This window comes from Myotis myotis, unplaced genomic scaffold, assembly GCF_014108235.1.
Source record: "Myotis myotis isolate mMyoMyo1 unplaced genomic scaffold, mMyoMyo1.p scaffold_m19_p_16, whole genome shotgun sequence".
In the NCBI taxonomy this organism is placed as follows: domain Eukaryota; kingdom Metazoa; phylum Chordata; class Mammalia; order Chiroptera; family Vespertilionidae; genus Myotis; species Myotis myotis.
Window position 1 is genome coordinate 29193509 of NW_023416320.1, and position 288358 is coordinate 29481866.

Here is a 288358-nt window from a genome sequence, read left to right on the forward strand (position 1 = left end):
TTATCTCTTTTTCACTAAGTCATCCTGCCCACATTACTTATCAAACCACAGTTTTGGTTATAGATATTCAGTGTGTACATCATCATGTCAGGGAATGCAGGCATCACAGCTGAGTCACGTGGTATCCTAATGCAATCACCGCAGCTGAGTCAAGCCTTATCCTATTCATGGTCCCTGAAAACGTTTTTTTGTTTTGTCTGGGTTTTCAATGTTCTTATCTTCCCCCCCATTGTATAAACCCCATACTCTTCCCCTGTTGTAAACCTCCTCTCAATTCATCCAGTTCATGAAATTGAGTATTTATCAGGTTAACAATTTTTTAAAGAAATATTTTTCAGAGTTTCTGACTGACTCAAATCAGACCTGGTTGCTCCCTCAGGACCTCTATATCCTGGTTATTCCTTTCTCATGACAATATTGTTCATACTTTATCTGTTCAACCTATTGGGGTGGGGGGGCATATATCCTTTTAAATTTGAATCTTGGGAGGGTTGCCCATTTTTTACCCTTTTAAGGTAATTTGGAAACTCAATCATGTGGTCAGAATGACAATAATAATAAAGAGAGCTACTACTTTAGCTGTATCGTGCACTGTGCTAGATCAAAGCAATATGTAACCTTCCAAACGGACTGCAATGGGTAGGAGGGGGGGAGGTGGAGAGAGAAGTGAGGGATCAGGTGGAAGACAGATGAGTGACACAGTTCTGTGTTATCTGCACATCTGATAACCATGTCCTTTGTCTTCATTTAAGTCACAGGTGGCAAAGTGCAGCCCAAGAGCCACAGCGAGCCTGCTGCTTGCTTTTGTAAATAGTGTCATTGGAGCAGTGTCCATGGCTGCTTTAGCAATATCGTGGCAGAGTTGAGTAGGTGCAACAGAGACGATATGAATGGCAAAGCTTAAAATGTTTACTCTTTGGCCTTCTAAAGATAAAGTTTACCAACTCCAGCTTTAAGTGATTGATAAAACATGTTAAACTAGGGGCCTAATGCATGAATTCATGCACCTTGAAAGGAACTGTCGGCCGTGAGGCTGCAGTGGGCACAAGAGTGGGTCTTAGACCATCTTCTGCGCTCAGGAGCAAAGAATTTTCAGTAACCACCAGAGGCTCACAGATGACAGCGACTGGCACCCACCTTGGTCTGGCATCCCCATTCACCTGCTCCACCACCCCACTGCAACTACCACCGCCATGTTCCGCTCTCTGCCGCCCACTCCTGACACCCACCATGTTCCACATGTGACCCCTGGTGGTCAGTGCACGTCATAGCAACCAGTTGTTCTGCCATTTGGTCTACTGCATATTAGCCTTTTATTATATAGGATTATATAGGATATGACAAGACTAAATCTAATCCCATTGATGAGGCACCAAATCTCCTGGAAGGCCAAGGTTGACACGTATTCATTAACCAGTACAACTGGAATACGCCGATTAACCTACATGATTTTTAGATTGTACATATCAAGTACATAAGTTAAAACATACAAAAATTAATGCTGACTTTGAATTGAATGAGTTGCCTTAAAAGGTAAGAAATCCCCTATCTCTTTCTATTTAAACAGCGATAATGTTAAACCAGAAAAGAATCATGGTAGGTTATATTTACATACAGGAATCCTGAATCCTACACACAGAATTCTATGGAACACGGTATCCTAAAGGATTTTAAGAATTCCCAAAATGGGTCCTAAAGAACATTAAACCTGTGGAAGGGGGGGGGGGGAGTATGAATGCTACAAGTTTGTGAAATACTGTTGTGTAGACTACTTTCTTCTTGGAGATTTACAATATGTTAGCACAGGGAAGATTTTGAGAATTCCTGCCAAAAAAAAGGAATCTGAACAACTCTGTTTATGCAAATATTACCCACTGGGAATTACTTCTTTCCATTCTGAAATTCTGTCACTTCATCTTATCTGCGTTTAGATTACAGGACTCATTGTCAAATGCTTTGCTGACATCAAATGCTTTTGCTCATTGAAATGATTCATGATAGTTTTCATGGTTTTCAAGAACTCTATTAACTTTCTGGTTCTCTATTATAGCCGTGTTTTACCTGGAAGCTAGTCCAGAGGAAACTGTCAGTTGGACAGAGAGAGGCAGAGCACTAAGATAAATAGTGTTTATCATTCACTTCCTCACTCTCCCTTATTCTGAGCCCAACAGCGAGGAACAAGAAGATAAAAGCAGTAACAATTTAGCTGGGGACAGATGAGATCCCTCCCCACTGCTGGGAGCCACGGGACTGTTCCGCACCCAACAACCAATGGAGCAGATAGCAGGAGGCCCCTCGGCAGGTTTATGATGGAGTTTGTCTGTCTGATCTTGGACAGGACTGACCACTGCTCTTCTGCTCTAATTGGTATAGGTCTGTTGAAAGCCATGGACAGATTTCTGTTCTGTCCTCTCTCTCTAGCCTATGAGATCCCCTCTGTTATGCCAGCATGTTGTTCTCCATTTCCCCTACCTGTCAGAGGTGAATCTAGTTATTAGTAAAAATAATGTATTTGAACACAATGTTAGTCCTCAGCTTACATAGTAATGATAAAGTATTATAAATCCAACACTTCTGCTCACTACACACTGGGTATAGACTCCACAAGAGCCATTCTTACAAGTTATTTCTTTTCCCACAAAGAATGAAATGGAAAGGATTCCAATGAATTAGGATTTTCTCTCCTTCCATTAATTTTAATGATTTACTTCCTGATATATTATCTCATTCAAAAAGCAAGTTATGTTATCATTCCCATTTTGCAGATAAGTAAACCAAAGCTCAGACTGATTAAATAACTTGCCAAATGTCTCAAAGTAGAGCCAGGATTGAATACTTAAATATGTTATCTACAAATTCCATGATCTTTCTAACAAACTATGCTGCCTGTTCAAATACTCTTCTTTTTTCTCACTCTGCAATTTTATCTGCTTAGTAAGTCCATAAAATAAAATAAAATAAAATAAAATAAAATAAAATAAAATAAAATAATGAAATAAAATAAAATAAAAAACTAATCTTGGCTGGGTGGCTCAGTTGGTTGGAGGGTCATCTGGTATACCAAAAGGTTTCAATCCCCAGTCAGGGCACATGCCTAGGTTTTGAGTTCGATCCTGTGGGATCAAGTATGCGAGGCAACCAATCAATGTTTCTCTCTCACATTGATGTTTCTCTCTCTTCCTCTCTCTTTAAAAATCAATAAAATAATAAATAAATAAAACTACAAGTAAAATTACCTGTGGCTCACATTCTATTTCTATTGGACAGCACTAATCTACATAGCCAATGTAATCTTAATCAAATCCCAGCAAGCTTTATCATAGAAATTGAAAAGGTAAATTTTAAAATGTATATGGAAGTACAAAAGACCTGGAAAGACAAAAAAAAATTTTTGAAAAGAACAAAGTTGTAGTACATAAACTTTCTGATTTCAAGAGTTACTATAAAGCTACAATAGTCAAAAAACACATTTAAGTGTAGTATTAGAAGGGTAGGCAGGTAGAATAATGGGAAAAAATAAAGAACATAAATAAATCTACACTTATATGGGCAATGGATTTTCAACAAGTAGTTTTCAACAAGTGTCAAGGTAATTTTATGATGAAATGAAAGTATTTTCAATAAATGTGTATCTATATACAAAAATTAAAATAAAATAGAAATGAACCTTGATCTTTGTTTTACATTAAACATAAACAGTAATTTGAAATGAATTATATACTCAAATTTAAACTATTAAACTTTCAGAAGAAAAATGGTATAAGATATAGTTATGAAGTAAGGGTTGGAAAATATTTTGTAGCTAGAACACAAAAAGAATAAATCATGAAATAAAAAAATTGATACATTGGACTTTGTCAAAATAAAAAATGTCTGCTTTTCAGAAGATAATATCAAGAAAATGAAAAGGCACAGACAAGAAGAACGTAGAGACAATACATTAATCTCACCAAAAAATCTGTATCCAGAATATATAAATATTCTGCTAATTTAATAAGAAAACGCAAAACATAAACTAATAAAAATGGGCAAAAGATTTGAATAGTTCCATCACAAAAGAAAATATAATGGTATGCTAGTAAGTTCATATAAAGGATGCATCATTCGTTAGTCATCGGGGTAATCAAAATTAAAGCCACATAGAGATACCCACCCACTACAATTAAAAATATTCCTCTCAAATATGTGTTGACAAAGATGTGGTGCCACTGGAACTGGCATACATTTCTGTCAGGTCTAAAAAATGGTACTGAGGCAAGCTGAGCCTCTTTTTAATAGGTGGGACGACTCTTTAATTTTTATTATTACTATTTTTTTTAACTTTTTTGTTCTCTTAATAATGAAATTTCTCTTTAGGCACTCGCCAAAGAGCTCCACTCCGAGCATGTGCTGGTCCACACCTGTCCCTGTCAGTGACAGCAGAGTTCCTGGAAAGCAGGGAGCCGCTCTGCACCTCTGCACCTGCTCCCTGGATACCAGCTCACAGAGGAAACCAAAAAAAAAATCAGCTCTGCGCCTGCATGAAGAATGGAGTCCCATATAAGCCAGAGCCCTGCAGCAGTTCAGGGAGTCATAGTCTTTTATTCACGTACTAGTGGTCCGATGCATGAAATTCGTGCAAGGGGCTCGGCCCTCACAGCCCTGGCTTCGTCCAGAAGGTCGTTGTTCAGCTGTCTGGTCTAATTAGCATATTATGCTTTTATTATTATAGATGCTCCCTTGATGCATCAAGCTCCCTCCCTCTCCCTTTTCCCTCCAGTTCTTTTTCAGAAAATCCCTTCTTTTGCCTGTTTTTGCCTCCTCTCTTGGGGGAGGGGGACAGGAACTGCTTCACAGGTGACAGTACAAATGCTTTGGAAAACAGTTTGGCAGTTTCTTAATCCCAAAGAAGTGAAAATGAATATTTCCACAAAGATTTGTACTTGAATGTGCAGCAGTTTATTCATAATAGCCCCAAACTGTTCAATAACAGTTGGGTGGATCAACATATTATGGTTTATTTACCTAATGGAATGTTATTGGCAATGGAAGCAAGTGTAGTACTGGTACATGTAACAACATGGATGAAGCTAAAATAATTATGCTGAACAAAAGCAGTCCGACACAAAAGGGTGAATGCTGTACAATCTCATTTTGTGAAATCTAGGAAAGCAAAAACAATGTAGAGTAATAGAAAATATTATTAGTTCATGCCTCAGATTTGTAGTACAGACTTTATATGGGCCAGGGGGAACTTTTGGGATGATAAAATGTTCTATATCTTAATAACAGTGGAAATTACATTGTATATACTTGTCAACTCATCAAACTGCACAGTTAAAATGGGTGTATTTTATTATATGTAAATTATACCCCAAAAAGTTGATTTCTTAAGAGTATTCACAGAACTAGAAAAAATCCAGAAGTACATATATCAGCAGTGTTATGCCTACATGGTAAAATTATGGGTGATATTGCTCTTTTGTGTAATTTAATATTTTCACTATTTTATATAATGTAGCGATAAAAAAGATTAAAATAAAAATATCTATTCATTAAGAAAGAAGGAAAAGCCATATAGGTGCTCTTCTCATCCCTTGTAGTAATTTTCTGATCTTCTCATAAGAACAAGGACAGGTTTATTAATCTGTTAATCACCTACTGAGCCCTGTATCCCAGTAATACCTGGTGAATTGAACTGAAAAGTTAGATTCACTTTGGTTATCATCCACACCTAGACTGTGTACCCTGCTGCCTCTTTAGAATCGTTGAGAAGTTAAAGCAGTAAAAACAGATTTACTCTAGAACTATTGCAATCGAGGGAAATAAATTTCAGTATAGAAGTAAGCTCAACTCCAAATGGAATAAGAAACAGTGGGGATATATGGCCAAGGAACTGGCTAATAATGAACTGGTTTAGTAATCTAAGAGGAAGCTGCAGGGGTAAGGAGGATTCTGGCTAAATTAACCTGACAGAAGCTGGCTGAAGGCAGGCCACGGTGATCAGATAGGTGGGGGATGAGGAATTTGATTAGCTATCAAGGGTGATCAGATATTGAGAGGAGGGAATTCTCAGGAAACTGACTTAGCAGGATTCTGGCGCTTGAGGATGAGACTCAGGGACAGGCCCAAGTCAACAAAGGACTTAGAGTGGCTTATCTCCTTTGGTCTTTGTCAAGTGCCTTTTCTCTCCCCACTTCAAGTTTCAGGTGCCAGCCCTGTGACACCCAGGCAGGCAACAGACCACTGGAGAGCAGCACCTGCTACCATGACAACGGCTTCTCCCAGAGCAGGGATCCTGCTCTGCCTGTTCCTTGGGGATGAGAGCTCCTCTTTCAGACGGTCCCAAGAAGACCTGGGAAGAGCGTCAAACGTGGGGGAGTGCCATTTCTGCCCTTTCCTCTTATTCCCTTTACTCCTGGAATCTCTCTCCTTTGGGGAGCTTCTGCCCTTGCTCTTTGATGCTAAGAGGCATTCCTTCCCCTGTCTAGAAAGTTAGGTGAGACACAAGTACTATTTACACAAGTATTATTTACTTTTTTTCACTTCCTCATTCCTCTGTCCAGCACAACAGTTTGTATTTGCATCAAAGGCCTTTGATCCGTGCCTCCTCCAAGAGAAGAGAAAGAAAATATCTAGCCCTAGCCAGTGTGCTCAGTAGTTAGAGTGTCAGTCCATGCACCAAAAGGGTAACGAGTTCTATTCCGAATCAAGGGCATGGACCTGAGTTGCAGGTCCAATCCTCAGCGGTGGTGGCTCTCGGCAACTAATTGATGTGTCTGTCTCACACCATTGTTTCTATCTCTCTCTTCCCCCTCCCATCCTTCCTTCCACTTTCTCTAAAAAGCAATGGAAAAGATATCCTCAGGCAAGGATTTAAAAATATGTATCTAGTCTGTCCTGTGTAGTACAGGAGGCTCCTCTGTGCAGTACAGGAGGACAGGCATGTGACATTGTATAGGGACAGGCAGAGGAAGCAAGCTTTGAACACCCCGGGAAGCCAGCCAGACACAAGGCAGCAGGCTGGCAAAGCTGCCCCAGGTCTTACCACCTTGCTTCACAATGCCTCCTCTAATGTTACTTCTTCCTCATAGTCTTTTAACCATCATGCCAACAGTCACCTCAAAGGATTGTTGGAAGCGTGCCACTTGCAGAGAATGTGGTGGGGAGACACACCCCTGCCAACCGTGCCTCTGCTCCCAGGATCGGGGAGGGGGGCACCAGAGAGGGGTCAAGTCCTGGTGGCACGGAGCTGAAGGTGCAGGCGGGACTGTCAGCTACGACGAGTTCAGGGCTATAGAAACTCTAGTCCAGTGTCTGAGAAGTTCCCCAAATATATTGTAACTGCACGGGTGTAGCTCTATTGACACTGTGCCTCCTCCAACAAGGATATATAGTCATCTCTGTAGGATTCCATATCGCTGCATATAAATGAGTTCCTCAAGAATTCTCAATTACTTTACTTGCGTAGAAACGGATACAATTGCTTTAATTCTAATGGAAAATTTGTGGTGTTTGAAACGCTGCAAGTCTAGCAAGGTCACTGTCATACTGGGTGTTTGAGAAGCGCACCTGTGAGTGATGACCTGGGTCTCGGATGGTGGGGAAACAAACCCTTTAGTCCTGCACTGTATTCTCCAGAGTGGGTGTGCCGGCTGAACAGAGGGCTCACGAGAGAGCTACAGCACAATCAACCTGCTATGCCAAACTCTAATCCAAAGACTTGGAAAAATACACTTTGTATTTCCCATTTCACTTAAAAGGAAGGCTTCTTAACATGCCCTGTCTATTGTCAGTGTAACTTGCAATACTAGGAGCATTCATCTCAAACAGTTGTAACTACCACTCTTTGAGACTTGATTGTGAGAGCTCATCCCCTCTCAGCTCAATGCTCTTTTGTCTGCAGAAGAGAAGAGTGCAGGCGCTCTAATTAAGTGTGATCCGTGAGATTGCCCTTGTAAGTACTTAATTAGGTATAAGACTGAAGGATATATTAATTCTTATGAAAAGTGCCATTCTCCTGAAACATGTGGCTTTTTAAATTATTATATTTTTGTCACGATCTTCAGTTGCATGAGAACAGGAAAGTCACTTTTTCTAAAAAGAAGAGAAATATAGAATTATATCAATTTTAACGTGTTTTGTATACCAAAAAGTTTTCTTAGTATTTCAGTAAAGCAGACTTACAATAAAGTTAGTGGCAAGCTAGATTAGAATTGCATTATGTAAAATAAATCAAGATCAAATATATGTATACTTTACCAACTTTTCTGTTTTGGTCTGAACCTATTTATTTGGAAGAGAAAGTAAAAAATACAGTTATGTGTCCTTCAGCAGCCTTGACCAAGAAATACAAAGCTGATCTTTTGAAATATTGTACTTTGAGTATTTCTGAAATTACTGAAGAATATTTTAATTTGTTCATTAAACTAATGAGATAAATAAGTTCCATGTGTTGACAACTTAAATATGTAATTTTCTTTTTTTGTTGTTTTAATCCTCACCTGAGGATATTTTTCCTATTGATTTTTAGAGAGAGTTGAAGGGAGGAATGAAAGGGGGGAGAGAAAGGGAGAGAGAGCTAGAGAAACATCAATTGGTTGCCTCCTTCATGCGCCTCAACTGGGACCAGGGTTGGAACTTGCAACCCTTTGGTGCACAGGCAAACACTCTAACCACTGAACAACACAAGCCAGTGCTATGTAATTTTTATTTTCATTACATTTATGAGTCTTCATTCTGAGTTCATAATAAGTAGCTATTTCTAGGACTGATTGGCCCTTATGATTAGCACAGGGAAGGTCAGATGTGCCTAGAGCCTTATGACGATGGTGACAATCTATTATTTAGGCCCAGAAAAAGGTGCCATCATGGTCTAAGCCTTAAATAGCCATATTCTGCACAAATATTATCTAGAAGGACCTGTCCAGCTCTAGGATTCTTTAATTTTACAATTCAGTTAAATTTTACTTATTCATGGATTAAACCCTGAATGCACTGTGTTGTTCTCTACAGTTCCCTACTCTCTGCCTGTTGGGATTTTTGAGATGGTAAAATAATCAGCATCATTCCGATTTCTACCCAAATCCTAAACAATTGAGAAATAAGACAATGGAGTAAGCAGATGAAGGTGAGGGCACGATTGGAGAATGTGATTCATATCCTCAGGGAAATGGAGTTCTTAGCTCTGAACCTAAGAATTCATCCAGGGAAGTTTGGGACTGAGAACAGTTGGGGCCAAGGTGATCCTGTCCCCTCATTTCTCCCTGTTCTTCTCTCCCCAACAGAGCCTACCTCTGGAGGGACAGTCAAGGAGAATGCTTATACCTTATAGCAACAATCCTAAATGAACATGGCTGGGCTCACATGTCAGATTTTCCTCCTAAAATCACTCATTCTCTCTAGGGGTGGGATGATAAGAAACACAGAGACAGATTGATTTTTTTTTCCTAAATGGAAGGAAACATCGGGATAGATTCATCTTCTAATAGTGACCTTGGGAAAACTATAGACAGGGGTGCCCTATATCAAGGTGTGTGGGTCTGAGACTGTACCATTCTGATTGTCTAATCCAAGAAAGCAAGCAGTTTTGTCCTGCATCGTATATCTAAATTCTACCACAGTCTTCCTAGACACTAGTTGGTCAGGATGGGGAAGAAGCACGTGTCCTCTGTGATAAAGAGTATTGCGATGGATTAGTAATACCTGCCTTAGAGAGGGATGGGAAGATGAGTGACTGAGTCTGTGCCACCAATCTCCCATCATTACCCCTGGGCCCTATGGATGGGGCTCTGTGAAATCAGGAACCATCCGAGGGAATGAGGGAAAGCTGCATAATCTGGGTTCCAAATCCTGCTCTTGTGTTTGCTCCCCCCAAAGTGTTTTTATTATATTGCTCCACGACTCAAAAGCACAAAGGAGTCCCATTGCCTCTGCTTCTACTGTAGGACTTCCTTGCATATTCCTTGCATGACTGTTCTGTGCCAGTCAACATGGGCTGTCTCCTCTCCCATAAAACAGGTTAACCAAACTCTGCAGAACCTTCCAGCTATCACAAGGTAGAGAGCATGGTTAGGAATCAAATAACTTGTGTGCTGCAGTCTAAATGTGTATGTCCCCTCAAAATTCACCTGTTGAAACCCTAACCTCCACTGTAATGGCGTGAGGAGGTGGGACTTTGGAGATGATTAGATCATGAGCGTGGAGCCTTCATGGGTGGGATTCATGTTTACATAGAAAAGACTCCACAGAGATCCCTATTCACTTCCATCATGTGGGGACACAGCATAATGGCACCAGCTATGAACCAGGAAGAGGGGCTCTCACCAGAATGTGACCATGCTAGAACCCTTGATATAAGACTTTCTGCCCCCAGAATTGTGAGAAATAAATGTCTGTTGTTTATAAGCCCCCTAGTCTATGGCATTTTTATTAGAGCACCCCAAAGGGACTAAGAAACTGTGAATCCTTTAGAAGTGTTTGAATACAGGTGCACTTCTCTTGGGAGAGAGTTCCTGGCTTTCATTAGACCTTTCAGAAGATCTGGGCCCCCAAAAGCAAAGTCTGCTCATCGCAGTCCCTGGCACAGATGATGGGCAGATCATAGCCCCAGCACAGCAGGCTCTCCTAAAACACCTTCTTTGTCATAAATACTTCAACCTGGACCACTTTCCCATATAGAAACATGTCTAAGATGTCATGTCTCAGGAGGGGCAGGGAGATCTTTTGTATGTTCTGATAGCTTGGAGGTGTCCCTTTACCATGCGAGGTGACACTCCCAGCTTCACTGCGACAGTAAGACACCTGACACTGCTCTGATTTCCACAAACACCACCAATCTCATGGCCTAGCTGTGTGAAATACCCAGTGACCCTGCTCACTGAGAAATGCTGAACTCTGGTTTTGTGCCAGTCAATCCAGTTGATCACCTTTCCTAGTAAGAACCTGGGTGAATGCTGGTGGCATTGAATTTGCCCTTGAATTTTAAGTGCTAGACATGAAGTGAACACGGAAGGGAACTGGCTGAGTTGGGGTCCACCTCGAGTTCATAATACCTTCCAGTGGGTCAGAAATCCTGCTCTGGAAGTCTTTGCTACTGTTCATGGTACAATTTTTAACACAGGAGAGAAAGTTAACTACTTTGTACCCAGGTTATTCACTTATTTTGGAACTACAAAAAATGCCCAGACTGGCCCTTTCCTGGACTCCTTTTTCCAAATATCTTCTTAAAACTCTGTCTGTGCCCTAACCGGTTTGGCTCAGTGGATAGAGCTTCGGCCTGTGGACTGAAGGGTCCCAGGTTTGATTCCAGTCAAGGGCATGTACCTTGGTTGCAGGCACATCCCCAGTAGGGAGTATGCAGGAGGCAGTTGATCGATGTTTCTCTCTCATCGATGTTTCTAACTCTCTCTTCCCCCCCTCCCTCCTCTCTGTAAAAAAATCAATAAAATATATTTTTTAAAAAACTCTGTCTGTAAGAGCAGTAGCTAAGTTATTGGAGAGAGCTTAAATCTGCTCTTTTCTCCTCATAAATTCCCAACTTCCTGTTTTCCACTGAGATAGAAGGATTACTGGAAGAATTCTTACTATAATGTTTTGTACTTCGTAGATTGTAATACAAACTCAAAAATGAAAGAGTTGTTTATAGGCACTTGAAAACAAAACAAAAACCCACTTTTCTGGATCTCCAGTTGATGGAGCCCAGACCTTAGCAACTCTCTTTGATCTATCATTTTAAAAAGAACTTAATTTTGGAAAAAATAATCAAAGATGTCTCATCCCATTTCATTTAAGAGAAATGTTAGAAAAACAATGAGGAGGGCACATACATTTGAAACTTGATTCAAATTGTTCTCCCTGATTCTCTGAACCTCTTTTTCCTTCTATTTCCTTGCTTAAAGGGAAATTATCATTTAGAGTTAGATCTTAGTTTATAAGGGGCATATGCTGAAATGGTCATGCATGGTTTTCTTCTCCATTTCTTTCCTCTGTCTTCTCCCTCTTCTTGTCCTTTGGTTCCTCCTCTGACCAACTGCAACCCAAGGTTAAGCTATTTAGTTCCTAAATTATTTTGTCATTATAATGTTTTCTTAGTGCCTACAAGTCTCTTCCTTATAAATACTGGAGGTGCTCACCAAGCTTGCTCCAGATTCAGTCATCAGAGAAGGATACTGGAGTCTTCCTCTCTCACCCACTTCATGGACAGGAGAGAATTGCCCCATCCACTCTCCAGAACATGAGGCTGCTTCTTACACTCACTAGGACAAAAAGACAAGAAACTTTCTTTGTCAGTTAAAGGTGGAAGAGATAACTAAATCTTGTCACCAAGCAGAACTGGTAGCTACTGTGGGAGTTTCTCTGCACTTGGAATCATCCCCCTCCACACATACAACCCTGGCCAAGCCCCCACCAGGACTTAGACTCTTAGTTTAAGATTTGGAAGGTTCTGAGGGAGTATCATCTACACTCTGTCCTCAGGAATGCATCTAGTAATAACTTTCTCACCCCAAGGAAGCAAGTCAGACACAGTTGAACTTGGAAAGTTTTCAAATCAGAAATCTCTTACTCTAAGCTAAAGTCTCCAAAAATCTCATTGAATCAAACTCATAGATTTTCACTTTACAGAAATGACAAATCCTCTTGTCTCAAATCATGCCATTTAAAAATAATTTGGATTTACTAATTAGATAGACTAGATAATAACTTAATTTGCTACAAAGTTTATGCCAGTTTGCTTCTTTATGCTTATAATTGCTATTAACTAGAAATATCAGTAGGTTAAACAACTGTTCCTCTCCTGTTTTCATTTCAAAGGTTTAGTAGGAAAGAAAAATCAGTTGAGAGATCTTGAGTTACACTCAAGTAACAGAAAAAAAAAAAATACTTTCAAGGGATTCCTTAGAACAAATGTTGATACACTGGTTCTTAGCTAAGAAGAATCCACTTATGAAAATATTTTTAGTAGTCTGTGAAACATCATTAAATTCAAAATATTCTTGTATAAAACCAAAGTATTATATTACAGTGCTTAATTTCATTTATATGATTGTTACTGCACTGATCTTCAAATCAATATTTCTACTTGAAGAAGAGAGAAGTGTCCCTGAGTTATACTGCATTCCTAAGACTTAATCTCTGTTTTCATATATGAATGCCATTTCCAAACCCACTTCAAGTAGATAATGACAAAGTAAGTTAGTCATGAGGCTTCCTTTTACAAACTGTGCATGTTGCAGCGAGGTTCAGTTTTACATTCCTCTCCAGGCTTACTTCTCACAAGTCTTAAATTTGATGCATTTGAAGATGATGTAATTTTTTTTTAAATGGAGGCCAACAACACAGCCTGACAAATCTCTAGCCAAATAACATTTTCAGTCTAAAGTGTCATTTGTAGAGTCTGGGAAATTTGAAATTGAAATACAAGGATGGGTCCTAAATCTGCTGTATAACAGGGATACAGTAAACACGCTCTGCAGATGTCAACGTGAACTGACAACGCTTCCCAGGGAACACTGGGTAGCTCAGTGTAATTCTGGAGCTTCTGTGGTTCCCTGATCGACGGCTCAAGTTCAGCTCGGAAAGGGTCCTTTTAAAATGCTCCATTTCCAAGTTGTCTCTAGGAAACAGGGAAATGATGAATGACCTCTAAGTGGGCTGACTGGCCTCCAATATGGGGCTCACCATATTCAGAATTCAAACACAGTTGTAGAAAGTTTTCCAAATACTTTACTATTACAACTCCACCACCATGCAAATCCAAAATTGCTAAGTTAAATCAAAGAGTAATTTTAGCTGCAAGCATCATTTGTACATATCAATTCTTCTCCTTTACAAACTAAGAAGCAAAAACTGATTTTTGTGGGTCAGTATGGCTTGATATCCATTCTTTAATAGCCTACTTAGTGGTTCCTTAATATTTGATAAAGTTACTGCACTTAATGGCAAGATTGTGTAGGCACATGCGTATGCTGTGTAAATCTGTCGAAGCTTCTCTGGTGAATAAGCATTAGGGTAGCAAATAATAAACCTTGTTGTTCTGTTCAATTGTATCAGCATCAAGGACATGGTATTGAAAGGACGCATACTTTAAAATCACAGACCTTGAGAACTCCATGGTCAAAACCATACCAGCGACTACAAGTGCAGAATAAACAAGCTGTGCACTGGGATAAACCAGATGCTGAGCAGGTAACGCAGCCCCTCTTCAGCCTGGGAGCAACGGAATTCTTTTTTTTTTTTTTTTCTGATAGAGCCAGACATAATTTTCCCACTTCTATTAAAACTAGTCAAAACTCTATTCCAACATGATGCATGGAAGATGAACGCATACACTAGTGAGAGTGTATCTCCAAATGCAGCTCTATCTTGCCCAGCAAATGGACTATCCGCGCCCCTGGGCTGCCCCTCCTTACCTGCCTGGCCTGCTTTCCTGTCCTCTGCCCCCAGGTCACACGTTCCTGTGATGCTGGCTCTCAATGGGCCTTAAAACATGCCACTCCTGCTATATGGCAATGGCTCTCGCTGCGCCCTATGGCCCGGAAGCTCTTAGGCTGGATAGCCACCTGGTCAGCTCCAGGTCTTCACGGTCTCCCCGCTAGACCTCCGGGTCCTTCTCCCCTGCTCTGCATCTTCCCAGAGCACCTGTCCCTTCGAATGGCATGTCACTTTCTATTTGGCTTCCTATCTCTTCCCCACACTTGAATGTTGGCACCACAGAGGCAAGGATGTTTGTTTTGTTCACTTGTGTGTCATCAGCACCCAAAAGTGTACCTGGCACATAATAAGTGGCCAATAAATATTTGTTAGTGAAGGAAAGAATCTATTCCTTTAAGTTTGGACAATACATATTTATCCATACATATTTATAAACACACATTGATTAATTGCTGTAGAAATCAATACATTCTGGACAACTAAAGAAGATTTTCCTCATTAACATATTTCTAATTAGGATTTCACCTCTTTGAAGTGCTGGGGATCCAGTATGAATCTGAAGTAATTAAATGATATGTACCCTATAAAGGAACTAAGTATATACCAACATGTTTTCTACTGGCCTGTGTTTTAGTCCAGCCTGTGGTTTGTTGCTCTTAGCCTCAGCATATGTATCAAATATCCATGAGAAGCTAGATCAGTGAGTAAAGCTGAAAATTCTATGTATTTTTTATATAAAAATAATTTTTGATAAAATTAATCTTTGGGAAGCTCCTTGAATTATTTTGCATGTGTATATGTGCCCTCTTTAAATATATTCATATTGTTTCCCACATCTTGTACTTTTTGTGATGCTCAATTATTAACCCTGAGTGCAGAGAGTAAATGTACCTTGGTTATCTTTGTATCATTTCCACAAGTTTTATCAGAGAGATTAAAGAAAGGCCATAATATAAGTTGCTGTATGTTTGGAAGCCCATAAGGACAAGAGGAAGGAAGCACCTTATACGGACGCTGTTGGCATAGTCACTACCAGGCTGACTTCCTCAGTCATTTTGCTCAGAAACAACTCTTCATAGAGCTCTTCTCTGATTAAGCAAATAAGTAAATAAATAATTGAAATCCTTGGCATTTATACTATTTGAAAAGATAAAAATAAATCTCTCGAGAGATATTGGCAAACACACACAAACGCTCACATTGCAATGAGACTTTCTATTTGAGAGTCTAAAAAGCACGTGGTTCATTTGGGAACATATATCATAATTTTAAGAATGTGGAGTGGCTAAAGCCCAAGAGGATAAAATTCAAGGGAAAGTATATTCAGCGTTATTGGAAATGTGTTTTATTACAAAACAGTAAAGATTTATGACTGAATCATGAAGATTAACAGTATAGTTTTCTCACTTGCTTTAATAAATAAATTATACTAATAATAGATTTATGAAACTTCAGCGAGGCACAGTATAATTTTTAAGTTACATAATAAATAGTGACTAGAACTATTACTAAACCAGTTAAAATTTATATTCAAAATTCCCTAGTAAATTTATCTATAATTATTTTAGAGGTCTGTGAAGGTTTCCATTCTGCTGACCTGAATTTAATTACTATTTAATGTGTTTTATGCACATATGTTCAAAAATTTTTTAAGTTTTACATAGATTATTAATCAGTGTGCCATATTCCCTCAGTCTAGTTGAAAGGCATATAAAAATGAAGAGACATAACAAAGAGTAAAAAGTTGGCTATGCATTCTTTCACATCCTAAATTTAACAGAGTGTAAATATTTGCTCACTTACAAATTCATTCTTCAAGAATAATTTCTCTGAGCATAAATAAAAGAGATTCATAATGTGTAAAGACAAAGCTAGCCAGCCAGCTGTGGGATATTTAAGTAGATGTTCATTATGGAAAGCAGGTTTTCTGACAGAATAAAATGGAAGAACATTTCAGGATTTATAACAAATATTCTGACCTCAAATTTTATGATATTATTCCCTTCTGCATGTGTGTTAAGAATATGGATGGAATTCTCAGAGCCCTGTGGTTAGTGTGGGGTCTGAACCAAGTTTTTCAGAGCTGGGTTTCCCTATGCATTCTGCCCTGCTGAGCTCTATAAACACACTCTACAGGCTCTTTTGCCCTTAAGTTCATTTTCTCCTTTTAGGTAAGTACAGACTGTCCCAAAGAAATGTATACACATATTAACAGCAGATAGCTCAATTTTGAAAAAGAAATGTATTTTAATAAGTACTGCCTTTATAATTATTCGAAGTGTATGTATACATTTTGGGGGACATTCCCTACATAGAAGACACTTACAGAAGTATGGTATAAATCTTAGGCAAGATTCCTCCAACAATTCTAAATTCAAATAAGAATATTCTCTTACAGCAAGGGTCAAATCATGGAATTTCCAGGAAAAAAAAAGTTAAGCCCCTAAATATAAATTATCCCAAGAGCAAGTTATTTCTTTCCTGACTTTTCTCCCAACCCCTTAGCCTTTCTGACCATAACTTACCTTCCCAGTTAGCATCTGTCATTGGAGGTCGGCAACTTGGAAAAAGCACCTGAGAAGCCAACATGGGGGAGCCCTCTGAGTCACGTTTCAGGAGGCTTTTTATTGCTCAGAGGTGTTCTCTTTGTTCCACTGCTTCCTCAGATAGTGTTCTTCCTCTGCACTCTGCTCTGTGAGCTTTTGGTAACAGGACCAATTCTACACAGTCAGCCGATCTTGTTAGCAGCCCCATTAGGGGATGGTGGGCTGGCTATCTGTACAGAAATGTCTCTCCTTTATCCCCTTAAGACAACTGACATTTTGACATCATATAAATCTTCACACCTTTGTGTTTCCATAACAGAGAAACACCAATGGAAGGCTAATTGTCTCCAGACTTACTAGTCTGATGGACACAGGGAATAATTTGTATGTTTAGAAGACTGAGTTTCCAGGCTTCCCATTTTAACAAGGAAGAGGGCAAGCATCATTTGGTTCAACTTTTATAAAAATTCCCATTAGTATCCAGAGATAATACACACAAAAAATACATTAAAATGCATTTATACCTTCATGGTAAATGAGAAAGGACAGAAAATGATATGCTAAGAGTGAAGGGCAAATTTTACTCATTGCTGCAATGAGAGGGCTCAATTGAGAAAAAAAAAAAATCATAGCTCACCCCACACTCAAACCAGTACAGTATGGTTAGGAAGAGGAAGTAGGAAAAATATTTTGATTTCTGTAACTTATTCATTTGAACTGTCCATCCCTACTACCCAACAGGGACTGAAACATCCAGTCAAAAACACAGCCCGCATCCTAAAAGGCAAAGAAACTTAAAAAAAAAAAAATATTACATGCAAGAGAAGAGAGAAAAGCTCTCAAAGAAATGCATACCAAGGGATCTTGTCTTTTATGTATCTAACCTGGACCAAAAAGAACTACTTTCTAAGCAATGAGAATGTAGCAGGTAAAAAAGAATAATACAAGTCTCACCTCTCTCCTTAGTCTAAAAGAAGGCACTAAATAACTATTATATCAGTCAAGACTTTGTCTATTGGAAATGACAGAAACCTAAATCATCTTAAGCCAAAGAGGGAAGTTTATTGGCTCAGATATCTGCTGGCTGCAGGGGCAATATCTATTTCCTCTCTCCCTCCCTACCTTCCTCTTTTCCTTCCTCTCTCCTTTTCTCCATACCTTCTTCCCTCTGACCCTCCCTCCATCTTACATTTCTTCATGTCAGCTTTAGTCTAAATGCAGTATGGAAACAAGACTTCCAGCAGCCCCGTAGTCACATAAAGGCTCTAAATGCAGAAAGGAAAGCTGACAGAGAAGCCGGCTCCATTTTAATCTTGACTGTTATATGCCCGTCTTGGGTTACATGCCCGTCTCCATGGCAGGGGACAGAGTAACATGACCAGCACAGTCTGTATCCTATATCCCTGTCACCACGGTTGGAGTGAAAGGAAAGGAGCCACCCTAAGAAAGGTGGAAATGCTTTAGAAGAAAGGGTGGAAACATAACATGTTTTCTACAAATGCCTGCAAAGCATCCAAACTTTTACTAAGTCAGCATTAACCTGCCTGTCAGGTATAGATTATTTTGTAGATTATATACTGTATATATAGTGGGAATCTCTAAGGCTGTTTTCCTGTTTTCTTTGTGTTTAATGTTGGAGCTTGAAGACACGGGCAGGCAATTCTGAACAGAGGTAGATGTAAAGTGAAGAAGAGCAAAGGCACGCTGGAATCCCTGAGTATAACCTGGAACTTATGAGCAGGAGCTGCCCGGAACTCATGAGGACATGCTGGACCCCGTCTGTTTTCACTGCCATCACCACGATGAAGTGCATGCCCCGTAGGAGTAGCTGACACCCTGAGTTGTGGAAATAAGCACACCCCTGATCAGCAGAAGCTGAAGGAGAGGATTCAAGGAGGGGAGTCCTTTCCCCTCATGTAAAAGCAAAGACCCTTCTTTGTTTTAAGTTGATGTTCATTCTTCTTTCAGATGACTCACACTCTGCTGATTTGACAGCGTGTTACTAAATACTGAGATATACGTAAGTTACTATTGACACATCTTATGTAAGATAGGAGGATATTGGGGAAGGGGAAGGAAACACAATATTGGCTAATACAAACATGCATATCAGAAAAATAAGAAATGCTCTTATAGTACTATTACAGTACTAGGTTCTCTAAATGGTCACATGTCCTAGCAGGTATCTAGAACTACTAGTAAATCCTTCCACTGCCCATTCAAAATTCCCTTCACCTTCAGGAAACGCCTCAGGTGGTGCTGGTTGGGCACTCTTGGGTGACCCAAATCTTCATTCCTAACTGGTGTGGTCATTAGCAGTCCTGCCTGAATTGAAGTTTTGTAGTTTTCATTTACTTTAATCTCAGGACATGAAAGTACTAAGAAGTGGCCCAGGGGAACTCCTGCATTCCAGACATACTGCTCCCTTCACCCACTGTAGAGTAGCAACTCAATTGTTCCTTGATGGTCATGATCAATCATCCCAGCCAATATACTAACAACCTTCTTGTCTGTTGGTTCACTGGCTAGAGCAGTGGTTCTCAACCTTGGCTACACGTTAGAATCACCTAGGAATCTTTTTAAAATCCTGATTTCTGGGCCTCATCCTCCGGAAATTCTGTTTCTTTGTTATAGGGTGGGGCCACAACATTAGTAACAAAGAAACAGAATTTCTGGAGGATGAGGCCCAGAAATCAGGATTTTAAAAAGATTCCCAGGTGATTCTAATGTGCAGCCAAGGTTGAGAACCACTGGGCTAGAGGATCCCAAAGTGGCCAGGTGACAGTCTCAACTTCCATCTTAATGGCCATTGTTGTTTCCCCTGGTGAAAAGATTCCCCCCTTTGGAATTAAGGTCTCCAGATAAACAAAGACTGAAGTTGCAGAAACAGGAAGCACACATTTTTCTCATGGATCAACAGAAGTCAGAGGAAGACCTTCCCAATTCCTGATTCCTGGGTGTGGGAGAAACAATTGATTTAGAGTGTATGCTGCACCTGGGGAAAGCGGCCAGCTCCCCAACGTGCATCCACCTAACTGATGCTGTGTGTCTTCAAAAGGTCCCTCTACCAGTTGGCTCAGGATAGTGGGAAACATGGGAAGACCAGTAAATTCCATGAGCCTGGGCCCATTTTGCATATATACATATATATCCTAGCATAGACTAACTTTAATTTTGAATTTATAACTTTGCTTAGATTAACCTGTAGACCCACTTAGACCACCCTAAACGTTATAAGGTTTACTAACAGTTTAACAAAAAGGCTGAGGGTTAACTAGTTAAACTTTCTTCCATGCCTATGCCATCCTTGACTTTACAATTGCCAGACCTGTCTTTTCAAGGAAAAGCCCAGGATGATTTGCAGAACCAGGGGATTAATCCAACTCATGCCAGCGGGTGCTGGCTGAAGTGGCCTGGAGGCCCCTCTATTGACCTCCCCATGAACATTCTCACTATACCCTCAATATAATACGAATATCAACACCCACAGGCAGACATTTTCCACCATTTTTGAACATGCAATGTATGTGTAGGGGTGTTTGCTAACTGTGCAGGCACAGGGCTGTCCCCACCTATACATGTGATGATGAAGCTCACCTGGAAGTTTCTGCATGATCTCCCTTTGTTTGAAGATGCACTGCTCTGAGAAATATCCCCAGTGTGTTCCTGGCTTGCTGGCTTGCAGTAAAGTTCTTTCTCAAAATCTTCTCACAGTTACCTTTAGTCTGGCAACTAGTGAGTAATTGGCCCCAGTTCCATCTGGTAACGGTTGCAACCCTGCATTTTCTAGGGAGTGAGTCCCTTGTTCAAAAGCAATGATGTATGGAATACCATGATGGTGAATAAGACATTCTGTAAGTCCATGGATCATGGTTTTGACAGAAGCACTGTGTACAGGGAAGACAACGCTGTATCCAGAGTAATAAACTGTTGATATGAAAACAGAACACTACCCCTTCCATGTTAGAAGTAGTCCAAAGTAGTCAGCCTGCCACCAGATAACTGGCCGACCACTTTGGAGAATGGTGCCGTAGCCGGTCGTGCGGTTTAGAAACCCTGACCTTTCATGTCACTGGTCATGCAGTTTAGACTCTCTTACCTTTCCTTCCTAAAGGTAACACCCAGGCCTTGATAGTATTTCAGCTCCAGGCTCAGGAAAGCAGCAAAGCGGAGTGGATGATGCCAGACCAACGGCATGAACTAATGACCTCCTCCTGAAAGGCCCCACCTAGAAAGTAGATGAATATTCTATTAAGATCCTCCCCTGGGATTTCCACCCTTAAAAGTCCTTAGGACTAAGGATGCCCTAGCCTTTCCCTCTCCTCCCCCCTCTTTGCCTCCTGGGTGCGTTTTCCTTGCCTCTCTTTCACCTAATCTCCAAGGGCCCTTCTATTGCCTCTGTAACCTGTTTCCTGAGCCCATTTCTTCTACCACTCACTTTTCCACCTCTGTGATTTTTTAAATAAATGTTCTTTTATAGTTTGAGTCTTGGCTCTGAATTTTTTTTTTACCAGAACTCAAGCACCGAGGTTGCTGAACCAGAGGTCTGACCCCAAAGGTCTAACACGTGGTGCCGTTCTCCCCGCCATCGCAAAGCTTAGAAGGAAAGAAGCAGTGGTCACTCTTCTCAAACTAGCCTAGCTGGGGCTTGGGAAAAGGGTATTAAAGAAAGAAAAGTTTAAAAAATGAAATGATAAAGAGTCTTAGAAAAATATGGAGAGAATTAAGAGATGAGAAAATGGAGGGGGGGGTACATTCTAGGTAAGGAGCAACAGGATGATAGATACCTAGTTTAAGAAATATTAGAGTATGTACCTAATAGAGTATGGCTGAAACCATCAGCGTGGTGAATAAGGCCCAGGACAAGGTCCTCTCAGGAAAGCTCAGCCCCTAAGGAAGAAATAGCTTTTTTCATCAAATCCTGGGAAATTCTACTGCATGCAGTGGGGCTCACGTATACACAAGCAGCCTCTGCTCTTTGGAAGTTTGCTTTTATGAAAGACCTACATGACTTGGTACCTAACCTACTAATGTGGTGCTCCTCCTAACCAGCGGCAAGTGTTTGCTAACCAAAATAAATCTGAAGAGAATATTTGCTTTAAAAAAAAAAAAGGCAAAATGGGAAAATAACCTCATGTTTCTTTTGCAGTGTGAGCAAAAGAGGCAGCACCCACCTGGACAGCGAGAGGCCCGCCAAGCCCCTTCCTGGGAACCCCACTCAGCATCTTAGCACCGAGCCGCCAGAGCTTGGGACTGTAGCTGTGAGCAGCTGTGCTTTGTCTTGATTTAGTTTGTGCAGCTGTTAGCAAGATGAGTCCTAAGTAATTGCTTCTTCTCTTTACACCATTGCTGCTTAAGGAAGGTTTCAAAGGAAAGCTCTACTTTCAGGCAAGGAGAGAAACCTATATTCTGGTACTAACTGTTCTATAGTTCCTAGTTGTTGTCCTCAGACAACTCATTTATTTCATTCTCTCAGGCCCAAGTTCCTCCTATGAACAACACTTTCAAGGTTGTTTAGAGGACTATGTAAAATTGAATTCTATGCCCTCTCATATTAATAACTCACAAATGACAGTTATTATAATAATAATTATTCAAATAGCAACTGGAAGAATTGTATAGTTATGTAAATTTGTGAATCTCTCCCCCAAAACTGGTACTTAATGAATATTACCCTGAAATAGGATTTTTAATAGATTCTACTTTGGGCTTATTCTTGCTTGGTCTTATTCAAAGTATTAGCGATAGCTTCCATGAAAAATAGAATACATTTTTATTAAATTTACAAATGGCATCAAGCTGAGAGCAAAAGTATATTTGAAGCAAATTAAAATTCAAAAAGAAAGTAAATGATGGCAGGTTAGACCATTAGGCACAATTAGGAAATTAGGGGGGGAGAGGGAAAGTCAATGAATAAATTTACATGAACTTTCTTCCTGTTCTCAAATATGCCAAGTTAATCCTTGCATTAAGGCCATTGCACTAGTTTCTTCCTTGCCAGGAATGTTCCACTCGCTTGACTGGCTCCACTGTGTCCTGTGCAGATGTCAACTCAAGAATCACCTTTTCCTAAACAGGCTTCTTTGAGCACCCCATTTTAGCACCCTTCTCCTAACCAGCAGTGTCATAGTCTTCAGAGTCTAACCAGTTTCCATTTTCCTGATTATTAATGAGGATGAACATATTTTTATATGCTTAATGCTTCCTGCGCATTTTATTATCTTCTTTTGTGAATCCTGTTCAAGTTTTTTCTTTGTTGTCTGTGAATTCTTTACATATTTCACATAGGCGCTTTTTTTGTCAGTCATGTTTTAGAAAGTATTCCCCTTTGTGGTTTTTCTTTTAATGAACATGATTTCCTAATTTTACGTAGTCCATTTTGTCAATCATTTACTTTATGTTTTAATTACTGTAGTTTTATAACAAGCCCTGGCATAACACAGTAGTAAAATTCCTCCAACTTTATTCTTATTTTTCAAGGTAGTTGAATAAAATTGTTGAAATGTCATTTGTTTCCTTTATGCATAGTTTATCCAATAGTTTATAAGTGATTGTTGACCTTGAACATATAGCCAGATATTTCTCCAGCAAAATGGGTCTGTTCAGGAAGAACAAATAATTTAAATTTGAGACATGCAGTCTAATGGCAAACCACCTGCCATGTCCAGCGAAACAAAGGAAAGGTACACCCTTTTATAGATTTAGGACAGGCTGTTGTAAACAAAGAGGCCATTGGAGGAAACTGGAAGTTCGAAGTGTAGTAACTTTTCATTGGCTGAGTTATGGCAGACTCCCATGGGCTGAGCTGTTACTGAGCAAGGAGGAACCTTTTCTTCCTCCTGCTTAGGAGGTGAAATAGTGTCACATCCTGTCAGCTATGCAATGTTATATCTTTTCCTTTTGGGGTCAGCATGAGTTCTCTCTTCTAGCCTCCAGACCCCATTTTAAATGAGGTATCTGCTTTTTAATTTTCACAGTACTAAAAGAAAGGGTCCACATATTTTACTAGGAAAATGATATACAAATTTTGAAAATTTCACTTCTTCCTCTGTTCTCTTCTGTTAACTAGATTGAAATATTTGCTGACCCCAAAAAATAGGATCAACAGCATTTCTGTTGTACTTTGGCTTATAATCAATTACATCAGGCATTTGAGAGAGTTTTAATTCACTTAGTAGACACATCACACTGTTTTAACTTTAGAGAATATTATGGCTCTCTGCTTTTAATAGATGGTCTTAATTACCCAGAACTAATTGTTTTCTAACTTGGTTTTACTGGGCTACAAGGCTCAAGGTTTGAAGTATTTTCTTCTTAAATCCATGAAGTTCTTCCTGATAGTAAAATAGAATATTTTCTATTTCTAATTGATGACATTTTTCCATGCCGAGTTCTTCATAGCAATGCAGAACAACCAATCAGCCTGCTGTCTGCCCCACCACAAAAGTCTCATAAACTTTTATCTCTTCTCAGTTCTCCCATGACCTATTTCCAACTCCCTGAAAAATAATCTTTGATTTCTTGAAAATGTCTTCCTTCTAATATTGACTTCCTCTTATAAAAGCAACATTACATGGAACTTATGCTTCTAGTTGGTTGAGTAAATAACTTCTAATGTATCAACTTGCTTTGTGAATTCTATGAGTCTATTTACATACAGTCACACACGTATCTTCAGATGTTTTAGATTCTCTGATCCATCCCATTGTTGGTAAATGACTAGAAGGCTTTGGCTGTTATTTGGTGAAGCATTAATGATACTTCATACTATTGCTGCCATCCAAGCAACCTTATAAATACCTGGGAATTCTCTTATAGGAAATATTTTTCTTAGATTCTCTTTTGAGAGTTTTGAAACTTTTCTTATCACTGCAGAGGAAAGAAATCCAACTAAATTCAAAGGAACAGAAGCTGGAAACTTGCAGGCATATTTGTGGCTGGAGTGATCCCACTACTTGTACATTATGTGGTTGGCCTCAACATGTGGAAAAATACAGTAAGTCTTTCATCATACAGGGTGTAGTTATAGTATCGTGTAACTTACATGGTTTATTTTTTTGTAAATATGTTATCATAAATACACAATATGCTGAAATATTTTCTGAATAATTAATGTCTATCTGCTTAAAGAGGTTTTTATTTATAAAAGCTTTCTTAAAGAACTTACATTTCTACCTTCTACTAAAAGCATTCCAACCCATCAAATGTGGAAAATGCCTTTAAATTTATTGAAGTCATTTATTCATGGGATTATATGGAATAAGTCAGACCTGCCAATCAGGAAAGACAAAGAGGAGGAATTCTGAATTATTAGTGCATCAGATTTGCTTATGACAAAAAATTTACAACTTTTCTACATGACATAATTCTTCTACTCTTATTGAGGGTGGGTTAAATTAATATGTGCAGTGCATCAGAGTTTATGCCCCACACATTACATTTTTTCAAAATGAAATACCTTTTTATAAGTAATTCCCAGAAATCATTAAACTATTTGATTTTGTTTATGTTGCTTTTGATGGTGGTCTCATCAATTTCACTAATAAGAAAAAGAAATACCTCTTTTTGTATTTAGTTTTGAGGATTAAGAGGGTCGTAAGTATTTGGTGCTTTATTTTTCTTTGGAATCTTGAGAATTCATAGGGACACATTATTTTGATATATCTGTAATATTCAGAAATTAAGATGATTTCAAAAATATAACCACATTTATGTACAATTTCAAACATCTGTTTTATCTAAAAATATGTTGAACATTAAGTCACATAATTATGCTTTATATTACTGTATACTTCAATTACCCCATCTTTATTTGTATATCAAAGTCTTATTTTATTATTTAATTATGCCCAGCAACATTTTCAACAATAGTATTCTATATTAAAGTTAGAGATAAATGACCAGTGACTCTCTTAGGACCATCTAGAATTTTTGAAACACTGTTTAGATGCAATCATCTATCAGGCTGGTTTGCTATTGGCCATTCGTTGATGTTTCTTACTCTTGTCATTTCTGAATTGCCTTCCTTTCTAAAATCATTGTCTGCCATTTACTCTTACAAGTACTTATCAATATTTTTCTGATATTGGCCTTATTTTATTTACAATTGTAATTTCTCAACCAGAAAAACCCTACCCTCTCCTGTTTAATCTTCCCACTGCATAAGGTCCTATTAAAACTTAATTTCCTTAAGGAAACTTTCATAATCATTCTCCATCTGACTTCTCTATATGGCATCTGTTTGATACTTATTTGAAATTGATTTTGCATTATATTTATTTGACCTTGTTCATCTGTTCAGTTTTTTTCATGGGTGTATTCTGTTTCTAAAATAAATAGAAAATTACTCATGGTTGGAAATCACATTTTGTCATTTATTTATGACTTCGCCCAGCCCTTCTGCATCCTATGAAGAATGAATGTTCTACAATTTAGTGAGTGGATCACTAGAAAAATCTCTCATTATGACAGGACACATTTTTGAGCAGGGTGCATTGCCATAAATTATGTAATTGCTTTATTTTGTTGTGACAATAAGGGCAGAAGATTGCAACCTACATGAACCAATCTATTTTTCATGAATGGTTTATCAAAATGTCCTTTTAAAATATAATAAGCTTCAGCATTTAAATAGATTTGTCCTTGCTTAAAACATTCTATCTTAAGGATAACAAAGGCTTTTTCAATGAAATTATTAATACATGTGTATATATAAAGATAGGCAGATAGATGCTAGTCTACACTTAGAAGCTTATGAATAATAGAGTTATTTACTAATGTCACTATAAGTCAGAAAACATTTAGCAAATGATTCACAATACACTCACAGTTACAACATTAGGTCTATTGTACGAGACAGGAAATCAGAGTGTGTGGGGTGAAAAGACAGAAAACTTCAAGAAAAACTTGTTTAGCATCAGGGTTGGTGTGTGCACTCCCGCAGGGGGCACCGTCTGCAGCATGGGCTATGGAGTTGGCCATGGAGGCTGTGTGGTTTTGTTTGGCAGCCAAGCAAAAACCAGAGTGTAGAGAAGAATCTGATAAAACTTTAAGCTTCAGTGCCATTCCTTACTTAAGTAGCCTTGAAACTCTTATGTTTGTCGAGTCAATCTGTTATGACCCACGATATCCAAATGTACATGGTCCTTACCAATCACTTCATTTAGTAAACAAGAAAACTAAGATAAAACAGTAAAAAGTAAACTGTCTATTGGAGATACATGTAAATAAAACAGAATTAAAAGATAAAAACAAAATGTTATATAACTGGCATTAAATTAAGTACTTTTCACAGTCTACACTGTCTGCAAAAATACCACAAGCATTAAAAATGTGTATTGCTTTTAAATAAGTATTATGTTTCAAAGTAGGGAAAGATTTTGTGGTGACATTTCTGTTTCCAAAAAAAGCCATCATTTAGGAAAGCTAAAATTGTTTAGTTCATGCCAAATTAATAACATAAGAGCTTTCATAATAGCATATTAATTATATATTCTGGATTATTTCTCAGTCACATTACAGTATCTTTTAGACATTATTAACCACATGAAACAATGAAAATCAAAATTTATTACCTGCCGAAACCGGTTTGGCTCAGTGGATAGAGCGTCGGCCTGCGGACTGAAAGGTCCCAGGTTCGATTCCGGTCAAGGGCATGTACCTGGGTTGCGGGCACATCCCCAGTAGGAGATGTGCAGGAGGCAGCTGATCGATGTTTCTCTCTCATCGATGTTTCTAACTCTCTATCTCTCTCCTTTCCTCTCTGTAAAAAATCAATAAAATATATTTTTAAAAAAAAAAAAAAAAAAAAAAAAAAATTTATTACCTAACATCACAAATACACACACATACACACACACACACACACACACACACATACAAGGTGGAGCAAAAGTGGGTTTATAGTTATGAGCATGTGAAACACAGTTTATTCTTGAATTATTATTTGTTATATTATTATATTACTTTGGGGCCTAAACTGGCAGTCAGACATCCCTCTCACAATCCGGGACCGCTGGCTCCTAACTGCTCGCCTGCCAGCATGCCTGATCGCACCTAACCCCTCTGCCTGCCTTCCTGATCACCCCTAACTGCTCGCCTGCCTGCCTGATCACCTCTAACCGCCTCTGCCTCAGCCCCTAGTGCCGCAGCTTCGTCCCGAAGGTCATTTGGCTGTCTGGTCTAATTAGCATATTACGCTGTTATTATTATAGACTAGAGGCCCAGTGCATGAAAATTTGTGCACTGCAGGTGGGCGGGGGGGGGGGGGGCCCTTAACCCGGCCTGCCCTCTCTCACAGTCTGAAAGCCCTCAGGGGATATCCTCCTGACAGCTTAGGGAGCGGGCCTAAGCTGCAGTCTGGCCTCCCTCTGTGGGAGGCAACCAGGCCGATCAGGGGAAGGCACAGCCCCTTTCACCCTGTCGCTGCTGCTGCCTCTGGCCTCCCTCTGTGGGAGGCGACCCCCATCACTTCATGGCTGCTGCCACTGCCGGCCTCTGCACTGGATGTCTGGTCTAATTAGCATATTACCCTTTTATTAGTATAGATTACATTCAAATAAAATGGGTCAGTAGAGAAAATACTGGCAAAGCCATATACTCCTGGGGGAAAAAGTAGAGTCAGCTGTCAGGCTTGCCCAAAGAACATCTTTGCCTCTAGGTTTCCAGTATTCTGAAAGGCCCATTTTCCTGTGGTTCCCCCACCTCCTCCACAGCCCTGCCTGAGTGATTCCCATCTTGTTTGGTAAAAGAATTACCATCACAACTCTATTTTCTCAAATATAATAGTTGCCTTCAGAGAAAAATAACAACTTATTCATAAGAGGTTATATGAGTTTATAAATCTTTTTGAATCCAAGGAAAAGTGAGATCTTCTTGTAATCCCCATTCTCATTCTCTCCTGGATTCTGCTGTGTGTTTCTAGGTGGGAAGGTGATTTGGTGGCTATTGGTAGCTGTGCTCAGATTTGGGGCTTTTTCAGGATGACAGCACTTCCTGGCACTCAGGACTGGGTCATACAGGAAATGCTGCAGTGTGGAGATATTATGCCAGTTGCTAGGGGTGCGAGGTCAATGAATATAAAGTGACATCATAATTATGCCACTAGCACAACTCGTATTTATCTCAGTGAGCATCTGATGAAATTTTGTCAGCTGCTCTGAGCTCACTAAGTAATGTGGGAAATTTCAAAAGGGTTAGCTACATCCCTTGTTCCCATAGAGCTTACTGTCTAAGGACATGAAGGAGGAGCCACCCAAATAGCATTAATTGAGCAGGACAATTTATTAGTGCAGTGAGGTTTGTGTTCTGAGAAAAATGTGGTCCAATCAAATGTAACATGGGAAGACCTTCTAAGAACAGCATAATTAAGATGTTTGCTAAGTGTTTGGGAACCCAGCCAACCCAAAATTCACAAGAGATTATTATGCTTTATGATTATGAGAAGACTGTGCCAGTGTTTAAATGCTCTACTTACTACTTTGGATAAAACTCTCAACTAACAATTAGGAAGTAGAGGCTGTCGGAGGAAGATGTGCATTTGCAAAAACGCCATAATTACACATTGACATTTTTGTAGCCCGTGCTGATGATGTATGCAGCCATACTTCTGTTCCATCAGAAATGCCAAAAGGGTAACATATGCTGATCTTTTTCCCCCCAAAGATTTCAGCTGTGAGATAGTCTTCCTGTATATTCTCAGCAGACTTTGAAGGAAGCTTTTTGGATTTGGTAGTATAATTAAGCTGGGGAGTAGCAACACTCTCTCCCTCGCCCCATTCAGTTTTTTCAACATCCCTCCCTCAGTTTCTCTCACTTATTTGTCTTCTATGACAAACTGGTTAGGAATCTGCAAATGTGGATGTTCTCAAAGGATATCTACTGCAAAGTCTTGGCTGCTGGTGGTTAGACTGACTGGTAGAAAATTAAGGCTATGTGTAATTTATCTATATATATAAAAGCCTAATATGCAAAGTTTCCCCTCAAGAGTTCGACCGGGAGACCAGGAGTTCAATCGCTTGCTATGACATGTGCTGATCACCAGGGGGAAGCACGGAACAAAGGAAAGTCCCAATCTGTCCTGATCACCAGCCAGGCCTAGGGACCCGACCTGTGCACAAATTTTGTGCACCAGGCCTCTAGTGAGTAAATAAAACAAGTGAGAGTCATTAAACTACTGCTCAAAGGTTGATTTTTTTTTTTTTTTTTACTCATAGGAGCGGTAATAAAGAATACATTTGACTGGCTGTGTGATCACACAATGAACTGGGAAAGATTTGTCCTAAGTGCAGGTAAGATGGGGATGACTAGATGCAGAAGTGAAAACACTGAACATGAGAGATTTGGTGACAGAATGAATGAGGGAGGAATGAGTGGGTGAAGGAGCTAAAATTCACATCTATACCAAAATCACTGTGACATTTTGTTAAAATTTCCAATAATTTTCAGGTGATTTCTACAAATGTCAAAAATAACCATTGCTCATCCTTTAAATGAATAACAAGTGACTGACAAAATAGAATATCTACATGCAATTCTGAATATATCTTTACCAGACATTTAGAAACTGTAATATACACTTGAAAAAGGATTCAGAAAACAAAACAAAACACCTTGAACCCTAAAGGCTCATAAATCTGTGAACCCCCCTTAAATGTGCCTTAAATATAAGAGAATGGTCACTATGGACCAGTACCATCTGTGGCTCAGAGACCCACTATTCCCTGACTCTTCCTCTCATCCTTGTTCTCTCCTGCTTATTATCTCTTTTGTTCATTAGCATCTCTAGTTTGTCATGGTAGGAAGGAGGACAAAAGTTCAAATTAGTTCACTTTTCTGGCTACTAATGATCTGGCTTAATAGTTGATTAGGAAGAGGTTTGAATGAAATTAGAGATTTCAGTTATTCATGCAACCTCTGATTGTTGATTCCAGGAAAAAATGAGAATTAGTGAGCTCTGAACAAAATAGATGGATTATATTTCTCTTAGTAAGTAGCTTAGGTTTACCTTGTCATAAATAGTTTAACAAGGCTCCACATATTTCGCACATTATTTCACTGTCTCTGTGAATTCAGGAGGCATATATAGTCACCTAATATTCCACATACTATGCAAGTAAATTCTGACAACTTAATCCTTTCGGAACAGTTGAAAATCTGGAAGTAACTGAAAGTTCTGAGCCAAATAAAAAGGAGAGCTCCTGTGTTTATTTTATAACAGCAGACACAGGATCTCAGTTCTAAAGCAGAGATCAGTTTTATAGCTGGCAAGGACCTGAACAGTTCTTCCCCCCGCTGCACAATTAACTTGTTATAGGCAATATTTGGCAATCTAGAGTTCCGCAGGAAATTTTTCATTGTGTTCAGTGTCAATAACAGAATAGGAAATCAATTCAGGTCGGTTTAGTTCAATTAAATAAATAGCACCTGTGTACCCTACATGGTATGAGCTCTTGGGGAGCAGTCCTTGTTATTCCTTGTAATTAATCAGTTCCCCTCACGGTTTCCAACTCCTTTATCTGTGCTCTCTGGTAGAGCTTCCTGCTCCTGCTAAAGTCTGGGTGGACTCACCTTTCTTTGTCCTTCTAGTTTCTCTAGCACGTTTATACATAGTTCCCTATATTCTTGTCCTGTTCCCTGTTTCCTGCCTGGATCCTAACAGATGTGTGAGGGGGTTAGCAATACCGTCAGTTAACCAGTTAACCATGGGTGGTGGTCATGAGAATTAGGGGCCTAGGAGATAGCCAAGTAGAGTCAAGTAGATAAATTTTTTTTTTTTTAATTTCCAATCCCTTGCAGTCTGTTAATTACATACATACTATACAGTACAACATAACGTCCCAGCAATGTCAAATTGCTATCAAAGTTTCTACACATAGGTTTTCACTTTCCAGACTCATCTTGTCCTAGAGCAGTAACAAATAATTCACAGACCACTGCTGGTCCACAGACAGCCCTTCTAATAGCACTAGTCTAGTTGAGGGCTAGAAAAAAATCTTCTCTGTGATCAGAACATGAGGTGGGAGTTAGAGATCCAACTTCTGGAGGCCCTTGTAAATCTGTGGCAGTTGGAGACATGGAATTAGAAAAAGCTCACAGGGAGAGTGCATGGGCAGAAATGGAAGAGGGCTGAGGGCAGAATGTCAGCGAGCACTGGACTGTGGCTAATAGCGAGCTGACAGTCTGAGAGAAACAGAAAGTGAAGGTGGAAAACAGAGAGGCCAGGGGAGGAGAGAGCAGCATAGGCTCTGCATTTGGGTCCATTGAGGTGAGCACTTTGCCCTGCATGCCTACAAGGGGCACTCAGTACACTGTGCTGATTTAGGCAGGCTGCAACAGACTAAATGTTTGTGTGTCCAAAATTCATGCATTGAAATCCTACCCTCAAAGTGATGTTATTAGTAGGTGAGGACTTTGGAGGTGATTAGGTCATGAGGGTGGAGCCCTCATGAATAGGATTAGTGCCCTCATAAAAGGGACTCTCAGGGAGCTCCTTGCTCCCTTCCCCTTTCTGTCATGTAAACACACAGTGAGAAGATAGTTGTCTATGATCAACCAAGAAGCAGGCTCTCAGCAGACATGGAATCTGCCGGCACCTTGATCTTGGACTTCCAAGCCATCAAATATCTGTTGTTGGTAAGCCACCTGGTCTGTGGTATTTTTATTATCATAGCTCAAACTAAGACACAGGTACATATAAATATATTACACGTTTTAGAAAGAATTATATCAAAACAGTTAACATAAAGAAGTTGAAGTAATTTACTTGAAAAATTTAGTCACAGACGACACTGCCTTCCTTGACAATACAGACAACATTGTGAGGCATGCGTGTCATCCAACAGGACTTTCTGCTGTGATGGAAGTGGTTTCCTATTTGTGCCATCTAACAGGGATTAGCCACATGTGGCTAGGGACTATCTTATTGGATAGATGATTCCTATGACTCACAGGTAAGTTTGGTTTCGAATAAAAGATATATAGCCTTTGGGGTCACATGGATCAGCCTTTAATCCTCTAAATACTAAGTCACTCACCTTCCCTGGGCCTGAGCTTCTTGTTCATAAAATGAGGGTCATAATATTTATGTTTAGGGTCATTGTGATGACTAAAAACTGGGCATATAAATTGCCTAACACAGACCAGAAAATGATAGCTACTACTTAAGATTATATGATGTAGGTCAGTATTCATGAACATAATTCAGTTGTTTTGATTCCTCTGATCATCACCATGAATATGTAATAAATTATGAAATATGCAATGAGAGATAACCCTTGGGGGGCTGTAGCCTCTGGGGCAGGAGCTTCTGGGTGGCTTCCCCTAGTAACTTACAATGTTTTTCTAGTTAGCGATTCTCTTATCTTGGCCTTGCTGTGAGCTGTCCTTTCTCGGTGTGATTGTTTCTGGCAAATCCTCCCCCGCCCCTAAGGAGCATTGCGAGCATTCCGCAATGCTTTTTCTATAACCTCGGAAGAAGAGAAGGCTGTTCAGAGAAATGACACACTGAACTTATTCAATCACTAACTTTAATTTCACATGCACTTCTAAGTCCAATGGAGTCTGTTCAGAGGGTTTCTCAAGCCTCTTTCTGTGGGATTAGAAGCACAAACTTTATTTACCTTAACCCTGGTTGATGATCACAATATCTGGGTGGACCTTTTAAAAACTACAAGTCTATCCCTTCTCCCCTCACCCTGGAGACCTGGCGTTAGGAGCACTGCAGGCAATTCCATTTCATGGCTTGAGAACCACTGGTGAATGCCATGTTCCCAGGGTGAGTTCCAGATAGGTGGAGTTGTCTGAGCCTGGGTCAACCGAAAGACTGCTGTACTACACTTGGGTAAGGCAGTGACACAGATAACACAGGGATCCAGCACATGGATGTTGGGGAACTCTGGATATCTGACCAGCATTTTCCCTGGGGGACCCTAGGCAGTCATTGGAACTAGTGGCACTCAGAGCTAGGCTTAGATTCCAGAAAGAAATTTTCTTTTCTTGTCCTCCTACGCTACCCTGTCATATTTCTGGAGATGGTTCACCTCCTTATTATCCTCTGTGAGGCTCAAAATTTTTATGATTTATTATTATTCAGCTCATGGTCTTTTAGAAAAAATCCTCACCGAAGAATATGTCTCTACCGATTTTCAGAGAGAGAGGAAGGGAGAGAGAGAGAAACATTGATATGAGAAACATCAGTCTGTTGCTTCCTATACACACCTGGAATGGGGATCAAACTTGCAATTTAGGCATGTGCCCTCACTGGGAATAGAATCCAAAAGCTTTTTGATCCTCCAACCAACTGAGCCTGACAGCCAGAGCTCATGGGCTTTTTTATACATGAAATTTCCCTAGTTTTGACACAACTAGGTATATATATATATATGTATATATCTAATGCAAAGTGCCCCCTTGGGAGTTCAACCAGGAGACCAGGGGTTTGATCTCTCGCTATGATGTGCGCTGACCACTGGGGGGTGACATGGAATGAAGGAAGGCCCCAGTTGGCAGCCGGAAGGCACCGATCGGCCCTGATCGCCAGCCAGGCCTAGGAACCCTACGTGTGCACAAATTTCGTGCACCAGGCCTCTAGCTTGAAATAAGACTAGTGAAAACTGAACTGGTATCCTACTTTCCCATAAGAAACCACACCTGCAATCCAAGGCTCAGAGCAATGCCTTCATGCCCATCTGTCAGGCCCACTCCTGTGACACCAACACTCCCACTGTTCACAGTGACCTGTGCGTGTGGTTAAGCAACATAGTGAGTAGTGTATGAATGCTTGTTAGGGAACTAGTCAAATATTGTTACATACCTTTAGAGACAAAAAATTTCTGTGAAACAAAAGAATTCCAAGCATAGGCCAATGGCCTATTTCTGAACAATACTCAACAAAATAAAATTCCATCGTAACAAACCAATTTCAACAATTCCCGTAAGTCTGGCCATACAATTTTCAGTCCAGAGAAGAGGCAATGTCCCATATCAGCAAATATTGGGGACTGGAGTAATTGATAAGATAAAAAAATTACTGGGATGTTCTGGTTTAGACATTTTGTTGTTCTTTCTCTGGTTCTCTAACCACATCTTTTATTAATTTGGGGTTTGGGCGAAGGCGTAATAGTAAAACTCTAAATGAGAACCGTACTCCTATTAAAACTTAGGGCTTTCTACTAAATGACCTCCTTTGCACATACTTTATCATGAAGAAGTAATTTAATGATAAAAAAGCTAGAAGTCATTTCTAATTTTCAGAGCCTGGCTCATATGGGAACCTTTTCTGGTTTTACAAGGGAGTATTTTGGAAAGAAACCTAACTCAAAATAGCATAAGCTAGAAAGACAATTTATTGGTGCATTTCCTCAGAAGTCCAAGAGTTTGGTTTCAGAGATGGCTGCCTGGAGGGGCTCATTCATGTCATCAGGGTTCTTTTGTCTCTATTGCTTAGTTGCCTTTCTTGTCTAGTAGGCTACCTGCAGCTGCTGCAGGCTGACATGGCATGGTCTCAGAAGCTGCCTTACCAGTTCAGAAAAGGCACATTTTCCCTGATTAGGTCAGGTCTCCCCTCACTCCCATTGTGCCCAGGACATGAGAGGCACTGTAGTTGGCAGGCCTGACTCACATGCCCCTGCAATGGCCTGGGAGGTTTATCCCACCCAATAGGAGGGAGCAGGTCCCAAAAGGAAGACACTGGGGCAAAGAATTTTCAAAATAAATAGCCTACTTTGGAGTAAGAGAAGGTGCTATAGGAGTAAGAAGCTATGGGAATGATAAAAAAAAAAAAAAAAAAACTTCATTCTACTGTTACAGGACTTTTGGAGTTAATGGGGACCACAGCATAATGTGTGATCACATGTAATGCATTAGTATGCCAGAGGAAAGTTCTGTTTAAAACCAGTATCTTATCACTTTCTTAAAATAATTATCTTGTAAGTGGCCAAAAATTTATTATATAAGGCTGATTTTATTTCTTTGATAATTTCTGAACCGGAATGAAACAACAGTCAGACAATTTGAATATAGATAAACTTGCTGAGAGAATGGGATGAATGCAATTGTATTTCAAATGTATTAAAGGTATAAAAAGAAATCTTGGCTAAATATTTTAGAGAATTATGTTGTGAGTTCCTCTCATTCAGTCATTCTATAAATATGGATTTCATCTTTTAGAGTTCCTCATAGCAAAAACTATACTAGAATGTGTTTAGTATTCCTAAAATAACTAAACCCTCTAAAAACCAACCACGTTAGTAAGCACATCTAAAGAAAAAGCATTTCCAAGCCTTACATTATGAGGTGAATAATGATGCACTCCAAACTTTAATTTTGAAACATTAGCTGGCCCATACTCTAGGGCAGTGGTTCTCAACCTTCCTAATGCCGCGACCCTATAATACAGTTCCTCACGTTGTGGTGACCCCCAACCATAAAATTATTTTCGTTGCTACTTCATAACTGTAATTTTGCTACTGTTATGAATCGTAATGTAAATATCTGATATGCAGGATGTATTTTCAGGGGCCGCGACCCACAGGTTGAGAACCACTGCTCTAGGGGCAGTACATCCATCGTGCTTGAGATTTGTTCCCATATTCTTTACTGGAGTGTTAAAAAATGCCTTCAGAAATTAAGTCTACAAATACTAAGATGGCCCATTTAAGTATATGAAAGTTAGTCAGCAGAAAACGTCCTCAGGCACCAAAGATCTGGATGGGTTATCACAGCCACACAACATGTTCTCAGTCTCAGGGCTACGTGGTTGGATCTGGGGCTTCCTGGCAGCTGAGATCCAGGGGATTCTTCAGACGGTGGGAGTGGGGCTGGGGGTACCAAAGGGCTTTGGAAGTGGGGCGGGGTGGGAGTCGGGGGAGGGGTTTGGCGGTGGAAGTGGAAGGGAGGGATTTGGGTATGGGAGTGAGGGGAGGGGATGGAGATGGGGAAGGCGCAGGGTCAGAAGCCAGGAGGCGTGGGGAGTGGGAAGTGGGAGGGGGTGGGGCGGGATGAAGTATGGGCGGGGCGCTCCAGGGGGGCGTGCACTCTGCACGGGGACACGCGCTTTGGGCCACAGCAACTCGTTTAAGTTCCCTCCCTCGCTCCCTGGCGAAGCCGGCCTGAGTCCTCCCACTCGGTGCAGACCGAACCATCGCGGCCGCCGCTAGCCGGGCGTCCTGGGCCCGCTCGGCCGGCCCGCTCCACTCTCTGCCCGTGGCCCCGCGGAGGCGGCTGCGAGGACTTGGCGGCCCCTGCAGCCCGCGATCGGCCCTCCAGAAGCGCCGGCGGCCCGGATCCCAGCCCTCGCGGGCCCCGACTCGCCCTCCCTGCCATCCCTGGGAACCTGGCTCCAGGCTCGGGCTGCACCGCCCGGGACCCGGGAGCGCGGCCGAGGTAAGGCTGGGCCGGCTGCCTGGTCGGGGGGCCGCGCCGCGCCCCGATTGCGGACAATGCCGAAGCCGCCAGCCGCTGGAGAGTAGCCGGGTCCGCCCCTGCAACCGACCCGCCCGCCTGGGTCTCGGTGCTAGCGGGCCCCGGGGCTGTGCTGGCCCGGCCGGCTTCCGGGGCCGAGGGAGGCGCGGGGCCGCTGCTCTCCCCGCGCGCTGCGCTGCGCGTCCCGGGCTCAGCGGGGAGGAGGCCGGGCAGGGGCCCCGGGAGCCGCGCCGGGACCAGCTGGCCGCGCGGAGGGTCGGGCCGGGCTGGCGGGGCGGAGTGGTGGGCTCCGAAGGCGCGCCCGCCGGTTGCTGCAGGAGGAGTGGGGTCGGCGAGGAATGGGTCTCTGCTCGGCCACGTCTGCTGGGAAGGTCTCTAACCTCGGGCGCCAAGTACTTTGGGGGTGTCAGTATCTCCTAATCGCCGGCTGGGAGTTCTTGCAAGAATGCAGACTCAGAGGCTCTGAAAGTTTGTGTTTGGTTACCCTCACCCTCTCCAGCCTTGGTGTCAGTGATCTCTGCTTTCTTTGAAAGCACACGGATTTGAAATAGGATTTAATTATTCTTGGCTCGCGCGTGCCCCCATCACCCGGCAGAGCTCATAACTTGGCAACCAAGCGCGCGCAGGCTGGGGGAAGCCCTGCTGCCTGCTGCCCAGCCTGGTGCCCTCGGCTTGTCATTAGAACAGGAGCTGCACAGTGCGACTGGCGTGACAGTTCTCCCTGGTGGGGAGCGGGAGGCGGAGAGAACTTAAATTACTCTGGATTCTGGAAAGTGGAAAGAAAACACCTGGTGCCCGACTCCTTAACCCTTTCACGTTGCTACTCGGGTTTGCAGACACCACAACAAGCAGGCTTTCTTTCCTGCCGAAGATAAGGCAAACTCCGGAGTTTTCCCTCCCAGCCGTGTCCTGTGCAAAATCTGGCACACATCTGTGACAACATTGCACGGCTGGCGTTGTAAGCACTACACGCTGATCTATTTTTGAGAAGGGGAATATGATAGTAGAATAAGCATTTTTGCAATATAAATAGTATGGCTTCCATTTTTATTTCCCCTCTTGGCTTTGAAGATAGTTAGTTAGCACGAGCCCCTCTCCCCCTCAAATTTATACTTGGAGTTATTCCATGGGAAATTCCTGCATTAACTTGTACTTATTTTGTGACCCCACAACCCCTGATCTTAAGCATATTTAACATAAGGGTTAGCTAATGGTAAGCCACAATTCCTTGTCGGTAGGAAACTTCCCATTGATCACCCCATGGTATTTAATCTACGGTGTTACTATATATCATACCTCAGTAAAGTCACAATTTGAACAAGGAAGTGGCCATGCTTTGTCAACCTGATCATCTGTAAAGGGCTTAGAACAGTCCCCAGAATACAGTGCTAGCTAGGTTAAGTGTCAGCTAATTTTATTTTACATTTTTATTATCAACCTATGGGTGTTTTTCTGTTTGGAAAATGGATATTTTGGTGTTTTTTTCTTCTTTTTCTTTCTTTCTTTCTTTTTTTTTTTAAATCCCAGATCTTTTAAGTCATAGGCTCTTTTAAGCTTGTGGTTTAATTTTAGACCAGAACTGAGGCTGGATTGTTTTTCTTAGGACTGACAAGCTGTTCTGTGTGTTCTTATGCATGGTAAGAGCTGGTTTAGTAAGTCTTCCCTAGGGATCTGTAAGGGCCAGAACACAGCCCTGAACCCAGCCTGCAGGCACATTTCAATATAAGGAGACCTGATTTTCCTTAGGAGCCTGATTGGCTAAGGAGAAGGCTAGACTTTAGGAACCAAACTCTCTGGTTCTCTGAGTTTTGAGTAATACTTGCAGCTCTCTTAGATGAAAGAACGGTGTTGGCACAGCAGTGAGGTAATTCCCACTGTGCTAAAATCATAAAGGATATATACATCAACCAGAGCATGTACTTCTTATTCATGCTCTAAAATCTTTGGAGCAGGATTGATAGCCTAACAAGCTAAGATAAGAAAAATTAGAACTACTCACTTGCCATGCGTTTGCTGCCTAGATATTTTAAAGGATGGTCAGGAGTGCACTTTCATTTAGAGACACTCCCCCCCCCCCCCCCATTTTACTGTGAAGTGAGATCCTTTTAGAGACACTCCCCCCCCCCCCCCCCCCCATTTTACTGTGAAGTGAGATCCTTTTTATCCCTAAACAGTTGAGTTAGTTAAGCAAAGGCATGGTGCAGACACAGTGCTGCTGTGGGCACCGTGTGGCAGTAGATGGTGCTGTGGATAACGCTGGAGGAGGCACATGGCTCCTGTGAGCTCAAGAATTGGAGGGATTCATTTAGCAACCCCATCACCTGCCCTCTTCCCAAACTGTATTCTCACCCAAAGACACCATCTAACAATCTTTTTAGGAATACACTTAAAAGTTTTTCCTTTGTGTTTTTCACTTTGTAAGGCTCAGCCAGATTTTTCTCCCTGAAACCGTAGTATTCTAGGTGTTCAGACAAACACTGCTTGTGAAAATATTATTTCGTCAACTGTACCCTTAGCCTTATTTTCCCGCAATAGAGTGAGAGTAACCATTCTGAGCCTAGGATTCCCAACTAATGTGGACCCCCCCCCCCAATAGTTTTAATGGGGAGAAACAAATGATAAAAAACCTACTTACATCATGACTGATTTAAAGAAAATAACTTTGTAGGGTGAATTCTCATTCATTCTGATTTATATCACTTTTCTCACTCCCAGTATGATGCAGTGAAGATAGATTTTCAGGATGAAGACTGAACCTCTACAAAGCTATGACTCATCCAAGAAAAGTATATTCCTTCTGTTTAGTATGGCATTGAGGGTAGAAAGTGCATATACTCAGAACGTGGGTTCTCTGGATTATAATCAGTTACCCATGGGGGCCAGCGCTGGGACCGACCTAGTCCTGGGCAGTTGACACAGCATTCTCATTCTCTTTACTCTAACACAGGATGGTTGGCTCTTATCTCCTTTCTGCAGGTGAGGTGAAGTGAAGCGGCTGAGTCATGTAGCTAATAAGTAGCAAAGCTGCCATTTTAACCCAGATGTGTGTGTTCCCCTGCAGCCCATGGATCTTTCCACCATGTCAGGAGGCATAACCTATGGTTTGTGCCTTCAGGAAGGTTTCCTGTGTTCTTTGGGGGTTTGATACCCACAGATCTCTTCTTCGTAACTCAGTGACAAGCTTTGAAATTCCTGAGTAGTATTTGGTCATTGACAAGTTCAAAACAGGCGAACTAGAGATGTTTTTTAGTTTTCAGAGGAAATCTAAGATTTCACAATACCATGTTAAAGATTGCTTGTTTTAGGAGGGTTGGGAAGGATCGCACGTTTAACTTCTTTGAACTATGTAAAGGCCAATATCGGTGGCTTAGAAGAAGATTATGAAGAAATCGTGTTGGGTCTGTTTTTGCCATGTAGCTCAGGTAATCTGGCGAGAGTTCTATGGCTCCTGTACCTCCATGAATTTCTTTCCCTTGGGTTAAAGGAGGGTTGTTCATTTTGATCACTTAAAGTATCAGAGGGGATTATGATGGTTAATGAAGCATTGGCTCAAATCCCCATTCTGTATATTTATTGTTGTTTTCAAACATTTTATACTTTAGGCAGAATCTGATTTTTTTATGGTGACTTTTTGGGTATTAAATGCATTATAGAAATAAAAAATATATATATTTTAGAATTGTTCAGGAGAGAACACAAATTATGCCCAAAATGTTTATCAAAGAAGCTAAAGGTAGCAGTGATTTGGAATTTTGACAGAAGTTACAGGATAATTTGCACAGGAGATTTTGAAGAGTAGTATTTAAAAATTTAGTTTTTTAATGTTCTTAGATGTCATCATCCAAACAATTAACAAAGATAATTAAGATATCAGGAAGGCTTCAACACTATTGCAGAATACATTTTCATCTGTTCTTGAACCTGGGTTTTGGGGGATTTTTTTTGGATGATCTTTTGTTATACAAAATTAATAAACTTAAATCATGCATATTCCTATTTTGACACCTTAGGTGTGTTTTTTTTTTCCCCTTGTGATAAGGGACTGTGTGATTATTATTTTTTTTAACATTTCTAACATTTTGCAATTTGAGTCTCATAAAGAGAATAACATAAGACACAGCATTCAAAGACATGAACCTTGTTTTTTTGTTTTGTTTTCAGGAAACTTGAGTAGATGCAGCAAATTACTTTTCTTCTTTCAGCATATTTGGTGATAAAAATAGTGAACATGTGGATGATTAAACAATTTTAAACTGGCATTAAAGCTGGGATTTTAAGATGGTAAAAATTTAGAGAGAAGTTCAAAAGTGAATCCTAAGCAAAAGGAAGCAATATGTCATTTGGCAGACAGGTTTCTAGCAGAATTATAAGAATTCTGTGGTGTGTTTTGTTTGTCAGAGTGAGATCAATGGGTTTTGAGATTGTCCAGTTCCAGATAGAGCTTTTAAAAATGTAACTCAGAAGCATATGGGAAGTTTTTGAGTGGTTATGTTGTAATGCAAAGCGTTTTTTCCTCAGAGCCCCATTAGAGGTTTGCTTTACCTCTTTGTCTTTTGTAGGAGGAATCACAGCTAGACTTCGGAATGATCATTCTTGCCAACAATTTTTTTTTTTTTTGGTCCCATTGACTGGAACTTAATGAAAAGAAAGAAATTATGTGTAAGACCCTTGTTTAGTAACTTCTATTATGATTATATTAAACAAATATTTATAGAGGATTCATTGTGTGCCAGGTAAGGATACACAGTGGCCAGGAAAGACAAGGTCCTTGCCTCCTTGAGGATTTATTTGCTGTGTAAAGTGGGGGTGTGATAATAAAATAAATAAATAGATTACAAGCTAATTTTTTAAAAATATGTTTTTATTGATTTCAGAGAGAAAGGGAGAGAGAGAGAGATAGAAACATCAATGATGAGAGAGAATCATTGATTGGCTGCCCCCTGCACGCCGGTACTGGGGATGGAGCCTGCAACCTGGGCATATGCCCTTGACTGGAATCGAACCTGGGACCCTTCAGTCCATAGGCCAGCACTCTATCCACTGAGCCAAACCAGCTAGGGCCTTACAAGCTAATTTAAAGCAGCCATAAATGTAGTCAAGAATGAGGGTGGCATTTGGAAACTCGCTGGGTGGTTTGGGAAGGCCTTAGGGAGAATGTTTAAGATGAGATTTAAGTGAAAAAAGGGGCAAGCACTGGAAGTTCTCTGGGCAGAGAGGACAGCTGTGTAGAGGCCCCAGGGTGGGTGGAACCTTCCCTTACGAGCAGGAGACAGCAGCAGAGGAACCAGGCTAGAAGGGCCTTGTCAGTCATGCGACCAGTGTCTCCATTTTAAATGTAGTGGGGGCTGCTGGGTGCTCTGATATAAGGAGGGCAAGACTCTAACCTTCAGAATTGGCAGCTCACTGTCTCTGCTTTGTGGAGAATGGATTACTGGGAAGAGTGGGAGCAGGGAGCTGGTTAGGAGGCTGTTGTGGTGACCGGTGCCATGTGGGCTGGAAGGAAAGCAGAGGAGATGGAGGGAATCCAATGTTTGCAGGATTCTGAATTTCTCTAACCTCTCACAGCATTGACCTTAAGCTGCTTCATTATTATATACACCACTAAGAAAGAAATGTCAGCTGATGGTCACTGGTGCCAATTCAACAGGAGTCTGCAATTTGGAGTGCGTTGAAGAAGGAAGCTTTATTCAGTGCGAATAGCTCAATTGTGATATAGCACAGCTGCAGAATAGCGTGGCTCAGTAGTGTTACAGCTCAATTATGATACAGCACAGCTGTGAGTTGGCCCTCAGGTGGGTGAGTTGGCTCTCAGGTGAGGCCCCTCTCCAGCTGGGCGGGACATCTTTAGTGTTTCAGCTCCAGCTCGGGGAAATGTGGTCTTAAGTCTTTGGTGGAAAGTAAAACTGCACGCTCTCAGCCAAGAGGGGATCTGGCTTATAGAGAGAGAAATCCCTGCTTCTGATCCCTGATTGGTTCATCCTCATGCAAATGGGGATTTAAAATCCTCACAGTTTGCTCCAAAAAACACTGTCCTGATTGGTTGGAATGGAGCATCTCTGATTGTGTGAGGAAGATGCTAAGTAGAGATAGAGCAGCACAGCTCAGAATGGGCAGTAAAGTCTCAGTCCTAGTGGTTGAAACATGATTCCAGGAACTCCTTTCTAAGGATTGCCTCAGCCTGTAGGAACACAGGTCAGGCAGGCAGTTCCATGCAGGGATGGGGGCAGGCGGGTCAGTGCAGGCTTCTCCCTAACGCATGGCTTGCATGAGAAGCCATGTTTAGAAATGGGTGCTGGGCTCTGTTTTTAAATGTGAGCCCTGTTCGTCACCAGGAGCCCTTCTTAGTAGGTATCTTCTGTTTTGGAGTCCACAGAAAACATACTGCCAGTTAAGCTCTGACACACCACCCATTGTGATGAGGGTTCTGATTTCAGGTATTAAAACAGGAAAATAGATGTGTCTTAGAATCAGTGAAATATGGTATATTCTGGAGATCAAGCCTCAGGACTTGCCGACTTGTATTTCATTTCTGTTTGTATCTGACGGATACAAGTTGAATCCTGTTACAGCAGTCTCTCCTTATCCGAGGGGATACGTTCCAAGACCCTCAGTGGATGCCTGAAATTGTGGGTAGTTCTGCACTCTGTATATACTTTTTTCCTTATGCAGACATACCTGTGATAAAGTTTAATTCACAGATTAGATAATTTCATAGATTCATTCTTCCTGGAGAGATGCTGCACAAAGAGGTAATTCACATCCTGAGCGGGATGGAGTGGGACACCACGAGATTTCATCATGTTATTCAGAGAGGTGTCCAGTTTAACACTTAGGAATTGCTTATTTCTAGAATTTTCCATGTAATGTTTTCAGACCATGTTTGACTGCAGATAACTGAAAGTGCGGAAAATGGAACAGACAAGGGGGAACTGCTGTCTTTGGAAGGACCTGGCGGTCATGTGCAGTGGAATCACCTACCTCTGGATTGCTCTGATGATAGCAGTCTTTCTGATACTTTACAAAAAATGGAGAGAAGGCGTTTACAGATTATTTGCCAACAAGTGCCCTGCAGACTATTGGTCTCAGAGATCAGAAAAATTGGGACAGCCCAGATTTGTCAGGTTCACGGGAAGTCAGAGACAATGTGTGCACACTCAGAATGGGTGGCAGATTGCTTGGGGGTTACAAGCTTTGTTTCTCTCTGTTACACGGGAGCAGGGTGAGGGCTTGGTCACAGCCCTGGGGACTCCAGGCCAAACACTTACTTGTAGGCCAGCAGATAGGTAAGTTGGTTACTGAGAGACTGGGAGAGTTTTCTGGCTGAGTCTGGGTGACAACATTGGCACTGTGTGAAGTTTAGTTACTGAGGCTATGGAACCTCAGTTTCCTGATCTGTAAAATGGGGGTGACTGCAGTACCTACGCTATAGGGTTGTTTTAAGAGATAAGTAAGATGATGCTTGCAGTTGTATCTCACGGATTTCCTACGTTGCTCCACCTGGCTTCTATATGCTCATCATACTGGTCACGGTGAAAGTCCCTTTTACAGAAGACTCACCCTGACCACCGAAGCTTACTGTAGCCCCTTCTCCAGCCACTCTTTTCCATTATCCTGTTTAATTTTGTTCAGAGCCCCCATTCCTAACTGAGGTTGTGTGATTTGTCTACATGTTGGAAGTACATTTCTCCAAGTAGAAAGGGACTCAGTGATGTAAACTGCTGTATCCACAGTGTCAGAACAGTGTCAGGCCTCATCCCGGAGCTGAATCCGTATTTACTCAATGGAACGCAGGGGTGACACCGCTGATTAGGAGGACCTTGAAGGCACGGCAAAAGCAAGCAGGGATCTTCTCCCGACTGTGTGTGTGTGTGTGTGTGTGTGTGTGTGTGTGTGTGTGCCTGAGGTCTGGTGGGCAGGTTCTGAGCAGTTTTGATGGTGGTGGGTGGGGGTGGGGGATGGGGAACGGAGGAGAAGGAGAGTTTATATTTGAAAACATGGGGTGGTTGGACATGCTTATGTTTTGCCCTGGCATTTCAGAGGGGTCACTTGCTTTGTCTTCAAGCTAAATGTTACCTGAGGCCTACCCAGTGCCTCAGATGCCAGTTTACAGGCACCTCTTAGTCTAAAAGCCACAAGAGTAAACATGGTAGGGCAACATACCCACTGCAAAGTAACCAATGCCTGTCAGACTGCCCTGGCCACTGCAGAAGCCAGCACTGAGATCGGGCATGTAGTTGGAAGCCTAACAGATCTGCTCACTCAGCACTCCGCTCTGCGAGTTAACATCTGGTTGCCGAGTTGCATTCGGTTACTTATGATATCACATCTCGTTATAAGGACTTTTGTTAATGCATTGATTTGGATGCTATTTGTATTTTTCAAAAGGAAAACACACCCATTTTAGAAATAAGAGTATTTATAGATTCTTCTCCAGCTTTTTAATCTTTAACATTGCTTGCTTGTTGAGTACAGTCTTTAGGTGCAGGTTAGTGAATAAATTGTGAAGACTTAATTTCAAATCCTTGTGCCGATACTCCACAATCATAAGTGTATACGAATTTATTTACACACATACACACACACACGTAATCTATTGGTCATCTTCCTTTCCCCGGCTACCATTTCCACTTGTGGTCAAAAAGAGACACTTGGAAACTGGGAACTCAGCAGTGTTGGGAAATACCAGTGACTCCTGACAGCACATCAGTGTTTTGACTACATAGTTCAACCAAGGTGAACTGGGAGGCTCATTGTGCACTGGGCTGCGATTTGGGGATTTTTAAAATCCTTTTAATCTATCCTTGGCCTGTGTTCACGTGACTGACCATTCATTGGAATGCTGCAGTTTTTAAGAATAAGATGTTTTTCTTCCCAGTCTGTTTTGTTCTTGTTTAGTGACCATGAGAGAAGAAGAAAAATCATTGTGTTGGTTTTAAATAAGATTAGTCATAGGTGCTCTTCAGAGCTTCTGTAGGCTTTGTTCTAACCTGCAACATGAATCAGGTGTATGACTGAAACGCTTTTCATAATGTTTTGGCCAGAGTGGTCACCATCTTTGAAGGGATAGACCGACTGTCCAGTAACTTAGTTCTTTAATTTAATGACGATTATATATTTTTTTCTAATTCTTGTTAGTGGATTTATACTTATAGTTCTTATAGAGGGAGAGTACTACTGTCATAGAAATGTATATTTTGTGGGAAGTTGCAATCATATTTTAGGTAGTGCCAGAGGAGATTTGTGGGCTGCCTATATTGTTTGGAAATTGGTTTTAAGTGTATTTTCCTTAAAGGTGATGGGAGTCCCACATATCTCATGTAGCTAGTGTGTGTGTGTATGTGTGAGTGTGTAAGTGTATGTGTCTAGAGTGCAGGTGTGTATGTATGTGTGAGTTTGTGTGAGTGTGGTATATGAGTATGTGTGTGCATGAGTGTGTGTCGTGTGTGGATGAGTTTGTGTGTATGTGAGTGTGGTGTGTATGAGTATGTGTGTGAGTGTGTGTGTGAGAGTGTGTATGTGGGTTAGGGCTCAGTGTTGAGTATGAACTTCATAAGGGCCACGTTCCCCAGTCAGAAGTGGCTCTGCCCTCGCCCCAGGGCAGCCAGTTCCAGCTCCTGTGGCCTGATTCGCTTGGTTTCTCCTACAGGTATTTTTCCTTTCAAGATTGACTAGCACAGGACTAAACTGCTTTGGTTGTTAATTCTCCATTGCTTTTTGCACATGCCACTGCCAGAGTAATTTCAGAGTGAACCATTCAGCTGTTGAAAAGCTCTGTCCCATCTTTAGACCTTTCCTAAAAGGCATTTAGGCTCCGTGAGTTAGTGATAAAGAGACCAAGGCCTTTAATTCAGCACCAAGGCATTATCAAATACCTTTATACATTTTGTGTCTGAAGTACTTAAATGTCTTCACTTTAATTTGGATTTTTTTTGGTTTTACAAGATTGTATTTATTATTCATATATAGAGAGAAACAGAACCAATAGGATCTCAATCTTAACCTTTCTCTTTCTCTCTCTTTCTCTGCCCTCTATCTCTGTATCTCTATCTCTCTTTACCTCTATATCTCTATCTCTTTCTGTATCTGTATCTGTATCTATCTCTATGTCTATCTATATCTATATATCTATATCTCTATATCTATATCTATATCTATATCTATATCTATATCTATATCTATATCTATATCTATATCTATATCTATATCTATATCTATATCTATCTATATCTAGGAAATGTATTATAAGGAAATGACTAATGCAATTAAGGAGGCTGAGAAGTCCCACAATCTGTTATCTGCAAACTGGGGACTGAGGAGAAGCAATGGTATAAGTTGCAGTCTGAGGGCAGGAGAAGACCCATCAGGCAGAGACTGAATTCTCCCTTCTCCCACCATTTTGTTATGTGCAGGCCCTCAACAGACTTGATGAGGCCCATGCACATTAGGGAGGGCCATCTGCTTTACTCAGAGTTCCCATTCAATGTTCTCATCCAGAAACATCCCCACACCCAGAATAATGTTTAACTAAATATCTGAGCACCCCTGTGGCCCAGTCAAGTTTATGTATAACATTAACCACCACACACTTGTAGTATAATCAAAGGTTTCAGGGATTAGAGAAGCTGTTTTGAAAACATTCTGTAAGAGTACTCTTTCCCAAGCCTGTTGAAATGATCTGACTCCTATAACAGTGGACCAGGTACCCATCTCTACACCCTGCTCTTCCTCAAGGCTTTCTTAGAAGTGCTAGCAATGTTACACCTTTACCTTCCTGACCAATACTCCCTTCCTTGAGCCAGCTGACTGCCGCATTTTCTGACGTGTGCTTGGTTTTGTGACTGTCTCTTTAGTGAGCCGTGTGTTCATTGGGGTGCTGACAGTGTCTGTGGTCCTCCACAGAAGCACTCCCTGTGAAAGGAAAACAGTGTTGTTGTCTCCTCCCTACTCTGTGGTCTTTGCATAGGGCACATGGAGGCGGCGTTCTTGGCCGTGACCATGATGGGCTAAGTCTCCACTTCACGGTGTCTCTCCAGCACACTTTACCTTCAAGTTTAAAGTGATAGTAGTTACTTTGTATAATTATGTCTGATTTACAGTTTTTACTCATGTTTGGTCTTCAGATTTCAACCAGGTAAGGAAATGTTTTGTATATTAAAAACATATATTTTGATGGTAGATACCACTTATTGCCTATCGTAGTGAATATAGGAAGGAATTGAGAACTATATTATATTTGAAGAACACTTAGATCACACACACCTCTGATTTTTCCTCCATTAGCACATTCAATCAATCATAATACTAGCGATAATGATAGTATGTTCCTGGCACTTGCTCAGCACATTACTGATATATTTTTTAATATATTTTATTGATTTTTTTTTTACAGAGATGAAGGGAGAGGATAGAGAGTTAGAAACATCTATGAGAGAGAAACATCAATCAGCTGCCTCCTGCACACCCACTACTGGGGATATGCCGGCAACCAAGGTACATGCCCTTGATTGGAATCGAACCTGGGACCCTTTAATCCACAGGCTGATGGTCTATCCACTGAGCCAAACTGGTTAGGGCTACTGATATTATTTGTGTTTGCGTGATGGTGCCCTCATCTTCTAGTTGAAATAGATGTATTTTTGTTTATATCCAATTTTACCTTTGTTTTATGAGACATTTGGCTTCGAGATATAAAGAATGAAGTAGTTGTGTGTAATTAAAATGATTAATGTCTCCAAGAGTTCATTTCATACTTACTTGTTTAGAATGCTCTGGTCTTTCCTAAGTCTCCTCTTTACTTCTGTTTGGGTCAAGAGTTGGTTTCAGACTAGAATCAACCACAGGCAGTAGTTTGGTGCAAGGCCCAGATGACCGTGACCGTGACTGTGGTGGGTGGCCTCCTGACCAGATAATGTGGCCTTCGCAGATTCCAATAGGCTGACTTGTGGGTCTTTATTAAACCCCAGGGGAGAGTTTTATCCAAAAACCTGACTGAAGGTGAAGCTGGTGGGGGCCAAGGGTATGGTGAGCTGAAACATGTTGCACCATTAGGACCTGGATGCCGTGCCTAAATGAACCGTTTTCCAAAACCAGATTTTGGTCGGATGATACAGTGAATAGTGTTTTCCCTAGTCACTGGCAACATTTCCATTTCCTAGTCAGTAAATACTCTAGTGCGGGCAGTGTGCCAGGGACCATGCTGCTGCCTGGTTGGGTGGAAATCTATTCTTCATTCATGCGGAAACTCTGGGGCTCTAAGACCTACAGGGCATCTCCCTTAGAACTTCATCTTTATCTTCAGTCTTCTCTTAGTCAGAACTTCACTCCTCTAGTTCTAACCCCAAGTGATTGCCCTCAGGGGTACCTCTGACCTCATCCATCCTCTCAAGTGTGCTGTTGGCCTCGTTGAAATTGTCAGAGTGCCTTGTGAATGGGGTCATGGGCATGCACGTTGCCTACTGCACTTGGGGGATGCAGTGTCAATGGAGCAAAGATTCATCTTTTTATTATACGGTAAAAAATAAGACTTTGTCGTTTTTTTTTTTTACTGTCACTTTTGGGTCCCTCTACCTCCCCTTTGAACAAAAAGTAATACAAAGGGATTATTATATCAGAAGGTATTTTTTTCTTGTATTTTTGACGTGTAAAGTAGCAAAACTATAAGACTTCCTTCTACCAAAAAAGGTAAATTCCTCAAACCTAAAAGAGCAAACATAGTAACAAGTTTAGTGTGTGCTCATAGATTTTTAATAGATTAGTTGATGCTTGCGGTCTAATGAAGTGACAGCGTAGGAATCATGCACAGCTTGCATTTGGAAAGGGGTGAATTCTTCCCCGCCCCTGCATCTGAGCTGAGACTAACACCAGGAACGCAGAAGACAGGCCCATATTCTCCAGCGCTCCTGGCAGTGGATGCTTAGCAGCTCTCTATCACCATGACACTGAAATTGGAACCCACTTCCCTTTGATATCCCCACATCTTGGGCTTTCCCCTCTATCTGACCCTGAAATGTCTCTCCTGCCTGGCCCTTCTCCTGGTGCACCTTCCACCTTAGTTCAGGATTTTGTCATCTTTTCCTTCCTGTCTGATCTCCCTGCCTCAACCTTCTTCCCTTTCCTGTCTGCTGTGCTGCCTCCAGAATTAGCTGATATCAGTTGGTCACGTCGTTCAGCTGCTCCAAGCCCTAACTGTGTGCAGAACAAAGTCCATGCTGGTCCAGGGCCTCCCTGACTTGGCCTCCATGCACTTCCAGCCCCTGTCCCGGGCATATTCCTGCCCTCGCACCTGCTGTTTCCTCTGCCAAAAGTGCTTTTTTACCTCCTCTCCGCTTCCTGCAATCTTGATTATCCTAAGAGGCTTCTATCTTGTCGCCTCTCAAATTTTCCTTGACCTTCTATGGTCTGAATAAAAAGAACAGAAGATACAATTACATCTTTTATGATATTCAAGTAACTTGAATGCAAAGGCGGAAAAGTCTATCTCTGCCTTATCATTTCTATAAGACTTGATAGAGGGGCGTAAATCATATCCCAACCAGCAGCTAATGAAATCTGCATCGGTCTGAAACTACTCCATTGCTCAGAGAGTCATTTGCAGCTTGAGATTGAGCAGATGGGACCAAGGTATCACTAATGATCATATCCTGAAAGATTGTGTCAAAGAGATGCCAGAATCAAGATAAAGAAGCTTATTTTTCAGAAAGCACCAAGAAATCTCAGGCCTGTGCTGACTGGTATGGCGGCCCTGGCCATTGTGGTTATGGAGCCAAGGGTATGTAGCAGACCTGAATTGAGATGTCCTGTGAGTATGAAATATACACCAGATTTTGAATATTTAGTTTGAAAACAGGATATAAAACAACTCACGAATATTTTTTGTATTACATATGGAAATAATAATATTTTGGAAATTTGGGGCTAAATAAAGTATAGTTATTGTAACAATTAATTTCACTAAATTCTTCTTAATTTTTAAGACAATTCCAAGAAAATCTGAAATAACATATTTGGTTCACATTTTGACTTGCGTTATATTTCCATGGGAAGATGTTCCAGACTCTTTACAATTCATTGGTGTTACCCCATATCCTTGGCAGCATACTAAAACATAGTGGTAAGCAGATGGTTGTGTACTTGTAGAAAAGGAAGTAGTAGTAGCTAAAAGCAAGAATAGTCTCACGAAGAACAGATTATGCCTCGCTGCTGCTTTCTTTATCAAGTTACTAGGCGAGAAGATCAGAACAATTCCACAGGCTTATATTTGGATTTCTGTAATATATTTGAAACGTCTCCTCTGATAAGCTCCCGGACAGTTTAGAGAACACAGTTATGGTGGATAGCATGGCTATGTCTGCAACTGGTTGGACTCAGTTCTCAGGGTATCTTGTATTGATTGCTGTGTCAAGAACAGGCTTGGGGGACTCTCTTGGCTTCCCATAGAGCTTGTTCCCTCAGTGACGGGAGGGAACATAAACCAGGTCATTGTGAGGAGGTCAGAATGCTAAAGCCTTCCCATCTTCACATTTCTGTGGGAATTCCGGGTGTCTCAGGAGGCCACAGTCAGGGTGTCTGAGGGACTGGAGTTACCTAGAGGCTCTTGGGGCCTGGGAGAGCTTCATTGAAGGTGGCTCAGCCAGGTGGCTGGTGAGTGGGTGCTGGCTGTGGGTGGGTGGGAGGAGCTCATCTCATCCCACCCGGGCCCTTTTCTGGTGCTCTTTGAACTGTTTGGTTATAGGTCAAATTCTTGGCCAGGGAAGTTTCCTGAAGGATGATTTTTTAAAAATATATATATTTTATTGATTTTTTTGCAGAGAGGAAGGGAGAAAGATAGTCAGAAACATCGATGAGAGAGAAATATCCATCAGCCGCCCCCTGCACATCCCCCACCGGGGATGCGCCCGCAACCCAGGCACATGCCCTTGACCGGAATCGAACCCGGGACCCTTCAGTCCGCAGGCCGACGCTCTATCCACCGAGCCAAACTGGTTTCAGCATGGAGGATGATCTTTAACAATGTTCCAGACTGGCTTGCTACCCAACTCCACATCTTCTAATCCCATCACATTGGGGTTTAGGATTTCCACATATTAATTTGGAAGGAGCACAAACATTCAGTCCTTTGCAATAACATCACTATTACTAATGGTTGAAATGTAATGGATTATTTACTCTCTTTCAGCTCTAAGCCAATGGTATTAAATATATTGTCATTTATTACAGAACAAACCTGAGTAGAACTGAGATTCAAATTTGGGATTACATATTTGACTGCAAAACATACACCTATAACCACTAAGCTATAAATAATACCTTGTTTCATTAAATTTTTAAAAATATTAATTTATTTTTTATGTGTTACTAGTAGATCAACTAGCAGTATTTTATACAATACCTGCTTTTTCATGGACATTAATTTGAGATGGACATAAAATAATTCAAAGACTGTATTTGTGAAACATATAAGTTAGTTGGGGAAGTAAGGCTTACATAAAACAGGCAAACAGCCAAAAATTGGTGTAAAAGATTACATAATAAATATTATATTCTATGGAGTAAGTTGTGTTCTTTTAATCATTCAAGTTAGTATCACTATTAAGATAGCAAAATTGCCTTACATGTAATGGAACCATTAATTTGATGTTTACTCATAGTGTAAATCATTCCTGGCCAGTCATTTATATTGACATTAATTTCCCCGAAGCCCTAAAGATAGCATACAGCAAACATTAACTCTGAAAAGTTCAGTTCTCAGTAAAACCTTATCCTATCTTATCTTACAGACATGGGGGAGGGGTAGGGGGGCCTGGCGCACAGACTCCACTTGCTTACTTGCTGGGGGCAGCGTTGGAGGTTTCCGGGGTGCTCCTCAGAAAGGAGGGAGCCCTGAGCAGTGCTCTGTGGTGCTGTTGATGCTGGTCCCTCTGGATCCTGCTTTCATAAACACAGTGATTTACATTCAGCCTGTCTGTCTATTCAGCAGGCCTCAGTGGGGAGACGCCCCTGGCTCTACATTTCATTCTGAAGGCTTAGGCTTTCCTGTGACATGAGAAGTAAGACACATGCTACACATGGATGAACCCTGAGGACATAATGCTGGGTGAAACGAGCCAGCCACAGAAGGACAAATACTGTATGATCCCCTTCAAATGATGCACTTAAAGTAGTCAAATTCACAGAGACAGAAAGTAGAATGTTGGTTGCTAAGGGCTGAAGGGAGAAGGGAATAGGGAGGTATGTTTATGGGTCCAGAATTTCAGTTTTGCAAGGTGAAAAGAGTTCTGGATGTGTCTGGTGATGATGGTTGGACAACAGTGTGAAAGCGCTTAATGCCACTGAACTGTGCACTTAAAAATGGCTAAAATGGTCCATTTTATGTTATATGTATTTTACCACAATAATAAAATGCAATAACATGATGTCTTCATAAAGCCTATATTTACCTGTTGTTGTTTTTTAAAGTGCCCAGTAGATTGTATTACATTTAATTACCTTTATGTTTAAGTTTTGTAGGATAGCAGAAATACCAGTGTTGATGTGGGTACACTGGCTTATTAATGAGTTGAATAGCATTTTAAAGAGAAAGATGAAGTAGAGATTCTTTGTCCTGAAATCATTGCCACCTGCTCTGGAAAGCACTTGAAGGGAACTCCAGTTATACTTCTCACCTTGCACAACAACCCCAGACCTCAGCATTGCTAAACGGATTCATCTCTTGAAAACCAAAAACAGTGTTGGGAAGCTGTGCCCATGTGCTCGGTGAGCATAAGGACCATGTGTATCTTCAAACAGCTTAAGTGATACTAAGAGTCCTGTAGTCCAACATTGAATGTATCATGGAGGGTAAATACCTAGGAGTGGAATTGCTGGTCACATGGTAGGTGTTTAATCTGATAAGGAACTGCCAAATTATTTGTCATAGTACCTGTAACATTTTGACTTTTCCACCAGTGTTGTATAATAATCCCAGTTGCTCCATATCCTTGTAAACGCTTGGTATGTTTGCCTTTTTAAATGTAGCCATTCTAGTGAGTATATCATGATGTCTCATCAAGCTATTATTTTGCATTTCCCTACTGACTAATTATGTTGAAGCTCTCTTCTTGTGCTTACTTGCCATTTATTCATTTTCTTTGTTGAAAGTGTGTTTAAAGCTTGTCTCCCTCCCTCCCCCCAAATGGGGTTGTTTGGCACTGAATTTTAATACCATTACTCCGTTTATATGAAGAAATATAAAGAAGGTATTTTGTTGCTGACATATTCTCAAGAAAGGAATATCTTTCAATGATATTTTTGTTCTTTGGGGCAGGCATAGAAGGGTTCTTTTGTCATCTGTTGGCCTATTTTAATTTACCTTACCCTGCTTCACAACATATACTCTTTACTAAGTCTGTCAACTTTTATTCTCTGGGAAAACCACATGTGAACTCACTACCCTTCTAACACACATTTGAACATGTACATTGATTGCTTGCAAACCTTGATTCAGTTAAAAGCCTCCTTAATTATCTTACGTCATCAATCTACAGTAGTCAGGCAAGTGGTCCCACATTTATTGGTTCCCTTGCAACTAGCACTGTACAGTGTAAAGAACTGTGGAATAAACAAATGACTATTGATAATAAGCTGCTAACCTAGGCAACTAAAGTGCTCTTGAATGATTCCAGAGTTGTAGAGGGTAAGAGTTCTGTCTGAACTGATGGATCTAATAGTATATTATCTTGAAATTCTTACTAAAAACTGCTTACTTAAGCTTTGACTATAGAATATCTACATTTTACTTGATAGCTATCTATGAAATCTACTTGAAATTGTATTGTAACAAAACTATGATTATGATTTAACTGTGAATAAGAAAGGGAAATTCTATTTTGAGAATAGATGTGCCTAGGTTAGACCGCCTAAGAGTATTTCAAATTTCATTTCAGATTTTTCATTCATTGTTTAATCTGGCTTCACCAGTGGAATGAAAGGCAGAGTATGTTCTTGGACATTAGTAGTGTTTTGATTAACATAAAGTTAAATTGACTTACGTTCATGCTGTGTAGAATAATAGCTGTATAGACAAATAGATTAAATTATACGTCTTAAGTTATTTATGGAAATAAAAAATTTGTTATGATCTAATGGAGCACTGGATAGGCACCTAGGAAATCTGAGATCTAAGGACCACTTTTGCTGTGTGACTTTGGAGAGGTCACTTGACTACTCTGATCTTTCATTTCCTCCACTGTGAATTAAGGTGATAGGAGCAGATGGCTGTGCAGTCCCTTAGCTTCACAGTTGTTTTTATTAGGATGGTTTTGATGTCATATGGCAACTTTGAAGGTCTTCACAGGTGGTATTTTTCCCCATCCCAGTCATACTTGTGTGAGTCTTCTCTCTCTGAATCATTAGAGTAGGAGTTCAGCTGTTATTTTCTCTCTTCAAAAATGTGAGAAGGAAAAGGCAAAAATAATAATAAATTTGAAAAGGAATTTTTGATACAATATTAGGACAAAACAAACAATATTGGTTGCAAAGTAGTAAAATATAAAATGTCTTTACTTTGTTATTATGGTTCACAATCAATTTAAGTTGGGCCCAAAGATATTTCGGTTAAAATTTCTCTAACATTCTATTAAATGTATACAATTTTATTCTTTTTTTAAAAAATATATTTTATTGATTTTTACAGAGAGGAAGGGAGAGAGATAGAGAGTTAGAAACATCGATGAGAGAGAAACATCGATCAGCTGCCTCCTGCACATCTCCCACTGGGGATACGCCCGCAACCCAGGCACATGCCCCCGACCGGAATCAAACCTGGGACCCTTCAGTCCACAGGCCGACGCTCTATCCACTGAGCCAAACCGGTTTCGGCTACAATTTTATTCTTTTTAATTCCTGGGATCCCATAGATTTCAGCAGACAAAGAAAATAAAATCTTAAATTGTAGGTAGTAAGCAATCAAAAAGAGCCATAAACTTGGAGTCTATATTCTTTTTTAATCCAGTACTAATTTTACTTTTTGTTCTTGTTGAACATTGCTAGGTAATAGGACAGAGAAAAATAGATTGTTTTGAAAAGTTTTAATTTTAGAGGGGGAAATATCCATTTTAGTTTTTATTTCAACAGACATTTCCAGGCATTTGTTTGTTTGTTTGTTTGTTTATTTATTTATTTATTTATTTATTTATTTATTTATTTTTGAAGCTAAACAAAATCTAGGCCAAGGTTTGCAGGCTTACTAATAAACATCTGGCAAATCGTTCATTACACATCACTCCAGAAAGAAGAGGAGGTTGGGAAGCTGGTGTCATCTGTTGAAGTCCCAAGTGCCTCCTTAAAATGTTTTACTATGGATTACTTCCATAATCATGCAAAATAGAGTAAATCTCAATAAAAAACAAACAAAAAACAACAACTATTATACTCAGAGCATTTTTGTTCCCTGCCTGTGAGCTACCACTTTTCTGTAGACAAAGATGTAGATGTTGGACTGATGGCGTACCGGAAGCAGATGCTAGTGGAGAAGACGGTTCCGTTTTCCACCATGCTATTTTCATTTGAGTGGCCAGATGTACCGATAAGAGTCACTTTCATGATTCATTGAAGTATATCCCAATACAAATGAGAAAGAAAAAAAACAAAAACATTTAGGTGTCAGAAGGCCTTAGGGACATGACTTTCCCCCTTTGTAAAACGGAGTCATGTTATTTCTGGGTCTGAGTACGTGCCCAGTCCATGTTACTTGTTCCTTTCCTAACAATGGAGTACTCTCTACTCAAAAATGTGGTGCAGCATGAGGACTGGAACTGTGTTTGGAGGACAAGATAAAATGCTGCTTTGTAATATTTTACTCCCTTGCAAACATCAACAAAGTTTCTGAAATATAAGATATCTGTTTTCCTTCCCAGTTTGCAGTTGTTTGTGAGAAGGCTGGATCATTTCCTGCAGGATTTTGTGACAAGTTGTGTGTGGGATGTTGTGTCGGGCATGGTGGGAAGCCCCGTAGGGGGTGGGGGGGGGCGCGGACTCCTTTGGTTTGTTTTCCAAACCAAACACAGCCTATCCTATAGTTGATTTTTGTTTTTTTCTAGAATCAATGTAGAGTTTGCCAGAGCAGCTGTGTGTTAGAAAGAAGATTTGAACCCAATCTTTTCCCACAATCTTTTCCCAGGTATATGAGGAAATATACTCTTTGTTATTCAGTGACAATAAGTTTCCTTTTTTTAAAATCCTTACCAAAGGATATATTCTTATTGATTATTTTAGAGAGAAAGGAAGGGAGAGAGAGAGAAACATCGATCGATTACCTCTGGTGAGCACTGCGACCGAGATTCAAACCCGTAACCTAGGTATATGCCCTGACTGGGAATTGAACTGCAACCTTTTGGGGCACGGGGACAACGCTCCAACCAACTGAGCCACCTGCCTGGGGCAGATCAGTTTCTTTTTAATGACACTTTAAACACTAATCACTTTTATTCTCCAAGGTAACTTGTGTTCCATATTCTTTTAGGAATCCCCAATTGGACACCTAGAGCACCTATCCTGTTCGTTTCCAGTCTTGAATTGGAAGTTAGCAACACTCTCTGAGGCCAACACTCTCTGAGAGGAAAATAAATGGTAATCACATGTTCAAAATATATTGTTAAATTCATATAACTCTGATAATCATAGACACAACCTTTTATTTGTTGAGCAGAATCTAGGTCACCCTCTCCCACTTCCCCCACCATTTCTTATTTCCCTTCTCTTCCCTCCCTCGTGCCCTTCTCCTGTCTCCATTCTCCTCCCTCCTCTCTGTCAGCTTACCAATACTTTTCTCTCCTCCCCCTCCCTCCCCTCTCTTCCTTCCTTCTATGTATTCATCCGCAGCCATTTGTGGAGTCTGTCCCGAGCTGGTCACTGTTCCACTGTCCTCTTGGCCCCGAGACGCATGCACTTCTCCTGACCCTCTCTGAGGTTGCCTGGGTGTCTGCTGGCAGTGGCTTTTTCTTCGAATTCTGTGGATATTTGACCTCCCTAGTTTGGACCGTTAGAATTGGGATCACTCATGGGGATGAGTAAAGCAGGAGCAGTCTACTGTCTGCTGGCCTGTGAAATTGTCAATATTCTCATGTGGCGTGAGACCTGGTATTTTTTTCCAATCACTGACATAATACATATGTTGCAAAACAATGACATGGTACCAACCTGTACCATAGCATGTGACTATGGACATTAAAGCCACTCCCCTGAGGTAAAACTGATTAAATTGGACTGCACATATTAATTATTTTCCTCTCTATGCATATGCTAATGTTGTCAATAAAGGCGTTCAGTCTGTAATAAGTGCCTTAACTCAATGGGCAAAAATATCTGGGGTAAAGGCAATTTTGTAATTCCTGCTAAATAGTGCACCTTATTTCTTTCTTGTTCTTCTTGGCCATTGCTAACTGAAATGGCAATTTCTGTGAGTTGGGCAACACTGGCATTCTCATGTGCCTGGTTCATGTTGCTGGTGTTTTGTAGTCACTTTGTAGTTGAGCTGCTGCTTCCCTGCTGTTGCATGAACAGTGCATTCATCTTTCCAGTATTCCGTAGAGAACTGGACCCTGGTGCTGCCCAGTCTGCCAGCACCTTTACCCTGGTGCTTTGTGGGAGTGGGGAATGTCTCCCTTGGCGGAACCTCTTGTGTAGTACATCCACTCCAGATGGCTCTTGAGACATCAGTTTCATAGTTTTGTAATGTCTCTGTCTGTCCTTAAGTTGACAACTGTGAGTCAGTGGATAGCTTGCTCAGTTGTCTTCTTCCTAACGCAGTGGTTCTCAACCTTCCTAATGCCGCGACCCTTTAATACAGTTCCTCATGTTGTAGTGACCCCCAACTATAAAATTATTTTTGTTGCTACTTCATAACTGTAATTTTGCTACTGTTATGAATCGTAATGTAAATATCTGATATGCAGGATGTATTTTCATTGTTACAAATTGAACATAATTAAAGCATAGTGATTAATCACAAAAACAATATGTAATTATATATTCAATATGTGTTTTCCGATGGTCTTAGGCGACCCCTGTGAAAGGGTCGTTCGACCCCCAAAGGGGTCGCAACCCACAGGATGAGAACCGCTGTCCTAACGGGACAGCTTCTTACCATAGTTCTGGCCTCCCTACTGCCTTTTCCTTTAGCCTTTGTTAACCTCTTCACACACCCTCAGAGTTGACCCCCCTTGGTACTCCCCACTCTATCCAAAAACCATGTGCCATGATTCCAATAGCCCTTATTCCACCATGTACCCAGGTGTTTGTTTCTTTGAATTTTCAGCTGCTGAGGTGGGCCCTGGCTTGTTTAGCTCAGAACTGAGAGCCTAGTGTGGTCAGGCACATAGTGGGTCAGCTTAACTAAGCAGCTGATAACCTTTGAATGGACATGGGGCATCTAACCAGACCGAGGCTCTTTCTTCTGAGATGCCTTGTGCTCTGGTCAGTTAGAGACCCTGGCCTTTGGGTCATGTGCTCCTGGGCAATTGAGCTGGGCCAGCTCTGAAGCAGGACATCAGTTCCCGTATTCTGAGGTTCTTCAGAGAAATTGCGGGGAGGGTCCCGCCTATGTTTATGAGTTGTATTGTGGATTGTGGGGTGCAGCTCCGGTCAAACCAGACCTGGCCCCTTTCCTGTCTGTTACCGTAGCTCTTCTCATGGGTAGGACCAAGGGTGGAGAGACGGATTCTTTGGGGTTGGTGGGTAATGTGGCTTTGGCATTAGGATCTGGGGTCAGCGTCAGGACTCTGTCACATATGACATAAGGGACCTTGGATAGCTGTTTACTCTGTATGTCCCACTCTCTTCACCTGCCAATCAGGATAATAACAGTACCCAGAGCATAGGACTCCTGTGGGCATTAAATGAGTGAGTTGCTACATAGACTGGCCCTATGGAAATGTTTAATACACGTTAGTAGCTTTTGTTACTATCATTGTTTACAGATGGAGATAATAATATTGACTTCTCCTGGTTACTGTATACAGTAAATGAGATGGCGTATATAAAATACACTGTGCCAGGCACACAGTGTACCCAACAAGTGGTAGCCCTCGGTGATAATGGTAAAATGACAATAGCATTATCAGCAAGTGTGTTCAGACTGTGACCCTGCATGTTGGCTAATGTCAAACAGGCTTTGCCAAGAATGGCTACAAGTTTAGCTTGTCCACCAGATAGTACTATTTATTGACAGCTTATGTTATTTAAAAATCTCATCATTGGTTTATTAAATCATTTCTACACTTTGGTCACAAAATTAGTTCATAAAAGTTTTTTTAAATATGTTTTTATTGACTTTGAGAGAGAGAGGAAGGGAAAGGGATAGGGAAATGGAAACATCAATGAGAGAGGCACATCATTGATCAGATGCCTCCTGCACAGCCCCCACTGGGGATCCACAACCCAGGCACATGCCGTGACTGGGAATTGAACCAAGGACCTCTTCGCTCCTGTGTTGACACTCAACTGCTGAACCACACTGGCCGGGCTAATTCATAAAAGTGTTCGTATGATTGACTGTTGGAGTGAATAGAAGAGTATGTAGTCCTATATAGTTCTTTTATTCTTGTCGGTGTCCACTTTTTAAATAAAAGGGCAATTTTTTCTTGGCTTTTTATGAAATTTTAAAGCTAACTTAAGGATAATTAGCACTAGAATCTGTTAGCCTACATGATCACAATATATATGTGTAATTATTTTGGTCTCTCTCATTAGATAATGCCTTTCTTTCATCATTCTTAACTGAGAAGTATACCGAAGTACTATCACCCATGCTATATGGCTGTTCCAAAACTATAAAGCTGAAATTTAATAACACTTGGTTCTATTATATCTAAATTAAACAAGGCTTACACAAAAATTTTGACATTCTTTTCCCTCTACTTTGAACCAAAAGCACATTTGGATTTTTGGTGCTTTAGAAAATTTCTTATCATTTGTTTTACACATTTGTTGTTGTTGTTTTATACAGTTAACAAATGATATTACTTGCTTAGGAAAATCTTTTAAAGAAAAGAATATATAATTGAAGTGACTGGGAGTCACCTTAGAAAGAGAATGTCTTTGAGCCCTTCTGGCAATAGAGCCTGTCTTGTTATCTTTGCACCCGTGTCTGGCATTGGGAAGGCTCAGTGAGGATGGAAACTAAATTAAAAATGCAGCAAGAGAATTGGAGAACTGAACACGCCTTTGTTAGAATGCTGAGAATATGATGACTTTTCAAATGTGCCTTTAGTATTACTGCAACACAGTTTAAACTGTAAATAAAGACATTTGAGTGGGGGTGATCTTTTGTGTGTATTTGAATGCAGTTCTTGTTCTTTCTATCCTCAGTTTAGGATGCTGATGGCCTGGAGTCTCCCTCTTCTTGCCTCTGTCCCCACTCCCTTGTATTCCCCCCTGCCCCCCCCGCCACACACACACACACACACACTCACCGTCCTTCCCTGTCTACCTTCCCTCCTCCGTGCCACCTCCTGCCTCCTTTTCAGGTAGACCTTGAGCAAGGCCCGGTCTGTCCCTGCTCTCACAGCATTCCTGTGCAGGGGCCTGGACTACTTCTTCAGACGTCCTGATGGGGAATTCGAACTAACAGCAGCAACTAGCGTTGAGCAATAATGCACTACCCCCGCCCTTTCTGCTGTTGTGGCTTGTGTTCGGGTAGACCCCATCCATGCATTACACACCCCGGGGAGGGAGCCGCCAGCCTGTCGGAATCCCTGGTGATACATCTCCGGTCATGACTTAAATCCACCGCTGAGATGGTTTTGTCAATGCTCTTTATACATTGTTTCTCAGCTAATTTTGGGGGGAAAATTTCTGCCTCTATCAACATCATCACTATATTCTGGCCCAGAACAGTATTATTGTTGCGTTTCTCAGGAGAGATCCAGTTTCAGACAGTTTTAATATTCTTCCATCTGCCAGTGCTCATTCGTCATGGTAGAAATCTAGCGGATGCCTCAACGTGCTTAGTGTTCTTCTCAACGGTAGACATTAGCCTCTTTTTAAAAAAATATATTTTTATTTATTTCAGAAAGGAAGGGAGAGAGAGATAGAAACATCAGTGCTGAGAGAGAACCATTGATTGGCTGCCTCCTGCACACCCCCCACTGCGGATGGAGCCCGAAACCCAGGCATGTGACCTTGACCGGAATCGAACCTGGGGCCCCTCAGTCTGCAGGCTGACGCTCTATCCACCGAGCCAAGCCAGCTAGGGCTTAGCCTCTTTTCACTGATGTGTGTGTGTGTGTGTGTGTGTGTGTGTGTGTGTGTGTGTGAAATTTGCATAACTTTAAAATTTTGACTTTGTTACATGGTTGCAATAGGTTATGATGTGTCTTGAGGTCAAACAAGTAAAAATAGTACAGCTACGTCTCAAAATCGGTGGGAGTGTCAAGTAAAAGTTTCTGAAAACCAGTTTAGTTGCTGCTATGAGTGGGATAAATGAGTGGTCCCATCCCCTCTTTCGCCCCCACCTTCCCCCACCAGACGTGACCTTTGATTTAAACTCTCACTGAGTTTGCCTCCTCACTTGCTTTTAGTATTGATCTGACCTGAGTACCATCAAAGAGCAAACCCTTTAAGCGGGAGTGTGTTTCAATATGTAGTAATAAACAGTTCTTCAGACCCTTCAAAGCCCCCAAGTTTGAATTTTCTTCTCCAAGTCATGAGTGTCTGTTTTTTATAATGTATGTAATGTAAACTTAGATTTTTCTAGACTGACTTTCCTATTGATGTCCAGTCATACTTTTATTTATTTACTTATTTTTACCTTATTTTAATGTTGAAGAAGGAAAACATCTGATGGTATGTTTTGGTTGTTCAAGGCTTTTTGAGACCATTAAGTTGTCAATAGACCTTTTGTGTATTAATGACATTAAAGTACAAGTATATTAAGTTTTTTTTCCCCAACTTAGTCTATAATCCTAGGCTCTAATTAACCTTCTATAAAACCTGTTCTACTTGTTACACATGATTCTTTACCAAAAAAATTAATAATAATTAGCCCTATTTTGGGATTTTTGTACACAAATGTGTAATTTGACTTTCCTCCTCTAAAAGGAAATTTGTTTATTTTATTGAATTACAATGTTTACAGCATACATCACACACTTCAGTCATGAAGGTGAATTTGTTTTTTAGCAAAGTTTAGTAGCATCTCTTTTCTGTGACTACCTTGCTTGGCCATGTGTTCTGACTTGTTTCCTAAGTTGATCAGAATTGGAAAACAGACATTTCTTTTCTCTCTCTCATTGTTCAGGCAGCCAGGCAGGCCTCATCCTCTTATTTGTTTTCCCTTCTGTCTCTCCACCTACTGCAGGTAGCATTTCATCTCTGAGGCCTTGCTCTGTCTTTGGTCTCTGTCACCTGAACAGATAGGCATCACCCAGTGGGACACAAGCAGGGACTGTCTGGATCTAAAATGCTGGGTGAATGGGACCAAGTGAATTCTAGATTGTTCTGACCTAGTAACTCTCCCAATTTTTGTTTCTTCATCTTCAAAAGGAGGCTAAATGTACCTATTGGAAAGCGTGCCATCTTTGCCTCTCTGAATGACGGCTAATGGCATATAAATGTACTATAGCCTCTCTTCACTGAAATTTTACATCTCAGGTGTTAGTCACCCTGGATCAGATGGCAAAGCTGCTATGACTCCCTTCCCCCCCCCCCCATCCCCACCCTAGGGAGCATTGTTGATGACTGTTGTCCTTGCTCAGAACTGTGGCGTCTTTTGTATATGAGAAACATGGAGTGTCTAAGATAGAGATGTAGCAGATTTGAGTTTAACTCCTTGATTTGACAGGAGAAAATTGAAATGATTTTACAGTTACCTTCATTTCATATATTTATAAGAATGTAGCAGAGATATCTTTTCTATTGCTATTCTTAGTATACATTAATAGACATTCTTTGTGTGATGAAAATATCTAAGGAAAGTAGCTAGCACCTTCAGTCACATTAAAAGCGATCAGCCTGCCGTACCCACCCCAGCAAGGGACAGATGTGCTTCATCTGAGACCTGTAGGAGCAGACTGGCATTCGGTTTCCTAAGCGGCCACGTGTTTGTATTTGCTCATTTAATAGTTCACGTGCCAGATGTGCCCTGGGCATTCTCAGCACCTTCTGAAAAGGCCAGGCTCCTGCCTAGGCCTGGATTTAGGAAAGGGCGTTCCCCCCATGTCCTGTGGAGGGCATTCTGCCCTGTGCCCTGCGGTGCCAGGGATTAAGTGACAGTTAACCTGGCTCTGCTGGCAGTCCCAGGCCCCCGCCCACTGGCCCTAAGTCATCCTCACTCTGAGAATGTGGGGGGACCGGCTTCCTGGGAGAGCCTCCTGTGTGGGCCATGCTAGAAATGCAGAGCATTTAGGTCACCATTAACTGGGCTGGAAGAGTGAACTCGTTTCCCTCAGAGTGAATGAGATGTGTTCGTTGCTGGTTGACAGAGGGGAACCAGCAACCCTGAAGAAGCACAGACAACGTTCCAGGGAGCAGGGCCTTTGTCACCAGCTCCATTTTCTCTTTGTCCCCTTCCACCTGCTAGACATCCCTATAGAGCAGCCGTGGGCAAACTATGGCCCGTGGGCTGGATCTGGCCCGTTTGAAATGAATAAAACTAAGAAAAAAGAGAAAAAAAGACCGTACCCTTTTATGTAATGATGTTTACTTTGAATTTATATTAGTTCACACAAACACTCCATCCATGCTTTTGTTCCTGCCCTCCGGTCCAGTTTAAGAACCCATTGTGGCCCTCGAGTCAAAAAGTTTGCCCACCCCTGCTATAGAGTCTCATTCACATGGGATCACATTGAATCGACATGGTCATAGTAATTTCATAAGTTGTCACTGTAAAAGGCTGTGTTAGGAATCTGTCCGGTCCGTAGGACAGTGGGACATGCAGGAGGAATTTCAGAGTTCAGTGCCTGCTCTGCTAGTGGACTGAGTCACCAAGAGGGAAGTCAGCCTCCTGGCCTGAAGGTCACCTCTTCTTGGACTCACTGTACCCGCCTCAGCTCTCTTTGGGTGATCCCTGTACTTTTTCCCTACAAAACATTTACCTTTCGATTCGGGCATGAATTGTTCTCTCCAAAAAAGCGAATTCTGCTGTGTTCCGTGACAATCTATATTTATCGAACAGAGCAAAGCAAAGCAAAAGCAGTTTGCTTTTCTCTGAGCGTTTCACTTGACCACACCTGAAATAGTGAGCACAAAGAGCACTGACGGTCACTTACGTAGAGACCTTGGAGCTCCCGGATGGTCTTTTCCTTTGTCAGGACCACTTTGTTTATACTTTGCTTTTTTATCCTCACCTGAGGATACATGTTCATTAACTTTAGGGAGGGAGGGAGGAAAGGAATAATGGGGAGAGAGAGAGAGAAATGGGAAAATCTTAATTGCTAGGGCACATCGCTGTAACTTAACCATGTGAATAAACATTAAGTGGGAAGGTTCATTCTGGCAAGAAGTAGGCCCACCTTTTAAGCTAAAGCGTGATGATGTTTACCACTCTTCTAATTTACCCTTTTACCAAAACCTAAGCCATCCTATCATAATTATATATTTTTATGTATATACTGTATGTATACTATGATTATGTATGTCACTTAACTGTATTTGTGGTGGGCTCCATCACATAATTGGTTGTGGTACTTCAGTCAACACTTTAGAAGATATTCTTTCATCTTGATTTGTTGTTATTCTATAGCTTCTGCATATTTGGGGGAAGACACAGCCAGAGGGAATCACAGCTGGTGTATCTGAAGCTGAGGGGTCTTGTTGCCAGGTGGGGAAAGTGAGCGCATAACCTTGGAAGGTGAAATTCACCCACCATAGTGATCACCAACTGTCACTAACATGTGGCATTGGTTTTGTGCTGTAGCGATTGGTGAAGGAAGAACTTCGGGTCAACAACACTCCTGGCGTGAACCATCTGGTAAGTGAGGAGTTCCCTGAGGAGTGTGTGTATCACCACTCTCCCACTTTCAGCTCTAGGACTCTGTCATCCTGGAGTGAATTTTGGCTTTAAGTCAGGAAGCAGCATGAGGAATAGAACTTGTTTTCTAGTACCCAGGTCTTTTTCTGTGTGAAATAAGCCGGGGCCTAGCTTCAGTACGAAGTCAGATTTGGCTTCAGGTAAGCTGCATAAACTCTCCAAACTGTAGTTTCCTCTTGTTTACCACGAAGAGAAATAACTTCTGATTTTTCTGTTCCATAAGCCATACAATGTTTGGTTTGACTACTATGATCAAGCCAGTACATTAAAACAAGTAACACTGGACCAAAAATAATGTTACTTTTTCTTTTTAGACACCATTTTCTATCGTTGGTCCAGGATGTTACACTAATTGCATTTATGATGAAGACATTTTAAAATCACAGATGTTAATTGATTTAAAAATAGAACACATGCATTTTCATTAAGCTGTTGAGGAACAAGGTTTGGGTGCTTTTTCCTGATTTTTCTGGTTTAATTTAATAGTAATGAGGATCGTGGGTAAAATGTTAATGTTATTCAGAGATGACATTGTGTGACCCATTGGATTTTTGGCTGCTTTTTATACAGATTGTTTTGCACAGTATATTCCTAGTTTATTCAGATTTCTAGTTTACCTGGAATTTTTGCAATACAAATTTTAATTTTTCCCTATAGGATCGCCCCACCTCACATCTCGAGGCAGGGGAACTAGTTAGGCAATGCTGACACTGCCCCTGAAGAACCTGGAAGGGCTCCTCTGGACTGTTTTGGTTCAGCTGGATAAAGTGTGCCCTGTGTGCCAGGGTTTGCTGGGGCAGGGCTGCGTGCATGCTTTTCTCAGACATAAGACAAAGGTGCCAACAGAGGACTTGTTTCTTGTGCGTATTTTGTTTGCCACTATCTGAAAGCTAGAATCTTTGTCAAAACCAACTATCAAATCTCCCCTCCCTGGATCCTTGTATGAGAATTGAAATAGATAAAAAGCATCGCTCGCGAACATGCCAGGACTGTTTCTGACTTCTAGCTGTCCCACTTCACATTGCGGAAACAGGCCTTGTTCCTTTCAGCCCCGGAGACTTTGCACGACATGTTCATCTTCATCACATGTACTTCTCCCTCGGGCACCAGGAGCCGGCGCTGTTTGTGCTGAAATGAATGAGATGATTTTCCAAGGTGCACGTGTAATGCACCAGGGGTTGGCTGATATTTAGAGAACATGAAGAAAAGCAGTAGACACCTCACCAGGGCGAGACCCAAGAGACATCGACATTGATTCCCTCCTAGAATTTTGAAGTCTTATTGACGGCCGGTTATGTCAACTAGAGTTGTTTGTCCACGGGGTGTGTGCCTCCCCCAGGAGGACAGGCAGCTAGTAAATGTCAGCCCAGGTACTGGCAGCCCGTGGGTTCCGAGTGCCACGTGCATCAAGCCAGGTGGCCCGTTCGGGACGACCTGTGTCAGTAGTCAAAGCACTCAGATGCTGGGGTGTTTGCTTTTTAGGAGTATTACCACAAGTCGTGGGTTTTACTTTTGTCAGAAAGTTGCCGTGCAAAGCAGTATGGCCTAATGAAAACTTCCTTGTAAGTCAAGAATTTTCATTTTCATTCTGAAATGAATCACTGGCTAATTCTTAAACCGAGGAGGAGTTATTTAATCTCTTTGATTTTCTTACCCCAAACACTAATTCCAAACCCGAACACTTCCATGGTGTTTACTGTTGCAGGCACTGTTCTAACTACATGACCTCATTTCATCCTCAGTACAGCTCTGGGTTAGGTTCTGCTGTTATCCCCAGTTTATAGATGAAGAAACTGAGGCATAGAGAAATGAAATAGCTTGTCCAGAATCACACTAGGATTTGAATAGGATTTGAACCCAATGAGACCGGCTCTAGAATGCCGTTCTCTTAACTGCTGTGCTGTACTGCCTCTCTGAGAAATTTATATCACGTTTCCTGATTCCTTTGTATTTGGTTTGATGTGTGAATGTGCACGGACCCTTTTATGGAAGCTGTTTGAACCAGCTGCTGTTTCTCTGGTACTTGCATGGTTTGGAGGACCTGCATGAAACACTTGTCTGTGTTATTTGGGCATTACTTTCTGTAGCAGCGTGGGCTCATACCCACACATCTGAATGCTCAGAGGCACCGTGGCCACTCACATAGGCCACCATGGCGATGATGACATCTCCAAGATTGTGTAGTATGCAGCCTGGACAGTTGTGTGCCAGGCCCTTCATAAGCTGACGGGCAGCCTTATGTAGAAAACTTTCATGAACATACGGGAAATTCATATACTGTACCTCTGATAATGGTTCATGCTTTCTTTATGAGCTCACCTGAGTGCATCAGAGCGACCTGTCAGTAACTTCATGTGCTAAAAATGTCCATTTGAAAGCAGCAGATACCAGGCACATAAAGAAACTATTAGGGTTCTAACAAGAATCAAAGTAAGTGCCTGAACCAATTCCCAGTTTAGATGGGCATTAGTTGACCAGATGGTGGCTATTGCACTTACAAAAATAATCAGGCTAGCAATTTTGCAAATTATGGACATCATCCAATAAAATAAAAGACAATGTTAAATATTTCAGCTGTCACTTAGCTTCAAGCCAACAAAACTCACCCACTTAAGGGTTTTAGGGATTCCTGGATACAGTTGTAGGTAAAATCAGGCAGCGCTTGGAAGTTCTCATGAGACAAGGACAAAATACTGTGTGGATGAATTGAAGCAAAGCCCTCAAACTGTTTTATCAATTAAATATTCAATATAAAGTAGGTTATATAACATTTATACTGCTTAGTTTTTAAGAAATAATGAGTTAATTGGCTAAAATAAAAAGCTTTTTTTAAAAGCAGCTTTCATTATTTAGAAGTAAAGCTTAATTGTCTGTTAAAGTTATTTTAAAAATGAGTGAAGTGAAATTCATTGCAATCTGACAGTAAGTGGGTATGAGGAAGGTCTGTGCCATTGGCATGGCCACTGCCATGTTGGTGATAGGAGCAGGCGAAGCCCTGGGTCCTCATGTTGTGGGGCTCAGAGCCTGCCAGCATTGCATCCTCTTAAGGGCTGCACAGTGGCGCCCCCTGTCCCTGACAGCATAGTCACTTTTTCCCTTCCTGCTGTGTTGCTCTTCAGTTGGAAGGTTGACTAGTAGAGGGATGCAGTGGACTCTATGAGGGCAGGAAGTTGGGTCTGTCTGTGCCTGCTCTCGCCCCAGGGCCCAGAGCAGGGTGAGTCCAAGTGCGTGCTCCATAGTCTCTAAGTCAGTGGTTCTCAACCTTCCTAATGCCGCGACCCTTTAATACAATTCCTCATGTTGTGGTGACCCCCACTTTCATTGTTACAAATTGAACATAATTAAAGCATAGTGATTAATCACAAAAACAATATGTAATTATATATGTGTTTTCCGATGGTCTTAGGCGACCCCTGTGAAAGGGTCGTTCGACCCCCAAAGGGGTCGTGACCCACAGGTTGAGAACCGCTGCTCTAAGTGAAAGAATTGAACTGTTGACTGCTCTGAGTGTGCACACTCTTTACTTAGGAGGCATAGGTCTTGCATGTCTCCATGAACAGCTTGACTTCACGTGGCGCCTTGTAATGCAATGGGCCCATTTGGTACTGTGCCGCTCTGCCACTCAGCCCAAGTTCCTTCCATCTGATGGCCATGTCCATTAGGTGATCACAGTCATTCAAGCTCTGTTTAGTGATTAAACTTCAGTGGCCACCTATGCAAACCATTGCAGCAGGGGGGACCCACCAAGGAGTATTTTCATCTTAAGATTGTAATACCAAAAGGCAGACATTCCTTTAAGGTGAATTTTTCCTTCTTTCAGGTAAGAGCACTTTATTAACATAAGAAAAATAAAAAGTGATACTCCTTGAGCGAGGTAATAACCAAATTAACATTATCGAGTTAGCTGTAATTGAATTTTCATATTTTATACAATTGTCAGAACTAATCCTTATTGTGTATTAATACACAACTATAGGCTTTCAAATAAAATCTTAATAATTCAGCGTTCTAGGACTTGTAGATTCTCAGAAGTTATTTGTACATTTTATGGTCATTCTAAAGAGTGCCCATTTCATAGATGAGGAAACTGAGTCACATAGAGATTATAAGAGCCCAGGCATTAACTGTTAGATATACACTGAAGCCTTATAATTCCATGTATGGTGTTCCTTCTGTTATACTATGTATATTAAGAATCCTAAAAAAGCACATAGCCACCCATTAACAAATCTGAGATAACCAGAATGCTGTAGTGCAATTTCTTCCTTCCTCATTCATCTTTGGGAATCCCCTTAGAGCAGGTTTTCAGAGAAGAAAATCCATGTGCACATCTTCCCATGGATGAACACACAGGTGTGTGTTACCAACATTCTGACCTTCAGCTTGTATCACCGGCCCATATTCACTTTTCTAAGAAGAGTGATTGATGCCAAGTTCGGCATCCGTTAGTTGTTCAGTTTTAAATACTATGTCTGTAGTCTTACTCTATACGGTAACTATTCTGCCAAATGATGGTGTGGGGGGAGGTCCTGATTTACTGATTGATCATGGTCCAATTGAATATGCATTGCTTGGTGGTTTTACAAATACCAGAGAGAAATTACTTTAAAATACACAGGGTTATAAGTATGATTGATGTGTGCGTGTGTGTGTGTGTGTGTGCGTAACAGACTTATAGAACTGATGTTGTTGACAGCCATAGTGTTAATACACTTGCAAAGCAGAAGAAGTTGGATGGAAGAGTTATGAAGAGAAAATACCAGTGATGGTAGGGAGCATTTACAAACCATACTGAAATGGTATTCCAGGAGTGAACCTAATTAGGTGGAAAATAGAAACTCGGCAGATTTCTTTCTTATGAAAACAGTGACAACTATACAAGAAGAATGAGATACCCTAGATGTTTTGGAAGCAGTGACAGGAGCAATCAGCGGGACTTTTAATGGTGAAATGATTCTTACGCCTTAGTCCAAGAGTCCCAGCCGACCTGTAGGGGAGGTGTCTGGCATCACGGCTGTGTTTGGGTAGGAAGCCTGTAGTGAGGTTTGAGGACAAGAAGTGTATTCATAAACTGTAGGTGTATCTGCGGTGTCCCTGGAAGCTGTCATTTTTGTTTCCTCCTCCCATCTCCTTGGTGTCACCCCCAGAGGCCACTGAGCCTGGGCTGTGGTTCTGGGCACTGAGGCACAGCAGTTGACCAGGGGTAAGGTCAACTCAGAGATTATAATTAACCATTGGCATCTTCTGCTTTCTCTCTCTTTCTTCTTTTTAAACTGATATTAATCAAGCAGTGATACTTGTAAGTGTTTGAAGGGATAATTTCCTATCAAACAGTAGTAGAGGGATTCTGTCTTTGTACAGTTTATACTTGTTTTGGTAAATGACTGCTCTCTTGTAAAACTTGAGAGGCTACTTAATGTGTCTAATGATTATTGAGATTTTAGTGTATTTAAAAATAGCCTCTTCATGTAAGAGGTTAGTGTGCTTGGTGACCAACTTGAGAATTTTGGGGGAGAATTGTTTAATATCAAGATAGGACTTAAACTTTACTTTCTTTCTTTTAACTCTCAACTTCTCCAGAATGGTTATTAGCATAAAAGCTTCATGGATTCACATTCTCTAGGAGATATATATATTTATATATATACTGTTGAAATTCAGTGTTGATTTTAAATACTTGCTTAATAATCCTTAAACCCAGCCTGAAACTCTAGAGGGCTTAAGCATAGTTCATTATTGCAGTCACTCAGCAGTGAAGTGCTTAGCAGACATATTTTGCAGTGGTTTTTCTCTACCTTAGTCCCTTTCGAAGCACCTGCAAGTTCTTTTTAGGAAAATTATCTATTCATATTTTGAGGATAAAAATAGAAGCATTTGAATGTTCCTTTAGTGCAGATTTGGTGGGAGATATTTTGGTGCTGCTGCATATTTTGTATTTTAAAAGGAATATTAATACTGATTCACCATTGTTCTCCTGACTCGGCTGGGCCCTGACACTCTCGCTCCCCTAGGGGGGTTTTTCCCTCCTTGCCCCCCACCTCACATGGATGTGTTCTGCTATCCTGTCCGCGGTCATCCTTGTCCTTCCACCCCGCTCTGCCCTCCCTGGGCTCTCTCTCTTTTCTGTACTTTCTCTAGGATCTTGATCCTGGTTTATATATTAGGGACACTTTCATCCCTTCTTCCCTGACCTTAGCACCTTGTGACTTGCTCTGTTTTCTGTTGTCCTCCTGGGTCAGAGTCTGTCATCTCCCCTCCCTGCCCTCCTTGTTGACCCACTTCCTATGAGCTCAGCCTGAGCATCCGCTAGGCTCAGGCTTGGCCAGTTGGTCATCCTTCACCAGGGAACATCACCCCGCACCACGTCCTCACATCTGGTGCCAGCTGTTCTTCACCATCGATTATCTCAACATTTATGCTGCTTTCTAAGTCCACTCACCTGATATTCCATTCCGAACTCAAACCCACCGTGTCACAAACAGGTCTCCGGTGTTCCTGCTAATGTGGCCTCTATCCTGGCCTTTCTCCGGAGAACCACTGAGCTTTCATTGCTAAGGAACCGTCTTTGGAAAGCCTTGGAGAATCACCTGAAGTCGGGCATTCACTCATTAAGTATGTTTGTTCTTTGACTCTCATATTTGCCCTTTCCTGCCCTTCCTACGTTCCAAGTGACCTCCCCATCTTCTTTCATCACAGTGTTGCTGAAGCCACCTCTGATTGGTTACTCTGTTCCTCGGGTATTCTCTTTTCAGTCCACCCTGAATGTTGCCTATCAGTGAATCTTGATGAAATATTCTCTTCATGCTCCCTTGACTCTTAAAATCCTTTTACCTACTCCCGAGATTGGTGGTGGGGGGTCGGTAAAGGGCCCAGATGTGGAAGGTGCTCACCTTCTTCCACAGTCAAGTTCTATTGACCTTTCCAGCCATTACTGTTCTCCTTGGAACCCCTCTTCTAGGCTCTATTGATCTGCTTGAGATCTTGGATGCCTTCTGAAAAACCCATTCTTTTCCTTTGCTCACACCATTACTTAAAGTCCCTACCCCCTTTACTTCACTTAGCCAAGTAATGGTATTACCTGCCACTGACTGACCGTGTGCTCTGTACCTGGCAAAATGCTAATGAGCACAGCATATTTCTGTCACTTAATCCTCACCTCAACCCTGTACTGTTCTGTTCTGGCCTCATTCTCTTATCATTCTTATATTGATGGTCTCCTGGTACCTGCTTCATAAGGTTCTAGTGATAATTAAATGAGATGATTCCTAACAAGCCTGTAGACCAGTGCCAGCAAAGGGACTGCTTAGTCTTTAGACTTTTGTTTTTATGTGGGAATAAATGGTTACTCATTAGTTATTAAGTTAAAGTTACTAAAATTTGATATTCATGAACAGAAGAGACCCCGTTACTAATTAAAGGGTGTGCTTCACTCGGCTCTCCTGAGTCCGGGTGCAATGTTAAGCAGCACAGCCCTGGGGGACCCAGTTGCCAGGTGGACAAAGCCCTCAGCAGGGCATCACCTATGGGATGTGTTCAGCTACTGCCCATCTTGTGTTGCTTCATGCCTCTGCAGGATGGTTGCTGCTGTGCGGGGTTTGCACATTGCGAAGCTCTCCTGCTCTCTGTTCAGTGTGAAGAAGGTAGGCTGTCCTCCTCTCTCTTAAAAATGGACCATCACCCATCGGGTGTGGCTCAGTGATTGAGCATCAACCTATGAACCAAGAGGTCACAGTTCGATTCTAGATCGGGGCACATGCCCAGGTAGCAGGCTCGATCCCCAGAAGGGAGCATGCAGGATTCAGCTGATCAATGATTCTCTCTCATCATTGATGTTTCTATCTGTCTCTCCCTCTCTCTTCCTCTCTCTGAAATCAATAAAAGTATATTGAAAAAAAGAAAAAGAAAATGAACCATAGTCAGGAAAACAAAAGTGTCACCTCGTGTCTCTTAAAAGCAAAGCTCTAACTCGAATATACAGTGTTGTTTTAAGATCTCACAGTTTTAAATTATGAATGAGGATTATTTTTATTGTTTTATTCTTAACGGTATTAAAAAAACAACAACACCAAACCTGTAATATAAAATTTACTATCTTAATAATTTCTAAGTGTACAATTCTCAGTGGTGTTTTGTTATTGTTTCATATTATTGCTTTTTAATTTTTTGTGTTTATGAGCCAGATCTCTACAGCTGATATGAAAACTACTTAAGGGCTTGGGCCAGGTCTTGTCCGTTTCACTGCATTCAATCAATACGTTCATTATGTGCCAAGTATTATGTTTTGCATCCCTGACTTCGCCTAGCACACAGCAAATGCCAAACCTTTGATGACTAAGTTTAGGACATTTTTATTAAGAATAATTTTAGTGGTGGAATTTTTAAATGGCTTGTGTGAGAAGCCACAGTTTAGTCTTTTAAAATAAATTCCAAATCAGCTTTATCATGGGGAATTTTCTCACTTAAGAAAAAGCCATTGTAGGGTGATGGGGATTAATATTTGATTTTCACTCCCTCCCAGCAGGACTGGTATGATAGATTACTGTGTGTGTGTGTTGGTGTGTGTGTGAGTGCGTGTGTATGTGTGTGTGTGTATGTGTGCGCACACACTTAAACTGTAAGATTCAGTATTTCTATTTTAACCAAGAATCTCCCCAAGAATACACTTATTGTCATTTTATATTGCTGGTCAGGAATGAAAGGTTTAGTGTTTGATTTAGGTCCAACTCTCATATACTCTATAATGTTTGTGGGAATCAGTCTGGTTTAAATATAGCTTTCTATTTGGGGAATTTTTGAAGTTAGGGGACACAATAATGTATCCATCGATGATCAAATTTTGGTTGTACTTAGGCTATCAGAGATGTTTAAACTTAATTGTGATGGATTAAGATTATCAGCCACCTTTCATATGTAAATAGACTATGGATAGAAGTATATCATAAGAAAACTGGTTTTCTTTAATAAAAGAATATAGTTGATCATAGTCCTTAGGGACACGATAAATGTCAGAACTGCCCTTAATTAGGTCAGATGTTTCTGTTTAACTTGTAATAATCTTGGATGAATGTATGGATGGATGGACAGTAGGATGGAGAGAAACACTTTCTTAATTGATCATTCAGCACCATCACACCAAACATGTTATAATTTCTAGGCTCCACTGCATCTTATTCATTACACATACCACTAATCCTGTACTGATTGAAATTGCTTATTTCGATTCTTTATTGGCTTGTTTCTCTCAATAACCTGTGGGTGGCTGGGAATCAGGGACTGACTTGTGTTTCTGTTTTTAGTGCCTAGCAGAGCGCCTGGCATGGAGTGGAAATGACACACATGTCTATACATTGAAATAATAGCAGGATTGCTTATCAAAGCAAAGTGAGATGCAGAATATTTGTTTCTTAGCAATTAATGTCTGCTCTTAAGAAAAGCAGTAGGCCAATATCCTCTAATATTTACTTTCCTTGTCATAATATGTGGATGGCATGTTTTTCTTAGCATTCCCTGGGATTACTCAACAAGCAGACACAAAGGATACTCTATGCAATAGATAACCAATTACTATTTTGATGAATAAAAGATGAACACTTTTCCTAATACATGTCATAGAAACCTAAATAAATTGTAATATTGATGTTGCTGTTATCGATGTCAACGTTAGCAAACTATCCTGGAAAGGCTGATTCCTATTTTTAATATTTCTGAGAAATATTGCTTGCTTACACATGCTGGTCTTTAGAATAGTCCCCGTTATTAAAGATATTTATGTTCTGCTTGTTCGCAGATCTCATGAGTTTGTAGGGAGGAGAGAGACTTTCTGGGAAGCCTCCTGTGCTTTTTTTTCTTTTTCACTTGTTAGTTGCCCACTCCTGCCCGTGAGCACAGTAGATAATGCCGTAAGGTCCTGTTGGGATAATGTTATTTTTATGTGAATGGACTGAGGCTTGGTTTAGAGACAGTGGTTCTCAACCTTCCTAGTGCCGTGACCCTTTAATACAGTTCCTCATGTTGTGGTGACCCCCAATTTCATTGTTACAAATTAAACATAATTAAAGCATAGTGATTCATCACAAAAACAATATGTAATTATATATGTGTTTTCCGATGGTCTTAGGCGACCCCTGTGAAAGGGTCATTCGACCCCCAAATGGGTCGCGACCAGAACTGCTGGTTTAGAAGGAAGCATATAGGTTTTCTGTTGTTGCATGACAAACTTCCACAGAATTCCACAGCCATTTCTCAGCTCACAGTCCTGGAGGTGACAGGTGGCCAGGATGCTCTGCTCCAGGCCTCACACTCAAGGTGTTGGCCAGACTATGTATCTCCGTTGAGCTTTGGGGAAAATCTGTTTCGAAGCTCATTGAGGTTTTTGGCAAGACTGAGGTCCCTGTTTCCTGGCTATGGACCAAGGGCTGGCATCAGTTTCTAGATGTTTCTAGAAGCCCTTGCCCTGGGCCTTCTCATGGGCTTTCTCACAGCATCACGGCAGGATCCCTCATCAAATTCCCCGCACTTCTCATTTCTTTCATTTCTCTTCTGTGACCAGCCAGAGAAAAGTCTCTGCTTTTAAAGGATTCAGGAGATTAAACCAGGCCCCTCAGGGTAATCTCCCTATTTTAAGATTAATGCGCCATATAACATAATTAATCACACGACTGACGCCTCTTATATTTACTGTCCTGGGATTAGGCAGGGTGCACGCCAGGGGGTTGGGAATTCCTGGGGACCCTGTTAGAATTCTGCTTCCACAGAGAGCTCAGTCAAGGTGATGGGGAAATGCCACATCTGCCTCCACGCATACAGTACTTTGTACTTTGAGAAGCTGAAGACCTTGCTTTATGGGCTTTGTTCTCTCTTAACCATACTGATTTCTGAGGGAAATAGAAGCAGTCGGTTCTTCATGTAGAGATATGTTTTTACAGTCAGTAGGGCTTAAGGTTTGGAGTTTGTGGTTTTCATTCATTGATCTGTATTCTTTCAGCCAGTCACCCAGGGGCCTGGCCAGATGAGGACTGGAGTCAAGTGTGCAGTCTTGCAATTAACAGAGAAACCAAACTGACCCACGTCAAGGGCTTAATCCAGGTTACGAACTTGACATAGGGAGAGCTATGAACTTGACAAATGAGGCCATAGGGAGCCTCACTAAGTTCATGACCGGAGGAGTGACTTGCCAGAATCACTGTTTTTGGCAGATTAACCTAGAAACTGTATATATGGTTAGAGGAGAAGCCAGAGTCAGAAACCAGCCAGGCATTCAGAAGTGAATGCTCATTTATTAGAAATCAATTGTGTTCCTTGAATTATATTGATAGTGACGGAGCTAGCAAAATAAATAAGAGAGGAGAAGCTTCAACTGGGTGAAGGAAAAAAGCAGGCCACCTTTGGTGACCTCTGATCACCTGAGTAACATTCAGTTACTGTTAGAGGAAAGCGGGTACCAGCGGTTTTAAGTTTCGTGCAGGCAAGCCAGCCATGTGTTTATAGAACTTGCTTTTGCAGCTGGGTTGATGAATATTGTTTGAAGGGCATGTACTGTACATTTTTTTTTATCACCTAAAAACATTACTACCAGAGGCACATGGGGTAAAATGGATACCCAATGTGTGTTTTACATGGAGTTGTATTTCACATTTATAGCATTTGGCCTTGCCTATTCCACTGCCTCTTGCAAGAAGCAATATTCCTTTAAATGATGTGGATAATGGATCTGTACCATTTATTACTTTAGTGATAGGATGTTCATTGCTTTGAATACCATACTTGTCCCTTTGCTTAAATCACCGACCCGGTCGCCTATTCTTCGTTTCCTTGGAGTCAGTATTCAAGGGAGTTTGACTTTTATTTCTTATTTCCTTCTCTGTTTGAAGAATTTTTAAGATTAAACAAACAAACCAACATAGAAGTCTTCTGTGAGCCTGGGAAGTGGACAGTGACCATATCTGTTTTCACATAAGGGCAAAATGATGGTTTTACAAATTCTCCATGTGGAGCTCTCACCACACAGTTGGCTGATAAAACTATAAATAAATGAAAACTCTATAGCTTTGTTACCATGGGAAAGAGAGCATTTAGCTTCATCTTTTGTGACTAAACAGTTCTGCTGCAGCACAGCGACAGAAGAAGGAGGTCACAGGATTAGGGATGTGGAGAGGCTGACGTGCTTAAAGCAAACCTACTTAGTAAGTCTTGTATTCATCCAATAAATATTTATTGGTAACCTGCTCTGAGCCAGGTATTGCTTTTCTACTGGCTGGGGAGAGACTGTAAACAAAACCTGAAAAAGTTCTGCTCTGGCGAGGCTTATGTTTCAGTGAGATGAAGCAGAACTACGGAAGATAAACATAGTTACTGTTTCAAGTGATAAGTCCTATGGAGGAAAAGACAGCAGGGATGGGGGACAGATGTATGTGTGTCTGGAGTGATGTGGTGGCATATTGCCGGGAGCCGGTCCATCCTTGCTGTTTCAAGGGACCTGGCATATATGGCATACTGTTCTTAATATGTTTGCTCACCTTCTTGGCACTATGTGTTTTAACCAAGGTCACCTCTCTGAGAAAGGTTGTTTCCCCAGGTAGGGATTTTCCCCTGAAGTTAGGGAGGGAATAAAATCCCTTAACTAAGTGCCAGGCGGGTAATTAATCACTTTAACTACAAACAATCATGCTTAAGCTACATAATCTTTACTCCCTGGAATGGAGATAAGAAACGCCCTAACCTTTGGAATAGAGATTGATAGGATTGGAATCAACTGGTATAAATACAGATGTAACAAGACAACAGGACTCAGAACCTAGACACAGAACCTAGACACAGAACCTAGACACAGAACCTACACAGAAAACCTAGAGACAGAAGAACTTCACTGGAGAGAACTTGGCAAAAGATCCTGGACAGAAACTGGCCACAGAACCTAGAGACAGAACCTAGCGAGAGAACATGGCAAAAGACCCTGGACAGAAACTGGCCACAGAACCTAGAGACAGAACCTAGCGAGAGAACATGGCAAAAGATCCTGGACAGAACCTGGCTACAGAACTTGGTTGGAGAACCTAGACAGAACCTGGCTGAAGAACCCGCCTACAGAACCTGGCAACCGAACCTGGCTGGAGAACCTAGTGAGAGAACATGGCTACAGAACCTGGCTGGAGATCCTGACCAGAACTTGGCTAGAGAACCCAACCATGCTGATCAACTGAACGCTGCCTCTGAGTCTTTCCCTCTTCGGTGACTCCATCCACACCTTTGGGGACCCCTGGACCTGCTGGGGTGGGACCCCAGCAGCATATAGAGCTGTGGCAGGCAGAGTTCTCCAATGTCCTGTCCTGGGCGAGGGGACTCAGAGCATGTGCCGGTGATGGCATCACTGCTGTGATCTTAGGTTCCCTTATATGAGACATTGAGCTTCATCTCAGCAGGTCCTCCTGCTGGCCTTGAGGAAGGAGCCGTGAGAGGGCCACAGCAGGACTGCCATCTGCCTCTAGGAGAGACAGTGGCCCCTCTCACACCAGCAGGAATATCAGGACTCAGCCCTCCAGCCTCAAGGGACCGCACTCTGCTCTCAAAGAAGAGCCCTGGGCTTCCTGAAGGAGGGCTGCCCAGACAACATCTTGATTGCAGCCTTGAGAGACCTTGAGCCCAGGACCCAGCTAAGCCAGGCCTGGCCCCTGATGGGAGCTGAGAGATATTGAGTGGGTGTGATTTGAAGCTGCAGAGTTTGTGGCAGTCTGTTGCACCGCAACAGAACACTGATACAGATAGCGGGGAGGGTGCAGGGAAGGTGTTACTAGAAGGGAATGTTTGGGTCAAGAACACTGGGGAGTAGGGAAACCAGGCAGAGGGAGCAGCCCCTGAGGCAGAGGGAACCTGAGCGTGGGGAGGGGCAGTCATGCCCTTGGAAGTGAGGTCAGAGAGTTTGCTTGGAACCAGAGTGGGAAGGGCATTGGCTGTTATTTGGGTTTTGACTTTGGCCTTAAGGGAATGAGAAGTCATTAGAGGGTTTTGGACTGGAGAGTGACATGGTCTGACCTTCATTTTTGCAGGGTCTCTTTGGCCGATGAGCTAAGACTGGACAAGACCAGTAAGATAGGTGCAATAATTCAGAGCACAGGTGATAGTGGGTTGGGCCAGAGTCCAGCTGTACAGGTGGAGAGGAATGGTCAGGTTCGGGAACTATTTTGAAAGTTCAGTCTATAGGATTTAATGACAGCTGGGGTGTATGGTGTGATAGAAAGTGAAACATAAAGAATGACTCCAGGGTTTCTGGCCGGAGCACCTGGAAGGAAGACACTGCCATTAACTGGCAGAGAAGGGTGTGGTGGGGACAAGTTTGGGAGGGGGTTCAGCAGCTCAGTTTTGTATCCTTAAGTTTGAGCTGCTGATGACATGCAAGTCTAGAGGTCAGGGGAGAAGGTGGACGGGAGACATACATGTGGAAGTCAGTAGCACATTATGGGACCCAGGATCATGAGGTCCCTAAAAGGGTCACCGCAGATAGGCAAGAAAAGGATTTAAGACTCAAACTTTGGTGCTCCAGTAAAATATTTTCAGTTATTTCATTTCAATGACATTTATGTTTTATTATATGCTTTTGATTTGGCCTGACTTAAAATGATTTTCTTCCTGGCCAATGTTGCGCAGTGGTTGAGTCACAGTTTGATTTCCGGTCAGGGCACATGTCTGAGTTTCTGGCTTGATCCCCAGTGGGTGGCATGCAGGAGGCAGCTGATCAATGATTCTCTCTCATCATTGATGTTTCTATCTCTCTCCCTCTCCCTTCCTCTCGAAGATAAATAAAAAATATATTTAAAAAAAATGTTTTTCTTTTCCTCTCCAAAACTTCAGCTCACTTAAAAAGACATACCCAGAAGGCCGTATGTCTTCATCCTGAGGGCAAATAGATGTAGAGCAAGAAAAGTATTTAAAGTATGTATATACCGCCTCCTTATCCTCACCTTCATTACTGCAGAATCTGTAAACCATCAAGGTGGCTTTTTCAAAATGGGTTTTACAGCAGGCCCATTGCTAGCTGGGTTCAGTTTACTGTGCTCCTTCAGCTAAACACAACTAGATGGATACACAAGGAGAGGAAGGTGCCCTCAGGATTCGGTAAACAGAGTTTCAAAGAACAGATCAGTTGAGAGTTGGTGAAAGTCCCGTGTGGACCCTTTTGAAACCTACATTTACCCCAAGCCCTGGGACCAGTATATATTTATAACTAGAGGCTTGTGAGAGTGGAGGGAATCATGCCCCTCAAAAGCAAAAGACTGCTGCTGCGGATACCTGTTTTTATGTAAGTACTCGCTTTCGTTTGTAAACTTTCTCAGGCTAGTTACATATTTATCCACATGTCTTAAAAATTGATAATTATTTCATAGCCCTTTGTCAGTCTTTTTTTTTGTTTTTTCTGGGAGGGGTTCTCCATTTTTCTATACCATATGATGACATGGTTTCTTTAATATTGAATAGCTATGTTCTCCAAGTATTACCCTTTTTATTTTATTTTTTAAATATATTTTTATTGATTTCAGAGAGGAGGGAAGAGGACGAGAGAGATAGAAACATCAATGATGAGAGAGAATCATTGATTGGTTGCCTCCTGCACGCCCCCCACTGGGGATCGAGCCCACAACCCAGGCATGTGCCCCTGACTGGGATCGAACCTGGGACCCTTCACTCTAGGGTCGACACTCTATCCACTGAGCCAAACCAGCTAGGGCAATAGTACTCTTTTAAAAAGAATCACATGGATGGTGATATAACATCTTTGGGAACTGAGACATTGCAGCCCCTCTTTATCCAGAAAGGACTTGAGTGACCAGCTGTGGGAGTTTGGGGTTTGAGTGGTTTGCCCTCTGTAATGAAGATGCTAGCCCAAGGCAGTCCTGCTGCTTTCTCACCTGGGACAGGGAGCAGCAAAGAGCAACAACACTTTCCTGTATGCACCCTGACGGACAGTGTTAGAAGTCCAGCATAACCGTGTACCCTACCTGCCCCCGACCTGCCAGGAGCATTTGCTCAGACCCAGGGCCGGGTGCTCTGCTGAGGATCTTGGATCAGCAGCCTCATTTGAATACAGTCATTCTTCTCTCACCTCACCACAGCACCTGTTTGTCCTTTTGTTCCTTTCATTTGGGGTTGTATTTCTTTTTGGCATTTTAAGTAGTTACCGTTCCTGATCTGAAGATTACGCTTTAATTCATTTTCCTTAAACTTGTGGACACAAATTCTTTTGTGTCATTTGAGCAGGCTACACCGGCTTTTCTCTACGCCTTCAGTGTCTTGTGTGTTTTCAAAGCCTGGCATTTTGAGTGCCCTTTTGAAGTTGAGTGAAGCAATTGTGCTCTTAAGTGACAGAAGTGGCTTTTTCTTTTGAGGTGCCTTGGGCCTGTTGAGATCCAATTCTGGTCGAATGAAGCCTTCCCATGTAAGTAGGACACTCTCCTTAGCCTTCTGGAGTCACGCATGGGACATGCTCTGTCTGTTTCCAGCTGTGATCAGCATGAACACCTGTTAACCTGCTGTGTGCAAGGATAAACACCTTCAAATCTTGTTTCATGATAAAAATTAGCGACTTCAGGAAACTTAAGAAACATTTGCCACATCTAACGTTGGATATAAGGATTGCTTTTTATAGGTTTGTTTTTTTTGCTCTGAAGTATCAGTTTCCAGTATATATTAAAGATAAGATTCTATACTGTGTTAGTCTAGTCTGCGTCAGAAGTTGGAAAACCGTGGCCCACGGGCCAAAACCAGCCCACTATCGGTTTTTGTAAATAAAGTTTTATTGGAACATGGCCATGCTCATTTGTTTATGTGTTTGTTGGCTGCCTCGTTTCACACTGCAGTGGCAGAGTTGGGATTCTGGCCTGCAAAGCTTAAAATATCTACTCTGGCTCTTTACAAAAAAAGTCTGTCAACCTCTGGTCGCAAATATATAACTTTTGTTAAACTAAAAATTTTCAGTCATAAAATAATATTGGAATAATTCATATCTCTAGATTTTGAAAGTGGTCAGGGCACATCCATCAAGAAAATAGGCAATGGTTATTTTAATAAGTAAAATTTAAATGTTGTTTAACTTTTTAGTACCATTTCAATTTCTACCGGTTATCACAATCTATTTAATTTAAGAAGTATAACGTATAGGAATGTAAAATCTGTAAAATTAAAAGCCTCACGTCACTCTAAATGGGAGGACTGAAATTTCTATGTAAACCTAAGTATTAGGTTGCATTTTCATAGGACTTGCTAACACTTAAAACTAAAATCTTCATGGAGGCATAATTCATATGTCTCCCGAGGTCTCCCTAATAAATCCCCCAAGATGACACGTTTACAGCCTAAAGTGAAGGCTGAATTTACTTTGACTAATATCAAATGAGAACTTAGTTTGCGTAGACTCCTATGTGTCATGCGTTTGTGATATTTCGATGCTTTTCTGATAGGTTAGTTAAATTTCCATACCGTGGCATAGTTTATTTGAACTGCTCTTTCATCCCCACAGGCCTTTGCTTGTGACCTGTGTCCCAATGTGACAAGGATGAATCCCCAGCGATATCTCCTCCCCATTCCCGGGATAATTGCAGGGTATGGCCATGCCACCTTCACCCTGAGAGAACCTTCTCTCCTTGGCTATCTTGTGCTTTGGGGGTTCAGGCAGAACACAGGGCTCAACGTGAAGAAGCCCACCTTTTCAGTGGGAGCGGTCTGCCCTTCTTTCCTGTCCAGAGCTGGTAAATGAGGGCAGCAGAGGAGTTGTGTCAAATGCTGCAAAATCTAATTACTGCTTGATTTATAGCCGCAGGCACACCATGGCTGAGGACTGAGTTCATTGCCATGAACACACACCAGCTTCATGGTTCAAAGACTGGTCTTGGGCTGCCTGGAGGGCTCTGCTGCCCCTGTGGTTGGTTGCTGCTCTCCTTAGGGAGAGCACTGGGCAGCTCACAGGTCCACAGCCCTGGGCAGCCAGGTGCGGGGTCCCAGCGTGCAGGATGCTGGCGTGGCTGAGGAAATCCTGGGCTTGAGTGTAGAGTTCCTAAGAGGAGCTGGACACACACACACACACACACACACACACACACACACACACACACACACTTAGGCAGCTAAATACACAGTTTCAACAAGTCTGCTCTTCCGAATTTCCTATAGACTGGGAAATTAGACTGTAGTTTCCTTTCCTAAGCAATAAAGCTGGAGGCCCTGCCCTTTTAATTGTTCTTTATTTTTTCTACTGCATGAATCGAGCTTGAGGACCCAAATTCTCCAAAACACACTGTTTTATATGGAGAGTTCCCCGTTTCTGACCCTCCCACTCCCTCCTCAATCACCCGTTAAATGCCCGGGGAGGACTCTGAAGCTCAGTAACGATAGTGCGGCTCCATGGTTCCAAGGCATGTTGGGGTTGACTGCAGGTGTGCCCCTGATTCCTCCACTCACTGGCTGGTGCCTCCAGGAGGGTATGACCTCTCGGTCCATTTCCTCCTCTGTAAAGTGGTGATAATAGTATCTGCATCATGGGAAGGTGCGAGGATTAAATGATGAATGTGTTTTAGTGTGGGACCAGGCACATGGAAAGTATTCGGTAAAGGTTAGCGGTTCTAGCCCTAACCAGTTTGGCTCAGTGAATAGAGCGTCAGCCTGAGGACTCAAGGGTCCCGGGTTCGATTCTGATCAAGGGCATGTACCTTGGTTGTGGGCACATCCCCAGTAGGAGGTGTGCAGGAGGCAGCTGATCGATGTTTCTCTCTCATCGATGTTTCTAACTTTCTATCCCCTCTCCCTTCCTCTCTGTAAAAAAAATCAATGAAATATATATATTTTTAAAAAAGGTTAGTGGTTCTAGGCCATAGCTGAGCGAAAGACTGACCTCATTCTTAGACTGTTTTGTTTTGAGTTGTCCTAGGTCAGTGGTTCTCAACCTTCCAAATGCTGCGACCCTTTAATACAGTTCCTCATGTTGTGGTGACGCCCAACCATAAAATTATTTTCGTTGCTACTTCATAACTGTAATTTTGCTACTGTTATGAATGGTAATGTAAATATCTGATATGCAGGATGTATTTAGGCGACCCCTGTGAAAGGGTCGTTCGACCCCCAAAAGGGTCGCGACCCACAGGTTGAGAACCGCTGTCCTAGGTGGTGTCAATGGGAATAGTTTGCCTCATGGGGACAGGAATTTTATCGCTGATATGTTCTAGAACCGTCTGTATGTCGCTGTGTACAGTTAGTACACCCCCCTGATTAGCTTCAGGGGGGCAGCTCCCACCTGCTTCCCATTTTGAGGCTATGAAATAGCTATTGATACAAGTATTTCATTTAAGAAACTGAGTCTTAATGAAATTAAGTAATTTAATCTAAATTCATATTAACTAATAAGGAATAAAACAGATATTCAACCCCCAGACCAATCGTAATGCCTTTTTAATTCAATATGCTCATTAGCATCTGGGTTTGTAATTGGTTTGGGTTTTTAATATGTTTGGGTTTTTAAAATTTTTTTGAAAAAAATTTTTTTCAACTAAAATGTACTTTCAATAGTATTTTACATTAGTTTTGAGTGTTCAGCATAGTGGTTAGACATTTATGTAATTTATGAAGTGATTCCCCCAATAAGTCTCGTACCCACCTGGCACCATATGTAAGTATTACAATACTAGAGGCCCGATGCATGAAATTCATGCAAGAGTAGGCCTTCCTTCCCCCGGCTGCCCGTACCGGCTTCCCTCCAGCACCTGGCACCCGGGAACCGGGCTTCCATCACAGCCCCAGCTTCATCCGGAAGGTCATCCAGAAGGATGTCCAGTCTGATTAGCATATTATGATTTTATTATTGTAGATTATTCATTATATTCCCTATGCTGTATTTTACAGCCCCATGACTGTTTTGTAACTACCAATTTGTACTTCTTAATCCCTTCACCTTTCTCACCCTGCCCCCAAGCCCCCTCCCCTCTGGCAACCATTCCTTTGTTCTGTATCTATGGGTCTGTTTCTATTTTGTTTGTTCATTTATTTTGTTCTTTAAACTCTACAAATATTGAAATCATAGGGTATTTGTGTGTTTGTTTTTAAGAGTGATATAGAAGCCACTCAGAAAACAATGGCAAGTTGTGTAGTATGTTTAAATAAAATATGTATTTATTTCTTCCAGAAAACTGCTTTATTATAAACATGAGACAAATAAAAGAAAAATAGGTTAGGTGAAAGCTAAAGAGACAAAAATAACTAAAGAAAAGGTGCTTTAAGTAGGTGTTACCAATGGTTAACTGTTTGAAATAAGCTTTCCAAGGACTTACAAATAGAAAAAATATTCTTAGTTCCTGATAAAATATTCTGAATAAAATGGCACACAATCCAATTTTCAAATAAGTAAACTATAACTTCTGTAAATTCATGTAGAATTACATCATCATTTTTTCTTTCTATGTACATAACATACTACATATAAGAGCTCGAAAGGTTCAGAAGAATTTAAAATAAAAATAATTATATTAGGATATCAACTTAGTAATAAAATCATTTTAAAGACTTATAGTAAGACTATATTTATAATATTTTTTTTATATAATATGGGGTGGTTTTTCAAAGAGTGCATGCATTTTGGGGCACCCTATATGTGCACTCACATAACCACCTCTTAAGGATATGGGGAAGCGGGGACGGGCAGCCGGGAGAAGGAAGGCCTACTCTTGCATGAATTTCGTGCATCGGGCCTCTAGTATTGTAATACTTATGTATGGTGCCAGGTGGGTACGAGACTTATTGGGGGGATCACTTCATAAATTACATAAATGTCCCTCCCTCCAGCAATTCTCTTTTGCCACTTTCTAGCCACTTCCCCCTTTTACACCTTAGAAGAAATCATTGTTCTGATTTTTACCACCATAAAGCAGTTTTGTCTGTTTTTAACTTTACCTCAGTGGACTGTACAGTAGTAAATATGCTTCATGCTTTTCCCTTTCATTGAGTATCATGTCGTTGAGATTCATCCTTAGTCTCAGTAGCTCCTTCCTATTGCTAGTAGTAGCCCATGTGTGCATACACCTCAGTTTGTTTATCTGTTCTTCTGTGAATGGATGTTTGGCTTGTTTCCAGGTGGGCATTTGGAATAAAGTCGCTATAAACATTGTTGAACAAGCCTTTGGGGGGACATATGTTTTCCTTTACCTTTGGTGGAATTGCTGGGTCATGGGTAAATGTTTGACTGACTTCAGACTTTCCCATTAGTGGTGTGTGACAATTCCAGTTGTTCTACAGCCTTGCCAACATTTGGTATTGTCTTTTTCTTTTTAGTGATTTGAGTGACTATGAAATAGTGTTGTCTTGTGGTTTAAATTAGTATTTCCTCATGACTAATGGCAGTAAGTGCCTTTTCTATGCTTATAGGTCTTTTGTGTATCTTCTTTTGTGAAGTGTCCACGTTTTTGCCCTTTTTAGAATAGATTGTTCATCTTTTTTATATTGATTTGTAGTTCTTTATTTTTCTGGATAAAAGACCTTTTTCCAGATATATATATTGGATATAGTTTCTTTCGTTTGGTCTTAAAGTGTCATTTGCTGAGCAGAAGTTTTAAATATTTTTAGAGGAAAGTTTGCCATTTTTTTTTTCCTTTACGGTTAGTCTTTTTTCTGATTCTAGGAAATTTATACCTACTGCAAGGTTGCAAAAATTCTCCTTTGTGTTTTTCTAGCTTTATAGTTTAAGGTTTTACTGTTTAGGTCTATGACCTGCCTCAGGTTGATATATTTGGTGTGAAATAGTGGTCACGGTTTACTGTTTTTTCAAATGGATATCCAATTGTCCCATCATTATTTGTTGAAAATACTTTTCATTCTCCATTGAATTGTTTGAGTCCCTTTGTCCAAAATTAGTTATGTATTTGTGGACTCTCTCTTCTGCTTCGCTGATCTGCTTATTCTTATTCACACCACTGTGTTGGAATTTCATTGTCTTCATGAAAGAGCCTCCATCCTTGTCTGGGTGGGGGACACTCTCTTCCCACTGGGGACACAGAGGAGCCACCCTCCAGGTTCCCCGCAGTGGCTCGCATTTCCACGGAGCATGAAACATCGCTAATACACGTCTCTGACATGGAATTTTGCAAGTGAAATGTGTCTTGCATTTGGGTGACTTCAGTATGTTCAGATTTAAAAAGTTTGATGTAATTCATGTCATTTCACTCCAATTTAGGTCCAGGAGTAATGCTGAAAAGAAGTATGTCATTTCACTGCAATTTAAGTCCAGGAATAATGCTGAAAAGAAAAATGTCATTTCACCGCAATTTAGGTCCAGGAATAATGCTGAAAAGAAGTATGTATGAAGGCATGATTGAGCACAAACTAAGAGCAGCCCCAAACTAGTAAGTCAAAATGGATAAGTTAACTGAAATTCCGGTTAATTTCACACAACAGAGACCAACCAACGTTTAATGGAAATGCTTTAGGATTGCTTTTTCTTGGCCACCAGTGGAGTTTTTGTTTCCCCTGCAAAATACATTCTCCCAAACGGTAACACAACACACAGCATATTTGGGGAGGACAGAAATTAACTTATTTTGTAAAAAGAGAAAAAGAGACATAGAAAAAATTCTATCCATTGCTGAAAATAAGGAAATTTTTAGAAAAGTAGTAATTACACGTCAAGAAAAATTTTCCTTCACTGTCCTTCCTCCCTTGGCCTGTCCCTTTGAGGCAGGAGGGTGTGCCCATCTATGCCGGGCCCTGGCTCTCTCACCTGGAACATCTCAGGGAGTTGGAGGGCTAATTCTCATAACTTGGCCACCCATCACTACCAGTGGAGAACAAGGCCTGTATGATTTTCTACTTACTTCACCCAGAGAAGCCAGGATCCACTCCTATGCATGAATGAGCTGTGCCCATTGTAGACAAAATAAAATTAACTAATACTTCCTCCTCCTCCACCACCCCACCCCATCCTCAGGATAAGGGAACACCAGGTACCATCTTTTTAACGCCTGACACTGACTCATATCCCCTATCCAAATTGTGTTGTTGTTCTTAAACAAGAACAAAAACAAATGTGAAAATGGTGTTTACCCTTGGTTGGAAGATGATTGAAACTGTAAAAGCTTCTTTAGTCTATAAAATGGGCAAATGCCACCAAGAAATCAGGTAGGCAGTTTCTCTTGCTGCCCTCTGGACTCCTGTAGCCCTTTGCCACTAACCTGTCAGGTACCTTATGGTATTTATTCCCATTAGAGAACATTCCTGCAATATTAATTTAAAAGCCTTCTATAGTATAATCTAGTGCACAAACCGCTTGTGTAAGCTTGACTCAGACTCTATGATAAAAAGCATTCATCATGTGCCATTCCATGTAAGAGGAATTTCAGCTCTCCTCTTCATCAGAGGACCTGCCTGCAGTGGAATTAAAATAGCTTCTCCCTGAATGGGAGCATTGACTTGGCAAAGATATGAGCAGTCATTCAGGAGGAATGTAATCGAACACTTGAAATTTAAATTCCTTTGTAATCTGACTTTGAAAATAAAGTAAAAGAGAAACCCAAGGAAGTTTCCTTTCAGGTGAACTCCTGTCCTTCAGATCACTTCCACTTTCAAGGCTAATAACATACCCACGACAAAGGTAGTATGTAATGAACCTTATCTTTGCCATGAGCTTATTCCCCCTGATACTCTGATACTTACTGCTTAGAAAAGGTGCCCTACATAGAGGGACCCACCTCTGCAAAAATGTCTTTCAAACATCAGATTTACAAACTGGGCCAGTCACGTTTGGAGGAATAGCTTTTTCCTTTATTGTGTCCATAAAGCATAAATTGTTAAGCCAAGAAACTACCTTAAATAAGTGACACAGATTTTCTTCTTTATTTAGAAACTATTCAGATTTACAAAGGATTCTTTCCCTTCAAATAGCTTCTTTCTCGTTCTTGAAGGACGCAATCTTTTTTCTGTTAAAGTCACTGAGTGGTAAATATTTCCAGGAGGATAACACTTGTTAAACAAAAAAAGGTCCCATAATTGTTGTCACTGCCTTAAATGGGGTTACATAATGAAAAAATATTTCTTTGTTGTAAAAGAAAACAGGGAAAAGGATCTCTCTCACTCTCTCTCTACATGAAAATAGAAACAGGGAATCCAGTACAGAGCAGTAGTCACCATTTATGAAAAACAGCAGTCAAAAGAGAAAAGGTGTGTGTATGTGATTATTTTCAGTAGAAAAAAAAATCTTGGCTTTACACTCAACTGTATAGGTGGACTTGAGCTCAATTTGCTTCAAGGCAGAGTTCTGTTAACAATTCATTTGCATATTTTTTTCTATTGTGGAACGTAAAAATTGATCCCTAGATATATAATAAAATTACCTTTAAAATCTACACATATAAATGGAAATATCTTTCTGACAAAACCATCAAACCATTATCTATTAGTGATACGAAGCTATCATTACAGGTTTTTTAAACTGTGAAAGTAAAAATAGAGCTCATATAGGCAGACAGTGAAAGGTGATGGCTTTACTTTCTTTCAACTCAATTCCTGCTATAGTAGTAACAATCCATAAAGCTTCAGAAACTTGCCAAGGTTCCAGTCAATTTTGAATCATGCTAATGTTTCTAACTTCATATCCAAAGAAATTATTTTCCATTTTCTCCATCACTTAAACTTCCTGGCTTCTTTCCAGACATTCGAACCTGGCCATATCTTCCACGTGTACAAGAATGCCTTTAGATAAAAGGAGAAAATTATCCAAATAACTATGGGAAAGAATATCTAAGCCGTACTTAGCAGTGCAGACTTGCACCAGTGCCAACAGAGGCTTGCTCTAATGTTTAATAATAATCAGCAAATTGACTGATAATCCAGGCTGAACTTTTGGTTCCCACCCTAATGGTTTGATTTATGGCTGAGGGTGATTAGTGCACATCAGTGTCCCGTTAGCTGATGGTGCACTTACTAGCAAGTTAACAAAGCTAAGCTGTACCATGTAGACGGGCTGTAGGACAGATCCAATGACGAGGGCATGTCAGGCAGCCTGAACCTCCAAGCCGGAGACTTTAGAGGGGCTACTCATGAAAAACTTACCCCCCGTAGTTTTTCCCATGGGTGGGGAAAATACAGAGTTTTAATAAGCAACTTATGTTCAATGTTAGGAGAAAAATTAAACAACTCAGACAAGTCAACCATGCAGAGACAAGAACTATTCCATTGTGGCCTTGCCCCTAGATATTTTCTCCATATGTATACACAGAGATGTCTGTATATGTACACAGAGAGATCATTTTAACAGCAATGGCATCATACATTGATTTATGACTTTCACTTAATATGTCAGCTACATTTCCATTTAATAAATATTATTTCATAATACATATCACTTTTGAAGAACTGCATAACGTAACATTAATGTTTATGTATACAGCATCATTTATGTCAGCATGTTGGCTATTCTTGAAGAAGTTTTTCATTTTCTGTTTTTGCTCTAGAAAGTATGCTGTGATAAATCCCCTTGCTTCTATATTTTTTGCGCATATCCTCTAATATTTGGAATTAATATTTGTCCATGATCCCAACTAGTTCCTTAGGATATTTTCCCAAAGCGAATGGCCAGGGTTAAAGGCATACACATCTGTAAAATTTTCAAGAACATTTTGCAAATTGCCCCAGCAAGAAAGTTGTGCTTGTTTAAGTCTCAGAAATTCTGGATGTTATTAACAAACTCTTACCAGTATAACATGTCCCATCTGGATTGTGCTCAGGGCATGATGGTTGTGTTTATACTATATATTTCTTTTTCTGGGTCAGAAAAAGGTCAGAAAAGGGGATCGTTTTTCTAATAGCCTGAGTATCATTTGGCCAGGATATTTTAATTTTGTCATCAGCCAAGCAGGAAGAACTTAGATAATGTCTGCAAAATGCTGGGCACTCCCTAAATGCTTTCTTTATATAGTAAATCATTTCTTTGTCCTCATGTTACAGATGAGAAAATTCAAGCGAAGAGAAGTTAAGTAATGTACCCAAAGTTTGCAGCTGGAAAGTAGCTAGGTTAGGATAAAATATAATGGGGTAGAAGATGAGAAGTATTGTTCTAGCAACATAATTTCTTCTAAGGACTATCATTCAGGATATAACCTTGGAAGTTGCTGTACGACCTATTTTTAAGACATTGAAAGCGTCAGAAAGGCCCAAGATGAATTTCATAACAAATTACGTTCTTGTAGTTGCATATTTGTTTAGATAAAAGTCTAATCTTTCAAAGTTTGTAACGTTGAAACACAGTGATGAACGTTCATGCCATGCATACTTGTAGTTCTTCCATGAAGCTTTTGCTTAAAATAGCAGCATGCATTACTCATGGGAGAGTATATGCCTTGATGTTGGACAACAGTGTAGAGATGCATTCAAGAACTAGTGCTGATGAGAAACAGAACCATTAAATTATAGGAAAATTTACTTAACTGAAATTTGAAGACGTTCCGCTTTGAGAGACAAAGCTGAAATTTAGGACATTCATCCACTTATTGTCATTTAAAGTTTTATAGGAATGGTCCTATGGTCAGTAGAGAGAGGGTCTCATCCTAGGTTCTTTCGATAGTACAGAGATTATTGATGAGGTAAACAGGCTCACATCCTAGAAGATTCCTGTAGGTGTCTGAAAAAACATGATATGATTTGAGAACAGAAGGGAAGCTAATAAGCTCAGAACTACTTCTGCAACCTAATTCATAGGTCTTATTAATCATTACATCTAATTATTATTACACCTAATTATTATTAGGTTATCATATCTAATTATTACTGACACATTTATTTAATAATAACAATTACTATGCCCAAAGGGTAAGTAATTTTTGGTTTGTAGAAACAAACATTGTTAAAGATGGCTTTTGTTAGCAGCATTCTCTTTTTAATCCTCACCCGAGGAATATGTTTTACTGATTGTAGAGAGAGGGGAAAGGAGAGAGAGAAACATTGATGTATGAGAGAAACATTGATTGGTTGCCTCGCATACTCGCCCCCACTGGAAATTGAACCCGCATGTGCCCTGACTGGGAATCAAACCTGAGACCTCCCCATATATGGGACAATGCCCCAACCCACTGAGCCACACTGGCCAGAGCAGCAACATTAATTTTTATCTGCCAGAATGCCCGTTCATTTGGACATGTGTGTTCTGATACCAACAGGTACTTGCACTTGTATGAAATGTCCATGTGTGTCCTACCTCATCAGCTCATGAATGAACCCATGTTTGACCTATAGATCCGTATAAATGTAAATGAAAGGAAGGTGGGAGTTTTTATTTCTAGAGAATGTAAAAGTCATTTTATTATGCAATGCTTACATTTGTGTGCAGTGAGGGATTTAAAAAATTCCCTGTAATTGATTGTTTGACTTTGTAATTAAGAAACAGTCACTTAGATAAAAATGAGCTGCTCTAGAAGGCAGGTGAATAAAAAAGATGCTTTCCTGAGAAGAATGTGTTTGTGAACTAGAACCCTGAAATGCAGACTATAACCATCATACTGAAGACTTCTTAATGTGAGTGCTTTTTGCGTAAAAATTTTAAAACTTTCTTGTGTTACCCTAAGTGTTTAGTTTCCTCAGCTTTGTGGGGAAGATGCCTGTTTTGCAGGACTGCCTCATCCCAGCTCTCTTCTCCATCGTGTCCACCTGCACAGAAACCCTCTGTGGTTCTTCTTAATTGCGGCCACATTCTGTGGAACGTAATGATTACCATTGCGTTAGCAGGCGGGAGAGCGTGTGTGCTTCCTATAAAAAACTAGCTCAGTATGAGCAGGGGTCATGTTTTTAAGGAGGACAGGGGTTGCCTGGGTAGTTTTAGGACTTGAGGAGGCCTGGGGGGCTGGACAGACCTATGTGGCCTGCTACCTTTACAGGCACATGGTACTTTTGCCCTCTGGGATAGGGGTGCTGCATGTAGGAGGTATGAAAGGTATGAAACATAACAGGTGTAAATTTTGTTTGTATAAATCTTTTTTAGGGTTAGTGCCATTACTGAGAAAGTCTTTTTTCTCTTCTTCTATCATATGACTTCTTGCTTCTTCTAGATCTAAGAGACCAGTTACATCCTTGGCAAGAGAGGCTGAGCTCACTGAAGGCCTCATGGGTTTATTATAGAGGATACAGCGGGAAGGTGGCCAAGGAAATGGGGAGAAGGGGCTTCAGGAGATGATCCAGCCAAGCACTGTGGTCAAGAACCAGAGACATGCTGTCCAGCCGTGCAAGGCTGGATCGGTCCTGGGAAGCCCCCCGGCCAGGGTGTGTGAGCTGCGCTGGGTTGTCAGCCTACACATGGATACGTGTGTGAAGTGGTCAGGTAGCCACGGTAGCCGGAGCGTCTGTTCTTAATTTGGTAGCAACAGCTAGCCATGGGAAGCAAGCCTCCCCTCGAATTCAGAACTCCTTAGCTGTCTCCTTGTTTCCTACCCTTCCATTGCCCTTCACCAGTACTATACAATAGGAATCGCTAGAGGGGAAAAAAGGCTTTGAGGAGACACTACAAGATTATAAACTGCACCCCACAGAGAGGGTTCACACGCACGTCTGCGTATGTATGCAGCCTGGTGAGACGCTTGTCCAACATAAGCATCTTTCTCAGCGGGAGGCTTCGCAGGGGGCCTCCAGAGCTGACTGCACAAGGCATCCCACACTGACATACAAAGGAACCCCTCAGGCCCTATTCAGGCAGGAGGTCACTTCATGGTAAACAGGTCGGATGCTAAGAATCTGGAAAGAGAGAGGAGCCGAGGGCCGCACATGCCCTTTGGAGCCGCTGGAGTAATTTCCAGCAGCCTGATTCATTTTTCCCCAGCCCAGCCACGTTACAACTGCACTGAGTACCCCAGACGCCACATTTCTTTAAAAAAGCCGATGTGTGGGTGTTCTGAACAGAGAAGGAAGGGGCACCAGTTACCCATTTGCTTGCCCAGCAGTTGTCCTACAGCTCCTGGTAGCCACAGGAGACTTCCACAGCTTGGGCATTCGTTCCTTTTCCTTGTAGTGGGGGTGGGCAGTGTGCTAGAGCCCCTTGCGTGGGCTTAGGGGAACCGCTTGCTACCACGTCTGCCCAGTTCCACCAGCAGTGAGTTCGTGTTGGTGGCCTAAAATGCCACTGTGGAAATGCTACATACAAGCTGTCTATTCCATCACTCACTGGTCCACCACTCTTTACAGGGACCACCCAGGACTGCTGGCCCCTCCCCCTACTCCTGGCAGCTCTGGGGCCTAAACCTGAGCTGGGGGCACCGCAGCAAATGGGAGAAATGTCAGCCTTGGTGGCCCAGCTTGTGATTGGGTCTCCCCACACCCAGGTCCCTGTTCCTCAGAGCAGGAACCACTGCCCTGGGCCCCTTCCAGCCAGATGGCATTTCACAAACAACTGAAATTGAGACACTTCTGGTCAGAACGTTCTGACCAGTCTAAAGCTGTGTGGGAGCGGAGAGTCATTTCATTGACCAGGGGAGAAAGCTGAACGTTCTGTTGGAACTTCTCAACACACAGGCCCTCCTCTCCTCGTTCTCCCAGGTTAGAGAATCCAAAGACCTTGAAGAAACAAACCCCTCCAGTGAGGTCAACCATTTCTCTGCTGACCGCCTGCTCCTACTTGCCCAGTGTAGCAAATGTGAAATGTACACGCTTTTATTCTCTGTGCAGTGAAGGGTGAGCAAGGGTGTTGACTTGGGAGATAATGGGAACCTATTCCTAGAAAGAACTTGGGGAAATGAATCAGCCGTCGGGTTTCCAGAGGGCTTTGCCCTAACGCTTTTCCTCCTCTTGTGGGAGCTGTTCCCAGCTGTCCGCACTCCGCCCTGTGTCCTTGGGTCCTGGGTCCTCCAGGACCTTGCCTTTCACGCACACTCCAGCCAGAACCCTCCTTTAGTCGCAGACCCCACTCTCTGTGTCCACTTCCGTGCTTTCATAGCAGCCTGCACATCCCCGCAGTTTCCCCACCAGACCACTCAGTTGTTAATGAGTCACTTAATGTTTTTCTTCCTAATGAGAATGGACGGTCCAGTGGGAATCAGAATACTGTCTCACTGCCTGCAGTATCCCCAATGCCCAGCACCATCCTTGCACGTAGTAGGTGCCTAGAACTATGGAGTACATGAATGCTTTTTCAGATTCAAGGAAGAGTTGATTGAAGTTCAAACATAAAAGTGCTATTCCCAAGGTTAAAAAATATATAGGCTCACCTCGTCGAATGGTAGGAAGAAAGTTTACCAATAAGCTAATACTCAGTCCCAGATGAATATTTGTTCTAAATACGCCAAAAGATAAGACCTAAGAAAGGACAGTGACCTCCTTTTCCTAGGATGCGTCTGCTTAATGTCTTATACAAAACAGGCATGAACAAATGAAACAGCTTTTTAAAACAGTGCCCTTTTTTTGAGCTCGCCGTCTGTTAAATGAAGAGGAAGGCAGGGCTGTTGGCTATTTCCTAAATAAATGCCTAGAAGTGTTACTAGTCTGTATATCCTGGCAGCCTCCAGGGAGCTGTGCCTTAGGCCAAATCACGGAAGCCAACTCCTCTTGGAGTTGGAGCTCCTGATAATGGTGATTGCGCGTTGATAGTTCACGTGGACGATGCTTCGAGGTGGCACACGCAGCAGTTTCTTTAGAGGCGTGTCTCCATCTTGTTTTGCAAGCCTGTGTTTGTGTCTACATTAGTACACCATTTTTCACTCTTGAATTTATGGACCGTGAGTTCCTTTGCTGTCTTCCCCTTAAAGTTTATGAGCCATACCATTCCTTTCTCTGGCTTATTTCCCAAACAGTCCATGGTATACAAAGATTGAAAAATGCCTCTGAGTCAGCCTTCCTTTTCCATGGCTACTAATTAATCCCTGGGAATATTTGGTTTCTTAGAGCAGATCATAATGGTTGTTGAGGATGTTAGCATTTTGTAAAGGTTTTCAAGTAAAAATCAAAGCAAAGCAAGTCTAGAAAAATGAGAAGTTGGCATATCATCACTGGATTGGAGCTTGACTGTTAGAACATACCAATTTCTGGGAATTATGGAAAATAAATTTAAAAAAATTTTAATCATGGCCCACTTAGAATAATTATAAAAACAATGTTTATGAAAATACATTTCATTTTCAAAATTGAGCTATAGCTATTAAAGTCTGTATACATTTTGGGAGGACACCCTGTGTTTTTATTGACTTTTAGAGAGAGAGAGAGAGAGAGATATCAATGTGTGAGAGAAACATCAATTGGCTGCCTCCTGTACATGCCCAGACCGGGGATTGAACCCTCAGCCTTTTGGTGTACGGGATGACCCTCCAACCTATTGAGCCACCGAGCCAGGACCAGGAAATAAGTTTAACATATTAACAGATTTGATTAATATCACCCCAGGACTATTAAATTTGTAGAACATATTTACAAGAAAGGGAGAACCAATAAATATATAGGCTGCAGGAACAGAAGTTGCATTTGTCTGGCTAACTTCTCTCTCCTTTTCACATAAATTTGTTGTCTTAAATTTCATCAAACACCTCATTACAAACTTTCCTTGATTTATATTTCATAGAAAACACTTTTCAAATGTATAATATCATTTAATCTATATTGCAAGTCATTAGTGAAATATAATTGTAAGCCCTTAATTTCCTGAAAATTCCTGTTAAGATTGGTTCATATAGAATTAAGTGAAATTAGAGAGTGTTACATAGCCAAAAAGAAGTTGGGGGAAATAATTTTGGTTACCACAGTGAATCCCCATAACAGCTCTGTATGATTCATCAAGCCTGCCACCAGCTTGTCACTATGAATCACTTCTAAATGGTGTATCTGACAAAACTGTACCATAGAGAAGTGTTTAGACACTTCTTGTTTTGAGTTGTGTGTTTGTTACTGGGAAAGAAGGTAGACAAACATGATGTGGTGAAAAGATTGCTGCTATTAATAATAGCTTAATTTAGAACTCACTCTGTGCCAGGCCCTGTCCGAATCCTAATAGCTCATTGTCAATCCTGCAAGGTGTCTCTGATTATTGCCTCTGAGACCCGGAGACATCCAGTCACTAGTCCCAAGTCAGGCAAGTAGGAAGTAGCTGATCCAGAATGTAAACACAGGTGGTATGGCTGTTAGAACGTATGCTCTTCACCCATGCTTCCAACTGCCTCTCACAGGATTTGGCTCCTAGAACTAATTTTACCATTAAATTGTGCAGTGGGCAAACTTTTCTGTTATTGAAAATATATGCTGTAGCCCTAACTGGTTTGGCTCAGTGGATAGAGCGTCGGCCTGCAGACTGAAAGGTCCCAGGTTCGATTTCGGTCAAGGGCATGTACCTTGGTTGCGGGCACATCCCCAGTAGGAGGTGTGCAGGAGGCAGCTGATCAATATTTCTCTCTCATCGATTCTAACTCTCTATCCCTCTCCCTTCCTCTCTGTAAAAAATCAATAAAATATATTTTTTTTAAAAAAAGAAAATATATGCTGTAAATATGATATGGAAAGGCTTGTGAAAACTCAAGGAGGTCAAGGGGCATACGAGCAAGAAGTACACAGCTCATTTCCTTAAGAGATAAATTTCAACATACACAATGTGGTCATGTAAGCTTTTCAATGTGACCAGGAAAAATTCTATTTTGGTCCAATATATTATTAGACCGACTATATCATCCAGTTCTGTTTGATTATTAGAAATCATAGAAGTTAACAGAATTTACTTTGAAAATTGGATATTCATTTTTTTCTTAGTATGAGTTCTACTCAACTATAGTCTCAGAACAGATTCAAAATAAGATATCTTATTTGATAGCTGGTCATCATTTTAGGCTCAATCTAGGCAAAGTATTTAATCCAGGTAAAATGATTATGGAGTTAAAAATACTTTATTGAAGATCATCCAAAAACTCCACAATAATTTTAACTCCATAATCATTTTACCTGGATTCAAGAGTAGGCAAATTTCTTTAAATTTTTTTGTACAGTGATTTCTGGTATCCCTTCCATCTCTTGTAGCTCTAAATTATTATTGATTACTGTCCTCAGGAGTATGATTTTTGGCACCTTGATGAGCACTTTTCCACTATGCATGGAAATTACATGGTATTTCAAAGTCTATTGGAGACTAATTAGCACTTTAGGACAAATAAGTGGCAGATTGCTAATCAGGGTAAATAAAGTGAGCCTCAGATTTTACAGCACTAGCACTAATACCTTCGAGGTATTGATTTTGCCATTTATTCTCTGTGCCGGAATCTGCAGTGCAAGTCAGCTGGACCCGACGTGAGGGGTAACCACTCTTTGTTTCTCGAGATTGGAGGCAAAACAAGAATGCACTTTAAAAATCACTTACCGTTTACAAGGTGGCACATTCATCCTCAAAATGACAGGAAATCAAGATGATTTTGTCTTTGGGGTTTAATTTATTAAAATTTAATTTGCTCCTGTGCTTTGCTCCAGTAGCTCTGTGCTCGCAAAACTAGCTATAATTAGATTAGCAGCCTGCTAAACGCTGGTGACAGCCTGCGCCTCAGAGAGCATGTGCTGGATTCCGCCCGAGCCTCTCCTCATTGGCTGCGAGCATCGCTGCTCGCCGGCTTGATAGGTTTCCACTGTACTCCTTATGCACCGGAGACATAGATACAGAGATACTCCACTGTGTTCTGGCAACGGTGGAGGTGCTTAGCTGGTAACGTTACGGGAGGAGGAAGGCACTGAAGAGAAGGCGTTCTTCTTTGTTGTAGAGCATCGGCAGTCAGCCACTGCCAGCTGCCAAAGGCGATCAGTGAGGAAGTTGCAGTTCATGGTAATTACTTGGAGTCTTTATCTCGCAGGGAAAACCCAGCCATGCATGAAATGAAGCGAGTTCATCGTGTCCCCTGTTTAATTTGATCCTGCTTTTTTTTTTTTTTTTTTTTTTTTTGTTAATAGCATGCCTAGCCCGGCGTTCCGTACCCAAATATGTTCTGCGGGAGAAGGCTTGGCTGGCGAACAGCTACTCGATTCATGAAGGAATATTGTTTTTACCTGGTTCCGAGCGTGCATGTGCTGGGGAGTGATTCTTATTGGTTCTCTTCTGTTTTGGAAAGCCTGAGGTTGCATCGATCGAGGTGTCTTTGGAGGTGCGTTTCAGTATCCTGTTGACTGTGTGCATGGAGCCCAGGCTCTCCCGAATAATGAGCAGTCTGGGAGAGTTCAGGGAAACAAGTGAATTAGGACAGGGCAGCAGCTCTCCTGAGGCCAGTGCAGGGTCCTGGGGGAAGTAAGTGCTATTGTTTCTTCAAAGCTGAGTGCAGCCTTCATTTTGGATGGTTTTCTTTGTTTCACCCTCTGTAGTTTTCATTAAGCCTTCATACCACGGAGGGTGAGAGCATATCTCATTCTGCCAAAAATATGTATAGGTGTGTATTCACCTGTGCCAAAGAGAGAATTTTTGACTCTGGGGCTTTGTTTAACAGGGATGTTGCTTTTGGAGTTGAAATTAATCAAAGGAAGGTGGGGTTCTTACCACTCAGACTAATGCTTGGCAACATTTTAAGTCTTCTGTTAATGATTGCCTGGATTGTTTTCCACCTCAAACAATAAGTAATCTTAAAATTCCATAAGAAAGATGGTACATTCTGAAGGAAACATATTTAAATGGCCAAGGCTGAGCTTAAAGAAACCCAGACAAGTGCATTGATTTTGCTTCTCTATGTACCTTCTCCGTAGAGTTCTCTTTTATTTCAGAAGAGCCCCCTGCTACCATTTAGTCCTCAAACTTAAACATGGATATGCTCACCGTATCCGATTGTGGAGACCACAGAAACTTGTGTATTGAGTCACCAGTCACACGACTGGCTGGCTGCCACCATGCGTCTGCTATCAGCGGAGAGCCCAGTGATATCTGAAAGCCATCGGGAATTATTTCCCTGCTCCCGAAAAGCCAAACGTGGCCATTTAAGTACTTTGTTTAAACAAAACTTCTTTGATTTAAAAGTATATACGGGTTACAGAGGTTCCGTGTATTGTTTGGTAGAGGAAAACTTCAGATCACTAACTCTGCTCCACTGCCCCTCCCCAAACCCCTCCCTCGTTTATTCTGAAGGTAATAAATCATCCAATGTAATAATCCATTCCAATATCAGTCTTAAGGAAAAAACAAGTATTATGACAGTTTGTCATTTATTGTAATACAGTATCATCTATAACAGTGGTTCTCAACCTGTGGGTCGCAACCCCTTTGGTGGTCGAACGACCCTTTCACAGGGGTCGCCTAAGACCATCCTGCATATCAGATATTTATATTATGATTCATAACAGTAGCAACATTACAGTTATGACGTAACAACGAAAATAATTTTATGGTTGGGTCACAACATGCGGAACTGTATTTAAAGGGCCAGAAGGTTGAGAACAACTGATCTATAATAAGAAAGGTTGATAGTCATCCATTGTGATACAGGCTCTCTATGCCTTTAAACAATCTGCAGTGCTCAGTTTTAAGGTACCATGTGTGCTGAAATGTACATAAGAGGGGTGCTCTACTGAGCACTTACTTCCTCGTTGGACTCCCTTGGAACAAACCCCACTTCCTTCCGATTCCAGAAGGTGGCAGAGCAGTGGTGGAAAGTACAACGAACGATGTTGCCCTTGTTCACGTGTGCAGACCCTGCTCTCCCGGTTCACTCCCTCATTCTCTGTATCCACACTAAGGCTTGGACCCTCGTTTGGGGAAGAATAAATTGATGTCATTCTATAATCATCTCTCCCTCTTCATCTCCTAAACTGCTTCCTAAATTACCTTGGTCTTCAAGAATTTCTAAGAGGCAGACTGCCTTAAAAATAAACGAGTGTTGCTCTCGCCAGTGTGGCTCTTTGTTGGGCATCCTCCCTGTGCATAGGAAGGCTGCTGGTTGGATTCCTGGTCAGGGCATATGCCCGGGTTGCAGGCTCGACCCCCCAGTTGGGGGCGTGCAGGAGGCAGCTGATGGATGGTTCACTTTCACATCTATCTTTCTCTTTCTAAAAATAATTTTTAAAAATAAATTATTGTCAGGTGTAAAAATTGTACTAGTAAACATCCTTTTATGAGCTTAGCCCTGTGTTAAACTGTGTGCCACCGAAGCTGTGGGGAGTATTCTAAGTGCTGTTGACTTCCAGGGGCTGGATCTTAAAAGACTCTTGGTGCCTGGAAGGAACTTCTTCAAAATGTAACATAAATGGTACGTGTATATTGTGTAGTGCACTGTGATAGCCTACAGGACCTTCCACCATATACTAAAGGGACATTTTTCTAATAGCACCAAATAAAATGTTATTTACATGTTTGCAAAATCTATGCTTTTAACTTCAGCTGAATCACATCTTACCATTTTTTAATTACATTAAAAAGAATCTTTATATATTTCTGAGATAAGAAAGTAAAAGATAAATTTCTTGGGCACTTTAAAATTTTGTTCTCTCCCCTCCTTGTAATTTCATAGCTCTTTACTGACAAGAGAATGACATTTCTGACCCATAAAATAGGTCTATTAGCATGAACTAGAGTACAAAACATATAGTCTTTTTAAATGAAAATAGTCTCGGTTGTAAGTAAGACTTTCGAAGTTTTTCTCCTAGCGGCTTATAATCACAGCCGTAAAAGTGATCATCAGTTTGAAAATGAAAAGTCACTTCTTGTAGAATATGATGTGGCACAAAGCAGCTGGGCTGAATGAACAAGGCCTGGACTGATTGTAACAAGGAAGGAGCACTGGGTATACCTGCTATTGGATGGAGGAGTATGGGTGGCTGTGTGGCTGGCCCCTTGGCCATCTGTGATATGAAAAGAACTGAGGGTGACCTGTCATTAGCAATCAATAAATATTTCGCAGTTGACCCTCCTAAAGTTTCCTGGATTGAAAAAACATTTCAAGAGACACTAGGCCTTTCATCTAAGTGTATTTATTTATTTTTTCTTTCATTATTTTATTCAATAATTAGAGGCACCTACCCTGTGCTAGGTTCTGTGCTAAGCCTTAGCCAGAGAAAGATGGAAGACACAGCCCACCCTGCAAGCAACAGCCAACTTAGGGGAGGCAGCAAACAAATAATAGTAGGGAGTGTAAACAGCAGAACAGGGCACTTAGCTTGGTGAGTGCACGCAGGGCGACCAGTTCTCTAGAAAATGGGGGCTGGGGGAAACCAGAAGGCTTCAGGAGTAGAGAGCTAGTAGTGCCTGATCCAGAATGAACTGTTTCCCATCCATCTCGTACCACATCCACTACCGTTAATGTTAAATGCGGGTCAGTGTGGGCCACAGATCTGTGTGTGTGAATATATACATATATATATATATATATATATATATATATATATATATATATATAATATTGACTTTCAGTTTCACCATGTGTCTTATTTGTGACCCGTATTAAATGTAATAAACTGGCCCCTGAACAATGTGGGGGTTAGGAGCACTCAATCCCACACAGTCCAAAATCCACATATAGCTTTTGACTACCCAAAAGCTTAACTACCCTCAGTATCCCCCCGGGGATTGTCTCCAGGACTCCCCCACAGATACCAGTATCCGAGGATGCTCAAGTCTCTGATATAAAATGGCCTAGATCAGTGGTCGGCAAACCCATTAGTCAACAGAGCCAAATATCAACAGGACAACGATTGAAATTTCTTTTGAGAGCCAAATTTTTTAAACTTAAACTATATAGGTAGGTACATTGTTATTAACTTAATTAGGGTACTCCTAAGGCTTAGGAAGAGCCACACTCAAGGGGCCAAAGAGCCACATGTGGCTCGAGAGCCGCAGTTTGCCGACCACGGGCCTAGATCAATGCATACAGTCAGCCCTTTGCATCCATGGACTCCCAAGTGAGGATAGAAAACAGTACAGGTATTTACGGAAAAAATCCATGTGTAAGTGCGGACCTGCACAGTTCAAAACAATGATCAATGGTCAACTGTATAAACTATATATTTTTTTTCTTCTGTCTCTTCTAAGAATACACATTAGATTGTTGCATGGAAGTGTTTTTATTTGTCTTAATAGATTTACATCACATGGGATTTGAAAAAATTTTAAATGTATGTGAAAGTTTAAAAATGCATCTCGGCCGAAACCGGTTTGGCTCGGTGGATAGAGCGTCGGCCTGCGGACTGAAGGGTCCCAGGTTCGATTCCGGTCAAGGGCATGTACCTGGGTTGCGGGCACATCCCCAGTGGGAGATGTGCAGGAGGCGGCTGATCGATGTTTCTCTCTCATCGATGTTTCTAGCTCTCTGTCTCTCTCCCTTCCTCTCTGTAAAAAATCAATAAAATATATTTAAAAAAAAATAAAAATGCATCTCGACTTACAAAATATTTTCATTACTCTTGTACTTTTAAGTAATTTAGTGATCATTTCTGGAACTGTTGTCATTGCCAGGAATTATCATTTGTTGTTGGATGCCTGTTGACTCTTTTATTTATTTAACCAGACTCTTTTATTTATTAAAGTCATTTGTTTTGTACATGCTTATTAAAGACAAGCTTGTAAAATGTGGGCTTCGGTTACAACACTTGTATTTAATCTTACTATGATTAAGGCCTTTTGCTTTTCTTATACACTTAATTGAATTTAGACATATTTTAAATCTTGGCAAATTTGGAAGGCAAGTTCACTATCAGGGTCACCAGGCTTGCCACCAGTAGAATGTGTACATGAAAATGGATTTTGAATGCTGCAGGGCATGCAGTCAAAGATCCCTCCTAATTCTGTAGTGTTTTGCCCTGGTCAGGCTTCCACACTTCCTTTTTCACAAGCCGTCCTTCCCCAGCCCTTACTCTCCGAGTAGGAAGTGTCCTCAGAGCTGATTGTCAAAGGCAGCAGCTCTCCAGCCCTGATGGCCTTCCTCCTGTGTCCCCCGTCTCTGACTGCTCCTTCCCAGTCCCCTGTCATACTCACTTTTTTTGTGTGTGAGTGTTAATCCTCACCCAAGGATATTTTTCACTGATGTTCAGAGAGAGTGGAAGGGAAGGGGAGAGAGAAAGAGAGATGTGAGAGAGACACATCAATTGGTTGCCTCCCGTAGCACACGCCCTAACCAGGGTCATGGATCAAGCCTGCAATCCAGGTACATGCCCTTGACCAGAATCGAACCTGGGACCCTTCAGTCTACAGCCCGACGACCCTCTATCCATGAACCAAACTGGCTAGGGCTCCTACCCACCTTTTAAGTAGATATTCCCCAAGGTTCTGTCCTTCATCAGCTTCCTGTCACCTGCTTTCCATTGGTTGGTTCATCCATTGCCACAGACTTAGCTGCCACTTCCATGTCCCCCCTTCAGGCCCTGGCTGCCCTCCTCTGCCAGTACATTGCTTCCCTCAATAGACCCATGGCTCATGTCCTCACTGCCTTCAGGATTCTGCTCAGATGTCTCCACCTTCCAGCCCAGTGGGACATTCTGAGATGGTATCTATTATATTTAGTCTCCTTTTTCTGGAGTATAGACTCAGAGGTCAGAGATTTTGGCCTTAACCCACAGAGCCTAGAACAGAAGAACTTGGTTCCTGAGTGGGCCTCTGGTTCCTGGTCTGAAGTGGGGGTTGTGTACCACATGGGCTCAAAGGCCCTTTGAAACTAACACCCTATCTATCAACCCCAGGTAGACTGACTCAGTTCCAAAAATGAGATGACATCCTGGAAACCTTTATTTATGTGACTTCTCACAACTGGGAGTTTATATTCTCCTTTCTGTATAATTGCTGTCTAAGGTTGAGTGTCTCCTTAAAAAATACAGCTGAGCCCTGGCTGGTGTTGTGCAGTGTTGAGTGTTGTCCTGTGTACTGAAGGGTCTCAGGTTCGATTCCCAGTTGGGGCATGTCCGTGAGGCAACCAATCGATGTTGCTCTCACACTGATGTTTTTCTCTCTCCCTCTCCCTTCCTCTCTCTCTAGAATCAGTGAAAACCATACCCTTGGGTGAGAATTAAAAACAAAACAAAACACCACAGTTGAAGGGAGCCAAAACACTTGGCTTTAAATGAAGTTTATAAAAACTAACACATTTTGTTTTACCTCCGTGTTTGCTTTGTATTTTAAAACTTACTGACCGACTTAAAAGAATTATCATTTTCTGTTGCTATTTATATTTAATAGACTGCCTATTTCTGTCAAATAGAACAACAATAGCAGTCTTTTCTTCCTCTAATTTCAGATACCTCCTGCTGCGGGGAGCACGTTAAGAAAGGAAGGATTCCTGTGACTTCTGCCTGCCGTCTATAAAGTACCCATTCCTTTCAAGTAAGTATATTGTTTTGCTTTGACCCATTCTCAGCAGAAGTTACTGATTTTCTCTGAAAACCTGTGTCATTATTACATGAAGGCAATGAGGCAAGGTTTCAGATAGTTTGCTGTCTGGCAAAAAAAAAAAAAAAAAAAAAGTAAGTCCTCTCCTTTGAGGTCCCTGCCAGCACCAAATAGTAGTAGTGATGATTTGCTTTCCCAAAGCTTTCCACGACGTCTTCTACATACCTGCCAGCAGTTACAGTTTTCAAAGCTGCGTTATATTTAACAGTAACCAGGTAGGTAGCTGTACATGGATTTGAAGACTATATAAAACTGGGTATCTTTACCCAGCAGTGAGCAGTACATTGTCTGTAGCTGAGGAAATGAGGTGGTGTGTTCTGACATGCCAAATGTATGGGAGCAGCACCAAGTGCTGTGGGAGTTTTGGGAAGGAGATCTTCACAGGATGGCCTCTCAAAGGAGGCCATGTGGAGAGGGTGGGTCCTATGTGCCAGCCGAGGGACAGCCTGAGAGCGGGGCACGTGCTGGAGGTGTGTGTGCACCATGGAAGACACTGCTGGGTACTGTGCCCCACGTCCATGCCACTCCCAGGTGATGGAGAGTCTGGGGGCATCCTCTCACCAGACCCATGAAGGAGCTGAGGAAGTGTACGAATGTCAAGGTCCGGATGTCCCTCCTCTTCACAGAGGGCCTGAGAGCAAGTGAGGAGATTGGGAATGTTTCTGAAATAGAGAGACAGCTCTCTGGCTAAGTCCTGTCTGCAATGACTTGAAGAGTGATAAAGAGCAGCCCTCGTGAGAACACAGTCTTGTCCTTGGTGCCATATTCCCCAGTGACCACGTGTTCTGATTTGATTGACAGCCTTCCTGGAGTCTCCTCTCCAACCTCTTTAGGTCCTGTACCATTGCTTATATCCTGCGCTATGCATTTTATCGTTTGTTATTACGCAGGACATTGTTAGGTGATGTTAATACTGTCCAGTAACCTCAGAATCTGTCTTAGCCTGACGAGTAAGAATCAGCTTGTACCAGGTGGAATTCTACAATCTATCGAAAGAGACAAAGAGAAACCAGCAAAACCTACCCTGAAATCCACATCCCACCAATTACCTTATCTTCTTATCTCAGATATAGGAAGTTCTGATATGAAAGCCTTGGGCTCCTGTTGGCTGGAAGGAACGGGGTGCCTCCCACCCCCAGGCCTTTATCAAGGGGGAAGGGAGGCGTAGAATTGCCCCTGAGCACAGGTGGATTGAATGGGAATGCTTCTGACTGGGCTGTACTCTCCACTCTGCATCAGCCTAGAAGCCCTCGCATCTGCACCCAGGTGAGGGCTTTTCTGGGATGTGGGACTTTCAAATGCTAAAAGCAGGAAAAGTCCGCAGCAAACAGGGGCCTATGGGCCCCTCTCATGATGCTCAGCACCTTCATTCTCATACCCAGCCACGTGATGTTAATGCTCACCGAGCCAGCTTCTGACAGCAGGTTATTTTGCTGCTGCTAGTGGCCGGGAGAGGATTTGGGGGGGGGGGGGGGGGGGCAGACACAGGGTTTGAGTAGACATGGCTATAACCTTAGCTTCCTGCTCACCACGGCTAATGGACTTTTCTACACCTCAATTTCCCATAAGCCAGAGAAGAATAACAGCAAGCTAGTAGGGGTTTGGGGAAGGTTACATGGCATAGTTCTGGAAGTGCCTGGCACACATAGACATTTGAGAAGTGGAGGCCCCTCCTTCCTACCCCCCAGAGGAACTATATGGAGAAGACAGTTCCCTTCACAGGCATAGCCATCTTGAGCTTTGTCAGTATCATTATTTAGCTAGGTCCTGCTTCAGGAAGATTAAAAAGGGTTTTACCCTGTGATTCATTAACACAATGTCACCTGGGTTGTCGACACTAAGTCCTGGCCCCTACATCTAATTCTCAAGTAGATCATGGTGTACAAGTTACTTGACGTTGGTTTTATACCAGTTTTCCCATAAATAAGATAGGAACATTTATTTAGTGCTTTAAAAATTCTTGAGAAAAGAATAGTTTTTGTCTTATTGGCCAAATGTCTTCAACTATTTGGGGCCATTTTTGCATTTAAAGTTCATTAAAACTGGTTCTTTTCTGGGGTCTTATGAAGACATGTGTATTATATTGTCATCAACTTTTTTCACTACCCCTTAATTCATGTACTTAAGATTTGTTCTTGGAATACAAGGGGAACTCTTCTTAAAAGTGGTACCATGTTAAAGAAACTAAAACAAAAATGAAGGCATAAAATGACCTTGTAATAGTCTTTCAGTCAAACTTTTTGAGTTTTTCCAACTTATAAAACCTCCTGTGTAAGGTATGTGTAAGTCATCTTTAAAGGAATACAGACACCGATTTCTATGCACTATTCATGTGATTGGAATTTCAGGTTATAATGTTCCCTTTGGTTTTAGTTTCTTCTTATCTTCTTCAAACTTAAGTAATTGATAGTTCCTCTCGGACAGTTTCCTTTTTCACAATTTCCCTGGGAGGGCGGTTTGTTCTTTTATAGCATAAGTGGTAGGTACTTGAGAAATTGCTGGAAGTAAAAACAAACCTTTGCAGATTTTTTTTTGTGTCAAATGGTCCTGACCAAAAATAAGTGCTATTTTTCCCCAAACACTGTTTTTCTCCATTTCAATGTTCCTAAAGTTGATCCTCCATTGAGAGTGATTTGTTCCTTGTCCATGACTCATCTGTCTTTCAGGCCAGCATCTCTCTGACTTTCGCCTTTTCCTAGATCAGCTCTTTGCCAAGTGAATGACTCAGAGCTCAGGTTCCACCAGTACAGTCAGGTGTGGCTCCTCCAAAGCCGTCTCAGCTGACCTTGAGCAAGGTGTCCGTAGGAGCCAGGGAGAGCCGGCCACAGTAATGAGACCCATGCAGACAGTCGAACAGAGCCAAGCTCTTGACCTTGCGTTTGCTGCTTTTTAAAAATAATGAGGAAGAGGAGGGGACATTCTCTAGAAAAAGTAGCTAGGATTTTAGTTGTTTCATCCTGCTTTATTTACAAGAATTCAGTAGGCTGCTGAAAGCATAGACATAGGGCTATTCCCCTCTCTAAAATAAAATACTCTTATACTCACATGGAAAGTATAATGCTGTTTTTGAAGATTTAACACATATTTATTATGAAGTTCAAGAGGCCACTATTGATTACAATTAAATTGTTAAGTTACCAATTTATGTGGCATATTTAAAATGCTAAATTTTTAACCAAGTGAAAGACAAATTCTGTAAGTTACTGTGTGTGCCTAATTTTTTAAAAGTTATGAATGACCATTGCAACATAAATCAGTCCATTGTCAGTGTCATCATAGCTTTCCTACAAAGATCAGCAGGAACATTATCTGTGGAAAGCCTGCTCTCGGAGAAGTGCTAGAGGTGCTATGTGCTTCATCACAGTCTTCACTTGCCCGCCAGAGCAGGTGTTGGAATCTTCATTGAGTAGATGAGGATGCCAGAATTAAAGAGTTAAACCTCATACCAAAAGGGAACCAATGATAACACATTCGCTGGGTATAAAACCCAAGTCTACCGAGAGGCTCTTCTATCAAACCCTTACCAGACCTTTCATAACCAGTTTACTTCTGTGTGCTGATGGGTCACAAATGGAATAGGAAAGTTGGTTGGGGAAGCTGTGCCGTGGAGAAGGTAGAATGAGAAAATGACAAGAAAACATGGATCTCTGGGGGAATATTCTAGAAACCAAAGAAAGTCTTCAATTAATTAAAGAAGGGAAGAGAACAAAAAGTCAAGTAATGAGAGATGGAGACCATAACAGCACACCCATTAGAGATACAGGGTGATTGCAGTTATGCCAGGAGAAAAGCTAGACTGTCAAGACTTCCATACTTTATCCTCCAGCCTGTTAAGTGTCTGCTATTATTAGTAGGCGTGGATTGAGAACGTGTTCCTGTGTTCTGGCTCCTCAGAGAAGTTCAGAGAGATGTGAAGTTCATCAGGACTGTGTGTTTAGTGAGCATTAGAGTATTCTCTCCTCGCCGGTCTGTCTCTTTAACAGCCTGTGCAATTATAGCACTCTTCCATAGTGCTGTGGGCAGAATATTTGTGTCCCCTGCCAATTCATCTGTTGAAATCCTAATGCTCTGTGTGATGGCATTAAGAGATGGGACCTTTGGGAAGTGGTTAGTGCCTTTATCAGAGAGGCTCAGAGAGGTCTGTAGCCCTTTCTGCCAGATGAGGACACAGAAGTCAACAACCCAGAAGAAGGCCACCACCAGAACACACCGTGCTGGCACCTTGACCTTGGACTGCCAGCCTCCAGAATTGTGAGAAATAATTGTTTATGTTTATAAGCCGCCCAGTCTGTGGTATTTTGTTATAGCCACCCAAACACACAAAGACACCCAGTTTCAAAGTGGTCTCTATTTTGGGGTAGTGTTTGGACATACCTCCTCTCATAGCTTCACATATCTTTCTTGGTCAATCCTTGTGCTGAAATATATGTCTTCCTTTTACTTGAGTTTTATGGGTCTAATTCTCAATAGGATACAGTTAAAACAGAGCTGCTAAGCATTATCTTTGGTCAAAGAGAGACAGTTTTCACCATAATTGACAGTGAGAAGGCCTTTCCTCTGGAAGGAAGCCCTGGTGAGTAACTCCTGGTGCTATACCATGTAGGCCCATTCAGGCATCAAGCCCTGCTGACTTTTCCTCATGCATCATGCATTTGCATTGCTGTCCCTTAAGCAACCACTAATGACTAAGCCTTATGCTGGTCACCTGCCTCTAGGATGGCTCAATTGGGTTGAATATCAGCCCATGCACCAAAATGTTGTGGTTCAATTCCCGGTCAGGGCACATACCTGGATTGTAGGTTTGATGCAATGTTGGGGCATATATGAGAGGCAACCGATCAATGTTTCTCTCACACATTGATGTTTCTCTCTCTCTCTCTATCCTAAACGTTAAACTAATCAAAGTAGGGTGTAATCAAGGCATAATTAGCTTTATCCAAGGCCCTTCAAGTCTGGACTTCTTAACTGCATTTAAAATACGGATTTGTTTACAAAATCCTGCTTAGATACAGTTCTGTTTTTTTAGCTCAAACTGAGTGTTCCCTAGAGATTCATGCATTCAACATTCAACAACTCAATTAGTTGTGTTTGGCCCAAATTCAGTAATTGCCATATCCTTCAACTTGGGGTTGGTACCATCTCAAAGGACCACACATCAGAGCTGATGCAGAATAGGGAGTGAGTGCAGCCGTCCGCTGTTCACACTCACAGGCGTCATGTTCTACATGTATCCAGTGGGGATAAGAAATGTTTCCTGCCCCGGAGTCACATCCTCAGTCATTCCTGTGAAGGGATAAAAACTTTATAGTGACAACTATTTGTCCTGGAGTTGGAAGTGAAGAAAATGTGAGGTCCAAGGAAGTGAAGGGTTTTAGGCAAAACTAAAGCCTTGATTATGCAAAAGAGTAGTGTGGCTAATTAGGTAATAGTTCATTCTACGACATAGGAAATATTCCACTACTGAACTCTGCATTCAAAGCTTTGGTCTATTCTAATAGGCCATAGAAGGGTCAGTGAATGCCAGGGGTCTATTCTATGTATTTTGAGAAGTCTGCAGACTGTTTTTCCTGAGGGTCAAGACTCCTCTGGAGGCGTGCTTGTGACCAAGACCTTGCTGGCTGACCTTCCCATCTCCTGTGGAGAAGAAAAGAAGGTAGTGGAGTGTATTGCTGATATGCACTTCACTTAAGAGATGAAGAAACTGCCCTAGCCGGTTTGGCTTGGTGGATAGAGTGTCGGCCTGCGGACTGAAGGGTCCCAGGTTCGATTCCGGTCAAGGGCACATACCCAGGTTGTGGGCTCAATCCCCAGTGGGGGGCATCCAGGAGGCAGCCAATCAATGATTCTCTCTCATCATTGATGTTTCTATCTCTCTCTCCATCTTCCTTCCTCTCTAAAAATCAATAAAAATATATTTTTTAAAAAAGAGATGAAAAAACTATTTTGAAGCATCACTGAAATGACAATTGGCCTATAAATAGGGTCAGAGTTTTAAGTGATATAAGATTCTCATGCTTTCCTTCAATCCAGACTTTTTGCTGGTAAGCTTAACTCCCTGAACACCTACCATTCTCCCTCTCCCAGGGGAAGAGGGGGTGATCAAGCTCCAGTCTTCACCTGTTGGTGTGGATTACTTCCCAAGAGGTTCCTCTCCAGTGCCAGTGCAGTTTTCATAGCATCATCGCTAGGAGAAATATGGTAAATATTCCCTTCCAATAGCATTAGATTCTAAGCAGAGCCCATGGAGTAGCTCTCACCTTGTGTTCTCCCAGGACCCCTCCCAGTGTAAGGACACTGCAGTACAGGGTATGTCAGCATGGTCATCCCTGGTCATAGGAGGCATGCAGGGGCCGGGCAGACAGATACATGACTCTTTTCCCCAGCCCACTGCCATCTCTGCATCTCAGGCTCTGCATCCTTGCTCTAAACCTGGCAGTAGCTAGCAAAATAAGGAGAAAAATCAGGGCTTTGTTTTCTCTTGTTCTCCTAGTTTTATTTGTGGCTCAACATTTTATCTTGTACTTGTAAGGAAGGCAGCCCCCTCTTTCATCTCTTGGTCATGCCCCTCCATTTAGTACAAGAAAATGTTGGAAAGCTAATTCCTTTATAGATTTAATTTACATGTTTGACGGTTGGCTTGAAGTAAACCAGGAAGATGCATACGTTTCTTGAAACTGAGCCTGAAGAAGTTTCACTTTAGGAGTTTTTAGAGAGGATAATGCATTGCCCTGAAGTGTACCTGGCACATGGATTTAGAAAGCATTTAAAGACTTACGTTCACTCTCTCTCCAGAAGTGTACACTAGATACATATTTTTTTTCTGTGTTGAACCTGCCAAGGACTTGTCCCCATTATGTAATGTGCTGCATTCTGCTTTCGTATAGCTTTTACTCCTCACTGCCTGCCGTGAGTGCTGCCTGCCTGCCCATGTGGCATTGCCCACTGCACTGGTGTCCATCGGCTGTGTGCAGTGATAATTGTCCTAACAGGACCCCCAGCCCTTCCGAGAGGAGGGTCTCCAGGACTGGGAGGTCTGAGTAAATTGCATCATTTGGAGCCTTTGAGAGTATCTCTCTCTGTTAACATCCTTTGCTCACTAAGCAATGGATGGAGAGATTAAGAAAAGTGATAAGATATGTTGTGACTTTAAATTTGCCATTCAGAAACAGGAAATTGAGACATCTCTTGAAGACATTTTAAGCCAGATCTGCAGCATTTTAGGGTTTCTCGTGGGATCTTATTAATGGTACTTGACATTGTAACATGTTTGCAGTGTACCTTACTATCTTAAATACAACTGTGTTTCACAGCACTTTATGTATTAGACATTTGCACCGAATTGATCTCTTCCTTTTAAGACTACTGAGACCTGGCTTTGAAATGCTATCTGAAGTGTTCTTATATTTTAAAAGTAATAAGCAGTTTTTATTACTTTACTGGCCACTTGGTTGGCACGTCGCCTCCTTCAGAAGTGACACCACTGTGTGCTGCTTCGGATGTTTTGTAGGGAGTGCCACTGCTGTTTGAAACCTGTGCATTCTTGCCGCAATGAGTAGAATACTTTACAAATTGCCTTCCTCAGTCCCCAGCCTCCTCACTGGTCAGCAGTGGGTGCCGACGCTCTCAGAGTGCATTTCAGTCCGGCGTGTTTCCCAGTGGAGACAGTGGGATGTCAGTGGGCCGGTAGCTCCGGGATGTGATGACTTACATGACGGGCTGCTTCAGCAGAAGACTGGTTGCTGGTGTTGTGCTAGGCACTTATGGGGCACGTCCGGGGACCGGTTGTGATGCTGAGCCCTTTATGTGGCTCATCTCCTGCAGCTCTCAGGACAGGTCATTGTCAGCACAAAGCCAGCCATCATGGGGCGAGATTCGAGCCCGTGTTTGTCTGGCTGCGGATCCAGCTTCCTTCCACAAGTTGCCCAAGTGTGTCGAGTGTGATGGTTTTGTGTGCCAGGTGTTTCTCAGTCCTTGGAGATAATTGTTTTCTCTTTATTTAGGAACCGTAGTCTCTTGGCAGATCAGATGTACAAAAGGTTTCTCTGAACAAAAGAATTTGCTGCAGGTGCCAATCGAGTGATCACTTCAGGTTTGTTTATCATCGTAGCTGCAAAGAGACTAGTGCTATACATCGCCTCGGTCCTCATCGCGGGGCCCTTGGATGGCTCCCCTGGCCATCTGGGACTCGGGCTTGCTCCTAGTTCTCTGATTTGAGGCACTGAAGCAGCAGCAGCAATTTGCTTCTTCTTTTTTTTTAATAGACTAACACATTTTACAAAGAACTTGCACTTCAACAGCCTTGATAGGTAAAAGGAAGTATGGTCTCGGTTTTATAGATGAGGCAACAGAAGCATAGAAGCATGCCTTCTCAAAATTTCATGGTCCCCAACTGGAAAAGCCAGACCACAAGCCCCTCTGCCTCCTTCTACATCCCAGCTCGAAAACGAGACCTCTTCCAGGGACCGGCACCTCACTTGCTCATTAATAGAAGGAAGGAATTCAGCTTCATCAGTGGTTTTCAAACTCTGTTCCCTGGAGTACTTGACTAGGAGGTTTCAAGGCTGATGGAGCCTTGAGATGTGAGGCCCTGCTTCAGCCCAAACCACTCTGCATCTGTCTATTTTAGGTACTGATGGTATTCCACAAAATCTTTACTTCGGGGAAGCTTCTGAAGCTAAAAATACTTTGAAGACTGCTGAACGTCAAGGTTCTTATTGCATTCTGAGCTCTAGCCTTTAGGGGCCTGTGCCAATTTAAAAAAGAAATCAATGAAATTAATATAAACATGAGTACATCGTCAATGAGAAAATATGATTTGGGTTACAAAATTAATTTGCAGCTTCCCAGAAATAGACTTATTGGGGAAGGCCAAGAGACTTCCCCAGAAATAAAAGTCTCTATTCCCTCGCTCAGTACCGGGTGCTTAGTTAAGACCCTAGTCCCGCTTTCTCTGGGGTTTGGCTCCTCAGATCTGTTCTGCACACTCCAAAGCCCACTAGCAATGGACAGCATCCAGTTGCGCCCTCTTCCCCACCATTTAGTGGCTCCCATCACTTATGAGGTCAGTTTCAGGCCCCTTCACTTGGATAAAAGATTTCCCACATCAGTCTGTCTACCTCTCCTGTCCCGCCTTCCCCCTCACAGGGTTTCCCTCTTGGATGGTGAACGGACCCACAGTCCTGTGACTACCAGGCCTGCTGTGCCGTTGGGCTCGGGCTTGTACTGTTCCTGAGCATGGCCCTCAGTCTCTGGAGCCTTCCCAGGGGTCATTGCTTCCAGGATGGCTTCATATAACCCTGGGGCTCTGTGACGTAGCCCCGCATGCCGCTCTGTGGTGGTGCCATAGTTCCTCATGTCCCATCATCCCTGCACTGAAATAGGCCCTTTCAATTCAGGTAGCATCTCTTTCTCTCTGGTCCGATTCCCAGGGCAGAGCACAGTTTCCAATCACTGTGGTATCCCTCATGGTGGCATAGCACCAGGCTCATAGTAGGGGCCCAGTAAATGTTGGCTAATATGAAACTAAATGAAAAAGTCATTTTATTATGGTATCTATTTTAATCAATGCACAGCATATAAAAAATGTACTTATTTTATATCTATTATAGTATACTGGGATTATAAATAATTTCACCATTTTAAAGGATACATAATCACAACTTTTAGTTTTTTCATTAAACCTTATTTTAAGATGTGCACACATATAGTGAGTGAGTCTGTATAAAACAGTGAATTTTCCCACTTGCCCAGTCACTCCATAGATGTCATTATTTTACTGACTTGAATTCCCAGTTCCATCAGGGCCCAAATAGTATCTTCAAGTCACGTATCTAGTTTAGAACTCCTACAATAAAATGACATTCCTGACAGAATGTCTCCTCTTTCGTAGTTAAATTCTGAGTTCAGTGAAATATGTCTTTCCATATATAGTGTCTTTATTCTTGGAAGAGATTTGAGTAAAGGGATTGTATATGCTTCTGTTTATGGGATGTTATGAATATGAACACTCAGTTTAATAAACCAAATAATACTCTCATTTCCCAAACTTTTATTTTTTAAATCTTACTTTTTTATTTTTTTCCATCACCAATTATCCCCCCTATGCCCTCATTCACCTCCACCCTCATTTCCCAAACTTCAGAAAGGTCACTTGAATGTGTGCACTAGAATCTGGGTGGAAATTCCAGAAGCACTGAACACCGTGTCAGAGTCCCGTCCTCGTCCTTGGTGCCACCCATCCTAGGGGAAGGGGAAGAGGGTGCGGGAGTTATGACCACATTCCAAGGGGAAGCAATCGTTTGTCCAAAAACCATCAAGGACAGAGGTTTCTGCTTTTTATACTGACTTTTTGCTCCGAGGTCTCACAAGGTGAAACCCATGCACATCAACTCGATGCCTTGTAAATGTCTTTTCTTGTAAATCTGCAACATTTGTCCTTGTTACAACAGTTTTATGGCCTCACGTACATAAATACTGCCTTTGACAAGATCAGAGCCTATGCCATGAATATTCCTTTAATAGTGGTGGAAACTCTGCAATGAAGCTTTCAAGTTTAGGATGAGGATTAAAACGTCTAGCAAAGGGCAGGGAGAAGTTAAATTAAAAACCTTCGCAGATGATGGTTTTATTTCATATCAACTATGTGGCCTTAAGACTGCCCATCAGATTCTGCCATTGTGCGTTATTTGTGTCAGTGGGTTACCTTCAGTGTACAAGGATCATAAAGTCATCACTTGAAGGTCATCTGTGGCCAAGCTAAAATTTCTACAGTTCTAAGAAAATTAGAGAGCGCCATCAAACTTATTCTTTGCATTCGGGATGTATTTTGATGTCTAGTGCTTATACTTAGTTGTCGCTTTCCTCTGTTGTAGAGCTTAAAACGTGGGGCCTTAGATTGACAGTAGTTTAGTTTTGTGCTTTAATTTACTTTGTGTTTTGTTTTATTTTATTGCTTTGCACGCACAAAAATCTAATCTGAGCTTAAAGCCATTACCTTCTACTATCCAAAGTACATGTCTTTCCCCAGTAATTGTTTCTGATTGGCACTCATGATTTTACTTTGAGGTGATTCTACTTGGTGTGATAAATGGATCGCAGCCAAAATAATTAGGACAATTTGAAAAGAAACTCATTGGCATAAAAAGCATAAACATCCTAACGCTACAATGATACGATACAGAAAATTTGAGGGACAGATATTATATGGAGGCATCGATGAAAATTTTTACTTCTAAGTTAAAGTTATTCATCGTAAGAATTCACACAACCCCTGTTTATTTTCAGGTCACGAGGTCATCTTTTAGAAGAAAACATTTCACAGAAATAAAATACCACTGAGACCAATTTTTACCTTAAAAACATTTTTTGCCATTAATGGCATCTTTTAAAAAATGTTATTCATTATACATCTGAAGTATGATTTATGCCCTCGTCCCCAAATGGGTCCTACATGAGCAAGATTCAGTAACATATCATCAGTTCACTGGTTTTATTCAAACTCAAGCTAAAGTATCTGTACACTCTTGTGAGAGTTTCTTCAGAATCTCAGTGTTTTTCTCTCATCCTTTATAAAGATTGACTTGAGTTTTACCCCATAAGGCCCACCAGAGGACACTGCCTAATTTTTAATATTAACAATACTAATAACTTGAACCAGAATAATCACAGCAGCTGACATTCATTGGATGCTTGCTATGCTATGCACTTTTTCCCATTTTGAGCATTTTCCTGGCTTTTCTCACTTAATTCTCACTGGCTCTTGGTAAGGATGAGGAAACCGAAGCCCCTGAGTCCCAGTCCTGTGGGGTGCTTGCTACTCTGGGTTGGGGTGCACTGCAGATTTGGCTGGGCCTTCACCCTCCTATTCAAGGGCCCTCCTGGTAAATCCTGCCCTTTCGGTGATCACTCAGCTCTGGAGTGTGGGCCAAAAGTAAATGCCACTCCAAAAAGTGAACATGCTCATCTCTCCAGCCAGACTTATATTTGAGGCACAGCAGAATGAAAACATTTTCTTTTAAAAAACACACAAAAAACAGCCCCAAGGATGGTGTTCTAATTCAGGGATTTGTGACCGCCCAGCTTCAGGTTTTGGGCATCTACTGCACTTGTGTCTAGTTGGGGTATAAGCCTCTCTGGTCCACGCTTTTTGCTTGGCCCTTCTCGTGGTCACTTGGTCAGTTGTCACTACTCGGTTGTCCAGCTGGTGTTTGCGAAGCCCCAGATGGACAACAGCCATTTGTTGAATTTCATCCACTGGAAGGGCGATGCAGATGTCCAGCTTTTGGCTCAGCCCCTCCTCTCGGGATCCAGAGATTTCATAATTGGGTGTTCTGTGATTCACAGCATGAATTAAAGTGAAAGCCATGGGTGACTTTATCACCATCTTGTGTCCATCAGAGCACATGCCTGATGGTCGTTGACAGCCAAAGAGTAAAGAAAAAATTTAAGGGGGCTGGGTGGAAAAGGTGACAACTCCTAGACACAGAGGACAGTGTGGTGGTTACCAGAGGGAAGGGTGGTGGGGTAGACAGAAGAGGGGTAAGGGAGAGAAATGTTGATGGAAGGAGACTTAATTTGGGGTGGTGAACACACAATGCAATATACAGATGCTATATTACAGAATTATACCCCTGAAACCTATATAATTTTATTAACCAATGTCACCCCAATAAATTCAATATTTTTTTAAAAAATTAAGCTTAGGTAACTTCCTAACATTAATGCCCTCTGCATTCTCATAAAAATAAAAATCCTAACAAAAATCATAATTGATGGTGACCCTAAAAACTTGAAATGTAGATCTCCCCTCCCCCATGTGGTTGCTGGGTTATAGGAAATGTATGAACTGATCTCTCCAAGGCAAGGCAGTCTGTTTCCATGGAAACACACTCACTAGCTTCTAATCCCTCCGGCTAGTTTCAGGAACATTAACTCTGTGCTAGTATTAAAAAAATAAATCTGAGATTAATATCTAGCTCTTGAATAGCTAAAATTATTGCAAGAAAAGCATTCATTTAAGTTGCAAATAGATTCCTCATCTGAAAAGTGTCACATTTGATATTATTAATAATGATACTTCATATAAGCCAAGTAACCACTGCTAGGACACTTACATTCTCTTGACAAGTTTCAGTCCTCAAAATTGTGAAACTTTGTAAGGGGGGGAGGGGGGGGCGGATATGGCGGGAAGTTCATACAGTTGATTCAATTAATGTTATACATAAATTATGGCATATATTTCTATAAGCAAATACCATGTCACTTCCCAGACATCAGTCAACCTTGGTTATAAAGTATATAGATCTAATGCCCCAGATCCCATCATTTTCACTACTTTTGTCCCTTCCAGGAAAAACAAAGGTACAAAAATCAGTCATAGTAGTTTTATTTGTCCAGCACATCCTGTTTCCTCACCTGGCACCCCATAGAATGTGAATGTGAATCAGGATTCAAATGAACTTCTTGTCCTTTGAAATCCATTTCTAGCATCAGCTCTTCTAGAAAACCCCTCTCTTCTGCCTCCCATAGCCCCACGCTGTTCATTTAGTGCCTTTATTTGAAGTTGCCCTAGTGCTCTGATCATAATTCTAACAGATGATATATCACACTTCCCCTATAATTGTCTGGTTGCCTGCGCAGCTGGAGTGCGGTATGTTGGAAGCTGGAACTGTGCCGTTGTTTTGCCTTACTTCTCAGCACCTGGCACTGTGCTTATAACTCAACCCACTCAGTAATTCATATTTGCAAAATGATTGAATGAAAGACTAAGACAGGGATGTCTTGACTCTATGTCCAGCTCATTAACCTTTGCTTCTCGGCATACTTGTTTCATGCTTTGATGTTCCCTAAGACTTAAATTTCAAGGTTTACCTTTCAACCTAAGAAGCACATTGGTTAGATAAGATGTTTCTTAAAGTGTAATACGGAATCATGTGGTCAGAAAGGAACACTTAGTTCCAAGTGTTCTGTTGCCAAGAATTGCAGCGGAGCCTTCACAATGTGAAGTGTGTGCAGTGGATTTTAAGTAAGTTTAATAGAAAATATGACAGACACCTGAGTTTGAGCTGTGTCCTGAACAAAGCAGAAAATCATCTACCAAAACGGCAAATAAAAAATGAAATGTAAATATATCTTTTTGCCTAAGGACGATTTTCTTTGTACCCAGGAAGGGGAATGCTAGAGGGTAGAATGAGACTAAATTAAAGAATGATCTCAGACATTTTTTATAACATATACAATTGACCGTAAGTGTTAAAATGGAACTGCAATAATTTGCGTGCAGCCTTCTGTGTCGTAAGACAATATTTTATCTGCTTTTAAAATAATTACTCCCCACCGTTTTTATACTAAAATCCCTTATTTTTATGTTATAGTTATGTATTTTCAAAAGTTCATCATACTTTATCACTTTTTTAATGCTCTTTAAATATTTGAAATTGTGTTTTTATATGCAAATAAAACCAATCAAAATAAAATTACATTGTATGAAATAATATTCCAAAAAAGTTCTCAAATGACATGGCTCAGTGATTTCTTAAGGGAAAGGAAAACACTGTATTAATGGAGAAAACCACAGTCTTATCTTCTCCTGGGAATACAGGTTGAGTTTTAACTGAGTAACTTGCATCAGCCACATGATACTATTGGCACATATTAGGCAGTGGGTTTCTATCCCAGCCGTCTCTACAGATGTCTTTCCTTGCCTTTCCTGGGAGATGAGAGGGCCTTTGGATGGGTAACTATCAAGTGTGCAGAGGGGAGCTGTAACCAGTAGTAGAACCAGGTGCTCTGGGTAGCATTGCCTTTTCTAGAGGGGAAGGACACTTGCAAAGACTTCTGCCATTTTTCTAAAATTGCTTTGGGCTCCATGGACCTAAGGTTGGAGGACAAGTCCTGGAGGTAGATACACCTGGGTTTCATCACAGCTCTGCTCCCTACTAGTGTGGTTGCTTCGGAGCCTCAGTTTCCTTGGGGTTGTGTGCATTAACTGAGATGATGGATATAAAGCAGTCGGTATATAGTGTTATTTTGTTGTTGTTTTGATGGTCCCGTTTTTATTGCATTAAAAAGGATGGTTGAGCCCTAGCCGGTTTGGCTCAGTGGATAGAGCGTCGGCCCACAGACTGAAGGGTCTCGGGTTCCATTCCTGGTCAAAGGTACATAGTTGGGTTGCAGGCTCCATACCCGGCCCTGTGAGGGCGGCAACCAATCAATGTGTCTTTCTCACATTGATGTTTCTCTCTGTGTGTCTCCCCACCTCCCTTCCACACTCTCTAAAAATCAATGGGAAAATATCTTCTGATGAGGATTAACAACAACAACAAAAGGATGGTTGAGTTCTTTTTCAGAAGGTCTCATTTTTCCTATATTCAGATGTCTTTTCCAACTCTGAATGGTTGGATAAAGCTTGAGAACCTGGTTGTTGGCGCAGCATGAAAAAATATGAAAGACTCCATTGCAGCCCACAGAGTTAGAACTAAAGTTTCTAGCAGATTTGAATTCTGCCCAATTATTTCTCTTTGCTTTTACATGGTTCCATTCGGCATGAATTTTGATTACATATTGTTAGCTAAATAAAACCAGTTGTCAACACCACAGTTTAAATTTCAGTTCCCATAGTACATTAACTGCAATTGCATAGAGTGCACACTGCGGCACTAGCTCTTCCATCCACAGATCACTCCGCAAATAGGAGATGCTTGTCGTGATCGATGACCAATCAGGTCACTCCATTCAGAGCCCGTCAGGGATGGGTCCCTGCACATCTGTTACGCAGTTCACCCACAGACAGAAAGCACTTAGTCGTGTTGCTTCCTTGTTGCAACGTGATAACTTGAGACATTTTATAAAAATGGAGATTTCAAAAGGGAATTGGCCAACCAAGGTGGAAGGGCAGCGAAGCAATGAAAGTGATGGTTGCAGGAAGTAAAATTCGAATCAAAGGCAGATAGAAGGCTCAGCTCACAGTGTGAATGTTGGCACTGCCATTGCGTTGGAAAGACTACTGTGCAGACAGGAGCTGAGTGAAGGGAAGTTAGCAGCATAAAGGAGGAATGTGGTGCTGAAAAAAGGAATAAAGTTGGCCCAGAGGAAGTAATGCCATTGAATTCCCCACAGGAAAGGAATTCTCGGAGATATTTACGACATTGAAAGCACAAAGGATTAAATAGAGGAAGCTAAAAATAAAATAATGAATAAAATAATAAATAAAACAATAAATTAAATAAATAAATAAACAATAAAATAAATTAAAATAATAATAAAATAAATGGTGGAAACTGATCGAGAGAAGATTGTGACAATGAAGCAAGGCATAAAAAAGGTGCCTGCCTCACTCATGTGTTACAGGATGAGACGAGGAAGGCAAGCATTGATCATTCACACTGTTCCTGATAAGTTTTTACAGAGAAATAAACTCTCAATGTGTTTATGTTGTCAATTATAGTGTTTTAAATGATAGTGTTCATTTCTCTATACATTCGTAACCAACATTGCAGAGTTTTAACACGATTTTTTTTTAAATATATTTTATTGATTTTTTTACAGAGAGGAAGGGAGAGAGATAGAGAGCTAGAAACATTGATGAGAGAGAAACATCGATCAGCTGCCTCCTGCACATCTCCTACTGGGAATGTGCCCGCAACCCAGGTACATGCCCTTGACCGGAATCGAACCTGGGACTTTTCAGTCCGCAGGCCGACGCTCCATCCACTGAGCCAAACCGGTTTTGGCATAACACGATTTTTTAAAGGTTGCAGAACCTTCATAATTCTTACCATTGATAATTGAGCACATGGTGCTTGAGTTCGGCTTATACGGTTCTTTTCACAGTCAGAACCTTGGAAAGTGGGTTTTTCAACTGTAGTGCAAAAATAGTCAAACAAATTCCATTGCTTTTTGGACTTTTCTTTTCCTGAAAATTTTGTTCATACATCCTCTTCAATACTGTGTTTTCAGGTACTTTCCTAGCTTTTTAAAGGCAATTTATATAATAACAGATGCCTTGCTGATTATAACACTTCTCTGACTTTCTAATATTTACTTTTAATTTTCAAAAAGTTCAGACATTAAATATTCAGAGACTCATGTTTTTGCGGTGCTTTTCGTGAACTATTTGCACAGTATAAACGTTTTCTTTCTGTTTTCGCTGTAAAAGAAGGCAAACAGCCAAGTCCCTGCATTAAACATGGCAAGTTTTAGGGACATGGATTGGAGCGGTAGCGGTCTCTTGGGGGTAAGCATGGAGTGAGCAAGTTGTGGGTTGCATTGTGTATTTTGTAGTATGCATGCAGAATGTTTTGATTTTAAAACATCTGAAATAATTAAAACGGTCTTGTATCATTCAACCTTATGAGAAATACTCTTAATTTGTTGAATTTGAAACCTCCAAGTTGGTTGGTTTTGAAAGACGTTAGTATAACGAATAATATTAGAGCCTCTGAGTTATTTTTAATACATTCGGCCCTGTGCTATGGCCTATGTCAGAGAAAGGAACCCGATTACAGTTTGGAGGATGTCCCCAGTGCCCCTAGCGTGCCCACAGGGCCCTGCTGTTCCCTGCCCGGCCTCACACTGGCAGCATGCTTGGTCACATACAGTAATGAAAAGCCTTGTGTGGGGAATGTTTGTGCTTTCAGAGGTTGGTTTAATCATGTTCAGGGAATGAAGCTGGTGTAAACATAGCTCAGAGAACTCCCAGATGAGAAAGATTGCCTTTCCTCCTGCCCTTTCCAACTTTTTACTAAAGTAACCTCTTTAGCCGTCATATAGTAAGGAATCCAGTTGATTTCGTTCTTTTCTGGATCTGCCCTCCATTTTATAGTTTTCCATGTGACTTATTTCATCATACTCATCAGCTTTATAAAGAAAAAAAATTAGCTGTTTGATTCCAAAATATTTTTGCCTGAAGCAGAAGTGAAGATTACCATGAGGACCAAGAAGATACCAGTAACAGTAAAGACAGGGGTCAGAAATGGGGACTCTGGCCCTAACCAGTTTGACTCAGTGGATAGAGGATCAGCCTGTGGACTGAAGGGTCCCAGGTTCGATTCGGTCAAGGGCATGTACCTTGGTTGCGGGCACATCCCCAGTAGGGACTGTGCAGGAGGCAGCTGATCGATGTTTCTCTCTCATCGATGTTTCTAACGCTCTATCCCTCTCCCTTCCTCTCTGTAAAAAATCAATAAAAAAAACAAAAGAAATAAAAAGAAATGGGGACTCTGAACATCCTTCACTAATTCTCAGATTCTGGTTATTATTGTTTTGTTTGTTTTTAACAACATCCATAAACAAGGGCAATTTCAGGAATAAAAATATGGGGAATATAGAACCTGAACCAGCACTGGCTCTGGAAAGACCTTCAGAGTCATGTGGCACAGAGGCAGCCCGAGTGTTACATTGGACAGTCACCTGAGATGAATGATCTCAATTCACCAACCACCCTCCTCAACCCTATTACAGACGCCAATAGATAAAGAAAGAGCTACCTTGCTCAGGATGTCACTAGTACAAAGAGGATCCAAACATATCACCCATCACATGATTATTGTCTGCCTGCTTCATTTTCATCTTCCCCTCTAGACTATACAGTCCTCCGTCTTATCTGCTTATCACTTCCACCTCTACCCTGAGCATCCAGCCCCACGCTTGGCCTGCAGCCCCTGTTCCCATAAATAACGTTTATTAGAGGACCAGATGAGCGATCGAATGGAAGTTTGAATCCATTCCCAAGTAGCTACAGAGTAAAAGACTAAAATCCAATTTTACAAAATTAACATATTTCCTGCTATACGCATTTGGCTCTGGCGAGAGTCTCTGTAAATAGAATTCTTGAAGACTCCAGGGCGCAATTTACGTATTGGCCTCAAAGAAAGGCACTGGGAGCTGTTTCTGTTAAGGGCTTTGGAAAACGATGATTTCATTTTCTGCAGCACTAATCCTGTGTAGGCATCTCTTTTGGTTACTGGCCAGGCGGGACACGCGGGCAGTTTGGGGAAGAGGGCTTGTTGCTGCCCAGGTGGCTCGTGCTCCTCCCCAGCTGTGTGCTCCGATGCCACAGTTGAAGGACACACAGGGGAACTGGGTCAACAATCCTGGACAGCGGCAAGGTGCCCAGGACTCCGATGGAGTCCGGAAGGGCCAGCAGGCATTCCCACTGACATCAGAGTGGCCACTTGAGCCAACGTCATCCCAGCCTGCAGTGATTGCTAACCCTTCCAGTGGTTCTCAACCTTCCTAATGCCGCGTCCCTTTAATACAGTTCCTCATGTTGTGGTGACCCCCAACCATAAAATTATTTTCGTTGCTACTTCATAACTGTAATTTTGCCACTGTTATGAATCGTAATGTAAATATCTGATACGCAGGATGTATTTTCATTGTTCGCGACCCACAGGTTGAGAACTGCTGCGAGACTTAATAACACGCCTCCATCCTGCAGTCATTGATCTGCCCTTCCATGCACCTAGTTTGTTATGGGTGGGGGGCAGGCCTGGAGGGAACTGCCTGTATTTACGGATTCAGAGGCTGTAGCGAGAGTCACGGCCAGATTGAACATTCGGAACGTCGTGCCTCTGTGTTTACTCTGATGATTCTTCCATTACTATCTGCTAAATAGCATAGGTGCACAGAATTCCCTGAGAAACTGAGATAGGGCCACGAAGGTCTGAAGCTTCCATCCAAAAGAAGTCATCCGTAATTTGGGGCTAGCAAGAATTAAACCTGCTCTCTACTTAATACCCACTTTTTTTTTTTTTTTTTTTTTTTTTTTTTTTTTTTTACATCTGCACTGTTTAGAATTATTTATCCAAGAAATTCTTCGAGGCAACTGATTATATTATCAGACTCATTTGTTTGGAGGGGGAAATGTACTTACAAGTCTAATATGCCCCAAACCAGAAAGTGTTACTAAATGCTATGATTAGGAAAAAAGAAATCTGTGTTTATTTATTTATGAAATTTATGCCATTATGATGCATTTTAATTTGCAGAGGAGAAAAAGGGAAGCAGTGTTTAGGATGATTAAAATTTAAATTTCTTTGGAGAATGAATAACTCATAATGGCTCAGAAGGTGAATATAGTTGGAAATGTTACACTGAAGCATGTATAATGAAAATTTAATTCAGTTTTCTGTGAAGGGAACAGTGTTTTAAATACATTTTGCTTAGTAGCATTATTTTTATCTATCATTTCCTTCTTTACCACAAGCCAGAGCCTCTGACCAAGGATTCTTCTTATTCTGGAAAAATTACTTAAAAAGTAGACTTGGATTGTGTTGTTAGCCAAGTACTACATTCCTTTTCTCTTTCAAATGCAGACAAACAGGGTAGAAAATGAGATTAAAATAGGGACAGTTCTTTTTCAGTTTTTGAGACAGTTTCCACAGGAAGTCAATTATATACGAGCTATTCGAATGTGTGTCCCTGGCACACTGCTGTGAAATTGTGCCAAACACTTTAAGGAGTGACACAGATGCTTATAGGAAAATAGAGTCCAAATTATAATAGGCCAAATAAAATCTTCTAAATGTCATTTTGGAAGTTCTCATTTCTGCAGGTAGCATTATTTCTAATTCTATAAAACTGATTTGATTGGATATTATAGCAATTCATAAGTTTTATGTTAGGAAAAATATTGGGTGTTTGAATAGTGTGAATTAATCTTTATGAAAATAATGTCATGTTTTGTGTGTATTTACAATCCTGCATATCTCTTTTTGAAAACATAAAGCAACATTCTAAATATATAAATTAATTTTGTACCAGACCCAACCCTCATCTACTTGTTGTTTAAAAAATAATTCTGTGCTCAGAAAAATGCCTCTCTTAATATAATGGCACAAAAATAATGCTCTTCACTCCTAAACTGTTCATTCCATGCCTTTGGGCTTATATTTAATGTGAATTTTAAAAATTTCATTATCTCGTTTTTGGACTTAGTAGATTAGAAGCAAAAATTACAAAGGGATTGGGAGACATTTGGACACAAGAATAACAAGACAATGAGTAACTAACAAAATAGTTCCATGTGGGACACCAGAAATCTAAGAAAGCAAACATCTGTAGGCAGTGCTTGTGTGTTCTGTACTAATGTAATAGCCACGAATTATCCATGAAAGATGTGCAAGCATACAAACTACCTTTCAAAGATTCCATCACAAATGCTTCTTTAAAAAGCTGTTTCGATTCTTAAACAAGGTTGGTGAGTGAGTGAAGGACATACACTTCCATTTCCCATGTCCCTCCTCCCCCCCCCACCATGTGTGCACAGCCCCTTGTTCCCTGAAGTAGGAAGTAATTGAGGGATTAATGCCCTATTCTCTGCATGAATGTCATTTGTGCCTGGCATTATGGTTGGTACTTCCTATGTCTTATTTAACTGAAATGAGTGAAACAAATTCACCCATGGATATTCCTAGTTACAGTTTAGGATTCGTATCTTCACATCAGTAGCTTACTTAGTAATTATTACAGGTAAATTCTAACTTATTTTTGCTTGAAAAATCATGAATGTCACCTTGTCTAAAGCTAGACTTCCAGTCTGAGTATCCAAATCTGTACCATGAACCGTTGTTTTTGGCATTAGTAATGCCCCCCCACTCATCCCGTAGCTCAATTTCACATGGATTTCCCTTTGCACAGTGCAAGGTGGTGCTGAGAGCCCACGGGGCCAGGTCCCAGGGCTCTCCAGTGGGCGTGTGGCCCTACCTCGTGGTGATAGCCTGGCCTAATCCGGCCTCATTCCAGATGGGCACTGGTTCCCATTAAACCTGAGAGCAGTTTCTAGCAGTGTGTTCCCTAGAACGTACCCGTAGGATATATCATCTGGCTTTATGGTTTTAAGGGATCATTTAAAGATTCCCTCGAAAGAAGGGAACAAATCTCTAGGAGTGATTCATTCATAAAGAAGGGCCTCCGGGCACGGATCTTCATGGCATTTCATTGGCATCCACATCTGCACACTGCTTTGCTTCATGCCTTGGCTACAACTTAGCAAACAAAGAAGATAAATGTCAGAGGAGAGTGTTAGTGACTTCCCCATCATTTTTGAAAAGGTTCATGCTCCCTCACAGCCTCCTGTCCCTTTATTTTGGTGTCTGTTTTAAAGTAACTCACTCTTGGCCATGCCGTTAATGTCATCTGCACACTTAACACGTTAGCTCGAGCCTGCCTTCTGGGGCTTCCATGAGCATGCCCTGTCCCTTCAGAAGGGACATACTCGCTAACAACTCAAGGCTAATATTTGCACAGGGAGATTCTACTCGCAGATGATGGCTCTGACAGGAGACAGAATCAGAAGTCCTGATAGAGCCTGGCCATGATGGTCCCCTTTCGAGGAGAAGGGCTTGTGCTAGTCTGGGAGCATTACTCCTGGAAGCCACAGCTGCAGTTCCTCGGGAGTCCCATAGATGTACAGTGAGTAATTGTTTATTCCACTGATGATACCAGAATCCATAGTTCCATGAATTCTCAGGACTTTGAGTGTGTAACACTCAGAAAGAGGTACTGACATTCTCTCCGAGTGTGCTCATCCCATGGTCTCTGTCCTCATGGCCAGCCTCACACTGGCCTTGGTGACTCTACGTTCTTGCTGTGAGACTCCACATTCATCTCTCTCTTCAACCCCAGGCATGGGACGCAAGGCTTCCCCTTCTGGACTCAGACAGCAGAAGGAGATGTCCCTTCTCAGTTACCTGGAAAGGTTGGGAGACCTTAGATGAATTTGCCAGCACTGAGGTGAGAGACCCGCACACGGGGCGATGTAACCAGAGCTCAGTAAGGCTTAGCTGTCAGTATGAGCCCAGCGCCATTCTAAATGCTGGGCATGTATTAATGTACTTCATCCTGACTTAATAATCCTAGGAGATGGATAATAGTTTATCTCTTTTCACAGGTGAGGAGATTGAGACACTGAGAATTTAAGTATCTTGCTGAAGGACAGTTAGCTGGCCAGGGAGGGGCAGTGTCTAAGCCCAGCAGGTTCCTCTCCAGACTTCACGCTGTGCAGTCCTCTGATTAAAGGCAGCCTGAGAGCCGGTCTCAATGGGCACCGGACCTGGAGGAGCTGGGGCTCTGGGCTACCTGTTCCTCTCTGTTGGGACGTTGGTGGTGGTTGTTCCAGTTAGCAGTTGGATCACTGGAAATGCTGGGAAATCCACCTTCCTCGGAATCCGTGACTCATCTGGACTAACACTATTTTCCGAAATATTCCATTGTGCACCACCCCCATCGAGTTTCTTAAAGACTGCTTTCCCGGCTCATTTTCCATGCTCTTTGGAACTACAAAAAGGAATTCCCCTGGCGTGCACTTTGTGTAACTGCGGAATGTTATTCATATGGTATCTTTACTAGACGATACATTCTGTACGCACACAGACTGAAGCCAGAGCTCAGCTCGACTCAGGTTTTGTGTAGGAGTTCCTTGGGAATTTCCCCGTCTCTGACCTTTATCTTCCCAATGTCAGTGCTGTTTGCAGATTGACAATGATGCAGACGCTTCATTCAGACATTGAGAAACGCATTACACAGTATAACTTAGAGGGGGGGGGGGATTTTTATTCTTGATAAATAGTCGTGTTAGAAGCAGAATTGCAACGGTTATAAACTGGAATTTGAAATTGAGAAAAACCTGGATTGGAATCCTGACTTAGCCATTGGTTAGAGCTTTCAACTTTGGCAGGTTCATTTACTTATTCAACAGATATTTGTAGACTCGCATGTGCCAGGTACCGCTCTAGGCTCTGGAGCTGCAGAGAAGAAGCACAACACACACAAAAACAAAAAACAGACCAACATTGCTCCAGTGGAATTTAATGCTAGTATGAACAGTAAATAAATAAATGCATGTTAATCTTGCTGGCTCCACTTTTAATATTTGTCCAGAAAATGCCCAGTTCTCACCACCCCACTACTGTAATCAGTGGACAAACCCCTGGAATCATTGCAGTAGCCTGTTAACTGGTCCTTGCTTCCATCCTGGTCCCTTGCTACCTCTTCTCAGCAGAGCACCCAGAGAGGCCCCTCTAACTCATGAGTCCATGTCCTCACTCCTGGGCTCAAAATGCCACCATGGTGCCCGTTCGACATGGAGTTGGCCATGGTCCTTAGAGTGGCCCACAGCATGCACCCGGTATGCTGTTAGCTTGCCCGCCTCCTTCCGCCCATGCCAGCCACATGTGTGCCTGCTGCCCTCTGCACTTGTCTTTGTCCATCGTCTTTATGATCACTCCCTCGTCTCTTTCAAAACTTGGTTCAGACATTCCAGTGAAGCCCTTCCTGCTTGACAGACAGAACCATTCTGAATGGAGGAAGAGCTCACATATCTATTGAATATACAAGATGCCAACCCTAAAAGCCAGACCAGATATGTTCCTTAATACTTTAATAGCTCATTAGCTCAGGAGTGGAGTAAATTAGCCTGTTTTTCAAGATTTGGGAGTTCTCTTCCTACCGGATACTGACATTTGGATGTGTCATGATAATAAACCAGATAACATGAATGAACAAACATTCAGCTTCTTAGGAAAAGACAAGCATGCAAATTACCTCACTTGTCACACTTGTCCAGATTTTATTCCACTTCTGGCTTGTAATTCTGGATTCCAGCAATGGGAGGATATAACAGATCGTAGAGGATCAGGAACGGTTTGCTAACCCCAAACCACTTCAAGCTTCTCCTTAACATGATGCACACAGCATTTGGGGATTGCCTCCAGGATTCTAATCCGAGCAGCTCCCTCAAGACCCAAAGAAAAGCAGCGAGAAGGCCGGAAAGTACATGTCTCAGGACCCCATGGGATGGCTTAGAGCAAAGAGCTTCTTTTGTGGCAGGTTTATTGTATCGCATTTTTATGCAGTTCTGTCCAGAATCCCTTAAGCAGGAAAAAGAAAAATCGATCGTAGGTAAACCAATTAGGGCATCTAAGTGAAGCGGTTTCTCTGAGCCTAATAAAGCAGAAGGCACGCTGAGCTCCACGGGAAGACTTGACATGACTCTGTGATTCTTTCTCGGTGGCAGCTGGACACGGATATGGGAACAAAGGGTAGTTTGTTCAAGTTTACTCCCCAGTTCAACGATCCATGAACTAACACTCAGGGGAAGAGCCAGAGAAAACGAAGGAAGGGGAAAGTGCAGAGGCCTCAGTGTTTATGTCTGAGCACAGAGCCACAGACCATGCCAAAGCCAGGGTGGCCGTGGGGGCGCAGCCCTTCACCTCTCAGAAACTCGGTTTCTTCATTGGCCAAACAGTGACCAGCAGAGGCATCTAGCGTGGAGCCACATTGCCTTGTTCGAATTCTAGCCCCACCTCTTTCTAGCTCAGGAAGAGGAAGCATTTTCGTGGCAAATTATTGGCTGTCTTACCATCTAGGGGTCTTAGTTTCTTCATTTGTAAAATGCAGGAGAGGAATAGCCCCTACTTAAGAGAGTTAGTGTAGGAGTTAATATGTTAATATTTGTAAAACACCTTAGAATAGATCTGCCACATAGTAAGCACCATCTAGGATTTCTTGCTGTAATCATTATTATTATGTAGTACAGACCTAATGAATATGTACATTAATAAGCATAGTCTGTCTTTATAACTCAAGGAATTTTCTGGAATTTCCTGATTTAATCTACATTGAACTTAATAGAGACTTAGGTTCCCTGTTTTTGTTAGAAAACAAAAAGAGATTAAATACAGGACAACATTTGTAAAATTTATATCAAAATAAATCTTTTTAATAAAAAATTATGTAATGCTATGAAATATCTTGGCCTCCAAAATATGAGTACTGTATCAGGATTCTAGAATAAGATGCTTAGCTGTGAAAAAGATATATCTAATGTGTACAAATGGCATTTATTATTTTGGGGGTTTTTTAAATATATTTTTATTGATTTCAAAGAGGGAGAGGGAGAGATAGAAGCATCAATGATGAGAATCATTGATTGGCTGCCTCCTGCATGCCCCCTACTGGGAATTGAGCCAGAAAGCCCCTGGCATATGCCCTGACTGGGAATTGAACCAGGACCTCCTGGTTCATAAGTTGACACTAAACCACAGAACCACACTGGCTGGGCAAATGTCATTAAGTTTTAAAAACGTTTATCCAGTTGTCATCTATCTGTTTATTGATAACAATGCCATTTCCATTATCCCAAGGGGCTTAATACAGTGTATTATTCTTCTCTTTCCTCCCTTCTCCCTCAACCTCATCCTGTGACATCATTTTCCACACATTTGACAAATGAGAGCGTTCTGTCCTGGAAATGCAGGTCCCTCTAGTAAGGGCTCTGTGGGCAGATACAGCCAAGAAGCATCAGTCAATCCTCAAAGGCCAAAAAACTCTGGAGAGCTACTGAGTTTAAGAGGGGAAACTAGCCACACAGCCCAGGGCTTTCAGATTGTAAACTCTTCCCATCCTGATATTGAGTCTTTTTGTGCCGGATTTGGGGGAACCAAAGGGCATGTCCAGGCGCAATCTTGGCAGATTGGTGGAGGGCAGTTCAGCCAAGTGGCTAGCTTAGTGGGGAGCTTTATCACAGGCCGTTACTTCTAAACAGAGACTCCTCATGACGTGGGGGTTGGGGTGGCACAGCCATGGCATAAGGAACCGAGATGTTTCTGGAAAGGCTGCACTAAGGCGTATGCTTTTTATTCAGCACACTCAGATTGTCAACTGCAGAACAGCAGGTTCTGCAGAAGCTTCCGTGTGGATACCTTCCAGGCCACTTACAGATTAAAAACTCCAAAAGTTCCTCTTTGAACATTGAAAGTATGGGTTGAAAAGTACCTCTCTTTTATTCTTTTTTCTTTTTTTCATGGATATAACTTCAGACGTTAGTTTGGTGCAGCCTGGGGGGAACTGTCTCTTCGCTTCTCTGAAACAAGAAACAACAGTAACAATGACAAATTGTAAAACCTCTCCAACCGTATTTGTGCTTCTAGCCGTCCAGTCTCATTTTTAGATTCTCATTTCAACATTGCCTACAGACAGTATTCCTATATATTACTTTGAACATTCTGAATTAATAGTATTCATGATTTATCTGAACAAGTGGGATCATGGTATGTTTTTAGTAGCCAGAAAACACAGTCTGATACGTGCCCATCCACACACCCTATATCTCAGGAAGGCTGCTCTGGAACTCAAGATGGAGCCAGCAAAAATAGGCAGCATTGCTGAAGCAAGTCAGTGTGCACGCTCTCCCTTCTCTTAATTTGTTTTCTCTTCATTTGAATTTGGAGAAAATAGGGGCATAGAAATTTCTCACTGTGAAAGTAGATCTAACGCTCCAAATAGCTTGCTTCTCATTGCAAGGTTTTGAAAAGTTGGTTGCAATATATTCCTTCCTTTTTTTCATGGATCCTTGCAGTCTTCTTGTAGTACCCACCCCCCTGGCCTGAGGGCAGACATTCTTCAGGACCACACTGCTTCTCAGGCTGACCTGTACCAAAGGAGAGGAGGTGATGGCTGTGATGGTGCAGCCTGTAGGTGCTCTCTGGGCCTGGCATGATGCCTAGTGCTTTGTTTTAAGTCTGGTTTTAAGTCTGCACCCATCTGGTAAGGCAGGTTATGCATCTTTCTATTGTCAAGAAAGACAAGATTCAGCTGTGGGTAAATAACCTGCTTTGGGACATGCAGCCAGTAAACAATGGAGCCCAAGGTTAAGCCAAGGTCATTCTGATGTCCAAGTTCATACTTTGAGTCAACTTTTGTACTGTCACTGAACAAGTGGGCAAAACATCCTGCCTCCCAGACTTGTGTCCTTGACTCTGTGACTCCAAGGACAACTTCCACAAGGGCATGTGGTTTCTAATAGAATGAGGACTGGGGAAAGGCTCATGCCCTGAGCATATATAAAGAAAACAACCACACTGCATTTGCACATAAATATTTTATCATGATTTAAGATACCCTGTGCAGCCCTAGCTGTTTTTGCTCAATGGATAGAGTGTCGGCCTGCAGACTAGGGTCCTGGGTTTAATTCTGGTCAAGGGCACATGCCCGGGTTGCAGGCTTGGTCCTCAGTAAGGGGCATGCAGGAATCAACCAACCAATGATTCTCTCTCATCATTGATGTTTCTCTCTCTCCCTCTCCCTTCCTCTCTGAAATAAATAAAAATATATTTTAAAAAAAAGATGCCCTGTGCATAATATGCTGCTTTCTTACTGAGATTGCTTTAGGAAATCTTCATGGGTTAATTTTTCTGGATGCTTCCCTTTTTATTAAGTTATCATTGACGTGTAACATTATACTAGTTTTCAGGTGATATTTGTATATACTACAAAATTATGACCACTCTAAATCCAGTTAACATCATCACACATAGTTAAAAAAAAATTTTCTTGTGATGGAAGCTTTAAGATCTCTCAGCAATTTTTTTCTAAAATTTCTTTATTGGTTAAGGTATTACAAATGTGTCCTCATCCCACCATTAACCCCACCTCCCCCACCCCCGCACTCATACTCTCATCCCCCTGTTGTCCGTGTCCATTGGTTTGGCTTATATGCATGCTTTTTAATATGTAATACCGGATTAACTATGGTCAACATGTACACATTGCATCCTCATGACTTATTTATCCTATAACTGTAAGTTTGTACCCTTGGGTGCCTCCCTTTTGATCTTTCTGATCTACCTTTTCTTGTCTGAATTATCGTGTAAATTGTTGAATGGTGAAACATGATGGAGAATGTAGAAATAAGAATAACTGCACAGATACCCATTCTCTACTCAAAGAAATTCAGACAGGGCACCTCAAGAAGATCGCTGGTATTTCAACAGGTGGACTTCTTTCTCTCATTTATTGTTGTGTCAGAATATGCCCTTACATACTGCTGGACCCCATCCCAGAAGTGGCTGCCCCTTTGCTGTAGATGAGGATAAGTGCTTGAGAACTCAATACCAGCCCACATTGTTGAGGTTTTGACTTGTCTACCCAAAAGTTGAGCTATAGAGAATCTAGCAATATAGTAAGTACACGACTCTGGGACCCATGAAATATCCAAGGTGAGCAAACAAGAATGGAAGTAACGGGCTCTAAGCTTAGGGGATGGTTATTTAAAACCCTGGGGGAGTGACCAGAATCAGAAGCAGCTGAGACAGCTGTTCAACAGACCCATGCCTTGCCCATCCAGACAACAGCCACATGGGGTGGAGTTTGAAGGTTCGCGATGGGGCGTGCCCGCCATGAGAAGTGTAGGGGATGCTCGATGGACACTGCTTTGCAGGCAAGTCAGACACATCCCTCGCCTTTGCCTTTCCACTTCCCCTTTGTTCACTCAATCATTGGAATATTAATGGTGCTGGAGATAAAGGGTGAATAACGGACACCAGGATGTCTTCATGGAGCTTATATTCTGGTGCAGGAGACAGATAATGAATGAATAAAGTTCAGTTCATGCAGAAAAATAAAACATTATGATAGCATGGGGCAGGATGGGAGTCCAGAGGCTATGTGGCTGCTGGTCTGTGGAAGTGACATCTGAGCAGAGGCCAAACGAGGTAGACAGTCACTGATCTCTGTAGTCCGTGTACACACCCCACTGAGTGCAGCTTAAATCCTCTCCCTGACAGGACAGCATAATAAAGCCTTTGGTTAACCCTGATGTGGGTCTGAGAGTCTGCGAGAGTTCACCAAAACTAAGGGAAAGTTATTTGAATTTTAGTCAGTAGGAGGTGCCCAGATTCCAAACAACCACCTGAGAATGCCCTGTATGTAACATTCTGAATTAAAAAGTTTACTTTGTCCTATTTGTAGATATGATATAGCTATGTGTTAAACTCATGTTGTATTGTTTTTCTCCCTGAATAGCCCAGGAAATGTGCCAAGCAGCAAACATTATATAAAGTTTAGAATCTTTATAACTACTTCATTTTTTGAGTTGATTTTATTATGGGTAATATAATATAGCTGCACATTCCACATACTACAAACACAGCTCCTCTCTTTTAGAAAATTTTCCGGTTGTCATAGAGGTATTCAAGGCCTCTTTTTGTCTTTGGCCTTATTTTCTAACATACCCAGAGTCCATTTCCCCAAATGTCCCATCGTTTCTGCCGTGTGCCTCTGGTAATTCTTTACAAATACTCCTCCATGCCTGCTTCCCGGAGCTCTTTATCCCCAGGGCCATCTCTGGGCCAGTTGCTCTCTTAGCTGCTCAGCAGCTGCTGGGCTGGGACTTCCGGTCACCAGAGCCCTGGAATCGTCCTTGACCGCACCTGGGTTTGGGTCGAGGATCTCTTTCTTTGGATTCCTGTATCTTTTCTTTCTAGCTTTATTCTTCCACCTTACGAAACACATCCTCTGTAAGCCACCTACATGCCTGGGAAGTATATTTTTAAATGCCCGCATGTCTGAAAGGTTTCTTTATTCCATCCTTGTGTTTGAGGAAGGATCGCCCGGGCATAACACTGTAGGTTAAAAATTGATTTTCCCCCAGTTTTGAAGACATTGCACCATAAGTTTTTTGGACTCTAGTGCTGCTTTTAAAAGGAACAATGCCATCCTGGTTCCTGCCTGTGTCCTGTTTTCCTCTCGAAGCTTTTAAAGATCCTCTCTTTAACCTGATGTTCTGAAAGTTAACAGGGACATGACTTAGTGTGGAGTTTTTTTCATTTGTTTCTTTATTCTTTGGGCTGCTATTTCTGGCTCTAGATGCCTGTATACCTCCACTTGACTGACTTTTTAATTTTTTTTTAAATAACCCCCCTTCATATTGTTTCCTTTGCCTGGAATTTTTATTAGTTAAATATTGAACCTTCTTGGGTCCCAGGATACTCTCATTTTTATCATTTCTTTTCTATTTTTCTAATTTTGGGGTTTTTGCTCTACTTTTTAGGCAGTTTCCTATTTTCCTTCAGATCCTTCAGTGGAATCTTTATTTTGGTAAAGTAGTTAATTTCCAATGCTTATTTTGCCTTTTTCAAAAAGAGCATTTGAGTTTTACTTCAGGGCTACAGTGGCTTCATTTATTTCTTTAAATAATTTCCTAGGCCTTTTGAAGTTTTCTTCAAATGTCCTTTGAATATTCCGTGTTCCTCCGGTTCCTTTTTTTTTCTTTTGGGTGATCTGGGTCTCTGGCTTTCGTGTTAGAGGTATGGCTGCTTATTGATACTTGAAAGACTTCTTGAGGGCCAGCTGGTGTGGCTCAGTGGTTGAGCTATGAACCAGGAGGTCACAATTCTATTCCCAGTCAGGGCACATGCCCTGGTTACCAGCTTGATCCGCTGTAGGGGACATGTAGGAGGCAGCTGATCAATGATTCTCTCTCATCGTTGATGTTTCTGTCTCTCTCTCCTTCTCTCTTAAATCAGTAAAAACATTTTTCATTTTTTTTTAAAAAAAAGAGTTCCTGAGAATCAGACAGGGGCCTCCGTGAGTACAGGTGGGAGTTGGTGATGGGCGTGCACTTTGTGCAATCATAGCTGAGCCAGCTTTCTGCAAACTGGAGCCCCTAAACTTCACTAGGGCCCTTTCTCCCCATTCCCCTCCCCGTTCCTCCACCGTGACCTACCCAAGGCTGATCGGTTTCTTCAGAGGGAGAAAAATTCCTTGTGGGATGTGTCCTACCTCCTGATACTGGTGTAGTGAGAGCCCTGCAGAAGAGGGAGTGGAAGACCCCACTGCTTGGCACCTTCATTATTTGTTAATTTTTCTTTATTGACTTAAGAGAGAAAGGGGGGGGGGAGAGAGAGAGAGAGAGAGAGAGAGAGAGAGAGAGAGAGAGAGAGAGAGAGAGAGAGAGACATTGATTTGTTGTTCCACTTACTTATGCATTCATTGGTTGTTTCATGTGCCATGACTGGACATCAAACCCCATAACCTAGGCATATCTCATGACACTCTAACCAATTGAGCTACCCGACCAGGGCCTGGCACCATCGTTTGAACTCAGCCCTGCTTTCAGCCATCCCTGCTGCCCCGGGAATCCTGTGGGTGCTGGCAGAGGAGGGGTAACAAGGTGTGGGTCTCGGGCCTACTAGTGCTTTGGAGTTTCACAGGCTCGATATTTTCAGCTTGGTTTCTACCCCGCTTCTCTGGGTCTGTCCGGCTCCCGGGTCCTGCCTCCTGCAGGTGAGGGAAAACCCACCGGCGTTTTCCTGGGATCTTGCAGCAGGACTCCTAGAGTCTAACTTCCACAGCTGTCCCCGCAGGGCCGTCACTGCTCATCTGTCCGCTTTGTGTCTCTCTTGTGCTTTTCTTGCCCCTTTCATGACTTCATCCTCATTTTAAAAGGCTTTTGAGACTGAAAGGAGAGAAAAGAAGTCGTGCTACCATTCTGAATGAAAAGTAACATTTGGGATTTTTTTTCCTTTTTTACCTTCTTTGTGTATTTCACTTATTTTCCACTTACAACAGTCAGCATCATTAGCTAACATTCTCCATAGGAAGCTTCCACTCTGGAAACCATTGTGCATAATTTAGAAAGTGCTAAATGTGAGCATGATATGGTAAAGATTGTATATGCTGCTAGTAATTATAAGTTATTTGATTAACATGACTTGTGCTTTCTGTGGATTCCTTGAGAAAGAACTTGTCAGTTGCCAGACGTTTTTGTCGCTGTCCTGATTGTTGATTCTGAGATACAGTTTCCTCCTATACAGACTGTCTTTGAAAGACAGAATAAAAGCAGATTTCTAAGTTAATTAATAGTGTTTGTGACAGGGATTCCATTTTGTTCTATTTATATAGAAAATGTGTTTTGCTGATTCTTTACAAATGAGGAAGATATGATATCCATACAGGGAAAAAAAGGCCTTTTTAATTTTATGTTCTCTTTTGCATCTCTTATCTGTTGGCTCTTATCTATTTCAAGCTTTTATGCAGGTGGGGGTGTGCCTGGTTAATTAGTAAAAATGTCGACTAGAAAAAGTGATAATGGAAGTAGGGGTCATTCAGCCTTAAAAGGAAAGACCATCCTGAGTGACATCTTCATGGCCAGTAGGTCTAATAATTAGGATTGGTCTTATTCTGCAGACACATTAGAGGCCACATATACTGGCAGAACCTTTAGTATTGAATTAATTAGGGTACTCAGTCACCCCACAGTAAAATGAATTGGACTAGATGGGTCCTTCTGACTGTAAGATCTGACTGAGCTCCTCAGTTTCCTGATAGCAAGACATAGCGGACCATTGCTGAGAAAAGCTCTGATGGATTCATCTTGGGTTGCCCTGTCTAGCAGAAAAAGTTCATCCTCAAAGCCCAACAGAGAGAATAGGCTAGTTAAATAGAGGTTAGGATTTCGTATCACACTGCACATGTAACTTTTCTCGTTAGACCTTTTTATTATCTTTAGCTTATACTTTTTTAAGTCCTGGAAAAGCAAAAATAGCCTACACCCTTGGGACCAGAAGGATGTATCCTGAACTGGGCTGGGATTGTTTTAAGAAATGTCCCAGAGGATAGGGAACCCCCCCCCCTTTTTATCACGAATTCTAGAAAAGAGTTCCATAATTAAATAAGACTTATATTTGCAAAGTTTGTGTTTTTAAAATTTTCCCAATACTTTACACACATCTCTATTAATATGGTCATCTAAAATATAGAATTATGAGCAAGACTTAGGAAATGTCAAATATGCTATTTCTGAATCTTGTTCTAAGTAGATTACAGGGAAACTGGGGAATTTAAAAAGAAAAATAGTTCAATTTTTTAAAGTTGGGAGACCAAGAAGTCAGTTCTGCCCCAAATCCTTTTTCTTTAATGGTGATTTTTAACATCTTTTATCAAATTAAGTTTAAAGCACTTCATTTTGGAGTAAGTAAATCATTGAAGTTTGGAATTGTTCTGTATGAATTGTATGGAATTTATGCATGAAAAATATTTTTGAGAAACAGTTTCAAATAACACTATGAATGAATTAAATTTCTTGTGTTTCTAATCTCATCTCATAGACTCTCAGCTTGATAGCTTCATAGTCGTGAAGAAGAAAGTTCATTTGATAGTGCCATATTGTCTTCACTATTTAAATAACATTCCAATCCAGGCCATATTCTGAACCATAATAAGGGGAAAACTTTCTTTTTTCAAAATAAAATTTCATTTTAGAATTTTGGAGCAATTTAGGAAACATAGTTCCATTTCTCATTTTGAGGCTAACGTTTGAGTTTTAGATTGTTTTCTCAGTAGTAAGATAGGAAAAATGTTAAAGCCCATTCCTCCACAAACATGTTCATTGCTATTGTAATGAGCTGCTGTATTATTTTGTAAATCATGAATGTTCATTTATTTGGGTAGCAGATGTTATTCTCCCCCAGGCTTTTTCTTTTTCTTTTTGAAATTAAAAATTCATGGGAATTTAGAGAAATAGCAGAGAGAAACTCTGTACCGTTACTCAGTATCTCCCCACCCGCAATGGTTATGTCTTATATAACACAGGATCAAAGCCAGGAAATTGACATCGGTACAATGTGTGTGTATAGTTTTGTCATCTCATCACACGTAGAGGTTCATGTAACCACTACCACAATCAAGACATTATTCCAAAATACAAAGATCTCCCTTTCCCTAACCCGGTTTGTACACATACACACACCCATCTCTAACCCTTGACAACTATTTATCTGTTTGCCATCTCTAAAATTGTATAATTTGAGAATATCATATAACTGGAATCATATACGATGTATCTTGATGCATGTTTCAGTAGTTTCTTTTTATTGCTGAGTAGTATTCCATGGTATGGATATACCACAGTCTACTTAACCATTCACCTACTAAGGGACATTTTGGCTCTTTCTGGTTGCTTTTACCCATTTCCTATCTGGATCACTTGGTCTTTTAAAGTTGCACTTTGAGAATTACGTATTCCAGGTATGAGTCCTTTGTCGGGTATGTGTTTTGCAGACATTTTCTCCCAGTCTATAGCTTGTGTCTTCATCCTTGCAACAGGGTCTTTCACAGAACAAAAGTGTTTACTTTTTGATAAGTCACATTTATCAATATGTTTCTTTTCTGAATCATGCTTTTGATAGCATATCTAAGAACCTTTCATCAAGCCCCAGCTCCCAAAGATTTTTCTCCCACATTTTCTCATAAAAATTATATAGTACCAGAACGTTTTACAGGTCAGTCTATGACCCTGAGTTAACTTTTGCATAGGTATGCATTTTGTATTTTTACATATCGATTTTTTCAATTGCTCCAGCACTGTTGGCTGAAAAACTATTTTCCCTCCAATGAATTGCTTTTGTACCTTTGTCAAAATAAATTAACTGTACTTGTGTGGGTCTATATTTGGATTCTCTACTCTGATCCATTGATCTGTATGTCTATCCCTCCACAGTACTACACAGTCTTGATCATTATAGCCATCTAATAAGTCTTGAAATTGAGCAGAACGATTCCTCACACTTTATTCTTCTTTTTTGAAATTGTTTTAGCTATTATAGTTCCTTTGCCTTTCCATTAAATTTTAAAAATAGTCTTGTGTTTACATATAACTGATGGGAAGTTTTGCTTGGTAATCAGTCTTCTTTCCTTTCTATTTTTTTCCCTACTTTGCTCATACCTACTTTTTCTTTGTTGTCTATCTTGTCTGACATGATTGTCTAAGTGGAAAATATTAAGGGATCTTAAAGAAAAAGACACAACCCTAAAACTAAAAAAGTGATTCAATAAGGTTGAAGGATAGGAGGTGAGGTCAACATAAAAAGGTATTATGTTTCTATATACTAGCAATGAGCACATGGAAACCAATGTTATAAAAATAATGCTATTTACAATGGCTCAAAAAATAAAATAACTAAGGGTAATGCTAACAAAACATATAGGACTTGTTTGCTGAAAACTATAAAACTTTGATGAAAAAAATCAGACTTTAAATTAAATGGAGAAATCAATGCTCTGGAAAACTCACCCTAGCAAAGATGGCAGCTCTCCCCAAATTTAATGAAATGTCTCTCAAAACCCAAGAAAGAATTTTATAGATCCAGTTCTGTTTTTGATGAATTTCTTTTTCACAAGAACACCTAGAATTTCCATGTGCTTTGAGAATGATGAATTGACCAGGGGAATGATTTTCCAACAATACCTGGTACTTCCAGTACTTTTGACGAGAGAAAACCCTTTTACTGTAAAAATTTAGTGCTGCCTCTGTATGCCAGAACCCATGCTCAGTGCCTTTCATCCAGTGACATGTAAGCGTCACACCATCCTGTGAGGAAAGTGCTGTTATTATTCCCATTTAACATGTGGGAAACTGGAAGCACATTGGGGAATTTACCTGCCCAGCATCACAGAGCTAGAAGATAGGGAAGCAGGAAGCAAACATAGACCACCTTGAGCCCTGCATGCGTTCAGTGTTCCCGCCCCTCTGGAGGTCTTGGTATCTTCATTGGTTTCAGCAGGGACTCACACCACGTCCTCCCTCAGATAATGCTGCTTTTTGAAAATTCACTGCAATCCTTATATCACTTCACTACCTAGTTCCCTGCAAAGCTTTGATTTTAGTATTCCCAGGCTACCAGAACCTTCCAAATCCAGGCAGCGAGCTGAATCCATAGGTGATATTAAATTATCCAGCTGTGAGGGAACATGTGATAGATACTTGTCAGAATGGTTTTTTTGGAATTTTCATGTAAAAGAGCCTTTCCCATCTGTCAGAGAAGGATGACTCTGGAAGTATTCTCTCCTCCCTGCAAGTGGGAGGAATGGGTTTGCAATGACACATCACTTTTCTTAGGTGTCAGGAGAAGTAGGTCACTTTAGAGTGTTTATCATAATGTTTGAAAAAGCTGGCATTGAAAAATGAGAAGTTGAATACTGAGTAGTTCTTTGTCCAAAGGCTAGCAGTGGATTACTGAAATGTTTTCTGAGAGGGACAATAGCTTTTTAAATATAGCTTCTTTTTTTCCCAGTGTCTCCTTAAGATAAATTTTATTTTAATGGTCAATTGTGGCTTGATAAAAGGGGTAATTTAGTCTTCATATATATATTGGCTTCATTTATTGAAATGTTTTTCTAGCTATTCTTGTAAACACAGGAAGGCTCTAACCTCCTTGAGTTTTAGAAACGATTGGAGTGATCCTGGGGTGCCTTAGTAAGTAAAACAGATGAAGGTTTAAAAGCCTCTGTCTATCTTTAAAGCTATTAAACAAAAGAGAAAAATCCAATCTCTTCCCTCTAGAAATCAATAAAGAAAAAAGAATGTCACAGAAGAATTAGAGTCCCTCTAAGCTAATGGAGGAGGAAATTACATGAATCAAAACGTTCATTTGGAGATGCAGGCATTGCATCCAAAGTGGCTTCTGGCAACATCTCTCCGTTTGGAGCCAGCAGCCTCCTGTCGTGAGCATATGAGGTCCTGACTGCAGGTTAATAACTATTACTGCACTGCAGTTGTTGGCCAAATGTTTCCTAAAGAATTGGGGCCTTAGCCGGTTGGGCTCAGTGGATAGAGTGTCAACCTGTGGACTGAAGGGTCCCAGGTTCAGTTCTGCTCAGGAGCACATCCCAGGTTGTGGGCTCGATCCCCAGTGGGGGGCGGGGGGTGCAGGAGGCAGCCAATCAATGATTCTCTCTCATCACTGAAGTTTCTATCTCTTTCTCCCTCTCCCTTCCTCTCTGAAATCAATAAAAATATATTTTTTTAAAAAGAATTGGAGATGACATGATCTCAAAAAAGGCTGACACATACACAGATATAACACTGAACACATTTACTGTATTAACCATCCAGCTGCCTCTGACCTCCAGGTATCAACCACCCTTTGCTGCCCTGTAGATCGATGAATGGCTTCTGCGCGATGATATCCTGAGTCAGCCCTTAAACTCATGGGACAGTTTAAGAGTCTGTGCATTGCTTGAAGAACTCTACACATTCTATACATGGAAACATGCTGTATAAGACGCACAGGAATTTCAGGGCAAAAAGAATGTAAGGGATCAACCGTGGCACAGAGCCGGGACTGCTCGAGCAGTGCAGGAAGGAAGGTGGGAGCCTACCTGCATACAGCTAGGGAAGAGATTGGATTTTTCTCTTTTGTTTAATAGCTTTAAAGATAGACAGAGGCTTTTAAACCTTCATCTGTTTTACTTACTAAGGCACCCCAGGATCACTCTAATCATTTCTAAAACTCACGGAGGTTAGAGACTTCCTGTGTTTACAAGAATAGCTAGAAAAACATTTCAATAAGTGAAGCCAGTGTGGGAAGGAAGGTGGGCAGCCTACCTGCGTACATCTCCTCAGTCCGTGGTCCTCACTGAGGAGATGTCCCTCTTCCTTTCTCTTTCACATCCATCTCGCCCACTATGCTCATGCCTTCCTCTCTGCTGTCTATTTCTTGGGAGACTTGATCCACTTATCAAAAACCTTCTTGCTACTTTCTTATACTATCCTATGCTTTCTCTATGTAATAACTTATTACAATTTATCTTCAACTTTCCTGTCTTCACATCTATCTTCATGTCTCCTCTGTCCTCGTGTTCCTTTCTTCTTGCTTTGAAACTGGGCAGCGGGAAAAGTTCCAAAGATACACAGAACTTTTTGGAAAGAAACTTGACATTTATCTGTCACACCCTCCCACCCATTATCGGAATCCCCTCTAAAATTTCTTGGACAGATGGTAAGCCTGTGTCTACACAAACCCTTCCTGTGATAAAAAGCTCACTCTTGACAAAGGGGTTAATTCCAACAGGGACACTTTCAATTGTTCAAAAATTCTTCCTTAATTCAGTCTGCAATAGTACTTTTGCCAGCCCATCGGAAGGAACAGTGGCTAATATGTATGGTCCCCTGTGCTAAGATAGGTCCCAGTGTCATTCTCATGGCACAGGTAAGGAACCTGAAGGTCAGAGAGACCTTCAAGTAGTAAAAGGTGGAACAAGCCAGGGTGGGGAATCGAACTGTCTGAGCCCACAACCTGGAGGCTGCAGCCACCCTAGTCCCTTCCTTATAGTCTCTCCTCCAGGGTCTCTGGGACCTATCTCTCTCCTTTCCACGTTGTTAACTTACCCCACTAGGTCCTCTATAACCTGTTTCTCTCAGACACCTTGCCCTCTCTCTCTCCATTGAAAAGGTTGTGAGTGAGTATTCTCCCACTTCCTACTTGGGTGCTCCTCGCCTTTGTTCCTTAGAATCCAGCCACAGACTCTCACCACCGTCCCTCGGAACCTGCTGTCTACTCGTTGGCATGCTCTGAATGCCACATGGTCTGTTTCATTCGCATCCCTATCTCCAGTGCCCACAACAGTGCCCGGCACATGGAAGGCACTTGACTGCTACTTGCCAAATGATTGAATTCCCTTCCTGAGCTATTATATATTCTACAAATTCTTGGCTGTTTTTTCCCTAGGGTCTCTGCTTCCCTGTTGGTAAACTTTAAATTCACAGAAGCAATACATTCTTCCTCAGACTTGTGGGAGATAAACTTAAAATTCATCAGATGATTTGCTGCTAGCAGAAGGAGAAGGAAATGGAGAGTTGCTGCTTCTCGTCACTGTTAGGTTTTGCCTCAATGACAGTTTAGAATCTACTAGAAGGTAATTACTGATTCACTGGGTCTAGTACACATGCCCACAACAACATCATTCCTTTTCTTTCTTTTAAGATTTTTTAAAATTGATGTTTAGAGAGAGAGGGGAAAGGAGAGGGAGAGAGAGAGAGAGAGAGAGAGAGAGAGAGAGAGAGAGATCAATGTGTGAGAAGCATTGTCTCTTGCATGACAACTGCCCCTCTCCCCACCCCCCGGGGCGGGGGATGAAGTTGGCAACCCGAGCATGTGCCCTGACCAGGAATCAAACCATCAAACCGGCAACCTTCTGGTGCACTGGATGATGCCCAGCCAACTGAGCCACTCTGGCCAGGGTCACATCACTGTTTTTCTTTTCATGTTTCAGCATCAGCCAGATGCTCTCTGTCCTCTTGACCCACAGCAGCACTCTCCCTTGACCTTCCTGTAGAGCTAATATCATCTACAATGGTCTCTTCCGCTGTCACAAGGCAGTCATGAAAAGTCCCACACAATCTTCTGACACCAGAAGCCATTATTTACCACTGTGTTAAAGCTTTTAATTCTTGTTTTTATTCCTATTAGTATGAAGTCTTTTCTGCATCATATGCATTTTTCTCTTTCTACTGTATTATTCTTAACAACATACACATATATTGTGATTTCTTCTATCTTAAAAAAAAAAAAAAGCTCTCTCGATCCTGCTCACCCCTCCAGCTATCACCACATCTTAAACCTCCTGAAATAAGCCGTCAACACTGTCTCCAGTGTCTTCTCATTCTGTCCTGAACCCTGCCAATCAATTTACCAAAACTCTTCTTTTTGAAGTCAACAATAAAGTCCACCATTCTAAAGCAAGTCCACCTTGCTCTCCTTTTCCTTTTAGTACCTGTACTTATCATACTAGACATTTTTTTAATTAACTTATACATTGCCATGTATGTGAGCTCCACATATAGTTCATTTTGGTCACTGCCTGGGACATAGTAGATGCTCAGTAAACACTAATGGCGCTCCCTGCATCGAGATCCTATGTCTGTACAAACATGTGTAAGCGTGTCCCGATAGGGGTCCCTTCCCTTGAGGGTGGGGATTGTAGGAAGTTGTCTGTGTCACATCCGGGGGTCTTCATGGTCTGAAGGATTTGTGCCCTCTGTAGGCAAGCCCAGAGGTGGGCTCGGGCTTCTTCAAGACAGTCTGATTTTTATAGAATCGGGTGATGACTGGGTTGTTATTTTTCTGTAGTCTCATTTCCTTAGGAAGACATTAGAATAACCATTTTTCACTAAGGAGGGTGTAGTCAAATGTGGATAGCCCCTTAGAGAATCTTACCAAACAAAGAGCTTTCATTGTCACCGCCACAAGTTGGATTTATGGGGCCTATTATTTTATGTTTCATGAATGCCTGCTTCTCACAGAGTTTTCAGAACATCTTCCTGCCTCTTACTCCTCCTCACCGTTTTATCCTCTGGCACAGCACGTACTGCTAATACAGTTTCTCCCAGCAGGGAACACAGGTTCTGCCCTGGCAGCAGAAGGAGGTTTTGTTAGGAAAGCAGCCTGGGGACCTGGCATCCTATGGGCCAGAGGTGGTGAGGAGGGCACGAGCGGGTGTTTTTTCCTCCCTTCCTTTCTGGCTCATGTCCACATTGGCCCCCCTTCCCAGCCACGGAGATGTCGATGGCGGTAGCAGCAGTCCAAGGTCACAGCTTTGGGAGGCAGACAGGCCTGAGGTTGACAACAAGCTCCTTCCACTCACTAGCTGCAGGGATGTCTCTTAAACCTTTCAAGCCCTAGTTTCCCCCTCTGCTAAGTGGGATAAATGATACCTGTCGGCAAGGCTGATGGATACAAGGTGCCCGTCCCGTCTGGCATGAGGTCTGGCAGGGGAAGGCACGCGGTAACCGGTGCTGCTGCATTTCTCAGACCCACAGGATTGTGCACAGAATCTTAAGAGATCACAAAGCACAAAATATCAACAACCACCTTTTGCCACAAGCAAAATTATTCTCTTTTATGTTAAAAAAAAAATAGGAAAAATGCCATTTCTCACCAAACAAACAGAAGAAATACTTAAGACTGAAGCGGGGAAACAATTTCTAAAAGCTAAGTCCCTTTTTTCACTTTGGATGACTCATTTTTCTTTAGTAAACAGGAATAAGAAGCTTAAACATGAATCAAGATGAGCAGATAGTATCATTTTAAAGTGAAAGCATCAAGGAACAGAGTAGAAAAGTACATTGTACTAGGATGGATACTGCAGGCAGAGGGTGCAGATCCAATGAAAGACTTGTTGTGTCCATCTAGCAATGTGTGGAGTTTTTCATTCCAAGCATTTATCAGATTGCTTTTTTACTGTGGATTTCCAGTGGTCAGAACCCTTAGAGGCCTATGAGGTGAGCTAGCTTTGTTTGTTTGGGCAGCAAGAGTAGGAAGGTGGGGAAGTAAGCAAAGCCTTTGGTAGTTTTAACTTTTTATTCTTTTAAGCTGAGGCAAAGACACATCCTGAACTAGACAGATGTCAGACAAGGGTTCCTACAGGAGATTCTGAACTCTTCTGTCCACCGGCATCAGCTGCTGGGCCGGGGCAGAAGAGAGCCAGGAGGGGGCAAGGATCACCACCGCTCTCATAATAAAGACCACAGGAGAAGTGCCAGGGAGGAAGAACAGGAAGGAGGAGTGGACATCAACTGAGAAATCAGAAAAAGCTTCCCAGAGTGTTTGGGAGTTTCTCCAGCTGCGAAGACTCTGGTCAAGGTCTGGCCCAGGAGGGCAGGGGTTCCAGGCCAGGGAGCAGAAGATGGAGGCAGAGAATGGAGAGGACCTGTGAATGGAGACCCGGATGCCTCCCTCGATCACCAGTGTCTCCCTGTCCCTCCTAACCCTGTGCCTGCCTCCAGACACAGCTGGACACACCGCCTGCTGCTTTAAGTTTCAGCGAGCTCACAGGCAAGGTGGAGTGCACTTATGAGTCATTCCCAGCTCCTTGTCACTTGGACCCAAAAATAGTTTTTCAGGTGCAAATTGTGGCAAAGCCTTACCTGTACCGCTCTCAGCTTGAAAATGATTCATGTCAGATGGGTTAAGTGCGAAAGATTAAAATACGTGCTGGAGACATAGGTGTCTGTCAACTCTGTGTCTTATTTTGAAACTTACTATTTGCCCCACCATTCAGTCTGAGTCCTGAAAAATGAAAAAAGACTGTTTGTCTTTTCTGAGCACACTTGAGGCAAAGAACTAATCGTTCTAACAATTGATGTGCTAAGAGCTATTCAAGAGATGGAAAATAATTCCAGGTGTTCCTGGCAAATGAGACCAACAGTATTTACTTTTTTCTAGTGAACCTACTGGTTCTGCTTTAAAATTCTACCTTGTATTGATTTCTCTTTGCAGCAGATTTGTGTTCTGAGTACAGTTCAGTGCCGATATGTTCATCAAGTTGAGAATAAGCGGTTTCTGTGCATGCGTTTGCACCGTGCTCTCCAGTCAACAGGAGGCACTTGCAGTGCTATTTCAAATCCAAAGCTTGTTTTCTGGCGTCTTTATCGAGCCTTCACAATATAAAATGACGTGCTGGGTCTTCTGACGGCTTAGCATTTTAGTTAACTCCATGCACATGTTTGTGCGGGTCTGTGATGTGCATGGCTGGGGGCTTAGTACATACAGCAATTAAAAATCATGTGATTCCCTGCTCTCCAAATGCCCTGTGGAGTAAGACAGATTGAAACCACAGTCTTACATTGTCTTATTGCTCTTGTTAATAATCATTATTTTCATCAAAGTTCAGCTAACTTGGGTACATCTGCAGCCAGTAGTATCAAGAAAGAAAGCTGAATTAATAGAACACAATTTGTAGGCATCTTCCTTGAATGCTTGTGCATTTACGCTGTTGGCAAGGAGCATGGTTATTTGCTGTAACAAGCTGAATGATTTCCTCCTCTTCCTTATGGGAGAACCTGGTACTCAGCAGCCAATGGCCAAAAGAGTAGATTTTAGGAACTAAAATATAATTAGTATGGATTCCTGAGCCATAATATTTAAATATAAAGCATTTAAAAATACATTATACAAATCTCATTAAGAGTTGAAGGAATAATGGGACATGGTGAGGTGGGCCAAGGTATACTTTGTGCAGACCAGAGTGTGAAGCCCATAGCACAGGAGCTGAATATCTTAGACAACTTTCTTAGTGTCTTTGGATATCAATTTCCTCACCTGCGAAGTTTAGATAATAATACCTGCTGCTTTAAAGATATTGGTGGGATTGAATTTAAAAACCTCCGAAATGCATTTGTATGGTTCTGGGGGCATCATATATGCTTAATAAGAAATGGTCATATTAACAGGTAATTTGTAAACAATTTATATAGCAATTTACCTACTGTATTCACAATGAACATGGTTCATTCTCCAAAACAATGCTCTTTACTTTTCCTTGTCAAGTTCAAGTATTTCACACTTTTACTTTAGTATACTTTAGTATTTATTTTAGAGCATATCTCATTCTTTGCCCCAAGGCTGTCCACTAGAAGTTAAAAATATTTGCAGAACTAAATGTTCTGTCTCTATTGCCACCCTAACCTTTTTTATTGTATGTGCTATGCAGTTGCCGTAGAGTATACATTCACACAGTTAAAGGAGAAAGCAATATGCAAAGTGCAGATGCTCAAAATCGGTGTTGCTGGGAGAACTGGACGCAGGGTCTCCAGATCTGCACAGCCCCGGGTTCTGGGCAGGGCTGTGCGGGTGCCACTCACAAGTACTTACCCTCTTACTTATGTAAGGTGGACCAGACCACTTCCTAAAGGGGTAACTCTGAGGATGGATGAGTGGTGAGTGTGAGCTCCCAGCACACGTTTCCATAAACTCCATGAATTGCTTGTAGAGTTCATAATCCTGAGTTCCCTGCGATGTAATTACTGCCACCGGGAAGGTGCTCCCGGTCCCTCTAACTGGGGGAACCAGCTAACACTTCGATTCAGGTAACTAGTGAGTCTTCTAAAGCCTGTGATTTAAGTGTATTGGCTTATGACAAAGACGATGGTCTCTTGAACTCCATGTTGATTTAAAGTTTGGCCATAGCCTCACACGTTCTCACTACTGAACTTAACCATGTACAGAAGCACGAGGCGACTTTTCTCAGATATATATTGTGGAAACCTGGTTGTGCCCCTGACAGTCACTCTCACAGCATGGTGGGGGCAGCTCTCTGACGCGGTCCTCCTGAAGTTCTTCTCTCTCGGAATTGTCCACACTGAGAGTGCAGAAATCCCCACTAACAGTTCAGGTGTTCCTACCCTGGCACCGGTCCCCAGGGAGGTTTCCTGGTCCCCTTGGAGGTTTCTCCTGGCGTCCCTGCTCCAGCAAGGTAAGCCCCAACTGCCTGGACTCACCCGCCTGTTTCTCCATTCCTGGGGCGCAGGACTCCTCTCCTATGGGAGAGGACAAACGTGGCCCCAAGTGGGGTCACTTTATGTTTTTTTGGGTAAGGCAGCAGTCCTATTGGATTTTCATTACGAATTCCAGTGGCCCTGCTCTTTAATTACTTTTAGTTATTTTCATCAAGCAAATCATTCCATTTCCAAACGATTTGGGCACTGTCTGTGCACAGCATCCATGTGTGTAATCTCAGGTAAAAGGTAGGGCTCCCTCACATTCATTCAAGTCAGCCCTCTCATAGCATCACTTTTTTACCTTCGGCCAAGGGAAGGTGTTCAACCAGAGTGTGATTTTTTTTTAAATATATTTTATTGTTTTTTTTTTTACAGAGAGGAAGGGAGGGGGATAGAGAGTTAGAAACATCAATCAGCTGCTTCCTGCACACCCCCTACTGGGGATGTGCCCAAAATCAAGGTACATGCCCTTGACCGGAATCGAACCTGGGACCCCTGAGTCCACAGGCTGATGCTCTATCCACTGAGCCAAACCAGTTAGGGCGAGGTTATTTTTTTTTTTTTTGGTCTGATTCTCTACTTCATTTTGAGTGTCTTAAATGGGAGGAAGACATTTTAAGAGAAACCATAACCTTTTTAAATAATGGGTTTACTTACAAAGCATGTGAAATGAGTTTTCTTAAATGATTTTAGAGACACCATCATGGACTGAGATTTGACCTGCTGTTTTTCTCCGAGCAACTTTAGGTTTGATTTCATTTCCAATAATGGCTTCATTATTTACTGTAGCCTGTTACACTCACATAAGTGTTAGCTTTGAAATTTGCAACCACATATTTTCTTTGTAACTCAAATAAAAATGGGGTCACGTGAGTGACCTTTGAGACAGAAACTGCACAGTCAACCCACTTTGACAGAAATACTGCACACACTGTCACTTGAAAGTAATGGAATCGTTTTAGGACAAAAGATCATTCAGTTACCGTAAAGCTTGAAATCTAATGACGGTGATTATCAGTGCCAACTTGTGGACACCGGGGACGAAATTTAATAACAGCTTCCCATTTGCTGAGCAAACCTGGTGCCCAGTCCCACACTAAGCACTTGCCATGTGCTACCTTGTGGAATTCTCACATCAGCCCCAGGAAATGTAGGGACCATTGCGGTCAACCTTTCACAAATGAGGAAACTGGGGTACACCCAGCTTAAGTGGCTTGCTCAGGGTCTCAGGGCTGTAAGTGGCCGGGCACAAAGAAACCCATTTGACCCTGGGACCTGGCTCTGAACTGAGGAGGGGCACTGAGTCAATAGGCAAACAAACAGAAAACCTGAAGGGAATACTACGGGACCCCCCTTATTGTCTGGCCTGGATTCATTAGGGGATAAAGAACAGGGCATCCTCTTTTTCTAGTGCCCTAGGAATTCACTCTGCTGAGTTCTCCTTTCTACCCTGGGTTGAAATCTCAGACAGAGCCCATAGCCTCTTCAGCTAGTTGTGAATTATTCAAAGTCCTCAGATCAGTTTCAGGCATGCAAAGAGCCCAGTGCAACATCATGATCAAAACTCCAGCCTCTTCAGTTTAAATGACCTCCTCCCTCCCCCAGCTCAGGCCCGTGTTGGCTTGGAAACCTCTGGAGGAGGGGAGGCGATAGGGAACTTAATAAAGGTTGTTTTTTTTTCCCCCAGCTTTCCCTGCTCTCCCTGCTCTAGCTCTTCTCCCACGCATTAGGCGTCATTTCTAACCTCTCAGGGCCCCACGTGGGAGTACGAATGTGAGAGGCGGGCAGCTCGTTAAGGGAAAGATGGCATACCTCTCCGTACCTCTGACTCCTGCAATCTGGTGTCCCCTGGGCATGGGGGATTCTTCAGACAGCTTTCTTTTTTTTTTCCGTTTTCTTTTTCCCTTTATTGAATAAGATATTACAAATGTGCCCTTATCCCCCCAATGTCCCCTCATTCCCCCAATCCTGCCCTCACCCTCACCCCCTGTTGTCCACATCCATCGCTTATGCTTATATGCATGCATATAAGTCCTTTGGTTGAACTTTCCCCCTCACCCCCACCCTCCCCTGCTTTCCCTTCGAGTTTTGAGCATCTGATTGATGCTTCTCTGTCTCTACATCTATTTTTGTTCATCGCTTTACGTTGTTGGTTATAATCCACAAATGAGTGAGAGCATGTGATATTTATCTTTCTCTGACTGGCTTATTTCACTTAGCGTAATGCTCTCCAGCTACATCCATGCTGTTGCAAATGGTAGGAGTTCCTTCCTTTTTGCAGGAGCATAGTATTCCATTGTGTAGCTGTGCCAAAGTTTTTTAATCCATTCATCTACTGATGAGCACTTAGGCTGATTCTTTTGGGGAACTTTCAGATTCCCTGGGGGCAACCACGCATCCCACCGCTAGGGGAAGCTCACAGCCTTTTCCTCGGGGTAAGGGAAAAGCTTTGGTGAGAGTTCCCTTTCTGATAACCACTGACCACCTTCCCCCAGGTACATGCTTGGTCCCAGAAAATCCTCACCCCACACTCATGGAAATGCTTCCCCTCGCCTGCATCCTGTGTTTGGAGAGTCCATGGCAGACTCTGCCTTTGAACCTCTCAGGCCTGAGCTATCAGCCAGTCTCCATGTTCCCCAGCTTTCAGGGGGCCCTGAGTCCAACCTCAGCCTGTTTGAGATGAGGGCAGGCACCCTTGGCCACTGCCCTTCACACAGCTCTGAGCGAAGAGCTTAAGGCTGCTCTGATCCTACTCAGCTGAAGCGAAGTTGTCCCGGGTACCCATTGCTATCTTTGTTGGCCCCCGTGACATCGGTGAAAACCCTGGGGGGTAAGAACTTGTCCCCCTCCACTCTTCCCTCCAGACTTGTTCAATTCACAGTGCCGCCTGGAGGATACTGCCAGTGCTTCATTCCCCTGTAGTGCCCTCCCATTACTCAACATGGAATCCAAGTCCATCTTTCCTTTTCCTCACCCTCAGTAGGTTTCCCACTGATGCCCCCTAACTCTAGGCCAGCCATCATCAGTGCCCTTGAACTGTCTTGAATGTACTATGAACTCCATCGAGAGCTGCTCTGATAATGGGTGCCCTGTCTCCCATGCCTTTAACTCCAGTTCTTCCCCCTCAGCATTGTTTTTTCACCTAACTACTGAGATGTTGTTTACGGGAAGTCCTTTGTGACAATCCTGCCACATTTTTCATCAACATTATTTAATGAATAGTCATCAGATGTATTTCGAATCTTCTACTAAAAAACTTTTTGAGTTACTTACATAATTGCTCCGTTAATAAGTATTAGTCAATTGATTGAACACAGTCCATACTTCAGGAAGCACTCTTATATTTTTAGTGCATTTCTATTGCATTTGTAAAGAATTCAAGTTAACATTGTCCTGGGAAACTGCATTTTTACTGGAATGGCCAGGGGGTTTCTCTGCTTTTAAATGAAAAAACAAAAACAAGGATGAGAGTGACCCAGTCAAGCTGAACTCTTAGCCTGAAGTCAGTAAGCACAAACACTATTCGCCAAAATCAAAAGGCAGCACGGGACAATTTTATTCATATTGTAAATGTCTTGTGATTAGACATGTTAGGAAACTGGAAAATCACTTCTTTGAGAATTCTTGAAATTGCTTCTTTGGTTACTTTGCCTCCAAGAATGTTTAATCTGAACACAATTTCAAGTTCACTGATTCAACACATTTCTTTTCACAGATAAGATCAAGACACTGAGCTGTTAGTTGACTTAGAATTGAATTAGTCAGACACCCTCTTTCAAACAATATACCACCTTTCCTCTGTCATAACACACATGAGCAATGACCAGTTTTCACTTCTATGGGTGAAACTGGGGTTGTGTTCAAAATAGGCATTTCTCAATCTTGTGAGTTGAGAGTAATGATTGTTAGTTAGTGTTCCAAATGGTACCAAAGCCTGCCTGAACATCAGGGCCAGATGGCAAGTCGGGACGTTTTGGACTTCTGGTCCTAATATGATGGAATTAGAAAACAGGCCGTTTCACACTTTAATGCCAGTGGATTTTTTTAAAAATACATTTTGATTTCAGAGAGGAAGGAAGAGGGAGAGAGAGAAACATCAATGATGAGAGAGTATCATTGATCGGCTGCCTCCTGCATGCCCCGCACTGGGAATCGAGCCTACAACCCGAGCAGTGCCCTTGAGCAGAATCGAACCTGGGACCTTCCAGTCCACAGTCCAATGCTCTATCCACTGAGCCAAACCAGCCAGGGCAATGCCAATGGATGTTTTATGTTAACTATAGTTCAGCATTCAAAGAACATTTTCCTAAGAACAGCAAGTGCAGGAACCATACAAAAGTTCAATCCCAGGTGCCATTTTGAAATTGGAAATAACTCACTTCTTGTTAGCTCCCCAGAACCACATGATTTTACATGGAGAAGGGATCAGAATCTTGTCCAAGCACCTCTTGTCATTCATAGGTGAGGAGACAAGGGCGCAGAAGAAGCAGTCCGAGCTCTGTCTCCTGTTGCCCCCTGGGCCTTCTTCCTGCTTGCTGGGGGTTTGCTGTGGGCAGAAAGGTGCTGAGTGCGGATGCCAGTCCTGTCTCTCACTCGGCCTCTGAGCCTTTTGGTGCTGTCCCTTCCCTGGTAGAATTTTGGAAGCTGCAGAGGTCATCGGCGAAGATGTGAGAGAAACATGGTCTGTCCTGGGGACAAACCTCTCTCAAGTGCCCTGGGGGTGATCCAGAGGGTTTTGTCTCCCGAGCCCAGGCTGTGAGCCCCTTAGTGGAGGGGCCCCAGGTCATCTTCCCAGTGAGGCGGGCCCAGGGTGGTGGAAGGCAGACCCAGAGGATCTGCAGAGAGATCATGGCTCCTCTTCTGGCATGTCATTCCAGATACGTTCAAAGAAACAATTTCACTTCATCTTCATAAAAGGAGGTGGTTTTTTAAAACTACATTAAAGTATTATAATAGGACCACGCAATTAAAGAAAATCATTATGTAGGAATTGCCTTGGGGCTTCTCAAGTCTGGCACAGGAAAATATTTTTACTAGAACAAACCCTTTTGCAGATTACAAAAACCGTCTCTAATGAAACATGACAATGGGTGTATTTAGAGATTAAGAGTTTCAAAAGATGATAAGGAGAAATATCAGCCCCCTCCCCTCCCCCCCCCCCCCGTTATTAATAGACACTTCCTATGTTATATAGGACAGCAGATGTTTTATAGTTAATATCCTTTACTTATTTTGTAAATTAGTTTTTTGACATATTAGATGAATACATTACTCTCTTAATAGTCCTCATTATAACTAAAGAAGCTAAAAAGGTCTTTAGCCAGTCACTTTCAAATGCTGATGCATTCATAAGTGTTCTCTGCCAGCAGTGGCAGTCAAAGAGAGGTGTGCCCAGGACTGCAGAGGTAAATGCAAGTAGAAAAACTCCCTATAGATACATATTGGTTGTTTGAGGGGGGGAGGGGGGGGGAATCAAATTCAGAAAACCATGAATTAGTTCCAGGAATGCTTAGCTATTATACAAGTTCACTATACAGTAACGTTTTAGGTATGGTTGACATCGTAAGAGCTTGTTCTTCCGTTTGCGGGGGGGGGGGGGGGGGGGGGGGGGGGGGGGGGGGGGGGGGGGGGGAATACATTCCACAAAGAAACATGATTTCTGCTCATTAAGTGTGAAAAATGATGGAGTATTTAAAATCAAACTACTTCTATAGTTAATCTAGAAGTGTTTCTAGTTTTTTTTATTATTATTAAAAAATAAGCTTGAACTTCATAAGCATTCTTGGTTTCCAGGAGAAAGCATTTTCAAATATATTGATTGGCAAACATGAGATAACAGAAACATCGATTTCTAAAAGATTTTCCATGTTCACTGCCAATCCCACTTCTGCCCATCGTTTTAGTTTTTGAAGAGTGAAGCAGTGCTGGTTTCAAGTGTTAATTGAGAGATGGGTAGTAAGAAGTCAGAAGTTTTGCTCCATTGCGAAGGAGACATAGCTCGCGGTGCTGCAGTGTAAGCCATAGAGGGATTCCTAGGAACCCAGCGGCGTTTAATGAACTGGGAACTGGGCTTTGCTAAACCAGCATTTCCACATTCGTCTAGCATTTCCTGGGTTTTGACATAAGCCATACCAACCCGGCGTGAGCAGAGGCGGTTCCCACCAATGGGGAGGCCGCTGGAAGCGTCCGCGCGTGGGAATGTCAGCAGCTTTCTCCCAGACGCCGGCCCCTGCCTGCGGCGCGCGGGGGAGAGGCTGGCCCGGGGCCGCGGTGCGTTCTGTGGCCCGGGAGTCGCCTCCCAGAACCGGCGGGCGCCGGGCCGGCGGGGGGCCGGCGGAGGCGGGGCGCCCGCCGCGGGGCTCCGGGTTGCTACAGCCGTGATGTCACTCGCCCATCCTAACCCGCGGTTGGTTGTTTTGTGTTTCAGCTCTGCCTGCAGTTGCACACAAAGACCTGGAGGAGGAAACTCCCACGTCCTCGAGGAGAAGAAAGGAGGCGGCGAGGCAGATTAAAGGAACTTGTGGCTCGGCTCGTGGCCCTTTTGCACCAGCGCTGCCTGGACCTGGACCCGGGGAAAGTGAGCGTAAAGCCACAGTGGCGGTGCATGGGCTGTGAGATGAGGCGCTGCTGCCGCCGCTGCTGCTGCTGCCGCTGCTGCTGACACTCAGGTTCCCGGGTCCGTCCGCTGCCCTTTGTGCTTCGTGTACATGTGTCTATTCAGCGCATCCGGAGGCGCCCAGCAGAGAATCCAACACGGCCGCCGGGGAGAGACCACCCACCATGCCCACGGAGACCCTACAGACAGGTAGCATGGTGAAGCCGGTCAGCCCCGCGGGCACCTTCACCTCGGCGGTGCCCCTGCGCATCCTCAACAAGGGGCCCGACTACTTCCGCAGGCAGGCGGAGCCGAACCCCAAAAGACTCAGCGCCGTCGAGAGGCTGGAGGCCGACAAGGCCAAGTATGTCAAGAGCCAGGAGGTCATCAACGCCAAGCAGGAGCCGGTGAAGCCGGCCGTGCTGGCCAAGCCCCCCGTGTGCCCCGGCGCCAAGCGCGCGCTGGGCAGCCCCACGCTCCGAGTGTTCGGCCCCAACGCCAAGACCGAGAGCGGCGTGCACAGGGAGACCCTGAAGCTCGAAATCCTGAAGAACATCATCAACAGCTCGGAAGGCTCCAGCTCCGGCTCCGGGCACAAGCACAGCTCCCGCAACTGGCCTCCGCACCGGCCCGACGCCACCGACCTGCACCGACACTCCTTCGCCGAGTCCCTGAAGGTCTACCCGACGCAGGGCCGGGGCAGCCCGCAGGAGAGCAGCTCCCACGTGGGCAGGAGGCTGCTGGAGCAGACCGCCGAGTCCTTCCTGCACGTCTCCCACAGCTCCTCGGACATCCGCAAAGTGACCAGTGTGAAGCCCCTGAAGGCGATCCCCTGCAGTAGTTCCGCCCCTCCCCTGCCCCCCAAACCCAAGGTTGCAGCCATCGCCCCCATGAAGTCCCCCGAAGCCGACCCGGCGGAGCCGGCCTGCGGAGTCAGCCGGAGACCCTCCCTCCAGCGGTCCAAGTCGGACTTGAGTGACAGGTACTTCCGCGTGGACGCAGACGTGGAGAGGTTCTTCAACTACTGCGGACTGGACCCCGAGGAGCTGGAAAACCTGGGCATGGAAAACTTTGCCAGGGCTAATTCTGACATCATATCCCTCAACTTCCGCAGTGCAAGCATGATCAGCTCGGACTGTGAACAGTCGCAGGACAGTAACAGTGACCTTAGAAACGAGGACAGTGCCAATGACCGGGTGCCATACGGCATTTCTGCGATCGAAAGGAATGCCAGGATCATCAAGTGGTTATATAGCATCAAACAAGCTAGAGAGTCCCAGAAGGTCTCCCACGTGTAAGAGACAGTGCGCGTGTGCGAAGGAGGGAGGGGGTGGGTCTCTTGTCTGTGCATCCGCCCTTGTGAAGGTCGTGAGGTCTCCTTGAAGTGTTGTGAGCTTCTCCGCTCTCTTTGTGTTGCTTGTTGTGCAATGTTTTCAAGTTGCATGCCTGTCAACATGGGGACTGACCTGGCGTCCCGGTCAACCATCGCTGCAGAGCCTGGCCGAACACACGTCACCTGCCAAAAAGTTTCAGGCCAGAATCGGATTAGGGCTTTGATCTCAAGCAAAACTGTTTACACCCGAAAAACGGTATACAACTTCTTCAATATTTATGTGGTTCTTGTGTTTTATATCCCGCGCTATTGTGTCTTAATTAAAAGTTTTATCAACTGGCTTTTAAGTGGAGAGGAGCATCTTTTTGAAACAAAAAGCCGCTTTGCCTACGTGTGACACCAAAACACGAGGGAAATAAATGGAACCTGCTAACCAAACTGATAGAGTCACTGACCTAAGATAGAGAACCAGGCTGGGTTTTCTGAGGAAAGAACGTGGTGAGCCTGATGTTAACTCCTTACATACTGCAATTCTCTTGCCCCTTGCTGAAGTAATGGTTGGGGCAACAATGCTACGTCCTGTGTCCTATTTAGTGTGTAAATAAACATTGGTGGCTCTGTGTAATACTGACCCCAAGAAAAGACAATCAGATACAATGAAGGTGATTATATCTAGGAGGTTGAATATCCTTTTTGTTGATATCCTTCTGATTTGGGTTGATTCAGAAGTTTCTACTATTAATCTTTTTACAGGAATGGCCACTCTGAAGTTGTTACTCAATGTCTTTAAATTTGGGGGGGGGGGGGTATTTTTGGTCAATAACTAAGGCCATGCTGATTCTCTTCCCTCCCTCCTTCCCTTCCTTTGTTGTTGTTTTATTTGGGAGAGAGGACAAGGAAGTGGGGCTTGTGCAGGTCTGTGCTATCTGAAGACACGAACCCACACGGAAATACCAGCCATATTAGTATCGAGCCTCCTATTCAACAGTAAACGCCTTTGGTAGCTGAATCATATCTGAGCAGTGTGGTTGTGTGGTCTTACCTATGTTATTCGCTCAGGCTCTGGGCCTTTGTTACAACCCTAGGAAACTAGAAACACGACACTATTTAGCCCCACCCCCACCCCCCACCCCCCGCCATGGTCTCTAGTGCTACATATCAACTCATTCCCTTTCCCCGCCAATAACCTGTCTTCCAGTTAGCTGTCAACCAGCTGACAGTTGTGGTGTGGTAGCAAGAGGTACACATGCAGTGGTCTGCTTCATTGCTCTTGTAGTTACGCTCCGTAATTCAGGAGCACTACCTTAGACCTTCGTCAGCTAATAAGAAACTTTTTATGGTGTAAATGCTGTAAGACTTTGTACATACTTCAGTTGTTATGAAAACTTGAAGAAAACAAAGGAAAACTTATGCTAATAAATAGCTCTGGTGCAGGCACTAATGGTGGTGGTTTCTCTTTGTACTTTCCTTTGCTCTCTCCATGGAAGTTTAACTTTGGCATGTGAGCCAGAAGCGGATTTTTGATGGTCTTCAAGAAACATTGTTTTATTACGTTATTTTCCCCATATCACAATTATTTGGAACATCAGTGTTCTTAATTGTAGCTCCAGCAATGTGCTTCTGCTTAAATAGTTGCATCAAGGCTCCTAAAAATATGCAGCCTCTTTGTTACTTAGTTCACACTTCAGTTCTTTTTATCTTTTCTTAAACAACAAGACCTTTTACATCTTCCACTAGACTCTGGAGTTGTAACTATGAATGAATTCTTACAGTGGAGATATACCTTGGAAATTTATAGCCTTGTTCTTATTTTTATACAGGCCCAACATCATTTAACATGACACGTGTTCATACATTTGTCACTCATTCATTCATTCTTTTTTCAATAGGTCACTTGTCCAGTGAGTCCCTTTTTCAGGCTTCACAATAGACACGTGACTATTGTGGTCAACAACAGAGTCTCTGCCTCAAGGAACTTAGATTTTCACATTTATTTTAAGAGAAATATTCCTCTTAGTGGAAATGTCTTCTCTCCTGTTAGGGCATTGAGTATCCAACGAATATTTATTGAATCAAATTATTTGAAGGTTAACATTTCTTCAAAATTCCATATGATATGTAAATATAAAAGGAAGTATTACTTAAAACATCATTTTCAGAAACAGAAATGATGTGATTCCCAGCTATTACTGTACATAAACATTTTCCTTCTGAAAATCAAATTTGGTTCCTTGACTCTCTCTCTCTCTACTGGTTTTGAATTCTTTCTGCTTCTCTGATTAATTTTCAGTTCCACTAGAACTGTACTTCCCAAAAGAAACATTTTGAAATTCATCTATGAGTGGTGATTATACCGTGCAATTAAGATAATGGGATGAAAATACACACACACACACACACACACACACACACTTCCTTCACCATTGGGATAGAAATGTGGCCATTTAAAATATTCAAGGCTTATTAGCATTTATATATCCATCTTTTTCTGGGGCTATTGAAATACCAAAAATAGATGTTCTTTTTCTAAGAAAACCAGTTTGTTTGGGAGCTGAGCACCTCTTTGCTAATTTAATATCTATGCCTATGCTGTTTTAGTCATAAATTCTATTGAATCTTTCAACATTTTGAAACCGCATTAAATTGTATTCCAATGGGGCTATAAATCATCCCACTATAATTCAGCCTAATATTCTGTGGCCTTGTTTTTGGTTCCCTTTATGGAAGGCAGGCACTCGTTTTCTTTTTGTTCCTGAGATTAGAGTTTCTATAAAAGACTAATTCAAATGCTTAATAGTAAATCCTAAGAGGGAGATGTTTCCTAATGGTGAAGTCTTTTAAGCAAAATGCTCATTCTATTAAAGCATGGAAGTAAGTATCGTGTGTGTGTGTGTGTGTGTGTGTGTGTGTGTGTATGTGTGTGTGTGTGTGCTGATGATGGTATGAATACAGGGTTGTGATATAGTTCAGCACACTTTCCCCCTCTACAATGCAGAGCGAAGTATGATTGCACTGGATGGCCCTGGAAACTGAGGTTTCTTTCTGAAAAAAAAAAGAAAGAAAGAAAGAAAGAAAAACACAGCAATTTTTAAGACAATTCTCCCATATGCAGCTCCTCTGCCATTGTCTTCGTTCTAACTCTCAACTTCTCTTACCTGAACTATTGTTCCTAGAACTTCCTAACTGGAAGTCTCCCTCCCCCTCAGCAAGGCTCTTCACTGCCTGTCTCATGCCAGAGATATCAAAATCAACTCTGATTATGTAAAAATGTCCTCTGTGTAAAAATATCCTCCAGCTTGAGTATTTTGCTGATAGTATAAATCCTAACTTCTTAACAAAGAATGTTGGGCACTTACCTTTCAGACCTCATCTTCTCTGTCCCCTTCAGCCACCCATCCGAGGTGCCAGGCTCCAAGCAAAGGAAGTTTCCATTGGAAACAGGTTACCACTGTGTTAATGACATTGCTGTGTAGCAAATTTCCTCAACATTCAACAACTTACAACAATAAATGTTTAGTATCTCCGTTTCTGTGGTTCAGGAACCCTGGAGTGGCTTAGCCATATGGTTCTGGCTCAGGGTGTCTCATTAGGCTGCAGACACGACATCAGCCGAGGCTGTATCATCTGAAGGCTTGGCTGGGGCTGGAGAATCTAATTTCAAGATGGTTGACTTGGTATTGGCAAGAATCCTTACAACGTGGCATCTGGCTTCCCCCAGATAGGGTGACCCGCAAGGAAGCAAGGAGGAAGTTACAATGCCTGTTGTGATCCAGTATGCTGAAGCGCACCCACCACCACATTCAGTTCATTGAGAAGTGTGTCACCAAATCAGCCTGCACTCGTGGAGGGGAGTTAGACCTCATCTTTTAAAGGAAGGAATATTCAAGAAGGTATGGACATGTTTTGCAATCACCACTGCTACTGAGGTTCAGTAGCTTTTCATTCTGTGAGGAAAGCTTTCTCTTCCCTCCTTGACCTTCAGATCCTTGTTCTTTCAAGATCCGATATAACTATCAACTGGTGAGATTATTTTGAGTTTCTATGTTGCCCTTTAGGCTAGGTAGCCTAAAAGGTGCCTTTGTGAGAATTTTTAAATGGTATGCCTTTCTCAAAAAGTTTTATTTTCTGCCAAGAAAAAAACACACCTGTCCTAGTAAATTTACAAATACCAGAGAATTATGATGTAAACTATGGCCCCAGGGTTGGGCAGTGCATAACACACAGCCCAGAGTAGATGGTCGATGCTTAAGTGTTGAGTGAATTTTTCCTAACCTATCACGTTCAAGTCCTGTGCTACTTACACTTTAAATGTTATCACAATGAACCTAAGAGGGTGGTAGTTGACCCATTTTAGAGATTATGAGCTGCAATTTCCAAGGAGATTAAGCCCTTTAACTAAGATCCCAGAGAAAGTAAGGGACAGAATGGCACTTGAGCTAAAGTCTCTGAGTCCACCTCTGCCCTCCTGCAGCCCAGCTCACAAAGAGAGGCAGACTGAGTGTTGTACTTAAGAACAGAAGTGCCCTCAAGTTCATCTTCATCTTCATGCTTTTATCTGCTGCCTGCATATGTAAACATGTCTCAGTCAGACATTCAGCAATTTCACTCTTACCTAAATGGTAGCCAATAAAAGTTAGAAAAAAGACTTGAGCTGTTCTATTAGAAGTCACATACAGCCCACTGAGTTCAAAGAGGCAAGGCTATGCATTCTTTCAGTTTTGAAAGTGCTATGTTTTGAAGCCACATCCTGCCTATTTTGATCAAGGACTTTCAGAAGGGCGAGCGGTAGAGAAGAGTGTCTGGCCACAATTCAATAATCAGGAAACACATTTGGATACTTTGGTGACTCAGCATCACTCCATTCCCCCATCCTTGAGGATTTTCATGGTGTAGTCAGACCAGAAGGTGCACCGGGGAAGGAATAAAAAAAGTAAAGCGTGCTCCGGAGGAACTGAATAGATCCTTCACTCAGGAAGGACACTGCCATATCGAACATGTCACATTCCCCCTCTGTCCTGTGCAATGACAGAGTTCCGTGGGCTCCTGCAGGGCAATCCACGAGCAGCACCGTGAGGACCACAGGCTCAGAGCCTGCACGTTCGGTTCTGAACGAGAGGGTTTCTCTCACGTGCTGAGCTCGTGCCCCCTTGCTTTGGCAGAAACCCAGAAGAAGGAAAAACCAGACAGACAAGGGCCCCCGCAGCCTTTGGAACCCCTTCTTCCAATACCTGAGACCCATCTGCATAAGAGTTTGCCTCCACTCTCTCATGTGTAAAATGGGAGCAAAGCCATTTGCTGCACGTGTCCCCTTGGTCTCGGGGCTTTGGGACAGCGCCGAGAGCTGGGTTTTGGAGCATCAGTTTGAGGTGTGAGGACATGAAAATATAGAGAAGGCTGGGTTCCTAGTGTCATGGCAGGTGGGATGCAGGCAAGGCCTGATGGGCCCAAGCAGCTCACTGAATTACGTTTTATGTGTCAGCTGCTTGAGCGTTTTAGTTGGGGGAAGAAATGAAGTCTGTAAAAGGATTCTTCTCTAAATGGAAGGGATCTCCAAAAACTTTCTTAGGTCAGAAGCAGGCAGAATTGAACGTGGCCAAGTACACACCAATGAATGTACAGTTAAGCGAATAATAATAATAATGGTAGAAGCTTTTGCTCATTGAGAATCTCACTCATTTCACATTCATGAAACAACTATCAGCATGTCTTAGATGTGATGCTAAGTTGTCACATTATCTCATGTTATTCTCATTAGAACCTTAGAAGTAAATTAGAACCCATTTGCCCATGAGGGATCTTAGGATTAAGCTGCTTCTCACAGGCACACATCCAATAAGCGGAGAAGGTAGTAAAGCACCTCTTCAGACTCATTCCATCATGAAATTTTAGCATGTAGTCTGGTGGGGGCCGTGTTTGCTCCTCTGCAGTAAGTTGTATTGCAGACCACTTCTCAGACACTTAGCACACTAGCGTGTGGACTGTATCGTGATCCTTCTATCCAGGGAGTGACTCTATAGATCCTATTTGATCACGTCAGGACTGAAGCTTCCAGGTTCTGAGAGGGGCATTAGTGATCACCTGTCCCTCTGCATGGAATTTTACAGAGGCGGAAACAGACGCAGGGAACAGAGGTGGCGGGAGTCGGCCAGGGCAGTAGAGCAGGTTGACTGCAGATGGGGGGTGGGGGGAGGAGCAGAAGAGACTGATGCTCTGAGTCCCTCGCTAAGTACTTGGTCAGGGAACTGGAACTGAGTACCACTAACCTTCCATCACAAGAAGTGGGAGCCGCTTGGTCAACAAATGCTCTGTTATTCCTATGCAGTGTTCCTTGTCTCAAAACCTATTAGTTACTTAAAGAAACTTCAACTCAGAGATGTTCTGTTAATATACATTAATTATTTTTCAATTAACCATAGCAGATAATAAAATACTTAGCAAAGATTAAGAAATTTCCCTAAAGAAGTGTTTGGAAAGTTTGGAAATGATTACCATTGTTTTAATATGATTTTTTAATCTCCAAAGTTCAAAGATACCCAATACTCCTCAAGACTTTGGGAACCATTTTTTTCTAGGCCTGATTTCTCCCCCTCCGGTGTCCCCTGGGGCAGACGTTGGGGATGGTTCCAGAATCCATTTCCCTCTCCTTCCTGACTCACCAGAGGATTGTATTTTCACACCCCGTAGTGTCAGGTTGGACAATGAACCATGAATGGAAGTGACTCATGGAACAGCTGGGAAGAGGCAAGCCAGTCCCAGATTCTGCATTTCTCCTTCTCTGATACTGCAGCGCTGACTTCCAGAGGGTAGAGCCACCATTAGGATCCTGACCTAGGACAGCATAGAACAGAGCCCTCCACCCCCAACCCAGAATGGATAGGTAAACCCCTGGGTGTGAACCCTGTCCTTGGAAGCCCCCTAAAATTTGGGGGATGCTTTTTACTACAGCACCACCTAAGCCATCCTGACTATTGCCTCAGTTGAAAAGCAATCTATCCAGGTGTCAAGCAGGCACATAAAAGAGTACCATGTTAGTCCAGCAGGAGACCGGGGGCAGGATTGGCAGCCAGCTTTAACACAGTTTCTCAAAGAATGCCCCAAACGCCGTATTTCCATTTCTTGAGGTTCTCAGTGCAAAGCAAATTCCTGAGCTCCACTGCAGACGCCTTGAGACTGAATCTAGGGAGTGGGCCCAGGGGCCTGCCTTTCCAACAAACGCCCTCCAGGAATTCTTAGATATGTTACAATTCCAGAGTCTCTACTTTCACAGGTAACTTTCAGTGCCACTAACTGGAAAACAGGCGAGAAAAGCTATAGTTGGCCAGATACTTGAAAAGACGTTTGATACATTTCAGAATCAGTATTACAAGCACCAACCTTTTGAAGTTTTAATTTTGAGTTTATTTGAGCCAAACTGTCGACATGTACTGGGAAGCAGAACCTCTAGGAATTGAGGTGATGCTCTGAAGTTTTAATTTTGAAAAATGAAATATGCTTTGGAGACTGCTTGCCAGCTGTGATAAACAGACCGGCCAGTTTGGAATCACACTGGAGTGTCTGTCCATGCACCCCCACCTTCCAGGTCCCTCATTGGGACCACTCCCACAGATTCACCGTGGCTGCCCACCATGCTCTCACTTCCTTCATGTTATTCCCATTTTTTTTTTAAAGTGATCTTTGAAAAATGGATATACTCAGTGTCATTCCACTGCTTAAACTTTCCCAGTGGTTTTTCCTTTGCAGTTATGACAAATTAAAACATGCTACACCTTGGCCCATAGATGTGTCTCCTCCCCCCCCCCCCCCACTACCCCCTGACCCTGGGGCTCCCCATTCTCTCTGCTCTCACTCTGTGTTGTAGAACATGCAAGCTCTTCTCACTCTGCTTCCAGGGGTCCAGGATCACGCTGCCCCTTCTTCATAGACCATTTCCCACCTTGACATTCCACCTTTAAGGGGCTAACTTCTCATCTTAGATTCTTAAATGTTCAGTTGTGATTCCTGGAGGATCCTGCCTGCTACTCTGTAAACCAGGTCCTTTGTGTGAACCTGTCCCCTGCCATTTCCTCCCTGGCACTTGCCACAGCCCGACGTTCTCTTATTCAAGAAGTTATTGTCTTTCTTGGGCATTCTTTCACCCCCTTTACTGGTTTAATGCCTGGCACAGGGTTGGAGAATAAAATGTATCTTTGGAATGAATGAACGAGCACAAACCAAACTTTTCATCTAATCCCACCTCATGGCGGCGGAAGCTCCCATCAGCTTTTCCTTGTCCCCCTCCTGTCTCCATCAGTGGCTCCACCATTCTACGAAGGGCACTGGGGTTGGCAACTCAGAGCTTCTTCCTGGAAACTGAGAGACAGCCTATTTAAGGCAATGGAGCCCACGGTATGGACTTTCCTATCACGGGATTTATAAGGAGTATTTTTCACTCACTGTGCATGTACCTTGGAAGGAAGGGAAGTCTTCTGTTCACCAGGTACTATTGTCCAAGCAGGGAGATGCGCAGCTGTGTGTGTGTGTGTGTGTGTGTGTGTGTGTGTTTGCGTTGGGGGCTGGAGGTAGGGGACAATCCAAGACTGCAGACATGATTTTGATCTTGACTCCCTCACATTTATCCAAAAAGCCAAGGGGTGACACATGTCTTTTATTTGCCAAAATACAAATGTTTCCCCTTTATGTGAAAATACATACGCAAGGTTACACTACTGGATATTAACATTGAGGCGCCCCCCTGGCTGACTGTCTCCAAGGGAGATCCACTTCAGAAACAGCTCCCATTTGAGCCTTTCACTGTGCACAGGGACCTCCCAGCCACGGGTTCACCATCCTGTTCTCTGAAAAGTCTGCTAACGAGGGAGGAAAGAAAGGCAAGGCGCGTGAGAATGCAATTGCTCCCTCGGCTGAATTGAACTGCCGTGGCTCCTAATTGATAACATATGGAAGCTCAAGTGGGAGCAGGAGACCCGGGTGGAGAGCTCGCCTGGCACCACCTCCCTGAGTGCTGAGGTCCGCATGCTCTGTCTCCTGAGTGTAAATAAGTTGGAGCTTTCCAGGATTTGTAGGCATAAGTCATCACTCCCAGTGGTTGCCCCTTTGTCCCAACGATGGAGGACAGCAGCCAGGTGAGCTATTTTTGTGCATCGCAAGCTCGGCTTCTGTTCCGTTGCGTCGCTTTCCTCTGTTGAGCTCTAGACCATGTGAAGGACTTGAGCTACTGAGCATTTTTTTTTATGGAAAATGGTGAAATATTTCATTTGTAACTTCATGGGCCTGTGGATATTTCTCTAAAGGCTTTTCCTATTTTTTCCCAATGAACTGACAGCTGCACCAGGTTGAGGGAAGTGGGGCCATGTCTGTGGCCACAGGAAAGGACTCGGACAAAAAAGCTGGATGTGTTTTGTGAATGTTTCAAATTACTCAGAGTATCTCAGTGTTTAGCACCTGACATAAAACTAACCCACCCCCTGAAAGACCCCTTGCTCAGAGTTTGTGGATTTGCTTCCATCTGCTGAGAATTCTTTGGAATTCCGGGTTCCCAAGGTTTTGTTTTCAGCATTTAATTCACCACCTGATGCCATTTAAGTCCAGTTTAACCGTTGAAATGGCTGTTTGTGCTTTCTGCGCTTCCATGATTCTGTGCTCAGACGCACGCACATGTTGGGTTTCTTAAAGAATTTATTCCAGACAAATGTGTTGAGGGTCAAATGACACTCTGGTTATTTTAAAAATTAAGATCCTGGAGATTTGGAGGCGTCCATTCAGGGGATTTGAATCTATGCCGAGCAGCTGATAGTGAGGCTGGTTTGCAGTGGAAAAGGAAGCGTAAAGCAGCTTCTTTTCTTTAGCATTTATCTGCTCTGAACCCTCTTCTGGCGATTGAGTTGCTTTTTCGCACATTCATGTTTAGGGGGAAAGGAAAAAATGGCGAGCAAACATTTTGCCAAGTGACATGGCTGCAGCTGATCCGTGAGGTCCTGCTGCTCCACGCTCCTCTCGCTGGCCCCGTACATGTGCCCACCAGCAGGTACCTCCCTGAAGACAGACACTCTCGCGCCCACTAGTGTCTCGCCACTGCCCAGTTCACTGTCTGGTGTCCTTGGGCGTAGGTGTTTAATGTTTGTTGAGTGAATGTGGAGCAGAGAGAACCCAACGTCATTTTAGGAGTCATAAGCTGAGGGGAGAGACCAGAAAGGCTTAGCGAGAGGCTTCCCATAAGCTGTGTCCTGTCCCTTCCCAGAGCTCCCCATGCACACGGCCTTCTCCATCTGTCTCCCTTCCGGGAGTCACCACTCTGTACCGGGCACTGTGCTAGGCCTGGGGATGCAGCAGTGAGCCCACCAGACAGAATGCCCACCCACAAGGAGCTCTGGTCTCCTCTCGAGACAGATAAGGAATAGCTCACTAGGTCAGATACATAGTATGTTGGGCGAAGACGCACACTTAGGAGTAAGACTAGAAAAGGGATGAGTGATAAAAGAGGGCTCACTTGGGGTGGCATTTGAGTGAAGACGGAAGTGAGGGTAGATCCTTGCAGATACTGGGAAAAGCAATCTAGGCTGCAGACACAACAAATAAACTGCCAGAGGCCAGTAGGGCTGAAGAGGAAAAAGGGGGCCTGGTAGCTACTTAGTAATAAGTGCCCAGGGAACAAAACAGTTCTATAAATCAAATGCCATCCTGGGGAGACTCCAGGCTAAACAAACAAGCTGGGTCTCTGGTCTTGGTCTGAGCCTTGAATCTCTCAGAGGCGGCTTGAGCACAAACTGATTCCTAAGTGCATTTGAGTCAGGAACCCTTTTGGGGGAAACTCAGTTCTTCAAAGATCGCAGAAGTAAGCTGAGGGGCTGGGAGGGTGGGTGGCAGAGGAGGCTGAGGTGGGGCCATCCTCATCGACTGCTGTGTCCCTAATGCATCCTAACCTAGCCCAGGACATGCAACTATCCCAGAAGGATATCCAAGCTAAAGTGAACTGCCGTGTCGATGACAAAAGAAACATTATGGAAAAATATTATGTTTTCCTTACATATACATTTGTTTTCCTAGTCCTACTATTAATTACTACTGTTAGCTATTGTGCTATAGTGTTACAGTTGCCACTGTTAGCCAGTCCTAGTTTATTTTGTTTAATTAGTAGTACTTATGAAACAGAAAAGAAAATAATACAGAATAAACACCAATTTTCATATCTTTATAATAAAGTAATAGCACCTGTGTATATTTATATATACATATCTATATAGTGAGTATACATTTACTTTATACATATACCATATATACAATGTGCATACACATAAAGTAATACATTTAGCATATATTCACATATATAACATACATATGTAACTATAGATACACATGATACCATAATACATATTCTATATACACATATATAACATACATAAACCCTATTTTCATATATATGTGAAGAGCTGGCCACCCTACTTGAGCTCAGAGTTCTTTTCCAGTGGTGAGTTGGAGAAAGTGTTCGCCACCAACCCCACTTGGAGAACAGACATCAGACACCAACCGAACAATGAACAGCAGCAAAAGCTTGCAAGGTGGAGTAATCTAGAGCCAGAAACTTCTGGAACCTAGACTTGGGCCAACCACAGAGGCTGAGACATGTGAGAACTTGGAACTCTAGTCTCTGGCAGTGCAGCCAGTGGCAACATCTGATACTCCCCTGTTTGCTGCTGGAAAGGGCCAGGCCCCTCCTGTCCCCCCACTCCTGCCAGAAGGCAGCAAAGAGGGTGAAACCCACATGGGACTCTGAGGGTGCAGCTCCCAGTTCCTGCTCTTCCTGCTACGGTCTTCCAGCCACTTATTTTCTGAGCCTCAGTTTCATCATCTGTAAAATGGAGACATTTTGCAGGTCTACAGTCCACAGTGGGTACCAGCAATCCTTTTGTGAAGGGTAAATGTGTGTACACAGTAGGCCTTTTGTCATTTAAGTAAGAATTACCACTGCAGGCCGGCAGATCCCGGTTTTTTTTTTTTTTTAACACAAAGAGAAGTCAAACAGGTGAGTGGGAGAGAGGACACAAGTCTGGGGGGCGTCCAGCCACCTGCAGCTCCTTGTCCCTGATATCCTCCTGCCCCTTTCCAGCTCAAATCCTCTGAAACCCAAAGCAAACTACCTCCTTTCCAGTCTTTGTGTTCCTGCCACAAAACCACACCCCAGACCCCACCCCCCAGCCTTCCCAGCACAAAACACTTCTCTTTGCATATGTTTATAACACTTATATATTGTAGAAAATATTTGGTGATAAATCTTGTATGGCCCGTGTCACATCTTCCATTTCTTAAATTGTTGTTAAAATTGGTCTTTAAACCTTACATTAGTCTATTAACTTTTCCCACTGAGAAGGCAATGGAAAAGCACCCACGTAAAGGCTCCTCTGGGAAAACCCACTTTGGGTGCATGCTGCCAGGCGTTAGGGCATTAACACTAACTCCCATTCACTTCAGAAGACTTCCTGTGTTTTTTTTCTACCTACAAAACTAACTGTAGTCCTAAAAAATCACTTGGGCTCAAATGGAGTGTAGAGACACGTAGACATGTGCAGTTAATTAAAACGTAGCTCCACAATCTACACTCTGAATTGAACATTGCGACTCCTTCATTGAGACCACCTGCAGTCGAATTGCATCTCAAATCGATTCGGTTTTCCATTGTGCTGCATTCTTACAGTAATAGGAACTTCAGTGACTTGGGGGTGGGGTAAGGAGAGGGAGAGAAGTTTTTCCAAGTGCTGTATACTGTTGTGAACTTGACTTATTGAAATAAAACTTTTTGTAGAAGTCATCATATGTTACAACTTTCCATGGGTTAGAAATGAGGCTACACCATATTTATACTGACGCACAGTAACGCAGGTCTCCGTTGTGCAGAATTGTATTATGGCAACGAAAAGGAAACAGAGAGAGGCAGTTTGCTGGAAAACAGACCAAGAGCAGCAACTCAGTGATAACCAGCACATTTGCAGATGTTGCCTGAGATCACGCACGTGTACATCCCCCGCTGCCAGCCCAGGAAGCCTGAGGAGCTGCAAGACCACGGAACAGGCTCCAATGGTGCTCAGATGCTCTTGAAAGTGAACCCTTTAGAACACTTAGAAGTGTTAAGCCCACGGGATTTTCTGTGGGGATGCTTTTATACAGATGTGTGTGTGTGTGTGTGTGAGCATGTTTATGCGCGTGTAATCATACTTTATTAGAGAAGTGGTGCTCTCTCATTTTAGAGCTTTTTGAAAGTGTGAACAGAGGGTACAGGACTCTGCCATGTGGTTTATGCTTGCTGATTCTTACTCCATCAGAGCCAATATTTTAAGCACGCGGATCTTATTTCCACCGAAGCCCTTGCAGATGGAATCGATGTTCCCGCTGATAATACACAAGTTTGGAATACAGGCTGCTCAGCAGCCTGGGGCAAATGCAAAGATATCCTCACCAGGACTGATCCCTATATGTCAGTCAGTCCCAGACCAACAAAGATGATGGCTCTGTCTTTTCAAACAGCACTCAGTGAACAGCACAGCTTCTTAAAACTCCAACACCTTCTCCTGCGCACTGCGGTGCCATTTCTTGTAAATGACAGTAGTGTGTCCTTGGGTAGAAGAGAGTGTACTCCTAAGGATGCACAGCTAATGATGGGATGCCAGGCTCTCCACAGAACACAGGGGATGGTTCAGGGACATCCACCCGAGAACTTTAGGGGCAGGAATGGGTGTGGGAGGCAAGCCAAGGACACTCCTACAACTAACAGCCTAACCAGTTCAAGCGGTGATGCTGGCCTAGGGTTTGTTGTTGTTTTGGTTTGTAAGTGTTCAGAGTATGTTAGCCTCTAACAATGATTCTCTTTCAAAATGAATAACTAAATGTTTTGTCAAGCAGCAATGTCACTGCTTAGACTTGGTTGCTACAGTGTGAAAGCACTGAGCGGATTCTCAACAGAACGAGCACAGCCAGCCTGTAGAGATGACCAGGCTCCCTGGCGCCTAGCCCTGGGGAGAGCTCTGGCCACATGGCCAATGACGGGGAGGTGCACTCCAGGTCTGCACACGGATGTCCTTCTCTCATGCACTATTTCTGTTTCATTTACTGCTAGAGGCCCGATGCACGAAATTCGTGCAAGAGTAGGCCTTCCTTCCCCCAGCTACCGGCACTGGCTTCCCTCTGGCACCTGGGACCTGGGCTTCTCTCACAGCCCTGGCTTTGTCTGGAAGGACATCCAGTCTAATTAGTATATTACACTTTTATTATTATAGATGTGGGAGGTATAAGTGGTCTCTTGTAAACCACATTAGTTTTAGTTACTCCTTTGTGTGCTACCGTCCTCAGAGATCATGCTGTGGACATTATTGGTGCTGTCTGTGCAGTACCACCTTCCCCAGACAACACCCCTAATTCCTTAAGGTGCCGAGGTTACCCTCCCACCCCCACCACTTCCCCTCACCCCAGCCAGCTCTCTGTCAGCTGAGGGTTTGCCTGTGACCCATGCCGGGCCAATTCTGGAGTGTCCCATCTCCTGGCCGCACGGCCCACCAGAGGTCCTCCCTTAGAAATGGAGAGAGGCTCCACTAGGCCAAGCCCATGGGGACCTTGGAGCTTCTGGTGGCCACCACCTAGAGTGAAACTCAACTAAGTCAGCCCATCTGAATTTCAGCTCATTAGCTGAGAACAGGTCATGCCCCCACATTTATGCATTAGTTTGAGCTGAACGAATGCCCTACATATGGTGTCTTTGAGAGTATGTTAGTTTAAAGACACTGGGTAATCGCATCAGGCTTGAGCCAGTTTCTTAGACTCATGCTCTCCTTGGAAATTGGTTCACACAAAGAGCTCATAGAGTAGAACCAGCAGAAACCATCGGTGAGCTACTGTATTAAGAATGGTCCCTCAGAGCCTGGCTGGCGTGGCTCAGTGGTTGAGCATTGACCTTTGAACCAGTAGGTCATGGTTTGATTCCCAGTCAGGGCCCAGGTTGCAGGCTCGAGGCAGCCAATCAGTGATTCTCTCTCATCATTGATGTTTCTACCTCTCTCTCTCCCACCTCCTTCCTCTCTGAAATTAAAAAAAAAAAAAAAAAAAAAAAAAAAAAAAAAAAAAAAAAGAAGAAGAAGTCAAGGGCTCCCGCTGAAATTATGGGCACTTTAAAACATAAACTTGTTTGTTCTCATTATGCAAGCAATACATAATAATTATAGAAAAACTGGAAAAAAACTGATCAGGTAAAAAGAAAAATAAATAATTCTTTCTCCATAATTCTCCCTATTCACACAGATGAAGCTGTTGCTAATTCTTGTCTATCCCTCCATTGTATTTAAACACACAGACAGCTCCAAGTCCTAGCACTATGCCTGCCTCCTAATAAGCATAATAGTCAATGAAAATAGTGAGCAAATGAATGATAGAAACGATGTGCAGAACAATGCAGTTCTTCCACGCCCCAGTGAGAAATCATATTTGCAAGACATTCCGGAATAAATGAGGCTCTTTGCAGCAAGAGACAAGAACAAAGGATCCCGAGCCCTGCTGAGCTGCCAGCAGAACAGAATTTGGGGGAGCTCTGTTGGGGTTCGGAAGAGCCGTTGGTTTTAGAGTCAGACCTGCCTTCGGTCTTGGCTCAGAGCCTTACTAGGCTTTTGAGTTTCACTCAGTGTTAGGTGCAGTGATCACGTGCACTGGGTTCTCTTCCCCCAGGATGCCCAACCAAACTGTGACTCTTCTTTCTACGCTAAGGATCAAAGTTCTGCTGCTCAGCGGCTTCCATTAGCCCTCATCCCAGGAAAGGGACTGTCCTTGTACAAGCTTGGACCACAGACCTGAAATAGGATGCCTTTCACTTTGCATGGATCAGGCTCATGTTTAGAAATTGGATCCATTTTGGGAGACAACCCAAAGAGAATGATGTGAGTCAGCAAATTTTATTTTTAGTTTAGAATAAGATATAACTATAGAGTAAATGATACATTGATCCTTTTTATGCAGTTTTTCAAAATGTATCTTGAGAACCATTCCAAAAACAGCCCCAGGATATTTTAGGAAATGGCACCTCAGTGAGAATGTGTATTTCATCTCCCATAGTAAATACTCTGAGGGGCAAGCCTCATTTAGATGTTTGAGTTCCAGCCAGTTTACTGGAAAGCATATGTCCTTATAGTAATATCATACAACCCCAACCTTTTCAGAAATACCCCATCATATTAGCTTGGGAACAGGTAAAGCATTGTTTGTGTTGAGTCGAGTCCCTCTCACGGTCACACTGACTTGTCTGAAAGAGCATTGGTGGTACAAAGCCAATAAACACATGCTTTGTCTTGCCCCTGACCCAAACGGAGCCTAGTGGCCCTGCTCAGCCTCACCTGGTCCCAGGTGTAGAAGAGACAACAAGGAACAAAGTTTAGATGTTTGCTTTCAGGAAAATCCTAACTAGAATCATTAGCAATGAGGGGCAAGTTTATTCTTTAATTTTTATATTTGTCACTTGAAATATCATTATCTGAACCTAAATTCAAGCAGCTCTGACTCTTCAAGTTTATTTTTAGAAATAAAGCAAAGTTTAAAAACGACGTTAGTTTTCTTTTTACCTGAGGTAAAATTATATTAAAAAAACTATTTTCATAAATACTACATTGAAATAAAATATATTATTTGATGCCATTAGGGTCATTGTGTATTAACCATCATATATATATATATATATATATATATATATATATATATATATAAATTGTTGGTATGTTATGCCATATTAATAACAATCACCAACATATACCCTGTCTCTAAGTGAGAATAACACTAATAATGACAGGAACCAGTCTTTAGCACATGTGTCTTATTAGTTAGGAGCAGACATTGAGCTAAGTGTCTTCAGGCATCATCACACTCTAGCCTCACAGCAGCCTTGACAGAGAAGAGTATGATTCATTCCTCTGCATGGCTGAGGACTGAATATTTTGACTTTGGACATTTTCTTTTGGTCCCACTGACCCTATCTGGCACAAAGGATTCTCCCTGGCATTGAATTGATGAAAGAAATAAAACTTATCTATTCTTTACATCATTACAACCTGAAAATATTCCTCAAGTACAGGAACAGGCTGGCTCAACACAACCGCAGGAAGCTTTTTACTAACAAATGGCAGTGGCACTAATACTGGTTAAGGCAGCTCCTGGGGACCTTTGTCCACGTATGGATCTCAGGTCCTCAACAAAGAATTCTCAGCAGTGTATCCTGAGGACCCTCCAGCGAGATCTGGGAGGGCTGCCGCGCCCTCTGAATGTGTAGCTCTGGGGAGGCTACGTGCTGAAACGGGTCAGCGGGTGGCTGATTGGGATGTAATCTGTGCGCTCAAAACTGAGGTGCTGGAGTGAGAGGGAATCTACTGCCACGTCCCACAGACACTGCTCCCGTCGTAGAAAAAACTCCCTCTGGAAGCACAGCCTCCCATTTCTTACAGGAAAGTCAGCTCCATTCTCATCCCATGGGACCACCGTCCTATATGCGGCCCATCACTGACAGGAACGTTATGTGGCCCATGATGGCGCTGGAGGGTGAAAAATAAACACGCCTACTCATCCACCAGACAAGTTGGTCACCCCTCCCTTGGATGTTGCCACCTCCTTCATCAACACACCTTGTTCTATTCCAAACCTTTCCCATTCTTCCCACCCACGGGTACCCTCCCTTTCCCCATCTTCCCCCATGACAGGCCCTAGAAATGGGAGGTACAGGATGGGAGGAGGCATAGCAGGGGCACCCACCTGAGCTGTGAAATCTGGATGGGTCAAGGAGCACCCTGCCCCAACTAGTGGAGAATGGGGGTGTTCAGAGAGAGAGAGAGAGAGACTAGGGCATTCGAGGGTGAAGGCACATCCAGTCTGATAGGGAAGGAGAGAGGCTACCCTCCCCCTGGGGCAGAGGACAAGAGGAAGGGGGTATGACCCTGCCACACATCCTTCCACTAGCATCTAGCTCCTGGAGGTTGTAGGGGGGCCAAGCTGCTGTGCCACCCTTCTCCACCCCCCCCCCCCCCATATAAGAGCATTTCCAGTGCAGGTGGGCCAGGCCTGCGAGAGCCATGGACAGCAAGGTGATGGGCAGCAAGCGAGGTGGAGAAGGGAGGGGTGCGGAGTCTTGGACACCTGGTCCAGGCTTGGATCCCACCCCTGGCCTACGGTAGTTAGAAAGAGCCGAAGCTAAAGCTGCCACTGGGAAGATCCACTTAGGTTATGGGGCGAGCTACTTGAGCATCCAGAAGCAGACAGCAGTGAAGCAGCCTATAAATACTTTATGCTCAGGCTGCAGCACTTGTCTGGCTTCTCAGTGAATTTTTATTGACAGCCCGGGAGCCTCTGAGAAAGTGCCCGCACATGTCTGGCACAGGCACGCTCTTTTCCGGGTGGCGACAGTCCCTCGCTGGAAAGGTGTCAGGGCTTGAAGCATTCTCAGAGGCCCCTGAGCTTCATAATGGGGAATTCGCTGGAGTCGGCCCAACATTAGACTCATGTACCTGCATCTGTGGCAATTTCTGTTGTGATTTTATAAGAAAACCAGGCTCTAGAGAAAAAGCAGGGACAAGTGATCTGAGAGAAAACCACTGACAAGGAAAACGATGGTTTTGCCCCGTGGCTCTCAGTGGCTGGAAGGCTCTCAGGAAAGCGCGCCTGCTTATCTGCACGCTTTCTTTAGCCAAGATTCTCCATGGGACTCTATACTGAGGAAACTCATAAAAGGTACAGCAGCACTATTCAAAGGGGGGCCTGGGGACTGGTGCTGGTCTACAGAGTGATGCTTACTAGTTCGCAAACAGCTTAGTATGGAAGTAATGAGGGACATTTAGAAACATGTATGGCAATTTGACATGGCTGGGAGAGTCAAGCATAAGATTCGGGAATATGTCTCATTGAACAGAGTAAAGACCACAATAAATAAATAAATAACACTGGTCTGCAACAGATTGGAAATGAAAACAACAGCAACACACGAAGACAAGAAAAGCCTACCTTGGTTTACCATCAGCAGGCAGAGTGCCAGCCATGTGCTGGCAGCGGGAGGGAGGAGCGCACAGTGCAGCTGGAAAAGGAGATGGGGGGGGGGGGGTACGGTGGGGGGATGGAAGATGACTGTAATATTATCAACAATAAAAATATATATTTATGTGTCCTCATCCCCCATTATGTATGTAATACCTTAATCAATAAAGAAATTAAAGATTGAAAAATAAATAAAAGAGAAAAGAATGTATCACCACTTCACAAGTTTGAAAGTATATTTTAATTACTTTTATTATATTTAAAATTTTTAAAAAAGAAGTCATGATTCTAATGACTCTGCAAAACATTGTGTTAACTGTGTGAGCACTTTCAAGGAGGTACCCACATGAAAAGATCACATATGAGATTCTAGAATATCTTACTGCCTCGTTTAATTTAAGGCCTACCTACCGCTAATGGGGGCAGCATTCACAGTGGACTGGGCCAACTTTGGAGTTCCTCTTAGCTTTCATCAGGCTTACAGAAGGGTGCAAAGTCAGAGGACATAGCAAGGGTCTTACGCAAGAACATAATAAACACAGGAGAACAATTGGATGTAGAAAACAATTCAATTTTAATTTTTTCCTTCCAAAAAATATTTTTAACAGAACTGAAAAGAGTTTGGCTGTCCTCCAAGCTACAAAATCATTACCTAGCTAATCACACAGTTATATATTTAATAAGCGTGAGCAGTGAGTGGAGAAATTTTTCTCAAGGTGTGTATTCTCCAAAGACACTTCTGTAATAAATAAATCTTATCGGTGTACACTCTCTTGAATAGATAGATAAATAGATGGTGATGATAGATAAGTAGATATAGGGATAGACACCTTTATATGAAGACATATAACCAATCCCACTTCTATTCCTTTACCCTTTGCCTATTCCCTATGGAATCCAGGAACACAGGGTCTGTCGATTTTTTCTTTCTGTGTTCACTGAGCAAATGTTCAATGTTGAGTCCAAGTTGAATCTTTATCCTCTCCAATGTCTAAGTTGAGTCTTTCTCCTCTCCATTGTTAAATTTCAACCCCATACTTACCACAAACCACATGATCACCTATCCAGGATAAAGGCAACTTGTAGCTGAAGAATTCATAGATGTTCTAATAGGAGCCCAGGCCAATCTTGGGCACCTATTCATTGTTTCTGTATCCAGTAACTCCCCCAGGAGTGTCGCTGCTTCGCTCATTGTTTTGATGAAAGCCTCCTAGAAGCTGCATATTAAATGCAGCACATATGGAGGCACTTGGCAATACCCCCCACTGAGAGACAGCTGTGTCAGTAAATCAGGCTCCTGCCCATATAAAGTCCATTTTATGTTGCTTAGGGAAAAATAGCGCTGAAACATTAGTCATCTAGAATACATTTTTCAACTTGGAAAGCAACAGAATGTATCTCTGAGGAAAATTAATCTGAGTCTACCTCTGCAAATTAAACCAGAGGTTTCTGAGTCTGGAAATTTGATTTAAGGAATCATTCTTGCATAAATTGATTTATGCTCACTTTCCAAGGAAATATATAAGCAGCATATCACCTATTTCATATGTCACGTTCCAGCTAAAAATGGGTTGGTGGGTCGGTTGTTCGAGGACAGGTGGGAGAAAATTATTTTTCAAATAATTTTTCAAATGATATGATAAAAGTTGTAGCCTGGTGTTTTTCTCTCTGATTTAGAAAATAAGGAAAGAAAATTACAAATAGTTTCAGTAATTAACTTGATTTTCATGCAACTGACAGTAGAAGTACGTTTGGCATATATTTTGATTGATTGAAATATATTCTTACTCGTTTAACTCTGAGTTACCATTATTTTCGTATTAAGTTAATACAGAAAGAAGAGACATACCATCATCTTGTCAAGCTACTCAGAGAACTAGATCTGATTTCCTACTGGGAAATTATAAACATATCTCTTTCCTGTTGGGATAAAGTCAGAACTGTAGTTCATTTCCTGTTGGTCTTATACTGGCTGCTTCAGTGACACTGTTAATGTAGAAGTAGTGAGATTGTTTGTATATCAGAATTATAATCATGAAAAAATATCGGTGCTGGAAAAGAATGCAGAGGACAGCCTAATTGTAGGAATATGAGATAATCTAAAGCATATGTCAGTTCTTAAAACTGTATTTTGTGACTAAATTCTTGAATGTGAATAATTTGAATGTGTTTTTCTTCAGATGCATAGGTTTTCTTCTCTGAATATGTCATTTTTTTATGTATTTACAAAAAGGCCAATTTTATTGGAACTATGGGTTTATGTTTTCTGTTAAATGCAATTACGTTTATCAGAAATAGTAGATGAGAAGTATTTTGAATGTCTGCTGTATATCTGGTGAGGTCTGATCTATGGAGGCTTCTTCTGAAGGAAAATCTACCCCATGAATTAGAAGTTGATAGAAGTTAGTTGTTGTACAGAAGCTTTCACTGCCTCAATGGATATTTGAGAGAAAAATGCATTCTTGTGTAAGTCACAAACTGTTGGCAAGTGTGATGACCATGTAGACCTGGGATAATTAATAAAATTAAATCTCTCCTATGGCAGCCAAACATCCTTGATGTTGAGAAGGTCATTTCATTTACTCTTTAACAACCCTTCTTTTTTCTTTCCTAATATAAGCCCTGATCAAGTCCTCTGATACCTACAAACTTAACTGAGAAAGGGATCTCTGACACATCATAAGGAAGGGCCTTAACAAAAGTAAATTGTAGAGATTTAATGGGCCTTCAATAGAACATCAAGTCATTCTAAAACTATATTTCAATGTTTTACAGAAAGAAATCATTTCTTCCCCTGTTGATTTTTAGTTTGCAGAAATTCATTCTTCCCCTTATAAAGATTTCAAAGACACAGAATCATATATAAACAAGTTTATTTATTTATTTTTTAAAAAATAGTTACTGTAAGCTTACCACATGTTCAGCACTATTCCTGGCCCCAGGATGCAGTGGTGATTAGATAGTCATTGTCTTGTCTTCATAAAGTTTATACTCTCCAGGCAGATCCAGAGAATAAGAAATGTGCAATGCCATGGCCCTGGTGAGAAATGCTCTAAAAACAAAGTAGGTGGGTGAAGGATGACCTGGCAGAAGATAGGTTGGTGGTCAGAGATTTCTCTGAGGAAGCGACACTTGAACAGAATGTATATGGGCAATAATAAGGTAGTAAGCCACATGAAGAAGGTCTCAGGAGGGGTATCCCAAGCCAAGGGAACAGCAAGTGCAAAAGCCTTGAGAGGAAAGAACATTGACATCACAGTGTTAGGAAAAACGCTAATGAGGCTAAGATGGAGCAAGTGAGGCCCTCTTTAAGATGAGGTCAGAGACACTGACCAAAGTCAGTTCATGAAGGGCTTTCTGTATTATGTGGAGGAGGAGTTTGCATTCTCCTCTCTGCATCATGGAAAGCCACAGGAAAGTGTGCAGCACAGAAATGACATTCACAGATTTATATTTATAATAAAATCCCTTTTCTATGGAAAGAATTGAATGTAGGGGGAGAGGAAGGAAAAAGAGTAGAAGCAAAGAAAGCCAGATAGGAGATGATGGTGGAGACTTAGGTATATTTCAAAGGAAAAGCTGATAAGAATTGCTGATGGACTGGATGATAAGGGAGAGATGAATAGTAGGTCTAGGATATTTGTGGGATTATAACTGGTAGAATAAAATTATTTATGGAAACAGAAGAATGGGGAAGAAGCATGGGAGGAGCTTGTTAAGTCTGAGATGTCTATTAGAGAAGTTGGCATAGAGTTCAGAAAAGTGCTCTGGGCTGGAGATAAAAATTTGGTAAGCATCAGAATGTAGATGGTATTTGAATCCATGAAATGGGTCGAAACCCTCTGGAAAATTAGTGTAAATAAAGAAGAGGTCTGAGGACTGAGCACAGAGCTCTGAGACCTTCCACAATTTAGCAGTTGAGGAACAAAGGAGGCAGTAACAAAGATGGAGGAGACCAGGGAGAAAGGAAAAACACCAGGAAGTTACAGTGCTCTGAAAACCAGTACTGAAGAAAGTGTTTCAAGGGAGGAAGAGTAATCCTTATATCATATGTTCCTGAGAGGTTGAGCACAATGAACTTGTGACTTTTTCTTTCAGTCTATGATGCATGAGAAAAGTTGGAATGGAGTGGATTGAAGGGATAATTCAAGATGAAGTGTGGACAGAGTCTATAGAGAGAATGCTTTCTAGATTGGTGGCTACAAGGTAGGGCTGAGGCTGAAGGGAATGGGGGTTCTTGGAAGAGCATTTTTTATGGGAATTATTATGTTGTTGATAACCATAATCTGGTAGAGAAAGATGAATTAATAAAATGGGAAAGAGAACCTGAACCGGTTTGGCTCAGTGGATAGAGCCTCAGCCTGCAGACTGAAAGGTCCCAGGTTCGATTCCTGTCAATGGCATGTACCTTGGTTGCGGGCCCATCCCCAGTAGGAGGTGTGCAGGAGACAGCTGATTGACGTTTCTAACTCTCTATCTCTCTCCCTTCCTCTCTGTAAAAAATCAATAAAATGTATTTTTTTTAAAATGGGAAAGAGAGGGGTTAATTACAGGATCTAAGTCCTTCAGTAGACAAGATTCGACACACATGCCAAGTGGTTACCCTCAGGAGTAGAAATAGTTTAAGCACTGCGAGAAAGGGGTACACAGAAAAAATGGGCAGAGGTGTCAACAGGTTGGCAGAATTGGTGGTGGATAGACAGGGTAGTTCTTTTCCGAATAGTTATTTCTTTACTAGTAAGTGAAATGAGAAGTAAAGTCATCATCTAAGGGAAGAGAAAAAGAGTAGTTAGAGTTTTGGAGGGAACAGAAGATGTGAAATAGTAATTTCAGAGAATGGAAGGATTAATTGATGAGAGAACTAAAGTTGAATTTTTGGACAGTGTTGAAGGCTGACTTGAAAATTGTGGTCATAAATGTAAATGGAGCTTACTCAGCTTAGGTGTGGGTTTTTGTTGAGCTTATTCTGCTGCTCATGAGCAGATTAGGAGTAAATGGAGAATTGGAGTTCTTCCATGTGAATATGATGGACAAAGGGTCTTGGGCAGTAAATATTTTAGGTTTGTCTTGTGGGCTGTACAGTTTCTATCCCAACTTCTTAGCTTGCCGTTATAGTGCAAAAGTAGTCATATATGATATGTAAACTAGTGAGGGTATCTGTGTTCCAGTTAAACATTGCTTGTAAAAACAATCAGCAGCTTGATTTTTCCTGAGGGCCTTAGTTTACTGACCCATTGTCTAGGGAGTTGAGAGTGTATCCAAGAGACCTATTATAGTGAGAAATGTATGGGTAACTCAATGCTGGGTAATGTATGAAGTAGACACATGAGGATGTGGTGGATTGTCAATGGCTTGGAGGTCTTGATGGGGTCCGATAGTGAACTATTGAAATAGAGATACTAAGGAAAGTAAACTAAAAAGAGAGAAGTTAATACTTATAGTGTTTTCTGCTTGGCCTCTAGCTATTAGAGGTGATGCCCTCTTTGGATAGGACCCATTATGAGAACAGGAAGCTGGGAATCTTGCAGCTTTGTGGGATCCTTCAATGTTCTGGGGCTGAGTCTTGGTGAGGGAAGAAAGGTCTTACCAAGGGCAGGTGCTGCTCTTGACTTGAATCTTCTCTTAAATCTGGGGCACCTGGTGATTTGTCAGTCCCTTTTGGAGATTGCCATAGCATCAAGATGGGCTGACTCTCCAGGACTCAGATCTCTCCCAAGCCCTGAGAGTGATGGCAAGGCCAAATAGAAGTCATTTTTCATGTCACTGAAGTCTCACTTTAATCCATTTATTGATTATTTCAAGGGCATCTAGTACCACATCTCTTCCAGATCATTATTTGTTAATCTTCTATAGGCGGGGGGGGGGGGGGGGGGGGGCGTGGAATGACAGGGTTGTTATTATCCTTTCCAAATCACCTTACTGGATAATGTTCACAGAGCAACATTCTTGATATACCTTTCTCAAGTAATGCAGTAATTCTATGAGGAAAATGTAATGGTGATTGCAGATATAAAGTATTATTATTGATAGTTTCCCAAATTAACTCATCTGTTTCTTTATTCATATGCTTGGCAGATAAAAATATTTAAGGCCTAATCTCTGCCCTCAAGATACTTAGACTACAAGTGGAATGGATTGTGTAACTAAATATTCATAAGACACTGAATTGCTATGACAAAGCAAAGAGAGTAATTTGTTGTTCATTACAAGTTTCCTTTTTTAGATGTCAAGCAGACAAAAACAAAATATTTTCTTTGCTGTCAAGGTGCTTAGGGGCCAGGTGTGAAGGTGGATATATAAACGAGTAATTGCAAGACACTGCACTTATTGCTATACTACAGAGGTACAAATTAGCTACAGTGATAGCACGAAGGAGGGAAAGATCACTTCGCTTGGGAGGTAAGGAAGGCTTCCCAGAGGAGAAGACTCCTGAGCTGTATCTTACACAGTGATTCGGATATCATCTAGAGCAGTGGTTCTTGACCTGTGGGTCGCGACCCCTTTGGGGGTCGAACGACCCTTTCACAGGGGTTGCCTAAATACATCCTGCATATCAGGTATTTGCATTACGATTCATAACAGTAGCAAAATTACAGTTATGAAGTAGCAACGAAAATAATTTTATGCTTGGGGGTCACCACAACATGAGGGACTGTATTAAAGGGTCGCGGCATTAGGAAGGTTGAGAACCACTGATCTAGAGCAAACAGACATTCTAAGAGGAGGGAATTGACAAAAATATGTAGAGTGTGAGTATGGCTGAAGAACTGGGACAAGAAAGGTGAGTAACAGGCAATGAGGTTGGAAGGTTAGGAGAGCCAGAGATGGGAAGGACACCAGATGGAGGAATTTAGACCTATCAGTCAGGCTGTAGGAGACTCAGAAGGGCTTGGATCAGAAAAACAAACATCAAATTTGCATCTCAGAGAGATGGTGGATCATGGATTGGAGGAAGGTAAGACTGGAAGCAAAAGTTTTCTAGTTTATTTTTCTTTAATAAAAATGGGGTTTGTAATTAATTAAGTTGATATCATGGCTACTACTGGGCTGACTTATGAAAAACAAAAAAAATCAGAATTGCATGCTTCATTAGGTGCTTTGTAATTCTAATCTATGTTGGTGTAGGCCCCATCATCTGCACTCAGTTATCTGAGCTTATATCCAACATTGCACATACCCATCAGTGCACATACCAGGTTATGTAGTAAATATTCATGTATGGGTCTTTCTCTGACACCAGACTGGGAATTCCTTGAAGATAAGGAGCACAACGTACTTACCTTAATATACATTTACCTGAGGTCTCATTGTACAATCTCAAGAAATATTACTGAACCAACTGGAAAATCTCACTGCTTCATGTTCAGTAGCTATTATAGAATTGGAATTGGGAGGGGAAATAAGTCACCTAAAAGCATTCCTGGTAACTTGAAGCCATATCTAGCAATGGAAGGAGGCCACATGCTCAAACTTCTAAAATATTGTTCAGCTGATATTGCAGAATTGAATAACCTAAAAGAACAAAGATGGGAGCTCTACTGGGTTTACTACAATTTTAACATCTCCAAAGTAAATTTTTAAAAATTTATTTCCCAAGATGCTGCCTCGTAACACAATATATAAACACAACATAAAAGCAATTTTGAGGCAATATTAGAGAACACTGAAGTTAGGGTCTAACGTAAAAGGATTGTCAAAAGCAGAGCTCGAAAATTATGGTGTCCACAGATAATCAGCGGTTCGTGTCTCTATTGGTCTGTGGTGCTTCAGGCATTGTAATCTCTGTAGTTTTATCATAGTCGCCTGCTTAAATTGAAGCCATGCTGCTCCATTGTACAAACAGAATCGCTGTTTTAACAGGCTTTAATTTTTCATTTCCCCCTATACATTGCTTAACACAACTTGAGAGTAGTGGCACTATTTCAGTAGCGGATTAGCCACTGAATAAGTCATAATATAAAAAATGAATTCCACATTGTATTCTTTTTAGGATAATTTAAAATATTGTCATACCCTTCAGCACTATGGAGTAGATAAAACACTTCTCTGTCTAGAAGTTCTGAGATGAAGGCAGTATCTTGAAAGTTGTGTTATTTTTTTTTAAAGCCCTGACAAATAATTTATTTACATGCCAAAAAAGAAAATGATCCTCAGTTACCCCAGGAATGTAATCAGTAATATGCCTAAACATTACTGGTTTAATATCTCTGGTTATGATATTAAGATTGCTTCTGTCCTTTCCAAGTTTACAGAACATGACATTTACTCCTACCTTTATGGCCCACATATCTACAAACGTGCATTTTCTAAGAGAATTTGTTTTTCTTCCTCTGAGCAATGAAGACCCCAACTCTCAGACTCATAATCTCTTCACAGTGACAATAGTAACACTTAGCACTTGTATAACAGACCCAAATGCTTTAGAAAGATTTATTGATCATGAATCAGTTAATCACTACCAGATTTCTATGAATTAGGTCTTATGGCCTTATTTAATTTTTATAGCTCGTATAGCACTGATGATAAACAGGTTGCTCTAATTTGCGAGGAGAGAGAGTAGAACAAGCATGTCAAACTCAAAGGCTAACATGGGCCAAATAAATGAGGCATGTGGCCCATGGGCCATGAGTTTGACATACTTGGAATAGAACAAGGCATTCTTTTGGTAAGGAATCTCGCCATGTGATCATGCTAGTTGGAAGTCTGTTTATTATTGAAGTTCATGTAAATGTTAGTGACTAATCAAGGAATTTCCAGCCCTCCAGAATGTACTGAATCATTCTGAAACACTCACTTATACACTGGCCAAACTATGTCTCTGTTTACCTGCCAGGAACCTTGGTGGGCCTTTCAGCAAGAAGAGTCTATGAAAATGACACAACCACTTCCCTCTGCATAAGGGACCCCCTTAAGTCTCTTTTCATTCTTCATGGCAGTCCCCCTGCTCTTCTAGACAGTTCTATGCATGTGAAATGTCAAGAAATTTAGGTAAGGAAAAGGAAGAATTATTTGAGGTAAATAAAAAGTGAATTGAAATGAGTTACTGAGGAGGACTGCCAGATCACTTTCACTCGTGGAACCTGGGCTATTTTGGATTTAATCCTAGAAAGTAGATGTGGTGGATAATTTTCCCCCCACTGGCTGAATAAATAAATATATATATATATATATATATATATATATATATATATATATATATATATATATATATATACTAGAGGCCTGGTGCACAAAAATTTGTGCACTCGGGGGGAAGGGGGGGGGGATCCCTCAGCCTGGCCTGTGCCCTCTCGCAGTCTGGGACTCCTCGGGAGATAACAGCCTGCTGGCTTAGGCCTGCTCCAGGGAAGCAGAGGGCAGGCCAAATCCCTAGGTGCAGCCCCTGGTTGGCTCAGAGCAGGGCCGATTGGGGAGTTGGGGCACCGCCCCCTGTCATGCACAGAGCAGGGCAGATTAGGAGGTTGTGATGCCACCTCAGTCACGCTCAGGGTAGGGCCGATTGGGGGGTTGGGGCACCGCCCCCTGTCACACTCAAGGCAGGGTCAATGGGGAGGTTGGGCACCACCCCCTGTCACGCACAGAGCAGGGCCCATGGGGGGGGGGGGGGGGTTGGGGCACCGCACCCTGTCACACACAGAGCAGGGCCGATCAGGGGGTTGGGGCGCCGCACCCTGTCACACACAGAGCCGCAGGGCGATCAGGGGGTTGGGGAGCTCCCCCCTATCAGGCACAGAGCATGGCTGATCAGGAGGTTGGGGCACCTTCCCCTGTCACAAACAGAGCAGGGTGGATAGGGAGGTTGTGGCCCCGCCCCCTGTCACACACAGAGCCGCAGGGCGATCAGGGGGTTTGGGCACTGCCCCCTGTCACACTGATCCTGGTGCCGGGAGGCCTCTCGGCTCTGCTGATCCTGGTGCTGGGAGGCATATTACCCTTTTACTATATAGGATAGAGGCCTGGTGCATGGGTGGGGCTGGCTGGTTTGCCCTGAAGGGTGTCCTGGATCAGGGTGGGGGTCCCCACTGGGGTGCCTGGCCAGCCTGGGTGAGGGGATGATGGCTGTTTGCAGCTGGTCACACACCCTTCAGGGTGGGGGGTCCCCACTGGGGTGCCTGGCCAGTCTGGGTGAGGGGCTGAGGACTGAAGCTCCCAACTGCTCCTTTTTTTCTTTTTTCTTTTTTATTCTGGGCCAGCTTTAGCTCTGAGGCTTGGCTCCAGCTCTGAGGCCTCTGCTGCTGAAAGTAGGTATCTGGTTTGTTTAGGTTCTATAATCGAAACTCTGTATCAACTCCAGCTTTGAGATCCCGGCTCGCTGAAAGCTGATTTCTGGGGTTTTGTTTAGCTTCTATATTTGTTACAATGTTTCTTAAACTGCAAGCTCAGAGGCCGGCAAGGCAGGTGGGGAACGTTGGTTTCCTCCGTAACTGAAGCAAGCAAGCCTCATATTCAGTTTAAGCTGCTTGGCTGCCGGCCGCCATCTTGGCTGGCAGTTGATTTGCATATTGCCCTGATTAGCCAATGGGAAGGGTAGCAGTCGTACGCCAATTACCATGTTTCTCTTTTATTAGATAGGATATATATATATATATATATATATATATATATATATATAATTTTCAATTACAGTTTACATTCAATATTTATTTGTTTAGTTTCAGGTATGATGGTTAATTTTAGGTGTAAACTTGGCGGGTGTTTGGGGTGAGGTTAGCATTTAAATCAGTGAACTTGGAGAAATCAGATTGCTCTCCATAATATGGATGGGCCTCATCTAATCTGTTGAAGGCCTGAATAGAACAAAAAGAGTAGCCTCCCTGAGTAAGAGGGGTTCTCCTGATGACTGCCTTTGGATTGCATGGGCCCCATGGGCTCTCCCAAGTGCCAGGCTGCTGGGCCTACAACTGGTACTTCTCATTAGCTCTCCTGGGTCTGAGCCTACTGGCTCACACTGCAGATTTAGATTTTCCTGTTTCCTTAACTATGTGGTCGAATTCCTTATAAACAGAGAGAGAGACAGGGAGGGAGGGAGGGAGGGAGAGAGTCTGGACTAAGATAGGACAGTATTCATAAATAGATCAATTATACCAGTTGTTCATTAAGAGACTAACTGGTCTCTGAAACCACACTAAAGTGACTGTTCTAGAAAATTATCTCCACCATCACTTTTTGGCATATTTGCCACCCAGTGAAGGAGCAGGTCTGGATGGCCATGATTATACTAGGTAAGCCAACTTCCACAGCTACAATTTACTGGAACAGAGGTGGATAATTGACTAGGGATCTGGAGGGTAGCTAATCCATTGGCTAGATTGAACCAAATAGGCATTTAAGGATTTGAATCTAAGATTTTAAGGATTTGAACTAAGAAACATTGAAATAGTCAGGGTAGGCATTGCTAATTAAACCAAACAGAAAATTTGCTGCCATCTTTGAAACCCACAGGAGGCTAACCAAAGAAGGCACAGGGAGGGGAGAGTAAAGTGTAAGGGAGAGCAGAGCAAAGTGAGAAGGGCTTTAGACTGGGAGGAGAATCACATTCACAGGCTAAGAACTATGAAGGCCGAGAAGCATGCTATGGGCTAAGAACCCTGAGAAAGACCCACACCTGCCAATAGAATGTTGATTTAACTTCTGGCTCCAGCTACCCCATTTTGGGCCTGAATAAGTCACTTACCTTCTCCGGGCATTAATTTTCTCATCTATAAAATAAAAGGCTTAACTTTGCTGTGCAGAGGTCTAGAGAATCCAGAAGTTTGAAGTTGGTCTTTGAAATAAGGATTGTTTAATGGTGGGTTCTCCTTTAATGTTATTGGGCTCTGTGCTCTATCAATCTCATCTGTGGCAACAGTGGGGTTGTTTTCCTTCGAGAAGTAATTTTCCAACTTTCTTTTCTTTTGCCAAGGAGCACTTTGTTAAGAGGTGCTACAGGGAGATTTAAGCAAATGAAACAGATAAAAGCAGAGCCGATCTGACCAGCGTGACTGGCGCTTGAAGCTTTGCCCCCATGGCCTTTCCCAGACTCCCTCATCCCCACATCCCAAGTTCAGCAGACTTCCGTTTGAAAGCCTTTGCCCTTGAGAAAAAAGAAAAAGATGAATCGGACAGAGGGAGAATGAAAATAAAGTTACGAACTGCAGGAACAGCTGCAGGCCAGCGGGATTCAAGAGGCACACAATCTGGAAGTATTTCCTGCCTTGGCAAGGCGAATTCCCGCAAACAGCACAGGCAGGAACCTTGAAGGGTAGGGGCTGAGAAGAGACAGCTACAAAAATTGGGGCCAGAGATAAGTGGGTATCAAGAGAGAAAAACATAACAGGAGCGAGCAAATGTGTATGATGTGATTGTTACTCTGTCCTTGGATTCAGGTAACATAGGAGAAAATGAAAGAAAGAGTGGGGAAAGGAGAATATTTTCTACATATGATGGAGATTTAAAAGGAGTCTTTTGTAAAGGGTACTATAGTTTAACTTTAAAAAAAGGAAGCAAGGAAGACTGAGGAGAGATTTTTCTTATGCATTTGCTAGGAAAGACCAGATAGAGTGTTGTTTCAATCAGACCAAAGAAGTGGAGGACACCAACAGAAATAGTGGAATAAGGACTTCTCTCCTCCATAAAAGTAATGAAAACACTGGGGAAAGGGGGGGAAATCAACTTCTGTTCTACACTCTGGAAATTAAACAAAGCTTGCAGCGGTCTGAGGAACATTTATTTAAGTTAAAGCTAAATCTTAGAACAGTGAGCTTTGTGGCATTTTCACTTCATCTATCCTCATTCTCTCCTCTTGAGTTCTGTGGGAGCCTTAAAAACTAAGAGTCAGAAATCGTGGTGAAAAACAGCGACCAGGCAGCGTCTGGAGGCAGAATGAGGCCGGTGAAGCTCCTTCGAGACCTGTTCCCAGAGAGTTGTCATTATTTGAACTGTGTGGCATTTCCTTGTCATATCCTTATGGTAACTTGCAAGGTTACCTTTATTCGATCTGACTGAGCTCACTGGTACAAACAGCCTTTCCTCATGGACAGCAATGGCTAGTTAAGTAGCATCAACAATAAATCTGCTTGTGCTTTTAGGTTTATTCCTCCTCTTCCGATATGGGCATACAGGGACAATTCTAGTCTTTAAATTTTTTTCAATTAAAGTTTACATTCAGTATTATTTTGTACTAGTTTCAGGTGTACAGCGCAGTTTTTAAACAATCATATGCTTTACAAAGGATTCCCCCTGATTTCCAGCACCCAATTGGCACCATACATAGTTATTATAATACTAGAGGCCCAATTCGTGCACTGGTGGGGGGTGGGGTCCCCCTCAGCCAGGCCTGCACCCTCTAGCAGTCCGGGATCCCTTGCTCCTTACTGCCCTCCTGCTCGCTGCTCCTTAGCACCGCCTCAGAGGTGGGAGAGGCTCCTGCCACTGCTGCTGCACTCACGGGCTTCTGGTTGAGTGGTGCTCCCCCTGTGGGAGCGCACTGACCACCAGGGGGCAGCTCTTGTGTTAAGCATCTACCTCCTGGTGGTCAGTGTGCATCATAGCAACCGGTCATTCCACTGTTCGGTCGATTTGCATATTTCCCTTTTATTATATAGGATTAATTACTGTATTTCTTATGCTGCACTTGACATTCCCATTCTATTTAAAATTTCTTTCGATCATCCCAAATCCTGAAGAATCTAAAGTATCGTTTCTCATAAACAATACTAAACTATGAAATGCTTAACCACTTACTATTAAAATTTTTCTCAGTTTACAGAGCATTTCCTATATTACTTAGAAAATGTCTTTTGCCGTTATTGAAAAAGTTCTTTCATAAGAAGTCATTTCTGGCCATCTTGTTAATAAAATATGATAAATTGCCATTTTATATTTAATTATTACAAATGCAGCTCATTATTTTAAACTTTAAGCCCTGTTGAATTTAAGGCAAATATGTATTTGTTTTGGAGATAGTGATTTAATTGACTAGTGATTTTTAACTGATGACATTTTAGTGAAGAAAAGAGAGTATAAAATTTGTAAACAAAAACAGAGACTAGAACATTTCCTCTTTTTATTGAAGCCGGGTATTTTACATGACAGGAAAAATTAAACTGGGATTTAGAGACTCTTATAATTGTAGAGTGGAAAGCTTTTACCATTTTACTTTAATTAACTTCAGATTTTTATTTGTTGTCTAAATCAATCAGTGAAAGTTTTTGTCTTCCATTATTATCATATCTCAAGCAAAATTACTTTCTTTGTGTCTGATCAGAGATAGAGCAAGAAAAAAAGAATTTTCAGAAATAAAATATTACAATTACATTTTCTAAATGTTCTAGAACATTGATATTCATTAGGTCCCCAATTTAATAATCAATATGCTCCATATTTAAATGATGAAGAATACTATATTACAGGGTAACTTGTGCTCCCACGTTTTTCATATTTTCCAAATATCTATCTGCTTCCTCTACTTTGCATATATGCAGATAGGTATTTGGTTAGCACTTTTCAGTAGGAACAAAGGAGCCTGTGACACTGCAGATGTATTAGTTTTCCATTTTAACAGATGGGTTGACACCAAGTTTGAAGACGTTTCCAACTGTTCTCATTTTACCACCAGGTTTACAAATAGCGACAACTAATATATCCTGAGCATGATTACATCTCCTACGTACTGTTCTAAGCTCAGAAAATGTATTAACACACTCAGTTTTCTTCACAACAACTTGTATGAATCACATACTGCTATGACCCCCCATTTAACAAATGAGGAAAGTGAGCACAGAGAGGTTACAGACCCTGCAACTAAGTCTCAGAATGGGGATTTGAACCTCAACCATCAGGACCATTCCCCATGCTTTAACTACATGCCCTCTACATTTATTAGTGCTTTACTATTTAGAAGGATGATGGAAGTAATTTTGAGGTTATCATTCATCTTTTTTTTTTAAATTCACCTTTTGGATAGCCTAATACTATCTCTATAGGGAGAGATAATCCAGTCTTTATAAAGTTATTAAGATATATAACTGTGAATTAATAGTGACAGTTCTGAAAGTCTCAAAAATAATTTTTATTTTATTTTGCTTTCAAACTTTATAATATATTTATTAATGCTAATATTTGGGAAGGAATTAAGAAAGTGTTACAGCTAGTACACTTGCATGGAATTACTTTAATATGTGCTCCTTTTGAAGCAAGGGCTTATAATTTAATTATTCTAGTTTATGTACTGCAATACATTCTATTACTGCAAAGATTATGAAAGCTCTTTATATCCTAATGCTAATAGCATATACCTGGTAAAAAATTCCCTTACGATAACTCCATTCTTATCACAAATTGTTTTAGTAGCAGTTGAGAGGAGAGAAGAAAAAGATATGAATAGAGAAATATCTAGCATCTTGTCCAAGACGGCTCACTGATTCCCTAGGATGTGGGCACAGTTAAAGCCATTCTGGTGCATATTTAACATTGATGCTTTCTCTGGGGTCTCCTGGAGTAAGCTAAGCAAGAGGAGCAGGTCTGCATAGATTGAAGGTCTTGGTACTTACATATGTGAGGCGAGAAAGTCTGTAGTCATGTTTCCCAGCTTTCTCTGGTTCACGTGAGCAACCGAAGCTAAACGTTGCTCCTGATTTGGGGGTCTTTTCAACTCTATGTCTCTCCCAGGCATCTTCAAAAACTGCTGCAAATTTTTCAGACCAGAAGTTCCACTTCACACCTACACTGTAACTGTCATTCATTATAACACCGTGTTGCCATGTTTCTTGGATGTCAGCATTCTCCTCATAAAATTGTTGTGAGTTTATTCTAGGGATATGTGCCCTCGTATACTGAGATTAAACACACACACACACGGTAAACAGGTAAAGAATGAGGCCACTGTAAGACTCAAATATTCGGAACCAGTTCCAGTAGTGAAAGGCACTTTTTCTTAGGTGGAATTCAAAAGCATCCTACCAAATTCCAAGACAAGAAAGCTCATCTAAGGGTGTTTTGTGTCCTCAGATTATTTGAGGAGGAAAACAGATTGCAGTGCTCCTGGAACACACATGGAAAGCAGAGAGTGTGATTATAATGTGCTTCCCATAGGAAAATACAAGGTCTTTATCATTCCCTGGGAAGTAATTAATGAAAAACACAAAAATAAAGAATCAATGCAAACTCTAGATTGTTTATGAAAGTCATTTCTGCACCAGTGGCACTGTTATCTCAACCTCTCCTGTAATAAAAGAGCAATATATAAGAGAGAGAAATTATATCCATTTTGGTATCTTTTTTTTTTCCATTTTGGTATCTTAAAGAATGACTTGCCCTAGCTGGTTTGGCTCAGTGGATAGAGCGTCAGCCTGACAACTGAATGGTCCCAGTTTGATTCTAGTCTGGATGGCAACCAATTGATGTGTCTCTCTCACATCCATGTTTCTCTCTCTCTCTGTCTCCTCCTTTCCTTTCACTCTCTCTAAAAACCAATGGAAAAATATCCTCAGGTGAGGATTAATAAACAAAAAGAGAATGACTTATTATAGATGGCTTTTCCTATGTAGCAAAGAGAATAGACTTAGAAAGTCACCTAGCAATTTAGTCTTTTGTACCAACCCATGATGGTGGATCTCTGTTTTTGTTGGTTTGTCATAAGACAGATTTGGTTGCCTCACCACATTACTTCTTGGTAAGGAGCATGTAATCTATTGTGAAACTTGGAAAATTCATTACCATTGAGGTCTTGGATTCAGATTCTGTAGCTGAATTTGGAAAAAGATTAAATCATTTGATCAACAACAATAAACAGTATACAAAAAAATGCACCACGAGAATAAAGAAACCCAAATTCCTCACACATTAAAAATGATGATTGAGCCTTGGCTGGTTTTGGCTCAGTGGATAGAGCATTGGCCTGCAGACTAAAGGGTCCCAAGTTCTATTCTGGTCAAGGGCACATGTCTGGGTTGCAGGCTCATTCCCATTAGGGGGCGTGCAGGAGGCAGCTGATCAATGATTCTTGCTCATCCTTATGTTTCTATCTCTCTCTTCCTCTCCCTTCCTTCTCTGAAATCAATAAAAATATATTTTTTAAAAAAGTGATGATTGGAAGAGAGGTACATGGCTGGCCTGGATCTGGAGAACAATGCTTTTTTGGTGTGCCTTACCTGGAGGGGAGGGGGGGTCTTTTTCTCTAAGAATCAGGTTTAAGGTGTCTGAAGACAGAATGTCCAACTCAGAAATAAGCGAATGCAGCCACTGTTTTTTATTGCCTGTCTCCCAGTGGTACCAGCAAGGGTTTAGGATTATGTGTGTGTGTTTTTAATCTAGTGGGACTTCTGGTCTGAAAAATTTGCAGCAGTTTTTGAAGATGCCATTCTCAGATACCTGGAAATGGTGGTTCCCATTCAGTCTTGAGGTGCAGAACCTCCGTTGACTGCAATAAAGGGCCATCGGGGAGAGAACAGAAAAGGGCAGAACACCTGAGGTTGTCATGTGACTTAATATCAGAACTCTGTTTTCAGCCAACACACACCATGATAGTCACCAGAGAAACACTACTGTGCAATGTATTAAAAAAATGTAATAGTCTGAATGTCATGCTCCTAAAGTTGAGACATGCAGACTTTAAATGCTTGCTGTGGTATCTCCTGCCTTGTTTTGCCAACAATTCAGAAAGGCTTCATATGACTGTGCATGTTTTTCAAATGAATGAATGGATTATGAAAGACACCTTAAGAGAGAAAAACATTGTAATAAGGTAAAAGACTTTTTCCCAGACTCCTGGACTTGGTCTATTTGAAGAAAATTAAGGCAAATTTAAAAAATTACATTAGAAAGTAATTATACTAATGTCTTAAAAGAGGAAAGTTATAAGGAAAAATTATTTTCATCCTTGTCTTATAAATGTATTTATAATTTGTAAATATATAATTTGAATTTGTAAAACTAGACTATCACTCTTCCTTTTATTTTAAATCACAGGATGTTTTATTTTGTTTTGTTTTAAAGGTAAGAAAGTAAAATCTCAGGTCCAAACAGTACTTATTTCCTGTCCCAAGTAAATGTCAATCACCCCCACACCCATCAAGTGAGGCCTTGCACTTTTGTACCCAGCCGAATTCAAATGAGCCTTACAATCCTCAGCTGTGTTGCTAATATGGCTCGAGATATTTGTAATATACTGTTTATTTGTAAGAGTGACGATGCTTTAAAAAGGAATACAGATTAGCACGGCTCTGTCCTTTAGAAAGATAATGAGAGGCACAGATGGCCTTTAGATTTTTTAAGTAGCCACATTTTAAAAAGAAAAATGTAAAATTTAATATTATGTTTTATTTAACCCACTGTATAAAGACATCATTTCAACACGTAATCAATATGCAAAATCATTGATACATGTTATGTATTTTTTATACTCAGTCTTTGAATCCAGTATGTACAGCACATTTGAACTTGGACTAGCCATATTTCTCATTCCAAGTGCTCGGTAGCCATATGTAGCTGTTGGTCATGTAGCTCCCACACCAGACAGCACAGGTTTAGCATAAAGGTTAAAGTTCTGTCTCTCTATAAGATGGAGAGAATAACATCTAACTGTTAGAGTTTTGTGAGAATTAAAATAAATGCTGTATGTAAAACTCTTTTCACTGGGCCTGGCCTGTGGCCATACCTCATACTTTGTAGGTCCTACTCTAAAATACAGTGGAGTAGATTACTATGGTGTAGCTACTATTTTTAAGTCAGTTAAAAACAATTATTTTAATATTGGAGAATCTGCTTTGTTCCAGACATAGGGAAGGTGTACACAGATCTATGCCAGGCGGTGCCATCCAGCCCTATGGCAAAGTGTGAACATTGAAGCACATCACTTTCTTGGCTTAGGGTTGGAAATGTATATGCATTATTGAGATTGGACTTGTCTGAACTTCATGTTGAGAACTATGAGTGGGAAAACTTTTGACATTGAAGCACACAACCCCCATAACAAGGAAGAGCAAACGATCCTCTCCAGCACTTTAGAAGGACTATTTGCATGATTGGTAAGTCACTGAGGACCTAAAGCCAGTGCTCAGCCATGTGGGGTCAATGAATGCCTAGAGTCTCTGATGTCATATAGTCTATTACACTGTCACTTAATGTTTTAGAAGGAATTTATTGCCCTTGCTTGGTTCCCAAAGAAGGTTAATGGTTACTGACTCCTCAGAGGATACTTTGGGTCTCAAGACTAGGACTTAAGAGCTTGATCATGATGTTGATGATAAAGAAGCTTATTGAGTCCCCTGGTACACTCCGATTATTACTGACTCTCATTAACCCCAGCCATCTCTGGCCCGAGGAAATTTGCAATCTGCATTCCAGAAGTAAATGGTGTGTGTGATGGGGGTTTTGTTTATTTACATTGTGAAGTCCTGTCTATCAAGATTTCTGCACCCTGATTAATCAGCAATGTTTGGATTATTAAAAAGACAATCAAAGAAAGTCACAACCGTTCATCTGCAGGGCTAAGCTGGCTATTAACAGGCACGCGTGGTGGTCAGTGACTCAAGGAAAGTTTTGTGAACACTGTCTCCGAAAGCTTATAATAACATCACACGTGGTGAAGTCTCTTTACAAGATATCTCATGCTTCTGTGTGGAGGGAAGCATGAGGCAGGGCCCCCTGACGATGAAAGCAGTCATTTTTCTTTTTCTCTTCCCAGCTCTGCAAGAAAGAACTAAAACCTCCACAGTTATCTGAATAGACTTCCAATGACTAAAGGATCCTCTTTGATTTTCAGGACTCAGCAGCAAAAGCAACACATTCTGAGCATGTAAAGTAGTTCAGCCGAGTCAAACAGCTGAGTCGATGCTTTCCATAAAAAGCCACTCACAGCCCAAACCTAGGGAATCAATATCTTCAGCCATATTAGCAACACAGCTGAGGATTGTAAGGCTCATTTGAATAAGACATAAGACGGGGCACAAAAGTGCAAGGCCTCACTTGATGGGCGTGGGGGTGATTGACATTTACTTGGGACAGGAAATAAGTACTGTTTGTCATCCTCACACCAAAGGGACGTGGGTTGTGAAACATCCCAGACTGAACTCTGGTCTGACATGGAGTAGTTAGGCCACAAATGAGACAGGAGAAATCACTTTTCGTTCCTCCGGGCCGGACAGAAGAAATCTTCTGTGCTGTTTGCATATTCTGGGACACTGTGCTGAGCACAGAGAGCAGAGTCCATAAATCCACGATCTTGTCTGGAGTAAGAGCATTTCATCGCTTCTCCAACTGCCTGCAGGGCTAGGCGTTTTCTGCTCTTACAAGACACACTGCCTCCTTGTAAATCAGAGTGGCAAAGCTGCCCCGCGTACCTAGCTCTTGTTTATCGAGAGACCCGAACCAAAGCATTGTGCAAGTTCCAACTGCCGGCAATACACTCAGAACAGCCAGAAACCCCGGGCTCCCGCAAAGATATTTAAGCATAAGTGTACGATATTGACATTTTCTCTCATCACTGCCTCCCTGATGGATCTGGAGGAGGAGTTTTAAGATGATCTGTAGGAAAATGTGACACTCCGAGATATCCCTGCATTGTGGAGTCAACCTCACAGAGAAAGCTCAAAGGCACGCTTCTATTTTTGGTTCTACATGCCGTTTGCACAAGTACGAAATGCATATGATACGTGATTTGTCAAATTATTAAATATTTGGGGGTTATAAAATTAGCTATAGAAAGTTCTATAATTCCTAAGAGAATAATACAAAACTATGTTCTTACTATAAAATATAGTAGGTCTCACCCAGCTGGTGTGGCTTAGTTGATTGAGTATTGACCTATGCACCAGGAGATCGCCAGTTCAATGATTCCTGGTTAGGCCACATGCCGGGTTGTGGGCTTGATTCCCCAGTAGGGGGTGTGTAGGAGGAAGCCAATCAATGTTTGTCACTCATCGATGTTTTTATATCTCTCTCCCTCTCTCTTCCTCTTTCAGAAATCAATAAAAACATATTTTTAATATATATATTAGGTCTCTCAAAAATATATACTTTAATGTGCCATGTAACTTATTTTACATCCTAAGAGTGTAGGCATATTGTCAGACAAAAAAAAAAAAAGATTGGAAGGGAGATTAAAGTATGTGGCTTTAAAAAAATGCAAAAATCATGCCTGGAAAAAAGCTGCTGCTTTACAGGACACACAGCTGTAAATGGAAGGTTAAAATATCCCCCTCTACCCAGCCCCTGTCCCTGTGAGAGGTATGGAATAAAGGTTGTAGCCAAATTCTCCAGAACCTAGATGTTGATTTTGTCTCTAGAATTAGATGAGCATCCTGAAGAGAAACTCATGAGCAGGCACAACTTTCCAGAAAGCATTGGGGCCTCTCTTTGAGCTTGAAAGGTAGGAATGTGATGTCCTCTGGCTGTGATCCTGCCACAGCTCTGGGCATGCAGGCTCTGTAGTGTCAGAACATTCTGGAAGGATTTGTTCTGCTTCTGATGCTTCATGTGCCAGGGAATCCATTGGAAACATTTGAAGAGAGCATGATTGTGTTGTGGACACCAAGAGAAAAAATGGCCTAGAGCTAAATCGTTCTCACTGTTTGGGGAAATGGAATTTATTTCTGGACATGTTCAGAGGTGGGTCAGTAGTAAGTTTGTGGAAAATTGAAAACTAAATATTCTATGCCATTTGGAATTCATTTGAGCTGTGGCCAAAGGAGGATCTTCCGGTTTTCAGGTGAGATGCAGTTCTTAAGTTATGATTAATGAACTGTGAACAGTTTTACAAAAGCAAGTACATTGATATGTTTTGGAGAAAATCCAATTATAGCAATTTTGTCCCCCCTATTTCCCTCTGGAGGTAAATGTGGATATAGTATTTTGGCCATTTCTTTCTCTGGGGAAATCCTGAAGACCTTGGTAACCTTTATTTTGTCAAATTTTCCTAAATTGGCCCATATAAACCATTTCAGGGGGGAAGAGAACTAAATAAATATTTAAATTTATACTATATTATATTAATTTATATTATGACTAATCTCCATTTCTTTCCATTTACCAACTGGATTCTGGCTGATTTTCTTCAACCAAAAGAACTATACATTAATAGCTACATTCCATATTATTCCAAGGACAAGTTTAAGTAAGGGATTCTTCTTCTTAGAGATTGTATTAAGTAGACAAGCCACCACCTAAATCCCTTCTTATATGGCTTCATGTTATCTTTGAGGACTTATTAAATAGCTAATCCCTATCTTCAGTTTGATTTCATGAGACCTGCAAGGTCACCGTGCAAAATCATTGAACTTGCATCATGGAAAGTGAAGTCCAATAAGTCTGGACTTTCTGGTAATTGCAGCATTGCGTGTGCCATCTCTCAGAATCTGCTTCTATAGTGTCTGTGAGTAGTAAGTGAATAAAAAAATATTGCAGTGAAATCTGGAATTTAAAATTGCCTTTTCCTTAAAAATAGTCATAGATAAGACATAAAAAGTGAATTTTACTCTTCACAGGGACAAAGAGGTAGTAACAGCAGGCTACTTAACCCCACCCCCAGCCACAACAGTGGCTAACACTCTTGGAGAGTTTATGAACCCAAGTCGTTTTAAGGTCTTTATATGAATTGCTTATTTATTCTTAAATTATCCCTTGAAATTGGAATTATATTTACCACCATTTTACTGCTGAGGAAACTGAGGCATCAACAGGTTAAGTGACTGGCCCAAGGTCATGCCATAAGTAAATGACGGAGTCAGGATTGTAATCAAGGAAAATTGGGTAGAAACAATCAAAAGGAAAATAGCCTCTAATACATAATTGCTTAATTCAGTATTGGTATTTTATAAAAATCTGGTTAGTGGGAAATTACACTTAAATTTATTAAATTCCCATTGCAAGCATTCTTTAAACAAGGATCTATGGATACCTGGCAGTCATCGATGAACTTCAATTTCATGTGAATGTTGGTGAGTCTGGGCATTGTCTATGGCTGAGGTCGAGAACATTTATTACATCTTCAAAGGGAATGGAGACAATATCCCTCACCCCCAGTAACAAATCTCTATTAGGACCCAACCACCCATGCCATGTCCCTCCCCTAACTTCTCCAATAAGACTAGCCATCACATTTATCAAGGTAAGGCTGAGAAAGGTACTTGTTTTAGTCATTTACCTGATCTAGTGCACATGAAAAATTGGCTGAAATGTCAGTGAGCTATACAACTGTGCCATGAATGTACTAGTTACATCAGTAGCATGAGTAATTTGCCATGCTTATACCAAGAAAAATGGTGCTAGGTTTTGAATTATACCAACCTAATATTTTAATCCAATTTCATTGGCCTCACAATCAGTAAAATTCCATGACAAGAGTTTGATCATCAGTGCTGTGTGTTTTTATTCTTTGTTACATCTGCCCAGTTGTGTGTGTGTTCTTTTTATTGATTTTTAGAGAGGGAGGGAAGGAAGAGAGGGAGAGAAACATTGATGTGAGAGAGAGACATCTATCGGTTGCCTCCCATAAAAACTCACAGCCTAGGTATGTGCCCTGACCTGGAATGGAACTGTTGATCTTCTGGTGCACTGGTGATGCTCTAACCAACGGGGCCACATCAACCAGGCTACACAGTTATTTTAAGGGAAGTTTGGAGAGTCCATATTAAGGGCATGATAATCAGGTGCCTTTTGAAATCAAAATCCTCACTAGAGATTTTCAAAACCATTTTTTCAACATGCTAAATGCCACCGGTGACATCAGCTGTTGCAGGTTAGGTTATCCAGAGACAGATGCTGAGATGGTGTTTGGCATGCAGGATACTTACCTGAGATCAACACCTGTGGGCAGGAGGGACAGGAAGCAGAATTGGGCAGATGGAGAAGTCGAGCACAGTGAGGGCACAGCAAAGCCTCAGCTAATCCAGCAAGAAGCTGCACAGCATATACAGACTACTAGTAGCTGGGTGGTTTGGTATTGGGAGGAAATGGCTGGGCCTTTAGCCCCTGCCTCAGGCAGTTGTTGGATGGACATGCCTTTGGGAGAGGCGACTCTGCAGCTGAGACAAACCCTTTAGGAGCTGACATCTGGAGACTGTCTGCGATGACTGGGCACCATCCTTTCTCCAAGAGAATCTAGGCAGTGTCCCTTCATGTCCACTGCAGCACGTGCCTTGTACCACTTAGTCCCACTGCTTCCTGTCAGCCTGGAAGCAGCTCTTTGGGATTTTAGAGGGTCTTTCTTCTTCAGGGAAGAGGAAGAAGAGGTCAGCTGCATAAACTATAATGCTTGTCACTACTGCTGGTCTCAGGACTGCATCTGGTTACTCATCTTCCCTCTTTCACTCTCCATGCTAGACTCCCCTTACCTTCAAGTAGCACTTCCACTGTTCTTGGTGGCTTACTTGATGGTGTGACCAAGACACTCATCCCCAAGAGGCCAAAGCCCCTGGGAACCTGCACTTCTCAGACCATGGCTGCTGCACTTGTCCATTGAACATCAAAGTTGAGCAAGGGACCACCTGGATGCCATATGTATCCTCTCTCTTCTGTGGTGTGACAGCAGTCTACCTCCTCCTGATGACTAAGGCCCATGACCCCTTCCAGGAAGGTGACTCCTCTTCTTGCCAGTTGGCCCACCAGCACAAGGAGTCTGAGTGTCCAGGAGGCAGTGAAGCATAGTAACCTCTATTTTGTAAAAACTGCTGTTTGAATTTTCCACTAAGCATAGATAGTCCTTTGTTCTGTGAATTAACCCTGCTATTCTTGGCTTCTGTAAACATGCTTGCTTGAATAGTAGAGAAAATAAGCTCAACTATCTGATCTTGCAAGCCGCTCTGCTGCTGTCCCTAGCTACTCCCATACCAAGTGCCCTCCAGTCATCTGAAATGTACTATGCTCAAGGCTACTGAGTTATGCTGTGCTCAAGGTTACAAGCTTCCTGTAAAATATCTACATAGGGCTCTTTGTAAAGCCTGCAAAAGGTCCGGAAAACCCATATTTGGGGGTCAAAAAGACCAATGGGGTATAAAGGAAAAGCTTCCTCCATGTTATTTTGCTCAGACTTTGAGAGACAACTCCTCTGAGACTGCTAGCATAATAAAGGCTCCAAAATTCGGCTTACTGATTAATTGATTAGGTGTCCTCTGTTTAGCTCACTGATTTACAACATAACAGCAATAACAGCTTATAATTCAATGGGAAACTTGCTGTATCTTCCAGTGGAAATAGTCTATCTTTCAGAACCAGGCCTTCTAAACATCCATAACCAAGAGTCATGGGAACCAGAAGCACCAGTTCCCTAAGTGGGTCACGGCAAGTGATGGTAAGCAGGGCCAACTTGAATTCCATCTTTGGTTCCCAGACTCATGTAGTCTTCCTATTGGTGACACAGGCCACATTAAGATCTTTAATGCATAGTGCATACTGCACCATCTCATAAATTGTCACACTGAGCTGGCACTTCAGCTGTGCCATCCGGCAGTCAGTATGTGAGTACCAGTGATTCCCATGGGCCCTTGTTCTAATGTGATATCACAGGGAAAGCTGTGCTGCTGGACACTCTGTAACTATTGTCCTTATATTTCTACTTGTACAAACTAGAACATCTGATGTATGTTAGGGTATGCACCATCCCAATTCACCTGAAAGTCTCTACCTCCTCAAAGCCTTAATTCTTCCAAACCAAAATCCCAGAGAGGAACTGTAAATTTGTCTATTTGTCGCCGGATGTGTAATGTTTGTTCCCCCATATCCCGCGTGGTTCAGGGTTCAGGATCTGGAAGAGGAGCCGCACACAAATGAAAGAGAAGAGACAAGAGATAATTTGGAAATACTGGGGGGCCAGGCAGGCAAGTCCAACTCAAGGGGAAGGACTTCCACTGCAGGCCTCGCCAACCTTTTATTGGTTTGGGATACACCCATAGCCCTTAGGCAGGCAATTTCCAGTAACAGGCAGACTAGCCCATCAACAAGGATTTACATAATAATAATAAATGGGGAAGTTGCTTCAGCTACCATGTCTGGACTAACAGTGGGTGCACAGCCCTGACCTTTGCCAGGGCTTCAAGGGTCACCAGCCTTCCGGGTTCCTTGTCCACACTTCTCTGCTAGTGAAGACAATAGGCAGCTTCCCACAAGGAACAAGAACAAACAAAACTTGCCCTAACCAGTTTGGCTCAGTGGATAGAGCGTCGGCCTGCGGACTCAAGGGTCCCAGGTTTGATTCCGGTCAAGGGCACATACCCAGTAGGGAGTGTGCAGGAGGCAGCTGATCAATGTTTCTCGCTCATCGATGTTTCTAACTATCCCTCTCCCTTCCTCTCTGTAAAAAATCAATAAAATGTATTGTTTTAAAAAAAGAACAAACAAAACACTCTATCCTTGATTAGTCCTTCTTTTTCTATTAAATTCTTTAAGAAAGTATAAAAGTCAGTCCTCTGAGCTGTTCTAAAGGAAAATGCTCTGTTTAGAAAGAGTATTACCAAGAAAGACAGTATTTTCTCTAATGAAAAATGTAGGCTTTTCCTAATGATTTGGAGGAAAACATTCTTTCCATCCCAGAAGTCCTTCAGGTTTCTTTTAATAAGTGCTACCAGGTTTTGTAGTGCCTCATATTGAACCCCAAACTTCATTCATGATTTTAAATCTGTCTTTACAAATACCCATCAGACTACAACTTGAAACCAAGCTGACAGCAAAGAGCAGTAAAGTGATGACTAAGGGCCTGTGAATGAGGTAGCTCACAGATGGGAGGAGACAGCCATCAGTCTGCGACTTCAGGTGAAGGCTCCTCTTGTTTCCCGGCGACCCCACGTACACTTAATCATCTCTTTCCCAACCGACACAAGTGGCTGATATTTATTCTTTTAACAAAGGGGTAAGCAAAATCTATAGTCCTGTGTGTGCTTTTCCTACAACACAATCCTTGCTGATTTGAAAGGATAGTAATTTGAACGTCTCATCCTAGGCGATAAATGGACATGGCAATTTAGTAGCTCATTTTTGAGACACTATTAAAATTTAAATGTTTCTTATCTTTGTTTTTATGGTTGTGTGATTGTGATAATTGAAAATAGATAGTAAAATCAGCCCCTAGCTGGCTCCCTTTATGGGCAAGAAAGAGAATGAATCAAAGGACTATATTACCTGGAAAACAAATCTGGGCAATAACAATAAGACAGTGGTTGTAGTGCTTATCAGAGCCTCATATTTTAATGATACTAATTAGACTCTGAAACCACATTTCTACTAAAGACATGACAATTCCAATTTAAGTTTTTCTTACTCTGCCTAGTTTCAAGAAATATATAATGCTTTTTATGGTAGCTCTGATTACATATCTCCACAGAAAATGTTATAGCAGAATGCTGATTAAGTCTGCAACCTCTGAAAGTTTTAGAAAATGAGCTTCGCATTATATAGACAGGTCAACTCTACAGCCTCCTGTAAGTAATATTTGTGTGTTAAGTAAATTCACAGAAAGGGATAATACAGAATTGGACAATTCCATATTTATAGAGTAATTTACTTGGGGTATCTTTAAAGGGAAGAAAATCAGCATTTCTCTTGTGCATCAATACTTCAATAAGCCAAAGCAATTCTTTACACAGAATATTAGCTGTAAATTTACCTCTTAAATGTGGTGAAGTATGAGTGTCTTCTTTAGAAAGAATTAACATATTGCCTATTTTGCTTTAACAGTATTCAAAATACCAATATATTATTATCCAGGTATACAAATAAAAGCTATTTAGTTGGTTATGCAAAACCCACCAGACTCCTCAAAAAATCATCTAACATTTTTGTAGTTATTGAAAATATTTAACTACTCTTTCAGTTTTCCTATAGAACAATTTTAATTATTCTAGGAAATATAGGAAATCCCAAGGAATAATAAATATAAAGACCAAAGCTACCATTTTCTTTAGGAGCATTATTCCTCTGGAAATATTATCAGGCTAAATAAACCAGTACTGAAACAGCAAAATAATTTTATTAGAAAAAGGAAAACAATGGATTCTACATTCCTGTTCCAATAATTTTTGTTAAACTTTTAAACAGATAAATTTTAAACAGTTCCAATTTTAATTAGTTCTGGTTTTACAAATAATTCTCAAATTTACATTTAGAGTAATGATTTAAGTAAGATTATTACTTACAACCCTGAAATTTTTTAATATATATATTACATGAATAAGAGCAGAAGGTTGACTTAGGGTGGTGAACATACAATACAGTATACAGATGATGTATTATAGAATTGTACACCTGAAACATGTAATTTTTAAAAAAATTATTGATTTTTTAGCGAGGAAGGGGGGGGGAGAGAGAGAGAGAGAGAAACATCAATTGGCTGCCTCCTACATGCACCCCAACCAGGAATCAATCCCGAAACCCTGGTATGTGCCCTGACCAGGAATTGAACCCATCGCCTTTTGGTGTATGGGATGATACTCCAACCAACTGAGCCACACCAGCTAGGGCTGAAACCTATATAATTTTATTAACCAATGTCACCCCAATATTCAATAAAAAAAGGGGAAAAGTACACTGAAATTATCCAAATGGAAAGAAACAGAAATGTGTTGTTCTGGACTCTGCATATTGGCTGAATAAATGCTTGCTAAGACTACATGGTTTACAAAGCTTTGAAATGTTTTAAAAAGTAAAAAGTCAATGGGAATGAGAGGATGGTATAGAAAAGGAGAGAGAGAGAGAGAGAGAGAGAGAGAGAGAGAGAGAGAGAGAGAGAGAGAGAGAAGGTACCTTGGTAAATAGCTATAAATAATGTCACAGGAACAGCAACATTTATAGATTTTAAAAATACTGGTAAGAGTTTTGTTCCCCCTCACCTGCTCTTCCTCGTTGAGGGTGATAAACTTGCATTGAATACATTTCTCCCCTTTAAGGAGCTTAAAATCTACATCATATTACCCTGCTTTCTTTGTAACATGTCATAATTGTCTCCAAAACTCAAATCATTTAACATTCAATCAAGGCTATTTATTCTAATACAGAGTAACCAAAAGTGTGTTGTAAATTTTTTTAAGTTGCTTGTAAACCCACCAAATCTGAGCAAATGAGTCCAAATATAAAATTGTCCAGTCTATATTGTTGTGTACCTGTAGCATGGTTTGAGCCCATTAGTCCCCAAAACCCAAATGTAAGAAACAACAAACAAAATAAAATGTGTGCCAGATTGGGAAAATGTAGTTAACCTAAAATAATTTGTGTTTTACTTTAGTCTCATTTAGTCATTTTAAAATATAGCACTCAGAATAGATGCTCGAGAAAGCAAAGCTGCCCAACAGTCTGAATGAAACCTGAGGCTGATTTTCTGCCTGGAGACTTTGTGGCCCTCCTGTGCCCAGTCACGTGCCCAGTCTTCTCACACTCTGTCTATCCCTCTCTGCCTATGAGCACATAGCGCAATCAACACATGGACGTGTCCTCTAGTGGCTTATCCGCACCTTGTTTTAGTCTTATCTGTATCCTATATTCAGGAGAATCAGGCAGTTTTGTATTCTCTCAATATATTCATTCAGATACTATTGATTGTACCATTTCACTCTGACTTTGGCCTTCGTTAAACTGAAACCGAAGCTAGTTTCCGTCAACAAAGATATTTCCACTAACGTTCCATCCAGTGGAGAGGGGCAGCTTGATTTCTGAGGGTGCAGTGTTGTGATGGGGAAGCCCCCCAGCAGGGGAAAACCATCTTTAAACAATGAGACAGGAATCCAAGTTTCTGTTCAAGAGGTTATAAAGATCCCTTGCATCCGGATGAGGCTGCTTTTCAGTTACCTAGGAGCCAACTGGCCTTGTCTCCACCACAAAAACAAAGGGAACAATCAAGGGCTCAATCTGAATGCTACAGATCGCATTGAAGAAGCTCTGACAAACAACAGAAATAGAAATAACTCCGCTGGCCCACCTCCCAGGGACACTTGAGATAATAACGTGAAGCCCTTACATCACCTAGGAGATAGATAGGTGTTTATATGAAGTGCAAGCCCAACTTATTGTGCGTATATATAATCATCCCATTGTTTGCATGGTAATTCCATCTTAACTCCATTGGACTTTATAATAACTGTTCTAACGTCTACTCACAGTGCATTTACTTTGCCCATGTTTTGTGCCATTTCCAATATTCCATACAGCTCCGTGTTCATATACTTTTTTATTTAACAGATAGGTGATAAGTGCTACTATGCCCCAGGCATTGCACTAGTAAAACCCAATCCCCTGCCCTCAGGGAGCTTACATTCTAGTGGGGTGTTAGAACAAGAAATAAGGAAACCGTAAGCATATCACATCATGATGAATGCCAAGGAGAAAACTGAAGTGAGGAGAGTGCCTCGGAGGTGTTGGGTGGGGAGTAAGGATTTCAGACGGGAGAGTCAGGAGGGCCTCATCAGGAATGTGATGTTCGAGTGAAGACCTGCAGGAACGGAGAGGAAGCCATGAAGCTGTCTGGGGAGAGGCCGCCATGAGGAAGGACCAGAAACTGAGGGAGGATCGTGCCCGGGAGGGGCTGCAGTGCTGAGTCCCTGTGCAGCGGCGGGCAGAGTGACAGACAGGAGACAAGGTCAGACGAGGTCATGGAAAGCTGACGTGAGACAGGAAGTGCTAGAGCACGTGAGCAGGGAGTTGGCAGCACCACTCTGGCTGCCAGTTGGGAATAGTGTGAAAAGGGCAAGGGCAGAGGAGGGGGACCGTGAGGAAGTTACTGCAGTGACCCCGGTGGAAATGGAGGTGGCATGGCCCTCCCCATTACCAATAAACTCGGTGGGAAATGGTTGGATTCCAAGTATATTTTGACAGAAGAGCTGACAGGTTTGGTTGGTGGGTTGGATGTGAAATGTGAAGGGAAGGAGGCAAAGAGGACCCCAAAGGTTTGACAGGAGCAACTGCAAGGTTGGTGGGAGAGGACAGAAATTGTATCTACTGATCCCTGCCCACCGTTTCCTGACACAGAGCTCCTAAGTCCCTTGACATGTCCTGGGTCACAGAAGTGTCTTTTGTTCTAATGAGTGGGCTCCAGGATGGAAGCTGGTCACCAAGACCAGGACATGCTTAGACGTTTGGAATTTTCAGCCCTGCTTCCCATTCACTTGAGAAGGGAGAAGAGCAAAACATGCAGTTAATGATCAATCCTTTCTACGTGAGGAAGCCTCCATAAAAAGTCCCCGAAGTACAAGATTTGGAGAGCTCCTGGGTGGGAAATGAAGGTGGCAGTGGCCCCACGTGTTAGCAATAAAGTTGGTGGGAAACAGATGGAGGTGCTGGGAGAGTGTCAAGCCCAGACTGGGCTGAGGGCTCCACAACCCTTGCCACATACCTTGTCCTATTCATCTCTTCCATCTGGAAGTTCATCTGTATTCTTTTTCATAATCTTTAATAGACCAGTAAGCATATGTGCTTTCCTGGCTTCTCTGACTTACTCCAGCAAATTCAAACTGTGGGATCGGATCTGATGCTGTCTGGAGATAGTGTGAGAATGGAGTTAAACTGAAGGACACCCAGCGGGTGTCACAGAGACGGAGTTGGTGGGGGATAAAACATCTGGTGTCAGAAGTGGTGTGAGTTGTGAGTAGTGTGAGAGCAAAGGATAAAGACAGGAGGAGGACTGAGGTTTCTCCCTTGTCAGTTGGTAATGGAGTTAAATAAGAAGCAAGCTTGGGGTGAAATTCAGATCAGCTCTGGACATGGTATTTAGGGATGCCAATGAGCCATTTAAGTAGACAAGTTGAATAAGCAGTTGAATTCCCTAAGTCTGGAATGCAAGGGAGAGATCTGGGCCACAGATATAAAACTGGGTGTCATTGGAAACAGATGATGTTTAAGCCATTCGACCAGATGAGGTCTCAGAGGGAATAAGTGAGAATAGAGAAAGGCCTCGAGGACCCTGTCCTTAAGAAGAGGAAGTGGAACAAGCACAGAAGACCACGAAAGGGTAGATGGAAAATCCAGGCCTGTGCCCTGTCCTGGGGGTCAAATGAAGAATATATTTCAGGGAAAAGAGGGATCCACTGAGTCACTGTCACTGGGGTGGGGGTGGGGGGTCAGGATGATTGACCTTTGCCTTCAGGAGTGAAGATATCGGCAATACTGAGGAGCAATTTCAGTACCATGAGAGATGGAAAATCCTGGTTGGTATAGATTCAAGAGAAAATGAGAAGAGACAAATTAAAGCCTATAAGTATAGATAACTGTCTTGGGGAATGTTAGTGTGAAGAAAAAGTGGCAGCTGGAGGGGGCCACTTTTTAAGAGAGTTTTTCTGTTTTGTTTGTTTTAAAGACGGTAGAAATAGCAGTAAGTTTATAAGCTGTGCCACGCTCCTGCAGCTGCTGTAGCAAGTCACCACAAACTGGGAGAGTTAAAACAAAAGAAATGTGTTATGCACTCATTTTATTAACTGGGATCTTGGTCGAGTTATTCTCTGGCAGCCTCAGTTTCTTTATCTGCACAGGGGTAATAAGGTTTCTCACCCTGGCCTTGTTGGAAGAATTAAGTCAGATAATCAGTCTATTTGGGATGACCATCACAGTGCCTGGCAGATAGAAGAGCAAGTAAATATTGACATATGTTTATTATTTTTACCCAGACTCAGCCCATGACCAGAATTTGACAGAACCATAAAAACAAGAAAATATGTACAATAGGTTATGTATCCAATTGATTTTTTTAGTTTAATCTGTTTAATGGTTATATTACCTTCTGAATATTTCCCACATAAACATGTCAAATATTAGAACGACGTTGTAGGTAAGATGGAATGTTCTGAATTTGGCCTGCTTTTGAATCCTGTTTCTCTTAGCTGTATGACAGGAAGCCACACTTCACGTGGCTTAGTTCCCTTATCTGTGAATTGAGAATGATTATTGTATTTCCCTCCTAGGTTCAGGTTAAATGCGATAATCCGTGTCCAGCAATAATCCCAGTGCCCAGCAGAAGGTAAGTGTTCAGGATGCAGTAGCCAGAAGCAGCAGAAGAGCCCAATGAATAATAGCCAGGCCCTAGAAACCTCCACAGGAAAAGTATTACCTTTATTGATATACGGAGGCCTTTTTTCTATGTGTTTTATTACTTCTGATTGTGAGGCAAGTCAGTATTGACATTCCAATTTGGGGATTAAGGACCAATAAAAAGAATTTAGGGCCCCCATTTTTTTTTCTAAATAAGAAAAATAGTCAAGTTTCCTAGGAAAATAAGGAGGACGTAATTGCAATTTAGAGGTCAGCCTTTCAAACTGAATGGATTTGGCTTTATGAAAACTCATTTATAATTTTTTTCAAGGACTTGTGGGAACTTTATCTCAAACCAGTGCTGCCTGCAAGCCAGTGATTAGGAAATATGGGGCTATAACAAATTGAATTGTGAGAGCCTAACCACGGGTTAGTAGGCAAACCTTAGGGAGAATTTCATTTCTCCAGCTGTGAGCAGGGGGTAGACCTTCTCCATCCCCCTGGTGGGAACACTGGGAAGATGCCCCTGGTAATGCCTGGGAGCCTCAGAACAGAGAGTGGGGAGAAAGGAAGGTCCCATGTAAATCAGGGGCCTGGTTCCTTTTACTTAATATCATCATATTTACCTTTTACATTCTTTTTCCCTAGAAAGATTCATCATCTTTGAAGTTTTCTTTGTGAATAATCCCAACAGATTGTTAGTCATTTTTTATTTACTCCTCTCCCTTTTCATCATCTTTGAAATTTTTAAATCTCTTTAACCTTTTCACAAAGCATAGTTCCTCTAGCCTGATTATATTCTCAAGTCTCCCTGCAGAGGCGAGCATGTAAAAATACGGAGTTCAGGTGCACGCCAGGAACATTCATTGTTTCACGTTTTTGGCAGCTCCAGAAAGTTCATGGGAATTGAATGATATTTAATGCTATTTAAAGGAAATCCCCTTTCCTCTTAGGCATGTGATTTAAAAAAAAAAAATTCTAATAATAAGCCCTTCAGCATCAACTTTCTTAGCAATATGTATAAAAATTAACTTTATTCAGCCTGTCCCATTCCACATTTGTGCCAAGACTCAGGCAAATTCCACCATAAGCAGTTTTCTTTTGACACATTTTGTACATGATAAGCCAGATTCTCTAATGTGGTATCAGAGGGCTGGGCCAGGCTGAACAAAGAGAGAGAACATGGAGAGACTTGATATTATTTATCTGAGATGCAAAATGGGTTGAAGCATTTAGTGACCCTCCATCACATAAAGGAAAGCTGTGTCAGACTGAGGCTTTTTTCCTTAGCTGTGACATTTCTTCAGACTTTTTTTTTTAGTGAAAAATTGGGGCTTTTGTGGAAAAGTGGAAACTTCATCTCACAAAAGAAAATGTCATTACCAGAGTGAAGAGAGAGGTCTTGGCTCTCAAAGCAGCACACGCTGTCTTTAACTAGTTCACTATTCAAAATGTTCCATCCAAATTTAAGAGGAAAATGTGTAACGGTGACAGAAGGAGGACTGACAGAGGACCACTGAAAACCACATTCTCTGAACTCCAGGTGGAGTGGGTGATTGGGCCAGCAGCAGCAAAAGAGGGTTTTTCTCGAAGGGGAATTAGAGTCTGAAGGTATGAATGGTGACTTCCTCTCGGTTTCCTTTGGCAATCTATGAACTCTAGGAACAAAACTAGTAAAAGTTCAATTTTCTATCTATTTATTTATTTTTTATAGAATTTATTGAGGTGACATTGGTTAATAAAATGACATGGGTTTCAGGTATACAATTCTATAATCCATCAACCATAGATGGTGCTGTGTGTTCACCACCACAAGTCAAGTCTCCTTTCATCGCCATTTATCCCTCTCTCTACCCTCTTCTACCACCACCTACCCCCCTTTTCCTCTGGTAATCACCATATTGTTATCTCTGCCTATGAGTTTTGGGGGTTTTTATTTTTATTTTTGCTTAAGCCCTCCACCTTTTTCACAGCCCCCCAACCTCCTCCCCTCGACAGCTGTCAGTCTGTTCTCTGTATCTGAGTTTGTTCCTATTTTGTTTGTTAGTTTATGTTGTTCATTAGAGTCCACATGTAAGTGAGATCATATGGTACTTGTCTTTCTCTGGCTGGCTTATTTCACTTAGCATTATACTCTGCAGGTCCGTCCATGCCGTCACAAAAGGTAAGCTTTTCTTCTTTTTTACATCTGAGAAGTATTCCATTGTGTGACAGTACCACGGCTATTTTATCCACTCATCTACTGATGGGCACTTGGGCTGCTTCCAAACATTAGCTATTGTAAATAATGCGGCAATGAACATAGGGGTGCATATGTTCTTTCAAATTAGTGTTTTGGGTTTCTTCTAATATATTACTGGAAGTGGAATCACTGGGTCATAAGGCAGTTAGTTCCATTTTTAATTTTTGAAGTAACTCCATACTGCTTTCCACAGTGGCTGTACCAGTCTGTATTGCCAATAACAATCCTCTAGTGTTCCCTTCTCTCCACACCCTCACCAACACTTGTTGATTGTTGATTTATTGATGATATCCATTCTGACAGATGTGAGGTGATACCTCATTGTGATTTTAATTAGCACATCTGATGATTAGTGATGTTGAGCATCTTTTCAAATGTCTGTTGGCCAATCTGTGTGTCCTCTTTGGAGAAGTGTCTATCTAGGTCTTTTACCCATTTTTTAATTGGATTGTTTGTTTTCTTGCTGTTGACTTTTATAAGTTTTTTATAAATTTTGGATATTATCAGATGTATCACTGACAATATGTTCTTCCAATCAGTAGTTTGTCTTTTCATTTTGTTGATGGTTTCCCTTGCTGTGCAAAAGCTTTTTATTTTGATTTAGTCCTGTTTGTTTACTTCTGTTTGTTTGTTTCTCATGCCTGAGGAGATATATCAGAAAAAAAATGTTGCTATGAGAAATGTTCAAGATTTTACTGCCTATGTTTTCTTCTAGGAGTTTTATGGTTTTGACGCTAACATTTGAGTCTTTAATCCATTTTTAGTTTATTCTTATGGATGGTCTAAGAAGGTGGACTAGTTTCTTTTTTTGCACATATCTGTCCAATTTTCCAAACACAATTTATTGAATAGACTATCTTTACCCCATTGAATGTTTTTGCCTCCTTTGTCAAATATTAATTGACCATAAGAATGTGGTTTTATTTCTGGGCTCTTTATTCTATTTCATTGATCTGTATACATGTTTTCATGCCAGTACCATGCTTTATTGATTACTAGGCCTTGTAATATAGTTTGATATCAGGTAGCATGATTCCTCCAACTTTGTTCTTCTTTCTTGAGATTGCTGTGGATATTCAGTGTCTTTTGAGGTCATATAAAGTTTTGAAATAGTTGTTCTACTTCTGTGAAATATGCCATTGCTATCTTAATAGTAATTGCATTGAATGTATAGATGGTTTTGGGTAGTATGGACATTTTAATGATGTTAATTCTTCCTATTCATGAACACAAAATATGCTTCTACTTATTGCTTCAATTCCTTTTTTCAGTGCCTTATAACTTTCTAATTATAGGTCTTTTACATCCTTGGTTAAATTTATTGCTAGGTATATTTTTTTGTGCAATTGTAAATGGGGTTCGTTTCCCATTCTGATAGTTCATTATTGGTATATAAAATTACAACTGATTTCTGGATATTTGTTTTGTATCCTGCTACTTTACTGAGTTCCTTTATCAGTTCTAGTAGATTTTGGTGGAATCTTTAGGGTTCTCTATATACAGTAACAAACATTAAGCCCAGCCCAATTCATACCTAGATTGACATAAAACCTCATACTAAAGCCCCATTTTACCTCAGTTCTTTTTACCTGATAGAGAACATCTGGCTTTCAATGAAAAGTTACAAGACATGCTAGAATGCCCCCAAAAAAGCACAGTTTGACCCTGGCCAGGGAGGCTCAGTCATCCCACGCAGTCTTATCATCAGAATAAAGAAACATTTCACATGTGAATAGTTTCAATACACAAATTAAGCAATGAATGCTATAGATTAAAAAACTGAATCCCAGGGAACAAATATGTGGAAACTATATAAAACTATTTATCTTTAAAGTAACTATATAGCTCTTAAATATTTTAAAGCAATTTTATTCTCATTTTAAACAGTGCAAAAATCTTATTGTTAATTGTTTCAACTTAAACTGTTTCTGGCATCCTTTTTGAACCCTTCTGGGACTAGGTGCAAATCTGAATTTAGTCTTTTAGATTTATTAGCTATTATCTTTTGAAAGAAAGACTTCATCTTCCATAACAGCACAGCTCCAGAGTTTTATTGCGTTCAAGAGAAAGTAAAGCAGAAGTGAAATTTTTATTGAATTTAATAAACATAGATACAAATATGCATTTATCCACTTGTAATTCTCCACTTTCCTTAGAGGGATTTTAAAAATCTCTTTTATGTTTGCTCTTCTATTATTTTGTCATTCTGTGTCTTTTCTTTTTGCCTGCTTATCTCTCTGACCAAGATGATTTCAAATTTATACATTTTCACTACAATGTATTTCAAAATGGTTTATATGCAAAAAGTAAAAGCAACTGCACTGATGTGAATATGTTACATCCCTCAGGTTTCTAGACTTAGAATGTGTCTCAAGAACTAGCCTTTGCTAATTTGGAAAGAGCCATTGTGTCACTCTATCATGCTTTGACTCTCTTCTCCAATTGCTATCTACCAACCTGAAATTGTGTGGCTGTGATCAAGCAGACAAGAGTCAGCTTTACATTGTTTAAGAACTAGTACTTTAATGACCTAAAGGCATAGCACAAGAAATAGTCCCTTGGTGCTCCAAGTCCCTCCATAAGCATTTTTTTCTTTTTCTCTAGTGGCACATAGTAGCACGTTCCTCTGTCTTTCTAGGGCATTATTAAAGCAGCCCATGAGTCTTTGTGACCATGAATAGAATTTAACACTCTCAATTGACCAGGGTCCTTAAAATACAAGTCTATTTTATATTTTCATATTTCTTAATTGAAAGATAGTTAAGAGGAAAAATGTTGGAGAGAGAGAGAAAGATGGAGAGGGGGTATATAGATAAGATAGACAGATGACAGATAGATAGATGATAGATAGATAGATAGATAGATAGATACATAGATACATAGATGATAGATAAATACATAGATACATACATACATAATAGATAAATACATAGATAGATAGATAGATAGATAGATAGATAGATAGATAGATAGATACTGAGAAAGAGAGGGGAATTTAAAAGAGAAAACCTTGGCTTGCTGATGGTTGAGCTATATCTTTGCTTTTATGTCATTGCAAGAGAATTTCAGGGACCTTATTTAGCCCTGCTAATTTACTATTGAAAAATAAATCTCTGTCTATTCAGTTTGCACAAAAATAAAATAAATCCATTCATCTTTATTAATTTTTTTCAGCTTCATAAGAATAGGAATAAGTTATCCAGACTTTTTATTAATATTAATATTTTAGGGTTTTCCTTTTATCCTTCCCAGTGTTTTCCATGGACCACTCTGCAATAGTATGTCTAGCAGTTAAGCACAAAGCAACAGAGACATACTGAACATATTGATTGCCAAGTAAAATGGTTTCCCTGGCAACCATAACCCAATGAAAGCCCTAAGAACTGCCTTCCTTTCACACATGCTTCAAATATGCTGCTGGGAAAATAAAGCTGCCTCAGTGAGAGATACTCTGCTCTGTTCTGTGGTTAGCTAATATATTTCTAATTTGTAGTATAATTTTTCAGTAATTATGAAATGAACTCATTCCTTTGTGCATTAGAGTATATGAATGCATTAGTTTTCTATTACTGCCATAATAAATCACCACAAACTTAGTGGCTTAATATAACAAAAATGTATTATCTTACAGTTCTGTAGGTTAGAAGCCTGACAGATCTCACTGGACTAAAATCAAGGTGTCAGCAGGGTGATGGTCCTCTCTGGGGCTCTAAGGGAGAATTTATTTCATTTCCTTTTTCATTTTTTAAAAGACAGCTGTATTCTTTGGCTCATAGCCCCCTTCTTTTTCAAAGCTAGCAACATCACATCTCTCTGGTCCTTCCTCCATCATCACCTCACAGCCAGTAAAGACTCTTTCTTTTAAAGGCTATTTTTATTATCTTGGGCTCATCTGGACAATCCAAAATAAACTGTCCATTTTGAGGTCGTGTCCTTCATCACATCTGTAAAGTCCTTTTGGCCATGGAAGGTCACATAGGTACCTGTTCCAGGAAATAGGCCAAGGACATCTTTCAAGGGCCATTATTCTGCCTGCCACAATGAGTCTGTTGTCTAGCATATTAACAAAATAAGATGATGCTTCTCAAAATATTGATGTGCAATGAAGCATGCAGTTTGAACCGCTTCTTTTATGTACTAATGACTATTTCACATTGATCTACTAAAGCAAAGATCAGCAAACTTTTTCTGTAAAGGGCCAGACCCTACATATATTTGCCTTGGCCAACCATACAGTTTCTGTTACAACTACTCAGTTCTGCCATTGCAGTGTGAAAGCAACCATTGACAATACATAAATGAAAGAGCCTGGCTTTGTTCCATAAATATTGCTACACAAAAATAGGCAGTAAGCCAAATATGGCCTGCAGGCTATAGTTGCTTACTTGTAAACTAGAGCTATGGAATCTCTAATCCCATTAGTAAAATTTGACATACATTTCAGAACTGATATATTTTGGGGGGATATCAAAGATAATAAAACTAAAAGTTTGCACTTGGCATTCTTCATTATTATAAAATCTTTGCTGAGTACCAGTGTCACAGAATAAGATGACAAAGAGCTAGAAGACAGAAAGTCAACCCTCACTGAACTTGTAATATAATTAAATAGGTGAAACATATTCATTAAAAGATAATATAATTTTTATCAATATGTTTAGCTGAATACATTATATAACCTCCAAAAGTATCATCTTTAAAAATTATATAATGGAAAACCCACTTCTAGTAACGGCAAAGTACTTTTTATTGGGCTGACCTTCCTACAGACAATAATGATAAACTAGAAAAATCTTTTTAAAAAATTAACAACTATATGTAGGCAGTGGAGAGTGACTAGAATATGGAGAGAAATCTATCCTTAAAATAAAAGAACTTTGTTGAATAAAAATTTGTGCTTTTATGACTTTTTGCTTATGTGAACAGCCTAGACTATGTGTCATGTGGCAAAAGCACTAAAACAGGTAAATTGTCCTACTGGCTGATGGAGTCAGAATACTGAATTGGGAGATGCTAGGAAACATAGGGAATAAATAAGAAATTTCAGAAATTAGGGAACCACAGAAGGGGAATCTTTAAAACTGCATATAACCTCAGCCCAATTCCTTGATTCCCAGTGAAAAGCAATAGCCAGAAGGTTGGAAGAACTGCACATTTTCAGCTGCTATCCATTCTAGGGAAGATAGAGGTTGGGATTTGATTTTAATAAAGTTAACTTCCTACTAGAACAAAATCTACAATTATAAGATGAAAGCGTATAAAGCCTCTGTCTCTACAAATGAATGTATCATTTAAAATGCCCAATACCAATAAAAAATTACTAGACAAGTGAAGGAGTAGGAAAATGAGAGCAAGAGCTTTAAAAAAGGTAGTGTATAATAACAGATTCCATAGCACAAATATTTGAATTGGAAGGCAAGGATTTTAGAGTTGGAATAATAAATATATCAATACCATGGTAACTTAAAAAAAAAACCACAAAAAAAAACATGGGCATTATAAATGCACAGAAAGGAAAAACCTGCAGCATAATGGAAACTCAATTAAAAGATAACCAAATGGAAATTCTAGAAGATAGAAAGTAAGGTATGTAGAATTAAAAATATTGATGGCAGAAGAAAATGTCAGTGGACTTGAAGATAAATCAAATGTAAAATAATCATGGATGGAACTGGAGAGCATTATGCTAAGTGAAATAAGCCAGTCAATGAAGGAAAAATACCACATGATCTCACTCATTCATGGATAATAGAGACCATTATAAACTTTTGAACAATAATAGATACAGAGGCAGAGCTGCCTCAAACAGATTGTCAAACTGCAGCAGGAAGGCCGGGGAGGGTTGGGGGGCAGGAGGTAGAGGGGTAAGAGATCAACTAAAGGACTTGTATGCATGCATAGAAGCATAACCAGTGGACATAAGACATTGGGGGATAGGGGAGGCTAGGGGACTGTCTAGGGCGGGGGGATAAAATGGACACATATGTAATACCCTTTGTAATACTTTAAGCAATAAAAAAAAAAAAGATGTACAAAGGTACAAAAAAAAAAAAAAGTAAAATAAGGGAGAAAAACAATGGAAAATAATGTGAACTGAGGCTAGTGATACAATAGCAAATGGATTAACATATGTATAATTGGAGCCCAGAAAAAGAGGAGGAAGAAAATGGGGCAAAACAAAATTTGAAAAAATAATGATGAATTTATTTTCAGCTGTAGTGAAAACAACAAAATGAAGATCCCAAGAAGCTCTAAAAACACCAAGCATGAAGAAAAAGGAAGGAAGGAAGGGAGTGAGGGAGGAAGGGAGGAAAGAAGGAAGGAAATATGCAACACATCATGGTTAAACCTCTGAACACTAAAAAATAAATAGAAGACCTAGAAAACAGAGAAAAATGTTATATATAAGGGAACAATGACAATGATGGCCAATTTCTCTCTCATCAGAAACAATAATATGCAGAATATTATAACTGGCAAAAATATAAAAAGTTACATTGGAATCAAAACATTTTCAGAAAAAATAAAGTTAGAAAATTTTATCAGCAAGCCTGCACTATAAATAAATACTAATAGAAATTCTTTACTTGGAAGGGAAATGCTGCCAGATAGAATTAGTGTTATATAAGTAAAGAAATAGACTATTTGACATGCTATTTGGATACACATAGAAGACTTTTCCCCCTTTTTGTCGTATGTCTGTATGCATATATAAACCGTGTGTATCTCTCTGTGTATTTGCTTTTCTTAATATACTAGAGGGCCACTGCACGAAATTCGTGCATTCAGGGGCAGGGGTCCCTCAACCCAGCCTGCGCCCTCTCGCAATCCAGGAGCCCTCGGGAGATGTCTGACTGATACCTTAGGTCCGCTCCCCACACTGAATATCCTTAGTGCTGCTGCAGAGGCGGGAGATGCTCCCGCCACCGCTGCTGTCCTTGCCAGCCATGAGCCTGGCTTCCAGATGAGCGGCACTCCCCCTGTGGGAGCTCACTGACCACCAGGGGGCAGCTCCTGCATCAAGCGTCTGCCCCCTGGTGGTCAGTGTGCATCATGGCGATCGGCCATTCCACCATTCAGTCAATTTGCATATTAGCCTTTTATTATATAGGATGTTAAAGCCATATGAAGTTTAAAGCAGAATAATAGTGTACTGTATACATACTGTAAAATTTAAAATGTATTTGATGTAAGATACACAACAACAAAAACACAAAGGATAGGGCAACAAATTCAATGTGTGGTTTGTACGTTGACCTCAAGGGGTACAATATTTACAGTAAATACATTATGATATGTAACTATGTTGTAATCCCTAGGGTACACACACACACTGCAAAGAGGCATAGCTACAAAGCAAATAGAGGAACTACTGTATAGTGAAACTCTAAAAGGTATCCAATAAAGCAAAAGAAGGCAGAAAAGGAGGGACACACACACACACACACACACAACTCAACACACATGCGTATTTCCTAGCTCTGTCTGCTCGGGTCTATAAACAATTATAACCCCAAAGCAATAAGCACATCTGAAACCTATATCTTGGTTTTTTAAATACCATTGTCTCCTGAAAGAAGCTAGAAAGAGCTGATTCCAGGATTGATAGAGAAATGAGATGAAACTGGAAGATCTTATGTCAGAAAATATGGGTAATGGTCAGTTTCATGGGTCAACGTGGCTAGACCCAGTTAATCAAACACTAGTGTTGTGGAGAAGGTATTTTGTGGATGTGATTAACATCTATAATCAGTTGACTTTGAGTAAAAGATATTATCCAGGATACTCTGCATAGGCCTAATCCAATCAGTTAGAAGGCCTTAAGAGGTTGAAATGATATTTTCCAGAAAAGGAAGAAATTTACCAGTGGACTGCAGCTTCAGCTCCTACTTGAGTCTCCAGTCTTCTGAAGTGCCCTACATGTTTCAGAGTTGCCCTGGCAGCTCCACATTATATAAGTAAATTATCTGCAATAAACCTCCATCTGTAATCTATTCATCTATCTATCCCTATCGATCTATCATCTATCTCATACTGGTTCTGTTTCTTCGTTATAACCCTAATTGATATAGTAAGGGAGTAAAGAATGATGAAAACCTATGAAATAAATATAGCAGATAGCTTGAAGAGGTTACAAGCTTACCCAATATGGGAATTTGGGGCATCAAAATAAATAATGAGTCATAACTCATTGAAAAAAGTAAGAATCTATATTTCTATATTGACATACATATATATGTAAATAGATAGATGATAGATGATAGATAGCTAGATAGATAAGTGATAGATAGATAGATAGATAGATAGATAGATAGATAGATAGATAGATAGATGGAGTGAGAAGATGGGAAAGCTCTTCCTTACAGTAGAATGCCAATTTATAAATGTAGAAGGAATAGAATAGTTAGAAAGTCATCAATGGAGTCTAAAACTCTATAAAGGTTAGTGAGGGCCAGGATATTTACATAGTCTCCAAGTGTTTTCTCACAGATAATTAATTGGAGAGAAAAATAGTAATTTTACAGTGGAGGACCCTGGATCACATCATCTTAATTAAAAGATTAAAGTTAACACCATCAATATTGGGACAAACCAACCAAACTCATAGGCCTCCTGATCTGTGCCACAGCCACATCATCACTTCTGTGTATGCCTGACAATATACATGACTAGAATCTAATCACGAGGAAATAGCCCAAAGTGAGGAAGATGAGTGCATTTTCTCCTTTAAAATGGCAATGTTCAGAAAGATTTTTTAAAAAGCTGATATTTGGGGATAAAAGAGACTATATTAGCATGACAACAAAGGATAATTTGTAATCCTGGATTTAATTCTGCATGAGAAAATACAATTAGCTGTAAAAACATTATTGGGATAATTTGCAATTTTGTCTGTGACTCAGATAATAGTAGTGTATCAGTGTTAAATTCCCCTATTTTGATCATTGTACTGCAATTATACAGAATATCCTTGTTCTTGGGACATATATTCTGAAGTTTTTAGGAGCAAAGAGGCTCAATGTCTCCACATTACTCTCAAAAGGTTCAGAAAAAAATATGCATAATAAAAATATATAGTGAGAAAATGGCAAATCAAATGGGACAAAAGTAAACAATTGGTGAAGTTGGGTAAAGAGATAGGAAGTTCTTAAGTTTTATTTCCATTGAAAGCAGTTGATAAATAAGACTAGAAATCAAGAACTGAAACAAAGCTGGTTTTTATATTCTGCCTCGTGGCTCCTGGTTTAAAATGAGACTAGAAGTCTGTTTCCTGACTGTAGAACTTTGTTACTTGCTTTTCAGTTTCTCTTTGCTTTCCAGTTTCTCATGTCTGGAATTCACCAAGTCACTGGTTCCAACTGGATTGTTCTCCACAAATTGTTTCAGAGTTAAAGAATTACCTCTTTTTATAAACCCCGACAGCAGGTAATCAAATATTTATCCGGAGCTAAACAGCAGAACATGGAAAAATGCCTTTTCAGCTGGGTCCGTGTTTTTCTGATAGTGTAACCTAAACAATTTTAGAAGGAATTTTCGTCTCAAATTAGTAAGTACGTGATAGCAGGCTTATTTTATTTGTAAGGAGACACTATAATTGGACTTTATTGCTATGATGTTGAATTGAAAAGGAGGGGATGGACTTACAGTTATAATATGGGTTGAAATTACCCCATGTGTAGAGACCGCTATTGTGGAAATAAATGGGTTGTATGTGGTTTATGTTCACTTATGCCCCCAACCCTGGGTTTTCTTATCTCCAATAGTTTTTCCCCAAAGCTGCAATTACTGAGATTACAAATACTGTGCACCATCACAGCTGTCCTGGCAGGTTTCCAGGGAGCAGTCACCTGTCGCGTGCACGAATTCCTGCTATGATTAAGCCCCTTTATTTGCAGTTGGGTCTGACAGCGCTATTGTTTAAAACGTCCCCCATTTCTAGAACAGGCAGGAGCCTGTCTGTACTCTAGTTTCCTTGCATATTTTCTATGTCAGCTCCAGTTAACCTGTTGTATGTGTATTTGATGAGTGATCACATTTCCTGGAGCCTGATACTGTCAATGAGAGACTAATAATATGTGAGACCACAGCTTAGTTAGATATAAACATGGATTTAAGAAAAGTCCTATAGGAAACATCAAAATAGAAATTAATGGGTTTCAGACTAAAGGAATAGACACAAAATTGTTTGGATTTCTTTTAAGATATAATGCCAGGGCTTTGCTATGATAATAATATTTCCCCTTGTTTTGGGAAAACAAGCTTATGACTAAATCTATAAAAAAAATTGCCACTTAAAATATATATGTTCAATATATTTCTAATATATTACTAATAATGAAAGGAATAGTTTCAACAATTTTTTATTCTTTTTCCAAAACCCAACTCTAAATACTAATTAAATGTGTCAAATTTTATGAAACAGATAGTTGAGATACAGAGCTCACGTCAACTGAAAAAAAGAATCAAAATACATTCTATAGGTGATCTTGAAAATGGAAAATTACAAGTGCTTATTCTGTTGTTTGAACTGAAAATTTTGTATGATCCTAAATAGCTCCATTGAGAAAAATTGGCACAGTCCTAAAGTGACCCAAATGGAGATGCCAGGAAGAATAAGGAAGGCTTTGTGTTAATGCTCAAATTAAATTCTACCTCTCAACTATATTTTCTTCAAACTCATGCATGCTTTGCTAATATCTTCCACCTGCTAGTGCTTGCATGTGTGGTTGCAACTAGATTTCTCCCATCCTTAATCAAATAGCAGCCTCATTCTGTTTCTGTAACACACAGAGATCATGCAATTACATCTGCACTCATTTCCATTGTATAATGTTTGCCTAAAGTTTGGTCACAGACAACAGCAATTTGCAGGGATTGCATAGAGACCCATCTGAAAATGCCTTTCATAGATCATCAGATCCACCAGCTATGAAGATAGATGGATGGATAGGTAGGTTGGTAGGTAGATTAGGTAGATGAGAGATAGATAGATGATAGATAGATGATAGGTAGGTAGGTAGATAGATAGATAGATAGATAGATAGATAGATAGATAGATAGATGATAGATAGATAAAGATAAGATAGACAGACAGAGTCAGAACTCTCAAGTCCAACATTGCCTGCCTCCTACCCACATGCAGGTCCTTCTCATTCTTGCCTGAAGACTTTCACTTTTTTGTTACATTTTATCAAGTCGTAACCCTTTTCTTACATACTAGAGGCCAGATGCATGAAATTCGTGCAAGAGTAGGCCTTCCTTCCCCCAGCTGCCAGCACTGACTCCCCTCCAGCACCCAGGACCCGGGCTGGCTTCCCTCCAGCCCCGGCTTTGTCCAGAAGGGCATCCAGAAGAATGTCCGGAAGGATGTCTGTTCTAATTAGCATATTACCCTTTTATTATTATAAACTAGAGGCCTGATGCACAAAATTCATGCAAAGGGCTTGGCCCTCACAGCTGCAGCAGGTACTTCGGCCCTCGCAGCCCTGGCTTCATCCGGAAGGTCATCTGGAAGGACATCCAGAAGGTCGTTCAGCTGTCTGATCTAATTAAAATATTACCCTTTTATTATGATAGATAGTAAAGGTTTTTATCCCCAGTGGATCAAAGAATTGATAGGCCAGTCAAACATTGTCAACCCAACCAATAAGAAGTAAAAGATGAACACAAGAAAGTACTGTTCTCATGTTCTTGACTAAACCTCTTCCTGACCTATGAGAAGAGATGTTTGAATGGACAGCCTCTGGAAGTCTTACAAAATATATCTGAAATGAATTGATATTTTGAGGGCTAGATTCTTAAGAGTAGAGGATTCTAAATATGTTTTTAGAATTCTGCTTTTCAACCAATTCAATATAAAATTGTTTGACACAATGCATTTCATTCCAAAAAGCACATAGATTAAGGGGTGTGGTGAGAACCTGGTTTCAGCCTGTGTAAATTGGCCCCTTTCTCTCCTCCTTCTGCCCTAAATTCCAACGTGCAGCCAAAGGACAGCTCCTGTGAGGACAGGTACATTTCATCACTTGTAGACGTTGGGCAAATAAATATGTAGATAGCAGAACAAATTGGTACTTAGACTCTGCTATGTTTCTAAAAACAACAGTAAAAATTACCCCTGACATTGCTTGTTAAAATGTCTAAAACTCTTTCAAAAATAACAGCTAAGAGTGCTATTGAATTATCAAATTTTTTAAGCCACCTGTTAATTGGCATAAAACCTTCTCTGTTGACATAATTTATTGCAAAGTTATTCAGTCTGTTACAGGTGAAACAAGTTTTACATAATTTTGGAGGGAAAAGGCATAGCAATCTAATTTTGTAAATTGCATAACATTTTAAATATGCTTAGAGAGCTTTCTATCTGAAAAAAAAAAAGACCATACTGAGTCCATTTGAAAGGGGGAGCAAGAATGTAATATTACAGATAAAACTTGCCTACTTGATCTCAGTATTTTTTTAAATATATTTTATTGATTTTTTACAAAGAGAAAGGGAGAGGGATAGAGAGTTAGAAGCATTGATGAGAGAGAAACATCGATCAGCTGCCTCCTGCACACCCCCCACTGGGGATGTGCCCACAACCAAGGTACATGCCCTTGACCGGAATGGAACTTGGGACTCTTCAGTCTGCTGGCCAATGCTCTATCCACTGAGCCACCCAGTTAGGGCTTGATCTCAGTATTTTTATCTTACTCTTTTGAATTTCCTTTATATAAAATAGCATAGCCTTATAAAGATGCATGCATATATTACATATCATATAATGTAAGTCACTTAGAATTCATAAGAAACTACGCCAATTTAGATATATTTCAATTTGGGTCATATTTCCTCACACACAGCAATTAAAATGCTCTGTCTGTGGGTTGTAGAAGTGTAAGAGAACTTGAAGTAGTATAAAAATTTTAAGAACATGGGATCCTGAGTCAGCTATATTTGACTCCCACCTCTTTCAGTAGCCTTGGGAAAGTTGCTTGTGGAGTCTGAGACTCCATTCATTTCATCAGCTAAAAATGGGGGATAGCAATAGTCCCATCCTGAAAGATGTATGGCCTATAAAGGCACTTCCCCTACGTCAAACTGATCAAGACTGGAATGGTACCATATTAGTCAGTTCTTGCTGAGATATGCTGTGTAACAACTTCTAAATCAGAGGTTTATTTGTCACTCAGGTTACACATCAGGAACGCTGTGGGTCTGAGGCTCTGCTGCAGGTAGCAGATGGACAGTGGGTTGGCTCCATGTGTCGGCTTCTGCTGGGAGCCAGGCTGGAGAAGTGGCCCTATTCAATATGTTGTTCACATGGTAGGGTTAGAAACTCAAGGGTAGTGGTGGAAACGCACACCACTTCTTAAATAAGACCATGCTCCAGCTGCCACCCTGTTACTTCTCACACTACATCTGCCCCAAGTGGGTCACATGGCCAAGCCCAACGTCAATGGGACAGGGATCCATACTCGCCCCCCGCCACCACCATCACCACCAGGAGGAAGGCGCATCACATTTGAAAGGGTAAATATTTTATTCAAGGGAAGAGTGAAGATTTGTAACAATTGCAAAATTTACTATAGATGCCAAATGACAAAAACAGCTTAATGTAGTTTGGCAAACAAAAGGGGAATTTGCTAAAAGAGACCAGGTTGGGGTATCCCATATAAGCAATAAAGGGATGAACAAGTAAATCACAGAGTAGACACATAGTTGGGCTTTAAGAACAGTGGGAAACAGTCTTGCACAACTAGAACGCTGTATCTGTTTCACACCTGTAGGTGTTGGCTTCATCTCCCCTGAAAGATTGAATTAATCACGTAGCAGAAAACCTACCTGCTTCTGGCTCCTGAGTCTTACGTTCTGTGGCTTTTCCCAGCAGGGTGTGACTCCCTCTCTTCCCCACTTCTGGTTATAAAGTCCTAGAGAAGAACCATGATTAGGTCAGAGGTCTATGTGAACAACCCAGATCAGATGTCCCATCACTACCAGTCCAAGCCGGGGTCGTTTTCCACAAGAGCTCATGATGCAGATGGCTGGTACAGTGTCCACACACGTGTTTACCATGCCAGGCCACAGTACAAGTACATGTTCAAGGGTCAGAAATTATTTCTAGAACTGGTAGTATTTTGCTTTATGTAAAAGCATGTCCCAAAATTCACGCAAAAAGTAATTTTGATAGAAAACACAGGTTTATAATTAAAAATTGTAAATTTTTTATTGATTCATAACGTACATAGTATAGGGTTATGTATGGAATAGCATATCAGGTAAATGGCCTCCATGGCTTTTTTTGTTGAAATTTTCCATGACCATTTTTGCATAAATGTGGCTGAATTTCATTGATACAGTGCTCAATTGCTTCCTTCAAGGCATGGGTAGTCATGGGCTTGTTGGCATAAACCTTAGACTTCAAAAAACCTCAAAGAAAAAAATCCAACAGCGTTAAATCGCATGATCTGGGCAGCCAATTCTGATCACCAAAACGGGAAATTACACAACCAGGAAATGACTCATGCAGTAATTGAATTGTTTCTCGGGCTTGTGGCACCATCTTGTTGAAACCACATGTCGTCCACACCCATATCTTGCAATTTAGGCACAAAAAACTGGATTATCATGTCGCGATAGTGAGCACCATTAACTGTTATTGCCTGAGCAGCCGCATTTTTCGAAGAAGAATGGTCCGATGATGCCTCCAGCCCCAAATCCGCACCAAACAGTGACACATTTTGGATATTTTGCCAGATATGCAATTCCATACATAACCCTATACTGTATACTTTATGAATCAATAAAAAATTTATGATTTTTAATTATAAACCTGTGTTTTCTATCAAAATTACTTCTTGCGTGAATTTTGGGACACCCTTTATTTAAATGTATTTTTTCAATATATTTTATTGATTTTTTACAGAGTGGAAGGGAGAGGGATAGAGAGCTAGAAACATCGATGAGAGAGAAACATCGATCAGCTGCCTCCTGCACATCTCCCACTGGGGATGTGCCTGCAACCAAGGTACATGCCCTTGACCAGAATCGAACCTGGGACCCTTCAGTCCGCAAGCCAATGCTCTATTCACTGAGCCAAACTGGGTAGGGCTAAATGTATTTTTTACATCTCACAACAGTTCCACAATTTTCAATAATACAAGTTTAAACATCCATATATAATTCTGAATGGCCCTTGGAGCCTGATGTACCTCGCTGAGAAACAGCCTGGCTTCCCGGGAAGAATACTTGATGGGCAGTAAGGAAGGAGATTCAGGAGAGAATCTGGCTTGTGCTAAAACGTGCTGGCCTCTCACTTCCTCTAGAATCAAGTCCAAGTTAATTATCATTCTTGCATCAACTATCTTTGGAGACTCATTCTCTCCTCCCCTTGCCTGCAAAGCCCCGCCTTCCATCTTGCATCCTGTATTCCAATCCCAACTGTACTTTTTAGCCCTGGCCCACAAATCTTCCTCTCCTATCAGCCTTTCTTTTGCTTTGTCTAGACCTTTATACCTGACCTCATTCCAAAGGAAGCCTTAGGGGAAGCCGGGATAGGGCCTTGCTTATGCTGCAGCAAATCTGTTCAGGATTCAGGTCATCCTGCTCTTGGCTATGACCCTTGCCTTGGAAACCTTGTTTTTCCAGGCTCTTGTCCCAGTCTCCAGCACCTTTCTGATGGTCTAATAATGCTTCCTGTGTTTCTCAGTCTCCTTTCACTCCTATATTCATGTTTGAAAGAAGGTAAGAAAAGAGAGCGGGAGAAGTTTCTAAGCTACTAGTAAAATCCATGTTGAACCTAAGAGTGGTGAAGAGTGAAGGTTTGGGACAAGACTGCTTGGTTTCAAGTTCAGACATAACCAATTATCATCTAGGTGGACTCATCCAAGTTGTTTACACTCTTATCAACCTACATCCTCACCTCTAAAATGGGCATGAAAGTAGTACCAGGCCTGTCATATGATTTTGTGAGGGTGAAATGAGTTAACACATACAGAGTGTCACAACAGTACTTTGTACATAGCAAATGCTCAGTAAGTATTAACTATTTTGCAATTGGTCTAGAGACTCATATATAGTTGAGATATGTTTGTATAGCTATACATCAACATACATATGTGACATATGTATATATAAAAGTCCACACAGATACATTCATGCATAGTCCATGCATATTTACATCCATGGGGTAAAGAATTATCCTCTCACAAAGGAGAAAGTCTATTATGAGATGACTTTGTGCTTGTATTACTACAGTATTTCCCAGGTCACATTTCATGTTAATGGCTAAGCAGCAGCAAATGGGACCTAAAGGTGCATGCAGATGGAGGTTGTGCTGTGGGTACAGATGGCTTCTCTGTATCCTACCTTGGGAAGCTTCCGGGTTCACCTTGAAGAGTGTGTAGCAGGGTACTTCGATTGGCAGTGCAAGCCTGACTGGTGTAGTCTGCAGAGCCACGCTCCAGGTTAGCCAGGGGCATGTTGGTGGGAGACCACAGACCACTAGAAGTGTGCTGGACGGAGTGCCTCCCTACCCTCCACATCCTGGTGCACCCCCCTCAGATGAATAACTAGATTCCTTCTCATAATTTTCAAATTATCTACCACCTATTTGACTCCATTGAAATATTTTTGAATTGATTGTTTTTAACTAAGATACCCCCACAAAGGGGAAATACAATGAAGTGTCTGCAGTTTTTATAAGAAATTTAAATGCCTGAAAATTTTTTATAATTTAGAAAAATAAAAATGTCATTTCAGTGGCATTCCCTGGGTGGGGAGGGGATTTTTCAATGTGGAAAACTGCATATTAAAGCAATCCATGAGGCCAGGTATCTTCACATTAATGACAATAGTCAATCTTAGATTGTTATCTACTTGATATTTCGAATATGGAAATAGAAAAATTGCAACAAATAAGACAGAATACACAGGGTAGCTGTATAGCATAGTGGTAAATAGTACAGACTTCAGCAAAATTCAGAAATGAGTATAAAGCTTAGATCCATCACTTTAAAAAAATCATCTTTGCTTATTTTTGACACGCAAGTTTTTTCCTATTTGATTATTTTTTTTAAACTTTTGAAAAATGTTAGACATACCTAAAATAGAATGATTCAATGAATGCCTGTATGCCATGCCACAGTAAGCATCTCTTAAACATATGGGCATTTTTTTCACTCGATCACAGTGTCAATACCACCTCTAATAAAAGCAATAATAATTCCTTGCTGTAATTTAATATAGACTCCAGACTTAAGTTTCTCCAGAAATCTCAAAAATGTCTTTTACCGGTTGGTTTGTTCAAGTCACAATCAAACCAGGGACCACGTGTTACATTTGATTGTTACATCTCTTGAATGCCTATTTAATTTATAGGATTTATAGTAAAATTAACTTTTTGGTGTACAAATTCTATGAGTTTTGATGAATGCATGAATTTGTATAATCACCACCATAAGATACAGTTTCGTCACTAAAAAAAAAAAAAAAAAAAAAAAAATCCCACCAGCCACCCCATTATGGTGACTGTCTCTCTTCAGTAGCTGCTGAGCTATTCTCTATATTTTTGCCTTTTCCAGCATGTCATGTCATCGTGAGTAGTATTCCACTGCTTAGGTATATCACAACTTGTTTATTTGTGAACCAGCTGAAGGACATTTGGGTTGTTTCCAGTTAGGGGGATTATAAAGAAAGCTGACATAGCCCTCTCCAGTTTGGCTTAGTGGCTAAAGCGTCAGCCTGTGGACTGAAGGGTCCTGGGTTTGATTCCAGTCAAGGGCATGTACCTTGGTTGCCAGCTCGATCCCCAGTAAGGGGCGTGCAGGAGGCAGCTGACCAATGTTTTTCTCATCCATGTAACTCTCTATACCTCTCCCTTCTTCTCTGTAAAAATCAATAACATGTATTTTTAAAAGAAAGAAAAGATTTTCTGATTCCAAAATCAGAATTAAAAAAAAAAAAAAAAGCTGTTACAAACTTTCACATGTAGGCTTTTTTGTGAATATTTATATTTCCCTCGGGTAAATACCTAGGAGTAGGAGTGCTGAATCATATGGCAAGTGCATGTTTGATTGTATAAGAAACAGCCCTTCTATTTTCCAAAGCGGCGGCATCATTCTGCATGTCCAGCAGACGCGTCCGAGTGTTCCAGCTGCCCTGCCCGCGCGCCAGCATTGTGTGTTGTCACTATTCATTACTGTGGTCATTCTGATGGGTGTGAGTGGTGCTACATCTTCGGGGTTTTAATTTTCATGTTCCTGAGAACTCAATTATGTTGAGAATATTTTAATGGGCTTATTTACCTACCATATATTTTATTTAGTGAAATGTCTTTTCAAATTGATTGCTCATTTTTTAAATGGGCTTGGGTTTTTTTTCCATATTTGGTGAGTTTTTAAAGTGCTTTATATATTCTGGATACATAAACCTTGTCATATTTGTAATTTACACACATTTTTCTCCCAGTCTTGGAAGACTTGTCCTTTCATTCTCCTAAGAGCATCTTTCACAGAGTAAAGTATTTTCACTTGGATGGTCCAGTTTGTCTAGTTTTTCTTCTTTGGATCTTGCTTTTGGCATCTTACTTTGCCTAACCCAAGATGACAAAATCTTTCCCCTCTATTGTCTTCTAAAAGTGTTATAGTTTTACATGTTGCATTTAAGTCCATGATCCATTTTAAGTTAATCTACACTAATAAAAGAGAAAGATGCAAATTGACCGTACCTTCGTGACACCCACCAGCCGATCAGGAGTGAGTATGCAAATTAACCCAACAAAGATGGCAGGTTATTTTGCATACATAGCTGCCAAGCAGCCTGGGGCGGGGTGGGACGCTTTTGTTGTGGCCATGGCAATGACACAGGCATTCTGCACTGCCCCAGCCGCTCCAGGCCTCTGGGCAGCATGGGAAGGCAGAAAGGCGGCTCCCAGCCAAGCAAAGGCGGTGCCAGCAGCCAGGGGATTGAAGGCCCATTCTTGAATGAATCTTTGTACATCGGGCCTCTAGTTTTTACATAAGTGCCAAGGCATAATTGCAGGATTACTTTTATGCATGTGAATATCCAATTGTCTTGGCACAACTGCTTGGCAACCCTATTGTTTCTCTAGTGAAATGCCCCTTCAACCGTGTCGGCAATCACATAACCATCTTTGTGTGGATTGATTCCTGCACTCCTCATTTTGTTCTGTTGATCTATGTGTCTAGCCGTTCATTGAGCCACACTGTTTTGATTGCTGCAGCTTTAGAATCAATCTTGAAATAAGGTGGAGTGAGCCCTCCAATTTGATTGTTCTTTTTCAAAGTTGTTTTGGCTTTTCTAATACTTTTAGCTCTCTGTATAAATTTTAGAATCAACTTGTAATTATGTCCAAGAAATCCTTTTGGGATTTTGACTGGGATTACGTTGAACCTATTCTGGGGAGAATTGGCATGCTGGTAATATTGTTTCTTCTAAAGCATTGATATGTTAGAACTTTCATTTCTTTAGATTTTCTTTTCTTTCTTTCATCAGTGCTTTGTAGTTTCAATATTTTAATTGTTAAGGTTTATGCCTAAATATTTTGGTTTTTGATGCTATTATAAATAATGCAGTTATTTCTTCTTCCTAATCAGTCTGGCAGGGGTTAATGTTTATTAACATTAGTCTTTTCAAATATTATCTATTGGTATAAACATTTTTATCTGTTGTTTTCCTAGTTTTTATTTTATTGATTTCAAGTCTTACCATTTGCTTCTTTTTACTTGTTCTGGATTTAATTTACTCTTTTCACGGTAGAAGGTTAGATCATTTGAAACCTTTATTTTTAAAATAGGCATTTAATGCTTGTTTTCATCTATGTTCTTTAGCTCTATACATTTTTATATGTTGGGTTTTCATTATCTGGTTCAAAGTACTTCTTAATTTTCCTTGTGACTTTTTTCTTTGATTCAATATATATTAGAAGTGAGTTATTTAATTTACAGATATTTGGGGTTTTCCTTGTTGCCTTATTGTTATTATTTCTAATTTAATTTTATTGTGCTAAGTGAATGTACTTGGTATGATTTCAACCTATTTAAATTCACTGAGGTTTGTTTTATGAACCAAACTATAAGCTATCCGGGTAAATCTCTATCTTCATTTAAAAAGAATGTGAAGCCCTGGCCTGTGTTGCTCATTGGTTAAAGTGTTGGCCAGTGCACTGAAGGGTTGCAGGTTCTATTCTTGGTCAAGGGCACATGCCTTGGTTGTGGGTTCCCTCCTCTGGGCACATGCAGGAGGCAACCAGTCGATGTGTCTCTCTCACATCAATGATTCTCTCTCTCTAAAAAGCAATGAGGGGAAAGGAATGTGAAGTATTTATCCTGCTGGTAGCGGTGGAATGTTTTATGAGTTCAATTAAATCAAGGTGATTGATAACATTCACATCCTCTATATTCTGATGATTTTTTATTTTTGGTCTAGTTGTTCTATCAATTGCTAACTGATGGGTATTAAACCCTCCAAGTATGAGATAGAATTGACTGTTTCTTCATTTAATTTTGTCAAAGTTGGCTCATGCATTTTGGTACTCTGTTATTGGGTATACACATAGTTATAATTGTTATGTATTTCTTATTAATTTAACCCTTTCATTTTATTGTCTCTATCTCTGGTAATATGATATCTTTGAAATGCTTTTTATAATAACATAGACAATTAAGCTTTCTTATGCTGATTATTTGCATTGCACATCTTTTCCCAACCATTTACTACCAACCATTCTATACCTTTATATTTAAACTAGAGGCCTGATACACGAAATTTGTGCAAGGGCTTGGCCCTCGCAGCCCCAGCTGCCTCGGCCCTCGCAGCCCCTCACAGCCTCAGCCGGCCCTTGCAGCCCTGGCTTCGTCCGGAAGGTCATCCGAGCAGTCGTTCTGCTGTTTGGTCTAATTAGCATATTAGCGCTTTATTATATAGGATGTAATCCTGGTGGAAACCCCGTAGGTATGTCTTGGTTGGTTTTGTTTGGTTGTTTTGTAACTCATTCTGACAATCTCCAACAATCTTTGTTAATGTTACTCTGTTATCATTTAATGTAATTCGTAATAGTTCGATTTGGTCTCTTTTTTAAACATTCTGTTCGTCTCTTCTGATTTTTGTTCTCCTATATCCCCTCTCCTGCTTTTTTTTTTGGATTATTTGAATATTTTAAAAATCACACCTTAATATTGCTGCTGACTCTTTATTGTGCTCTTTGCAATTTTTCAGTATTTGCCCTAAGAATTATAATATACCCCTTTAAATTTTTATTGTCTACTGACAGTTAAAATGTGCTACTTCAGGCAATAGTTGCTATCTGTGCCACAGCAATACAAATTATAAACTCTACAGGACAAGATTATATTTTTCTTTAAACAGTTCAAGTGTTTACAGAGATATTTGGAGGAAAGGGGTCAAAGGATATTATTTTGCAACACTCAGATAGTCATCATTCTTAATGCTCTTTTTTTTTGGTCCCAAGAATCCAAATTTCCATCTGCCATCATTTCCCTTCAGCCTGAAGAACACCCTTTAGCATTTATTATAATTCAGGTCTTCTAATGACAAATTATTTTCATTCTCCTTTATCAGAAAATGTCTTTTTTGTTCTTGTTTTTGAAAAATACTGTGTGTGAGGAATACAGATTAAGTGGACACATTAAGCCTTGTCTTTCTAAACTTCTTAATGAGGTAGAGTGCTTAACTGAAATTACATTGTATTTTGCATATGCTTTTTTTTTAACAATAAGTCCTTTCTCCTCTACCAACCAGTCCTTTGAGTGGAAATTTTATCCTAAATCTTTAACATGCAATTCAAATATTATCTCTTCTATGAAGTTTTCCTTTATTACCTTAAGAAGAGCCTGCTGTTCTGACCACTGTGCTAGCCAGAGAAGTTATATTTTCTCAGTCATTATATTTATAATATACTAGAGGTCTGGTGCATGGATTCGTGCACCAGTGGTGTCCCTCGGTGTGGCCTGTGGGGATCAGACCAAAACCAGCAGTCCAACATCCCCCCGAGGGATATAATAGTATGCAAAGCGTCCTAGGGTAATACAGCACACCCATGACCAAGAAGCCACCCCAGGCTCTCACCCAGTCAGTCGGATGCCAGTCCCGATCCTGGTCCTAGTCCTGGTCCTGGTCCAGATGGGGGAGGGGCGCACAGGGGGAGTGTCTGCAGGAAAGGCTCGCCCTGCTGCAGCTGCGCTTGCCAGCTATGAGCGTGGCATCTAGTGCCCATTGGTCAGCTGAGTGGCACTCCCACTGTGGGAGCGCACTGACCACCAGGGGGAAGCTCCTGCATTGAGCATCTGCCCCCTGGTGGTCAGTACATGTCATAGCCACCCGTCGTTCCACCGTTTGGTCGATTTGCATATTACCCTTTTATTATATAGGATATTAAATCTTAAATAGGAAAAGAGCAGAATGCAATCACAGATGGTGAGGATGTCTTAAGTGAGAGCATATCTTATCTGAACGTTTCTTTTTATATTAAATTCCATTTACTCTCCACATAGAATTTCAGCATACAACTGGTTGTCTTTTTGTTTATTGATCCAATTATGTGACCTCAACTAATGAATTTTTCATGTGATTTCCCATTGCTGTCACTATAAGGTCTTTGATTGCAGATATGTTGCATTCTTTTACCTTTCTTATATTTATATATATGATTCTACCTCTTTAGTTCTTTTAAATAGTTAGTACTAGATAGTATATTTACAATGACAGTCCCAATGAACAGAATGTCCAATGGAATTGAAAAGTCAGCAAGAGAGTTCCAGAACATGTCCATTAGCCCTGAAACAATGCATTACTCTTGCCCTAGGCACAAGGCAAAACAAAGAGGTCTGGGAGAATATACCACTGCTCTGAGCTATTGGCTTCATTCCTAAATGGTATTTTCAATGGACATAGAATTCTGGTTTGACAGTTGTTTTTCTTTCAGTGTTTTCAAAAGTTATTCCATTATTTTCTGTCTTTCAGGCTTCTGATGAGAAGGTAGCTGTTAATCATCACTGTTTCTCTATATGCATTGTGTCAATTTTCAAGATTTATTCTTTACCTTTGGCTTTTAACAATTTACCATGATGCGCCTTAGCCCTGGGTTTCCTTGTTCATTGTAGTTGTTGTTTGCATAGCATCTTGTATCTAAACATTCCTTTCATCAAATTTAGAAAACATTCAGCTATTACTTCTTGAAATATTTTTTCTGCCCAATTTTGTCTTTTATCCTTCTTATATTTCTACTATAAGTATGTTTGATCATTTTATCCAATTTAACAAGACATTTTTCAGTTTTCAAGTCTATTTTTTTCTATTCTTCACCTTTGATCTTTCTAATGCTCTATCTTTAAATTCGCTTGCTCTTTCCTCAGTTATGTCCATTTGATTAGTTTGTTCTAATGTTTTTGGAAAAAAACACAATTCTAATTATCAGTTATGTAACTTCCATTTGTTTCTTATTTTATTGTTTTTATTTCTCTGCTGAGATTTCCTATTTCTCTGATGAGATTCTCATTCACTGAAAACATGTTCTGTTTGACTTCATTGGCTATTGTTACAATGGCTGCTTTAATGTCTTTATTTGTTAGTTCCAATATCTGGTTCATCTCCAGATCAGACACAATTCATTTTCTTTTACGAATGTGTTCCATTTTCTTGGATTTGGGTATGTTGAATAATTTGGGATTGTATCTTAAATGGTATGAACGCTAACAGCTCCTATATACTGTTATTTCCTCTGATTGTGTTCTCTTGTTTTAGCAGGTAATTTTCTTGGCTGCTTTTGAATTGCAAATTGTTTTTTGGATAGCAGTTCAGTTTCAGTTTAGGTCTTTTGTCTCCAGCTCAGCTGGTTTGAGCCTGTTCCATGCACATATGTACTTAGGGTCAGTCAGAGATATTGTGGACAAAGGTTAGGGATCCCTTTCCTGCCTCTTTCCCTTCAAGGATAATCCCACTCTCTCCAGCATTCAGTTTCCTGGCTTTACTTTGGTTTCTCAGGCCAAAAAAAAAAAAAGGAGTTTTTTCATATGTGCCCCTGTCACTGCTATGAGAGTCATGCAGACCACACTTAGCCCCAGATGGAAGTGGAAACTTACTTGTAGAGATCCATGTCTTTCCTCCTTCAGGCATGAGGCAGTCTCCATCAGAGTCTGGGCTCTGCAGACATACACATAGAAAATAATGCACCAAAAAGACTGTTTTGGAAGAGTGGTTTTCAGTAGCAGGGACACAACACACTAAACAGCAATGGGGACCTATTACATGAGCCCAGGTGCCTCCCCATAATGGAACACTATGCAGATGGCAATTCTATGTACTTTGACTTGGAGCAATCACCTATATGTACAGTTAAAAATACATATTGATTTCAGAGAGGAAGAGACAGGGAGAGAGAGATAGAAACATCAACAATGAGAGAGAATCATTGATTGATTGCCTCCTGCACACCCCTTACTAGGGATTGAGCCCGCAACCCAGGTATGTACCCTAACCAGGACTTGAACTGTGACCTCCTGGTTCTAAGGTCGATACTCTACCACTGAGCCACAAAACTCGGGCTACAGTATTTTTAGTGAAAGAAGCAAGCTGTAAGAAGTGTGAACAGAGCATCACTGTTTGTGTACTCACACAGATTACGTGCATGTATGTTTGTATGTGAACAAACAGGCCAGAAGAAATCGGTAAATTGAGACTCCTCTGGGAGAACAGCCTGTGAAGGATGTGAGAAGGTATGAAAGGGACACTTATTGTAACTATATAGTCATTTGATCCTTTTGGATTTTGAGTTATATTCATGTATTAACTATTTTTAAAAAAAAATTTAAAAGGCAGATCTGGAACTAGTCATTCAGACAGATATACATTGTTTGTCCCACACAAGGTTTTAATTTTTTTTTAATTCACTGTCAATGTTTGAAAATCAATAGCTATACATAAAAATGCTACATTTTTATATTTTAAAAAATACAACCAAACACTAGAAAGTCTAGCAGCGCTGGACCAGCGTTCCCATAGAGCACCATGAGCTGAGGTGGTGGACATCCCTGACCCCTTCAGACAGGGCATGCGGTTCCCATTGCTCACAGGCACCGCCTAAACTAGGGGCTCTCAAAGAAGGAATTTTATGGTGTGGGGGTTGTTGTTTTTTTCCATTTTGTTAATCCTCACCCAAGAATATTTTTCCCATTTATTTTTAGAGAGAGTGGAGGGAGTGAGGGAGAGAGAAAACACATACCCATCAATGTGAGAGAGATACATCAATTAGTTGCTTCCCACAAGGGGATTGAGCCTGCAACCCAGGTATGTGCTCTTGACCCTTGACCGGGAATCAAGCCAAGGGCCCCTCAGTGTGTGAGCCAATGCTCTAACCACTGAGTACATTGGTCAGGGTTATGATGTTTCTTTTTAAATCCCTAGGATAGTGTCTAGTACACAGTGCTCAATAATTTTTATATTAAAAGGTAGCCAAAATGCCCATATTAATTATTAACTTGAGCTTACTGGCATGAAAAGGATAAGGGAAATGGGGAAGGAAAGGACTATTGCAATGGAAGAATTCTTATTTTACTCTGAAATGACTTCTGTTAACATGCAATGCATATGTATTGTATTTAGAAAGGGTCCCCTTATTCCCATGACTTTGCAGGGGCTAACGTAAACCAAAAATATAAAGGTGCTTGAAGAGTAAAAATGAATGTTCCCAAATCATCATTTCTGGAAAAAAGGGTTCTCTTTCAGAAAGACTTTTTAAAAATTTACTTATGCATTCCAGAGGAACTAATTTGTAATCTTCTCAGGATGTGCTTATGAGCTAATACATTCATTTTTCTCACCAAAAAAAATAAATAAAAATGCCTATCATCGAGTATGCAATGCAGATGGAAATTGGCACAGAAACTAATTACAGCTCACACAAAAAAATCTGCTATTCTGATGAATATGTGTTTTCTTAGCATTTCTGTTATTTCTGTTGGTAATTGCAGAAAATAGTTTTAGTGGGGCCAATTGTTATGGCTGTCTATGTATTTCTTTTCTGGGTTATGAATAAGGCAGTGTTCCTGGCAAATATTTGGGGATCCATCTGGAAAGAGGGAATGATGAAAATGCCAGAAGATAAGCTTTTGTTGTTTGAATGCCTCTCCTGTTTTAAACTGTTAAATTAAAAAACATATATGGTAGGGATTATCAGCCTTCCACTTATGCTTCTACTTTTGAGTGAACAAAAATCTATAGAGTACACAAATATTTACTTAGAGGAGAGGAACACAAAAAAGGCAAGAAACTGTGGACTCCTAGTTTGTTCGATACAGTTTAGGATCAATTCAGAAGGTCTGGTCCTCAACCAGATGTTTCTCTCTGAAGGACCTTAGGGACATTCTTTGGCAGACTGTATTTTGAATTTTTGAAAAATTCTGTTCCAGGGGATCATGTAGGCCCAGGGCCTGCAGTTGCCCCAGCTGTTAGGATAAGGAGCTTGATGGGGTTCAAGGAATGTGAAAGCGGAAGAGTTAATATATAAAGAAGCATGCAAGTGCCAGCATTTTATAGATTTATAGCCATGAATTTTCAAATAAATTTCACCATTTATTCTATAATGAGTTAAAAACCCTGCTTGCTACTGGCATGCATTTCAAATTTAAAACATATTTTCCTATTCAAGTAATGTAATAAATGATGCCTGGGACCTCAGGGGAACCCTAAAACTCTTAACAAATTATAGAGTTGCCAAAATACTGTACATTTTAAACTAAATAAAGAAGAACAAAACAGAAAAAAATTAAATTTGTATTTAAAATAGATTAATATTTATGTTTAAGTCTTATTTTTTAGATAAAAAATTAACCAGAAGTAGTAAAAACAGATTAGTAAAGAAATCATAAAGGTCTGTTTAGTCCATTACAGAGATTTTAAAGTTTTTTTTCTCTCGAATTTTATATAACATTTCTTATCCCTTGACATAAGCAAATCATCATTAATATCAGCTATAGTTAAGGCAGTGCAAAGGAGATTTTTCCTCAGGTAACTGGACACTAATTGGAAAGGAAGAGGAGAATGAAATGGCATGGAAGAGAAGTAAAACCTTCCAAAAAACTTGGATTGAAGACAAAAGAACCAAAAATGGGAATATGAGTGGGCTTGAGTCCCTCATGAGAAGGTCTGGGGAGTGAGGTGCAGCATGGGATCTGCCCATTGGTGAAGGGACACAAAGCAAAGATAGGGTATTTGTTGGTGCTTCCTGAACCTAGAACCTAGATGGTGGTTCTCAGACTGTATCACCAGGGCTTACCATGGAGCCTCGCATGCAGCAGGGGTTCATAAGTATTTGTGGAATAAGTGAGTGAACAAAAGAATCCTGAGCCCTGGAAAGTCTTTGTGTCTTCACATTCATGCATGTCTCTATTCCCCAGAGAAGGGCTGAGGTTGGGGGGAAAGGGCAGGGCAGGGGGAAAGACCAAGGTGCCCTGGTTTCCCATCAGTCCCTGGGAATATGGCTCAGCCTTGGGCTGTGCACCCTTCCTCAGACTTGCTTCTCTACCCCTCCAGACTCTGAGGATACTTGCCAAGGTTTATCCTTGTACTTGAAGGTGAAATAGTCACAGACGGGTCAAGGCAACTTTTCCAAGAGAGTTTGGCAAGAACTGATCTCTGACCCATTTGGGGCTACAAGAGAATGACTGAGCCAATCATGGTTAATATTTTAAAGTATTTTTCTATCATGAAATTTTCCTTTTTAATCTTTAAGTCTCCAAGGTCCCCAGACCCCACATTTCTGCCAGCCAAGGCGGGTTGGCCAGCTGACCCGCCCTGATCAGGGTGTTGGGGGCGACCAGCGGGATCAGGCTGGTTGGCTGCTGCAGTGCATGTCGTAGCCACCAGTTGTTCTGGTCGTCCTGGTCGTTCTGCTGTAATGGTCGCTGGGTTTCTATATATATAGATTTTAGAATTCTCTTTCTACTCCATTGAAAATAAGGAGGCAGAAGCTTTTCTGTGTCATATAAAATCAATTTCTTAGCTGCCATTTCTGCTTAGCACAATGTTTTTCTGCTGTTCTTTAAAATGTCATTTGTTAGTGTGATTACAGAATGAATTCCCATCCACGTTTAATTCTTTAAAAACCATCTTTTGCTTTTAAAGGGTATAAAAAGCATATGGATGGGCATATTAAGCACAGCTACTATTTCCAAGGCCTGAGTGAAAAGGCGTACTTATGTTAATGGTGGATGTGTCTGAGCATACAAATCTAGAAATATTTTCAATTGCCAAAATCATCTCTTCTCCTGCAATAAGAATATAACTGAAAGAATAAATTACCATAGCAGCACTCCCCATCCAGGTTGCCTTTCTGAGGTTAAATTGTTGCTCTTTGAATTGAGGTTATAGAATATATATTGCCAGTCACAACACTCGGGCCATGATTGGATCAGCCAAAATATTTAGCCTTGTTCTCTGGCTCTGGCTCTGAATTAATTTGGAAAGTCCCAAATGCACCCAGGTGGGCTCCCTGGAGAATCAAACCCTATAAAATTGCTTCTTATTCACTTACAGTAAAAATTCTTGCAATCAGTTCCTTATTGAAAATTGGCACCATGCTATGCATCACATATTCAGGCCACCAAAGCACTGGATACCGAATACTGTTTGGTCACAAATATAAGAAATCATGTCAGAATTAGGCAGGGAAAGCTATTACACAACCTTCAGTGGCTTGGGTCCTTGATGAGTATTTTTTTTTTTACTCACCAGAGGATATTTTTTCCATTGATTTTTAAAGGGAGTAGAAGAAAAGGCGGGATGGACAGGAGAGGAAGCGAGAGAGAGAGAGAGAGAGAGAGAGAGAGAGAGAGAGAGAGATCAATTGTTTGTCTCCTGCATGTGCCCCCAACAGGGCCAAGGATCAAACCTGCAACCAAGGTACCTGCCCTTGACCGGCAATCAAACCTGAGACCGTTCTGTGTGCAGGCTGAGGATCTAACCACTGAGCAACCAATCAGGATGCATGATGAGTCTTTTAAAGCTAGAGGCAGGGAAGCCTTGAGAATGATAAACCAATCGGTGTTATGTATCAAACTCACATTAAACAGGATGCGACTAGCTGTCTCAGGTTTCTTGTCTATTTTTCCTTCCATGAGGTAAGACGAACTCGATGCAGAAAGGACACTCAGCTCAGTATACCATTTGCAGAGATGAAGAAAGCTCTGATTATTGCTAACTCTGTGTTAAACCATGAAAAAAGTGATATATTTTTAGCAAATTTCAAAAATTCTATGAACAACTAACATATTTTTTCTACTATGTAAAAAATGTAATAGGGCCACTCAGAGCACTTCTTGTTGGTATATGCAGTGTCCGTGGCGGACCAATCTGAGCCAGACAATGAGGCCAGGGATGGAGGCCAAGCATGGAGGCCTCATGATGGGGCATCCTGGCATGCATTATGCCCCAATGGCAATGCACACTATGGGTCAGAGAGCCAATATGCCTCCTGTCCCTCGTGAAGGATGCCTCAAATGATGTCCCCAATGGAAGGTCTGCCAGTGGGTCAAATGCCTGAAGTGATGATGTCTCATAAGTCTCAGGCTTCCATGCAGCCTGCCTTACCACCAGGAGTAAGTTATGGATATAGCAACAGGTACACCATCAGGCGCAAGCAACCAAAAGAATAAAATACCTAGGAATAAACTTAACAAAGACGTGGAGGACCAACATACTGAAAACTACAAAGCATTATTAAAAGAGATCGAAAAAGACACAATGAAATGGAAAGATATTCCATGTTCATGGATTGGAAGAATCCGCAAACATGGAATGGCCATATTACCTAAAGCAATATACAGATTTCATGCAATCCCCATCAAAATTCCAATGCCATTTTTTTTAAAGAAATAGAACAAGATATTGTGAGATTTGTATGGAACTACAAAAGACCCCAAAGAGCCAAAGCAACCCTGAGACAGAAGAACAAAGCCAGAGGCATCACACTACCTAACTTCAAATTATACTACAGAGCTATGACAATCAAAACAGCATGGTACTGGCAGAAGAACAGACACACAGACCAATGGAATAGAATTGAAAGCCCTGAAATAAAACCACAGGTATGTGGGCAAATAATTTTTGACAAAGGAGCCAAAACCACATAATGGGGAAAGAAAGCCTCTTCAATAAATGATTCTGGGAAAATTGGAAAGCCACGTGCAAAAGAATGAAACTACAGTTTGTCCCCTTGTACAAAAATTAATTCAAAATGGATCAAAGACCTAAATATAAGATCTGAAACAATATAGTACATAGAAGAAAACATAGGTACTAAACCTCTGGACCTTGGTCATAGAGAACATTTTGTGAATTTAACCCCAAAGGCAAGTACAGTAAAGGCACCATTATGCTCACTGTGGAGGAGTGAGCATAATGAAGAATGCTGAAGAATGCTGTCCATTACACAGCGTATTTGGAAGATGAGCTTGGAGCTGAGAGTCAGCGCATTGATAACTGAAGCCTGCGGCCACTTCGGGAGCCCAGGAGCTTTGTATGTGTGCTGTCCTTTTTGTAGAGAGGAGACAACTGAGGCTTGGGGAACTTAAGACCACAGATATAGCAAGAGGAGGAGCAACCCCAGTCCATATAATTCCAGAACTCAAGTTCTTAACCACCATGCTGTATTATTATGATTCATCATAAAAGATGCTAGAATCCTTCTTAAAGGCCCTGTTCATTACAGAAAACTCTTTTCTAATAAGCTCTGGAGTTTGCTAGCATGCCATCGAAGTAAGTTTTCATTTTGTTTTTTGCAGCCTTGAGAAGACATCTTTCTCTTTTCTTCTGCAGGACTCTAACTCTGACAAGAGGACCAGATGTGAAGAAAATAAACACGCCTCCTATAAAAGAATCAAAGATGACAAAGGACCAGGGACCAGTGTCCATGAGGAACTGTTCAAGGACCGTGGTCATTCAGACTCAGGGAGAAGTGAGAAAGGAGTGATGACTCGATATGGGAAGGTTTTTCTTAACAGAAAGATTCCACAGTTTTTCTCCTTTCCCCTGAGGTCCAAGTATGAGGAAATGAGGTTGCATTGAAACCAGACAGATTTCTGCTGAATGTAAAGAACTGCTTAACCATTATGATGATGAAACACTAGAATAAACTTCCTTGTAAAGCATTAAAGTCTCCACTCCCAGAGACATTAAAGGAGAAAATCAAAACTACCTATCATAAATGATTTAGACATTCCTCTAAATGAAAATAATAGCTTCTCAAGGTCCCTCTGTGTTCCAGATTTCCTACACTCCCTAGTCATCTTTAATCCCTCCTTGCCACAGAAATAAATGCCTTCCAAGGACAGTGGGCCAACAAGGGACATTATTAATAAGACTTCACAATTCCTGAGTGCTCCCATTCACTAAGTGCATTGTCGCTCTCATCTTTGCAATACTACAAGGTAAGCAATATTATTTTCAGTGTACAGACTCTGAGGCTCAGAGAAGTCAAGTAACTGATCAGAGGTCACACAGCAAATAAACAATAGTCAGAATTCTAGCCCAGGACTGTCTATGTACAGTCTGTATGACCTCATAGATAAACCATGCCTTTTTAGTCTTTCAGCCGACTGCTTAGTTTACCCTCCTCTTAGCTTACCCTCCACTTGTGAAAGCTCTCCGACACTCTCAAAATCTGCTGAGTATTCTAATGCATACAACCAATTAAGTACTGTATGCCTGGAGAATTAGCAAATAGGCCACAAATGAAAGATAGCTGATAAAGATGCATAAAGAAAACAGAAGTGAAAAGTTAAAGAACAGGCACTAGATCATATCTGTATTACCCAGGCTCTTATGAAATAGCAAAGAATTGACTCGGTTGGCAAAATGAATCTGAAGGGAGAAATAAATGACACAGCCTGAGTCCAGCATGGGAAAGCTGCCCCTGATATTTTTGCAGTGGGAATGTGTGAAAACTGAACAACTGTAGCAATGCATTGTTTTATTCCGTGTGCTTTGGAAACCCAGCCCTCTGAAATCCACATCCCATTTGTTTCTCTGAGGGACTGGGTTACTGTGTTTTGATAACTAAAGATTCTTTCTTACTCCCTTGTCGTTAATCATTTGCATTTGAGGTCACAGAAGAAGGGAGTTAATCCTTTTAACTACTTTCCCAAGAAGCAGGGCCCATGAAGACTCCCCCGGCTGCACCACCTGGCCCACTCAGCACCCCTGCTACTCCCTCTGTCCAGATGGCTTCAAGCTGGAAGTTACTTGTGAGAAAGCTGCATGAAATTTATTCCCCCAAACACTCTTTACTCACCTTGGAAGATTCTTACAAAGCACTTCCAAATGCTCAATCAACAAAGCATCGTCCCTGCTCTCCACCTCCTTCAATATTAAAATAAACAAATTATGTGCTGTGGACTTTGATACAAAGATAAATGAAAGACTTTCCTTGCTTTCAAGGAGTTCACAGCATAGTATAGAAGATCAGATGACAATAGCCACAATATGGAAAAAGATTTCCTATTCGTTGTATATATGTGTAAATATGTAGATATGTATATCTACATACTTACATAGAGCTATATGATTATATTTTTGTTTTATATATCTTTGGTTTTACCCATCTAATAAAAATAAATTTAGTTAGATTGAATAATGCCTTTCTACTAATGTGTTTTTTGTCTGTTTTCCATGCCTTGTCTTTGCTTTATTAATGTTAAAGCTATGTTACGTGGCAGATAGGTACTCAAAAATCATCAGCTCTTTATTGTGGACTCCATCTTTTCTCTATTTAAATAACACATTTTGTTATTGTGTGCCAGTTTGGGGGACTACGACATATAGGCTTTCACTAAAATTTCATGAACCACCATCTTCTGCTCAGTTTATGAAATTTGCAATGCCCTGTGCTAAGCAAATGCTAATCCCCAAAACATAGAGCCTCAGAATTAAAAATGTTATACTGAAAAAAAAAAGAAAAATAAACAAACATGTTAATCTTTTTGTTTTGTGAGCAAGAGATAAATCCCAAATAACACGCAGTTATAAAACTCATCCGTGGGCGAACACTTCCCCCCGCTGAGTCCTTCCACAGTGGTGTTCACAGCTAGGCCTTGGCGTTCTTCCTTTGAACATAAACAGTTTCACAGAACATCGATATCAGACAAGGTCACTTCATGACCATGATAAAGTAGTCAAAAGACAAGACCACTTCCTACTTTTATCTAAGGACAGACAAAAACAAGGCCACTGTGCAACCACAAAACTATCAAACACCCCCCACCCCCGGTCCTGACTCAAATGAGTGACTGATGCTTTATTACTAATTACAGCTTTGCCCTCACTTCCTGCCCCGTTGATAAGATTTATTAAGATAGCCAGTCATAGCCTTATTCCTGCTTCCAGGCAGCTTCCAATGGGAACACAGATTCTACCCCAACTCCTGCCGGGCTTCCCAGGGTCATCTCATTCCCCATGCCTCTGCCACACCTTCCCAGTAACAGCAACAAATCCTCACCAGGTTAACTTGCAGGGTTTTATTTCTAAAAGCTGCTTTGTACCAAGACTTAATCTAAAAATCTTGAAATAAAATTTGCCAAGCACAGCTTTTTATTTATCCAACAATGTTAGTTAAAGCACCAAGAATTATAAAGAATCAGAAAGGTGAGAACTTTGTGAGCTCATAGATCGTCTTACTGCAAGGTTCTACTGTAATGGGCCAGATAGAAAATGTTTCAGTCTTTTGGGCCACACAGTCTTTGCTTTACTATCTCAGCACTGCTGGTATAGAGAAAACGCAGTCACAGAATGAGTGTGGCTGTGTTCCAATTAAACTTTATTTACAAAAATATGCATCAGGCTGAATTTGTCCTGTAGACTATAAATTGCAGGCCCTTGATCTAATCCATCTCAGTCATTTCTACATAAATGTAGACCAAGTAATTTGACACAAAGAAGAAACAAGGTGACCCGTGTACATATTGACCAGGACAGTTTCAGTTCAGGCCTGATGTCTTAGTATAATTATTAATATGCCCCTTTCACTCTCAAAAGCGCCTTGATTTTGGATAATAAATTATACAGTCACCCTTCATAATGCCATGCCCTTCACCTTATTTAAATCCCATATTATTGGTGTATTAACAGTGACCCACAAATAATTTAAAATTGAGTAAATATCTAGCACTGATAACATTAATGTCTAAAAATGACTAGAATTAGTTGAAAAGAAGTATGTTACTCAAATGTTTAATAGTCCAATAGTAATCCATTTTCTAAAACTCAGTAAGTAATACTAAATAATGAAACAAAAGATTCAATATATTGTTGTTATATAACTATAATGCAATTATAACTATTGAAGAAAAACACTGAATAGTGTTCTTGTATATACAAGCAATCTTTCAAGAACACTAATAGCATGGACTATTTAGAAAGCTGTAGGCCCAATATTAGCAAAGTTTTCTTAAGTTGTAACTTTAAAGTCTCTCCTTTGACATACTTCAAGAGCTTGCATCATCCTCTCTGGAAATTTTGCCTTGAGATTCTAACATTGTCTCAAAGTCAGGCATGACCATAGATAGAAATATTTTCTAGCCTTGAATGATAGAGCAAAGCAGCCAGTTCTGAGCATTCGAGGTAAGTGGGGGCCATGGGGCTGCATTTCTTTCTTGTGCCCCTGACCCCTTCTCCAGCCTGAGTCATGCCTTTATATTGGCTCCAAGTCTCAAAGACACATGGGTAGCGATGTGTACATTCATTACAAGATGTGGTCAACCCATTGATATGTATTGAATGCTTGTAGAGCCCAGAATGTATATGTTGGTGCTCTACTAATCAATGTGATGGGATTTAGAGATGGGATTTGGGGGAGCTAATTAGGTTCAGATGAGGTTGAGAGGGTGGGATGCTCATGATGGAATTAGTGGTCTTATAAAGAGATATCAGAGAACCATCTCTCCCTCTCTTTCTCTCTCCTCCTCCCCCTCCTCCCGCATCATGTTCATGTAAGGATACAGCATAAAGGAAGTCATCTGCAAGCAAGGCAGAGGGATCTTGCTGGCACCTTGATCTTGGACTTGCCAGCCTACAAACTGTGAAAAATAAATGTCTGTCATTCAAGCCCTCCAGTCTATGGTATTCTGTTACAGCAGCCTGAGCGGACTAAGAGATCCAGCATCCCACCAACAGCATCTGTGAATGAGTTGGCCATAACCTGTTCTTTGGCAGAAATTAGATGAATTTGGTCCTTACTGATGAAGCATGAAGTTTTAGTTGGGACTTTTAGTGATAACATGCCTGGGGGCATTTTTTAACGTTCAAAGGATTTACTGTTTTAAATAGCTTTGAAAAGTTTTGCCGAGCATTAGATTTATGTTTTGGGGGAAAAATTACATTTGGGAAGTAATTTTACACCTAGATAAAATATTTCATCTTCATAATAGAGATATTTGGAATAAGCTTGGGGGACCATTTCAAATGAAATGATAAAAGTTCATTTCACAGTTAAAAATACTGTGAACATTTTTAGCTTATCCTAGGAAACTTGAGCCTGAGGCTTACAAATCAGTCAGTTGTCATATCATCTGCCCAAAATAAAATCTTATCTTTTGAGACATCTGTGTAAGTGGCTGAAATGCTGAAGGACATACAATTATTCATCGCTATTGTTCCCAGTTTGAATAGCAAAGTAGGAGCAAAATAGTCTTATTTAAGATAATCAAGTAGGATCAGATGATTATAGAATTTATAATGTATAAAATAGGCTTCTTTTTATTTTATTTTTTTTTACATTTTCCATAGGTCACTCATTTTAACATATTTTAAGCTACTTGAGAGAAAGGATTAGGGTTTTGTTTAAAAATTTTATAGTAGCCTGGCCGGTGTGCCTCAGTGGATTGAGCATCATCCCATGCACTGGTCACCGATTTGATTCCAATCAGGGCACGTGGCTGGGTTGCAGGCTTGATCCCCAGTAGGGGGCGTGCGGGAGGCAGCTTATGGATGTTTCTATCTCTCCCTCTCTTTTCCTCTCTCTTTAAAATCAGTAAAAAATATTTTTTTAAAAAAAGGAGTTTTATAGTAATTCCTTGGTTACTCCAAGAATCCTGGCTGGAATTGACTGCCCAGCACAGCTCTCAAAAAATTCTTAACTACCAAAGGTTTCATCTAAATTATCTATCAGTGCATATGTCAGAATGCATTAGTAAGTCAATGCACACTTCTCAGGTCCTCCAGGAATTTTAATACCGAACAAATATGTCAGACTAAGTGTGAAGGCGCTGGCGCAAAGCACTGAACATTCTAGTCTAGACCACAGGTCTGTGGGTTAAGAGACAGAAAAACAAGAAAGGGCTAGCAGGCCAATCAAATAAAACCTCTCACCTCCTAACTCTGGAAGGTAAAACAGGGCCAGGACACAGCAACAGCATCTCCCAGTTTACCTCATCCCCAGCCTAGACTCAGTGCGGACGCTATCTAAGATCCTGACGAAGGAAAAACTTAAAAATATTCTATCATAAATATATCTACTTACATAACTACCTTTTGTTTGACCTTTAGGTTGTTTTCAGGTTGCTTCACCATCATAAATAATGCTGAAATGACACTCTTGGACGTGAACTTTTTAATTTCTTCTCCCTACATCCCCCCTCTCTTGTGGGCAGTGTTTACTGAAGGGAAATTCAGGAAAGTAAATCAGTGCCTTGGGAGGAAGGATGGTATGCAGATCAATGTGATGGAGACAGCTGAGTGCCCACCAAAACCGGTTCTCACTTTGAGCACATGGCCAGACTATATTAATGAGTCTCCCCCTCAGTCATGTGTGACCATATGACTAAGGTCTCAACAATCCAAGCTGAGAAAGTGAGATCTACTATTTCCATAGAGCCTGAATCTTATGACGAGGCCTTGACTTCCACCACTCTTACTTTCCTTCTTGAAAACTGAAACCTACCGGAAGAATTCATGTAAGTAGAAGAGGGAGTCAACCCCCACCTCAGCCCAGAGACTCGAGACCTCTGCTTCTTCATGAGTATTAGAAAGGAAGCATGCACTCTGTGTCTACTTCTCATAAGTTCTTCCGAATGAAAGGGGGTTGATTTATCTGATCAGGGAAGTTAGGCCCAAGAGTCACTCTTCATATCTGGCCTGGTCTGGCAGCTCCCATTCTGGGTACCGTTCTATCTTCAAGGTGTACATCTCCTCTTTAGTCACTCCTGCACCTCGCTAACAAAAATACTGGGGTCAGAGGTCAGGGCTGGCCTTCCTTGGGCAGGTCTGGATTCTGTAAGTGCCCTTCCAAAATCCTCTCTTTAGACACAACCTTTTATAGCAGCAGGCCTCCAGGTTAAGTTGGGGTGGGGGTGGGGGGGGGAATAGTTGAAAGCTCTTTTATCACTTCAGGCCCAACATAGTCTCTATTCAAATCACTGTATTTACTGTATTATGATCTTCACCTGACTTCTGGGTGGATCTCTCAATTTGGTTTGGAACATTCAGAGAAAGAAGGATGTAGTTGTTTGGCACCTTAATAGCTAAATGGGAGGGTAACACCACAAGGAAATATCACAGGACCCAATAAATATATATTTAATTACATCACCTCTGCTTTGAGAAATACGAATTTGGGCTCATTGGGTATAGTCATTCTGGAGGATTCTTTGACATTGTCTATCAACAATATTCAAGTAGCTGAGACCGTTACAGATCCTGCACCAGTTCATGCTTCCGCTCAAGCAGGGTAGAGTGACTAAGCCAGGGTCATTTCTCAGCTCTCCTAACAGCGAAGTGAGGCCATGTGACTCCCTCTCACCAGTGGGACGTGAGCGGCTGGAGGAGCATCATGTCTATGCTATGGAGTTTAAGGGATGTGCTTTCCTCGCCCGTTGTTTACCCTTCCCGGGGCCTGAAGCAAACTGGAATGATAACACCAGAGACCTTATCTTGATGATGGTGGAGCTCAATATTGCTAGAGAAGAGGTGTTACAGGGCAGTGAAAAACCAGCAAAATTCCAGGGCAAGCAGAATAGGAAAACTGAGACAGGGAAGTTAAAACAAGGCCAGAGTGGGCAATTTGCAGCTGGCTTGTGAATAACAAGCCATTATCTTCCTCAAGCCAAGGACACTGGAGAGCAAGTGGGAAAAAGCCTCCCTGACAAGAGAATGCAGGAAAGGAGTGGGGAGGGGGAAGGGAAAAGGGCAGTTTTACTTCCTAAGCAGAGAAGCCAGCAGTCCCAAGGCTTGGCAAGGTAAAATTGCCAGGTGTTTCTCATGAATTCTGGGAGGGCCGCAACAAAGTAAAAAGGGACCTTGAGAATTAATTTGTACCAAAATATTCAGCAGAGGAATTTTGAAACCTGTAGACAGGTGGATATATAACACCTCAACCCCCCAACGAACTCATTCTTCAGATTAGCTGAGAGCCTGTCTGTGCATCATAAGCCAGATGTATATATTTGCTTGCCTTGCTTCTCTAATACATGTGCATGTTTTACATTTTAATAAATTACTTTTGTAATAAATGGGCCTTATCACAACACAATCACCTGGAGTTTTCTCATTTAAATTAATTTATATAGAAAACAAGAATCCAGGTTGATGTCTCTACATCCTTGACAGCACTTGTTATTGTCTGCCCTTTTTATTATAGCTATTCTAACAAATGTGAGCAGCATCTCATTGTGGTTTTGATTTACATTTCCCTAATGGTTAATGATGTTGACCATCTTTTCATGTGCTTGTTGGTTATTTGTATATCTTTTTAAAAATATATATTTTATTGATTTTTTACAGAGAAGAAGGGAGAGTGATAGAGAGTTAGAAACATCGATGAGCCCTAACCGGTTTGGCTCAGTGGATAGAGCGTCGGCCTGCAGACTGAAGGGTCCCAGGTTCGATTCCAGTCAAGGGCATGTACCTTGGTTGCGGGCACATCCCCAGTAGGGAGTGTGCAGGAGGCAGCTGATCGATATTTCTAACTCTCTATCCTTCTCCCTTCCTCTCTGTACAAAATCAATAAAAATATATTTTTTAAAAAAAGAAACATCAATGAGAGAGAAACATCGACCAGCTGCCTCCTGCCCACCCCCCACTGGGGATGTGCCCGCAACCAAGGTACATGCCCTTGAATGGAATCAAACTCAGGACCCTTTAGTCCGCAGGCCGACGCTCTATCCACTGAGCCAAACTGGTCAGGGATGTATATCTTTTTTAGTAAAATATCTGTTCTTAGTCCTTCGTCCATTTTTAAGTTAGATTATCATTTTATTATAGAGTTGTAAGAATTCTTTATATTGTCTGAATAGATTTTTCAAATATGACTTGCAAAAAAAAGAACCCATGTTGGGGACAGTCCTCTTTTTCTGAGTCAGGCAGCTGCCCAGTAACCCTCTCTGGTGTCTGTGAGAGGTGCCTGTAACAGAGGGAATTGGCAACACTCACTTTGAAATCTAAGAAATAAACTTGCACTGTATTTGAGCCATTATACCTTTTTTTTTTTTTTTTTTTTTAAATATATTTTATTGATTTTTTACAGAGAGGAAGGGAGAGAGACAGAGAGTTAGAAACATCGATGAGAGAGAAACATCGATCAGCTGCCTCCTGCACATCTCCCACTGGGGATGTGCCCGCAACCCAGGTACATGCCCTTAACCGGAATCGAACCTAGGACCTTTCAGTCCGCAGGCCGACGCTCTATCCACTGAGCCAAACCGGTTTCGGCCCATTATACCTTTTTAGTCTATTTATTTCAGCAGTTAGCCCACCCTAATAATAGAAATGTGTAAAATTGTAACCATAACTCCATTCACAGGCTTTGGTCCAAGGAAATAATTACAGATACTCAAAAAATTTATGTCCAAGGATGTTATTACAGCATTGCTTATGATAGTGAAGCAATCTGGAAACAACCTAAAGGTCAAACAAAAGGTAGTTACGTAAGAAACTATATTTATTATAGAATATTTTTAAGTGTTTTAAATAAATTTTAAATCAAAGGATATAATAATAATTTTACAAGCAGTTAATTAACACTTGTAAACTAGTTACTATTTTCCAGGCATTGTTCTAACCACTTTAATATTAACAAGAACACCCATTATCTGCATTTTATGGCTAAGAAAACTGAGACACAGAGGTTAAATAACTTACCGAAGGTCACACAGCCAATAAATGGCAGATCTAGGACATGCACATATTAATATAATGATATGTAAAAATATATAATAGACATGAAGATTAAAAGGAAGAGAGCAATACCCGGCTGGTGTGTCTCAGTGGTTGAGTATCTATCTATTAGCCAGAAGGTCATGGTTTGATTCCCAGTCAGGGCATTGAGTTGTGGGTTCAGTCACCAGCAGGGGATGTGTAGGAGGTGGCTGATCAATGATTCTCTCTCATCATTGATGTTTCTATCTCTCTCTCCATCTCCCTATTGATATATTTTTTACATAAAAATATATTTTTATCAATAAAGAATATATTTTTAAAAAGGAGAGCAAAATAAATATACATTCTCATCCCTATTATTTTGTATGAGTGGGTTGTTTCCATTGAGAGTCATTTATGCATTTATTTAATAATTCATCCATCCATTCAAAAATATTTATTGAGTGTTTGCTACATGGCAGGCACTGCTCTTGAGAAGTAAACAAGACTGACCCCATAAACCTCCCATTTAAGTGAAAGAAACATAAAACACAAATAAATCTATATATATAAAAGCCTGATATGCTAATTGTCCCTCTGACCATTCAACCGTTTGACCAGTTGCTATGATGTACACTGACTACCAAGGGGCAGATGCTCTAACTGGTAGGTTAGCTTGCTGCTGGGGCCTGTCCGATGGGGACTGGGCGAGATGGGCGGACATGCCCTGGAGCCCTCCCATCGCCCCTCCCTGGCCCCAATAATGCACCAGTGGGGTCCTTCAGCCTGGCCTGCACCCTCTCACAATCCGGGACCCCTTGGGGGATATTGGAGAGCTGGTTTCGGCCTGATCCTGCAGGCTAGGCCGAGGGACCCCACTTGTGCACAAATCTGTGCACCAGGCCTCTAGTATGTAATAAAATGTTGGCTTGAGAAGTTCTATGAAGTAAAGCCTGGCAAGGGGCTAGAAATTGATGGAGGGGTGGCACACACTTCTTAAGGATCATCAGAAAGGCCTTTCTAAATCATCTGGCATATGAGCTTGTCGGCTCATAGATTTAACTGGTACATATTTTGCCAATTTGAATGTTAAAATATCTCCTCTCAAGAAAGTGCATGGGAATCACCTTGAATGCTTGTTTAAAATGCAGGCTCCAGGCCTAAACCCCAAAGACGATACAGGTCTGGCAGGAGGTGGCTCAAACACCCAGGATGATTCTGATGGAGGTGGTTGATAAGCAATCTTTCCAAAAGGTTATCAGCCATCTAAGGGAGCATTTACCCAAAGCAAAAGGCAGTCTTCACTCTAGTATGGTCAACTGGTTATCTCGGTAAGTAGGACAATGATTTGCAATTGTGAATGAATCAGTGGTTGTCTGTCACCATAAACAGCCTCTGCCCAATAGAGTTGTATGTCACCCTTCATCATACCCACGTTTAAGTTATTTCTCAGTCACAAAGGACTGTAAAGCCAAGTTCATAATGTTAGTGCCAGAAAGTGATTAACTGAAGGAAGTGCCACTGACGAAATCACAGGAAGACAGGTAATCACTTGAACTTATCACCACACCTGCTACATTGCAGAAGAACACTTTGGTTTCACACCCAAAGTGAAAGAATAACTTAAAATCCCATAAATAATACATTGAAGAGAGAAAAGTTGTCCTAATGCGGTATCTGGAGAGGCCCTGCTAAGATAAAAGGCTCTGTTCAGTGTTTATCTTGCTGGCAGAGAACAAGGCAGGCAGTGAGGCACAGTTGTAATTGACCCCCAAAGCTCATATAAGACATGAACCAAGGGGGGAGGGAGGGCAGCCACTTAAAAGCCTCATAACAGAAAGAGTGCAGTAAGGTAAAAGTCAAGCAAATCTGCAATTCAAGTGATATAAAAACATGTTTGATTCAATAAACTGATGCACTGAATTTGTATGAAATTCAACCTTTCGTCCTAGTATATTTGGCAAAGCAGAAAAATAAACTTGAGACGAAAACTTTAACATCCTGTCTCTCTTAGACACACAAAAGGACACAATTAACCAGAACAGCTGGTTACAAAGCTATATTGAAACCTCTAGGAAACCAGTACATTCCACTACTAAGCCTAGAAGTTGAAATCTACTATAAATATTGAATCTGTAATCTAAGATTCTTATTAATTCTGGTCAAAGGAAAGTCTGATCTTTTTAAAGGAGCATACAGTTAGTGTTAGAGCATTCATTTGATGATTCTCATGTGCCCAGACATTTAAAACTGCCTTCTGACCAAAATTCTATCATCAAACATAAAAAGAGAGAGAGACTGACATTTGATAAAAGGCCTGATACAGAAAATTATATTTAGTATTGAAACAGTCAATTCTTATCTATAAGAATCAAGAAATAAAACAGAGCTAAGATAGTTAATAATCAACTTTGATATTCATAATATGTCATAGATTAATCTTGTCAACTGTTTTCTCTTGGAAAACTACTACCTTTAAAATATTTTTCACTTTTTTTTTTTTTTAAATAGCACATTTACAATGAATAGGATTGGCCCAGAGAAGGTATCAGGATAAATCACTTTGAGATTTAAAGCTCAACCTTGATAATCTGGAATCAGAACATGAAAGTTAAATACAGAACTTCCACTACCATCTTGATAGGGTACCTAGGAGACTTGCCCTCCTACCAAAAACAACTATAAAACTAAACAGAATATAGAAGGCCATTTGCTTTCAGGCGATGAAAAATAGGCAGCACAGAACTAGGATCCTTGAGAAGAGGAACACAAAATAAGTCCCACAATAACCCCAGTTTTCTGCCTGGGAGCATATTTCTTCAGAGGCCAGGAAGTCGAGTCCAAGGAAAGAGCAGTTTCAATGAACTGAGAACAGAACAGAGTTCTAGAATGCTGAGGGAGCAGGAATTTGCAGGGCAGGCTATTCCCTGATAGTGGGATTAGAGAAGCACAGAGGGTCACCCCATAAATCAGCAAAGGCTTGAGTCCTTGGCCATGGGTTGTACCATGCCAACATCTGTAGGACACATCTGCAAGGCAAGACTCTAGGAAGCCTAGAGAAGATCCCAGCCTTAGGGCTGAGACCTGGATGGTGAGAGTGGAGGATACCGAGAGCTGAGAGACATTGGAGCTCCAGTCCAGACAGGGTAGAGTTTGCTCACTAAGCAGCCACACCCTGGAGTAAGAGGCATGCCCCACGACTAAAATAAGAGAGATTCTCCTAATGAAGAAGATAAAGAAGACTAACAGGACAAAAGGACTCACCTTTAATATAACTAGCTAACAAAACAAAACTCAATGCCCCTTAAACTCACTGTATGGGTTTAACAGCATACTGTAAGCAGCAAAAACAAGTGCTCACATTTAATGATAGATCAATAGAACTTTTACAATATGAAGATCAGAGATAAAGAAAATTGGAAAAAGTAAATGCAGAGTCAATGACCTGTGGGGCAACATCAAACAGTCTAAATATAATTGGAGTTTCAGAAAGAGAGAGAGAGAGAGGGAAAATGGGGCAGAAATACATTGGAAGAAATGAGAGTCACATATATTTGGTGAAAAACAAAGACTTACAGATTTAAGAAGCTAGGGGACCCTAAGCTTTGAATAAAGATAAAAAACAATACACCTAGACTCCTTGTAGTCAAAGTACTGAACAAAGTGACAAAGAAAAAAATCTAAAAAGTATTCAGAGGAAAAAAGACAGTTTTTTTAGGAAAAAAAATAAGAAGGTACACAGACTTGTCATGAGAAATTATGAAAGTCGGAACTTTATATCTTTACTAGAGGCCCAGGGCACGAATCCATGCACCTTGAAAGGAACTGTGGGCCGTGAGGCTTCGGTGGTCACAGAGGCAGGTCTTGGCACATCCTCTGTGCCCCTGCCTGGCCCCTCACTCCACAGCCCCCAGGTCCACTGTCTGCCAGCAGCCCTGCTCCCACTGCCACTCCCACAACGCTGGCCCCACTCGCACCTGCTGACGGCATGGAGCAATTGGGGACAGTGCCAGCAGCGGGTGTGAGCGGCAGCTGCTGCCCTGATTGCCCCTCAGGAGCAGGGGGAGGTGGAGAAGCCCTCAAGGGCAATCAGGTCCGACAGCTGCTGATGGCACTGAGTGATCAGGGCTGGCATGGACAGCAGGTGTGAGCACCTGGCGGGACCATGGTACGCAGGAGAAAAGAATTTTCAGTAACGACCAGAGGCTCACCCTGATGACAGCGACTGGCGCCCTGCCTTGGTCTGGCGCCCTTGCTCACCTGCTCCACCATCCCGCCACAGCAGATGCCCACCATGTTCCACATGTGCCACCTGGTGGTCAGCGCACATCATAGCGACTGGTTGTTCAGTTGTTCTACTGGTTGGTCTATTTGCATATTAGGGTTTTATATATATAGATAGTTCTTAAAGATACAAGTTTATATCTTTATAGTACTTTTAAAAAAAACTGCTATTCTAGAATTCATTGTTCATTGAAAATATCCCTCAAAAATGAAAACAAGATAAAAACATTTTCAGAAAGAAAATAACTGAAAGAATTCAGCAGCAGCAGACCTGCACTGCAAGAATGAAATTGCTGCCAAAGGAAATTATGATCTTCACAAATAAAGAAATGGTAAATATGAACAAATATTCTTTTCTTTCAACTTCTTTAAAGATAATTGAGTGATTAAAATAATAATAATAATAATAATAATGTGGGACATATAATATGTAGAGTATAATGTATGACAAAAATAGCAAAAGGGATACAATTGGTAAAATGAAAGTATTACGCACTGTAATATGTTCACTATATTCTGTGATGTGATATATGTGACATCATATACAAAGTTAGATGGTAATGTTAATGATGCTTATTGTAAGCCTAGAACAATCACTGAAAAAACAAAACAAAACAGAGAGACAGACATAGTTAATATACTAATGGAATAAATAAAATACATTATTACAATTGCATGCTTACTAAGTGCTAGTCCCTATGCTAAGTACTTTACATATGATACCTTATTAGTACTAAAAAAAAAAAAAAAAAAAAAGCAGTCCATCCCATTTCAAGGCTGAGCCGTAGAGAGGTCTGTTGACTTGCCCGTGGTAATTTGAGGTGATCACGGAAGTGGAACCCAAGTAGCACAGAATGCAGACTCTCCACCGTCAAAGCCTGTGCCATCTATAGCTTCATCTCCATGCTTATTTTCCCTCCCATGCCACTTCCCTCTTTGGAAAGGATGTCTGTGACTATGGCCTGCCGAAATAGATAGCTTGTGAAACTAATCAGTTAGGTTTCAGCAGAAAAGGAGAGGTCTGCCACTCGAAGATTGAAAGCAGGCTAACCCTCTGACAATGGAAGCGCCATGTGTTATTCCAATGATGCCTCTTCTGCCCAACTTAGCCACACGTGACCACCCAAAACACCTTGGGAAGAAATGAGTCAGGGGCGCAGAATATAATCTGCTCTTCTACAGAATGTCCGTTTGGCAACTCGACTCCTAAATGAGCTCTGTGCATCAAAGAAGGGCATTCACTGTAACAGGAGTGTTTTCTGTCACTTGTGTTCTGGCCAAGAGTCCACCAACCCTGCTTATCGAACAGAATGCATCTCAGAAGGTCATGAACAAAGTCTCCCTTAATGATTGGGCACAGATGATTATTACATAAGTACTCGTGGCTGGCTGTGGGAATGCCGAAGGCTGGTGTACATGAAACAACCTTAGAGACTGGTCTCAGGCTTATAAATGGAAAATAATACCACATTTGTCCTGTTAAGCAATCATTTTGTTGCCAACAGAATACAGTTTATCGCCAGCAGAATACAGAATATGTTAGGAGAAGACAGGAACTGCATTATAGTTTCTTGATGATTCTGTCTTAGGGACTTAAACTAATGATCAGACAACTGTGCTCTGAATTAATACAGGTAGAATATAATCACATTTCCTTCAGCGTTACATGATCACTGTGCAGGTAAGTGAAACATAGATATGTGATGTAATTAATTTGTAAATAATTGGGATTCGGGTCTAGAAAATATTATTCGCGCGAGTTTGAGGTTTTTAAGCAGAAATAATCACTTGCATTACATCATTGCACGTATCACAAGTCAGAGAGGAATGATGACATGGCGATTCCTCAGTATTTCAGCAGAGATGACTGTGAACTACTTTTAGGAAATGCTTGGCTGTATAAGAAATGCCAGCTTTGAAATTTCACTTTAGGGAAGAAAAATGCCATTTTGCTATCTATCTGGCTCCATTCTTCCAACTCATTAGCCACAATTACTCAAGGGAATTCATTATCTACTTATTCTTGAAGAGATGTAAGAAGAGTCGAGGACTAAATAACTTTGGGTTTTTTTCCCTCCCTATTATTTCACAAGTATGGCTTTCCTAAAAGGGTGAACTTTTCCTAAAAACAGGTGATCTACTTTTTCTATAAGCAGAATTGTCTTCTCTGGAAATTTTATAGAAATAGAATCCGCAATATGTCTAGATTCTTTCACTCGGTAAAATGTCTTTTAGATCCATCGCTGTTGTAGCATGTATAAGTCATCCTTTCCTTTTTACTGGCAAATAGTATTCCACTGTAAAAATATACCACAGTTTGTTCTCCTAGTCACCAATTCATAGACATTAGAATTCTCTACGTACAAGATAATGTCTGAAAGATAAAAAAAGTTTTACTTCTTCCTTTCAAATCTAGATGCCCTTCCAACCTCCTTTTTTTCCCTTCGCCTCCCTTTTCCCTTCCCCTCTTTTTTTCCTCTTTTTTCTCTCCTTTTTCCTTCCTTCCTTCTCTCTTTCCTTCCTTCATTCTTTTTTATTATTACATTAGGGGCCCAGTGCACAAATTCATGCACCTTGAAAGGAACTGTGGGCCGAGAGGCTGCAGTAGGCACAGAGGTGGGTCTCAGCCGCTTCCACCATGGCCCCTGGTCCCCTGTCTGCTGGCAGCACTTGATCGGGGCCAGCACGAGCAGCAGGTGTGAATGGGGCCAGTGCTGTCAGTTGGTGCGAGTGGCAGCTGCTGCCCCTATCGCCTCTCAGGAGCAGGGGGAGGTGGAGAAGCCCTGAGGGGCAATTGGGGCCAGCAGTCGCCACTCGCAACCGCTGATGGCACCAGGCGCCAGCAGTGGATGTGACCGGCGGCTCTGGCGCTGGCAGCAGGTGTGAGCAAGGCCGGCATCAGCAGCAGGTACAAGCGCCAGACAGGACTGTGGTGTGTGGGAGCAAAGGATTTTCAATAACCATCAGAGGCTCACCCCGATGACAGTTACCAGCACTCCACCATGGTTTGGCACCCCCGCTCACCTGCTCCACCATCCCGCTGCAACTGACATCAGCCATGTTCCACGCACACCCCCTGGTGGTCAGCACACGTCATAGTGACTGGTTGTTTGGTTGTTTTGGTTGTTCCGCAGTTCGGTCTATTTGCATATTAGCCTTTTATTATATAGGATGTCCTGGAACTTCCAATACAATGCTGAATAATATGGTGGTAGTAAACATCCACATCTTGTTCCTGATCTTTAGAGAAAAGCATTCTGTCTTTCATGATGAAATATAATGTTAACTATAGGTTTTTAATAGTGCTGTTTACTGGATTAAGGATGTTCACTTCTATTACTGTTTGTTGAATATATATATATATATACATATATATATATATATATATATATATATATATATATATAATCAAATTTGGAATGTTTTGTTCATTATTTCTTCAAATATTTTTCTGCTTCTTTCTCCTCTCCTTTTGTGACTCCTATTACTCATATATTGATAAACTTGATGTTCTCCTACAGACCTCTGAGTGTCTGTTAATTTTTCTTGTCTTTTCTGCCTGTGTCCTTTAAATTGAATACATTTAATTGATGTATCTATAAGATCAATGATTTTTCACTTTGCCATTTTAATTTCACTGTTGAATCTAGGGTATTTTTGTTTCAATTAATAGCTTTTAGCACTAGAACTTCCACTTGATTCTTTTTTCAAGTTTTTGTGTTTATTGGTATTTACTATTTGAGACACTACCTAACTTTTTAAATCCCTTAAACATGGTTTCTTTTAGTTCTTTAACATCTATATAACAGCTGACATCTTGACATCTTGGTCTGCTAAACACAACATCTGAGTCTACTCAAGGATAATCTATGCGGTTTTCTTCCCCCGAGTGTGGGTTACACTTTCCTGTTTCTCTGTGTGACTCTGCATAATATTTTCTTGAATACTGAGCATTTTAGATAATATATGTAGTAGGTCTGGATTCTGAGTTTTGTCTGTGGGAATCATTGCTGATTATTTTTTCTGGTTTTGTTGGTTTGGTTTGTTTTTACTAATTTTCCCTGGACTAAATCTACCAGATCTATAAGGCCCGTGATGTGCAGCTGCTGATGTCTCTGAATATTGTTTATATTCTTACTCTTACTTTCTAGACTGACTGTCCAGTGTTTGCGTGACTTCGTACTCAGCCAATAGTTGGTTAAAGGCTGCGCTCAAACATCTATGCCCATTAGGTTTCCACCTTGTGCCAATACATCCAAGTTTGGTTTGGAAACACATTCGAAGTCCAGGCATTTTCATGTCTGCTGGCTTTCACTGTCCACTGGCCCTCTCACATCTTCCCGGAACAGGCATGCAGCGCCTTCCAATGAGCTGCATGCATGGGAAGGTTGGTAAGGGTAGGTATAATGAGGAGGTTATAGTCAGCCAGGTGGTAAAGAGAGTTTATCTGCCACCTTTCTGGCTCTCTGAGTTTTAAGATCACCCTGTTAAATATCTGGAGAATCTCAGTCTGTGGTTCCTCCAACCAGGACTGTAACCTCAAGTCAGCCTGCTCATTTCTTACCAAGTTAGCTACTTTTACTGGCAATGCCACTGAGAGTGGATTTTTCTCCCTCCACTCAAGGTCAAATCTGCCCCCACCAGTGGAGCTGCTGGTGTTTATGGTCAGTCCCATCCCAGTAAAACCGTCACACCTACCGAGCTGGAGAAGGGTGGAGAAGGCAGCCTTGTTGGACAAGAATGCTTATATACTTTTGCTGTTCATACATGAAATTCAGAGGGGTTTTTTTGTGTGTGATTTTTTAAATCAATAAATGCACTTCAATGTTTTGTTTGTTTCTGGTTTATTTCCTGAACCAGAAATGGTTTTGACAATTTAGTCTAGTTTTATTATTGATTTTGTGGGAAGGGTTTGCCAACCAATTTAGTTGCACCTCTCACGCACAATTTATTTCAATTCACTATTATCTCCTCATTATACCTGCTCTTATCATTATACCCTCCTATTTCTCAGCGTTTGTTTTCTTTCATGTTTTCTAGCCTCTAGTTTCTATTTGCAGCTGTTTACTGTGTGTTTCTTTGGAAAAGGTGAAATGAAGGGAAGAGCATCCTCCATGGATGTTATACTATAATTATAATGAGATAAAATGCATAGTAAGTTAGAGAATGCACAAAAATGTTAATAATAATCATGCTACGGCATGAGAGTATAGGCAATTTTTCTCCTAATTTTATTTATATTATTATATTGATGGTGGATATTGGGATCCTGTCTTCCACTAAGAACTTGAAAATGAGAAGAATCAGGTCACCACTCAGGAATTAACATTACAATCAATTTGTATTGGGTCCACACAAAGATATGTAAAGGAAACATAAATGAGAGGTCGGTTCCCAGGCCACCTAATTTGATGGTAACAATGGATGTGCTGACATCTCCAAGGGGCAGCTCATGAGAGGTTGGCACCATGGAGGCATTGAAAAATTACTATCACAGAGGTCATGTCAGCCTTGTCCATCCAAGCACAGTCCACAAAGAAGGTGTGCTGGGGCAAGGACATAGGTCTAGTCTTAGCAGTAAGTACATTTATCTTCCTTGTGGAGGCCAGTGTATCCAGCTAACTTCTCTTCATACCATTACACAGCCCAGTTCCGTAATTAACTCCCCTGCTCTGATGCCACAAATACCAATCATCCTTCTGATTACAGTTAGATTTCTGGCGGGAAATTTCCCAAGTTGAACTGGAACCGACCTCCAAAGGAGATACCGAAGAAAGAGGCTGACAACTCCAGAAGTAAACAAGGAGCTTATTAAGGAAGCTTACAGACAGAAGCAGGGTCTTGGGCAGCAGCTAGACAGTGGACCTCCTGGATCTCTCACCCAAAAGTGTCCGGGGGTTTTTTACACAGGGGTAGACAAAAGTAGTTTTACAGTTGTACTATCAATAAATAATGCAATAAACTCACGTCCTCACAACTGTAAACCTATTTTTGCCACCCCTGTATACAGCCTCTAGGGACACAGCTGGCTTGTAGCCATGTGGCACACACTTGATAAGAGCTTCATACTCCAAACAGTAATAAACTTAATGGGCCTACTTATCTAGATAAGAATATTCCTTTCAGGTGATGGGCCCACCCCTCCCGGGGTGAACGGGAGGTCACTGAGAACAACTTGCTTCTTAAGATGACGTTGGTCACGTTAAGCACTAGAAACTATTTTGCTCAACAGCCTGCTATGTAGCTTGCCTTTGAGACGCATATTAGCTGCCTACAGCATGTGTGTGTCCCCTTGATAGATTGCTTTCTCCTTTTAAATTAGAATGTGGGCACCCTGGTGAAAATGGAGCAGTAGGATAGTGTGGGATAAATTTGAGTCTCTGAAGAGTCCGAAATCAGGGGAATAAGGCAGACAGTTATAGCAGCAGTTGTGACACGAAGTAAAAAAAGACCTTAACAGTGGCAATGGCAGTAAAATAGAAAGAAAGAGATCTGAGAGATGCTATGCAGAGAGAGTTAGCAGCACAGTGTCTGGTTGGACGTAAGATGGAAAAGAGATAGGAATCAAGGGTGATACTGAGCCTTTAAGCCCAGATGAATGAGGAAATGGTATCATGAATCGAAACCAGAGAGCCAAGAGACCCAGCCTGGTGATGCAGTCATTGGTGAGCTCAACAGGCTGAATGTGAGTGACGGTGGAACATACAAACATAAGGTGAAATACCCACTAAGCAGGTGAGAAAGGGGGAGTGAAGTCTGGGAAATGAGATGATAACAAAATTCAGGTTCTAGATATGGACCAGTGATTGGATCATCAAGCTGGGGCCTTAATATCTGGGTGGTCTCTGGGTGGGCTCCCTGGAGGAGAGCAGGGAAGGAGAGAAGAGCAAGGGCTGGAGAGTGTAGCACAGGGAGTGTCCACTTTATGTAAAAGAGACAGATGGGGAAACAGAGTTGTAAGTCGTGTAGCCCAGTGTGAACCAATTTGCCTGCCATGATGTGGCTTATTAAAATGAGTCCCTGGTTCCAGGCCAGACATATTGTACCAGAAACTTCCAAAGATGGACTCGGGAATTGACATTGTAACAGGTTCCTTTTATTCTGGTGAACAGGCAAGCTTCATCAAAAAATATCTAACCCTGGATTAGGCAAATTTCTGAAAACCAGTGAAGGAGACATGAGTGAGCAGATGGGGGGGGGGGGAGAGAAACGGGGGAACAGCTAAATGGAGCATCAGGAATAAGCAAAAAATATATACATATAGTTTGAAATAGGAACAATTTTAAGGCAGGGAGGGCAGAATGAGTTAAAAAGGAAGTAGAAGTGGAAACAATGGGAGGGTGATGACTGGGGAAATAATCTGCCAAGCAAGGCCAGGCGCCCCATGAGGCTGGGGACCACTCCGACTTGTGCACATTGGGCCTCTGCTTCTTACCCAACACCCAGCCCAGCCAAGGCTCTTTGTAAATAATTGATAAGCATACTATTCAGGCATGGGACCCAGGTAGGGGTTAACCTTAGAAAAGAAGATGGCAATTTCTTACTCTTGCTAAGGAAGGGATGAAAGGGTGCATATAAATAGTTTAAGGACCAGAACAAAACAAAGCTGATGTTTAGTGAAAAAGATTTTTTTCAGTTAACTAAAAAGGATGGTCAGGCATTGAGAGAGACACGGAGGGAAAACATGATAGATGATACAACCATACAGAAATATATACACTTGTATCCCTTTTCAATGTGGCTGCTCTCTCTCTCATGCACTGTTTATATTTTTACATGGTCTGAGCGGTAACTCTTCTGCAAACAAAAACATTGTCCAATCAGGAAAGGATTTCAAAGTCACAAATCAAAGCTCGAGACATTCTAAGCCATGACTTCCCTTGAGAGAGGGAAGGAGTAACAGTCCCTTGGCTGAAAGCAAGCACCAGCTGAGCACTGTGGAAACAGTAAATCCTGGCAGTGATTAGGAGGAAAATATTGTGGAGTTGGACCAGGTTCTCCACACTTCACTTCCTTTTTCTGACTGAAAAGAATATCTCGGGGAAGTTCTCCTGGGTCTCGGCCAGTTGTAGGAGGAACAGACGGCAGTACCTACAAGGCTGCTGGTTGGTTGGAGCTGGCACCTCATTCACCACGCGAGGAGCAGGCAGGAGCACTGCAGCATCTCGGGAGGGATCCAGGGAGGCCAGGACAGTCTTGCTGAGCAGCTCGGGCTTCCAGCTGCTGAGTGAAAACAGCTGGCGGATACCTACTGTCAGAGCTGGGATGAGGCTGTGGCAGCTGTGGCTCCTCAGTGCACACCGGAAGCAGCCAGCAGCTCAGACCCTGGAGCCCCACCCCAGCTGGAACACATCACAAGGGGGGTTTGACCTGGGAGAAAGCAGACAGGAAATCACAACCATTGGGAAGCGCATCCGAAACTGGGCCTCGGGGAGACAGGCTGCAATCGGACATGGTGCTCTCTGCACCTGGTTGCATATTCGTTACCAGTTCAAGTGGGTTATCGATAGGTGATGCATTTTATGTTCACTTATATCGCAATATGTTCCCATGAGATCGTTGTCTCTACATTTTATTCCACCGCAATCCCAATCCTGCAAGGATAAGCAAGTCACCATTGATTCATCCTCTGAGGAAACGAGGACCCCAGGGATTCCTGAAAACTGAAAACAACTCAAAAGAAAAACAGTAAGGTATCCTCTACAGGTGTCACCCTGAGCACTCTCAGATAATGTCAGAAAACACTACCTTTCATTTACATGGTGATTAAGGTTATTATGGTGGAGTAGACACCCCCGAACAATAGTCACCCATCTCACCAGAGTGTAATGTCCAGCACAGGGAATATGGTCAGTAACCCTGAAGTAACTTGGTCTGGTGACAGATGTTACTAGACTCACAGTGATGATAACACTGTAAGTATATAAATGTCCAATCACTATGTTGTACACCTGTAGCTAATAATATTGTATGCCAACTACACTTTAAAAAATTTTTAAAGAGTATAATAAATGTTAGGCAAAAAAAAGTGCATAGATCAATACAAATTTTCCCACCACCACTCTTTAAATCTCAAAGAATATGCCATTTTGATTTCAAATCATCCTTTTACCCAGAAAGATAGTTTATCCCCAAACACACTAAACCAATAGCTATAATCCTCCACTTCATCACAGAATTTTCCATTTTAGATGAGAGAGGAGAAAATTCACTTATTCTACTATTTTAAAAAAGCAAACATTCTATTAGAGTAATATAGATTTAGTCATGCTATATATGACCAAGCAGATATCATTCATCACTCAACCTAAATAATAATAATAATAATTTTTGAAGGCCATAATAATAGAAATTCAATTTTACACAGTGTATTTCTGAAAACCTTTATATAAATTAAACTCTTGTTATTCAAATTATACTTAAAATTATGAGGAAAATTCTATGATGAATTTTTATAAGTGAAAAAATGCTTTTGAATAAGAATAATTGTCCCCCAATCTGTCATTTATAAATAAGGAAGTCATGTAGATAGTGTATGTAAAGCAGGGAAACATACATTTTACCCATTGTCCCCCAATGTTATTCCCTGGGGCCTCATCCAGCAGGGGCACTGCCAGGGGAAGCTGGTTTCCCTTGACAACCAGAAAACACTGAAATGTGAGGGTAGGTGTGAGACACAGTTAGACGGGAGGGAGGGGCCCCAAGCATTATGTTTAAGGAACAAGTACAGTCTACAACAACGAGAAAAAGCAAAAGATTAGTATGGAAAGAGCTGTGAGATATTTGGGAACAGAAACAGGCAGGTTAAGCAAACAATTCCACATGTGGAGTGTAACTTACATGAAGGGGTATGTGTGTGTGTGTGTGTGTATGTGTGTGTGTACACTTCCTTTATGAAGATAGTATATATTTATGTACCAACTTTAGACTGCAGGAGCTGAGTGGCTTATAAAGTTCCTGGATGGAACAGAGGTTGAACATTTTGACATACCCCTGGGGGGTTGAGAAGAGTTGTTACCGACAAGGTTGACATGTGTCTCATATTGAACACCATCAGACCCTGGCGTGCTAAAACATGACAGCCAGAAGGTTAGCACAGCCCTACAGTGTTTGATAAAGCACTGTGATTGTGTCCAGAATATCATTAGTTTGACTTTATCATCAATAAAAATTGTGGCCATATAAAATTCTTGGAACACAAGGGAAATAACAGATAACTCGATTACTACATAGGACATGTTCAAAATGAAAACGTGGGCTGGGAAATCATAAGGCATTCCTGAGCAACCATCAGAAAAGGGTCTAAGCAAGAGACAAGCTATGGGATGTAGGCACTGGCGCCCTAAAAGTTGAGGAAGAGTGTGGGAGCCTGGCCCAGGAGCTGCTACTGAGCTCCTCCCAAGGCCATGAGAGTCTTGAAATAGCCTCATCCTCTCCCAGAAAGGCTGGTGCTGTGCTGGGGTTATGTGTCCACCTCACACGCCCCCGCCCTTACCCCCAGAGCAAAAGACAATAGCCTCTTCCTATTTAAGGAAAAGCCATGACAAATATATTTGGATTTTGAGGTCTGTCCTGACCAACTACTCTCAAGTTGTCCCCACTCCATTCACTGTCTGTTCCTCCTGATTATCTTTAGAGCCTGTATTTCAATCCGAAAAATATGGATTTGTTTTGCAGGTTTCTTACTCATGTGTTGGAGGTGACATTTATTTGGTTGCAATGTCTTGACTAGCTCCACATTCATCACTTTCATGTAGTCCTCACTGTGGGCTCTATTTCGGGGGAGCCCCCGTCCACATGGGAAGCCCTGTGAGGGTAGGGACCTAGGACTTGTTTACCACTGGGACCCCCATCCCAGGGTTTACTTGGTGCTCAACAAATGTCTGACACATGAACAAATTCTATCAGTCATCGGGTGGGTTTCTCATAATAGGCTCTGTGTTCTATGCCTTCTTTCAAAAGTTCAAGAGATGTTTTGTTTGTTCTGTGATTTTTTTTCAAATAAGAAAAAAAGACCAAGTAGGACAAGAATAAAGCACTCTATTCTAGCAGTGAGTAAATGACATAACAGGAAATGATCAGTAGTCATTTATTTTAATAGGACATATTACACTGTTGACTTTAGACTGAAACAAAGGATCTGGAAGTGGACAGACAAGCCCAGGGCTGGAGGGGATGTATAAAGTGATATGAAAGAACAAAAGGTTTTCTTGAATCTTGATAGAAAATGGGCTACATTTTGGAATTTTATACCACAAGGAAAATAGCCAAACATCTTAAACTGTTACCGGAAAGGGACCTGGCCCTGAGCGGGTCTGCCTAGAGCCAGCTGGTAGTGTGTGGGTTCTTGACTTTGTGCAGAAAAAATGTCACAACATGAGTCCAGGTGAATTTTAGAGGATGTTTCATTAGAGCCGGGGACAGTGAAACAAGGAAGGGCCTAGGGCAGTGGTCGGCAAACTCATTAGTCAACAGAGCCAAATATCAGCAGTACAACAATTGAAATTTCTTTTGAGAGCCAAATTTTTTCAACTTAAACTATATAGGTAGGTACATTGTTATTAACTTAATTAGGGTACTCCTAAGGCTTAGGAAGAGCCACACTCAAGGGGCCAAAGAGCCGCATGTGGCTCGCAAGACGCAGTTTGCTAACCATGGGCCTAGGATAAGAGAAGAGGGACTAGGATAACAGGTGGGGAAATGAGCCTCAGCCAGGCTGCTTGGGTTAACTGAGAAGTCAGAGAAAAGGGGGCTTTGGGGACAGGATCAAGGGGTTTGCCTGGCATGAACCACCACTACCCATTGCCCCCTTGGTTGCAAGCCTAGTGAGGGCCCTTAGAGTTTAGGAGATGCATGCCTGTCGGGGAGGAAGGGAGGAAGAAAGGCTCCCTGGTACCTTCTGTTTGAGGGGTTTTAAAGGCTGGGCGTTTAGAGGAGGCCTTAGGAGAGGATCCATAGAATATTCATCAGCTTTATGCTGATGTACCGAAATGAGATTTATTCTCTTAACTTCATCTGTTCTTGGATGTGGTTGGCAAATGGCACTAACTGGATTTCTGCCAACTGCCTCCTTGAGTAGGGTGATTTAAGCTATTTACCTTATGGTTGGGGAGGAGGAGTATAAACCATGGACTCTTAAGTGCCCTTGGTGTAGGGAAGATAGGACTTACTCCGTGACTGCAAACTGCTTGGCATCTAGATTTTCTAGATGGCTGCAAACTGCTGTTAAACTGTCCTGTCTCAAAACCTGTCCAGGCTCTCTAGAGCAGAAAGGGGAGTGCTGGAAAGACAAGTGGAGGACACACAGTGAGCTCACAGTACAGAACTCAGTGTTCCTGGAACAGGGCTCCTGAAATGTTTAGAATTTCCTAAATGTTGAAAGGGATAAAGGTCTCTTTTGTTGTGTTAACAAGGTGACTTTTGGACTGGCCCTGGGTCACCTACGTGTGGAGCTGGTCACCAGAGGAAACCAGTGATTAGAAGGCTGGTCAGTGATTTAACCAATTGTGCTTATATAAGGAAACCTCCATAAAAACCCTGAAAGGAGGGGGTTCGGAGAGTTGCAGGTTGGTGGAGATTCAGGGAGAGTGCTCTGATCTGAGAAAACATGGGAGGTTCAAACACTGCCCATGTATCTCTTCATCTGGCTGTTGGTTCATATGCTTTAATATCCCTTATTAAAACCAAGAAACCTAGTGAGTCAACAGATTTCCTGAGTTCTGAGAGTCACTCTAGCAAATTAATTAAACCAAGGAGGGTGTTGTGGGAACCTCTAATCTGCAGCCAGTGGGTCAGAAGCTCAGGGAACCACCTGGACTTGTGATTGGCATCTGAAGTGGGCAGACTGTGATATTGAGCCCTAACCTGTGGGGTCGGATGCTGTGTCTGGGTAGAGAATGTTGGAACTGAGTTGAGTTGCCGGACACCCAGCTGGTAAAAGAAAATGGGTGGTGTGAGGAATACCCTTGCCCACATTGGAATTGAATGAAAAAAACCCACCATTTTAATTAGGATTTTTTTTTCTTTTTAATATTGAATAATAGTCCATTGTGTGTATATGCCACATTTTGTTTATCTGTTCATCCATGGATGGACACTTGGATTGTTTCCAACAACTTAAATCAGGCCATTTTTTCCACCCCCTAGATGTGCATGTATATCCCAAACCTGTGGCACCGTAGCTTCTGCTCACCTAGGGTGCATCCTCAACCCTGAGTGGCTCCTGGAGGACTTCCAAGGCCCTCAGCACAGTGATGTTTCCTCTCAGCCTTGAACTTTTTGACGTTGGCCTTGGTTATGGCAAAGTATTTCTCACTTTTAAAGACCCCCATTCAAATATTAGCTTCTCTCTGAAACTCTCTCCACAAGGTGTTCACAAAGCCTGTGTGCGCTGCAGTAGCCCCAGCCCTGATCAATTGCAATTATTTTAATTATGTGTACTTCCTCCTTTCTATCATAGGATCCCACTAAATATATCTTCAGACCCTCAGGGCTTAATCCAGTAAATGGTACATACTTGGCATTCAGTAAATATTCTTTGAATAAGAGAATTAAACCATAAATTCTCACTACTTTCAAAACTTGAAAATAGTATCCTGTATAATTTTCATCTTCTGTTCTCTAAAATGGTCTAGTATTAGTTTTGTTTTTCCCTGCATCCCAATATGAAGCTGTCAATTAACAAGAGCACTAATCTCAACTAAGGATTAGATTATTTAACAAAAGAAAGAGTTGAGAGAGATGTAAAAAAGAAAGCAGTGACAGACTGGCATAGCTACATTGTCCTCTCTGAATGCTGTCTGCTTTCTTCTGTCATTTGAACTGGCACCTGGGTTTGAGGCATCAACTCAGGAGAACTGTGATTAGAGATTTATGCACAGCCGCTCACCTGGAGAGAGAGAGGGTGGGACTTAACTTTGCTGACTTCCAACTCCCAATGGCTTCAACTACAAAGAGTCTCTCCCGAAAGAGGGATGCAAGTGAATGCCGCACTTTCAACTGCATAAAAATGCTGCAGTGTACTTGTGGAGAAGGCCTGGTAGCAACATATAATGAAGATTAAATAAACCTTCCAGCCTGCTGGTTACCGTAGATACTGCTTCAGGGTGTTAATTGCTATTGGCAAATCTTGCTAACGTACACACAATTTGCCATTGCTAGCAAGAATCCAGCATTAGAAAAGAAGTGTTTGAAAACCAAATGAGATGCATTGGCATAAATGTATGGAGAAAACACATACAATGCCAGATTCATTGTGTTTAGTTTTTAGTCAAGAATTTTCTTGTTTTATTTTCCTAAGTGACCAAATTTACCTAGGTATTGAGAAAGTAAAAAAAAAAAAAAAAAGATGTTTATCCATCAACCCTAACCTGCAAATGTGTTTTTTTAAGAATATGCATTTGCAACAACATGGATGGACCTCGAAGCCATTATGCTAAGTGAGATAAGTCAGACAGAGAAAGACAAATAATATGTGGTCTTACTTATACATGTAATCTAACACACACACTCTCACCAAACTAGTAGAGAAAGATCAGATTTTTAGTTGCCAGAGGTGGGGGTGGGGATGAGAGGAGGGGAAATTGGAGGAAGGTGGTTAAAAGGTTCAAACTTCCAGTTATAAATAAATAAGTACTAGGGGTCATGTACAACGTGATGACCATAGCAAACACTGCTGTATGATATACAGGACATTTGTTAACAGAGTAGATCCTAAGAGTTCTCATCACAAGGACAATATTTGTATTTTATTTTCATTGCATCTACACGAGAGGATGGATGTTAATTGAATAAATTGTGGAAATCATTTCACAACACAATGTAAGTCAAACCATCATCATGCTATATACCTGAAACATACACAGTCATGCACAGTAAGTCCTTAACACAATCTGTAGATTCTGTGACTTTAAGCAAAACAACATATAATGAAACCAATTTTCCCATAAGCTAATCAGCATAAACAAGAGTTAAATTCCTACAGCATTTCATCAATGTATTAACAAAACAACATTGAACAAAAATTAGTCAATGAACTGCTGTATGTCTCATATTTCTCAGTAAAACTGCAGAGAAAAAGAGTATGGATGAGTATCTACCACAAAAACAAAAGGATACCCAATTAACACACACACACACACACACACACACACACACACACACACACCTCTAACCAGACATTTTACCCTGTTCTGCAGAGCCCCTGGGGTTGATTGGAAGTGTCCTGGCTGCCACTACTTAGGACAGAAAAGGGGATTAAGGTTCTAACTTCTCCCAATAGAGCAAGTCTGGGTTTCACTGTTTTGCACATTTGTCATCTGTATAAGTGATTCAGTGATTCAAAATAACTCTACTTCAAAAAAAAAAAAATAGAAATCCCAGGGCATCAGAATCTTATGGAAAGGACCCAGGGCTCAGGTGTAGAACAGGAATCCAGCCCGGACTCAGCTTTAGACCTGTAACCCTGGACAAGCCACAGAAAACTCTTGGGCCTCTATTTCCTCATCAGAAAACTGACGCGATGGATAAGAATCTATTGTCCATTTCAGCTCAAATATTCTGAAATTCAAATGGAACTTTTTAAATGATATTAATAATCACTTGTGGATATGTAAACACAATCTCTGCTTCAGATATTTTACAAGGAATTTTATATCTCAATGCAATGACATTTTATATAATAATTGTAATGTGTGGGAGTCATCTATCTGTAGAATACAGTTCTCATAATGGGTATTTATTCTCAGTTCTTTCCTTGAGATTCTGTCCCTGTTGATTTTGGTTGCCTGATTGGAAACTCCAAAGTCTGAACCAGACCTCTTATTCAATTTTCTTAACTTATTATTTATTTAAATTATGTGGTTCAATTGAACTTAAATGTAGATCCCTAGCACCCCAAGGTGATTAGAGAATATGAGCTCTATAATTCAAAAATTATTGATCCCCAGTGGGGGGTGTGCAGGAGGCCACCGATCAATGATTCTCTTTTATCATTGATGTTTCTCTCTCTCTCTCCCTCTCCCTTCCTCTCTGAAATCAATAAAAAAATATTTTTTTAAAAAATATATGATTAGATGAAAGATGCCTGCCCAAGAGCTCAAGGCTATTCCATATGTCACAGCAAGTGTTGCTCTGTCACCAATAAAATCTTGACTATACTGCTAAGTATGGCTATACTGCACATTAAGTCAGATAAGCAAACATTAAAAATGAATATATGGCCCTGGGTAGTGCAGCTCAGTTGGTTAGACTTAGAGCATGGTCCCATGCACCAAAAAGTCGCTGGTTCATTTCCAGGTCAGAGAACATACCCAGGTTGTGGGTTCAATCCCTGGTCAGGGTATGTGCAGGAGGCAGCTGATCAATGTTTCTCTCATCAATGTTTTTCTCTCTCTCACTCTCCATTCCCCTCTCTATAAATAAATAAATAAGCAGGATTGTTAGGCTTATTTTCTCAGAGACGTTAATTACACTGACCTAGTAAAGATCAGAGAGCTAGAATTAAACATTTTTCTGTCCAGTACATTGTTTATCTTGACACTGGAATTTTCCATCTAGGGCAGTGGCAACTGTTAAGTGCAATGCCAGTCCACCGTGGGAGGAGGAAGGTCCTTCCCTGTGGAGCTCTCATTGTCTCATTGGTGGACAGAGCACAGGAGAGGCACCACATGACCAAGGCAGCATATATTGAAATGCTCACCGAGCAGAAAGACCCACAGGTGCTATAAAGACTCTGGGAAGGGGAAATGAAGGGTTGCATAAAGAAAAGCTTCATGCAGGAGATAGGACCTGCCCACAGCTTTGAATGGTGAAGGCTTGAGTACAGAGGAGCAGAAAGAGGCATTCCAGGTGGCGACAAAGAGGACAAACAAAACCTGAGAAGCAAGAATGGAGAAGCGACCCACAGGTAGAGGCAATGGCAATGTCCTGGGGGAAAGGAAGAGAATCACGGTGTTCATTTATTGCTAGGCTTCAAAACATCCACATGTTAGGCATGCAGATGTTACACAACAAACCGGAGAAGGTTTTAGCAAGGCATATATTTGGGGAACAATTAGTAGAAACTTCTGGGGATCCAGTGCCTATAGTTTGAGGACATGGGGAGAAGATTTGGAAGATGAATTTAAATCAAGATAAGAACTGACTTGAATATAATAAGAAGACAATTAACAGTTAGGGACAATGGGTACCATTTGGGAAAAATAAAAAACGTGCATGTAATAAAGTCATTTTTATATCTTTGCAAACATGAAAACACTCTTTTGTTCACTGATTACCACACATATATTTTATGAAGAATGCTGAGTCACCTCACATATTTCTCTGGTTCTTGTCCACACAGTTGTCACTGGTGGGGGTCCATTAAATGGTGCTAACATTGTGGAAGCTCAACTCAGGTGTTAGGATGTGCCATCAGCCTTCTTGACTTCAGATTGGCAGCCTGAATCTTGGAGACACGTAATCATGGAATGCACAAACTGATTTAAACGACGTGATGCTCCAGAGGCCAGAGATCTGTTTGTTCCCTTCACTGCCATCTCTCTGGCATGTAGGACTCGCACGGATATAAGCGTAGGACAGTCACTCGCGTAATATTTATTGAAGACAGTGCAAGGGAGGCAAAGAAGGAGAGGGCACGTACTTTCCATCTCTTCTTCTCCCCAGTGCATCTTTTCATTTTTCACTTCGGAAGTCATTGAACAAGTATTTCCTGAGTGCCTTTTGTGTGCCAGTCGCTATTCTACGTGCTGGGGATAAAGCAGTTATTAAAACAGACAAAAAAAATTCCTGCTTCCTTGGAACACTTTCTAGTAATGCACACTCAGCAGAAAGCCCCTTTTCATCCTGGCAGAAGGTGCTTTCCTTGTAATGAGCTTCTATGTTAACTGGTGTGTGTGTGTGTGTGTGTGTGTGTGTGTGTGTGTGTGTGTGTGTAAGAGGGATTAATTTTCAATTAACAGGTATTAAAAACTTTTTCCAACTTAATCAGGTCTTTATAAACTTTTGTAAACATTTGCAATTAAAAGCTGCCACATATAGATAATATTGCTCTGGCACAGGAGTGGTGTGTTTAGGGAAGGGAATAAAGAAATAAAACCATTTCGTAATAATGCTGTTTTCACAGGTTACAAGGTGCTAGTACAGAACGGATAATGTAACTCTTCACAATAACTGAGTATAGTGCTGCTTCTTTTTTAGTTTAAACTAAAAATGTGGCACAACTGGCTGGAATAAAACTCTTGGGATAAGTTTAGTGGGGGGGATTTGAATATCCAAATAGCTAATATTTTATTCCTTTTTAACAATAGAAAGCCCTTGTTTTAGTTCCTAAGAATTCTCATCACATTGTTTGCCAGATTATAGAATACTTATTTTTAAAATTAAATTTATATATTGACTTTCTTATCAATCATCTTATTGTGCAATCAATATTATTGTCCTTTGGTTTGTAAACAACACTTAAGAGCCTCCACATAGCTTTTTAAGGCTTATTTAGCTTTGTAGGTGATGTTCTCATGCAAAGAAGGGTGGGTTTTATACTGTAAATGTCCTATTTTAAGGCTTCTTTTTAAGGCAGTATGTATATAGTGTGTTAAATTCCTCAAAACTCTCTTTAAAAATCTTTGAGGTTAATACTTTTGTGCAACTGTGTTTTGAATAAAGCTATGACAGTGTTAAACAAAAAATTCAATACTCCTGATTATGCCTTTACTGTTTCTGATCGTTCCCTGTGTTTTCTGAGACTACTGTAACTTAAAGTTTTAAAACAGAATTGCTTCAGATAAATTGAAGATTTGTTGCTAAAATAAATAAATAAATAAATAAATAAAATCTTGGAAATGACCTAAAATGGTTACAGCCTAACAAGACTACCAGGAAACTAAATTGCATTTGTGTAAACCTCTGGTTTCTTTTCAACATAGGTCAATTGGGAAGGGGTGATTGGAGGTGTCCTTAATTATCTAACTCAATATTTCATGAATCAGTCAAAATTTTTATTGATTAATAGAAAAATGATAGTTGGAGAGAGTAATTCAAAGTTACATGCTAATGTGAGACGAATTTCAATGACTTGCCCATGAATATACCAAACACTATTCAGAACTCTAGTTACAGCTATGTTTTACTTCACTACACTGCCATGATAGCATTCCATTAATCTTACCTCTGTTTCCCCTGTAAGGGATCATTGCATTGAAATAGAAGGCAACCCCTGTGCAAGATCAAGTCTACAAAGCAGAGTAAATAACATTAGCATCCCATAATCCTCAGGCGCTCATTATCTCACAACCACACACATGCATACATATACTTCAGCACAGAAGTCCCATAGCTTAACTTGGGCTTCTTAATTAAACAGCTTTCTTTGCTAGATTACAGAGGAGAAAGTAATTTGCTACCATATTTGTCTTAATTCCTAAAATAATGTTATTGGTAATCTAATTGGTGAGTTGCAATCCAAATGATTGCAAGCACCCAGATAGGACCCCCATATGACTGTAAGATATTGACTTGTATTCCAAATTCCCACTGCCTCGTATTAGAGACTTCTTCCTAGGGGCACAAAGGATGAATGTTTAAAAACTCATTAAATGCTAGTCGAAATGTAATTTGATCACACAAAAAGGTCCAAATGATTTTCTAACCAAAACATCTGTATTCCCTTGTCCTCTTATTAATCATGCGATACAGTAAAGTTTGTAAGTTGTCTGACCCACTTCTGTGACACTCTCTGATGACACAGAATATGTCTGTCCTATCTCCACATCCCAGAACCTCATCAATGTCGAACAGATGGTAGATGCTGAGAAACGTTGTGCACGAAGGTTAGCATTGCACTGATTTGTATTGAAAGTATAATTTCTAGTAAAATATATATGAGTATGTAAATATAAGTACGGATACAACCTTATGTATATGAATGCAAATGTGTATATAGAACAATGGAAGAGAGAATGGGTGTCATTGTTCTACTGAGAAAAGCAAACAGCAGTCTCACATTTTTTGAAACATTTCACCGTTTAACACAGCTGTGGAAGTTTCGCAGGCATCCAAAAAGGCCCGTTTATTTTGTTAAAGAGAGGAGTTCTGACATCGTAGGGCAGGGAAAGAGCGCTGAGCAAGCAAAAGCAGGACTTGGTCGGCATAAGCACTTTCTACATCCAAGGAGGAGGAGGAAGAGGGAGGGGCAGGTGGTCCTCTCCTTCCCACCATCTGGCCTCAGGGGAGGAAGGGGGCTTCCCTCAGAGCCTCTTTACTTTGCCAGTTAGGGATGCTCGTGTTGTGGATCAGAAAGGGGAGGTGGGTCCCTAATGGAACATTGCCAGGTTAGCAAATAACAGTACAAGATGCCTAGGTGAATTTGAATTTTAGATAAACAGCAAACTGTATTTGTCCCAACTATTACATTTGAGGGCCCTGTATTTTCTCTGGCAATCCTACCCAAGCAGTAGGAAGTGGAATTTCCCAAGAAGGAAATTCCAAATTGACTGCAGGATTCCCAGAGTTCCATTTTTTTTCTTTCTATGCAACACCTGTCACATCGTGCCTCTCTCTGTGCTGAATCAATGACAACGGTGGGAATTTTTTAAAATACAGATGTTGTATTTGATTATGTTATGATAACTTCCCAGCTTTCCCAGAGAGAAAACGGTCCACTCAGGGACCTGGATCCTGGGCTCTCGGTAGAAGATGCAACTCCCCAGATGCTGGCATAACTCAGACTACATCAGAGGGACTTCCTACTCTAAAAGAAGTCTGCGTGGCCTCGTGCCTTTGAACATGAGAAGGTAGCAACAACAGAAGGAGATGAGTCTTGGGAAAACCTGGACCTCATTTCTGGCTCTGGCCACCACCCTCTTTGCTTAAACAACGCAAGTCATTTCAACGTTGTTGTGGCCCCCAGCATTCCACCAATAGGAGCTGACAACAACCCCATCATCTCCTCACTGAAAACAGTATGACAAGATTAAGATGGAAACTCTTTGAAAAAAACTGAAATCTAATGGAAAACATTACCCTCGTTGTTTAAAAAATGCTTACTTCTCAGAAGGACCCGGGATGGCAGGGAATATGTATAAATATGGACTTTCTTTTTAAATAAACTGATGTCTCATTTCCCTGGCATTTTCAGAGAGCATGCCACAATAAGCCAAGACTTGAGAAGAATATTTCTCAATCTTGCATCTCTGAGCCTATTGAAGGAAAATTTGCATTTTCTTGATGAGTCTGAGGCAAGATTAAAAACCTCGGTTATTGGGCCATCTGTGCTACACAAAACCAGGAAGGAAGAAACAAATGCATGAAAAGATTTTCTACTTTGAGGGCTTCCAGAGGCGTTGGCACGTGGAGCACGGTTTGCACTTATGCTAAGTGGCCCCGGCTGTGGGCTTTCACAGTGCTGCCATTTCTCATCGCTGTCATAGGTCATCATTTCTCCTTGGTGCTGTTCCCATCCTCTCCCTTACTTTCAATGCCATTTTATTGGGAAAGGCACGTATCCTGTGACAAAGCATGCGGAATTTGCCACGCGGAGGCATTTTTACTTACTTCTGCATTGCTGCCTATTTTCCAAGGGGCTGAGAGTGGCAGTTTCTGGGAGGCTCTGATGGATAGCTTCATGTCAAGCACAGGTCCTGTGTACATACAATCAGTGATGTTCGTTTCAAATGTTGAATGGTTAATATACCTCCACATACATTAACAATGATTGTGTTGTTTTTAGAATCATATATCTATTATCAAGTCGTAATGAAATGCTATGTCTGACAGCTGCTGAACTCTCTCAGTCGGCTGAATTACCATATTCCTTCGGTTAGAGCACACTTGAATAAACATTTTAATGTTTCTGAAGTTGAGATAAGTCTTACAATTGATAAGTGTTTTTGCTGTGATACTGTTCCTTGGGTTCCAGAAAAGCTGCTATTAAGAACAATGCATCTTTGACTGACAGCTTCATAGATTAAAGAAACAGGAATCGTTTTAGAATTTTTTTCATGTACTGTTCAAAGTAGTTTATGCTGTGAGAAAAGAATATTACTGATATTACTAATACAGCCTTTACTCATCATCACACCTTCCCCCCACATCATTATCTCTTCCCCAACTCTAAAGGCAAGTATAACTCCGATATATAGCCTTCCAATTCATTGTCCACTTTGACATACAGCCTTCTATTTCATGTACAGATATAGGGAATTTAAAATATCTGTTATAATATTGGATGGCTTATAGAGTGACAGAATAAAAATGTCATGTGATTTGTTGGTATCACTCCACATTAGGTTTTGAGTACTATTGCAATATGGGTAGACACAGTCCTATAGTAATATCTGTAGGAATAGTTCATTGCTTTTAATTGCAATGTGACCTTATCACAAATCACAATTTATATATTCATTTGTCTGTTGCTGGGTATTTAGTTTGCTTTAAATTTTTTCTGCTACCAATGATCTTCAGTGAATGAGCTTGCTTGTGTCTCATGCTTGTGTGCCAGAATGTGTTAGAGTGGTGCACTGGACCCAGCTCCAGTGACTCCTGAGAGCCAATGGCGCCCATCTTTCCTTCTGCCTTCCATGATGACCATGGTAGGAGCATTTACACCACGGAAAATGGCAAACCTACCAATCACACTCCCTGTCCCCAACCCACATTGGGTATATATTCCTTGAAGTGAAATCACTAAATATTAGAGAATGCTTGTTTTCATTTTTTTCTGGATGCAGCCTATCTATCTACTCCCACCTGACAGCAAATTAAAGTACGGCCTTAAAATATCTTTAGGAAGGCTTGACATTGCCAGATATGTTCATTTATGCCATCTTATTACTGGTTTCATTTGCATTTTCCTACTAATCAGTTGAGCATGTTTTCATATGCATAGTAGTTGTTTGGATTTCCTTGCCTTTAAATTGGCCAGTATTTTTCTCAATGAATTATAGGAGTTCTTTACATAGACTGGAAAATTAATCCTTGTTTGTTACACAATCTACAAATAACTTTTGTCAATCTGTTGCTTGTCTTTTAACCTTGCTTATGGTATTTGTCATGTACTAGATTTGTGACCTTGAGAAAGTTACCTAATACCCACGTATATCATATTTCTCATCTGTAAGGCTGGAGTCGTAATAAAACCCACCTTATGGATTAGGTTGATACATGTCTATCAGTGCCTAGCAGTATTGCTTGTGTTGTTATTATTATATTGTTCTATGAAAGTTCTGGGTTTTGATAGTTCTTTTTTTCTTTGTGGTTATTTGTTGAAGACATTTTTTCTAAATTCAAGAGGTGGGAAAAAAGACTACTCTATTTTCTTGTAGTTTTGGAATTTTTTTTATGTTTAGGTCACTTATACATTTGACTCTGCTTTCTTCTTCCCTTTATTCTGAGCACCGAGCCAGAATTCCTGGAGCCAGTAGGTGCTCCATACATGTTTACAGAATGAAGAAAGGGAGAGAGGAAGACAGGAATTCTCATTAATTTTTATAAGTGATCCTGCTAAGAAACTGGAAGGAGAGAGAGATGAAAGAAGAGTGGGTGGGACAAATTATTATTAACTATACTTACATCCTTTTAAAATAGAAATCCCTTACTCCCTTTCACATTTATGTCAAATCTTATGAAAGCTTTAAAAATTGCAAACTTCTAAGAAAAGCAAGGACACTTGGTATTCAGGCTTTGGGATGTTTCATACACAATAATGAACTCTCCCTTTATTCCCTTCCCATATAAAATCTGGGTAATTCTTAGACCCTAAACTGTCTATCCATGAGTCATGTATTTTCTCTATATATTTGGGGGAAATCCAATTTATTCTCAAAAATGCTCTTTCAGGCCACTGCTCTTTTCAGTGTGCACAGGCCATATAGAACTACCATGCAGTATACTTGTACCAGGTAGTGTCTATAGCAGGGGTCCTCAAACTACGGCCCGCGGGCCACATGCAAATACAAATATTGCATTTGTTCCCGTTTTGTTTTTTACTTCAAAATAAGATATGTGCAGTGTGCATAGGAATTTGTTCATAGTTTTGTTTTGTTTTTAACTATAGTCCGGCCCTCCAACGGTCTAAGGGACAGTGAACTGGCCCCCTGTTTAAAAAGTTTGAGGACCCCTGGTCTATAGACTGAAGAGGTAAGGGTACCACTAGCAACTGAGAAGTCCCCATATTCAAAAGTTTGGAAACCATCAAACTAAATGATAGGCAAAAAGAAAGACTGACTTCCAATGCTTACCTAGAGCTGAAATTTTTAAATTCATGCCAAGCTGGAAAGCCTCGAAGTTCACTATCAGGTGATTTCACCTTGTTGGCACCATGCATTTGCACACCTGCTTTCATTCCCTCATCAAGCAATTAAATTTTTCAAGTGTTAAATTTCTGAGATGAGGGATTTTATTCCTTTTAATAATATTCCCCATTCTCATGAGTTATGCAATGCACATCTCTAATACCTACCTTACAACATTGGACCACTTTATAGGTGGCCCTTGACTTCATATTATTAGCCTTTCTTACAACCAAAATTTTTGTGATCAATCATTGCTGTGCCTAAAACACTCTTTTTTAAAAAATATATTTTATTGATTTTACAGAGAAGAAGGGAGAGAGATAGAGAGTTAGAAACATCAGTCAGCCGCCTCCTGCACACCTCCTACTGGGGATGTGCCCGTAACCAAGGTACATGCCTTTGACTGGAATCAAACCTGGGACCCTTCAGTCCACAGGTCGACGTTCTATCCACTGAGCCAAACTGGCTATGGCCCTAAAATACTCTTTTTGCACCAATTTGGGCTTAAATATATCAGCTCCCAAATGCACCATTCACTTCACAGTGCCATGGTTAGTCTCTCAGACATTTGCTTTTTTGTACAATTACCACTTTCATGAGTCAGTAGTCTGTGATGCAGCTACCAGAATGCTGCTTTGGAGTTTATAACAATTGGTGGAAATGGAGAAAGCAAGAGTAATGGTATTTAGAAAGGGGAAACTATTACAAGAGTGAAGTTACTATCGTGCTGAAATTAAAATATTAAAACCTCAATAGCATCCTCATTTGTCTTAAAGTGACCATTTACACATTCAGTTTATAATGGAAAAACATATATAAATGTGTAGAAAATGCTAGACATATATATAGGAAAATGTGTCTAAAAGGTGATAGATAATTATGGATTTGAAGGAAGTATGTTACATGCAATTGGAAGACGGTGTTCTGACTACATTTGTCCCTGTTTCTATGAGAGGAGCTCTGTTTAATGGATCTTTATATCTCAGCACCGTTTTTGAATTAAATGTATTGAGTAGCATTGGTTAATCACATTATGTAAATTTCCGGAGTGCAACTTTATAATACGACCTCGGCATAGTCACCCCATTGCGTGCTCACCACCCAAAGTCTAGTCTCCTTCCATCACCAGGCATTTGATCCTCTTCACCCTGTCCATCCTCCTCCCACCTTCCTTTTTATTGCTGCATTATTCATAATAGCCAAGACATGAAAATAACCTAAGTGTCCTTAGATGATTGGATAAAGAAGATGAGTAGGTAGGTAAATAGATAAATATGTATAGATATAGATATATAGATATGTAGATATATAGATATATAGAATATGGGGTATTCTATATCTCTCTACTAGGGGCCCAGTGCACAAATTCATGCACCTTGAAAGGAACTGTGGGCTGCGAGGGTCTTGGCCCATCTTCCACACCCCAACCTAGCCTCTCCCGCCGTGGCCCCTGGTCCCCTATCTGCCGGCAGGCCCACTCCCACTGGCCCTGCTCCCACACTCGGATACCCTCTGACGGTGCAGAGTGATTGGAGCAGGCAGTGGGTGTGAGCAGCAGCTGCTGCCCTGACGCCAGCAGTTGGTGCGAGCACTGGGCGGGACCGTGGTGCATGGGAGAAAAGAATTTTCAGTAACCACCAGAGGCTTGCCCCGATGACAGTGACCAGCGCCCCGCCTTGGTCTGGTGCCCAGCTCACCTGCTCCACCATCCCGCCGCAGCCGATGCCCACCATGTTCTGCATGTGCCCCCTGATGGTCAGCACACGTCATAGTGACTGGTTGTTCGGTTGTTCCACATTCAGTCTACTTGCATATTAGGGTTTTATGTGTATAGATATACAAAAAAGAGATGAAATATTGCCATTTGCAACAACATGAATGGATTTTGAAAGGATTGTGCTAAGTAAAATAAGTATAAAAAGGACAAGAACCATATGATTTCACTCATATGTGGGATATACAGCAAAAAGCAACAAACAAACTCATAAATACAGACAACAGAACAGTGGCTCGCCCTTACTAGCACCCAAGAGATGTGTGTTGCACCAACTAGTTTAATTGTGTGCGAGCCTCTCTTTCTATTCACTCTGATACCCAAGACCAATCTCACTCTGTAAAAATTTAAAGAACTTTGTGGTTGAGCTTTCCTTGGTTTCTGCTCTCCCACAAGAAAGCATTCCCCTCTAAACTCCATGGATAACCCTCACCAAGTGTAAGCCTCTCGTATGGTCTACACAGATGCTCACTCACATGGAAGTGCCAAAATCCAGCTTTCCACCATTCCTTCTTCTTATCTCTCCACTATTTCCTTTGCCAGCCATCTTCATGACAAAATGGATGGGTGCGATATTTACACATGAGCAAAATGACTCCATTTAAATGAATTTCCATCCTTCTGCCCCTTTTGTGGAGCTTTTCCCGGGTGCCAGTGACAGCTTGGCTGGAGAAAGCCTGAAGGGATGGGTCTGTTATTGGAGAACGGAGAGAAAGGGGCATTTTACGAGAGGGGGATCATTATGATGCTTCCCATTAAAACATTTTTAGTGTTCACATTTCAAGCTTAACACAGTCTACCCTATAAGTTAGCAATATCCCAGACCTAAGCACCAATAGGCTACTCAGGGCTTCCCGCAATGAAGGGCTTTGCTAGCAATGAAAGCAGGCAGCTCTCTCTTTTCTCGTCACCATCAAAAGAATAAATTACTAAACAATAGACAATCCTGCTTCATTTAAAACATATGAAACACTTCACAATAGTATTGCCGTCTTTTTCGGTCAAATGGAACAGCTGTTTTAAAGGCATAGCATTAAACCTTAAAGATTCTGAATCTAATTTAGGATGATTTAATCCATTAAAATACACACTCCCCACTAAGTGCAGGCTGTTGATTTCAATAAAGTTATAAAATTGATTTACAAAATGGTCTTAGAGGAGTCTATTTCTTTGAGACATTGTGATAAGATCTTCCTTTCAGAATGTCAAAGACCTTGCTTAATAATTAGATTTTTTTTAAGCCAACAGATGTTCATTTTTAAAATAACAACAACTAGAGAGACTCCCTATAAATATAATCCTGCTCTGAATGCTTATGAGGCTGTGGTCTAACCCCATAAGTTTTTCATGTTGTGAAGCTATACATTCAGTTAGAACTTTCCTGCCTGTGTATTTTTGCTGATATCACTGGGTTGAACAATGTCTGTCAGTCACTGCCACATGAGCCAAATTTATCTTTTGTTTCTGAGGTTTCATTTATTCTGCAACCTCATAAGAATGAACGACGATTTGAGCTCTACCCCTGTTACTAAGCTAGTGGTCAGCAATTTCTAGCAACTTAAAAAGAGGTTGGAACCAATGGTTTCGAATTCAGATAAATATATGGTTATTTAAGCCACAAAGGAAATAACGGCATCGAACTGGGATATTCTTGAAGTCAGCAGAGCCTCCTGCTTCCAATCAGTAAACCTATGTGCCAAAACATTTTCGGGGAAGCACATTTACAGATGTATTGTTGAACTTCCTGTGTGTCTGCTGAGAGAAGAAACACATCCCTAAAAGTACAATCCTGCAGAACAGAAAAGGGTGAGAGAGCTGTGCAGCTGATACATGCTGTTCACGACCCTCTGATATTTCCTTTTAGGTGGTAGTTAGCAGTACTGTGTCACACATGATCTGGCAATAGGGAGTCACAAAATCTAATGTGTCAGCAAAGATATCTGACAAGAAAGCAAAAAAGATGTGTGTGTGTGTGTGTGTGTGTGTGTGTGTGAACATTAAAAAAATATAGTTTATTGGCAAAATTTTACACTAGGGCATTCTACAATCAATAGTTACCGACTAATTGAGATCAATATTTTTGAGCATCTACTTTATGTGAAGAATTGATCTCGCCACCATAAGGCATACAAGAGAAGGAACTTATTAGAGACCCACCTTTAAGGAGCTAACTTATCCCTTAATTGGGCCAAAAACGCTAACACTAGAAAGATGACAACTCTCAGAGGCGGAATATACATGACCAGGAGGTGGCACAGACAGTAAGTGCTGTGCCTCAGAAGATTACCTGGAGCCAGGGAGGTCGCTGACTATTCCCAGGCAGAGGGAGATGATAAGTGACCCTGAGCCTTGTTGTCAAAAGCAAGTCCTTTACATTCTAGTATTTGCCCTGGGCAAGTTCCTTGATCATATGATTCTTTAAAAACCAATTAATAAGCTACTCTATTCACTTGACTTCAGTGTCTCCCTCCTAATTTGCAAGGACCAAGCGAAAACCTCCCTCAAGAATACACGGAGTGTGGGAGGTGTAGTCATACCTCTGAACAGATGTTGAATGAATAATCACAGTGCTTATTCTGAGCTAAATCCAACAACAAATATATTAAAAGCAACAAACTCTGAATGTTTAAAAAACCATGGCTGTTTAAAAAAAACCAACTAACCAAAATTACATTAAAATGTTTGCCTCCCTGAGGTTAAAAGATCAAAAAGAGCACAAGATTAGGAAGTGTAAATGCTCTCCATAGTAGTGGAATAGTGTTTAAGGTGTACTAGCACAATAAAGTCACTTCCAACAGTGTGAGTGTGTGTGTGTGTGTGTGTGTGTGTGTGTGTGAGAGAGAGAGAGAGAGAGAGAGAGAGAGAGAGAGAGAGAGAGAGAGAGAGAGAGAGATGGGGCAATCCAACCACCAAATAATAGAGATTATAGAGGAAATAGAGCCCAGCAATACTAAATACTCAAGGAAATAAAGTTCAACAGGATACAAAGGGAATCCCAGTTTAGACATTGTAGAAGAAGCACCAATTTCTATGAGAATAGTGCAGGTCTTGAGAGAACAGATGACATGAACATAATTCTAAAAACTAACAAATAGTGCAAGGCCAATGAGGAGGAAAATTACTGGCAAAGGAACATCTAGAATATTGGATATTGGTAAGAAGAAGAAATAAATTAGATCCAAATGTCACATCATACACCATAATAAATTAAAGTGTAAAACACACACTAAAAACTATATGTGTCAGAAAAAAATAGAAAACACATTTGTAAAATGACATGGATAAATGTTTTAAAAAGAAAGTGATGAAATTCCAAACTGACAACATAACTAATGAAAGTCTCAAATTCCAAACCTATAAAGAACAGATACAAATAATGTCAATGCTCACATTTCACTGGAATTAGAAAAGAAATGTAAATCAAAATTCACTTACCACTACACAGCTGTGAAACCAACCATAATAAATACTACTAATAAGAGTCAAATGTTAAAGACAAAAATTCTGCAGGGAAGGGAAGACATTCACAGTAAACCACTTGACTGAATGTGAAACAATATTTACGAAGCCATAATGACATAGAGTGTCCATGGACATAACATGCAGAGTGGGGGAGGCAGGCCTGAGAGTTTCCAAAAGCTAAGTGGTTGCAGTAGTTAATTTCTAACATTGTAACTAATGAAATAGCAATTGAAGCATTTAAAAATAAATAAATATGAACCTAATTACATGAAGAAACAGACAAAAGGAATGGAAAGTCGTGACTGGAGGCTGGGCTTGTGAAGGAGAAATGTGGGGTAGAAGACTGCTGGTGTTTAGAAATGTTTTCATTCTAGTCAGCTTTGTGCTAATGCTTCCTTTGAAGATCAATTTCTTTCTAGTGCAATTAATTGATTTGAGAACAACTTGAGCTTACCGTAAATTTCGCATTTCCTTATGCGCAATTTCGTCTGCAACAAATCCTAGGAGGTAGTTAGCGGTAGTTAGCACCAGCTGAGATTGGAATACACGAAACACACACACACACCCTCAAATATCTACCAGCTCCCTCCACGCAACATGTGTATGAGCCACATGCATCTACAGCCCTTATTATGTAGGCCTCTTACGCATAAAGATGACCAGCAATAAATAAGTACAACGGGTCTTTGTTGCACCAACACTGACAATTTTAGTTTTTATAAGTTTTGCTCTTAACTAAAGTATTTCTAAAATAGGATTTTCTTCCTAATCATTGTATGTCGTTG

At 41.3% G+C, this 288358-nt stretch overlaps 1 protein-coding gene across 12 annotated transcripts; it reads left to right on the forward strand.

The window, feature by feature from the left end:
- Nucleotides 1-36997: 36997 nt before the first annotated feature.
- On the forward strand, nucleotides 36998-161262 carry FAM110B (family with sequence similarity 110 member B). 12 transcript variants are annotated; one of them, XM_036338287.1, is made up of 6 exons: nucleotides 36998-37340; nucleotides 57877-57983; nucleotides 66094-66321; nucleotides 88580-88748; nucleotides 106524-106609; nucleotides 157939-161262. In XM_036338287.1, exon 6 carries the CDS (start codon nucleotides 158292-158294, stop codon nucleotides 159402-159404), a length of 1113 nt encoding a protein of 370 aa, XP_036194180.1. In that variant the 5' UTR covers nucleotides 36998-37340; nucleotides 57877-57983; nucleotides 66094-66321; nucleotides 88580-88748; nucleotides 106524-106609; nucleotides 157939-158291; the 3' UTR covers nucleotides 159405-161262. The 12 variants fall into 12 exon arrangements, 11 of the variants coding, with proteins under 11 accessions (XP_036194180.1, XP_036194181.1, XP_036194179.1 ...); XM_036338288.1 differs by lacking the exon at nucleotides 66094-66321 and adding an exon at nucleotides 114676-114764; XR_004972485.1 differs by lacking the exons at nucleotides 66094-66321; nucleotides 157939-161262 and adding an exon at nucleotides 109342-112398.
- The last annotated feature ends 127096 nt before the right edge of the window (nucleotides 161263-288358 follow it).

Coding starts and splice junctions, on each gene's coding strand:
- FAM110B (XM_036338287.1), top strand. CDS start 158,292: ATGCCCACGGAGACCCTACAGACAGGTAGCATGGTGAAGCCGGTCAGC.